The sequence below is a fragment of the Gadus chalcogrammus genome, chromosome 10, assembly GCF_026213295.1.
Source record: "Gadus chalcogrammus isolate NIFS_2021 chromosome 10, NIFS_Gcha_1.0, whole genome shotgun sequence".
In the NCBI taxonomy this organism is placed as follows: domain Eukaryota; kingdom Metazoa; phylum Chordata; class Actinopteri; order Gadiformes; family Gadidae; genus Gadus; species Gadus chalcogrammus.
In genome coordinates this window covers 8,729,169-9,015,677 of record NC_079421.1, presented here as the reverse complement: position 1 = coordinate 9,015,677, position 286,509 = coordinate 8,729,169, and the positions used below count along the sequence as shown (strand labels likewise).

At 43.1% G+C, this 286,509-nt stretch overlaps 5 protein-coding genes and 1 pseudogene across 11 annotated transcripts; 2 read left to right on the top strand and 4 right to left on the bottom strand.

Moving 5' to 3' along the window:
• Window positions 1–2,746: 2,746 nt before the first annotated feature.
• Window positions 2,747–30,699, bottom strand: sil1 (SIL1 nucleotide exchange factor). 5 transcript variants are annotated; one of them, XM_056599858.1, is made up of 13 exons: window positions 29,457–29,747; window positions 29,211–29,319; window positions 28,893–29,019; window positions 28,687–28,810; window positions 18,106–18,205; window positions 17,151–17,219; window positions 16,899–16,991; window positions 16,622–16,657; window positions 12,001–12,122; window positions 8,079–8,175; window positions 7,818–7,982; window positions 5,544–5,765; window positions 2,751–4,604 (listed from the first exon to the last, which is right to left on the bottom strand). In XM_056599858.1, coding segments are annotated over exons 1-13 (1,464 nt in total). In that variant the 5' UTR covers window positions 29,459–29,747; the 3' UTR covers window positions 2,751–4,406. The 5 variants fall into 5 exon arrangements, with proteins under 5 accessions (XP_056455835.1, XP_056455833.1, XP_056455836.1 ...); XM_056599861.1 differs by lacking the exon at window positions 29,457–29,747 and adding an exon at window positions 30,610–30,699 and having other exon boundaries at window positions 2,754–4,604; XM_056599860.1 differs by lacking the exon at window positions 17,151–17,219 and having other exon boundaries at window positions 2,747–4,604; window positions 29,457–29,752.
• Window positions 30,700–72,583: 41,884 nt separating this feature from the next.
• LOC130391049 (uncharacterized) lies at window positions 72,584–76,351 on the bottom strand. Its single transcript, XM_056601233.1, has 2 exons — window positions 75,171–76,351; window positions 72,584–72,646 (listed from the first exon to the last, which is right to left on the bottom strand). Exon 1 carries the CDS (start codon window positions 76,142–76,144, stop codon window positions 75,248–75,250), a length of 897 nt encoding a protein of 298 aa, XP_056457208.1. The 5' UTR covers window positions 76,145–76,351; the 3' UTR covers window positions 72,584–72,646; window positions 75,171–75,247.
• A 22,372-nt stretch (window positions 76,352–98,723) lies between these two features.
• Window positions 98,724–103,709, bottom strand: LOC130390970 (uncharacterized). Its single transcript, XM_056601153.1, has 6 exons — window positions 103,088–103,709; window positions 102,544–102,657; window positions 101,751–101,919; window positions 101,551–101,630; window positions 100,944–101,007; window positions 98,724–98,837 (listed from the first exon to the last, which is right to left on the bottom strand). Exons 1-6 carry the CDS (start codon window positions 103,267–103,269, stop codon window positions 98,724–98,726), a joined length of 723 nt encoding a protein of 240 aa, XP_056457128.1. The 5' UTR covers window positions 103,270–103,709.
• A 2,410-nt stretch (window positions 103,710–106,119) lies between these two features.
• Window positions 106,120–107,334, top strand: LOC130390923 (coiled-coil domain-containing protein 106-like; annotated as a pseudogene).
• Window positions 107,335–133,279: 25,945 nt separating this feature from the next.
• spdl1 (spindle apparatus coiled-coil protein 1) lies at window positions 133,280–164,055 on the bottom strand. Of its 2 annotated transcripts, XM_056600276.1 has the most exons (14): window positions 163,903–164,055; window positions 160,744–160,957; window positions 160,390–160,566; window positions 157,150–157,344; window positions 156,919–157,068; window positions 144,952–145,050; window positions 141,286–141,396; window positions 139,443–139,583; window positions 139,125–139,228; window positions 138,345–138,465; window positions 138,196–138,262; window positions 137,927–138,109; window positions 137,154–137,232; window positions 133,280–134,689 (listed from the first exon to the last, which is right to left on the bottom strand). In XM_056600276.1, exons 2-14 carry the CDS (start codon window positions 160,918–160,920, stop codon window positions 134,524–134,526), a joined length of 1,770 nt encoding a protein of 589 aa, XP_056456251.1. In that variant the 5' UTR covers window positions 160,921–160,957; window positions 163,903–164,055; the 3' UTR covers window positions 133,280–134,523. The 2 variants fall into 2 exon arrangements, with proteins under 2 accessions (XP_056456251.1, XP_056456252.1); XM_056600277.1 differs by lacking the exon at window positions 133,280–134,689 and having other exon boundaries at window positions 137,160–137,232; window positions 137,909–138,109; window positions 163,903–164,043.
• Window positions 164,001–265,408, top strand: uvssa (UV-stimulated scaffold protein A). 2 transcript variants are annotated; one of them, XM_056600274.1, is made up of 16 exons: window positions 164,001–164,160; window positions 167,399–167,523; window positions 167,640–167,793; window positions 168,179–168,355; window positions 168,598–168,718; window positions 173,626–174,111; window positions 174,288–174,397; window positions 175,851–175,982; window positions 200,086–200,206; window positions 210,829–211,024; window positions 218,160–218,303; window positions 219,481–219,664; window positions 219,983–220,094; window positions 257,648–257,825; window positions 257,982–263,231; window positions 263,545–265,408. In XM_056600274.1, exons 2-15 carry the CDS (start codon window positions 167,414–167,416, stop codon window positions 258,073–258,075), a joined length of 2,319 nt encoding a protein of 772 aa, XP_056456249.1. In that variant the 5' UTR covers window positions 164,001–164,160; window positions 167,399–167,413; the 3' UTR covers window positions 258,076–263,231; window positions 263,545–265,408. The 2 variants fall into 2 exon arrangements, with proteins under 2 accessions (XP_056456249.1, XP_056456250.1); XM_056600275.1 differs by lacking the exons at window positions 173,626–174,111; window positions 263,545–265,408 and having other exon boundaries at window positions 164,041–164,160; window positions 257,982–258,809.
• Window positions 265,409–286,509: the final 21,101 nt, after the last annotated feature.

Here is a 286,509-nt window from a genome sequence, read left to right as displayed (position 1 = left end):
ATGCCGGGCTGTTGTTCAGCGTATTCCTGCTCAAATCGGCGGACAATCCATAATAGGAATCGGGGGATTACTTTTCACAAGCAAGATTTAACATTACCGTACTATTGGTATAATTAGTATTTAATAATAAAACACGCCAAACCATGTGGCCTTTATCATAGCTACACGTATGACAAAAAACCGCATGAAAATCAGTGGTATTCAGTGAGGTATGATTAATTAAATGCGCTGACAGTTCATTGCTCCAGCCAAACGGATTACACTGAGTGGAGCGGATGACCACTCCAAGATGGCGGCCCCGCGTCTCGTCAGCGCCAGTAGGCGGTAGCATTCGATGCTCCGTCTACCTATAAGATGTCTATGGGTCTAACCACCTCCCGAGCAGGTTAGACCCACGGCGTATGTTTCCGCAGCAACTAAAGGCCGATTTATGCTCAGTTACGTAAGCGTAAGCGCAAGCGCAAGAGGCCCTTGCGCGCCCTTGCGCACCCCTTGCGCGACTTCTCACGTCTTGCGTGCGTCGGGCGATTTTTCTAGACTTGCGTCATTTTTTACGTAAGCTTTTACGCGAGCCGCGCAGCCTGCAAGGCTGTGATTGGTCTGCTCGTCTGGTTACTACTTCCGGTCTGGAGTATCACATTTCCTGTTTTCATACCGCCACCTACCACCCGATCTGGCACATAATTATGCGAACCCTTCCACAGGGGCAAAGTGCTATTTTGATGCGCGACATCAAACAGCTGATGCGGGATTGTGAGCCATTTTAATGATTTTGTCACCCGATATTCGTTCTATTAGGCCTACTGGCCTTATTTGTTTTAGTGTTAGCCTATTTGAATTAATTACGTAATGTTTTGTGTTCACGTTCTATGTGAAACATAAGTGTTCATGTTCTGTGTGAAACATAAGTTCAGTAGCCTCTTTGAGTGAATGAAATTTGAAAGCGTGAGTGTGTAGTGAATGAAAAATGTGTGCGTGTATGGTGGGACTATTTTCTGTATTTGATAAATAAACCCCTTTTCTCTAATAATTTTGCCTACCATATAATTTCTGTGGACATTATGCGCTATAGCTTAAAGCCTTTGGCTATAGGCCTACACTTAAATAATTCATTCATCTGTCAAGGCAATAGCTCGTTGTATAAACATTTTATATGGATATGAATTAATGAGTTTGACGTAAACCAAATTAGGTAACTTGTGTAACATGATAACTAATGAATCAAAAGTCATGCTTCCAAGTGACCAATGTATATATATTTATTGGTCAGTGCCAAGGCCGGATTAACCATTAGGGCAACTGGGCACTTGCCCAGGGCCCGTGACATCAAAGGGGCCCTTGACAATTTTTTTTTTTTTTTTTTTTTTTTTTAAAGTGCAAACATACATCTACAGACACCACATAACACGACAAAACCCAGATACGTGCGACAGACATGTAACATATACCAAAACATAAAGAATTATACGGGGACAAGGACAGATTACGAGAGGGTTTGGGGAGGTGTTTGTGAGAGGGAGAGAGTGAGTGGGTGTGTGTGTGTGTGTGTGTGTGTTGTAAGGTCCATTTGTTTAAATAAAATAATAAGGATATATAGTAGTGAAGTAATCAACATCAAATGTTGAATTGTGATACAATAAACATGATCTTGACTTTGAAATTACATGAAAGTGTAGCCAATGGTTTATTTTTACTAAAAACACACTAATTGCCTGCTTCATGGCTGGTGATAATTTCACATTTTTGCATTTTTAAAATGTTCTATGGTTTTAAGTTAAGGCCTACCTAGCTGTTTGCTGTCAAGACAATTGAAACATTCAATAAGTACTCATCAAGCCACCAAGTTCTGATGATAGTGACTTTACGATTTTTTGGCAGCAGCGGGGGGGGGGGGGGGCCTCGAGCCTTGTTGCCCAGGGCACAGAAAATTGTTAATCCGGCCCTGGTCAGTGCGCATACCCAATCGTAGCACATTGTACTGGTGGGGAAACACGCCAGCATCTGACAAAAAATAATCTGCCAGCTGCTCCCTGACAAGGGCCGGTTTTGGTGAGAGTCGGGAAGATATCGGATGACTCGCGAAAGGAGATCATCAAACTTTGGCACATAAACAAACCAACGACTCCCACAGACAAAGACGTCATTCTCGAGGTCGTCTTCAACGAAAAACTTTACTCCACATATTACTCCACCTACTGTTCTGGCGGTAAATTGCTTGGCAACACGCGCAAAACGCGCAACCTAAAAGGGAGCATGAATTGCTTTGAGTAAATTTTGCGCAACAACGTAACACCAACGCTGAAGCATGCAGCCGCCTATAACTCTCGGTTGCGCTGAACCTGCTACCTGAAACGGAAAATCCAGAGTTTCCACTAACTCAGAGCGAACAAACTCGGGGTTGCCTGCGGTCCCGCACAAGCAGACTGAGTAACAGCTTCTTTCCACAAGCCATCAGACTCATCAACACACTGAAGAAAACCACATGAACTTCACCATGCCACTGGCACTTTATTGTTGCACTTTACTTTACTGTTGCACCTTGTGACCACTGATTGTACTTCTGCTGCTGTGTGTGTGTGTGTGTGTGTGTGTGTGTGTGTGTGTGTGTGTGTGTGTGTGTGTGTGTGTGTGTGTGTGTGTGTGTGTGTGTGTGTGTGTGTGTGTGTGTGTGTGTGTGTGTGTGTGTGTGTGTGCGCGTGTGTGTGTGTGTGTGTGTGTGTGTGTGTGTGTGTGTGTGTGTGAGTGAGAGATTATTGTCAATGTCTTATTTAGATGTTTTTTAACTACACATTGGAGACTGGCCAAACGCAATTTCAAACTTCTGTACTAACCCTGTTACATTGATTTTTGACAATAAAGTACACTTGAACTTGAACTATGCGGGATTGTTTTTACTAGCAGCGCGTTTTGACTTCCTGTTTTTGTCTAACGAAATAATCGAGTCACGCATTCGTGTGCTCAACGTGAGAAACTGCAATTTCCACAATGTTTTAGTTAGTGTATAATCCTGTGAAGATAAGAATGGTGTTTGATTAGCTTAGAATGAGCCCTTTATATGTGGAAATTAAGCTGCTCCTGTCGCTATGTTGCATCGTCTCGTTTCTACAGTAAGGACAAACACAGGCTCTAGAGAGAACTTTTTTTTTAATCAATCTACTATTAATTAAAGGCTCTATCAACTCAAAACCTAAGATCTTAAGGAGCTTTAGGAAGGAGGGGGATGTGTTATCCCCATGGCTACGACATAGTTGCAATACTTTTTTTGTACTGTTTTTTTGTAATGTATGAGCGTTCCGCAGTCCGTGTGCATTATTCAATACAGCCATCTTTGGGAAACGTTCATTTGTTATGTTGTTTCCTGGTACAAAATACAAGCAGGCCAACAGCCTTTAGGATAAAGTTGCGAAATCTATATTCACCAACCGCAGTGCACGTAAACATTGCCTTGTATGTGCCAACTGCTATCATGATTAATGATCAAGAAATCTAAATAGCGTTCATTATAGTTCTATGACTGTAGACAACGATGGATGGAATAAGGACTGTGGTGAGAAACGTTAAAAGCTTTTAAGTAGAACTACCATGGAAAATATATATGATTCTGATTGGTTAGACTGATCAATAGTAAAAGAAAAAGTACACCTTGATGCGATCAAAATTACGTTTTCACAAAGTGTGAAATGTGGCCACATGTGTACAGCTTCAATCTGTGAATACCTACTAATTACAATCCCGAAGCTGTACACATGCAGCCATTACCCTTTGTGAAAATGCGACAGCAATTTTATTAATGGAATTCACAGTATCCGTGATTACGCATTGTTATTGTAGGCATTCTTATTATAAATTATATTTGAATATGTAATTTTTAGCTACCATCTTGAACACAAGTTAGTTTCAAGTTCTTTGTGTGTCTAATTTCAAAATGTTTGATTTTCCACATACTTTCCCGAAGTTAAATAACTTACCGACCTGCATGTTGCTCTTTAATAGTTCTTATTAGGGCCCAGTTCTAGAACTGGTATGGGTTGGGATTGGGAAATGTATCTGAAGAATACTAATTACGATACAAAATAAGATTTGTAATAAATATAGTAAAGGACAACAAATCAGAAAAGGACAACACACAAGTTATTGTTACAGCCTTTAAATTGTCTGGTACAAAGTTGTTGGGATGGATTTCAACAACAGCTTGTTGTGGAGAGACTGTTGAACACGCATTCCATATCCAATAAACGTGTTTGTGATAGCCGTTGGCATTTACAACAAACACATTGTGCTGGATGATGTGGAGGGCCTCTTGACCTCCACAAAGTCTGTACCCTACTTTGGCACTGGCTAGAGCCTTCCTCCATCCATCCAGGTCTTCAAGGTACGGTTGATATATTTTGTATACCTATGCACCATCACTTCATTTTTAGTTCAAGGGTGTGCAACAGGTCCAGAATCTCCCTAAAGTACCCTTCGTCATCCCCCAGCGCCTGCTCCTGGTGAACCAGGTCCCGGTACTGAGCCTTCAGAGAGCCCAGAGAGACAGGAAGGGAGCCATGGCGACGGTACTGGTCCAGACACACTGGGACCATGGCCAGCATGGTCTGGAGACCCTAGAGGACGGACACACTGTTTGCTTATCCAGGGAATCGATTAGGACACTTCAGAGTACTGAAAAGCCAGTTGTGTTTAAAGAGTTGCCACAAAATGCACATTCAATATATAATTACTTCAATATATAAATACATCGGTATAAAATACCAGGGGTTCTCAAACTTTTACTGTGGAGTTGCAGAGACTCTGCCAGCCAGGTATTTTGCACTAATGTAACACTGTGATGAGTTATGCACCATGGGATCCCCTGATTGTATCTGGGTACTCCTCTGGTGCATCACAACCTGTGTCGTCCCGTTAATGGTCGTAAGTTTGCAGACAGCACTCAGCATACATGGCTAAAACGCTGCCATGCAATTTTCAGGGGTGGAATGTAGCATTATTGTGTCAGCTGTTCTGAGAGTGCATTTACATTTACATTTTGGGCAATTAGCCGATGCTTTTAACCAAAGCGACTTACAATATGTCCGTTAGTAATAAGAAGTGAAACAATGTATCTCTGTCGGTACAGTAAAGATGTTCATAAAACCAAATGCAAGTACTAAAAATTGCTAGGTTAACCCATTTCTGCATACAGCAATGATAGGCAGCTAATGGAACCGAGTGGCCCTCCGTCAGCGTTAGTGAGTTTGAGTTGACCGTGCCGTCTCTGTACGAGACCATTCGGATCTTAGACCACTCCCGGATCATTTCTGATTTTTCCATCAAGGCATCTCATCCCTGATTGGTTCAGGAAATCAATTTAGCCTGTAAATCACATTTATGGGGAAAACAAAAACATCTCAAACGTGGCGAAACAGAAAAGGAGGAGCAGAGAGGGAGGAGGGGAGAGGGAAGAGCAGAGAGGGAGCAGCAGAGAGGGAGGGGAGGTTTCTTCGGTTGCATAGTTTCTAGATACTGTGCTCTTCTGCCGTCTTTAAAGGTGCTCTTCCAACTACCTTCTCTCTCCAGTCATGTTCAGCAGAGTCCAGCAGCTCTGGAACGAGGCTGCACCAGCGGCCCTCCTGCAGTCCGGCACGCAGGGACCCCTTGGAACACTGGTCCAGGGACCCCTTGGAACACTGGTCCGGGGACCCCTTGGAATGCGGGTCCAGGGACCCCTTGGAACGCGGGCCCAGGCGGTCCGGTGACTCGTCTGTGGACACCTTGGAGTGCAGCTCCTTTTGAATAAATGTTCATATGGTTTACGTGTGTAAGGAAAAATACAGACCCATTATCATTATTTACATTTTTCGGCTGCATTGGGTTTAAGTACTTGTGGCTTACACTTTTTTGCAAGACCCGTCCCTACATTGGGTTTATGGTGACAGAAATCATAACATAAAACCACTATTTAAGAGGTGCTGTAGGTAAGATGGTCGTAAAGAGAGAGAGACTGATAAGTAGGTGGAAGAGAGGACCTAAGGGCTGATTATGGTCCCACGTTCTCGCAACACAAGGACCACGCAGACGCTTCGACGAGGTCTGAACCTGTTTTGGGTCTGCGTCGGGTTTTTGTGAGCAGACCAATCACAGCCCCTGCTGCTGCGTCGCCTCGACGGAGGGTTACAATTTTTGGGAGGTGCATGTCAGGCCCTTGCGGTGGACGCAAGGAGGGTCCGCAAGGACGTAACGGGTCTGTAACACCCGTGCGTTGCGTGAACGTGGGACCATCAGCCCTTAAACGTAACTACAGCCCCTTTGATGTATTGAAATGAGTGCTGTCAGTTTAACGCGTTATTACCGGCGTTAACGCAAAACAATTTTTTCAGCGTAATTTTTTTTAGCTCACGAATAACGTTCTTTTGGCTTGGCAAACGTAATTTTTTTCACCTGCTGTCTAGCAACAACTAGTTACATTAGAAAAACTACAACACCATACCGGATCTAGCTACACCAGAAACGAAATAACAAGCACGCCGCACAAACTTGTTGGGGCAAGCAAGGATACGGAGCGGGTGTAAAACAGCTTAAAAGTGTGCACGAGAGTTCAATGTTGTCATTACGTCTTTCTGACCAATCGCAGTTCAAGGCCCACCTGGGCTGTACCACTTCGGGAAGGGCCGCTCAGTTACTCCCCTCTAGACAAAATCGACTTGGTTATGACGTTGACAGTTTGCAATTTTTGCGTCTGTTGATTGAGTGAGAGGTTGCGGGTACACAGCTCAGGCTGCCTGACGGCGCTGCAAGGAATTTTATAAACGCAATATTGTTATCACGCAGTAATCAGCCCGACAGCCCCGAATTGTTAACGGCCCACCGGGAATTCTCCCGACCCTCCCGATTACCACTCTGCCACCGTGTGTGTGTGTGTGTGTGTGTGTGTGTGTGTGTGTGTGTGTGTGTGTGTGTGTGTGTGTGTGTGTGTGTGTGTGTGTGTGTGTGTGTGTGTGTGTGTGTGTGTGTGTGTGTGTGCGTTATTCGATAGCCTGGTAATGTGTATAGGCCTACGTACGGTAGGAATATTCATACTGGTTTAAATAATAAATGTTATAGTATTTCCCATCTTTGCTGAGAAAGAGTTTTGTTCGAAAGTTCAGTGATTGAAACAAATGAAACCCTGGGCTATTGAAGTTTTACGGTAGGCCTACCATGCACCTACCCGATGTCAAGTGGACCGGGTTGAATACACTGCGGGTCTCTCTTCTTATATCAATCTTGCCAAATGTATTTTATTACTGTCCTTCTCAACACTCTCTGATCTCACTGAAAGGCTAGTAGCACGAAATGAAGGGATATTTAGAATATATATATTTTTTAGATTAATCGCGAGTTAACTATGACATTAATGCGATTGATCACGATTAAATATTTTAATCGCTTGACAGCACTTATTGAAATAGTCAAATTAATAAAATGACCATGATAAGCAGGCCAACAACAATGTTTTATTAAACTTTTTTTACCCTTCTTGCATAAATAAAGATTTTTTTTATTTTAACACATTGTTCTCGTAATTAATATGATTAGCTTGATGGTCATGATCAATTCATTTTGATGATAAAACAAATACAAATTAGCTCATTCATTATCTGGTCACGTAGCTCCAACATGTTTGTGCATGTGATGATCCTAGAGCAGGCTTCTGCTCTAGTACCTCCTCAGTGATCAGGTCATAGAGTAGGATTCTGTACCTCCTCAGTGAGTAGGGTTCAGTACCTCATCAGTGATCAAGTCATAGAGTAGGGTTCAGTACCTCATCAGTGATCAGGTCATAGAGTAGGGTTCTGTACCTCCTCAGTGATCAGGTCATACAGCAGGGTGACGATGCGGACCCTGACAGATCCTCCCTGGTCTTCTCTGAACACCTCTGACAGCACCTGCAGCCCCCCATGGGAGAGGAAGTGGCTCTGGGCAAAGGGGAAGTGACGTAACAGGGATGCGAGCGCAAACAAAGCCTGAGAGTGGGAAGAGGACAGGGAGAAGGTCAATGGGTGGCAGCGTAGTGGACTGTACAGTGTGTATAAACGGTGGTTATACTAATACGTTACTACCTTCTTTTTGACACTGAGGGGCCGCTGTGTACCAAGTAATGTCAACAGCTTCTGGAGGCCTCCTCTCTCCATTGCCTCCACCTGAACTGTAGGGTTACTTTGTGTGTGTGGGGGGGAGGGGGGGGCGAAGCAAGATGGAAAAGTAGTATTCAATGTTAAATTTCATTAAATCCTAATATTTTGAAGCCTTACCATCTAAGATCTATGGAAGCAATTTCAGTCAAAATAAAATTAACATGGAATCATCCAATTTACAATTAATTAAATATTAAAATAAAAAGGAAAATAAATTAGAATTTTCTAAAAATGCCCCCGCAATAAAGTGGACACCATTATGTGTGGCACGAATTATTTTTAGCTGTCCTCTCTATAGTAGCTGTCCTCTATATAGTAGCTCACTGTGCCCTCTCTATAGTAGCTGTCCTCTCTATATTAGCCGTCATCTCTATAGTAGCTCACTGTGTCCTCTCTATAGTAGCTGTCCTCTCTATAGTAGCAGTCCTCTCTATAGTAGCTGTCCCCTCTATAGTAGCTGTCCCCTCTATAGTAACACACTGGGTCCTCTCTATATTAGCTATATTAGCTCACTGTGTCATCTCTATAGTAGCTGTCCTCTCTATAGTAGCTGTCCTGTTTATAGTAGCAGTCCTCTATATTAGCTGTCCTCTCTATAGTAGCTCACTGTGTCCTCTCTATAGTAGCTGTCCTCTCTATAGTAGCTCACTGTGTCCTCTCTATAGTAGCTGTCCTCTCTATAGTAGCTGTCCTCTCTATAGTAGCTCACTGTATCCTCTCTAAAGTAGCTGTCCTCTCTATAGAAGCTCACTGTGTCCTCTCTACTTTAGCTGTCCTCTCTATAGTAGCTTACTGTGTCCTCTCTACTTTAGCTGTCCTCTCTATAGTAGCTCACCTTGTTCTGTCTATAGTAGCTGTCCTCTCTATAGTAGCTCACTGTGTCCTCTCTACTTTAGCTGTCCTCTCTATAGTAGCTCACCGTGTTCTGTCTATAGTAGCTGTCCTCTCTATAGTAGCTCACTGTGTCCTCTCTATAGTAGCTGTCCTCTCTATAATGGTGCACTGTGTCCTCTCCCTCTATAGAACTGCAAAAGTTATCTATGAGAATTCCATCTCTGAAACAACTTGAATACGTGAGTCCAGCAAAAGAGATAGGGTGATAGAGATTTGCTCCCGGGTGGTACCGCTACAGTTGGAGGGGTTGAAATGCCGTTCAAAATCGTTTGTTTTCTGAACAAATTTTTGCTCTGGTGTGGGTCTTTCTGTTATTAAGTCTAGATAACAACAACTCTAGATAATAAATCGGAAACAATGACCTCCTCACTAGCGGTTAAGTTCCTCGCTGCAGCTGTCATCGTGAAGTAAACCAAGTAGCTAGTTTGTTGATTGGATTCCCTCACAGCGGGCAGAACTTTTCATAAAACGATAATAAAGCCCACCCCTTGAGAGGCAAGAAGATTGGTCAATTTTACTGCCAGTAGAAATAATGGTGTGTTTGAGAGGCCTCGTACACCACCTTCACGAGTTGCTCTTGGGACGTTATTTTCTGGCTTGTAGTAGCACTTATAGCTATACCGTTTGTCTTTGTGGGCATTGTTACACAACAAGTCGTCATTGGCCAGTCATTGTTATTGTGTCTCGTTGAATTACTATTACTCGACCTCGACCAATCACAGAGTTGCAAAGCATTTTCCTTCCCAACAACTGCAGTCAGCAGCCTTCTAAGAGGCTGACAAAGGGCTTATTAAATTGAACCTTACTAATTGAATCGGCCGTTTTGAAGGTTTATTTCCTCAGAAACATTTTTGTTTAGATGTTGATTGTAAAATAATTAATGATTAAAATAAATTAGAATATCTAGAATATCTTAGGCCCTTTGTAGAGGGCAATGACAGTTCCCCTCTGATAAATATATAAAGAGGCACCAGCAGATTATTGACTCCAAGTGTGGACTCTGTAAATAATGTCCAAAGCAAACCTGAAGTTGGTCATTAATGTGGATATCACAGTAGAAAAATAAATAAGCACATAATATAATAAGCAATTTATACTGAATGGAAGTTACTTAATCTATATAATTTATAGGGTTAGATCTTTAGATTATCAATCATTTATATTGTTATCTAATTATAAAATAATATTGTAATCTAAGAAATTACACCGTAGACACAATTTAATTAATGTCTATAGTATAACCCCATGAGCACATTCAAAAGGTTTGGTTTCTTCAATAAGAGATGTTATGTACATATGTATATATACAGTGGGGAGAACAAGTATTTGATACACTGCCAATTTTGCAGGTTTTCCCACTTACAAAGCATGTAGAAATCTGTAATTTGTATCATAGGTACTCTTCAACTGTGAGTGACGGAATCTAAAACAAAAATCCAGAAAATCACATTGTATGATTTTTAAGTAATTAATTTGTATTTTATTGCATGAGATAAGTATTTGATACATCAGAAAAGCAGAACTTAATATTTGGTACAGAAACCTTTGTTTGCAATTACAGTGATCATACGTTTCCTGTAGTTCTTGACCAGGTTTGCACACACTGCAGCAGGGATTTTGGCCCACTCCTCCATACAGACCTTCTCCAGGTCCTTCAGGTTTCAGGGCTGTCGCTGGCCAATACAGACTTTCAGCTCCCTCTAAAGATTTTCTATTGGGTTCAGGTCTGGAGACTGGCTAGGACCTTGAGATGCTTCTTACGGAGCGACTCCTTAGTTGCCCTGGCTGTGTGTTTCGGGTCGTTGTCATGCTGGAACACCCAGCCACGACCCGTCTTCAATGCTCTTACTGAGGGAAGGAGGTTGTTGGCCAAGATCTTGCAATACATGGCCCCATCCATCCTCCCCTTAATATGGTGCAGTCGTCCTGTCCCCTTTGCAGAAAAGCATCCCCAAAGAATGATGCTCCCACCTCCATGCTTCACGGTTGGGATGGTGTTCTTGGGGTTGTACTCATCCTTCTTCTTCCTCCAAACACGGCGAGTGGAGTTTAGACCAAAAAGCTATATTTTTGTCTCAGACCACATGACCTTCTCCCATTCCCCCTCTTGATCATCCAGATGGTCATTGGCAAACTTCAGACGAGCCTGGACATGCGCTGGCTTGAGCAGGGGGACCTTGCGTGCGCTGCAGGATTTTAATCCATGACGGTGTTACTAATGGTTTTCTTTGAGACTGTGGTCCCAGCTCTCTTCAGGTCATTGACCTGGTCCTGCCGTGTAGTTCTGGGCTGATCCCTCACCTTCCTCATGATCATTGATGCCTCATGAGGTTAGATCTTGCATGGAGCCCCAGACCGAGGGAGATTGACCGTCATCTTGAACTTCTTCCATTTCTAATAATTGCGCCAACAGTTGTTGCCTTCTGACCAAGCTTCTTGCCTATTGTCCTGTAGCCCATCCCAGCCTTGTGCAGGTCTACAATTCTATGCCTGATGTCCTTACACAGCTCTCTGGTCTTTGCCAGTGTGGAGAGGTTGGAGTATGTTTGATTGAGTGTGTGGACAGGTGTCTTTTATACATGTAACAAGTTCAAAAAGGTGCAGTTAATACAGGTGGAGGCCTGTATTAACTGGCCTGAGTGGAGAACAGGAGGGCTCCTTAAAGAATAACTAACAGGTCTGTGAGAGCTGGAATTCTTACTGGTTGGTAGGTGATCAAATACTTATGTCATGCAATAAAATGAAAATTAATTACTTAAAAATCATACAATGTGATTTTCTGGATTTTTGTTTTAGATTCCGTCTCTCACAGTTGAATTGCACCTATGATAAAAAATTACAGACCTCTAAATGCTTTGTAAGTGGGAAAACCTGCAAAATCGGCAGTGTATGAAATACTTGTTCTCCCCACTGTATATCTATATACATACACATACTGTATACAACACGGTACCTGGCCAATGCAGATCCCAGGACGAACGCGGAGCGGTCCTGCAGCCTGAAGTCAGAGCTGTTGAGACCTCCTAGAAGGAGCTGTAGTCCCCCCATGGAGCACAGCGTCTGGGCATTATCCACCTACACACAAACACACACACACATGCACACACACATTTTTTTAGTAGATCATTGTCCAAAATAATAAAAAGAAATGTTCTGCAACTGTAGCAACTAACATCAGGGTTTAAGAGGATGGCAACCATAATATATAATATAATAATATATGAAGCTGAAATACTGCTTACCATTTGGAGATGGTGTTTTTATGTTGCAGTGTACAATGGGGCGCGATGCAGTTAAGCTAAGTCAATCTATAAGAATGTAACACTTTAATTAAACAATTAGTTTAGGTTTTAAATTTGTTTCCACCTGAATTAAAATTGTATATGTGCTACCGCGTTGTCACCCAACCAAGGGAGGGCTACAACAGAGGCGGTATAAAATAGGTCCCACATAAAGGGGCGACCATCATGTGCTGCGTGGGCGGGACCTAAGGTCTACGCACTCCACGACGGAAAGACCCCCAGTCTGCAGAACCGACACCCAGATATTGTTCCTGTGATATAATTCACAAAGCCAGCATGTCACACCGCGGTCACTTGCCCTTCCTCATGTGTCACTGGTGACTCCCCTGATTCCTGATTGTTTCCACCTGTGTCTCCCCTCCTCATGTGTATATAGGCTTCGTCTTCCCTTGTCGTTGTCGCCAGAGTATTTCGTTCGTCACGGTCCATGTACCTCCAGCTCCTGACCCAGCCTTGTCTTTGCCACGACCTGAACCAAGAATCAGAGTTGAGTTCTAGTTTCTCGTTTTTTTCCACGTAAGCATGATTATCGTTTCTTGTGTTTTGTTAAGTTTTTGATCACTTGTTTTGACGAGAGGATAGGGAGTCCGAAATAAAGTTTGTTTGGGCCGTTCGCCCTTCTGCATCTGAGTCCTCTTTCAAGAGCCCGCCTGACAGAATACTCTGGCCAGATATGGACTCAGCAGAGGCAGAACGTGTGTCCAGCGCCCTACGCGCCCAGGAAGCCTGTCTTACACGCCAGGAGGAGTTCCAGACGGCGATGGCTTCACAGATGGGGCAGGTTTCGACACAGCTGCAGGACATAATTGGCCAGCTCACTTGTCAGACCGCTCCGGCACCGCTTCCGACCCCGGAAGTAACGCCGACTTTCCCCATTCCGCTTATCGGAGCGGGCAGTAAGTTGGCTCCCCCAGGGCGATACGCCGGAGAGAAAAGCGATAAAAAAAGATTTTTTATTGACTGTTCTATTCTTTTTTTAATTAAATCCTCTTGCGTTTCCCACAGACCGGTCCAAAGTAGCGTTTATGATTTCTCACCTGAACCGGGAAAGCTAAGACTTGGGCTGCCACTGAATGGGGGAGGGGCTCGCCCGTTTGCCTTTCCCTCGCGGACTTTCAAGCAGCACTCTCTAGCCAGAAAATTTGGGCTTAAAATTGAACTTCTGGAACGGCCCATCAGGGCCAGCTCCCTTAATGGGATGGAACTTTTCTTATTACACACATCAGTGAACCAGTACACCTACACTTCAATGACCATAAAGAACTGTTACGCTTTTACCTGTTCAGATCCTCCTCCCATTCTCTGGTGCTGGGGCAGTCATGGCTGCTGAATCACAATCCCCACATCGACTGGAGAACGGGAGAGATCAGAGGATGGGGGGACAGTTGTACACAGACATGCCTTGTTCCCCTCTCTCAAGATGAGTTTGTCACAGAAGTTAATTTGTTCTCTACCAACCCGACCTTAGAGGCAGAGTTCCCGGACCTGAACACGGTACCTCCCTGTTATCATCACCTTGGTCAAGTCTTCAGCAAGACCAAGGCTCTGTCTCTTCCTCCTCATCGTCCATCCGACTGCGCCATAGACCTGATCCCCGGTTCAACCATCCCCAAGGGCCGCCTATACTCTGTTTCCGGCCCTGAGAAGGAGGCGATGAGGGAGTACTTCTCAGCTTCACTAAAAGCGGGCCTGATTCGTCCTTCTTCGTCCCCTGCTGGCGCTGGCTTTTTCTTCGTTGGAAAGAAAGACGGCTCACTAAGACCCTGCATCGACTACAGTCCACTCAATGACATTACCATAAAGAACAGGTACCCCCTCCCTCTCATGACCTCTGTCTTCGATCAGCTCCAACAGGCCAAGATTTTCACTAAATTAGACCTTCGAAACGCCTACCATCTGGTCCGCATCAGGGAGGGGGACGAGTGGAAAACGGCGTTCAACACCCCCAGTGGCCACTACGAATATCGGGTTATGCCCTTCGGACTCACTAATGCCCCCGCAGTTTTTCAGGCCATGATTAATGATGTTCTCCGAGATTTCCTTGATCGCTTTGTCTATGTATACCTGGATGATATTCTTATTTACTCTCCTGACCTCGACACCCACCGTAATCATGTCAACCAGGTTCTCGAAAGACTGCTGGCTAATCACTTGTATGTCAAAGCAGAAAAGAGTTTGTTTCATGCCGACACTGTCTCTTTCCTGGGCTTCATCGTAGCCTCCGGAAGTGTACAGATGGACCCGGCTAAAGTTAGCGCTGTGTCCGAGTGGCCCAGCCCCGACAGCCGCAAAAAGGTTCAGCAGTTCCTCTGGTTTGCTAACTTTTACAGGCGGTTTGTCAGAGGCTTCAGCGCAATAGCAGCTCCTCTCAATGCTCTCACGTCTCCACAGGGGCAGTTCCGGTGGTGCCCCGAAGCCGAGAAGGCGTTCAGTACACTCAAGCGTCGGTTCACCTCCGCCCCCATCCTAACCTTTCCAGATCCCAAGCGCCAGTTTGTGGTGGAGGTGGATGCATCCGATGAGGGGATCGGGGCCGTGCTGTCGCAACGCTCCGACCAGGATGGTAAGGTGCATCCCTGCGCCTTCCTGTCGAGGCGGCTGTCCAAGGCAGAGCGCAACTACGAAGTCGGCAACCGGGAATTGCTGGCTGTTAAACTCACCCTGGAGGAATGGAGGCACTGGTTAGAGGGGGCCGACCTTCCATTCGTTGTCTGGACAGACCACAAGAACCTCGAGTATATTAGAAAAGCTAAGCGCCTCAACTCTCGTCAGGCCAGGTGGGCGCTGTTTTTTTAATCGCTTTTCCTTTTCTCTTTCATACAGGCCGGGGTCCCGGAACGTCAAACCGGATGTCTTGTCTCAACTATTTGACCCCGACCCTGAGGTCAAAGAACCAGAAACCATCCTCCCACTAACCCGTGTGGTTGGAGCGGTTACTTGGCCTATTGAGACTGAGGTAAAGCGAGCGAATGGTGGTGCTCCGGCACCTAGTGGGTGCCCCGCTAACCGTCTGTTTATCCCCATCGAGCTGCGCCCACAGGTGATCCACTGGGCTCACACCTCGCGGCTTTCATGTCACCCGGGAGTCAAGAGAACGGTGTTCGCCATCTCCCGGCGGTTCTGGTGGCATCCATGGAGGTGGGGCTCAGGGAGTACATAGAGGCATGTGCGGTCTGCGCCAGAAACAAGACTTCTTCCGGGGCTCGCATGGGGCTCTTACAACGGCTTTCCATCCCCTCCAGACCGTGGTCCAACAACTCACTGTACTTCGTCACGGGTCTCCCGGCTTCTCAAGGCAACACCACCGTGAGAACGGTGGTGGATAGGTTCTCCAAGATGGTCAGATTTATTGCTTTGCCCAAACTGCTGTCTGCCAAAGAGACGGCAGAAGTCATGATGGACCAGGTCTTCAAGATCCATGGCTTCCCCAAAGACAAAGTCTCTGACCGGGGGCCCCAATTCGTGTCTCGGTTCTGGAGGGAGTTTTGCCGGCTCATCGGTGCCACGGCCAGCCTGATCTCGGGCTACCACCCGGAAGCCAACGGCCAGACCGAGCGCCTTAACCAACAATTGGAAACCGGTCTCCGCTGTCTGGTTTTCCAGAACCCCTCAACATGGAGCAAGCACCTGGTCTCGGTAGAGTATGCGCACAACTCGTTACCCACTTCTGCCACAGGGTTGTCACCATTTCACTGTGTTTACGGTTATCAACCGCCAGTATTTCCAGACAACGAGCTGAAAGTGTCGGTTCCCTCTGCCCATGCCATGATCCGACGCTGTCGACGCATCTGGATAGCCACCCGCCAGGTCCTGATTCGACAGGGGGACCGGGTTAAGAGAGCGGCCGACCGCAGGAGACGGCCGGCTCCAGACTATCAGCCAGGACAGAGAGTGTGATTGTCAGCCAAGGACTTGCATCTCAAGGTCCCATCGAAGAAGCTTGCGCCACGCTTCGTGGGTCCATTCCCCATCACTAGGAAGGTCGGGCCCGCTGCTGTACGCCTTCGCCTGCCTCGGTCCCTTCGTGTCCACCCGACGTTTCACGTAAGTCAGGTGAAACCGGTCAGGGAGAGTCCGATGGTTCCGGTGTCGGCCCTAGAGGGGGGGGTACTGTCACACCGCGGTCACTTGCCCTTCCTCCTGTGTCACCGGTCTGGTGACTCCCCTGATTCCTGATTGTTTCCACCTCTGTCTCCCCTCCTCATGTGTATATAGGCTTTGTCTTCCCTTGTCGTTGTCGCCAGAGTATTTTGTTCGTCACGGTCCATGTACCTCCAGCTTCTGAACCAGCCTTGTCTTTGCCACGACCTGAACCAAGAATCAGAGTTGAGTTCTAGTTCCTCGTTTTTTTCCACGTAAGCGTGATTATCGTTTCTTGTGTTTTGTTAAGTTTTTGATCACTTGTTTTGATGAGGACAGGGGGTCCGAAATCAATCAAATTTTTTTTGGACCGTTCACCCTTCTGCATCTGAGTCCTCTTTCAAGAGCCCGCCTGACACAGCATAGCTCTGTGTCTGCATTGGGAGTAGAGGTGGTGTTTTGGGCCCACCTGATGCACCAGATACTCCAGCTCCAGCAGGATCTGAAGTCTCTGCTCGGTGCTGCTGGTCCGGTTCAATTGGTCCAGCAGCCGTTTAATAACCTGAAAATCAGTGAAACTTTATCAAATTATAGTATAGTTTAAATTATCCTTTTATTTGACGTGCATTTCTATTTAGATAACCGTACGTCCCAAGTTATAAATTTTTACGATGCGATGCCTGTGAGTTAAAGCCCTACACATAATTCATCTTTAACAGACCTGAAAGTCAGTTTCAACAAGCAGGTTCAGTGTTGCCAGGTCTTTCCTCAAATCCTCAATTGAGCGAAACTAAGGACACAAACACAAATTTAATCGGGCAATAATATTATAACAGCCACTATTATTTTAGATTTTATGTATGTATGTATTTATATTATGTATATGTATATGTGTATGTATGTATGTATGTATGTATGTATATATATTTGTATGTATATATACATATTTGTATGTATATCTGGAGTTCGTGACAAAATAATTTCCCCCTGGGATTATTAAAGTATCTATCTATTAACATTAGTAAATTCAGTAAGAATTGTTATATAACATTTGCATAGGGATAAGGGTTAGCTCTTAATGAAGGGATGAGAGATTGTCTGTTATGTATACCCAGAGTAACCAGAGTGACGAACCAGAACTGAACTCCAATACGAGAACTGACCCTGAATCATTTGGACGAGTGAGCGTGTCTATCAGACGGATGGATAGATCAGGCAACCAGTCTGCCCAGTGGACTATAGCCACTGGGATGCATTTCTATCCAGCATACACTGTGAACCCGCATTTGGTTTTGAGTGGTCATTACTTATTCTTTCATGTTTGTTAAAAAACATACTCATTACTAAATCAAATGAGTTGTTTGCACTATTCTGAAATATACAGTGCAATAATCATGTTGAGCAGAGATTTGGATTTAAAATGTCTGTAGGGGAGAAGAGGGGCCCATTCACAGACTAATAGCTTATACTAATAACTTGTATTTTGTCTTGTGATTTATGTTGGAACTTTGTACCGCTTTCCACCATGACCAGGTCTCTCTTGTAAAATAAATTTTTATCTCAATGAGACTAACCTCGTTAAATAAAGGATATAATAATAATAATAATAATAATAATAATAATAATAATAATAATGTCATGTTTAGAGGATTAAAGATTTGATCAGATGTCAGTACCTTGTTCTGATCTTGTTGGTATGCAGCTCCACTCCTTGGGGAAGAGTCCTTCATCTTCTTCAGTTTCAGTTTCAGCTCTTCAGCACTCCAGTAGGACTGGCTGCCATTAACAAAGAAACATCATCCAAAGAGACCTTAGAGTACAGAGAGTCCATGGCTCTTCAGCACTCAGGTAGGACTGGCTGTCATTAACAAAGAAACATCATCCAAGGTGAGCTTAGAGTATAGAGTTCATGGCTATAAACAATCAACCAACAGCTCAACAAATTGGCAGTGGCGTTACTGCTTCAGGACTTTAACTCCAGGGACATTTGGGGAATCTTTTTTTTTTGTAAACCTTTTATTAAAAATTTGATTTCAGCCTAAAAAGGTTGAATATGTAATTTCTGCGGCTAGGGGTCTCTCAATCAAAACCATAATAAAAGGCGTAGTTTGATGCCATCTTAATCAGCAGGGGAGCTTTGGCCTTCAACACCAATGCTGTTGAAAATCGATTTGATGTCTCAAAAATCATGTTCACAGATTGGTTAATGTATTAAAGTTGTATTCAAAAGACATTTAGTCGTGTTATTTCATTCTAATGAAATTACCACAAATAACATAACTTTACCTTACCATTAGAGGAGTCGACTACTAACCATACAATGTGTTATTCTTCAATCATACTAAAAATACATTTCAGCATGTTGACAATGCTTTATAACGTTACATTACAGTATTCACGCTCTGAAATACAGCAATGTGACGCGGAGACCCCGGTATAAAAGTACGACACTGAACGTGTTACACGCGTTACTGTGCGTTCACACCAAACGTGACGGGGCGACAAGATCCAATACAAAGTGAACGTAGAGACGCGTATCTGGCGAATTTTTCGCGAGAGAAAACCGGCGACAAGTTTTGATTTGTCGCACCACACTTTCGCCGTGCACAGACGAGCGCGTTCACGAGGACTTGTGCCGTGACAAATTCGCTCGATTGAAATATTTCAACTTTGATGCGAATTTCGCGTGATGACAGCCTTCAACAGCGTGGCCACTGAGTGACATGTGTAACGTAACAGCCAATCAGCGTTCAACCGTGAAAATCAGTGCAGTGCAGTCCGGGGTGAACTGCAGCATGGAGGAGAAAGTGATTGTTGCCTTTTGCGATTCCCGGAGCTCTATATATAATAGTATATAATATAATTGTATAAGATCACAGCCAAAAGCTCTGTGCGCCTCCGGATGGCCGTAGCGCGGGGAGCTCTCATAGGGATTGGGCTTCTCGGGGTTTGTTTACTGGCGTTGCTATGGTTTCCGGTCTTGTGTGTTCCAACGGTTTAATAGGTAGGCCCATCAACAAAAGGTAAAGACAAGGCAATGGTTATCGTGTTGTGGCGCGACAAATTCGACAAAACTTGCACAGCGACAGATTATGATTTGTGGCGCGACAAATCTTCGGCGACAACGCGAACGGGCGACAAATGTGGTGTGAACGCACAGTTAGAGGCGTTGAAAATCGGCATTTTTGCATAGGAAACCATTGGTTTAGGCGCGTAGACGCGTTAGACGCGTTAAAGCGGCGCGTGGTCCGGCCATACTGAACGTGTTACGCACGTTAGATTACGCGAGTAACGCGCCTACGTGTCACAAAAATTGTTCAACGCGCCTACGCAGCCACCATCGCTGCGCTGTATTGAGTGGAGGTAGGAAACCCAAACGCCGCCGTGTTTGGGTGCATGATAGAGTTTAGATCGGGTTAGATTAAATAATCCCGGATATAAATAACAATAATCTGGTTAAATAACTTCAAATGGTGGGTCTGGTGTGTTTCCAGCATTCGTAGTGTTGATCAGCAGAGAAATAGTTCGCCAAAGACGTTGAGGGTGCTTAGCAACCAAAGACGCTGCCCATGCAAGTGAATGGAGCATTCCCTCTTCGTCAGAACTATCAAACCAAACATCCTTCACATTTACCGAGCGAACATTATGAAAGTAAAATGCACATTTCTCGTTAAAAAAGTTTACATAAACACTTTTAATGGCGTAAATATGTTACTATTTCCACCCAGAATAAAGAATAAGATGTCCGCCATGTGCTTCTGTGCAAGCATCTCTGCCAGTGACGTCGGGTCAAGCTCCACGCTGATTGGCTATTCGATCTAAGCTCTATCATGCACCCAAACACGGCGGTGTTTGGGTTTCCTACCTCGGACTGCTAAATCCAGAATAGGCGCATTAGGCACGTTGAACCATTTTTGCGACATACAATGATCAAGTGTCAGGTTAGGCGCGTTAATCACGTAATCTAACGCACGTAACGCATTGATGAAGTGTCATTTCATCCTCTGGGATGGTGGTCTTGGGCTCGTTCACTGGAGAGAGGTGACGGTTCAGCGCTGGTTTATTCAGAGAAACAACGGGCTCACACCCTGGAGGAGGTTCATGAAGCACTTGCCGAATCCAAGAACAAATTCAGTCTCTATTGGTGTGGTACCTAAGCCATGCCTACAGGGTCGGATTTATCACAGACCCATACAACTTTATATGGTGTTGTCTACTCTGTGTGTAGAGGAAGAACTAGTCAGAACTGGTGCAAGCAAAATAGAAGGAAAACTGCTATGTTTGAGGGACTTCTGTACTTCAGCACCGCCCACTGATGTGACATTATCTGGGCAGTAAATTTTGAGCGCAACCGAGCTGTTTCATGAGAGTTACTCAGTGGGTGCGAATACTCCCCCTGGCTCAGACTTAGATTTTTCTAGCTTAGCAAACGTAAAACATGTCTACTAACGACATACAACAGTCTAAACAGTCTCAGTTTCCCCCTCCCCTCAGGTTAAGAGTCTGGGTGTCATCCTCGACAGCACACTATCATTCCAAGCACACATCAATAACATCACCAGATCTGCCTATTACCATCTACGCAACATCAACCGCCTCCACCCATCCCTCACACCCCATAGCACAGCCATCCTTGTTCATACCCTGGTCACTTCCCGCATCGATTACTGTAACTCCCCCCTTTTTTGGTATCCCCCTCAAGTCCATCCGTAAGCTTCAACTGGTCCAGACAACCTGGTCTCACAGGAATCCGTGAAATGACTACGGACGAATAACTCGAAATCCGTGGACACATCACGAAAACACGCCGATTTCCGTGATGTGGCCACGGAATTCGCTCCAATGCAAGTTAATGACGCTGGCTCACACACGGATACCCGTTTCAATGAGCGAGTCAACCACGGGGGCTTAACTCAAAACCCGGGGTAGTCTCACTGAAACACTTAAATTGTCCTTGTTGTGTCCACGGAAGTTGCTCCAATGCAAGTAAATGACAATGATGTTCCGTGGCTCAGACACGGATCCCCGTTTCAACGAGCGAGTCAACCACGGGGGCTTAACTCAAAATCCGTGGTGGTCTGACGGATTCACTTCAATTGTCCGTGATGTGGCCACGGAATTTCCTCCAATGCAAGTAAATGACACTGTTATTCCGTGGCTCAAACACGGATATCGGCGTGTTTCCGTGATGTGGCCACGGATTTCGAGTTAAGCGTCCGACCGTAGTCATTTCACGGATTCCTGTGAGACCATGTTGCAACCAGAACTCTGCCGCTCGCATCATCACATCACTCCTGTCCTTCAGCAGCTTCACTGACTCCCGGTCAAAACCCGCATCCACTTCAAGATTCTGCTCCTCACCTTCAAGGCCCTCCCCAACCTCGCCCCTCCATACATTTGTGAATTCCTGCACACCAACACACCCAGCCGCACTCTCCGGTCCTCCTCTTCCATTCAACTCACTGTACCACCCGCCCGCCTGGTCACCATGGGGTCTAGGGCATTCAGCCGATCTGCCCCCCATCTCTGGAACACCCTCCCACCTGACATCCGTAACTCTGACACTCTCTCCACTTTGTCCCTTCTAAAAACAAATCTTTTTAAACTGACATTTTCGATCTAATTCATTGTCTCCCACCCATTTCACCCCACTTGTGTAAATTGTTTCAATGTATCTTGTTCTTGTGTTTTTTATTATTGTTGATGTTTTTTTGTTTTTCTTAAACTGCCCTGTAAGGTGACCTTGAGGGCTATGAAAGGCGCCCTCAAATAAAATGTATTATTATTATAAAGCAAGGGAAAGGTCGAAAGGCATAATATCACCCCTTTAAAATAGCCATTGCTGGCAGCACTTTACTTCAATTATTATTTTCTGTCCAAAACAGGAAATCAGCAGAATCAGATCTGCATATCGCCGAGGTGTAGGTTATGTACGCAGCCACATTTAACAGACCTTTATATGTAAAATTAAAAAAAGCCTGTTAAGCCTGTAAAAAAGACTGTTCCCTTTAAAAGCCTGTTACGATTGACTTCCGGTAAGATGTTGGAGTGAAAAGTCACGTAATTTTGAGCTCTCTCAACTCGGCGAAGATAAACCCTCAAAAATCATAATTTAAACAAATACATTCAATAATATATAGGAGGGAACCAATAAAGAGGCCAGATATATCAAGAAAATCAAGTCAGAAGAAATTAAAAAAGGAGAAAAATGGATCCAAATTCTGACAAAGGAAAGCGGGAAGAGAAGAATGGCGCAGGTGCAGAACCAGCTAGCCTAAATCAACTAATTGACTTGCTAGCACCCATAGGCAAACAACTGGATGAGGTGAAAAAGGAGGTCAAAGAAGTCAAACAAGGGATAATAGATGTGAGGAGAGAAGTAAAGGAAGAATTCGATAGATTCCGGAAAGAAACTGACAGCAAACTCGAAGGAATTAATGCCGACATGAAAACGCAGCATGACCACATGGAGGAAGCCCAAACACGAGTAGCTGAACTGGAAGAATGGCAAGTAGAAGCTAAGAGCGAGATGCTAGCTATGATGGCCCAGACCCTAAAGATGCAGGAGAAAATGACGGACCTCGAGGGGAGGTCGAGGAGGAATAACGTTCGCATTTTTGGCATACCGGAGGACACGGAGGAGAACTCAGCAAGCAAGTATCTGGAGCGCTTCCTAACCACCGAACTCGAATTACCTAGTGACACTCCACTCCAGATACAGAGAGCACACAGGGCCCTGGCACAGAAACCACCGCCGAACGCACCCCCAAGATCAATGGTAGTTAACTTCCTACAATTCGAGACCAAGGAAATGGTGCTCAGTCATGCATGGAAGAGGAAAATTCACGTGGGAGGGAAGAGGATTTTTTTCGACCATGATTATGCAACTGAAGTGGTCCAGAAAAGAAAAGCATACGGACCCATTAAAAAAATACTAAAGGAAGAACAGATCCGCTTCCAGACACCGCTAACGAGGATGCGCATACACTGGGGAAGCGGAGTCAAGACCTACGATAGTGCAGAGGACGTGGCGAGAGACATGAAGGAGAGAGGTTACGAGGTGGATCTCCCGAGAGAAGGCACCGCGACCGCAGGGAGGGAGAAGACAAGAGATCGGGCAGAATGGCAACAGGTGACTCGAAGCAGGACGGGGAGGATGGCAGCGGCTGCTGCCAAGGAGAAGCTGAGGGGGTTTCAAAGGGGAAAATGAGCCTGGCTCGCTGACCCGAATGGATGTGTTAAGGCCCAGTTTGAAGGCATGTTAACGGACCTCTACTAAATACAACGTAACTGACGCTGATTGAGAGAGACTAAAATAAGAGTTGGACTTGACTAGACGGAGGGGAGCCCTACGGAATGGGTTTGATTTCGGTTCTAGGGAGGGGCCCTTTCTGAGAGGAAGGATACCCCCTCAACCTACCAACGGGACTTGGGGGAGACGACATCCCCTTCTTTGGAAGAAGTTTGTGTTTTGTTTTATTGCATTTTATAATTTCATGTTCTGTTTTATTGCACGTTATGCAATGTTAAATGTTCCTTGTATACTCAACCTACTGCTGTTTATGGTGCTTAATAGGGATTTTGATCTAGGATTAGATGGGTACGACTGTTAGAATGGTGTCACTTAATGTTAATGGTTTAAATACCCCCAAGAAAAGGGACAGGGTTATAACTAAATTAAAGAGGGACAAAGCCCAAATTATTTACCTACAGGAGACTCACCTCAACAAAGTAGAACATGACAAGCTTAAGAGATACGGTTATAGACATGTGTACAGTAGTTCGTTTAGGGGAGGTCCCAGAAGAGGTGTGACGATTATGATATCAAATCAGTTACAATTCGAATACGATAAAGAGATAAGAGATGGGGAGGGAAGGTATATTATTGTGAAAGGGAAGCTCGATAATGTGAAGGTTACTCTGGTGAATGTGTATGCACCCCCAGACTGTGACAAACACTTTTTTAGACTGCTATTTGATGTTATCGCAGCGGAAACTGAGGGTATTTTAATTTGTGGAGGGGATATGAATGTTGTTTTAAATTATAACATGGACACAACGAGCCTTAAAAAATCGAAAATACAAATATCAAGATACGTAAATACATTATTGGAGGAGATGGGATTAGTCGATATATGGAGGAATCTACACCCACTAGAGAAGGACTTCACACATTACTCGGCGGTGCATAAAGTACACTCTAGAATAGATTATTTGTTTGTGGATACAGGTAATGCCCACAGGGTTAATGACTGCCATATAGGAGGTGCAGATGTGTCCGACCATAACTCGTTGTACCTTGACATAGGCATTAGTAACCGGAAAAGAATAACCAATTGGAGATTGAATGTGAGTATGCTGAATAATGAAGAAAGGAAGAACAAAATCAAATTAGAAATACAAAACTATATTACGGAAAACGACAATGAGCTGGTGGAGCCAACGATGGTTTGGGACGCCTTGAAGGCAGTTATGAGAGGCAAATTAATTTCGGAAGCGAGTTACGCAAAAAAAATGAAATTAAAAACGTATTCGGAAAATATAGAGAAACTGAGAGAAATGGAAAAAGTTCACCACAATTCGGCTGACTTGGATACACAAAAGAAAATTAAGCTTGTAAAATTAGAGATAGAAAAGCATCTAACAGAGGAGATAGAACGGAAGATGCTCTTCTATAAGCAAAGTTACTATGAGATAGGCCCGAGAGCCACTAAACTATTGGCGAGACGGACCCGCAAGCAACTCGCAACCAGTCAAATACATAAAATTAGGGACCCCCTTACGAACAGGTCCAGAGGAAATAGAAAAAACATTCCAGAGATACTATGAGGAATTATATACACAGCCAGAGTCTGCACCAAGAGAGGAGATCAAGTCCTTTTTAAATACACTAGACCTACCAAAGATTGGACAGACTCAGAACGATTCCCTAACGAGGGAAATTTCCATAGAGGAGGTGGTGGAGGCCATAAACAGATTAAAAAACGCGAAAGCGGCTGGGAGTGACGGCTACGCGGGAGAATGGTATAAGGCATTCAAAGACGAACTGTCTCCGCTGTTAGTTAAATCCTTTAATTGGACATTACAAAAAGGCAAAATACCACCATCATGGGCAGAAGCAGTAATAACAGTCATACCTAAGCCGGGGAAAGATAGGGAAATATGCGGAAATAATAGACCAATATCGCTACTAAATTTGGATTACAAGTTATATACATCTATCATTGCTCGACGACTGCACGCCTTTACACAGGATTTGATCGACGAGGATCAAACAGGATTTGTGAACGGGCGACAGACGCACGATAACATTAGGAGGACACTGCATATTATAGATCAGGCAAACAAACAGAAAAGAGCCACGATACTGGTTAGCGTAGATGCCGAAAAGGCGTTTGACAGGGTAAATTGGACTTTCCTTTTCACAGTGCTAGAGAAGTTCGGATTCAATGAGAAATCAATACAGATTATCCGGACGCTATATGAACGACCTACAGCTCGAATTAAAATAAATGGAAGCCTATCTAACAAGTTCGATCTACAGAGATCAACCAGACAAGGATGCTGTTTGTCACCAACCCTGTTCGCCTACTTTATTGAACCATTAGCCCAAGCCATACGCGAAAATAGAAGAATCCAAGGAGTGACAGTGTGCGGAGTAGAGCATAAAGTCGGCCTCTTTGCAGATGACGTCATTGCATTCCTTGAACGGCCTGGTGAGTCATTGCCAGAATTTCTAGATCTCTTGAACACATATGGACAACTATCAGGATACAAGATAAATATCACTAAAACCCAAATACTCACCATCAATTATACACCACCAAAGGAGATTAAAGAAAAATTCAATTTAAACTGGAATCTAAAGAAAATAAACTACTTAGGAGTAGAAGTGACTAGAAACATACCAGGACTATACAAGGCGAATTATGATAGAATTAACCGAGAATTATTAAAAGATATACATAGATGGACCACCCTAACATTGGATTTTAGCTCAAGGATTGAATTAATAAGAATGAATGTACTACCCAGACTTTTATATTTGTTCCAAGCATTACCGATAGAGATACCTCTAACGCAATTCGTAACATGGGACAGGATGATATCTAGATTTATATGGGGGGGGAAGAGACCAAGAGTGAGATTCAGAACCCTCCAGCTAAAGAGGGAGAAGGGGGGCCTGAGTCTGCCCAACCTGAGAGAATACTTCCACGCGGCCCAGCTAAAATATGTACATTGTTGGTGTAAACTAGATTATGAAGCAAAATGGAAAGAAATGGAAAAATCATTTGGAATGTGTCCGATACAGAGTATTATAGGAGATAGAGAAACATTTAAGAAGGTTAGCAATCAAATGGATTCGATCACAAAATTTACCTTGGAATTATGGTTCAAATTACTTAGACATAATAAGGCGGAGAAGGATGCAAATGTATTAAAATGGGTGGCTTTTGATAGCAGTTTTAAATCAGATGGGCAGCGTGGGGGACTCAGTCAGTGGGCGGACAAGGGCATTACGGCATGGTGCACACTGGTGAAAAAGGGGAAGATAATGAGTTTTCAAGACTTGAAAACAACATATGGCCTGGATTGGCGGGATTTTTACAAATATCTACAGATACGGGATTATTATGGGAAACGGATTGGACAGGAGCTCTCACTAGAAATGAACCAGGTGGTACAAGTATTGGTTGATACGTATAAAGGGAACCGGGTCAGGACTATAACTACATTATATAAGGCATTAATGGATGACAAAAGCACAACAGGATATATTAAAGAAAAATGGGAAAGAGAATTTGACATGGAAATACCTGACGATGAATGGGATAATATGTGGGAAAAACATAAGACAACAACCTGTTCACGAGCCTGGAGAGAGTTTTCCTGGAAAAATCGTATACGTTTTTTCATCACTCCTAAAATATCTAATAACTACTCTGAGAAAACAAAGTCATGTTGGAGGAATTGTGGGTCATCTGATGCTAACCATGCACATATTTTCTGGAATTGTCACAAAATAACAGGGTTCTGGGGAATGGTACATGGGTTAACACAAGAGATCCTGGGATACGAATTTCCTATGAACCATGAGCTGATGTATCTGTATATTTACTCAGAGGATATTGTACATGATGGAGACTCATATCTATTCAAGATACTTATGGTTGCTGGGAAAAAGGTAATTACAAGGAAATGGGGGGGTGAGGATCTACCCACTCAGACCCATTGGGTGGACACAGTGGGGGAAATATATATGATGGAAAGACTGACACACAGGCTACGGCTGACAGGACCACAGATGGACAGTAAATGGAGGAAGTGGACCCTATGGCAGTTGACACAGAATTGACATGACAGCAGGTTTTTCTTTTCTTTTCCTTGTTTTTTGTTTTCTATTATTTATTTTATTGTTTAATTTTCAATTATGGTCGTCGATGTTGTTGATGACTTGTATTTGTGTTTGTCTTATTGATGAATAAAAAGAAAATTGGTAAAAAAAAAAAAAGTCAAAAAAAAAAAAAAAAGGTAGATCAAATACCTTTAACTACAGAAAGGATTTCAGGGACTCTGAACCGAAGGAGTCTGAGTGGTGGGATACATGGGGCCACAGGGATAAAAGGCGCGTTCAAGGTCCTGGTTATAACGAGACTCCTCGTTAGCGATGACGCTCATGCTTACGCGTGTTCCCAACAGTGCACTGGGTTGGGAATTTAAAAGTTCTGCACAGCAGGTTTTTTTAATCCGATAAAAGACTGTCAGAACTAAACAGAACTTAGTAGGATCAGTTTCCAGTTTGAATGCCTTTATTTGCTTGTAGCCTATCACCTACTATCCTTTTGCTTTTATTTATGAGAAGCACATTGTATTGCCACTGTATAGAAGGCTACACTGGCCCTTATCTAGAGCTGGTTTACCAGTACACAACGATTAAAACTGATAAAGTCTATGCCAGCAGACGGTTACAACGTCAATCAATAGTAAAGTATGTGATATGATGTTTGATTCTTTTATATTGAGTAAAACGTTCATGTTCCGCCATGTTCATGCGCGTCACTAGTAAACCATACGTCACCAACTGGGCAACTCTGTTATCAAAATCTGGCCCCCTTGTCGAAAGGAAGTCGAATTATAAGAGCGTCATGAAGTGTCGTACACGAGAACTTTCCGAAGTCCAGAAAATGTTTTCGCCCCCCATAATTCCCAATGATATGAACGCGCCAAAAGCGGACCTCCTCCTCAATGCATCATACCTTGCTTCATGGGGCCGGTCCCTCCTCTGCTCCTCCCCTCTCATCTGCTCCGCCCCCAGGCGGACCTCTCTGTGTCCGGTCTGGAGGTTCAGCCTCACATGGGAGCCTCTTGGCACTGCCTGACCTGCACCATGGTCCGGGAGAGTGGAGTTACTACTGGAGCAGTCCCAACATTCCGAGGGCTAAGAGATCCCAGACCACTGTACCGGGTTTTATGGTCTGCCAGTGGTCAGTGGGCTGAAACACTTCCAGATCCTCTTCATCACTGAACTCATCCCCTACTGTGGCCTCTTCATCACCTCCCTCCTCCACCACGATGAGGGCTGAAGAAGACTTCACAAGAACTCAAATGTCAGTTATGCAATACCTTTTTTCCAATATATAGACGTATTTTGAATGGATGTTATCATGATGGCATATAACCTATATTTCAACAAAGCATTATTGTTATTTGTAATTGTACGTAGTCAACCAACTTTAAAACTGGCCATGGGAGAAAATAGACCAATCAAGGGATTGTTTACCTTTTCTACATGGCCCTGGACGATCTGATAGGATCGCAGCAGAATGAGAAAAGCCACAGTCAACAGATGGGAGGACCTTCCAGGGGAAACACTGGACACCACCCACATCCTTGTTAAATAAAAGCATTTGATTATAAGCCTCTGATTATTACAAAAATATAATTACAACTAATGCTACGAGTATAGTGGAAGGTTAATTATTACAGACAACGTAAACAAACATTGTGGGACCCAAGCGAGACCTACATGATCTCCACTTGGTTGGAACACCCAGGAAGCCGAATACCAGGCCAATACTGATCAATGTATGAAAGTGATCTGAAATGTATCAATATTAATTTAGGTATAGGTCCGGTGTGTAGACCCTCTGGCCTGTAGCCAGCAGGGACCTCCAGAATGACGTCATTGTTTACGATAGCATCAAGTGACCAAGCGTCAAATGATGACGGTCCTGATATATCTAACCAAGGACCTTTAACATGAACGCGAATGTTGTTGATAAAATAAGGAAAAAACTTGGAGCTGAATGGGACTGTAAACATACGCCAACATTATTATGAAACGTACAAAGGTGGATTGGATATACATACATATATATACACACATATATGTATGTATATATAAACACAAATATATATATATATATATACACACACAAACATATATATATATATATATATATATATATATATACACAGACATATATTATTATTGTGTCTCTAACTGATATTTCTCAGAGTGACACAACGTACTACAACGTACTGGAAACATTGGACCCGAAGCGTGCGTTTGAAATGTGTTTGTATTATTAGTATTATTATTGGTAATGCCTCATTTGCATCATTCTTAAATGTTTTGTATTGTTTTACGTATATATAGATACATATTATCTATGTACTCTGCTGTCTTTGTGGACCTTCCTGTGTCTTGAATAAAGTTATAATAATATACATAAATCTATACCTATATATATATACACACACACATAAATATATACATTCATGTGTGTGTGTGTGTGTGTGTGTGTGTGTGTGTGTGTGTGTGTGTGTGTGTGTGTGTGTGTGTGCGTACATACTACATACATACATGCATACATATAAAGCCAATTAACGTTTCTCAACAGACTAAACCTAACCTCTGATGGACTGGTCGAAGCACTGCTGGATTAAAAATGCAGACATTCGTTGCACTATTTGAATCTCGGAAACTCCATTATAATTAATAGAATCCTAAATACAACGACTATTTTGGTGCGCAGAGGGTTATCGCTTATAGTTTAACAACACGGATCTGATCACCAGTTCGTTTAACTAGATTCCACTAACTTAGACACACTGCAGCTTTAATTGTGTAAAATATACCTGTATATATCTATTTATAGCTGTATATAGCTGCATACCTTTTTACAACCGACTGACGCTTGGCTGTCACAGAATGTCTCCTTGTATTTCCGTACAACGCGTCATCAACAAACAGCCAATGGGAACATAGATAAATGTCTGACGCTTCAGCATCGTCCCGCCTGTGTGGTTCATCCCAGAGTGATAGAGATAATGGTGTGTTCCTGAATCCTCGAACGCCAGACTTCCGAGTCGAAAGTCGAAGATCTCCCAATGGGGGATTATCACATTATCGGGACTCTCTGAAGGCTAGATTCCACCGGAGGCGTACGCGCCGCGGGACGGCTGCGCCGCGGTCACCGCTGCTGATCGCTTCCACTCTAATCAATGAGACCATTTCCACCGGGCGCGCAGCGGAACGTTTCAGCAGCGTCCCAGGAGCGGAATGCCGCGCCGCGGCGCTATCTTTCCGTCCAATTCTATTTTTGCCGCGAGCCGCTGCTAACACCGGGATCCCACCGGACGCGTACGCGCCGCGGAACGGCTGCGTCCAGTGATGGACTGGCCCAAAAATTTGGCCCGGGACTTTGGGATGGAGAGGCCTTTTATGAGACCGCGGGAATAGCACGCGTAGAATTTTGCCACGGTGTAAAATAATAAAAACTAGTCCTTATCCGTGGATATGTGCATTGCAACGGCATGTCAATGTTGGGATGTGCATGTGTTTAGAATATTGTGAAGATCACTGGGAAATATTTTATAAGCAATCTTGTCCATGTACAAAATATTAGAAATTGCATGTGCCTAGAAAGGTAAATCAAGGCTGAAAATGATCAAAATAGTGCAAGATACAATTATTTTAGTGGAAAAAAATTGTCATACACATACACAGGGTTTGGGAGATGGGGCGGGCCGGGGTTTGTTGTGCGTTGCTGTGGTTACCGGTGTTGAAGTGTTCCAATGGTTTATTAGCGGTGGTATCTAATAAATCGCTCTCTAATCAATACTTCATTCACTGCCTCTTCCGTGGGCATTACAATATTATGAATGGTTCTCCGACGTCTCTGGTACTTCCATAATTAGTTTAAGTCATTTTTATATTGCCAAACATGCTCGCTAGTGCACCTGTCATAGCTATGCTGCTGTGTCCTGTTCCCGCCTAACCATTGGTCTCGCTGACAGGGGCGTCGCCGTCAACCTTGACTTTTCCACGGAAAAGGTCGGTTAATTTAGCACATTTGGCTGCGTCTTGCTCTAACATTTTTTTCCTTTTCAACCTCAACTTCTGAGCGCCACCCTTTTGCCTCTCCACCACCTTTTTTCCTTTTTGACAGTTTCATATTTCTGTGTAACTTCAGTGAGATCAACGAGAAGTAAGTGACCCGGCCGTGTGTCAGGCTGAGCCAATCACAAATGATAGACCGCGGAGCAGTCCAAGTTGGGAGGGGCCGTTCGGCCGCTCGCTTTGGCCGCTCGCTTTGCCCCCAAACACTTGCCCCTTTCACACCGCCGCAAAATCGGGGCCGGTTCCGGGCCAGTTCGGAGCTAGGGCCAGGGCTTTGGTTTCACACCGCCAAAGAACCGGCTCCGGCCCCTAAAAACCGGTTCAACTCTGGCCCCACTTTAGAGCTGGGCTAGAACTAGAACCGCTTTTACGCCGGGGGCAGGGGGCGGAGTTATCCGTACCTTCATAAACAGGAAGACCAACGAAGACCGGCATAAACAATGGACGTGAATCCGTGTATGGTTCTTTTTTGTTTTTACTGATTTTGTTTTAAATCGGAATATTCAAAGAACGAACCATACACGGATTGAATCGAAGACGAAATTGTTGTTGTTGTGTTTGAAACTGGCGCGAGGGTTCTTCTGCGCGCCTAACCTGACGCTTGATCATTGTGGTGGTTCAACGCGTCAACGCGCCAACGCAGCTAGATGAGTCCATGTCCATGCAAGTGAACGGAGCGTTCCCTCTTCGTCATAACTATCAAACCAAACATCCTTCACATTCACCGAGCGAACATTATGAAAGTAAAATGCACATTTCTCGCTAAAAATGTTTCCATAAACGCATTTAATGGCGTAACTATGTTACTATTTCCACCCAGAATAAAGAAAGATGTCGGCCGTATGCTTCTGTCCAAGCTCACTAGCGGAGACGTTTGTAGTGACGTCATGACGTTGCTCACGCCGGCTCCATGGCTGGCTCTGGCCGGTGTGAAACCAACCGGTTCTTAACTGGGGTAAGGCTGGAACCAGTTTGGAACTGGCCCTAGCACCAGCCCGGAACTATGGAAAGCCAAGAAGGCCACATATGGAAAGCCAAGAAGGCCACAATCCGGACCTAGATTGGCGCGGTAAAAGTGCAAAACCGTACGGAAACCGTACGGATGCCGTACGGTTTCCGTACGGATGCCGTACGGATTCCGTACGGTTTCCGTACGGTTTTGCAAGAATTCCGTACGGAATCCGTACGGTTTTGAATGACTAATAGCCGCGGCTATTAGTCATTCACTCCGGCTATTAGTTATTCACTCCGGCTATTAGTTATTCACTCCGGCTATTAGGTATGCAGAACGAGCCCCTCCCCTTCTTTGCTTGACCACTAAGTTTGAAGGCTGTCTAACCAATCAGTGAAGAGAAAGACCAGACTAAAGTAACGCATTGTCGAAACTAGAGCGGCAGTCAGTGCCTCCATGTTTCGCCGTAACATAAGGCTGTGTTGTCTTTACTAGTTTCACTACAATGTAATGACCACCACTAGCTAGTGGAAAATATATTTGTGTCTAGTACAGTGATATATTTGTATATGTTAGGCTATATATTGAGATGGCAGTGTGCGAAATACCCATCATTATTCGGGGATGCCCTCATCCCCAGATTGTTCGCGATATGCAGTAGCCAGCTCGGCCATAACATTACAATATTTCATGGATGCAAGCAAGCCAAGACAATCGATCTATATCTATAGCCTACATGACAACACGCAGACACACACACACACACACACACACACACACACACACACACACACACACACACACACACACACACACACACACACACACACACACACACACACACACACACATTAAGCACACATTAAGCACACATTAAGCACACTGGTAAAGCAATAGGAGCCTGCATTGGCTAAAGTTGTTGGGATGCACCTTATTTTATAACAGGGAGGGGCAAAGTTGTGCATTACAATGCAAACACGACAATAATTGGCACCGTTCTTGCGCACTCAGAAGAACATGCAGTAGGACCGATCTTGTGACATTATTTAACCATCCATCTACAGCCCCCCATCTTCATCTGCCTGGAAGCTGCCTTCTCCGGGTAAAATTCGTCCTGAATGGGCTTCCTTCCAATCGGGCTCTGCTCCTCACATTAAGCATAGCCCATCTTTACCCAAGACGCAGATGTTTTATTCACTGTTATATCCCTCAATAACGTTTATTTGATGTGTTGTTAATCATGTATGACTAATGCTGCCCTACTGTGTGAAAGGTGTGAAACGTTGGGATAGCTTATGGTCATGATGCTTACGTTGAGAAATATGTAGTAGGCCTACTGCTTAGAAATGAATTTTTATGAAGCTTGTTTATATGCTATTTCCCATGATGATAAATTAACATTTCATTGCTGTGAGTTGTGAAGATTATACAAATAAATAGTAAATGTGCTGAATCAGAATACTCATTTCCCATGATGATATATTAACATTGCATTGCTGCAAGATTTGTGAAGATTATACAAATACATTTTAAATCCGCTGAATCAGAATATTCTATTAAAACTTTAGTGATGGATTGTAAATGCCCTTACCGAAGTACTGTACAATAAGTGCAATTTGGAGGTACACTTGTATTTCACTTGAGTATTTAATTAAACCGACTTATCTCCAGATGTTTGCAATAAACTGGAGGATGACGGGAGAAAATCCTGAAAAATAAATGATTGAAGAGCCCCCCATGATCCGCTCGGAAAGTCATAGTCACGCTGATTACAGGTGTTTTTAAAATGCGTATACGGCTCTCACATGACAGCCACGCAACGGACACATCATCTTGCATCATTTGATTTATTGCTGTATAGTTAAACCAGCAAACCATCGCAAGGAAATGTAACAAAGCTGTAGCTGAAAGATTCATCCACAAACATCAGAATAGAAAAACACTGGCAGGGACCATTTCAGCGCATAATGACTACTGCTGCCTATGCGTGTGGCAGTAATGCAATTCTGCTGAATTATTTGGAGGACTTATAGCCTACTTGTAGTGAAGTATTTTTAACAGTGCGGAATCTACAGCTGGTCACTTTCACTGGCTAAGCAAAATTAATCACGAACAGTTGAACCTCTGAATTGATCCTGAAAGCCTATATGTCCTAGAATAATTCATTTGTATTCCGTTTTAGGCCATCTCACTAAAGGTCACTTAGATTTAGCCTATTCAAGCTCACCAAGTCCAGTATTCAGAATTCAAAGCATTTATTCACAAATACGTTCTATTTTTTTGACAAGCGGAGCCGACAGTCCGGTGCAAACTATGCAAATTAGCCATGTGCACCAAACAGAAGATAGACGCAATGTATAGAACTGATTGTTGTGCATTATTGTGGATATGTAGGCTGGTTAGTTGTGGTTGTTTGTGGTCTTAGTGAAACAGCCTTGCCTTGGAGTTGGAGAAGTTGGAGTGATTGTGTGAATGTGCGAGAGAGAGCGCACCTGCCGTGGTGATGTTGGGCTTGTTGTGGGCTTTTATGTGATCGATGATGTATCTGTCTGATCGTATTAGCTGTAGATGGATGGTTAAATAATGTCACAAGATCGGTCCTACTGCATGTTCTTCTGAGTGCGCAAGAACGGTGCCAATTATTGTCGTGTTTGCATTGTAATGCACAACTTTGCCCCTCCCTGTTATAAAATAAGGTGCATCCCAACAACTTTAGCCAATGCAGGCTCCTATTGCTTTACCAGTGTGCTTAATGTGTGTGTGTGTGTGTGTGTGTGTGTGTGTGTGTGTGTGTGTGTGTGTGTGTGTGTGTGTGTGTGTGTGTGTGTGTGTGTGTGTGTGTGTGTGTCTGCGTGTTGTCATGTAGGCTATAGATATAGATCGATTGTCTTGGCTTGCTTGCATCCATGAAATATTGTTATGTTATGGCCGAGCTGGCTACTGCATATCGCGAACAATCTGGGGATGAGGGCATCCCCGAATAATGATGGGTATTTCGCACACTGCCATCTCAATATATAGCCTAACATATACAAATATATCACTGTACTAGACACAAATATATTTTCCACTAGCTAGTGGTGGTCATTACATTGTAGTGAAACTAGTAAAGACAACACAGCCTTATGTTACGGCGAAACATGGAGGCACTGACTGCCGCTCTAGTTTCGACAATGCGTTACTTTAGTCTGGTCTTTCTCTTCACTGATTGGTTAGACAGCCTTCAAACTTAGTGGTCAAGCAAAGAAGGGGAGGGGCTCGTTCTGCATACCTAATAGCCGGAGTGAATAACTAATAGCCGGAGTGAATGACTAATAGCCGCGGCTATTAGTCATTCAAAACCGTACGGAATCCGTACGGAATCCGTACGGAAACCGTACGGAAACCGTACGGATTCCGTACGGAATTCTTGCAAAACCGTAAACCGTACGGTTTTGCACTTTTACCGCGCCAATCTAGGTCCGGATTGTGGCCTTCTTGGCTTTCCATACGTAACGGCAGCGTAGCGCTGCCTTGCGAGCCAGCCAGCCAGTATTCACGCGAGATCACGAGATCACGCGATAATCCTAAACCACTCCCAAAACTATTGCAATTAAATGCCACGCTTTGTCCTTTCTGACATTTTCCTTATAAAAAGGATGATTTGGTACATAAATGACTTCATGTTGCTGAACTTCGACAATGAGTCTCTCGTCGTCAATGTTGCCGACCCTCTGAGACCCACCGGTCATGACGTAATAATGTTGATGTGAAGTTACATGAGCTGAGTATTGTTTTATTTTGAAAATTGACCGGATGCTCTATGGCTTTTACTTTTCACTTCCTGCCCGGCTCGACCTGCTCTGTCGAAATTGAAGCGGTTTAGCAGCGGCTCGCGGCAAAAATAGAATTGGACGGAAAGATAGCGCCGCGGCGCGGCACGCCGCTCCTGGGACGCTGCTGAAACGTTCCGCGGCGCGCCCGGTGGAAATGGTCTCATTGATTATAGTGGAAGCGATCAGCAGCGTGACCGCGGCGCAGCCGTCCCGCGGCGCGTACGCCTCCGGTGGAATCTAGCCTAAAGGCCTCCACACACCGGCGCCGCAGCGCAGCGTCGCGTATTTTACGCGCGTCAAAAGCACGCCCCTAGCACCAACAGGAGGCGGCGCGACCATAGGGCGCGACGGCCGCGCTGCAGTATAAAATCAGGAAGTCACCTGTCAATCAACCGCAGCAAAGACACGAAACGCAATGGGTGAGTAGCCTATTGTAGCCTAGTTTATTTATTTTCCATCTTTTTGGCTGAATAATTGGAAAAATGTAGGCTAATCTGCGCAGTGAAAGTATGTTTTCAAGCATCAGATCAACTTAGTTTGTAGGGCACTTTATCGTTTTATTTACTGTCATTTCTTATTTATTTTATATTTTGCAATTATTCATCTACTGCATCAACAATCTCGATATCTGCAGGACCTTCTATTAAGCCTTTTTAGTATATAGTGCAGTCACCTTTTAAGGCCAATTGTTATTGTGTGTATTTATTGTATTGAGCTCCTGGATGGCTTTATTGATCCCCATTGGGACCAATACAGTATCTATCTATCTATCCATCTATCTATCCTTAACATAGCCACACATTTACATGTATGCAGCCAGTAGTTAGCCATTTTAATTGAGCAAGCTCTTTTACATTTTATTGAGTTTTTTTTATTTCAACAGAACAAATAACTGTTGCCAGACAGAGGGGGCTGCCCTTCTTCTCCTGCAAGGAGCAAGGAGAAGACGAAGGGTTTGGGTGCACCCCATCAATGAACGGAGACAAGAACAGGGGGTATGCCACAATCTGATCCAGGAGCTCCGTGCAGATCCTGAGAGGCACGCCAATATTTCAATTCGCTACTAAGTGTGCAATGGCAGAACCATATGGTGCAGCCTATATGATGACCTATAATCTAGTTATTATCCCTCTCTGGTATACTCTTTTGCATATATATACTTTTTTTTTATTCCTCGGGATACATACAGTGATGTTATTGCTGTGCTGGATTCAGTAGCCAGTGTATTTTATTTGAGTGCTCGAGACACTTAATGTTATTTTTCCCTAAATCCAGAGAGACAGTTAATACATGATCTGATACCAGAGAGACAGTTAATACATGACAATGAATTTTTGAGCTTGCCTGTGTTTCCTTTTACTTATCTATTTTATTGTATGAGAATGTTTCTATGTGAAGCACTTTGAGTCTGCTTCATGTATTAAAAGTGCTATATGAATGAAGTTGCCTTGCCTTAAATAAAAATATATATATTACCAGTAATCTGGTTTCTACCTACATGGTGTGATTATATGTGACTTGATTTCGTCTATTGGTTAATGGTTTGGGTACTTAGTCCACCATTGTTGATTTCTCACCTGAAGATCCAATCTCCAGAGCTATGGCTCGCCAGGCAATGTCCTTTTTGGAGTTGTCTTTGTAATGACGGGAACTCGAAGAGTAGTTGGGCGGCGCGGCGCGGAACGCTGCCGCGCGGCTAGTCGGCGCCGGTGTGTGCTAGTACACCCGGAATAATGGGGGCAGACTTTTTGACGCGACGCTGCGGCGCCGGTGTGTGGAGGCCTTAAAATCAACGCCACTTCGCCCTGGGCGGGACTTTACGTCCTACGTCACTCGCTATGGGTGTGCATGTGTGCGCGTAGTCGTCACTCGCGATGGGTGTGCAACTGTGCATGTGAGAAAGGTTTTGGCTTTTAGTGTCTATGGGTTGGTAATAACGGTTCTGATGATTTTTCTGATGGAAAAGTGGTCTTTTATTTCCATAATCTTTGTTCAGTGAACGCATAAACCCGTATGTTAGTTAGCAGTTAAACAAAATGCGATTCCCAAGTGATGCAAGGTTTTTTCTTTCATTTTGGACTGCACACACATCGCGAGTGACGGATACTCGCACAATGTACACACATCACTGTCTTTACAATTTCTAGGCAACCGAAGTTTAAAGATTGTCAAGTGGTTAACCCTTGAATCAAATGTACTAAGACCTGATGGGTAAGTGGTCAGAGAACAACTCATTAACACGGTTCGATTCCTTAATGAAGCTAGCTTTTTTCTTTCATATTGGACTGGATGTTTGCATGCCATTTTGCGTAACTTGTAGTTTATGATGAAGAAATGTTACTGGGGTTAAGGTTAGGGTAACGGTAAGGGTAAGACAAAGTGTTTTTGCAACACAATATTTCTTACAATAACACAAAGTCCAAAGTTTTGATGACTCCAGTAGGAAACTTAAGATACCTAGAGAAATGCGTGAGTGCTCACAAAACATCAACAAGTCAGCAGTGTTGTACAGGGTGATCATTTCTGATATACATTACAAAAGCTGAAACTATTAGCCAGGAGTGGGAAAGATGCAGACGCATGAGGTGGGAAGCAATAAGACACCAACACACAGTTGCCTGTTGCAAAATGGTTCAGAGTTTAATAGAAATAGTTAGGGTTAGCTGGTATGGCGTTATCTGGTATGGCTATAGTCTAATGTTAGCTTAGTTCGTGTTGTTTCGTCATGTTAATCACTAGTAATAGTAAGTCATTTGTAGAAATATAGCCTATCATCACAGACTGTAGGAATGTCACCCACCCTCCATCGCGTACGACACTGACGTTCGTAATCCTGTAGTGCAAGGGAGTTCGTGCAGAGATCCCTGAGACAAACGGCTACGCGCACACATGCACACCCATAGCGAGTGACGTAGGACGTAAAGTCCCGCCCAGGGCGAAGTGGCGTTGATTTAGAGAGTCCCCTTGATTATCATGCTGATACGTAGTACTTCCGCATTCGGTGATCTTTGTGCACTGTGACATCCGGTGAAGCACTCATCACTCTGGCGAACCGATGATGGAGGACCGGCAGTTCACTTTCACGACATCCCTGGTAAATGTACCCAAAGTCACGTTTTCTGACGTTCACAGACTTACCGAACACATAACAGCCCGCTCCAAACTGGACAAGGGATAGTTTATTTATATCGACTACAAAGGTGAGTGTCTGCTAGCTAGCTTATGCTAGGTAGGTTCACTCACTGGTACCCGCTCCAGAGAACACATCACACCTGTCCTCCGTGAACTCCATTGGCTTCCAATTAAACACCAAGCCAAGCCAACAGGTTGGATCCCTATTGTTTTTGTAAGTTTTTTTTTTATTATTATTTTTCCCCCCTAGAAGTGGGCCCACAGCCCAAACCGTAAATGGTGCCGACACGCCAATTGCATGACTTGATCCAGGTCCCTGAGTTCTACGCAGACGACAAAATACAGACACGCCGGCCACTAGGTGGCGCTATACCAAGGAAAGACGCGTTTGGGGCTATAACTCCCACACCGAACCTCCCACAGTCAAAAACTTGTACCCACATATTCACTGGAGCCTGCTGCATCTTTTGGCATAGGCCACGCCCATTTGCGTCTATAATTTTTTTTTTCGCAAAATCGCGAAAACCGCAAAACTGTTTTTTCGCTACTCCTCCCACATTTCTCGACCAATCAACACCACACTTTGCACACGGCATCTTCAGACGCACCCGCAAATAAACCCTCCAACACTTTTTTGATCCGACCTTCGACGACGAAACGGTAGCGTTTTGAATATTGGTTTATTAGCTAAATTAGACGTGGAAAATCAAAAATCCAAAATAATTCAAAATTAGACATCGGATATTATTATTATTCCAGCACTAAAAGTGTGCCCACAGCCCAAACCGTAAATGGTGCCGACACGCCAATTGCATGACTAGATCCAGGTCCCTGAGTTCTAGGCAGACGACAAAATCCAGACATGCCGGCCACTAGGTGGCGCTATACCAAGGAATATGCGTTTGGGGCTATAACTCCCACACCGAACCTCCCACAGTCAAAAACGTGTACCCACATATTCACTGGAGTCTGCTGCATCTTTTGGCCTAGGCCACGCCCATTTGCGTCTATGAATATTTTTCGATAATCGCGAAAACCGCAAAACTGTATTTTTGCTACTCCTCCCACATTTCTTGACCAATTGACACAAAACTTTGCACACGACATCTTCAGACGCACACGAACAGAAATCATGCAAAACTTTTTGATCCGACCTTCGACGACGAAACGGTAGCTTTTTGAATATTTGTTTATTAGCTACGTTTTACGTCGAAACGCAAAAATGCAAAAAATACCAAAATTAGACATCGGATCAAGTCCAAGTTTAAGACACATGTCGGTGCTACCCTTAATGGCGTTGAATAAAAATATCGGAAAATTACGCCCTAAGGGGGCGCAATAAACAAGGAAATTGTATATCTTCTAATTGGCCCGAGGAATGTTCTTCAAACTATAAGGGAACCATCAAGGGGCAAACCCGAGTCTATATAAGAAATATGGCCAAGAATTATTAATGTAGGCGGGAGTTATTTGGCAAAGGAAAATTGTCTTTGGAAAATTTCGCCACAAGGGGGCGCAAAAAAACGACGAAATAATATATCTCCTAACTGGCCAATGGAATGTTCTGAAAACGCGTTTTGGGCTATAACTCCCACAACGAACCTCCCACAGTCAAAACCTTTATATCCACAGATTCACTGGGGTCAGCTGCATCTTTTGGCATACGCCGTTCCTCAATTTCGAACACATGCTTCGCGTTGTGCCGGCGAAATGCACATTTCTTGGACCCCTGCATAACTGCTTGCAGTTCTAGTTTATTATTATTTATTATTAGGTTGGCTTATGCTAACGTCAGTTTGGCGTCAGCTCAGTCTGGAGGGATGATGAAATGATAAGAGATGAAAAATAAGGTAGACTTTTACTTCTTTGGTACATATATGAATGTGTATCTTCAGCAGAAAGTGAAATGAATGTGAAATGAACTGAATGAATAAAGGAACTGAAAGAATAAAAGGATTTAATTCATTCCCTTTTTCTGAGTACATCATTTACTACATTACATGTTAACATTATTTTGAATACTTTCAGGATGGACTGACTGGACTTTACAATTGATTGTAGATGAAAGACTTCTCATTCAATTACATACATGTCATTCGATATATACAATGTTTTCAGTATACAGAATTACAGCTCCGGAAAAAATGAAGGGACCACTCAGCTGGTTGACTGTCCCAGACAAGGTGAGAGGAAAGTGCGTTCCCAGATGTGGTATTCCTTGACTCTGCGTATTGCTCTTTACACGAGGATTCGAAGTCGGGCGATTGCTTGTGTTTTCAGAGCATCCTCTTCGGTGAACTGCGCAGTGTTTAGGGATACGATTATTGTGAGTGCTTCAGTCCATCTTAAACATTTGTCTACATATCTTAATGGTCACATTTGGGTCTCAGTTTTAATTTGAAATGTTCATTCCTTTCATGCCTACATGTCATCTTGAAGGGTGGTATAATCAGCGTTGCCCCACGATCAGCTAGTGGCTTCTCGATGGTGAAACCCTTGTCTGCAATGCAGCCATCTCCTGGCTCCAGTAAATCCAGCAGTCCACTTCGTTCAGTCAGCTCTCGTCGGAGAAGGGGCAATCCCAATCAAGGCCTTAAAGGTTGTTGTGTTCTTGTAAGATGAGAAAACCTCCGACTGGAGGGTGAGGGATGATGGATTCTGGCATCGCACCTCGGTGCAGTCGATGATTACCCGAACATCTGGACTGTACTACGCAAATTTGCTTGGCATGGTGTTCTTGACTTGCTGTTTACTCATCCAGATGGGGAGGGAGCCAAGGAGCAGGTAACGGTAGTTGGCCCCTGTTATAACAACATGGGAGACAGTGGACACACTGACCTGAAACATGTCAGCCAGCACCTTCTCTTGCAGGCCTGCAGCAACCCGGCAGCAGAAGAGAAGTTGCAGTCTACCAGTTGCAGTCTACGCGTTGGACTGGGAGAAATGGGTTCAAATGTTTGTTTCTTTTTATGAGCTTTCGACCAATAAACCAACATGGAGGCAGATGGTTGAATAGCCTCCCAGAAGTCACAAAAAACATATCTTGATGTGAATCTGGTGTAAAAAAGGAATTCCTTGGATGACAAAATCTGTGAAAAGGCACTTGATCCACTTTCAGCGGTGACAGCTCTCGTCAGCTCCTCTCAGCATCATCCAGTGCACCTGTTTGAGATGAGAAAAAAAATTAAAACATCTGACCAAGATTTTGGCTGGGACTTACATATTGGAAGTAGTTTGGACCTCTAAAGAAATTGCTTTTTATATCTCAATATTGCTTTTAAAATGTGCTTTTTATAGCTCAATATTCCCCTTTACATTTAATTAAGTAAGATATAAAATGCAACGTTTGTACTTGTGATGAAGCTTTTCACATTGTGGTTTGGTTAAGTGCTGGGACATCAATAAAATTAAACATTTTGTGCCCGAGTTCTAAAAAGTTGACCTACCTCCTCGGTATAACCTACTAAGAGCCCATTCTGTGATTAAACCATAGGTAGCACATCCTATCAGGTAGGTGGTTTAAGAAGAGTATGCGGTACTAGTAGGCCAACATTTCAGAACACTAACAAACACGGACAAACCTGGTTTAGGAGCAGAACCAAAATCATGTTCCGAAGCTGTGATCTCCTCCATCGGCTCTCATTCACACGGCAGCGGTTGCTCCAGAGGAAGGGCTGGGTGAACGTCATGGCCTAAGCGAGTTGATGCTCTTTTATAAACAGACTCCCTTCTAGGCAGTCCCCAGTTGTTCCACTGGAAACGGGAGGGTACATACCCAAGTTTCAGTCGCTTGATGTGACCCCGGTTGGTTGCTAGCTGTAGCGTTAGTGTAGTCTGATTCACTAAAGTGCCGGCTACTAACAAACGTGCTACCTTGTTTTATTTTAAAGTTTGGCCCTTCATCCCGGCGAACCGCTTGAATCCACTTCTTCCTTAGACTCAATTCAGTTGGGAATCCATGAAAACTTAAGTAGGGTTTGTGTTGTTTGTTAGATGTACAAAGTGGAACAGAGCAGTGACATCTAGCCTTTGTTTCAGCCATTGTTGAACTGCGCCGGAAGTGTTCATGCACAACGAAGACAAATCCCGCCAATGGCACCCCGAAGCGTGATAATCCCCTATTTGAGGCATTTCTCGAAGGCACGCCCCCTTTTTGTCTCCTTCGTTCGAAAATCTGAGAGTATGCCGAGAGGAGTGATGACGCTTTCAACAATATGGCTGCGCCTGTGAAGGGATTTTTTTTTTTGTATTTGTACCACGTAGGTCATTCTAATGTAGATTTAAAATGCTCTTACACACTTGATTACATTGCTACTTTATTCCGGTCACCAATTTATACATTGCATGGTCTTGTTGTGTGTGCAATACAATGTACAGTTGTGTTGTTTGTTTTCGGGCTGGTTTTCTAAAGAGGCTAATGTAGCTAACAATAAACAACGACTAGCCAAATTCATGCCACAATCAAAAGACGAACAGGATGAATGCCCGGAGACCAGAAGTGACGTCAAACGTGCAACTCGGAAGGCTGGCGTGCGAGGATTCAGGAACACATCATCACATCTCTATATAGCAGGGGTCTTCAACGTTTTCCAGGCCAAGGACCCCCAAACTGATGGAGAGATGGAGCGGGGATCCCCAATTTATGTATTGTATAAAACTGTGTTTTATATTAAACTGGTCCTATAGTGCCATGCATAAATGTACCTTGTTATTTTGCATTCAATACTAAGATATTCAAATAATACACAGGTTCATAAACATGTGCACGGTACAGTGAGTAGGGTGGCCATACCACTGCCATTCTTAAACATAACATAATAAACTGATGCCTGCCAAGATCAACAATGTCTGTCAATTGCATGTAATCATGCATAAAAGCTATTCAAGTAGACATTTTTAAAACATAAATATGGAAACGAAAATAAGTGATGTTTGTTAGTGTCTTTCTTATCACTCCGCAATAGTCCGGTAACTTATCAACCCCAGCGTGTCCAGTTGCTAGCAACGTCAACGTCTTTGGTGGAATATTTCACTGCTGATTGCTTATTTTCCCGATAATGGCCGGCATTCTGTACATTATCCCTTAACAGCCCTCTCTCGCTCCCAACAGTCTTGGCTGTGCACTCTCATCCAAATACGTATTGTTTGCGGCGGAGGAGGGGGTAGATATAAAGACCGGACGAGTCGCTGTGCTGTCCTTCTTCTTAATTGAAGGAGCAGACAGAGAAAAGCTCTCTCCTGCTGGGCTTTCATTAAAATTTAATTAAAATCTTTTTTTAAATGCCATTCGGATCGCATGATAGGAATAGATCTATTCCGAATAGAAATCGGATCAAAAGTGTCCATGTAACCGCGGCTAGTGTGTTGGATTCATGTTAATGTGTATTTAAAGACATTTCAATTTGTGTAAAAAATTGCTGGGGGAATATAAAATAATTGTCTAATCAACCACAACTTTCGCAAGCCCCCTGCAGTACCTCCGCGGACCCCCTGCTGAAGACCTCTGCGGTAGAGCCCATGGGACCTATGAGAAAATATGAATCGTTTCAATGGAGAGAAACACTGTAAACCCGAATTTTGCTTGTTTGTTATCTTAACAATTGTTTTCTTGTCAATATGACATGGGTGTGTGTAGAAAGTTTATTTAACTTAAAAAAATTAATCGACAACGTCTCAACTACATGGAAGTTAACCAAATTGAAAATCAATGTTATGTTGCTAGATAGTCGAAGCTGAGTTAAAATACAAGGCTAAGTGTGCTTCATCACGTGGTACGTTTTGCGTCACGTGGTACGTTTTGCGTGCCTGCATGACTTTGAATCCACCTTGAAGCGGCCATATTTCTGCGCACAGTTGAAAGGAGAAACGAAGAGGACTCGTTTATTTGAAAAAAGGTGAACGTAAATTCTTAAGAAACATTTAAGTGTTTGGTCGTCTGTGATACTCGTTTATTGTAAACTTAACTGAAAAAATGTTGAGTGAATATCATTGAGTTATTCTTAACGTCTTACTACTTAAACATTATTATATAGTCGAACACAGTACAAATCATCGAAAGTGGCAGGCCTACTTTTACGACGAGTATTAGGGCCACACGTGAAGAAAAAAAATATTTTTGCTGTGACGAGATTAAAATCGACACGTCGACTTTAAAGTCAACACGTTGACATTAAACTCGAAATGTCGAGGATAAAGTTGAAATGTCATGTCGACTTTAATCTCGACGTGGCGACTTTAAACTCGAAATGTCGAGATTAAAGTTGAAACATCATTTCGAATTTAATCTCGATGTGTCCATTTTCCGTTCCTCTGTCAGCACGCAGACGCTCCGGGCATCCTCCCAAGCGTGCAGCGGATGACACGAAGTAGTCGGCAATAACCCTTAGGGTCATTGTTTGTGGTGTAGGCCTCCATCCAAACAATATAGCGACTAAAACCGTCAATGCAACCACTGATGGCAATGCAGCACTACTACAGCGGATGACTACTTCGTGTCATCCGCTGCACGCTTGGGAGGATGCCCGGAGCGTCTGCGTGCTGACAGAGGAACGGAAAATGGACACGTCGAGATTAAAGTCGATATGATGTTCAACTTTATTCTCGACATTTCGAGTTTAAAGTCGACACGTCGAGATTAAAGTCGACATGACATTTCAACTTTATTCTCGACATTTCGATTTTAATGTCGACATGTTGACTTTAAAGTCGACGTGTCGATTTTAATCTCGTCACGGCAAAAATATTTTTTTTCTTCACGTGTGGCCCTAATACTCACTGGCGGCAAAAAAAGAATTAAAATAAATTCAACAAGTAGCTTTTTACAGGAGGCACCTATACAATGGCTGCCATACATAACGTAGCGGCCTACACAGAGCACCGTCGATGCCTCGTATGTCTCGTCGCCTGGTTATTCACACACCAGACACAACTTCTCGGACGGCAGAGTTGTCCGCCCATTAAATTTTTAACCGTTAACCTTCGTTCAAACGTTTAACTAATCTTCAACGCAATCTTCAAGCGGGTTGGTTTCTGACATACGTCAGACCGGTGTTGATGGTAAAACAATAAGTGTTTTTAATTTTTTACTATCATTACCAAGAACACACGTTTGACCCGCTTGAAGATTGCCTTAAAATAAGGGGATTTTTAGGCGTGAATGGACCTCTGCCCCGGGTGGTTACCACGCGGCAAGATGGCAGCGGCATTGCCGCATACGTGCCACTGAACAGCGCAGCTCAGGTGATATCTAGTCAGTATATATAGCTATGGTCGCTAAACGTTTATTTCTTGTTGCACTTGCGCCAAAATAATTAATCGAGTGGAAATACGATGGTTATTTATAGCAGGCGTTTCTATAAAAATGTACAAATATTCATACTGTTTTGTGTAGAAAGGAAAATATGAAAGGGTTATTTAACTACCAATTTTTATTTTGCTTTGTGGAAAATATAAAATGCTTATTGAAGTTGCATATCTGTTTTAATTCTCTTTTCTTTCTTTTTCCAGGTCTACATGCTTGAAATGGTAGAATGCAAACATAAATGAGTTGGCTTTGTAAGTATTGTACCTACTTCTCAGAAAATCGTGAAAAAAAAATAATTGAACATTATAGAGCTGTCCATGGACATTTTGGAAGAAACTGTCCATTGCCCTGTATCTACAGTGACTGTCATCTAGTTTTCCGATCACAGCAATCCCTGAAAAACCACTTAACAGAACATTTAACCTTTAAAATTAACTGTCAGTTATGCGATTTCAATGAATCAGTGAATATAAAACAGTATTTCTCTCATCTTGGGAAACATCATAAGAGTAAAGAGACTGTTACTTGCCCCTTTAATCATTGTTCTTTCAAATCAAGTGTTTACCCTACCTTTACTTCACACAAAAGTAAATTTCATAACAATGTCACACTGCAAGACTTGAAATCTGAGCTTGTTCTTCAAACAAATGTAAATGAGGAGCACCTGGTTGATCAAGTGCAGTCAGATATCAGTGATGCTGAATTTTCTGGGGTTGAGAATATAACCGAGCATGAAGTAAACACTGATACAGTTCAGGCTAGACTTGCATCTTTACTTCTGTGATTGCAAACAGTTTTACATGTCTCAAAGACAGCAGTTCAGCAAATAGTTACAGAATTTAGGGATATTGGTGTTTTAGTTGGTGAGATAAACAAAAATACTCTTGATAAAGTATTGAGGCAGCATGGTTGTTCCATTGATGAAAGCACTTTAAACATAGTTAAAGATACTTTGTGCCAGACTAATCATTTTAGCTGTCTTTCAGAAGGTGGGTCTTTGGGAACTGACAAAAGAAGGTTATCATTTTTCAAAGAGAACTTGTTTTAGATTTGATCAAACTAACATTTGTTTATGTGTCAATCTTGGGTGTTCTTCAAGTATTGTTGAATAGGGGTGATGTACTTGACAGAGTTTTAGAAGAAAGACAGAAATTTCAATCTGGCCATTATGCATCTTTTTCTGATGCATCATACTGCAAGGAAAATCCACTTATTTCTGGTGAAGATCTAAGTATTTCTCTGGGCTTGTATATTGATGATTTTGAAGTCTGTAATCCTTTAGGGACCTCAAGGAAAAAACATAAATTGTGTGCCATCTATTGGGTAATTGCACATTTACCTGTAAGAGACCGATCATCCTTATGTACTATATTTCTGGCTGCCCTATGCAAAAGTCAAGATGTTAAAACATTTGGTTGCTGTCCAATTCTTCAACCATTGCTGAGAGACCTAAAATTGCTTAGGAACTAGTGTGAGAGGCACAGTAATATACATTTCATCAGATAATTTTTGCAGATTTTGCCTTGCAGGTCGAAAAGATATTCAAACTTGTTCTGTAAGAAGTGGTGCATTTGTATTGAGAACAAGAGAGTCACATAACCTAGACCTCTCTGAGTTTAAGGACAATGTGACTTTGAAAAGTGTGAATGGGGTAAAAAGGGACTGTGTTCTAAATGAACTACAGTACTTTCATTGCATCACAGGGTTTCCACCTGACTTTTTGCACGATCTTTTGGAAGGCATTGTACCTTTTGAGCTGTGTTTGTGTTTGAAAAAATAAATATTTCACTGTAGATCATTTAAATACTGCCATACAGCACTTCCCTTATAAGTTTTCAGGCAAAACCAATTGTCCTCAATTCCAGTAAATTTTCATTTGGTCGGAACAATAGGAGGGAATGGCCATGAGAATTGGACTCTGTTAAGGTTGTTGCCATTAATTATTGGTGAGGTTGTTCCTGAAAATGATAACGCTTGGTCTGTGATTCTCGAACTAAAAGACTTTGTTGAAATCTTGGTATCGTCCAGTTTCACAGAAGAAAGCCTCTCTTACTTGGAAGGAAAGATCTTTGAACATAGGAAACTTTTAATAGAAGTGTTTCCTGATGTGAAACTCAAACCCAACCATCATTTCCTTGAACATTATCCCGGTCTAATTTGTTACTTTGGACCCGTGGTGGACTTCTGGACATTTCGCTTTGAAGCTAAACATAGCTTCTTCAAGAAAGCAGCCCGGGATCTAAATAACTTTAAGAACATTGTTTTGTCCTTGGCCAACAAACACCAACTTATGTTGGCATAATTTTTTGACATGCCATGCCTGTACAAGCCAGCAGTGGAAGTAGAAAGAGCAATATACAGTTCCCTAGAAAATCTGTCAACCTTAGTCAAACAAGCTATTCAGCACAAATTCAGTCATCTGACCACTGTATCACTTGCCACAACAGCCTTTATACATGGGACAAAATATGCAAAGGGCATATTTGTATCATTTGGAAGCACGAGTGGAGCCCCTGACTTCTGTCAAATCCTGTACATTGTGGTAGTGGACAACAAGGCATTCTTTATTCTTCAACCTTTCTCCACCTGGTACCTGGACCACTTCAGATGTTTTTTAAGTTTGCAGCACTGATGATCTCCAACTTGCTGTGGTCGAATCTGCAGAGCTGAACCACTACGCCCCCCTGTCAGCCTACGCCATGCAAGGAAGACACCTGGTTTCTCCCAAGGCATCCCTACTGCACTGACGTAATAATTTTGCAGATTGTCTTGTGGATAATTATAATTGTGCATTAACCCTGAACTAACCCTGAAGCCTGTTTTGATTATAAGACTACCTTATGTTTTATACTTTTCTATAGCTCACCTTTCACCGCCAAAATAAACAAAGGTAACATTTTGGTCATCATAATCACATCAGGCATGCCTGATAATGGTCTGATTGCCAAAACGTTGCCTTTCATTTAATAAATATGCGAAAAACGAGATGTGTGCGGTACTTTCCTCTTAAAGGTAATCCAGGGTTTCCCGCAGAAAATGTGTTAGTTTAGGTGGGGGGGTGCAACTCTTTTATAAAGGTGGTATTATGGTATAGATCATGCTTATTTTCATGCAAGCTGTCAGACTGTTGCCCTGAAGCCTGATCTTTACACAGAGAGTGAATATAGTTTAGATTGTTTTATGCTAAACTATAATATTCACCATTAAAAAATTTATAATTAAGCAGCCGTGTGTTGATAAGGCGGCCGAAACCCTGCCTATGCTCTGTAAACTTGAATGTAATCAAAGGGGCCACCATAGCTACCAAAATAGTATTACATAGGGTTTAAATAAGACATTCAATTTATAATCTGGCAGGACAAAAATCCAACACCTTACAGTGCACTCTTCTACTGCGAAGGTGCAATTGAAAATTTGATTTCAATTTGAAGTAACTCATATGATATGCATAAGGCGTACCTATAATATTTGATCATGACACAACCATTTTTGTAAAAAAAAAAAAATTAGCTGGGATTCACCATGTTGCTGCGCGTCATCCTTAGCCAAGATGACATCCGGAGGATAACCATTGATAACATGCCAGAGACTGTTATTGGCCTTCACTTGATGCTAAAAAACATGCTTGGACTGGAAGGTGACTTGGTGGTGCAGTTCCAAGTTAGCAGAGTGAGCTCTGAGCTTTGCAACTTGAGTTGCATGTCAGAGCTGCCTAAGGACAAAGTGACTTTGAAAGTCTACAGCAAGAATCTAGAATCCTATCAAACAGACTCAACCTTGGTCACGGCAAGCCTAACCACATCCTTAAGCGTCTTAGAGTACCATATTAAGCACTATATAAATTTAATTTAGCTGACGAGTCGTCCTCGTCAGCTGCCACAGCCATTTAACATTCCTACTTTTTCATTTGATGTGGAACTTAAGTTGAGGCACGGAAATGAAGCCTTCCATAAAGAAGGAACCCTTCTTGACGTCTCCAAAGACACAAAATCTGACATTTTGGATAAAATAGCAGAAGCCATCTATGTCCACAACCCATACCCAACACACAAGCTCTCGTCGAAAAACATCCATGTCTGAGGGAACCAGGGTCGGTCAATGGTTGGTACTGTTGGGAATTTAGTTTGAAGTTTAAAATGGGTAATTTCAGACAGAAGCTACGATTGGCTGGATGCCCAGAGCTCAAGATAAACTTGCGCTCTCCAGGTACACCTGGGAAAGGGTCAGAAAATCTGAAGTAAATTACCTGAGGGAAAAACACAACGTTCCCTCGAAGAGGAAAGAACGGAGATGGTCACCGAAATGAAGAAGAGGAAAATTGATTGGCAGCAAATAAAATAAATGATGACCAACACCATTTCTTTACGGAGAAAACAAATTGTGGAGGATGAGCCACCTGTGGCCGACGTAAGAGCAAGATGGCCAGCACTGTTCTCTGAACGTCAGGTAAAAGTATTTTTTCCATTTCAGATGAGGTTAGGAGGATCAGATTTTAAACTGATTTGCTAGATAATTTATTTAAGAATAGTTTATATGAGTCATGAATAATTTGGTATACTGACTAAAGCATACATTGATTAAAAAAAAATTATATAATTGAATTAACAGCCAATCGCTTGTGTTCCTTTGCTTGTTTTCTGCCTACCAGATTGAAGCAGAGTTTGCTCGCCTTACGTCTGTTGACCTGAAAGGCTCCCTCTTCGCTGGCCTTGACAAGTATCTGCTGAGGTTTCTTGAGGTGTACAGAGCCAGGAGTGGGCTGGTGGAGCTGAACAGCCTTTTGAGTACTCTGGATAATGACGTACGTGTGTTGATATAAGTCTGTTTTACACAATCCATACCTGCCCATGTCTTACAGATCATAGAGCAATAGTTCCAAAACCCCTTGTAGACTCCCATTTTGAGCTAGAATACCTTTTGAATACTTCTATCTAAAGTTATTTAGTCCAATATCCATTTTTTCCGAACATATTGATTATTTTTTAACTCAAACAAGTATGCAGACATTAGTAGAATATAAAATCACTTTTTTTCTGATTTCTGGCCGAATATATCCCATTTGTTGGTTGTCTTATTTTTTTACAGAGTTCCAATCAAAGGCAAAGGGCAGTTGTTTTGATGGGGCTCCCCTACTATCTAAAAGATGTGGCCAAACTTTACAAGAAAGTACAGGTATGTTTTTAAATTTTTTCTAAATGCTTTCTGTTGTAAAAATAATAATAAATTAATATGTACACTTAAACTATATTCATGTGAACATGCATTGCGGTAAGAACAATGCTTAAAGACTGACTATAAAACATTTTTATGATCAAACAAAGTAAGCTAAACGGACCACCCCAGATAAACCAGCACCACACATTCTAGTGGGGCAGAAGAACATTGAAAAGGATTATTTATGTGTGACTCTACTTTGTTTTATCCTAAATGTTGCTTAGTCTGCCGTTAATCTGTTTCAAAATGTCCCGCGTGATTTAATTAGTAATACTTCACTCAGCTCATATTTCAATGAAAGAAAAGTAAAGTAAAACCAAAAAATAAAATTGAACCTATCCTGTTTCATGCTTACTGCTGTTGCTGCTATGACACCTGAATTTCCCCATGGGTATAAATAAAGGTTAATATTTTTTGATATATTTGTCCACTTTGTGGCTGTTTTTAGCTTATACTATCAAAACGCTATAAACTTGGAACAATGAGGGCACTGGTTATGGTAAAAACGAAATCGCTATTTGGAACCACTTAAAAGGCTAAAAGTAGCCCGACATTTCTTTGGTAGTATAATAAGGGTCTTAAGATATAAAACGAGACATTGAGAACTTTGTAAGTGTACAGATTGTCTATTAAAAAGGACGTTTTATAAACACAATACCATAAGTAGATCACCCGTCAAAGCCATTTTGTTTTTAAGACTCGATAAGTACATTGACGAACACAGAGCTTGCGTGTTGCTGACGGATGTCATAATCTCTGTGCTCGTCAATCTACCTATCAAGTCTTAAAAACAAAATGGCGTTGACGGGTGATCTACTGATGGTATTGTGTTTATAAAATGTCCTTTATAATAAACAATCTGTACACTTACAAAGTTCTCAATGCCTTGTTTTTAAGACCCTTATTATACTACCCAAGAAGTGTCGGGCTACTTTTAGCCTTTTAAGTGGTTTAAAATAGCGATTTAGTTTTTTACCATAACCAGTACCCCCATCCTTCCAAGTTTATAGCGTTTTGATAGAATCGGCTAAAAACAGCCAACTGAAGAATGAGTCTATGTGCGATTTTTGTGCTCCAAAACGAATGTTTCAACTCGTTATCATACAAAACATATCCCAAATCCTTTTTACACCGGAATTACCCTTTAAGCCTGAAATACAAAGAACATAATGGGCTGATATAAACCTTCAAGCTGTGAGTGGCATGCCATACATCTTACTGAGTCTTACTAAGTCCATGTTGAGTCATCGCACCATTCATGATCCGAAAGATCCTGGATCAAGGTGAGGACCCTTGGGTTCACGTGAAGACGGGATGTGTTGGTCTTCTCCACTTTAGTGCCCTTCTCTGGGTTGATGGAGAAAAAACACCTTGGAGAGAGAAAAAGAACAACAGAAGACTGTATAAATAGAAATGCTTCATCTACTGTAAAACACTCATTTATCTTCAAGCCATCATGTTCAAACGGCACCTATAAAATTAAAATGTCTCCTATCCGGAAAAAGCAGCTACTTTAGATTAGTTTCAGATCAATAGCGACAATGTTGGTAAAAGCCAAGCACAAAAGACACACCTTTGCAGAAACTCCAGCGCTGATGCCAGCTCTGACGGGTAATGAATGTTGAAACAATAGAAGCTCCCAAACATCAAGCACAGGGCAGAAATGAATGAGGGGATGTGGTCGTTGACAATATTTCTATCCACGCTCAGCATGGTGCGCCTTGAAGAAAAGCAGGATTGTCCTAAAGAGGGAAAAAATCATAACATTAAAAGGCATGTCTTCCTGAAACATTTAACAAAACTTTTTAAGCACTTTTTTTTAACAGTTTAAGGTCTGTTAAATTGCTTAACATAGATACAGTGTGTTGAATATAGGTGGAGAGTGAAATGTAGCCTTTTAAGGCAAATTTGACTAAATTACTGAGAAAAGATACTTACCACACACAACAACGGTAGGGGTCAAGTGGACTTTTTCCATCTGTATTTCCTCGGCCAGACACGTGTCCTCCATGTAACAGAACATCGTGTCTTCTTTCTCATTGAAGTATGACAACAGAGCAGCACCATCTCTTTGACATCTTCAGAGAGACCACACAGCTCTCCTCTCATCGCTTTTAAATTTGTTAAAGCCTGTAGGAACCTTTTGTTCTTGTGGACAGAAACAGTGTTCAGGTAGTTCAGGAGTCGTTTCCCTTTCATATCCAGATTCCTCAAGAACGTTTCTTGAAGCCCAATTCCGGTGAGTTCCCTGAAGTGGACTGCCATGCCAAGTTCCTCAAAGAAAAATGGCCACTGTTCCAGGAGATGCTTGATGTTTTTCCCTTGGTTAACTTCTTTACACTGGGAGTAGAAAATGTTCTTCATTAGGCTTTTGAGCCTAATGAAGTCTCTTAATTTTTTCTCTCTTTTCCTTCTGGCTCTCTGGGTTCTCTCCAAGAGGAAGGAATTTTGGATCCCAGGTTATGCACCCATAAGTGTCCTGGATCGCTGCTCTCTTTTCTGGGGGGACTTCATCTGTGTCAGAATCATCAGTGCGATACCTTCGCTTTCTTATTTTTGGGGTGGTTGATCGCATATTCTCGATTCGGTTTTGCAATTGCTTAACAAGAGAGTGATACCCTTGCCCAATCACATCTCCTTCTATGACGTCTTGCAAAGATTTGGGATATTTTGATACCATCTTTTTTGCAACTTCAATAGAGCTCCTTCTACTTATGCAGGAACTTTTTTGTGTCATCTCATGAACCACAAGGCGGACCATCTCCCTTCTCATTCGTGGACTTGATCGCTTTTCTCTCTCCAAAATCTGCGTCAGTTCCTCTGGGAACTTATCCCACGGAATCACAAAGGTATCCGCCCAGTCGACATGAGGGCTTTGGCTGCTGTTTGAAGAGGTTGGGGTTGAACTTCCTGGTGAAAGAGACTGCAAGGATGGAGATGGTCCTGGTGAAGCATCAGATGAGCTGCTGGTTGTAATACTTGACTTCCATCTCCGTTTCAAGACAGCAACGACTTTTCATGCTTGAATTGGCCTCAGCGCAGACAGCAAGTCAGCTTCCTCAATAAACTGGAAATCATCATAGGTCTCTACCCCAAGGGATTGCAAGTGCTCTACTAAAACATCCTTTGTCATCTCTGGAAGGTCAGGCAAGACCTCAGTGATCGCGGAGTGTAGAAACGATTGCTCCAAGTCAGTCATATCTATAATGAAAGAAGAATGACAACTGAAGAGAAATAAGCCAGTTATTCAACACATAGTTAAGCTGAAACTCTACTTGATTGCAAAGTGTTATGAGAGTGATGATTTAGACATTTATGCATCTTAAAAGGAAAGCTAAGACCACTTTCAATAAGCTTTTCAAATGGTGTTTTTGAATTTTTACCAAGCATACTATTTTTAGAATAGTTTCTTAATCTCACTGGCCAGGATCATATTTATCTCGACAGCACACTGTGTTTTAGGGGAATGACTTGTAACCCGTTCACAATGTATGATGGTAATGGGTAGAAATCTACCAAGTCATTAATGTTAAGACATTACATCCTTGTACTCCGTTTTTGTCACTGAGTACATATGGTTTTCAGAAAGATAGCCAGCTTCATGTACATCAATGACAAAATACACAGCTGCTTCCTTTTTAATCAGAATGATGACAAGTTCTCCAAACTCCATGGACTCATCATTTTTTGACACAAGTAAATTCCCTTTTTTATATGATGTGCCTTTATACTGTATGTTGGTGGAAACAGTAGTATTGTTTTCTTCAAAGCCAAACTCTCTGACTGCATGATTAATTGCGTCACTGTAGAGGTTGGGGTAAAAGATACAGCTGTCTTTGACTTGCAGGAGCTGAGTGCATCCTGGCCCAACTGCAAGATATGCCTGAAACAGCTGATGTCGTTCAGCTATAGTCAGACAGATGTTTTTGAAGTTTTTCAAATGCCTGGCACATCTTTTGAAGTAGCTGTGTTTACTTTCAAAACGCATCGTCCATACTCTGATTAAAGGGCCAAATTTCAAGATTAGTGCCGGATAGTGCCGCATGAAGTGGTGTTTTGGTTTGAGTGTAGTCTCAGGAAATAAACACTTTCTTGATTCCAAATATTCTTGGATAAGAATGTCAAGATAGGCTACCTGGGACAACAAAATCTTTTGCGCACAAATCATATCGACAATATCTTTAAGCTGAAGAGTTAACTGCCATACATCGTCTTCTGGATTTTGCACTTTGTCACCAATCAATACAGGGAGCAACCTTAACAAATTTCAGTTCTGAATAGCTTGACCCGAAAGCTTGGATACCTCAGAGTTGACAGCACACGGCTTTGTGAGAGCATCAGATCCTTTGTACTGGAACTGTTTGATGCGTCGGTTCAAAAGTGGATATGTAAGCCATTTATTTTTCTTTATGAAGTACTTCAAGTACAATGCAACTTCATAGGATAAGACACCCTCAAATATGTCATATCCTAAGCAAGGAGGGAGACCGGGATTGCAAACATGAAAAGATTTCAGATCATTGAAAATAGAGTTTTGCTTTATCCCTTTCATGTTTTGACTGTCTCCAGCTTGTAGGTCAGCAACAGCAGAATCTTAGCTTTCAGGGCTACGCTGCGGAGCACATACATTTGGATTGTCAGTCTGAAACTCACTGCGTGTAATTTCACAGTACCTGCAAAAGTACTCAGAACGACTAAAGTTTTCAGTAAACCCACCAATGCCGTGTGATCCCAAATTATCACCAGCAATACAATACAGAGCCCCTTTGACGGTTTCACCCTGTACAGTAATTCCATTTTCCTCCAAATCCATTAGAATCTCTGAGAAAACTTTTGCATTTCCAAATTGTTTTGGGTCAGACTCACAACACAGTAAGACGAGGGACATGTGATCAGTATTGGGCCGCACATGAGCAGGCAAGTTTGCCACAGAAAGGTTGACTGCAAATACTTTGTGTTTTTTCCTGGCAGAGCCTAGGGGATTGACAATTTCAAAGGCATCCTGGTACAGAATTATCTTCAGGCATCCTGGATTGTCAATGGAGAACTGGTTGGATTTAAAGTTCTGTCCCAAAAGTCACCAAAAGTCTGAGAGTCTGTTTCACAGGACGGCTGGGACACTGAATTCCTCCAAAATTCAGATTCCAACAAACAATTTACTGTTTGTTTCACAGGTATGTAATAGGCACACTTTTCTGTCATATTTTCATAATTTCCTAAAGTTAGTTTTTTTGGCTCTATGTATTTGAACATCTTCTTGAATGTTTGAGCTCTTGCGTATGTTGTTCTAAGTGGTCCCTGATGACACAGAGAGAACAGATCTGAATCCTTCACAAAATCACATATGTTAGCAATAGCATCATCTGGAAGACGCATGTCATTTTTCAAAAGTGAATTAAGTTTACTTAAAGTGTACTCCTGTCCTAATGTATGCATTGTATACATTTTGCATTTCTTCAACAATCTGGATTGTTGAGTTTGGAAGGAGGAGCTGTCCTTGCAACTTTAGGTAGAATAAACATACATTCCTTAGGTAAGTGTCATTGAAATTCTGTGGATATTCACTGCTTTCATTTGTTTCCTCATTTGTGTTCTGAGGGGCATCCTCACATGCACTGACAGCAGAAGCCTGGGATATAGTTTCTCTGTACATATCTCTTACACTATCCACAGAAAATGCTCTATGTTTCCTGGAAATATGAGCAGTAAATGATGACTTTACAGTGAACCTGTTTTCACAACCAGTTACTGGACATGCCACATGTCGCCCCTCCAGTAAATGCTCTTTTAGGTGGGATATAAGTTCATTCACTGTGTGAAATTGGCGCTCACACAGAGAAATTGCACATTTTAAATTTGCCACAGCGGCCATAGCAGTAACAGAGGGAACAGGCACATTGTGAGCCCGATAGAAGTGAGCTTTAAAAGCTGTGTTACGTATTTTAAGCACATAAGCTGCTCCCACATAGCCATTAGGAAGCAGGATGAAACACACAAGCTGCATTACCCTCACATAGACACTAGGAAGCAGGATCTAACACCTAAACTGCAATAACTACTCAGATGGCAGCACCTTTAGACAGGGGCGGAGCCATTACGTCACATAGGACACGCCCACTTCACGGGCAGTAGCGCGTGATTCGAAGTGGAGAGGACAGAGACTATAGGTAACCGCGGAGAGAACCGGGCTTAAGCCCGGGGCTTGAAGCTCAAGATATTGTCCCTCACACGCGTTAGATACAATTCCCTCCCTTAAGCTTCATAGTTACATTACCGAAACATGCCTACTTTAATAAATAAAGTGAGTTAAAAGCGACCAAGGATTGGACCACTTTCTTTAAGAAATAACGCAATATTTGGAGACCCCGACGTTTGGAAGAAAGTCCAGAGAATCCCGGCGGGCACGACGCTAAAACAACTTCAACAGGCCACACACGTATGAGGTAAGTAGAACCCATTGTCCTAAAGATTAAATCTGCAATAGGATTAGTTATAAGAACATTTAGGTGCAAGTTTGTTTTAGCCACTGTCCGGTCGTGCTGCTCCGGAGGCCTAGACCTCGACTTAAAACGTGTAGATGAACGGTTGCAGAGAACTCTGAAGGCCCGCCCTCCCCCCTTCTTTCATGCCCCACTATTGAGTTGTTTTGAGTACTCGTCGTTAACGATCGTTCTTGGTACTGGTTGCGAGGTGAAGTCCTCCACTATCGTGCCGCTTTTCCACTGCATGGTACCAGCTCGACACGACTCGACTCGACTCAGCTCGCCTTTTTTGCGTTTCCACCGCGATCTAGTACCTCAAGTGGCTGCTTTTTCTAGTACCGCCTCGCTCTAGGTTCCAAGCGGCTGAGCCGATGCTAAAAGGTGACGTCGGCAGACGGCCGGCCACTGATTGGCCAGAGAGTGTGACGAAGTCACGAGAGCGACATGGCAACCATGCTGGTAACGATAGAACAGCCATAGTAGCGCCGCAGCCAACATATTCCACTTCTTCAACATGCCAGCTAATAATACGAACACGAATACCATCGCATCGATGTTCTCCATTGTTGTTATGTGGGTTCTGTCCATGTGTGGGTTACGTAGGTGTTGTTTGCGTCGCGTACAAAAATACGTCACGGCCCTTTCGCGCAGACGACCCCGCCCACGTCCCGGAGGTACTATTTGCGGTGGAAAAGCACCCGCGCTGCTACCGTGTCGAGTCGTGTCGAGTCGTGTCGTGTCGAGTCGAGCTACATGTGCGGTGGAAAAGCGGCATCGGTCTCTGTATAGATCGGGCCAAAATAGTATATTAACAAGAGTTCCAGTCCTTACTATCTTTCACTTCTCCCATTCTTCTGACCTTTCCTGAGGCTGGCACGGTCTGTGTTCCTAAGCAGTAGCTCCATAGTGGACGTTCGGAGTGAATACTATCTTATCTGCCGATCCGCTAATACCACCCTAGACTTCATGCTTACATTTTACATTCAAGTCTGTTGGTATTTTCTTATTAAAGACGATGAATTATCAAGGTATGAATCCCCCCTGAACCCCTACGCTCGTAAAGACCCACCACCCCCCCCTCCAGGCCCCCTACACCCGAGAACCCCCCCCCACCCCACCTCTCCCCCCTCCCTCCGCACCCCCCTCGTAATCTACCCCTCTAACGCCTCTCTAACTACCTTGAACCCCTTTCATCTCCCTCTTCAGATCCCGTCCAACACCCCCCTCCCCTCCCTCCGCACCCCCTTCGTGAATCTACCTTCAAACACTCTCTTCCCCTCACTTCCTTATTCATATTGCTGAAAGAAGAAGGCCACACGCCTTTCTATTGTTAGTTAAATTGAAGTTCTTTTGTTATTGTTCTTTCTTCCCCTTGCTCCCTTCCACCCTAAACACTTGGCCATGTGTTGGGACCAGAATGTAAAGAATATTTGTTTGTATATTTGAGGGTCTGTGTGTCTGGGTGCTGAAATACGGGGAGGAAATACGTATTTGTGTAGGTTGTAATCACTGTTTTTTGATTCACCAACATTAATAGTTTAAACGATCTGTAAATGTTTACATTTGTACATTTGTTCTTTCTCTTCAGGCCTTGGCAACCAGAGCAGTGACGGATGCCCAGCATTCATCATTTTAATTGTTTACATTACTACAAATATTCTCTTTTCTCTTCAGGAAGTGGCAACACAAGCACTCCAATTGCCCAACACTTATCATTTTACTTCTGTGCATTGATCTTAATACTCTCTCTCTCTCTCTTCAGGAAATGGCAGTATAAGCAGGAACGAATGCCTAACACTCAGACATTATGTTTTTCCAGGTTGCTGGGCCCTTCTGTGTATTTTCATGCGTTTTGTGTAGCAAGACAGGAGTGCAAAAGACACTGGTTGTGTCATGCACATTGATATTAGAGAACCAGGATGGTTCAAATAGACACGGGGTTCAACTGCTAAAATAATATGTCTAATTAATAAATGGTGCACATGGTTTTAACCGGTGCACAAGGAGGGAGTTAGCTCAACTGCTGTAGTTCAATTACAATACATTTTTTGCGAATATTAAATCTACATGGGTAAAATTCTGCACTAATCAACTACTACATACGAATAAACTGAATAACACTGCGTGAGATGTTCAAAAGTCAACTATTGCTTCCATTGGAGCGATTGCAATAGATATAATATCGTACCACCAATATGCATGCATTATCTTGTATTCAATAATTAGGGAAGCCGGATTCCAGAACCGAAAGGGTCCTACGAAAAGTGACCAACCCAGGGGTCTTACATCGAAGCAGGTCCCTGTACAAGAGTTACACGGTGATCTTGGGATATAGGGATAATTATCTATACTCCACAACATGAACGATTAGCCTTTAAAGTTGTCCATAGCATGCATACCGCTCGTCCACAGAAGTCCGGGGAATATCCGGGCCTGGGGAATCTTATTAGAAGAGTTCTGGGATAACCTGCCTCGTAGGAGAGCGGAAGAGTCCCCCCCAATAGAGGACCCTGAGGACAAGCGGAATGAAATGCATAGTTCAACAGACCTGACGAGGTCCGAGTACCAAAATAAAAAAAGAATAATTTATATATATCCTTACAAATTATGATAATAACAGACATTTCCATAAAAGTCATCACGTAATCTATGGTTAATAATTGGCAATATTTACAATTAAATCAAATAAGTAGGATAAAATGTTATCCATAATTCATCCTAATTGTGATTGTCAATATACGTGTTACGTTTTTCATTACACGACGGGCTATGTAGACAGTGGATACCCGATTATTAAAATATATCACAACCAGTTTAATGGTCAACCAAAACGCACAGCCATAACATCGTTAAGCCATAACATGACAACGTTCCGGTGACAACAGAAGTGTGTTGCCTAATATTGGAAATGCAGATTTTTTATATTTTTATATTTTGTTAATGTTACGAATTTTGGTTTTGTATGTTTGTGTCTTCCCATGTGGTCTTGTCACCCTGTTATTCTGCAGGGTCGTTTAAAATGTAATCCTTTGAGGTTAGTGGTCAATCTGTTCTCACTCTGTTCCTTTGTTATCTTGTGTTGGTTTGGGCCTGTTATCCTTGATATGAAATGCAAGTGATAAGGAACGGCCAACCCCTTATTTAAGACATCTTAAGGAACTTAAATGACCATATGATTAACAAAGGCTTTTTTGTTGGGAGACAGCTGCCTGGCCACTCAGCGGACTTCTCTTCGGACCTTTTAGAGAATGAAGGGCCCCGCAGGGAGAAATCCCATCTGAGGCCTCAGGTTATTGAAAATAAAAATAAGTAAAAGTGTAAAATAAAAACCAATGGAGGATAAATATACCATGTGTGAATGTCCTCTTGTATGTGTCAGAGCCACCAAGATAATGGAGGTTACTCAACTGTTACATACACGAGGGGATATTGAACATACCACATATAAAACTATACGATAATTAGGAAATAGTTTATTATAATTGACTTACAATAACATTTGTTTCAACCGATAACTTCTGAATTTTTCTTTTAGGTTCAGTTTTTGTTTTGTTTATAGAATATCACCATATATTTAATACCCAGATTTGCATAATTGTTGTAAGTTTGGATTACTCTTTATTCTACCTAGTTTAGACGGTTTTGATTGACCTAGCTCAAAATTCACCAGGTGTCAGACGTAGGATTGTGGCACTCCTTGGGAGCCTCTGAGCCGCACGTCGACTGACTAATCGTTCCTGCGGGTTCTGGAGTGGTGATGGTGGAGCTCATAGGGAGGCTCCGGGAGAGTTGGCAATGACGGGCTCACACGGGGAGAAATCAAGTAAATCAGGATTACAAGGTTGAATTAATGTATCGATTTGATCTTGACCAACAAAAAACTAGATAATTATAATAATAAATACTGTTCATGGAATGGTATAGTTAGGTCTGGGACCTGCGTAGCTAAAAAAACTGTTTTGGAAATAGTAATGGACGTGTCCGGGACATGTATGTATGTAGCTATAAATAAGTAAAGATAAAACTGGGTTTTACTTTACTTCAATTTGCTAAGACATATGCACGTTTGATGTGGTATGCAAAAGGTAGCGCAATAGGATGTTGTGCAGAGAATAAGGCGTATGCACGTTTGATGTGGTATGCGATGTACATAGGAGTGAATCAAAGTGTGGACAACATCAAATGCGAGCAATAGGTAGAATAAATTAAGATTAGGTCATCCAATATACATAGTTAGTGTAGGACAATCGGGTAGTATAATGAAGGTAAATGTTATTATGAGATACGGTTAACACAGAAGTGATATTAAACATGCAAATTTTAACATTGTAATTTCCCTTTAACATCTTTTTGGTTATGGATAAGATTGGATTAGCGATACATCTGCTGGGAAGGGAACCTATATGCTAGGTTCTCAATTTAGATTCAGAAGTAGTGGGTTCACCTTTCAAATGCCATTGCTAAAGCTAACGCTTCGATACAACGTCAGCGTCTCATAGTATGATATTTCTTTACTCTGATACGTTACGGCACATAGGTATACTGACTCATGAATCGTTTACGGTTTACTGCATTTGAGAACAGCTTGGTCTCAAGACGGCTGCATAGACCCACCAATATCGACCTTTGGTTTTGTATGTACTGGTCTTCATTTCTCTTCATAATAGATTGGTTTACATACAGATGATTAAGGAAAGGAACTACAACTTGGTTGCACTACAGCAATGTTAGGTTTGGTTGTCATTCGATGCGCATGGCTGAAGCATGCGCAAGGAGGGATATAGTGTGAAATTAAATCAAGGTAGATACTGTACATCATGCTTTCACTTACATTTCAAGGGTCCCATAAGGGACTTCCATTACAACAATTAAAAATAGAATTAAAGGAAATATGTTTTTGAACAACTAACTGCTGTACATGAGTCTGTATTTCTACAATAGAAACACAAAGTTCCAGAGCCAGATGCAGAAACACCCGGAGCCTACAAACTACGTCCGCCGAGCAAGGAGTAACAGTCTTTTGAGGAAATCAAATAACGGCAGGATTTGAATCGGTTCTGTTTTGGTTGTCCACCATTAGAAAGAATATTGTTTGGGTAAATTACATATATCATAATCAGTAACAGTTCGTACAGTTTTTTACGAATAAGGTCAAAAGAATATATAGATATGGATAATTGGCCGAGCAAGGAGGGGTGTATGGGATGATAGGCACAACATGTTGTACTTTTATCCCCAATAACACAGCTCCGGATGGGTTGATGGCCAGGGCGCTGGCACGATTACAATCCCTCAGGTTCGAATAGTCAGAGAACTCCGGCATTAATGACCCTTTCACAGGATGGATGGAGAATATGTTTGGGAGGTGGAAAGGCATGATCCAGTCAGTGCCCGTCGCGGGAATAATGGCAGTAACCGTGTTAATTGTAGCCGGCTGCCGTTGTATTCCCTGCGCACGAGGGCGACTGCATCGGCTGATCACCACAGCAGTGGGTGCTACAGAAGCGCCAAGTGCCATTCAGGCTTACATGGGGATCAGATATGATCCGGTGAAAGTGGACGAGACCTGAGGGGCCCGACCCTATCCAGCTGACCCTATTCTACATTCTATGTAGAATAGTCAACACCTATACTATTCTAGTAGTAGCGCCTGTATATAAGATAATCAATATCCCGGATTTACTTGAATAACACATTTTTAAACAACCATACATAGGTTATGTTTGTTATTGTGTAGTGTTACTTGGTTGCGAGTGCAACCCGTTATTTCTGTATCACTGCATTGACAATGGGACTGTTGATTTTCTTTGAGACAGTGGTTTACAGGTTTCCTGTTGCTGACACGACGACGATTGAACACCTGAAGGAGGCTCACATGATGTGAAAGTAACCTCTCTATGTGAGCCGAACCCTTTTGACAAGGAGGGACAAACCTTGGGTTCATGAATTACAGGTCCCGATGGCGACAGAGGAAACAAGAGCAGCGACTACAAAAATGTCCAAAACCACCCACATGCACCAGTGCACCAATACATGAAGATCCCCTGAGCCATCCAAATCCATGCGACCCACAGATAACTCACATTTTTTAAGTTTTATAATGTCAAATGATTTTGTATTTTTTTACTTTTTACTTTCAATGCATGCTGCAAATATATGTCGCCTAATCTTTGTACCTTTCACTTTTATGCTAACGAAAATTGTATAACTTTGTCACATATAACTATAGAAGTATTAGTTTGGATTTTTATAAAATGCTTTTATCCATATGCTTATTGTTGTATTTATTGCATATTCTCGAAGAAAGTTGTGACGTTATGGCTTCGGCTTCTTCACTTAATTAAAGGTGAAGAGGGAGCAGCCTTCAATAACGTCATGCTCCCCTTGTGGCTATGTGAGGGTAACGCAGCTTATATGTTTGGTCCTACTTCCTAGTGGACAAGTGAGGGAAGCTTAGATTCTTAAAATACGTAACAATCCCTCCTTGGTCATCTCAGATGACCATACAATAATATTTTAAATCATAAACACCATTTACCACATCGAAAACATAGTCAAAGTAGGATCAATCATCAACACCATCAACCGTGTGGGAACGACTCGAATAGAGAAAAACCACTACGCGCTCCCATAATACTCACATTTGGGGTATTATGAAAACGGTATTCACATTGTGGGTCTCATTGGAAATAGGTCATTATTTAACAATACAACAATGAACATATATCTTGTTATCATACAATCACATGATCAAACAGCACACAAACAAAAGTATCCATAGAAATCCTAAGCTAATACCCTTCAGTTATGTGCTACAAGGTCATACAATTTTCAACATGTGCAAAAGTAAAGTAAAAATTGGTAGTCATAATACAATTTTAAAAATTCAAGATTATTGATAGCCTAGCATGGATTCGGGTGGTTCAGGTGATCTTCGTGCATTGGTTCGCTGTTGCATGTGGGTGGTTTTGGGCGTTGTTATTATCGTAGCCATTGTTTCTTCTGTCGCCGTCGGGCCTGTAATTCATGAACCCAAGACTCGTCCCTCCTTGTCAAGGGTTCAGCTCAGAGAGGTTACTTTTACATCATGGGCGCCTCCAAACAGGTTCTCCGTCGTCGTCGTGTCAGCAACAGGTGGCCTGTAAACAACCATCTCAAAGATCAACAGTACCATTATCAATGCAGCGATTCAGAAATAACGGGTTAACCAAGCAACACTACACAATAACAAACACAACTCGTCTTGGTGGTCGTTTTAAAATTGGTTATTTAAGTAAATCCGGGATATTGATTATCATATTACAGCTGGATAGGGTCGGGCCCCTCAGGTGATGTATCGTTTACTTTCATCGGATCATATCTGATCCCCATGTAAGCCCGAATGGCACTTGGCACTTCTGTAGCGCCCACTGCTGTGGTGATCAGCAGATGCAGTAGCCCTCTTGCGCAGGGAATACAACGGCAGCCGGTGACAATTAACACGGTCTCTGCATTTATTCCCGCGACGGGCACTTACTGGATCGTGCCTTTCCACCTCCCAAACATATTCTCCATCCATCCTGTGAAAGGGTCATTAATGCCGGAGTTCTCTGCCAATTCTAACCTGAGGGATTGTAATCATACCAGCGCCCTGGCCACCAACCCATCCGGAGCGATTCAAATCCTGCTGTTATTTGATCTCCTCATGTGACTGTTAGTCCTTGCTCGGCGGTGGTAGGTTTGTAGGCTCCAGGTGTGTCTGCATCTGTTTCTGGAACTTTTGTTTCTATTACAGAAATACAAACTCATGTACAGCAGTTAGTTGTTCAAAAACATATTTCCATGAATTCTAATTTTAATTGTTTTACAGTATCTACTTTGATTTAATTTCACACTACATCCCTCCTTGAGCATTGCTTCAGCCATGCGCATTGAATGACAACCAAAGCTAACAACACCGTAAAGATGTAAAAGGGAAATAACAATGTTAAAATGTGCATGATCAATATCACTTCTGTGTTAACCGTATCTCATAATAACAGTAACCTTCATCATACTACCTGATTGTCCTACACTAACTATGTATATTGGATGACCTAATCTTCATTTATTCCACCTATTGCTCGCATTTGATGTTGTCCACACTTTGATTCACTCCTATGTACATCGCATACCACATCAAACGTGAATACGCCTTATTCTCTGCACAACATCCTATTGCGCCACTTTCTGCATACCACATCAAACGTGAATATGTCTTAGCAAAGTGAAGTAAAGTAAAACCCAGTTTTATCTTTACTTATTTTATAGCTATACATGTCCCGGACACGTTCATTACTATTTCCAAAACAGTTTTTTTAGCTACGCAGGTCCCAGACCTAACTATACCATTACATGAACAGTATTTATTATTATAATTATCTAGTTTTTTGTTGGTCAACATCAAATCGATACATTAATTCAACCTTCTGACTTACTGACCCACCCGATTTCTCCCCGTGTGAGCCCGCGAATGACAACTCTCCCGGGGCCTCCCCATGAGCCCCACCGCCACCACTCCCCGTGTGAGCCCGCGATTGTTAACTCTCCCGGAGCCTCCCATTGAGCTCCACCGTTACCACCTCAGAACACTGCAGGAACGATTAGTCGATTAACGCGTGGCTCGGAGGCTCCCAAGGAGTGCAACAATCCTACGTCTTGACACCTGGTGCAGTCGACGTGTGGCTTGGGGGCTCCCAGGAAGTGCCACAATCCTACGTCTGACACCTGGTGAATCTCGAGCTAGGTCAATCAAAACCGTCTAAACTAGGTAGAATAAAGAGTCATCCAACTTACAACAATTATGCACAGCTGGATATTAAATATATGGTGATATTCTATAAACAAAACAAAAACTGAACCTAAAAGAAAAATTCAGGAGTTATCGGTTGAAACAAATGTTATTGTAATTGAACTTGTTGGGAAAAATAACCTGATGAGCACATCACATGGCAGACACATTACAATATAGTCAACTCTTGCTCTAACCCAACGAACACAAACATGATAATATATAGTCAGGTCAAGGCCAGAGCCGAAGGCCCCATTTCCCAGGCAAATGGTAGACACTCAGACAATGCACCAGTCATCCTCAAGAACGGGAGAGCCACATTAATTTATCACACAGGAGACACTTTGAAGCTCTCCCCCGTTAGAAGGAACCAAGAGAAACACCTGCCCATACCAGGGGCCTGAGAGCCACATTAAATTATCACACACGAGACACTTCGGGGGGGGCACTCCCCCGTTTTAATTTATCACACCGGAGACACGAGGAGCTCTCCCCCGTTACGAAGCTCTCCCAGGGCCTGGGAGCCAAGGCCAAGCAAAAACACACAGAACCACACACACCTCAAACGCACACACCTCATCGAGAGGAGGATACAGCATAAAACTGTATCACACAGGGACTCTGGACCTTCTTCTGAAGCAGACCTTCCACGGAGGCGAAGCTCTGGACGAACCATCAGTGCTGATTAGGGACTTAGACATATTCGATTTCTCACGCTTTATGACTCTGTATAACCGTTGCCACTTTACTTAATAAATCCAAGGTCCTCGTGCCGACAGACTTTATTACCTCTCCGTCTCATTTTATCTGGTCCAGTAACTAGACAGACCGTTTTTCCCCTCAAACTACAGCAGTTGAGCTAACTCCCGCCTTGTGCACCGGTTAAAACCATGTGCATCATTTATTAATTAAACATATTATTTTAGCAGTTGAACCCCGTGTCTATTTGAACCATCCTGGTTCTCTAATATCAATGTGCATGACACAATCCGTGTCTATTGCATTCCTGTTTTGATACACAAAACGCATGTAAACAGACAGAAGGGCCCAGCAAACTTGAAAAACATAATGTCTGAGTGTTAGGCATTCGTTACTGCATATACTGCTATTTCCTGAAGAGAGAGAGAGAGAGAATATTAAGATCAATGCACAGAAGTAAAATGATGAATGCCGGGCATCCATCACTGCTTGGGTTGCAAAGGCTAAATTTACATCCTGGTTCCAACACATGGCTAGGTGTGAGGGTGGGAGGGGGCAAGGGGAAGAAAGAACAATAAGACAAGAACTTCAATTTAATTAACAATAGAGAGGCGAGTGGCCTTCTTTAAGCAATATGAATAAGGAAGGGTAGGGGAAGAGAATGTTTGCAGGGACAAAGGGTGGGAGGGGGGATCTGACGACCGGACCTGTGGACAAGGGGATGGGGGGGGGGGGAGGTCTGACTACCGGACCTGTGAAGACTGGGACAAAGGGTGGGGGGGGGTACACGTGTGTAGGGGGCCTGGAGGGGGGGCGGTGGGGACTTCACTTGTGTAGGGGGTCAGGGGGTCTTTTACCTTAATAATTCATCGTCTTTAATAACAAAATACCAACAGACTTGAATGTAAAATGAAGCATGGTGGCAGGGTGGCATTTAGCGGATCGGCAGATAAGATAGTATACACTCCGAACGTCCGCTATGATGCTACTGCTTAGGAACACAGACCGTGCCGGCCTCAGCAGAGAAGTGAAAGATAACTCTCGTTAACATATATTTTGGCCCGATCTATACAGAGACCGATAGTGGAGGGCTTCACCTCTCAACCAGTACCAAGAATGATCGTTAACGACGAGTACTAAAAACAACTCAAGTGTGAAGAAAGGGGGAGGTTGGGCCTTCAGTGTTCCTTGCAACCGTTGATCTACACGTGTTGTTATGCTAGGCCTCTGGATCAGCACGATCGGACGGTGGCTAAAACAAACTTACACCTAAATGTTCTTAAAACCAATCCTATTTCAGATTAAATCTTTAAAACAATGAGTTATACTTACCTCAGACGTGTGTGGCCTATTGAAGTTGTTTTAGCGTCGCGCCCGCCGGGATTCTCTGGACTTTCTTCCAAACGTCGGAGGTCACCAAATATTGCATATTCTCGAAGAAAGTTGTCCAATCCCGGGTTGCTTTACTTTAACTCACTTTATTTGTTATAAAGTCGGCAGGTTTCGGTATGGTAAATGGAGACTACGGAAGGAATTGTATCTAACACGTGTGAGAGGAAAATACCGTGATCTACTTCAAGCCCCCCGGGCTTAGGCCCGGGTGGCTATCTGCCGTCTACCTATTGAACTCTGGCCTGTTCACTCGACGTCCTCCGTACAGGACGTCAAGTGGGTGTGGCCTATGCAGTGGGCGTGGCCTAGTGGGCGTGGCCGGGGTGACGTTATGGCTTCGGCTTCTTCACTTAATTAAAGGTAAAGAGGGAGCAGCCTTCAATAACGTCATGCTCCCCTTGTGGCTATGTGAGGGTAAAGCAGCTTATATGTTTGGTCCTACTTCCTAGTGGACAAGTGAGGGAAGCTTAGATTCTTAAAATACGTAACATATTGTTGACAATGACCTGTATTTCCTATGAGACCCACCAAAGTGAATGCCGTCTCAGTATTAGGGGGACGCGTTGTGGTTTATCTCCACTATGGAGTTTTTCCACTTTGGTCGATGGTGTTGATGATTTTCCTACTTTGACTATGTTCTCGGTGTGGTAAATGGTGCTTATGACTTACAAATCTTATTTTATGGCCATCTGAGATGGCCAAGGAGGGATTGTTACGTATTTTAAGTACATAAGCTGCTCCCACATAGCCATTAGGAAGCAGGATCGAACACACAAGCTGCATTACCCTCACATAGCCACTAGGAAGCAGGATCGAACACTTAAGCTGCAATAACTACTCAGATGGCAGCACCTTTAGACAGGGGCGGAGCCATTACGTTACATAGGACACGCCCACTTCACGGGCAGTAGCGCGTGATTCGAAGTGGAGAGGACAGAGACTATAGGTAACCGCGGAGAGAACCGGGCTTTAGCCCGGGGCGTGAAGCTCACGATATTGTCCCTCACACGCGTTAGATACAATTCCCTCCCTTAATCCTCATAGTTACCATACCGAAACATGCCTACTTTAACAAATAAAGTGAGTTAAAAGCGACCAAGGATGGACCACTTTCTTCAAGAAATAAAGCAAGAGCTGCGTAGGTCGAAAATGTCCACTTGCAGTCAGCGCCAACACATTTGAAAAAACAACGCAGTTCATTTCTGTGAACTCTACAATGCAACACAAACCCTCTCAATGTCTGCAGTGTTCGACTACATAACGGGCAGACAATAATTTTTAGCTTATTAACATTACCGCCTGTTTTCCTTGGCTCGGATGATTGTGGAAAAAAAACACACCTCTACTGAACAACATAAAAAACAAGTGAGCTGAATGAGTTCAGCAACAGATAGCATGAACACACCGTGGACTAGTTAACCCCTCCGTCCGTCTGAGTCATTACTCTGAGTTTTGTATATCCTTGACTAAATACAGAAAGTAGTATATTTCTGTTAACCAATTCTCATGATTTCAAGAATTAAGAAAATGAAGTGCGCTGTGATTTGTTGAGGAAGATTTCAAAAGGTTTAAATTCAAACACAGCCGTTTTTTTTGCGGGAACGTTAAATGGTTACATTTAAATATTATTTTTCTTTTGGCTACTTTTCCTTATTGATCATTTTATCTATAGCCTATTTTACAAAGGGTCATTCATATGTTCCAACAGCTCTATGTTCCCACTCCTACAGCCCTATCCCACATTACTACGTTTAATCTAACTTTATAATAGAGAATAATATGTAGGCTCGGTTTGTAGTGCGTTTACATGCAGAGTCATTATCGGATAAAGAATCGAATAAGACCTCAACCAGACTATTAAAATGCATGTAAACACTATTGCAGCATTCTTCGAAGAAAATAGTCCAATCCCGGGTTGCTTTTAACTCACTTTATTTGTTAAAGTAGGCATGTTTCGGTATGGTAAACTATGAAGCTTAAGGGAGGGAATTGTATCTAACGCGTGGAGAGGAAAATACCGTGATTTTTTTTTCAAGCCCCCGGGCTTAGGCCCGGTGGCTCTCTGCCGTCTACCTATTGATCTCTGGCCTCTTCACTTCGAATCATCCGCTAGAGGACGTCAAGTGGGCGTGGCCTATGCAGTGGGCGTGGCCGGGGTGACGTAATGGCTTCGGCTTCTTCACCTATCTAAAGGTGCTGCCTTCTGTGGATGGAGCAGCCTTCAATAAGGTCTTGCTCCCCTTGTGGCTATGTATAGTATTTTCGGCTTATATGTTTGTAACGGGTTCACGGAGTCAGGACACAGTTCTTGGTGGAAATGGAGCGAACTCCTCTTTATTTCCACTTTGGTTACACAATCTTAAAGACACACGAACAAAAGGACAACGGTTCACTGTTCAAATCCGTCCGTCTCCTGGTTTTACGATGCTCTCTCTGGCTCGCAGAGAGCGTCTTCCTCCTCCCCATCTCAAGCCCTCACTGAAAGACAAGCAGGAACATAAATACACACTTCCTGATTGGGTCAGATTGCAGACACCTGTCCGCAATCAGACCCCATCACCCCAGCAGACCCGGTGCTCCATGCTCCCCCTGCAGGCCAGACGCCGCCCCACCTCCACATACCCCCACCGCCCGACACAGGCTGGGGACCCATCCGGCCGAAACGGGACGGGAGAGGAAGTCTGCCACGACCCATCTGCGCCCCCGGCCTGTGGGCCACCCGGAAATTGAACGGCTGCAGCGCGAGGTACCACCGGGTGATCCTCGCGTTGGCATCCTTCATCCGGTGGAGCCACTGGAGGGGGGCGTGGTCGGAGTAGAGGGTAAACTGGCGACCCAGCAGGTAGTAGCGAAGGACACCGACCGCCCACCGGATGGCGAGACACTCCTTCTCTACCGTGCTGTACCGACCCTCGCGGTCCGACAGCTTGCGGCTCAGGTACAGCACCGGACGGTCGGTCCCCTCAACCTGCTGGGTCAGGACCGCGCCCAACCCCCTATCCGACGCGTCTGCCTGGACGGAGAAAGGGAGAGCAAAATTAGGAGCACACAGGACTGCTTCCCCACAGAGGGCTGTTTTAATAGCCTCAAACGACACCTGGCATGGCTCCAACCACTGGACTGTATCTGGGGCCCTCTTCCGGGTGAGGTCGGTCAAGGGGCTGGCCAGGTCGGAGAAGTTCGGCACGAACTGCCGATAGTAACCCGCCAGCACCAGGAACCGCCTCACCTCCTTCTTGGTCCTGGGTCGAGGGGCGGCGGCGACCGCCGCGGTCTTACCGACCTGCGGCCGGACCTTCCCCCGCCCCAGGTGGAACCCCAGATACTGAATCTCCCTCCGCCCGATCACACACTTCGGGTTGGCCGTGAGCCCCGCCCGTCTCAGCGACTGAAGGACGGCCGCCACCTGCTGCACATGCTGCCCCCACTCGTCACCATAGATGACGATGTCATCTATGTAGGCGGCAGCATATGCAGCATGAGGCCGTAACACACGGTCCATCAGTCGCTGAAACATGGCCGGGGCCCCGAACAACCCGAACGGAAGCACCTTGAACTGGTAAAGACCGAGCGGAGTGGAGAACGCAGTTTTTTCTCGGGCTGCTGGAGACAACGGAATCTGCCAGTAGCCCTTCGTGCAGTCCAGGGTCGTATAATATTTGGCCATGCCAAGCCGGTCCACTAGCTCGTCGATCCGAGGCATTGGGTAAGCATCGAACTTTGACACCGCATTCACCCTACGGTAGTCGACACAGAACCGGACAGACCCGTACGGCTTCCCCACCAGCACGACGGGACTGCACCAGTCACTGTGGGACTCCTCGACGACGCCGAACTCTAACATTGCTGCCAATTCGCGCCGTACCACGTCTTGCTTGTGGACGGGCAGCCTGTAGGGACGTGTCCGCACCGTTAACCCGGGTTGCGTCTCGATGTTGTGAGTTATTAACGGGGTGCGACCAGGCAGGGGCGAAAAGACGTCGGCGAACTGGAGCTGCAGACTGCCCACGTCCGCCGCCTGACTCCCCGACAGATCCTGTAAGATCGCGTAATCTAGTCCCTCTGTCGTACAGGCGTTTCTGATTCTCCTGGGCCTGGTGCAAATGCTCATGTGACATTACCCCGAGTGAGTGGAGCTTTGCACGCAAGTCCATGACGTACTGGATTTCGTTTTTACTGTCGCTGGACCCCTCCTCCCAGGTTTCTTTAATGAGGTCCAGGACGCCCCTGGGCCTGCGCCCATAGATCAACTCGAATGGGGAAAACCCCGTGGAAGCCTGAGGAACTTCCCGCACCGCAAACAACAGAGGGTCTAGCCATTGATGCCAATTTCGAGCATCCTCCAGTACAAACTTCCGGATCATGGACTTTAACGTCCGGTTAAACCTCTCGCACAAGCCGTCAGTGGCTGGGTGATAGACGCTCGTGCGGATGGCCTTCACCTTCAACAACCCGTAAAGTTCCTTCATCGTGCGTGAAATGAAATTGGTGCCCTGGTCAGTGAGAATCTCTTTCGGGATTCCCACCCGCGATATGACATGAAACAACGCCTGCGCAACACTCTTCGCAGAGATGTTGCGCAATGGAATTGCTTCCGGGTATCGGGTTGCGTAGTCGATCAGGACCAACACAAATCGATACCCTTGTGAGGAACGTTCTAATGGCCCGATAATGTCCATGCCCACGCGGTCGAATGGGGCCTCCACCAGAGGAAGGGGCCCCAAGGGAGCCCTGGGAATGGCGGGGGGATTCACCAGCTGGCACTCGGGGCAGGAGGCGCACCACCTACGCACTTCCGCCCGAATCCCCGGCCAATAGAATCGAGCCATTATCCGGTTTAGTGTTTTCTCGTACCCCAAATGACCCGCCATTGGGTTGTAATGCGCCGCCTGGAAAATCATTTCCCGGCGGCTCCTGGGTACCAGCAACTGGGTAAAAATCTCCTCACTCTCGGTGTCACGACCCACCCGATAAAGCCTATCCCTAACGACCACAAAGTGTGGGTAAGTCAGCACTGCGTCTGGCTGTACCCTCGAACCATCAATAGCAATCACTTGGTCGAAGGCTGAGCGTAAAGTAGCGTCACGAGACTGCTCGAGGGGGAAATCGTCCACCGGTGGGAAGCTCGGCGCTCGGACCTCAGGTTGAGAACCTCCCGCCTCCTCCCCCGATCCCTGATCAGCGTCGGACGCCCTTGCATCGGCGCAGAACACAGCGCATGACCTACATGTCCCTATCTGTCGCGGCCGCACCCCCGTAGTCTCGCTAACCGCCCCTGGAAACCCAGCCCAATCTAACCCTAGAATCAGAGGGTGCGTGAGGCTCGGACTAACCGCCGCCTTGACTCTATGCGTTTTCCCCCCATAACGAATTTCGAAAGGGACCAAGGGATACGTGTGAACATCCCCGTGTATACATCTCACCGAAACACTCGATGCCTCTATCAATGCCTCGGATCGCACCAGGCGCTGATGGATCATGGTCTGCATACACCCCGAATCCAACAGCGCCTGGTACGTACCCCGCTGTATCCTCACCGGGATACGGTACGCCTCGCCGGGACCGTGGGGAAGAACCGGGGCACCGGTGACGCGGACGACCTGGTCCACCTCCATCAACGGACAGTCCCGCCGAAGGTGGCCCGGCCATCCACACCGCCAGCACGCCTCCCCTGCCGTCTGAGTGCCCGTCTGCGGGATGGGGTGGGAAGGTGCACTATGTGCCTGCTCGTGACTGGGACCCCCCCCCCCCATCTCGCCCTCGGTCCCGGGGTGGGCCTGTCCCGCTGCAGGGCTGCGGCACCGGTCCACGGGCTCGGGACCGGTCGTCGGTCTGACAGAGGGGGAGCCAGGTGGCCCTCCGCGATGTTGACGGCCGCCGAGAGGCTCCCGGGCTGGTGGTACCGGACCCAGGTAGATGTTCTGGTTGGAAGCCCCTCGACGAACCTCTCCAGGGCCACCTGCTCCACTATGTCCTCCGGTGTGTGTTGTTCCGGGTCCAGCCACCTCCTCGCCTGGTCCCGCAGCTGCTGGGCGTAGGTGAAGGGCCGGTCGCCGTCGTTGAAGGCCAGGGCCCGGAACCGGCGGCGATGTTCCTCCGGGTTTAGGCCCAACCGGTCCCGGATAGCCCTGGTGACGGTGTCAAAGTCCTTCTGGGCCGCCGCTGGTAGGCTGTGGGCCGCGAGCTGGGCCTCTCCCGTCAGCAGAGGCAGGAGACGGTGGGCCCACTCCTGCGGTGGCCACTCGGAGACCTCGGCCACTCCCCGGAAGGTCTCCAGGAAGGCCTCTGGGTCGTCGGCCTCCCCCATCTTGGGGACGTATATATGTTGCCGCAGTCGGGTTTCCCCGCCGCGTTCTCCGGAGCCGAGTAGCTCCCGCATGGCCTCCCGGTCGGTGGCCAAGGAGCGGGCCAGCTCCACCAGGACCTCGTGCTGGGCCTGCTGCAGTTGGGTCTGTCGCTCCGCTCTTTGGGCCAGGTGTCCGAGGACACTGGCCAATGATGATGGATCCATACTTGACTCCTCCCCACGTTGGGCGCCAGTGTAACGGGTTCACGGAGTCAGGACACAGTTCTTGGTGGAAATGGAGCGAACTCCTCTTTATTTCCACTTTGGTTACACAATCTTAAAGACACACGAACAAAAGGACAACGGTTCACTGTTCAAATCCGTCCGTCTCCTGGTTTTACGATGCTCTCTCTGGCTCACAGAGAGCGTCTTCCTCCTCCCTATCTCAAGCCCTCACTGAAAGACAAGCAGGCACATAAATACACACTTCCTGATTGGGTCAGATTGCAGACACCTGTCCGCAATCAGACCCCATCACCCCAGCAGACCCGGTGCTCCATGCTCCCCCTGCAGGCCAGACGCCGCCCCACCTCCACAATGTTTGGTCCTGCTTCCTAGGGTCTATGTGTGGGTTGGTCAGGTTCTTAAAATACGTAACAACACCTTTACCCGATCTACTTCGGACGTAAATCGGTAAAACGAGGCAGGGTTATTTGAAACAAATAAATAAGTGTGCGATTTTTCATTCACGGCATTTAGCAGACACTTTTATCCAAAGCGACTTACATCGGTTTGTATCGTGGACCTACGGACTTCAGTGGGGGTTTCATTCCGTCTATACACGGCACCTTCTCAACGAGCACATGAGATCGGTCGCCCAATGACAGACTCTCTCTACAGTCAGCTCGCGCAAGAAGGTGGAACGTAAGGGAGTTACCAATATATATTTATTTATTTTTTAGGTCTCGAAAAGAGGACATGTCCGGGAAAAAGAGGACGTCTGGTCACCCTAGTTTATTAGAGCTGCCAGAGCAGCTTGACGGTCCGACGCATGGAAATAATACAACATGTTTGTTTATTTCCCTGTACTGGCGCTGAATGTGACGTAAACGCGTACGCGACGTGAGCAGACCAGGGCCCCGTTTCCCGATATCGATGGATCTTCGCTCATAAGATCATTCTCCCGATGGATCTTTCGAACCATCGATAATTTCTTTGTCACGTTTCCCGAAACTCCTCTTGACATGAACGCACGTGCACTGCACTAACAACGTCGTAGGATTGTAACTGTCTACTGACACGGTGCTGAAATGGGCTCCATAGGAGGGGGAGACACAGGAATGTCGCAGGAAAATTGTGTTAAAAAGGGTTAAAATATCTCCCCATCAAGAACAGCAGAGTAGCCTACAAAAAAAATAGACCGCAATTATATGAATGCTAAAGACTAGGGGTGTGACGAGATCTTGTGCCACGAGATCTGGCGAGATTAAACTCGACGATATTACCCGTCGTGTTAAAAATCTGTCTCGCGAGATTTGTGAGCTATCCAAACTTCTATTTCTGCCCTGTGGGGGCAGTAATGCGCCTTTGCTACGTCTAGACTGCCAGAACCTAAAGAAGGAGAAGGAAAATTAGAAGAGGAGGAGAAGGAGGGGAAGCAGGGGAAGCAACCATAAGGTGTGTTCGAAATCGTTCCCTATCACGGATATAGTGCATTATATAGGGTGCTTGGTATTTTGTAGTGCCGTTCGTGGTTAATTTCATGCACTATATAGTGCACTTAAAATACCCACAATTTTAGTGTACATACGATGTTCCCTACATGTTACTCCCGTATACCACAATGCAATGCGGTCTTGTTTTTCCGGAGGAGAAGAAGAAGCTGAATAAGCGCGAAAATGAATACATTTAATGATGGGGTCTCCGGCTTGCGTTTAGAAATGTCAAGAATTTATTTGGGATTTAACAAAGAATATTTAACATTCAAAATTAATTTACTTTTTTTTTTAAGAAAATGTAACATTCAACAACAATACAACCTCACAAATACCCGGCGCACTTACTGACGCAAATGACTTTTAGAAATGTTCAGCGTAGTGTCCGAATTCTTGATTATTTGTTTGTTCCCTAAATAGTGCACTATATCATGAACACTATATAGGGAATAGTGAGTGAGTGTATAGGGAACGATTTCGAACACAGCTAAAGACAGCCAGAATGCGTCGGAAAATACCCCCGTCACTTTTAAATAATTTGTTTGGCAGCATTTTTGGTACTTTGATTTGGTTTTGCACATAATATTGTTTGCACTTGAAAAAAAGAGAATTATTTAATTTAATTTATTTTACTTTAACTTTTATAAATTTTTGTTTTAGTTTCAATTTCATGCATGTAAATAGTTATAATAAAGCATTTCAAAATGCATGTGCAACTCGGTTAAATAAAAGTCTGTTGGTCCAGTCATATATTTTGTCATCGTAGTTTTCTTAAAATCTCGTCTCGTCTCGTTCTCGTGAACCCAATATCGTGTCTCGTCTCGTCTCGTGAGCTGAGTGTATCGTCACACCCCTACTAAAGACATTAAAACACAATTGATTAGGCTTAAGCCAACATATATCAGTCCTAATCCTGAATGCACTGTGCGTTTCACGGCATTTTGATGGCCACGTCTACATCTGTCGGAAGGGATATGCCGCTGTCAACTGCCAGGTGGTGTGCGACCATCAGGGCATCATCCTGGATGTCGTAGCGAGATGGCCTGGAAGCACTCACGACTCCTTCTTGTTCCGCGAGTCCTCCATCGGACGGCTGTCTGCAGCCTCCAGGGGAGAGTGGCGGCTCCTCGGAGACAGTGGCTATCCGCTCAGGCCTCAGCTGTTCACCCCAGTGGCTAACCCGGGAGACGTCCACGAGGAACAGTACAACGAAGCCCACCGTCTGGCCCGGTGCATTGTCGAGCGCACGATCGGCAGGTGGAAGTTGCGCTTCCGATGCCTCCACAAGTCCGGCGGAGGGCTCCAGTTTGCGCCAGCCAAGTCGTGCGCTGTGATCTGCGTGACAGCAATGTTGCACAACATTGCAGCCAAGGCTGGGGTGGCGTTGGGTGAACCGGACGAGGACGAGGACGAGGACGAGGAAGATCCGTTTCGGGACGGCCTCCCGGATTACGCTGCTGGTTTGAAATCACGCCGAAGAGTGATCGCGGCTTTTTTTTAACCCCCCCCCCCCTCCCCATGTCACTAAACATCCCCGTCAACGTGACCAATCCCCACGATATCCCAGCGTTTTGCCTGCTCCTTTTGCCTTTTGTTTTTCTTTCATTTCTTTCAATCATTATTTTATTTTATTTTAAATTGTTGGGGTTATTTTAGGCTATGTTTTATGAGTAGCCTATGTCACAGTCTGCAGAAATCCCCCCACTTTCTCTCACACATTTTGAGTGCCCTGCCTGCGCAAAATTTTTCTTGATTGTCCCGTTTTATTTTGGCCATTTGAACATCTTTATTAATAAATTAATTAATAATCTTTATTAATCACCAAACTAAGAACATAAAGGCGCAATGCGTTTTAATAAAACGCATCCAATACACGGAATGTCCGATGGTGACGCCACTGATAGTAGGCTAACGATGCTCTTAGCGTCCTACGAGTACCTACGAGTACCCCTGGAGTACTCGTTAGTTACGAGCATTTTCACGACGTTCGTTACCAACGATGCTTTCGGGAAACGCAGTGAAAACTCTACGATGCCCTTTTGACGCACTTCACAATCCACTTAGGCTAACGACGCTTTCGGGAAACGAGGCCCTGAGCAGAGTTTTGCGTCTTGGCAGTGTAGACGGAAACGCTAGAGCGGAGCGTATTCAAGTTTTGTACTCTGGAGGGTGGTTTCAGATTTTCGCATTTTTAAGCCGCAAAAAACGACGTCACCGTCTAAACGAAAGGCACTTCCGATAAAATATTTTGTCGTTTATACCCGCAAGCGTCCTTGTGTAAACGGGGCCTCAGTGCGCTTCCTATGTCTAGTGTACACCCCTACTGTCCACAAGCTGGGGGCTCCAGCCCTACAGGAAAGGCTCACACAGCATCATCAAATGCTCCATTGAAACGCATTGGCAACAAGTCGTTGCTAGAAATTAATCTAAATTAGTTGACAAGGTATAGAAATGTGTCCATTAGACCTTCAACCAGGGTGCATCTTGGGATTACTCTGAAAATTGTGGGTCTCTTGTGGGGAAAAGCCGGACCTAACCTGAAACCTCAGACCCCCAGGTCTATAGCTTAGTTGTCCTCGACTCAGTCACCTATTGCATCACTTCCTTTAAGGCTTTGACCTCCAAATGGATCATTGTATATTTGAATGCCCTCTCATATATATGAAACCATCACCACTGGGATCTGGCAACAATTCTCCATATCCATATAGGGATGGGGGGGGGTGCTTGTGGACAGTAGGGGTGTACACTTGTTTCAAATAACCCTGCCTCGTTATATCAATGAGCTTGCTGTGTCACTATAAAATCGGTCCATGCGCGTCTCATTTAAAAAGTAACTTATTAATTACAAGTCTAAACTGCGGAAAATAGAAACCAGATATTCCAAGGAAACCTAGGAATATCTGTCTATTTCCTAACCAGCGGGTAAAAGCTAACGTTTCCGACAAAAACAACACAATTTGCGGCAGTACCGTTGCCGCCCAAGTGGTTTGGGGTTGATTTACACCGGGGACGTATGCGCTGCGGAACGGCTGTGCCGCGGTCACCGCTGCTGATCGCTGCCACTCTATCAATGGAACCATTTCCACCGGGTGCGCTGCGGAACGTCTCCGCAGCGTCCGAGGAGCGGCACACCGCGCCGCAGCGGTATCATTCCGAAGTGCTTCTATTGTTGACGCAAGCCGTTGCTCAACCGTGTCAATTTCAACAAAGCAGATCGAGCGGGGCAGGAAGTGGAAAAGTAAAAGCCATAGAGCATCCGGTCAATTTTCAAAATAAAACACAGCTCATGTAGCCTATCACCACTGCACATCAAAAAGACGTCATGACCGGTGGCACCAGGTCGGCAGTCAATCAATCAAGGGTCTCAGAGGGTCGGCAACATGGACGACGAGAGACTGATTGTCGACGTGGAGCAACATAAAAATAATTTATGAAATAAAATCATCCTTTTTATAAGGGCTAAGCCTGGCATTTAATTTCAGTAGTTTTGGGAGTGGATAGTGAGTACATTAGGTTTAGGATTATCGCGTGATCTCGTGATCTTGCGTGAATACGGCTGGCTCGCAAGGCAGCGCTACGCTGCCGTTCCACGCCTGGTGGAAATTGACGCAGGGCAGAGTTCGCAGCCGTCATTCAATATTCATACATCATATTGACGTATGGCCATGGATCGTGTGTGGCACTATATGCCTATACTCGCATCTAGAATTTAATAGATCATTCTCTTTGCTTCGAGGAAGTCTGGTGGTCTCCGTATATAATAAATAAATACATTTATTGATTTACAAAGTTCACTTTAACTAACAAAAAAACACTAACTTAATCAAGGAAAATTCGATAGTGAAATAAAATAAAATAGAACTTCAATTAATAGAATTATAAGGTGGTTCACAATTCGTTATTCAGACTTAAGGAACCTTTTACTAACCCGACAATTGCCAGATTCCACCTAGCTCCACTCATCCTCAAATGTTTGTGCTGGTAGGGAAATCCTACCACACCAGATAGCCAGGCTTGAGGCCTGCCATTTGAGGGAATTGTTTTGAGTCTTTTCAAGTTGCTCCTTTAGCTCGCCATCTTCTCTGCTCCGGCAATAGGGCCTGACCTGTTTAGGCAAACAGGTAAGAAAATCACAAGTCTGGTCAACTTGGGAGCAGCAGGTTAATCAAGTTTTCTATTATGGAGGTCTCACCAGTGTTTAGTTTTGAAACATTCCTCCTCAGCAGCAGCACATCAGATCCTCAGGGGCTTGAAGTATCAGGAAAGGTATGGTTTTGGGTCGAGGGTTGTTACGTATTTTAAGAACCTAAGCTACCCACACATAGACCCTATGAAGCAGGACCAAACATATAAGCCGTAAATACTATACATAGCCACAAGGGGAGCAAGACCTTATTGAAGGCTGCTCCACCACAGAAGGCATCACCTTTAGTTAGGTGAAGAAGCCGAAGCCATTACGTCACCCCGGCCACGCCCACTACATAGGACACGCCCACTTGACGTGCTCTAGCGGGAGATTCGAAGGAGCCCCAGAGATTTCTACCCACACCCGCGGAGAGTCATGGGCCTTTGCCCGTGGCTCGAAGCAGCTAAAGTTATATCTCTCACACGTGTTCAACACGCTTCCTCTCCTTTTGCTCCATAGTCACCATGCCGAAACATGCATACTTTACCAAATAAAGTAACTGTTAAGAGCTATCCCGGATTTGAACCCTTTCCTTGAAGAACTCTCTGCAATTTGGTGATCCTGACGTTCTTGGAAAAGTTCCAGGACTGAGACTCGAAGCACGCGGCCATCGGGACGTAATACAGGCTATTTGCAGGCGCCACTGAAAGGTAAAAAGAACCTGTTGTCAATGACTAAACTCTGTAATAGTTAGAATAGTAACATTTAGGTAAATGGCTTTGTTAAGTATTTTAAGAAGCTGCATTACCCTCACATAGCCACAAGGGGAGCAAGACCTTATTGAAGGCTGCTCCCTCCACAGAAGGCAGCACCTTTAGATAGGTGAAGATGCCGAAGCCATTACGTCACCCCGGCCACGCCCACTGCATAGGCCACGCCCACTTGACGTCCTCTATCGGAGGACGTGAAGTGAAGAGGCCAGAGATCAATAGGTAGACGGCAGAGAGCCACCGGGCTAAGCCCGGGGGCTTGAAGTAGATCACGGTATTTTCCTCTCCACGTGTTAGATACAATTCCCGCCCTTAAGCTTCATAGTTACCATACCGAAACATGCCTACTTTATAACAAATAAAGTGAGTTAAAAGCAACCCGGGATTGGACTATTTTCTTCGAAGAATGCTGCAGCTTGTACTGCCTCCGTCTGGTTGCGGAGATCCGTGGTCTCGGCCCTTAGATTGAAATTCATAACAGCTCGGATACGCTAACAGATTAAATTAAATAATTATATTCAAGGAACAAAGGGCTAGGAGTGTGTTTTTATGGGTTTGTAGATAGACTGTATCCACTCCCGTCTAGATCTAATGTTTGTGCCGCGTGGGAGGCGTATCACCTGCGGTTTAATTGTTAAATGGTGAAGTACTGATGTTAAGCCGGTCCACCATTAGGTAAATGGTGAAGTACCGAAGTTCAGCCGGTACCACCATAAGGTATTATTTATCACCGACCACAAACAATCCAAACCCTTACGGTGGGATAAGGTCAGGTATTAACGTTAATCTAGCTTAGTTGCATATTAAAACCGGAGGCTAGGCCTTTGTTTGACCTGGAGTTCGAATGGGATTGGTTCCTCCGGCCCGGTTCATGTGAAAATCCAATGTGCAATTTTGTATAGTATACAACGCAGCCGCAGAGGCAAACTTGCGCAGTTTTAACCCAACGGCTTTGCACGCTTCGCTATCCCGCCGTAGAAACAAACTTGAACGAATCTCATTATTCTTATAGAGATCCAATACGATGCGTTTGACCAGTGATATCTAGATCAAATTGCAGCAAGTTTGAATCTTCCGGGGATATTGGGTGTACCACGTGGGGTAGGATTTAAAGAGACGACGCGTCTTGGTGACGTGGGTTTCCTTTGTTACGAACCTCCGCCATCTTTGTAGTCAAAGCCTTTTGTAAAAACAAAATGCAATCTTGCTCTGTGTAGGAGGACTTGCATAGACCAAGAGCAGCGGGGGGCCCAGCTACAGTGTTACATTCTCTCCCTCTCCCTCTCTCTCCCCCCTCTCTCTCTCCATCCCTCCCCCCCTCCCCCCCCCCTCTCTCTCTCTCTATTCTGCAAGTCGGTAGGGGCCAGCTTGTCTGTTGTTAAGACTGCGTGGTCTCTGACCTGGGACAATAGCGGACCTCTCTCTCTCTCTCTCTCTCTCTCTCTCTCTCTCTCTCTCTCTCTCTCTCTCTCTCTCTCTCTCTCTCTCTCTCTCTCTCTCTCTCTCTATAAATAAATTCCCTTAAAGATCCATCTGTTTCAAATGATAATAATGTTTTGGCAGCTACTTATTCAGCCAAGTATAATTGTCACATTTCACTAGTCAATAGCTGGAGGTATTATATTGTATATTTCATTCCAATATTTGAGGTATTTAGTTTGACTTTGATTTAAATATCAATATTTAGATCTGACTACAGTTTCCGCACGCGCATTGAGTGCCCTCATCCTCTACGTCTCATTAAATCCATAGCAATAAGTTGGAAACCATCGTTAATGACACTAGTTTCTGAGCACATAATATTTTGGCTATAATTTTGTAACTAATAGAATTCAACATCTTTGGGAGAATAATATTTATGTATACATGTGGTAATATCTGTAAATCCACTTTGTTTGTACAGACATATTACTTTTGTGCAACATACAAGAAGGTTGTTCCACAGTTTCAATATGGAATATTGAAAAGTAATTAACGTTGTACAATCTTGTAACTCTCCCTGTTCCTCTCTCTTTCTCTCTCTGTCTGTCTGTCTGCCTGCCTGTCTAAAGGTAGGCCCTCCCTCATCCCCCTCATGAAGACACCTTCCCATCTGCGTTACAAAGCCCCCCCCCCCCCACAGAACAGCTTTGTCTTTAATGCCCCACTCTGGCGTCATTTTGAGTACTCGTCGTTAACGATTGTTCATGGTTATGGGTGCGAGGTAAGGTCCTCCACTATCGGTCTCTGTGAAGATCGAACCACAATAGAACATTAACGAGAGTTCCAATCATTATTATCTTTCACTTCTCCCATTCTTCTGAACTTTCCTGAGGCCGGCACGGTCTGTATTCCGAAGCAGTAGCTCCATTGCGGACGTTCAGAGTAAATACCATCCTATCTGCTGATCCGCTAATACCATCCAAGACTGCATGCTTACATTTTACATCCAAGTCTGTTGATATTTTGTTATGAAAGACGCAAATTATTAATCTACGAGTCCCTCGTAACCCTTTACACTCGTAAAGTCCCCACCACCCCCCTCCAGGCCCAGTCTAACACCCCGTCCCCTCACTGGCCTTCCATCTCTCTCTCTCTCCAACCCCGTCTCTCTCCGCTTCTCCTCCTCCACTGTCTTAATGAACCCCCTACCACCGATCTTCCTCCCGCCAAACCCTCCTCGTAAAGACCCCCCCAGCCCTCCCACGACATCTCTCTCTCTCTCTCTCTCTCTCTGTGGCTGTTTAAAACTAACGATAACTTCTGTTTGTAGTTCCCCTTTTCATCTGAGGATCTCATAGGACTATCTGTGTCCCAACATAAGTCCCAACTAGACGACCCCCAGCTTTCCAAGTAGCCGATCTACTGTTTTCCCCCTATTGCGTAATTCTTCAGGGAAAGTATTTGAATCCAAAGGAATAGCTTTAAAGAGACTTTATTTGTATAAAGTATTTTCGGTATGGTAAACTGATACTCTGAAGCAAAGAGAGATTGAAGATGTATTCTAAACACGTGCTGAGCGACTCCTAGCTGATCAATAGACCTAACCCTGTCCAATCGCTACCGGGAGTTTCTGAAGACAATGTGGATCTGTAGGCTGTTATGGTCTGACCAGCGCGGTCCGGAAGTAGTGGGGGGGAGCCGATGTGAGATAACCCTCGGCTTTCTCGCCTGGTCTGTGGTGCTGCCTTCTGTGGCTAAAGTATGTATTACAGCCTTCAGTAAGGTATTGCTCCCCTTGTGGCTATGTATGGTATTTACGGCTTATATGTTTGGTCCTGCTTCATTGGGTCCATGTGTGGGTAGCTTAGATTCTTAAAATACGTAACAATCCCTCCTTGGTCATCTTATATGACCATACAATAATATTTTAAATCATAAACACCATTTACCACACCGAAAACATAATCAAAGTAGGAAAAAACATCAACACCATCAACCGTGTGGGAGAAACTCTATCGAATAGAGAAAAACCACTACGCGTTTCCAATAATACTGAAACGGTATTCACATGGTGGGTCTCATTGGAAATACAGGTCATTATTTAACAATACAACAATGAACACAAATCTTGTTATCATACAATCACATGGCCAAACAGCACACAAACAAAACTATCCATAGAAATCCTGAGCTAATACTTTCGGTCATGTGCTACAAGGTCATACAATTTTCAACATGTGCAAAAGTAAAGTAAAAATTGGTGGTCATAATACAATTTTAAAATTTCAAAATGATTGATTAGCATGGATTTGGGGGATTCAGGTGATCTTCGTGTATTGGTGCGCCGGTTCATGTGGGTGGTTTTGGGCGTTGTTATTATCGTAATCATTGTTTTTTTCTGTCACCGTCGGGCCTGTAATTCATGAACCCAAGACTCGTCCCTCCTTGTCAAGGGCTCAACTCAGAGAGGTTACTCCTACATCATGGGAATCTCCAAACAGGTTCTCCGTCGTCGTCGTGTCAGCAACAGGTGGCCTGTAAACAACCGTCTCAAAGATCAACAGTACCATTATCAATGCAGCGATTCAGAAATAACGGGTTGCATTCGCAACACTATACAATAACAAACAGCCTGGTATGGTTGTTAGAAATGTGTTATTCAAGTAAATCCGGGATATTGATTATCTTATATACAGGCGCTTCTACTAGAATAGTATAGGTGTTGACTATTCTACATATTACAGCTGGATATGGTCGGGCCCCTCAGGTGATGTATCATTCACTTTCATCGGATCATATCTGATCCCCATGTAAGCCTGAATGGCACTTGGCGCTTCTGTAGCGCCCACTGCTGTGGGGATCAGCAGATGCAGTAGCCCTCGTGCACAGGGAATACAACGGCAGCCGGTGACAATTAACACGGTCTCTGCATTTATTCCCGCGACGGGCACTTACTGGATCATGCTTTTCCACCTCCCAAACATATTCTCCATCCATCCTGTGAAAGGGTCATTAATGCCGGAGTTCTCTGCCAATTCTAACCTGAGGGATTGTAATTATGCCAGCAACCCATCCAGAGCTGTGTTATTGGGGATAAAGTACAACACGTTGTGCCTATCATCGCATTTACCCCTCCTTGCTCTGTCAATAACATTTCCATATCTATATATATATATATATTCCTTTTAACTTTATCTGTTAAACTGAACGAAGTGTTGCTGATTATGATACATGTAATTTATCTAAACAATATATATATACATAATTTTTATATGGTGGACAAGCAAAACAGAACCAATTCAACTCCTGCCGTTATTTGATCTCCTCATGTGACTGTTACTCCTTGCTCGGCGGAGGCAGTTTATCGGCTCCGGGTGTGTCTGCATCTGGTTCTGGAACTTTTGTTTCTATTGTAGAAATACAAACTCATGTACAGCAGTTAGTTGATCAAAAACATTTCCTATAATTCTATTTTTAATTGTTCTAATGGAAGTCCATTATGGGACCCTAGAAATGTAAGTGTAAGCATGAATCTAACCGTAAGCATTACGTGCAAAGTTAGCTGTGTCAGAGTGATACACGGTACTCACCTTGCTTCTGGAAACATAGGACCTGAAAATTGTATGCGTTTCAAACATGTTTGTATTATAATTGATCTATTTAGTGCTTGTGCGGATTTAAAATTTTTGTTTTGAGTGTCCCATTCCTTATTCTGAGCTGATTTCAACCTTCAACCTTGATTTAATATTCACACTACATCCCTCCTTGCGCATTGCTTCAGCCATGCGCATTAGAATTAACCAATCCTAACAACGGTGTAGTGCAACCAAGTTGAAGTTCCTTTCCTTAATCATCTGTACATAAACCAATCCATTATGAAGAAATATGAAGACCAGTACATACAAAACCAAAGGTCGATAGTTGTGGGTCTATGCAGCCGTCTTGAGACCACGCTGTTGTTAAATGCAGTAAACCGTAAATGTTTAATGAGTCAGATGCGCCGTAACTTATCAGAGTAAAAATAAATATCAGACTATGAGACGCTGACGTTGTATCAAAGCGTTACAGCAGTAGCAGTGGCATTTGAAAGGTTAACCTACTACTTCTGAATCTAAATTGAGCCTATATTGTCCCTGGCGAGCAGATGTATTGCTAACCCATTTCTTATCTTATAAACCCAAAATGATGAAAAAAGGGAAATTACAATGTTAAAATTTGTATGTTCAACATCACTTCTTTGTAACCGTATCTGGTTCCAACAGTTACCTTCATTATACTACCCGATTGTCCTACACTAACTATGTATATTGGATGACCTAATCTTCATTTATTCTACGTATTGTTCGCATTTGATGTTGTCCACACTTGATTCACTCCTATGTACAATTATCTAGTTTTTTGTTGGTCAACATCAAATCGATACATTAATTCAACCTTTTAATCCTGACCCACTTGAATTCTCCCCGAAGGAGCCTGTTATTGTGAATTCTCCCGGAGCCTCCCATTGACCTCCACCGTCACCACTCCAGAACCCGCAGGAACGATTAGTCGATTAACGCGTGGCTCGGAGGCTCCCAAGGAGCGCCACAATCCAACGTCTGACACCAAGTCTATGGGGGAATCTTGAGCCAGGGCAATTAAAAGTGTCTAAACTAGGTAGAATAAGAGTCATCCGAATTATGCACATCTGGGCATTAAATATATGGTGATATTCTAAAACAAAACAAAACTGAACCTAAAAGAAAAATTCAGAAGTTATTGGGTGAAGCAAATGTTATTACAAGTTAATTATAATGAACCATTTTCTAATTATCTTAGTTTTATATGTGATATGTTTTCAATATCCCCTCGTGTATGTAACAGTTGAGTAACCTCCATTATTTTGGTGGCTCTGACGCACACAAGAGGACATTCACACATGGTATATGAATCCACCATTTGTTTTCATTCTATATTTTACTTATTTTTATTTTCATTTTATTTTTATCTCTATATACACATTCGTACGAAAAGCACGAACGAAGATGCATCATAACATGCATCAACAGACCTAAAAAAAAGCATATTATTCAACAATTTGAAACCTCAGATGGGATTTCTTCCTGCGGAGCCCTTCATTTTCTAAAGGGTCCGCAGAGAGGTCTGCTGAGTGGCCAGGAGTTCTTACACATTCAGAAGTGTTGCTGAGGACAGCTGCCTCACAACAAACCAAAAGCCTTTGTTAACCATATGGTCATCTAAGTCATCATTCCTTAAGATGTCATAAATATGGGGTTGGCCGTTCCTTATAATAATAATAATAATAATACATTTAATTTAGAGGCGCCTTTCAAAACACCCAAGGTCACCTTACAGAGCATATAGTCATCATACATATTTTAAAAAAAAAAACAAGACATTGTGGAAAAAATAAATAAATAAATAAATAAATAAACATAAGCAATAAGAAATAAATAAAACAAAAAAAAACTTATCACTTGCGTCTCTGCGCTTCTCTGGGGATCAAGGATAACGGGCCTAAACCAACACAGGACAACAAAGGAACAGAGTGAGAACTGATTTCCACTAACCTCAAAAAAAGGATTTTGAACGACCCTGCAGAATAACAGGGTGACAAGACCACATGGGAAAATACAAACATACAAAACCTAAATTTGAACATTATCAAAATATCTTAATATTAAAATCTGCATTTCAATATTAGGCATCATACTTCTGTTGTTACCGGAACGTTTTTTATAGTTTGTAATGAAATATATATTTTAATCTTTCTTATTTTGGTATTTTTGGACCTCGTCAGGTTTGTTGAACTATGCATTTCTACCGCTTGTCCTCAGGATCCTCTATTGGGGGGGACTCTTCTGCTCTCCTATGAGGCAGGTTATCCCAAAACTCTTCTAATAAGAATTCCCAGGCCTGGTTAATCCCCGGACTTCTGTGGACGAGCGGTATGCATGCTATGGACAACTTTAAAGGCTAACCGTTCATGATGCAGAGTTTAGATAATTATTCCTATCTTAAGATCACCGTGTAACTGTCGTATAGGGATCTGGTTTGATGCTAGACCCCTGGGTTGGTGTCCTTTTGTAGGACTTCTTTCGGTTCTGGAATCCGGCATTCCTAATTGTTGAATACAAGATATTGCATGCATATTGGTGGTATGATATATCTATTGCAATCGCTCCAATGGAAGCAATAGTTGACCTTTGAACACCTCACGCAGTGTTATTCAGTCTATTCGTATGTAGTAGCTGATTATAGTAGAATTTAACCTATGTACCTTTAATATTCGCAAAAAACGTATTGTAATTGTGTTTACAGCAGTTGAGCTAACTCCCTCCGTGGGCACCGTATAAAACCATGTGCACCCTTTATTAATTAGACATATTATTCTAGCAGTTGAACCCCATGTCTATTTGAACCAGCCTGGTTCTCTACCTGTCTTGCTACACAAAACGCATGTTTAATAGACAGAAGGGCTTAGCAACCTGAAAAAATAATTACTGTCAGTGTTTGGCATTCGTTCTTATACTGCCATTTCCTGGAGAGAGAGAGAATTAAGATCAATGCAGAGAAGTAAAAAGATGAGTGTTTGGCAACTATAATGCTTGTGTTGCCACCTCCTAAAGAGAAAAGAGAATTAAGATTTTAATGCACAGAAGTGAAATGATGAGCGTGGGCAACTGATTGTTGTGTTGCCACTCCCTGATTAGAAAAGAGAATATTTGTAGTAATGTTAACTATTAAAATGATGGATGTCGGGCATCCATTACTGCTCGGGTTGCAAAGGCCTGACGAGAAAAGAGAACAAATTTAGTACAAATACAAGACATTTATAGATCGTTTAAACAATTAATGTTGGTGAATTAAAAAACATTGATTACAACCTACACAAATATTTGCGTGCTTTGCCGATATCAACTAGGGACTGGCTTCTTGTATTTCAGCACCCAGACACACAGACCCTCAAATATACAAACACATATACCAAATTCACATCTGGTTCCAACATATTACCAGGTGTTAGGGGTGGGAGGGGGCAAGGGGGAGAAAGAACAATGAGATAAGACTTCAATTTAACTGACAATAGGAAGGGGTTTAGTCTCCTCCTTTAAGCAATGTAAATAAGGTAGTGTGTGGTAGAGAGCGTTTGAAGGTACAGCGTAGGTGTGTTCCTCTTTATGTTGCAGGGCTGTGTGATCCTATTGTTGCAAGGCAAATTTGGTCTCGTCTGGTGGGGCAGACAATTAAGGGGATTCTTGAGCTGGATGAGGGGAAAACAGTAGATCGGTTACTTGGAAAGCTGGTGGTCGTCTAGTTGGGACTTATAATAGTTATATTTTTGTGGTACATTTGGAGATGTTGAGATGTAATTGGGAAATATCTCGTGTTAACGAGTAGGGGGCACTACCAAGAACTACAAATATGGCTGCGGTGCAAACTACATGCGTATCAGCCGACTACAGAAACTTCTTTGAGTTCTATCTGTCCGGCTGAAAATTGTGGTACCTTATAACATAAGGCTACCACTTAACCGCAATTTTTGTTCTTAATACACTCTGTTTCTGCGCTTTGTGTACATTTATATGTACACAGATAGCCCTATGAGATCCTTGGATGATGAGGGGAACTACAAATAGAAGTCATTGTTGTTAAAAATAGCGACAGAGAGAGAGAGAGATAGAGAGAGGTGATGTGGGAAGGGTGGGGGTTCATTCTATTCTCTGGGGAAGGGGGGGGGGGGGGTCTTTATGAGGGGGGGTGGGAGACAGGGACTAAAGGATGGGGAAGTAATTTAAGGGGTGAGGGAGGGCCTACCTTTAGACAGGCAAGCAGACAGAGAGAAAGAGCGAGGAATTGGGAGTTACAAGATTGTACAACGTTAATTACTTTTCAATATTCCATATTGAAACTGTGGAAAAACCTTCCTGGTTGCCCAAAAGCAATACGTCTGTACAAACAAAGTGGATTTACGGATTTATCACATGTATACATAAATATTGTTCTCCCATAGATGTTGAATTCTATTAGCTACAAAATTATAGCCAAAATATTATGCGTCAGAAACTATTGCTTCACTGATGGTTTTCAACTTATTGCTATTCATTTATTGATTCGTAGAGGATGAGGATGAGGGCACTTAATGAGCGTGCGGAAACTGTAGTGGCGCTAGATATTGATATTTAAATCAAAATCAAACTAAATACCTCAAATATTGGAATGAAATACACAATCCAATACTTCCAGCTATTGACTAGTGAAATGTGACAATTATAATTGCACCATTGGCTGAATAAGTAGCTGCCGAAACACTGTTATCATTTGAAACAGATGGATCTTTAAGGGAATATATTTATGGAGAGAGAACATATTTCTATAGACAGACAGACAGACAGACAGACAGACAGACAGACAGACAGACAGAGCACACCGGGGGTCCCTTTGTGCAGGCTACTATTGCCTTATCAAAACACCCAGGTCAAAAATGACACCTGTTGCCTTCAATAAGTGTGTGCTTGGAGAGAGAGAGAGAGAGAACATATCTCTAGAGAGAGAGAGAGAGAGATAGAGAGAGCGAGAGCGAGAGCGAGGGAGAGAGATCTGCTTTTGTCCCAGGTCAGAGATCATGCAGTCTTAACAAAAGACTTACCATTGCAGACCCTACCTATTTGCAGAAGAGAGAGAGAGAGAGAGAGAGAGAGAGAGAGAGAGAGAGAGAGAGAGAGAGAGAGAGAGAGAGAGAGAGAGTGTGTGAGTGAGTGAGTGAGTGAGTGAGTGAGTGAGTGAGTGAGTGAGTGAGTGAGTGAGTGAGTGAGTGAGTGAGTGAGAGAGAGATCTGCTTTTGCCTAGGTCAGAGGTTATGCAATCTTAACAAAAGACTGACCATTCATCCCCTACTGACTTGCAGGAGAGAGAGAGAGATGAGTGAGTGAGTGAGTGAGTGAGTGAGTGAGTGAGTGAGTGAGTGAGTGAGTGAGTGAGTGAGTGAGAGAGGGGGATATAGAGAGAGAGAGGGGGATATAGAGAGAGAGAGAGAGAGAGATAGGATGTAACACTTAAGTTGAGCCCCCCTGTTGCTCTAGAGCAATGGCGTTTGTTTCAAAAGAGGGCTCTGACTATAAAGACTGAAGGCATGAACAAAGGAAACGCACGTTTCCAAGACGCGCCGTCCCTTTAAATCGTACACCACGTGGTACATCCAAAATGCTGTAGAAACAAACTAGTTTTGACCTAGGTAGCACTGGCCAAACGCACTGGATTGGATCTCTATAAGAAGTATGAGATTCCTGCAAGTTTGTCCCCACAGCGGGTTAGCGAAGCACTCAAAACAAATGGGTTAAAAACTGCGCAAGTGTGCCTCTACGGCTGCGTTATATACTATACAAACTTTTCAATGGACCGGGCCTGGAGGAATCAAACCCATTCAAACTCCACAGCAAACAAAGCTACGCCACCGGTTTTATGCAAGTAAGCTAGATTAACGTTACTATTTGACCTTTTTTACCCCACCGTAATGGTTCAAACGTTTTCTGGTCAGTTGTAAATATCTTTTGTACTGGCTTAACACCCGTACATTCTTCACACAACACAAAAACCACAGGTATTATTTCTCCCACGTGGTACAAACATTAGATCTAGACGGAATCGGATACTGTCTATCTACGAAACCATATAAAATACACTCCTAGCCCTTTGCCTCGTGAGTTCGTTATTTAATTTCAATCTGTTAGCGTATCCTAGGCCGTTTATCTAACCGGCTGTATGAATTTCAATCCGGGCCAAGACCGCGGAGCCTCGAGACCAGACGGAGGCACAACAAGCTCTTCACCTAAACGTTTCTGTAACTAATTCTATTGCAGATTCAATCTTTAAGACAATGGGCTCTGCTTACCTAATTCTTGAATGGCCTGCGAAGAGCTTGTTATGCGTCTCGGTGGCCGCGTGGCTCGAGTCTCGGTCCGGAGCTTCCCAAGAACGTCAATGGGTCACCAAATTATTGCGTAATTCTTCATGGAAAGTATTCGAATCCAAAGGAATAGCTTTAAAGAGAATTTATTTGTATAAAGTATTTTCGGTATGGTAAACTGATACTCTGAAGCAAAGAGAGATTGAAGATGTATTCTAAACACGTGCTGAGCGACTCCCAGCTGACCAAAGCTATTAACCCTATCCGTATGGGCTGCCGAGAGTTTCTGAGGACAATGTGGGTCAGTAGGCTGTTATGGTCTGATCAGCGCGGACCGGAAGTAGTGGGGGGAGCCGATGTGAGATAACCTTCTGTATTTTTCTCGCCTGGTCTGTGATGCTGCCTTCTGTGGCTAAAGTATTTATTGCAGCCTTCAGTAAGGTCTTGCTCCCCTTGTGGCTAAAGTATTTATGGCTTATATGTTTGGTCCTGCTTCATTAGGTCTATGTGTGGGTAGCTTAGATTCTTAAAATACGTAACACCCCCATCCAGCTCAAGAATCCCCTTAATTGTCTGCCCCCACCAGACGAGACCAAATTTGCCTTGCAACAATAGGGTAATTGTTATTGTATAGATGCATAGATTTCTCCTCAGATTAGGCCAATAAACCAATGATAAAATAAAAATAAAAACGCTTGATCAAAGGCCCGGCCCGAGGATAGTGGAGGGAAATATCGGCCCGACCCGGCCCGCGTCGGGCTCGGGCTCGGGCAGAGAATCTAAACACTGACTGGAACTACTTAGCAGGTGTCTGTAGGCCTATATCAGGAGTTAATGCACGCCCTGCAGCCAATCAGAATACGAGTATTCCCCCAGACCGTGGTATGAACAATATTATTCACGAGTTATAATCAACCCCTACACATCAATATTAATGATAACCCATTAAATACGGTACGATTTCTAGATGTCATGGCAACGTCCGCTCGCGACACTGGACTTGCGAGGCATCGACGCGGACTTTCATTCACATAGCCAAAAACAAGACAATAGATGGCTAGATAAAATAAACATCAAGACATACAATTCTAAAAAGAACAGATGAAGCATCTACCCTTTTTTCCATCGTGGTTTGCCTACACAGCAGCGCACCTGCATTTAATGTATCCGTGAACTGTCACAATTTCTCAGAATCAAAGTTGAAAGTAGAAACGGGTGGCCAAAAGCTGTCATATTATCACAGACAATTTTAAGTAGAAACGGGTGGCCAAAAGCTGTCATATTCTTAGTTATCACAGACAATTTTTAACAATAAATGTTCCGTACGGAGCTCCTTAAGGGACATTAGGGAGAACACTCCCGGACAGAACCTTAGATGGAAGTCGTGCTTAGTGACACGACAAATACTTTCAATTGATATGTATGAGTTTGAAAATTTTGCTTTTTGACACAAACATTTAGAAAATACATGTCCCTGATCACGTTTCAATAGATTAAATAACGTGACAGTGTCACGTATTTTCGTGAGCCCGGGTTGCCTGCACGCCGGCCATTATCAGGTGATAATGGCCGGCGTTCTATACATTATCCCTTACATAACCAGCAATGACAATGGTTTTATACCCATGATTTAAACGGCATGCGAGCTGCTGGTTTCAGCGTCCATAGCAACCATCATATCAACCATGTTATTATAATGATGTGGAGACGAATGAAATATTCTTCGTCATAACTATCAAACCAAACATCCTTCACATTCGCCGAGCGACGATTATGAAAGTAAAATGCACAGTTCTCGCTAAAAATGTTTACATAAACACTTTTAATGGCGTAACTATGCTAAAATATCATATTTTCCACCTAGAATAAAAAGTATGTCCGCCATTTTCACAGAAAAATATCCTAAAAACTATCCAATAGGAAAGATGCTCACAGCGTCTATTAGAGACGTAGTCGGGTTAATACAGGAGTGAATGGGCTGCTGAGGCATCCCCCATTCCGTCTGCAGAAGACGCCGAAGGGTACCTTTCCCGTCACCGACCGACGGCAAAGGGTACCTTTCCTGTCAGTCACCGACGCTAAAGTGCCTTTGGCAACAGTCGGTATTTGACGTTCTCGGAGTGAGACTGTGTTGACAGGAGAGGTAGGCATATCAAAAGCTCTTCCTCTCACTGCTAGTCTATCTGTCTTTCAATTTGTAGTCCTTCAAACTGATGTATTTGGAGGACTGAAGACCTCCACTAACTCACACACACAGACACACAGACACACACAAACACACACACACACACACACACACACACACACACACACACACACACACACACACACACACACACACACACGTAATAATGTAAATGTGAAAAAGCATTAACATGCAAGCATTAATATATCCTATAAAGGGGGCTAACGTTCTGGAGCTAAGGAACAAGCTAGTACAGAACAATAGGCAGAGCAAGAAGTTTAGCCAAGAGCTTGTTGTCTGCGTTTTTCCACAGTTGGAATAAAGACATCAGTTGAAGTACATTAAAACTGTGGTGATACCTTGGCACTTAAGGATATCACAACACGCACACACACAGACAGGCAGGCAGGCAGATAGACAGACGTACTATCCCTCTTTGTTATTACCTGTCTTTCTTTCTGTTGTACATGGAAAAACACTGAGATGAAGCCACTCCCCTGTGAGTGAGTGGTGATCTCATGATAAGCCAACAATAGGCCATAACTACGTTATTAATTTCAATGGCCAAAGAAACTAGTTTGTGTTCATATGGTGATGCTGTGTGCTGATGCAATCAAACATTATGTTGTGTTTATCAGATAATTCAGGGATTGATGCATCTCAGTGCCTTCACGTACAACCTGGTGGACACCGTTTACTTAATGGATTGTTAAACCGCAGGTGTACTTTTATTTGGTGACAGAGCTACTACACGTCGCCACACTTTACCTAAGGTAATATGTTCAGTGTATGTGTGTGCATTTTACGGTATGTTGCGTGATGGGTAATTACTACAGTGCATGAAATAACTGTGATGAGAAGTTAACACTTTATTTGAAGGTATCTACATAAGAGTGACATGACACTGTCATGAACTTTGTCATGACAACTTAACATACACAGAAAATCCACCTCTTTTTGACATGATGACATAATCATTATTACAATTAGATGTGCAAGGTTACAGACAAACTCTAGCACTTGGTTAGATAATTGTGTGACAGGATATGTCACAGAACTGGCTGTCATGACACAACTATTACAGTATAATGAATACATTTTTTAGACCTCAAGTAAAGTGGTACCATTTTGATGTGTAATTTAGATGTCGTAAAGGATAAGTGCGTTTTAAGTGTTATTGCACACTCATTACCTTTCGGCAACACATATTGTGCTGTTATAAGATAAGATAAGATAGTCCTTTATTAATCCCCCTTGGGAGAAATTCACAGGTGACCAGCAGTACAGTGGGAAAAGAGAAGTGCGAAAAGCAGTATATATACAATAAATTGGTAACACTTTATAATAACTATCCGTTATAACTAGTTAATAGATCATAAGTAAACTGTTAGTTAATGAGTTATAAATGTTAAGTATCAGTTAATGGTTTATATATGTTATTGGGACGTTATTCTAAAGATGCAACTATTCCTCATTTATTAACTGTTAGTAAATGAGGAATAGTTGCAACTTTAGAATAACGTCCCAATAACATACATAAGCTATTAACTAATACTTAACTAATATATGAACTCACACTTTACAGATCAGTTGTTAATAGTTTGTTAACCATCTACTAATACCAGTGAAACTTTGTAGAACAGCAAATAGGTGGAACAAGTTTAAGGTACTGAAATTTGATGTGATATTTAAAATATCTAATTTTTGTACCTCAACCTTGTTCCACCAATAGGCTTTTCTGTGTACTGTATTTGACCAAAGAAACACCACAGATGAAATGTTGAACATTGTGTTTAATGAATAGAAACACGCATACTGAGCCATCACATGGCAGAACAGCAGTATACAACAGTATACAAACACATGAGGTTTCTGCACTTTTTGTGCTAAACACTGGATAAACAGAATTTCAGAGGGACATTTAATGTCCATACATCACAGCAATGTCATGGATTATCCGTCCTAACGGCCCTTTGCGATGCTTTCGGGCAAGCCACTCATGCCATTCAATAACTCTGAGATGGTCTACCAGTAACTCCTCTGTACGATTCCCCCTGAGTCTCCACATTTTCCTTAACCGTTCTCCAGGCCCTCTCTATGTGCTGAGTATGTGCACCTGTTTGGGCATCGACATATGACACACTGTGATTGACAGTGAAATGGGTATAACCTAACTGAGTTAAAGCATTGCGATAAGCCCGCCACTCATCACTTATTATTGTAGATCCCACTTTAACATGGTGAGCTAAAAGTGGCACCAGATCTCTCCTTCTCTCAACTAAGCGAAGAACAGGCTTTGCATGTCTTCTCCCTCTCCTGTTCACACCTAGCATCCCAAACACCCACTTCTTCCTCTTCCAGCCACCAGCCATTCGTCCCCGTCCGTACTGATGAAAACATAAAATATTAGGAATTCTTCTTCTTTAAACAAAATGAAGTCATTCAATGGTAATTTGCATTACTATCTTGATAAGATATTATCCTGCTTGCCTTTCTTTTGTGTCTGAAGTGGCTCTCATCTATGGTGTGTCACGAACGCCTTGGCTCAAAGGCGTCGAACATAGGGAAACAGACACCGTCGGGTAACGCTCAATACAATAATGATATTTATTGACAGGCAGTTTCCATAAATACACACGGGCGCAGAGAATACATTGCGACCGCTGCATCCAGCCGTCAAACCGCGTCTAGAGAGTGAGAATTGGGCCACAGGACGCTGCCTTTATCCCCGGCAGCCAGCACACGGCTGCGTGCAATTCCCTCGTTACACCGGGAACACTCAAGCTCCTCCTACAGGCCAAAGAGAGCAGTACAACACATAAACAGCATACAAGCCTATTCCTATACCCTACAGGCAGAGGGAGGAATAGGCCTAGCGCTCAATGAACAGAGCGGGGCGTCACATCACTCCCCCCCAAAAGACAGGAGCCCACCTCATTGGCTTCTGGGAAAAACATTACAAAATACCAACCACCACAAGTTATTTTATCAAGTGTATATCCTTGCCCACATAAACCCATAAAAAAACATATTTGTAATAACACAGGCCTAGAGGAAGACACACCCCTGTTGCAAAAATGCACATCAAACCAGCAGCCAAACAATCCACAAACAGTCATACTCACAACCTTATTACCGCATCCACTCTCCCGCATATCCGGCGCCTGGATACACGGGACACCTGAAGCTGAACACGACATGACATGAGACAGACAGACAGACAGACAGACAGACAGACAGACAGACAGACAGACAGACAGACAGACAGACAGACATTCACCCTCACTCCATTACATTTCCCGGCCACGGTCATACGGTGTCTTCATTCTCTTAAGAGCACGACCCCGATTTTCGCTCGCCATCTTCCATGCAAGGAACAGCTTGCGACGAAAACCTTGGACATGGTCGGCCAAGCTCTCTGGTGGTTCTGTACCGCCCAACTCACTGCCCAAGACATACAGAGTTGTCCGCACCCTGTGACCAAAGACGAGGTCACTAGGACCAACTCCCGTACTTTCCTGCACGACTGCCCGTGCCGCCAGCAAGAGCCATGGTAAACACTCTGCCCAATCTCGCTTCGACTCAATGCCAGACCCTGACTCCGGCAGGGGCCCAACACAGTCAATGATCAGGTGTTCAAAAGGAGTACCAACAGATTGGGTATGCACCACCACTTGACCGGACGCAGTACCTGCAAGAGGCAACCAGTCTTGGATAGAACAGTCATGCTCCACACCCTGATCATCCACAATCATCGCATAGCACCCCTCCAAGGTGGCGCCCTCTTTCTGAGCCTCAGTGACCCCATCCACAGACAATGGCGCTGGTAACACTGGAATGACCATCTTCGCCAACGTCACAGGAACACCAGATGAATCCTCTACCTGCGCACGAGCCACAGCAGGAGTCACCGCGCAGGCAGTGAACACCTCCGGGAACTCTTCAGAACACTCGTCAGACTCAACTGACAGTTCCACTCCTGTAGGCCTACTGACCATTGGCGTTGACGGAGATTGAATAGGAAAAACAGAACCATGTCCCAAGTTATTGCCCAAAATCAAATCAATGCCATCCACAGGCAGCGAAGGACGAACAGCGATCGTCACTTCTCCTTTTACGAAAACTTGGTCCTCACCAGTCCACTCCAGATCACTAGCTACACTTTCAAAGAGGGAAAAAAAAACATCTGGGTCCCTCTCATTGAACTTCGGGAGAAACTTAACCATACTCGCAAGACTCGATGGCTGCTTGGAATTCCCATATTTTCCCTCCGCCATCAGGTCCAGGCGAAGACGTTCCACCCGTAATCTATCATGCTCCAACAAACGTTCCTTCCCCCTTTTCACCGCGTCAAATCTCTTGTGCTCGAGTTGCATTTGCAAAATAACTTTTTGCTCCTCAAAAGTTAGCACACTAGCCATAGCTGATTCAGATTTCTGACCGGGCGATTGCTCCATAACTGGATCAACAATCGTAGAACAAAAGAAGGGCAACATGTCTTGTACCTTTAAACTCTCACAAATCAAATCTACCAAACGGTCCTTCCTGGCAGTTCTCGGCAACGTAATCTCAATGGAATACCGTTCTGCAACCTCTAGTAACTGCTTAACCGTTAGTGTTAACAACAAGCTCTCCGATGGAGCTTCCCAAAACGCATCCAATGCGCTCATAACCAACCTACCAAACGAAAAAGAAATACGATCCAAACAATGTTCAACGCGGCTAGCACAGTAGGGAAAACCAATTACAGAGCGTCCCCCTAAACATTTACCCCCCACCTAAACTCACCTATTTTCTGACGGAGTCCAAGAACCGTGGATTAGTGAACAAACGAAATGCACACCCACCAATACCGTCAGATGCCAGCCATCCCGACCAAAGCCGATGCAGCCTTACTCTGCAGCGGTGACCGCCGGTCCAGACTCCGTCTCTGGAACCTATGACCCAGCGCGGAGGCGCTCTAAATGGGGACAGCGTTTGCTCGTGAAATCAGCCACCCCACTATGAAAGCCGCGATTTCACCCCGCAAAACAAAACTTACGAAATCGTGCCTAAATTAACGTTACCGCTTGACAGCGCAGATCTCCCCTAACAACCAGGCGGGTACACAGCAGGCTCAAACCACGCCCACTACTACAGTTTCATTCACAAAAACTCGCCAGTTAGCACCAGACCTACTCACCCCACGCCACAACAGGCTGTGGAACTCCAAGTAGCCTAGTCTAAGTTACCGCACGTCGCTATCACAGCCAACATGGGCCTTAAACACTGCTTAAAGTAGACAGTTACCGGATCTTCTGATCCCGGACGAGCCCCCAAATGTCACGAACGCCTTGGCTCAAAGGCGTCGAACATAGGGAAACAGACACCGTCGGGTAACGCTCAATACAATAATGATATTTATTGATAGGCAGTTTCCATAAATACACACGGGCGCAGAGAATACATTGCGACCGCTGCATCCAGCCTTCAAACCGCGTCTAGAGAGAGAGAATTGGGCCACAGGACGCTGCCTTTATCCCCGGCAGCCAGCACATGGCTGCGTGCAATTCCCTCGTTACACCGGGAACACTCAAGCTCCTCCTACAGGCCAAAGAGAGCAGTACAACACATAAACAGCATACAAGCCTATTCCTATACCCTACAGGCAGAGGGAGGAATAGGCCTAGCGCTCAATGAACAGAGCGGGGCGTCACATCTGACAAACTGCTGCCGCCCCCCAATGTACTGGCCTCTTGCTTGCTGATATCTGTCCATCGCAGTAGTGCACACATCTCGCAGCTTTTGAGCCATCTTGGACAGGGTTGCTGAGCTTCCAGAAATGTCATCATTGATCATGTCCACTTGCCGTAGACGCAGGCCTTGTGCAAATCTGATAGAACAAGGCAAATAATTATTATACCACAGTTCTTTTGATCTTTTTGGTTTGATACACAAAGTTTGCATCTACTGCACCCCAGGATATGAAAATGGTCCACTACTGTGTAGACAAAAACAGCAATAATGATGGAAAATATGTTTTGTGGTATTTTCTACAGAGCTCTGTCAATATATTTGGAACTAATAATTCTGTAGGATATTTGTAAAATCATATTTCTAATATTAATTGCCAGAGCCTATAGATTGAGAGAGCCAATTGCCATTGAGCTTCAAGAGGCAGGGTCAGACAGCCATGTTGCTCCACCAGGCCTAATGCTGACCAACACAGCATCCCCTAAGTAACAGCAATTAAACATATTTCGATAATTGTTAAACTGTTAAGAATTCAAGCTGTGAATTACACTTTTTAGCAAAATAAATCACGAAAGTGAAATAACTTCAAGCACCTGTTATCATCATGAGCCTAGAGATGCTCCATAACATAATAATCACAAGCTTTAGTACATAGTCTCCAGTTATTGTTTATGACAGCATAGTTATACAGTATTTCTATTGAAATAAACACTTTTCATCATAGACAGACAGGCTAAAATCATATACCTATGCCATAGCGTACCTGTACACAAAGCGCATCCAGTTGAAGAGGGAGACCTTTGAATTGCTGAATATAGATTTGTGTCTAATTGACCTCTTCAGTTTCCTCCCTCTGTGGTTATGGTGTTTGCAAACCCTGAAGATACAAATAAAGATAAGTATGACACAGGCCAGAGTAGTGGCTAGAGCAGTGATTCTCAAACATTTGCATGTCAAGGACCCCCAAAGTAATGTGTATTTGGCCATGGACCCCATCTGGAAATATTTTGTGCCAGGAACCCCCATAAAATGTGTGTAAATATGTTGAAAAAAAGTTTAACCCAATTTTTCAGTATTTCTGTCTGAAAATAGCAGATCTATGAGCTCACAACGTTTTGACGTGTTGTGATCTTGTAGATTAGTATTAAGTAGTGTAGTGTATAGTAATGTATTTCTAGAAATTAATGTTAACATGAATTAAGAAGATATATTGTGCACTCTTATCAGCTCACAATTAAATAGATTTCATTTTCACTAAAATTCTGAACCGAAATACCCATGCATGGGTAAAAAATAAATAAACTTACCATGCATAGTTGTCCACACAAACTGATTCCTTGAATTTCATCTTGTGTTTGCATTTTTGGCATCTCATCCATCTTCTTAGAAGCCTTTTCTTCTGCATCCATTTGATTATTTGTCTATGTCTTCTTTTAGATTTAGTTCTGCCTTCAATAAGCTCTCTTAGCTCAGTGGCTAAACCAGGCATTATTTGGCTACGATGTGACTAGCTCCCGCCAGATTACGTTTGAATTGTATTATAGGTCGGGGTGACGACAAGGGTGAAACAAGCCAATCATAAATGCATTCACAGGCTGAAGGAGGAGCCATCCGGCCTCCTCCATCATATTGACTGGTTGTCAACTTGTCAATCACCTCGCATCACCGCTGTACTTTGATGAGTGACAACCGGTGACTGACAAACTAGACAGACACGCTCACTCAGCAAGCCTGCATTGGCATTGATAAGGAATGAATACACGGTCTGGTAAAATGTCCGATACCAGTGTTCCCAGCGGCGATGCGCAAAATACCGAGATAAACCCAGGTAGGCCTACTGTCGGGAGAAAGAGAAAGAAGTCAACAGCGGGTACTTCCAATAAAAAGAAAACTACACCTGTGGACCATGCTGTTCACATGGACACCAACGGTGACGGTAAGCAAGACTGGGACTCTCTAAATCGACGCCACTTCGACCTGGGCGGGACTTTACGTCCTACGTCACTCGCTATGAGTGTGTGCATGTGTGCGCGTAGCCGTCACTCGCGATGGGTGTGCATGTGAGAAAGGTTTTGGCTTTTAGTGTCTATGGGTTGGTAATAACGGTTCTGATGATTTTTCTGATGGAAAAGTCTTTTATTTCCATAATCTTTGTTCAGTGAACGCATAAACCCGTTTGTTAGTTAGCAGTTAAACAAAATGCGATCTCTTTGTTTACAGTTACCAACGACCAACTGATGATTGGGGGTTCGATTCCCTAGTGATGCAAGGTTTTTTCTTTCATTTTGGACTGCACACACATGGCGAGTGACGGATACTCGCACAATGTACACACATCACTGTCTTTACAATTTCTCGGCAACCGAAGTTTAAAGATTGTCAAGTGGTTAAATCTTGAATCGCAACTCATTAACGCGGGGATAAGGGGTTCGATTCCTTAATGAAGCTAGCTTTTTTCTTTCACATTGGACTGGATGTTTGTATGCCATTTTGCATAACTTGTAGTTTATGATGAAGAAATGTTACTGGGGTTAAGGTTAGGGTAACCTTAAGGGTAAGACACAAAGTGTTTTTGCAACACAATATTTCTTACAATAACAAAGTCCTAAGTTTTGATGACTCCAGTAGGAAACTTAAGATACCTAGAGAAATGCATGAGTGCTCACAAAACATCAACAAGTCAGCAGTGCGGTACAGGGTGATCATTTCTGATATACAGTACAAAAGCTGAAACTATTAGCCAGGAGTGGGAAAGATGCAGACGCAGACATGGGAAGCAATAAGACACACCAACACACAGTTGCCTGTTGCAAAGTGGTTCAGAGTTTAATATAAATAGTTAGGGTTAGCTGGTATGGCGTTATCTGGTATGGCTATAGTCGAATGTTAGCTTAGTTCGTGTTGTTTCGTCATGTTAATCGCTAGTAATAGTAGTCATTTGTAGAAATAGTGCAAGGGAGTTCGTGCACAGAGCCCTGAGACAAACGGCTACGCGCACATATGCACACCCATAGCGATTGACGTAGGACGTAAAGTCCCGCCCAGGTCGAAGTGGCGTCGATTTAGAGAGTCCCAAGCAAGACTGCGTGTTATCTTTTCATTAAAGATGTTTGATCAGGATAACACGGACTGATAGATTTGTACTACATAAATCAACCAGATTGGTAGGGATGGGAATCGAGAACCGGTTCTTGTTCAGAACCGGTTCCCAGTGAACCAATTCCTTGGAATCGTTAGCATGCCTGCTGACCATTAAATGCCTTCAGCAAGACCTATATGGTATAAAGCTCGGCCAAAAGCCGAGCTTCGAGGGTTTGTTTACCAGCGTTGCTACGGTTACCGTATCACACCAAAAACCGGTGTGATTGTATGCATCAAAACTTTAATTTATACAAGGCTTACTGTATGTTCACACCGCACATAGAAACGTGTCGCACGGCGACACGAGCCAATCAGTGTTCACTCCCTGTGGGTAACGTGGGTGAAGTAACGTAAAACAGCCAATCACCGACCAACCGGCTGGGCCAACCGTTCCCTGCACTCCGAGTGAACTGCAGCTTGGAGGAGAAAGTGATTGTTGCCGTTTGCGACTCCCGAAGCTCTAAATATAATATTATATGTTATAATATATATAATGCTCATGGCTCAGCTGCTCATTATTTTACCTTCACCTTGCTTTTATGATTAGAGCTTTTTTAATTCTCTACCCTATCATTCCAGATACTGCGGGAACTGTAGCTCCAACAGCATTTTTACATATCAGGAAGATGCAGCTTAAGCTCTGTGAGGCCAAGAAGAAGCTGCACACAGTCACAGAAAAAATCAGTGACCTGACTAAGGAGAGAGACTCCCTCCGCCAACAAGTTGGTCAAAGTAAGTAGGCCTAACACTTTCTTGGGAAAACATGTTTGCACACCTGACAATGATACTGGGGTGCTTTGTAAAATATATATACAATTGAGTGGAAGAAAGGCCAACATTTCACGGTGACAAGACCATCAGAGCATGAGCGTGTTATTACCCAAACAATACACATGTACAGTTAATACCTGGAAGATAATATCTGTAGCATTGATTGACAGCAGACACATCTGTCAAACGGATGAGATCACGATTTGATGAATCAGTGAAACTGAAAGTCTTAATAAATGTAAATGTTGATAAGAATGAGTGAGTTGACTTGTATCATCATAGTTAGTAATGCATTTGGTATTGTATTTTGTATTATGTTGTAGATACAGATGATGTTGGGACAATTGACACATCTTCCTCGGCAAACTCGTCTCCTGGTGCATCTTCTTTCTCTTCATCCTCCAGTCCATCCAACTCCTCCTCATCCTCTTCATCCAGCTCCTCATCCTCAACTGATTCTTCAGATTCAGACAATAAATTGAAGAAAAGACGCAAGAAGAAAAAGAAGCACCACCACCAGAGTCACAAGAAAAGGGACAAGAGGAAGAAAAAAGAGAAGAAAAAAAAGCAACATGGCAAGCAGAGAGGTAAGTGTAAAGAGAGGAAGGCAATAAGGCAGTTCCCCTCATGTGTGTCAGGCATGTAGACATCACAACGTCTGTGTCTGTTTGTCTCTCTCTCTCTGTCCGTCTGTCTCTCTCTCAATTCAATTCAATTCAAAGCGCTTTATTAGCATGACCGTTAAGCAATACAGACAATAATAAAAACAAACAAACATAAAAAAAAACAAGAAATAAGGCTGCTCCCCTCATGTGTGTCAGGCATGTAGACATCTCTCTCTCTCTCTCTCTCTCTCTCTCTCTCTCTCTCTCTCTCTCTCTCTCTCTCTCTCTCTCTCTCTCTCTCGTTTATTTTCCAAAATGAACTTCCTGGTGGGTATATTATCTTGGACCCTCCAATAATTGCTCTGTGCCCATGTAATCTTCATTACCTTTTGCAACCACTTTGCATCTATGTGTGTGTTTCCCTGTGTCGATTCACTACTTCACTACTCCTATGTTTGTTATACTTAACTACATTTCTATCTGTTTCAGCACGTCATCCTGAGGAGGTCATCAAGAGATACAGGAAAGTCCTTAAAGCGTACAAGAAAGGAAGAAAGCTGAGTGTGGCATATCGAAAGGCCGGTGTCGACCGAAACACTGTCGTCGCCAATGCCCCGATCTGTGAGCTGGCTGTTGTGGCCCCGAAGAAATAAAAGGAGTTGCTGGTTACTTATACACCACAGCAACGACTGCAGGACTTTGCAAAAAAATGTCTGGAAGTGTTGATTAATGATCCAAACCTTTTGAGGGATGTTGAGCATCAAAAGAAAAAGGGAAAACTGATTCCACTGTCTAAGAAAGTTTAGGTGTTTGTGTCAGTGTTGGATGGTGCCCTAGAGCAGTTCGGTTGTAGCTCAGGTCTGGTTCACTAAGTATAGAGGCTCCAAGTTGTGCTCCAAGTTGATATCAATAATGCCAATGGCTTGATTTTGATTTATTTTGTTTTCTGCCATGTTTTCTGCCATATGATGGCTCAGTATGTGTGTTTCTATACATTAAACACAATGTTCAACATTTCATCTGTGGTGTTTCTTTGGTCAAATACAGTACACAGAAAAGCCTATGGGTGGAACAAGGTTGAGGTACAAAAATTAGATATTTTAAATATCACATCAAATTTCTGTACCTTGAACTTGTTCCACCCATTTGCTGTTCTACAAAGTTTCACTGGTATTAGTAGATGGTTAACAAACTATTAACAACTGATCTGTAAAGTGTGAGTTAATATATTAGTTAAGTATTAGTTAATAGCTTATGTATGTTATTGGGACGTTATTCTAAAGTTGCAACTATTCCTCATTTACTAACAGTTAATAAATGAGGAATAGTTGCAACTTTAGAATAACGTCCCAATAACATATATAAACTATTAACTGATACTTAAGTCATTTATAACTCATTAACTAACAGTTTGTTAATGATCTATTAACTAGTTATAACGGATAGTTATTATAAAGTGTTACCCAAACATACTATATACATGTAACTGTCCGTTTGTAGGTGACCTGTGTGTTAAGTTAATAAATAAATAAATAAATAAGTGATGAAATATGAGGTATAATATAAATATAAGTATAAATATAAATGTGCAGGGTCCCTGAAGTAATCGAGAAATTAATTAAATAAATAACAAATAACAAGGTTAACAATAGGTGCAGTCCTGAGGTGTGGGGTTAGACCTTAATCAGGTCGGGAAAAAGGAGCTGTTGGGGCTTTGGGGACGTTGGAAGCGGGGGGTTATGGTGTTATAAAGTCTGATAGCTGATGGGATGAAAGAGCCCCCCAAGCGCTTTGAGGCACGTGGCTGAGAGTCTGTGGCTGAATGTGCTCCTGAGTTGCCTCAGCTCGGCGTAGAGAGGGTGAGAGGGATTGTCCATGATCGCCTGCAGCTTCCCCCTCATCCTCCTCTCTTCCTCCTCTCTTCATCCCCACCACAGAGCTCGCCTTCCTCACGAGCTTATTCAGCTTGCTGGCACCTCCGCTCCCGATGCCTCCGCCCCAGCAGACTACAGCAAAGAAGGTGGCACTGGCTACCACAGACTGGTAGAACATCCGTAGTAGCCTAGTGCACACATTGAAAGACCTGAGCCTCCTCAGGAAGAACAGCCTACTCTGTCCCTTCCTGTAGAGGGCCTCAGTGTTGTCTGACCAATCTAATTTATTGTTCAGGTGCACCCCAAGGAACTAGTAGGTGTCCACCATCTCCACCTCCTCCCCATTTATGGAAACAGGTATCGGGGTGCTCTTTCTGCGCCGGAAGTCCACCACCAGCTCCTTGGTTTTCCCGGTGTTGAGCTGAAGGTGGTTCCCGTCACACCATCCCACAAAGTTCTCAACTAGTTCCCTATACTCTTCCTCCCTATTGTCTGTGATGCATCCAACAATGGAGGAGTCGTCAGAGAACTTCTGCAGGTGGCATGCTCGGGAGTTGGAGCAGAAATCCGAGGTGTAGAGGGAGAACAAAAACGGTGAAAGTACAGTTCCCTGGGGTGTGCCGGTGTTGCTGGTCACCACGTCTGACAAGCAGTGTCGCAGCCTGACATACTGCGGCCTGTCCGTGAGGTAGTTTGAAATCCATGCCACCATGTCAGGATCCACCTTCATCACTTGGAGCTTCTCCGCCAGCCGGACTGGCTGGACGGTGTCGAAAGCACTGGAGAAGTCGAAGAACATGATCCTAACCATGCTCTGCGGCCTCTCCAAGTGTGTGTAAGCTCTGTGAAGCAGGCAGATGATGGCGTCCTCCACGCCGATGTCGGTCTGGTACGCAAACTGCAGTGGGTCCAGGCAGTCACGCACCAAGGGCCTGAGGTGCTCCAGGACCATCCTCTCGAAGATTTTCATGACGTGTGACGTTAGAGCCACAGGTTTGAAGTCTTTTGGAGCGCTGGGTCGTCCCTTCTTCGGGACAGGGACTACGCAGGATGTCTTCCAGAGTGTTGGCACCTTTTTCAACCTCAGGGAGAGGCCGAAAAGATGCGGGAACACTCCTGCCAGCTGCTCTGCACAAATCTTGAGCACCCTGGGCTGATGTCGTCCGGTCCTCTGGCCTTGTATGTCCTGATCCTGGTGAGCTGCCGTCTCACGTAGCTGGTGTTGATGATGGGGGTTGTTGTTGCTGGGGTCACTGGGATAGTTGGGGATGTGATGAGGGGATGACTGATCTCTGGGCTTGACATTGGTCCAGCCACCTTAGAAGTGTGGAAAGGGAGAAAGAGAGAGGGTGAGGGTATTGTGGCAACCCGGCCCAGGCCAATTAAGGATATTGGGAGCACCTGAGGAACAAGTGGAGAAGCAGGGCTTAAATAGCCTGCTTCTCCACTCATTCGGGGCTCTCCCAGCCTTGGAGCTCCTGCAAGGAGAGACCGGTCCTCGTGGGTGACGGGTTTCCACCCACGAAGAAGGGGGACCGCTGATTCCTCCCGAGGTTTAAGTTTTTGTGTTTGGAGAGACTTTTATGTTCTTAAATAAACATGCCTTTTTTGGCTTTCACCAAGGAAATGGTGTCCTGTTTGGGAGGAGTTGGTGCGCTCAACGTGTCGGGTTGCCACATATGGTGGAGGATGCGGGCAACTCGACCGAGCTACGGGCCATTTTGGGTGGGAGCGCCCACCTCAAGCCACCCCCAAACCGGAGCCGACGCAGCCGGGGCCGACGCAGCCGGAGTCGACGCAACAGAGACGACGCCGCCAGAGACGACGCCGCCAGAGACGACGCAGCCCGAGACGAGGCTGCGGGAGACGAGGCCGCGGGAGACGAGGCCGCGGGAGACGAGGCCGCGGGAGACGAGGTCGCGGGAGACGAGACTGCGGGAGACTAGGCCGCGAGACGAGCCACGCCGGCAGCAGAAGCAGCCATGCTGCGCGCCGGACCGCTGCCACCTCCGAAAGGCCACCCGAGGCTTCAGCAAAGGGTGGAGGAGTGTGGCAACCCGGCCCAGGCCAATTAAGGATATTGGGAGCACCTGAGGAACAAGTGGAGAAGCAGGGCTTAAATAGCCTGCTTCTCCACTCATTCGGGGCTCTCCCAGCCTTGGAGCTCCTGCAAGGAGAGACCGGTCCTCGTGGGTGACGGGTTTCCACCCACGAAGAAGGGGGACCGCTGATTCCTCCCGAGGTTTAAGTTTTTGTGTTTGGAGAGACTTTTATGTTCTTAAATAAACATGCCTTTTTTGGCTTTCACCAAGGAAATGGTGTCCTGTTTGGGAGGAGTTGGTGCGCTCAACGTGTCGGGTTGCCACAGTATATATACTATACTATACTTATCATAGGTGGACAGCTAACTAACATGTTCATAAAATCATTTTTCATGCTGTAGGTAAACTTTGATAACTTTGACGGAATCCTGTCATTTGTCCACGTGAACAAAAATCACTGGAACATGCTGGTATGTCTATTCATTAATTTTCGTTTTGCGGCGAGCATCGATCGCCGCAAGCAGCGATGGATACTCATCAACTTCTCAATACAGTATTTTTCCGAACCTGTACTTGGCTTATTATTTCATCCACTCAACTCATTTGGCTACTGGGAAGTTGGCGAAGGGAAACTTTGATTCTAAGTTGACTTTGATCTATCACATTTTTTCTTGCTTTGCATGCACTCTCCCTGCTATTTCTGGGAATTGCATCTCTAGTTAAAGAATACCCTCTCTTTTTTCTCAGTACATTCATGCAAAGTCTGGTACTGTGTACCAAATGGATCCCTCACCAGCATCCTCTGAGCTTGAGGACTCTACCCATGCGGCTCAGAGACTACAGTAAATATTCAAGCGAGGATTCTAAACATTTTAAGTCAATCATGTTTACTTTTATTCTACAATGGCAGCTGTTTGTCAGACAGTGGTGTTTATGAAGATATGTCCATATACCTTATAATTGAATACAAACTTTGCTAAATTGTATCTGTGAATGGACAATGTTTTGGTAGCACTTAAAGAAAAGTATCACATTTCTTCAGGGAATACTTGAAGATGAGAAAACATCCAGGGAAAACTGACTGGGTGGATGTGAAGTGGAAAGGAGGAGTGATGCCCCACCCAGTGCAAAGGGATGGTTGCAGCTGTGGTGTCATTGTCGTTGAACTAAGTTGATCTATGCAGTATAGAGGAAACATGATGTTTCTTTCATGTTTGTGATGGTGGAAATAAGGTTATATTTGGGTGTTTCCACAGATGACTTTAAGGATAAGTTCACTATTGTGTACTTTGAGCCCCCTTTCTTGGTTGTCTAGGATGAAATAGAATGGTTGACACTGAAATGTTGACGTTTGGTCCTGTCTCTGGGTATTTGGCTAATTTAGAATCGCCTCTGCCTGCTTCAGAATGGCTGCCTATGGGCATTTACAAACCATGAATGCCCATAGGCAACCATTTAGAAGCTGGCAGCAGCGATTCTAAAATCTCCCCACCAAGCATTGGTTGACAAATGGTTTAGTTATCTATTAAAAGAGAAAGACAATCACTTTAGTGTTGTTAATTCAGATGGCCAGAGCAGTGATGGAAGCCGTCCCTGAGTTCCCCAAAATGAACTTCTCAATATCAGAGTCTCCACCAATCACCTCTTGCGGGTTAAAAAAAAGGCACATACCATTTGCCGATAAAATCCCCAAAATTGGGCCCTAAATGTGTCATGCAAATACATTTTGTTTCAGTCTTTGATGAGGAGACTTGTTCGATGTGTGGAGCTGACAAGCCCCCTGGACAAGCACCTCCCGTTACAGACTGGGTGAGTTGTTGTGAGCAGCACTTACATTTTGTAACGTAACGTGACATACAGTGTTGGTAGTAACTAGTAACAAAGTTTATTAACAAAGATAATTAAATTTTGATAGCAATATGTAAAAAGGCCAAGAAAGTTGAAGGGGTTCAATGTTCACAGAAAACTTTCTTTGAGTCAAATTTAACCTTTGCTATAATCTGCTGGTTTGGTGACCTGAGTCTAAACAACAAAAACAGGGTTCGTTCTACTCGGTCTACTCTCAGAACAACGAGAGGCAATGTTGATATTATGACCAAAAGGGAAATGCCGCCGTGAAATGCCGCAAGACAGCTGGGAGATGTAGCCTAGGCCTACACCTTACGACTCGTACGGCCAGTTCCTAACAACTGGATCGCGGCATAACTGTCCTTCTCTTCCTTTCTTCAAAGCTCATCTCAAGACCTTTCTGTTTAATGATCACTTCTCTCCCACTCCAAACACATAGCTCTATCCTCTAGAGCAGGCATCTCCAAACGGCGGACCGCGGTCTGGGTCCGGACCAAGTGACGGTCCTATCCGGACCAATGACCAATCTAAAATAATAATAAAAAAAAAAAGATTATGATTTCACTATACAAAGCATGATTATGTTAGTAAAATCATTTCTCACTGAAATACAAATTGAAAGGCAGAATAGTCTGTAGTACAGCATAAAAACAGCAAAACGCAATGATCTTCACAGAGCGAAGATCATGCACTAACCGAACTCCCCCCCTCCCTCCGTCTGTCACGGCATGTGCGTAATAGCGTCGCTCAAAAAATAGCCAATCAAATTTTTTGTTTACCGGAAGAGTGATTTGGAATGACAAAATGGCTTGCTCGAAAATAAGGAAATTTGTCCCCTAAAAAAAGTTCAAAGTTCAAAGTACTTTATTTGTCATTGCCATAAAGACAACGAGACAGTAGAGGCAACCAGACTTACACAGCTAAACAATAACAAACAACAACAACAACAACAATTAATAAATAGATTCACAAATATCATACACAAAATAACAATACAAACAACAAAAGCAACATATCTCCACATCTCCATATCAAGGTGCATCAAGTCCTAGAGTGCAGTCCATGGGGGGCAGGGAGGGCTGGGCCGGGGGCGGGGGTAGAAAAAAAAACAGACATTTTAAAGATGAATGGACTGACCAATACATGTTCATTCTCCCGGAAGGCAGTACAAAACCTTTGTTGTGTCTTTTATGTGTTGAAACAGTGGCGCTGATAAAAAGCGGGAATATTAAGCGGCATTACTAATCCAAACACACATGCTTCAAGGAAAAGTATCCCCAGAAGTCAGAAGTAAGAGCGTGGAAAATATCCGAGCTGAGAGCTCAGTATGAGAGGTCTACACGTGTCTTCACACACTAATTTACAGGCCAGCAACATGCAAATTAATGCTCACTTAAGATTGGATGGATTTTGGGGCAACATAAAAAAACTTTCAGTGACGACTGTTGCTTGAACGCCGCTGCTGAGACGTTACTTGAAGGTAAACAAAGGGATGAATTGTGTGAAAAAATAAAGCAAATCCCAATGTGAGCTGCAATGACAACCAGAAAATCCGAAATGTTATCAGATGACACACTGTCACAGCTTCATGCGGCTGTTCAGAGTGCCCCATCCTTAGCCATTGATGAGTCTTCAGATGTAACGGATAATTCCCAGCTTTTGGTTAATGTGCGATTATTTCATCAAGACAAGAAAGAGATCTGTGAGGACCTGTTGGGTCTCACCACTTGAGACACTGTTTTGCTTACTTGAAATGAAGGCGTAATGCTCTTTTTTTGTGTTTATTTGAAATGTAGGCCTGGTGTACCTGTTTTGCTTACTTGAAATGTAGGCCTAATGCACTTTGGGTTTATTTGAAGTGTAGGCCTAGTGTTCCTGTTCTGCTTACTTCAGCTGTAGGCCTGATGCACTTTTTATGTTTACTTGAATTGTAGGCCTAATGTACCCGTTTTTTTTACTTGAAATGTTAATGTGTTACTTTGTCTTACTAGTTTTTCATGGTTAAAAGTAAGCTATTTGGAAATTGAAAATAAATATATCTGAAATTATGAGGTAATATGCTGTGTTGATTGTATTTGACAAAAGAAGGCTATAAGGACGTGGTAGGTTCGGACCTTTCTTGGAAGGAATTTTTAGTAACTGGACCTTGTGCAATTTTAATTGAAGACCCCTGCTCTAGAGGCTCCCTTTGTTTGGTTTAGTTTTTCTCTTTTTTAGGGGTCCAAGCCAACAGGTTGGAACCCTATTGTTTTTGTAAGGATTATTATACAGGTTGGATCCCTATTGTTTTTGAACCCTAGGATTTTTTTTTATTATTTGTACCTCCCTAAAAGTGGTACCACAGCCCAAACCGTAAATGGTGCAGACACGCCAATTGCATGACTAGATCCAGATCTCTTCGGACTACGCAGACGACAAAATCCAGACACACCGGTCACTAGGTGGCGCTATACCAAGGAATACGCGTTTTGGGCTATAACTCCCACACCGAACCTCCCACAGTCAAAAACTTGTACCCACATATTCACTGGAATCTGCTGCATCTTTTGGCATAGGCCACGCCCAATAAATTTTTTTCGCAAAATCGCAAAAATCACGAAACTGCATTTTCGCTACTCCTCCCACATTTCTTGACCAATCAACACCAAACCTTGCACACGACATCTTCAGACGCACACAAAAAGAAAGCATGGAACACTTTTCTGATCCGACCTTCGACGACGAAACGGTAGCGTTTTGAATATTTGTTGCTTAGCTAAATTAGACGTGGAAAATCAAAAATCCAACAAAATCAAAAATTAGACATCGGATCGAGTCCAAATTTTACAAACATGTTGGTGCTAACCTTAATGTCGTTCGATAAAAAAATCGGAAAATCTCGCCATTAGGGGGCGCAATAAACGAGGAAATTGTATATCTTCTAATTGGCCCAAGGAATGTTCTTCAAACTATAAGAAAACCATCAAGGGGCAACCCCGAGTCTATATAAAAAATATGGCCAAGAATTATTAATGTGGGCGGGAGTTATTTGGAAAAGGATAATTCTCTTAGGAAAATTACGCCACAAGGCGGCGCCAAAAAAATACGACATTGTATGTCTCCTATTTGGCCAATGGAATGTTCTGAAAACGCGTTAGGCTATAATTCCCACACCGAACCTCCCACAGTCAAAAACGTTATACGCACAGATTCACTGGAGTCAGCTGCATCTTTTGGCATAGGCCAGGCCCATTTGCGTCAGTATTTTCTTTATGCAAAATCGCGAAAACAGCTAAACTGACTTCGCTACTCCTCCCACATTTCTGGCCCAATTGACACCAAACTTTGCACACGACATCTTCAGACGCACACGACAAGAAATCAGCAAAACTATTTTGATCCGACTATCGTTGACGAAACGGTAGCGTTTTGAATATATGTTTCGCGTTGCAAATCAGTAAAAACTATTTTGATCCAACCGTCGACGACTAAACGGTAGCGGAAAATGCGTTTGGGGCCGAAACTCCCACAACAAACCTCTCACAGTCAAAACCTTTATATCCACAGGTTGTTCACGGTAGCGTTTTGAATACTTGCTTCGCGTTGTGCCGGCGAAATGCACATTTCTTGTCGCGTTGTGCCGGCGAAATGCACATCGCTTGGACCCCTGCATAACTGCTTGCAGTTCTAGTTTGTATTGTTGTTTGTTTGTGGTTGTATTTTCATTTCCACTAATGTGAAGTGACCTTGGGTTTGAGAAAGGAGCTATATAAATGTAAATTATTATTATCACTATTAGTATTATTTACCTGTTTTGAACCAAATTGCCCCGTAAGGACATTTCAGCTCAATTAAATTCACCTGGAGGGTCAGGTAACGCAAAAGGAGGAAGCGACATAAGGCATTACTCCACACATGGTAGTAAAGTAACGTAATGAAGTAACTTCCCCAATGCTGGTGACATACCACTTAAACCTAATTGTCCTACCAAGTGACAAAGTCATGTACATGAATAAATCATAAATTGTTTTTTCAATTCAACAGATCCAGTGCGATAAATGTGACCGGTGGTTCCATAACCTTTGCTTGAACATAGACCAAAATAAGTTAAAGGAAGTCAAGAAAAGGCAATGGCTGTGTGTTTTAGGCCGATGACAAGGTTGAGGAAAATTGTGCCTTGTCCAAGTGCCAGGTTTTGTTTAGAAATGTGATTAAAAAAAAAACTTAAAAGGTGTGTTTACATCAGAAAATGTAGAAGGCATGAATGGGGAGGGGAGACACACACACACACACACACACACACACACACACACACACACACACACACACACACACACACACACACACACACACACACACACACACTTCATCTATTCTCTCTGGTTACAGCCATATACACTTTCATATTGTATCCCTTCCACTTACTTTAACCCTAGGCTATACCGTAATGACTGAAGATCAATGCCTGATTACCAAAAGATTCTGTTGAGTGTATAAAACACACCAGCTGCGTTGATTGAGAATCGCTTTACACCTATACTGTGCATAGTCTCATTCATTGCCATGGATTGCAAGAAGGAAATATAACAGAAAGGTCTGAAGCTAAAATATAATTTGGAAGTTTACATAATGAAGTGGGAAAACAAATTAAGGTGTGTTTGATTAGTATATCATGAATGGAATTCTTAAAATATTTAAATAAAATTGGAGGTGCAAGATATTAATTTTTAGTGAGGTGTGTGTTTTTATTACCACATAGTAGGACAGGTCTACATTGGTCTGGGGCCTCATGGTCCCATAACTCGGAAGCTATTGAGCAAAAAGCCATTTTCCATAGGAAATTAATGTGATTTTTTAAAAATTCAAATAAAATTGGAGGTGCAAAATATTAATTTTTAGTGAGGTGTGTGTTGTTAGTACCACATAGTAGGACAGGTCTACATTGGTCTGGGGCCTCATGGTCTCATAACTCAGAAGCTATTGAGCAAAAAGCAATTTCCCATAGGAAATGAATGGGATTCTTAAAATATTCAAATAAAATAGGAGGTGCAAAATATTCATTTTTAGTGAGGTGTGTGTTGTTATTACCACATAGTAGGACAGGTCTACATTGGTCTGGGGCCTCTGGGTCCCATAACTCGGAAGCTATTGAGCAAAAAGCAATTTCCCATAGGAAATTAATGGGATTCTTAAAATATTTAAATAAAATTGGAGGTGCAGAACATTAATTTTTAATGAGGTGTGTGTTGTTAGTACCACATAGTCGGACAGGTCTACATTGGTCTGGGGCCTCTGGGTCCCATAACTCGGAAGCTATTGAGCAAAAAGCTGTTTTCCATAGGAAATTAATGGGATTTTTTAAAAATTCAAATAAAATTGGAGGTGCAAGATATTAATTTTTAGTGAGGTGTGTGTTGTTAGTACCACATAGTAGGACAGGTCTACATTGGTCTGGGGCCTCTGGGTCCCATATCTCGGAAGCTATTGAGCAAAAAGCCGTTTTTCGTAGGGAATGAATGGGATTTTTAAAAAATTCAAATAAAAATGGAGGTGCAAAATATTAATTTTTAGTGAGGTGTGTGTTGTTATTACCACATAGTAGGACAGGTCTACATTGGTCTGGGGCCTCATGGTCCTATAACTCGGAAGCTATTGAGCAAAAAGCCATTTTCCATAGGAAATGAATATGATTTTTTAAAAATTCAAATAAAATTGGAGGTGCAAAATATTAATTTTTAGTGAGGTGTGTGTTGTTAGTACCACATAGTAGGACAGGTCTACATTGGTCTGGGGCCTCTGGGTCCCATATCTCGGAAGCTATTGAGCAAAAAGCCGTTTTCCGTAGGGAATGAATGGGATTTTTAAAAAATTCAAATGAAATAGGTGGTGCAAAATATTAATTTTTAGTGAGGTGTGTTGTTATTACCACATAGTAGGACAGGTCTACATTGGTCTGGGTGTCTGGGTCCCATAACTCGGAAGCTATTGAGCAAAAAGCAATTTCCCATAGGAAATTAATGGGATTTTCTAAAAATTCAAATAAAACTGGAGGTGCAGAACATTAATTTTTAATGAGGTGTGTGTTGTTAGTACCACATAGTCGGACAGGTCTACATTGGTCTGGGGCCTCTGGGTCCCATAACTCGGAAGCTATTGAGCAAAAAGCCGTTTTCCATAGGAAATTAATGGGATTTTCTAAAAATTCAAATAAAATTGGAGGTGCAAAATATAAATTTTTAGTGAGGTGTGTGTTGTTAGTACCACATTGGAGGACAGGTCTACATTGGTCTGGGGCCTCTGGGTCCCATAACTCGGAAGCTATTGAGCAAAAAGCAATTTCCCATAGGAAATGAATGGGATTCTTAAAATATTTCAATAAAATTGGAGGTGCAGAACATTAATTTTTAATGAGGTGTGTGTTGTTAGTACCACATAGTCGGACAGGTCTACATTGGTCTGGGGCCTCTGGGTCCCATAACTCGGAAGCTATTGAGCAAAAAGCCGTTTTCCATAGGAAATTAATGTGATTTTTTAAAAATTCAAATAAAATTGGAGGTGCAAGATATTAATTTTTTAGTGAGGTGTGTGTTGTTATTACCACATAGTAGGACAGGTCTACATTGGTCTGGGGCCCTCATGGTCCCATAACTCGGAAGCTATTGAGCAAAAAGCCATTTTCCATAAGTAATTAATGTGATTTTTTAAAAATTCAAATAAAATTGGAGGTACAAAATATTAATTTTTAGTGAGGTGTGTGTTGGTAGTACCACATAGTCGGACAGGTCTACATTGGTCTGGGGCCTCTGGGTCCCATAACTCGGAAGCTATTGAGCAAAAAGCTGTTTTCCATAGGAAATTAATGGGATTTTCTAAAAATTCAAATTAAATTGGAGGTGCAAAATATTAATTTTTAGTGAGGTGTGTGTTGTTAGTACCACATTGTAGGACAGGTCTACATTGGTCTGGGGCCTCTCGGTCCCATAACTCGGAAAGCTATTGAGCAAAAAGCCGTTTTCCATAGGAAATTAATGGGATTTACTAAAAATTCAAATAAAATTGGAGGTGCAAAATATTAATTTTTAGTGAGGTGTGTGTTGTTAGTACCACATTGTAGGACAGGTCTACATTGGTCTGGGGCCTCTGGGTCCCATAACTCGGAAGCTAATGAGCAAAAAGCAATTTCCCATAGGAAATGAATGGGATTCTTAAAATATTTCAATAAAATTGGAGGTGCAAAATATTAATTTTTAGTGAGGTGTGTGTTGTTAGTACCACATAGTCGGACAGGTCTACATTGGTCTGGGGCCTCTGGGTCCCATAACTCGGAAGCTATTGAGCAAAAAGCCGTTTTCCATAGGAAATTAATGGGATTTTCTAAAAATTCAAATAAAACTGGAGGTGCAAAATATTAATTTTTAGTGAGGTGTGTGTTGTTAGTACCACATAGTCGGACAGGTCTACATTGGTCTGGGGCCTCTGGGTCCCATAACTCGGAAGCTATTGAGCAAAAAGCAATTTCCCATAGGAAATTAATGGGATTCTTAAAATATTTCAATAAAATTGGAGGTGCAGAACATTAATTTTTAATGAGGTGTGTGTTGTTAGTACCACATAGTCGGACAGGTCTACATTGGTCTGGGGCCTCTGGGTCCCATAACTCGGAAGCTATTGAGCAAAAAGCCGTTTTCCATAGGAAATTAATGTGATTTTTTAAAAATTCAAATAAAATTGGAGGTGCAAAATATTAATTTTTAGTGAGGTGTGTGTTGTTAGTACCACATTGTAGGACAGGTCTACATTGGTCTGGGGCCTCTGGGTCCCATAACTCGGAAGCTAATGAGCAAAAAGCAATTTCCCATAGGAAATGAATGGGATTCTTAAAATATTTCAATAAAATTGGAGGTGCAAAATATTAATTTTTAGTGAGGTGTGTGTTGTTAGTACCACATAGTCGGACAGGTCTACATTGGTCTGGGGCCTCTGGGTCCCATAACTCGGAAGCTATTGAGCAAAAAGCCGTTTTCCATAGGAAATTAATGGGATTTTCTAAAAATTCAAATAAAACTGGAGGTGCAAAATATTAATTTTTAGTGAGGTGTGTGTTGTTAGTACCACATAGTCGGACAGGTCTACATTGGTCTGGGGCCTCTGGGTCCCATAACTCGGAAGCTATTGAGCAAAAAGCAATTTCCCATAGGAAATTAATGGGATTCTTAAAATATTTCAATAAAATTGGAGGTGCAGAACATTAATTTTTAATGAGGTGTGTGTTGTTAGTACCACATAGTCGGACAGGTCTACATTGGTCTGGGGCCTCTGGGTCCCATAACTCGGAAGCTATTGAGCAAAAAGCCGTTTTCCATAGGAAATTAATGTGATTTTTTAAAAATTCAAATAAAATTGGAGGTGCAAGATATTAATTTTTTAGTGAGGTGTGTGTTGTTATTACCACATAGTAGGACAGGTCTACATTGGTCTGGGGCCCTCATGGTCCCATAACTCGGAAGCTATTGAGCAAAAAGCCATTTTCCATAAGAAATTAATGTGATTTTTTAAAAATTCAAATAAAATTGGAGGTGCAAAATATTAATTTTTAGTGAGGTGTGTGTTAGTACCACATAGTAGGACAGGTCTACATTGGTCAGGGGTCTCTGGGTCCCATATCTCGGAAGCTATTCAGCAAAAAGCCGTTTTCCATAGGAAATTAATGGGATTTTAAAAAAAATTCAAACAAGATTGGAGGTGCAAAATATTAATTTTTAGTGAGGTGTGTGTTGTTAGTACCACATTGTAGGACAGGTCTACATTGGTCTGGGGCCTCTGGGTCCCATAACTCGGAAGCTGTTGAGCAAAAAGCAATTTCCCATAGGAAATGAATGGGATTCTTAAAATATTTCAATAAAATTGGAGGTGCAAAATATTAATTTTTAGTGAGGTGTGTGTTGTTAGTACCACATTGTAGGACAGGTCTACATTGGTCTGGGGCCTCTGGTTCCCATAACTCGGAAGCTATTGAGCAAAAAGCCGTTTTCCATAGGAAATTAATGGGATTTTCTAAAAATTCAAATAAAATTGGAGGTGCAAAATATTAATTTTTAGTGAGGTGTGTGTTGTTAGTACCACATTGTAGGACAGGTCTACATTGGTCTGGGACCTCTGGGTCCCATTACTCGGAAGCTATTGAGCAAAAAGCCGTTTTCCATAGGAAATTAATGGGATTTTCTAAAAATTCAAATAAAATTGGAGGTGCAAAATATAAATTTTTAGTGAGGTGTGTGTTAGTACCACATAGTAGGACAGGTCTACATTGGTCAGGGGTCTCTGGGTCCCATATCTCGGAAGCTATTCAGCAAAAAGCCGTTTTCCATAGGAAATTAATGGGATTTTAAAAAAAATTCAAACAAGATTGGAGGTGCAAAATATTAATTTTTAGTGAGGTGTGTGTTGTTAGTACCACATTGTAGGACAGGTCTACATTGGTCTGGGGCCTCTGGGTCCCATAACTCGGAAGCTGTTGAGCAAAAAGCAATTTCCCATAGGAAATGAATGGGATTCTTAAAATATTTCAATAAAATTGGAGGTGCAAAATATTAATTTTTAGTGAGGTGTGTGTTGTTAGTACCACATTGTAGGACAGGTCTACATTGGTCTGGGGCCTCTGGTTCCCATAACTCGGAAGCTATTGAGCAAAAAGCCGTTTTCCATAGGAAATTAATGGGATTTTCTAAAAATTCAAATAAAATTGGAGGTGCAAAATATTAATTTTTAGTGAGGTGTGTGTTGTTAGTACCACATTGTAGGACAGGTCTACATTGGTCTGGGACCTCTGGGTCCCATTACTCGGAAGCTATTGAGCAAAAAGCCGTTTTCCATAGGAAATTAATGGGATTTTCTAAAAATTCAAATAAAATTGGAGGTGCAAAATATAAATTTTTTGTGAGGTGTGTGTTGTTAGTACCACATTGGAGGACAGGTCTACATTGGTCTGGGGCCTCTGGGTCCCATAACTCGGAAGCTATTGAGCAAAAAGCAATTTCCCATAGGAAATGAATGGGATTCTTAAAATATTTCAATAAAATTGGAGGTGCAGAACATTAATTTTTAATGAGGTGTGTGTTGTTAGTACCACATAGTCGGACAGGTCTACATTGGTCTGGGGCCTCTGGGTCCCATAACTCGGAAGCTATTGAGCAAAAAGCCGTTTTCCATAGGAAATTAAAGTGATTTTCAAAAAATTCAAATAAAATTGGAGGTGCAAAATATTACTTTTTAGTGAGGTGTGTGTTGTTAGTAACACATAGTCGGACAGGTCTACATTGGTCTGGGGCCTCTGGGTCCCATATCTCGGAAGCTATTCAGCAAAAAGCCGTTTTCCATAGGAAATTAAAGGGATTTTTAAAAAAATTCAAACAAGATTGGAGGTGCAAAATATTAATTTTTAGTGGTGTTATTACCACATAGGACAGGTCCACGTTGGTCTGGGGCCTTTGGGTCCCATAACTCGGAAGCTATTTAGCAAAAAGCCGTTTTCCATAGGAAATGAATGGAATTTTCTAAAAATTCAAATAAAATTGGAGGTGCAAAATATTAATTTTTAGTGGGGTGTGTGTTGTTATTACCACATAGGACAGGTCCACATTGGTCTGGGGCCTTTGGGTCCCATAACTCGGAAGCTATTTAGCAAAAAGCCGTTTTCCATAGGAAATGAATGGGATTTTCTAAAAATTCAAATAAGATTGGAGGTGCAAAATATTAACTTTTAGTGAGGTGTGTGTTGTTAGTACCACATAGTCGGACAGGTCTACATTGGTCTGGGGCCTCTGGTTCCCATAACTCGGAAGCTATTGAGCAAAAAGCCGTTTTCCATAGGAAATGAATGGGATTCTTAAAATATTTCAATAAAATTGGAGGTGAAAAATATTAATTTTTAGTGAGGTGTGTGTTGTTAGTACCACATAGTCGGACAGGTCTACATTGGTCTGGGGCCTCTGGGTCCCATAACTCGGAAGCTATTGAGCAAAAAGCCGTTTTCCATAGGAAATTAATGGGATTTTCTAAAAATTCAAATAAAATTGGAGGTGCAAAATATACATTTTTAGTGAGGTGTGTGTTGTTAGTACTACATTGTAGGACAGGTCTACATTGGTCTGGGGCCTCTGGGTCCCATAACTCGGAAGCTATTGAGCAAAAAGCAATTTCCCATAGGAAATTAATGGGATTCTTAAAGGTCCCATGACATGAAAATCTCAATTTATGAGGTTTTCTAACATAAATATGAGTTCCCCTAGCCTGCCTATGGTCCCCCAGTGGCTAAAACTTGCGTTTGGTGTAAAACGAGCACTAGCTGTTCTGCTCGCCTTTGAAAAACCGGAGGCTCAAGCGCGCTGATTTGGAAATCTGTGCTCATGACGTCATGAGGAATCTCAGCTCCTCCCCTTACTCTGCCTGGCCCGCCCAGAGACGTTGGCCCGCCAATGAGACTCGACCGTGCGAGCGCCACATGTGTGTGTGTGAATACACACACTGTAACGCAAGTGTTTCTTGTCGGTTCTTTGACGTGTCTTGTATTTCCACAACGAGACTGTCGTGGGGGTTATCTGAGCCAGGGTTGAGAAGGAATTGGGGGAAAGGAACTTTGGTTTGACTCGCTGAAGTACATGAACTGCGACATGCCGCCGGTTGCCGCGAGGCACCATCGCCCGGCAGCGGGCAGCCGGCAACAGGCAGCGCGCGGTTCAGTCGACTTCAGGTTGATGTGAAAGTGGAAGAACCAGAGACGTCGCAGAACCCGACAAAGTCGTTTGTGATTCATAATATCGTCTGGAGGCGCACACAATATGTTATATGATATAGATATCTATGTATTATATGATATTATTTAGATATAGAGCTCCAGGACTGTAATGCAAGTGTTGTACACTTCCTTGTTATTTGGATAACCGTTCTGCTGTTGGTGTGATGGCGCATCACGTCGGACTCTCGTCTCTGGTATTTCTACAACGAGACTCGTATTGGGGGTTATCTCAGCCAAGGTTGAGAATGAATTGGGGGGAAGGAACTTTGGCTTTGACTCCCTCAAGACCATGAACCACGACAAGGAGGAGAAAGGGATCTTTGCCGGGCAGCGCTTATGCACCTCCGCCTCCGGCGGTGGTCCCTCAGCTGCCGGCTGCCCGCTGCCGGGCGATGGTGCCTCGCGGCAACCGGCGGCATGTTGCAGTTCATGTACTTCAGCGAGTCAAACCAAAGTTCCTTTCCCCCAATTCCTTCTCAACCATGGCTCAGATAACCCCCACGACAGTCTCGTTGTGGAAATACAAGACAAGTCAAAGAACCAACAAGAAACACTTGCGTTACAGTGTGTGTATTCACATTGATGTGGACGTTGAAGAACCAGGAACGTCGGAGAACCCAACGCGGTCGTTTGAGATTCATAATATCGGCTCACACAGCTTTTGGCCGTGATAATATATATTATATGATATAGATATCTGTGTAGGCTATATGATAATATTTAGATATAGAGCTCCAGGACTCCCGTGTGTTCTAGAATATTTACAGAACACGGCTAAAGGGTGTGCGCCTCGCCATTGCGGTACATCCACTGTAAACAGAGCGCATGGTGGCTGCAAGCTGCTCAGGGCCACACCCCCACCCTCCTCCTTGACACGCCCACCGAAACAGCGCATTTGGGGGAAGCTCAATGTGCGACTGGCTCGGAGTGGCTGTAACGCTGCACCACGGCTGAATTTAGGGAACGTCTTTGAATACTGTGTTAGTTGCCCACTAATACCTATATTAAAGAATACATAAAATAGCATGTCATGGGACCTTTAAAATATTTCAATAAAATTGGAGGTGCAGAACATTAATTTTTAATGAGGTGTGTGTTGTTAGTACCACATAGTCGGACAGGTCTACATTGGTCTGGGGCCTCTGGGTCCCATAACTCGGAAGCTATTGAGCAAAAAGCCGTTTTCCATAGGAAATTAATGGGATTTTTTAAAAATTCAAATAAAATTGGAGGTGCAAAATATTAATTTTTAGTGAGGTGTGTGTTGTTAGTACCACATAGTCGGACAGGTCTACATTGGTTTGGGGCCTCTGGGTCCCATAACTCGGAAGCTATTGAGCAAAAAGCCGTTTTCCATAGGAAATTAAAGTGATTTTCTACAAATTCAAATAAAATTGGAGGTGCAAAATATTAATTTTTAGTGAGGTGTGTGTTGTTAGTAACACATAGTCGGACAGGTCTACATTGGTCTGGGGCCTCTGGGTCCCATATCTCGGAAGCTATTGAGCAAAAAGCCGTTTTCCATAGGAAATTAATGGGATTTTTAAAAAGATTCAAACAAGATTGGAGGTGCAAAATATTAAATTTTAGTGGGGTGTGTGTTGTTATTACCACCTAGGACAGGTCCACGTTGGTCTGGGGCCTTTGGGTCCCATAACTCGGAAGCTATTTAGCAAAAAGCCGTTTTCCATAGGAAATGAATGGGATTTTCTAAAAATTCAAATAAAATTGGAGGTGCAAAATATTAATTTTTAGTGAGGTGTGTGTTGTTAGTACCACATAGTCGGACAGGTCTACATTGGTCTGGGGCCTCTGGGTCCCATAACTCGGAAGCTATTGAGCAAAAAACCGTTTTCCATAGGAAATTAATGGGATTTACTAAAAATTCAAATAAAATTGGAGGTGCAAAATATTAACTTTTAGTGGGGTGTGTGTTGTTATTACCACATAGGACAGGTCCACATTGGTCTGGGGCCTTTGGGTCCCATAACTCGGAAGCTATTTAGCAAAAAGCCGTTTTCCATAGGAAATGAATGGGATTTTCTAAAAATTCAAATAAAATTGGAGGTGCAAAATATTAATTTTTAGTGAGGTGTGTGTTGTTAGTACCACATAGTCGGACAGGTCTACATTGGTCTGGGGCCTCTGGGTCCCATAACTCGGAAGCTATTGAGCAAAAAGCCGTTTTCCATAGGAAATTAATGGGATTTTCTAAAAATTCAAATAAAATTGGAGGTGCAAAATATTAATTTTTAGTGAGGCTTTGTGTTGTTAGTACCACATTGTAGGACAGGTCTACATTGGTCTGGGGCCTCAGGGTCCCATAACTCGGAAGCTATTGAGCAAAAAGCAATTTCCCATAGGAAATTAATGGGATTTTCAAAAAATTCAAATAAAATTGGAGGTGCAAAATATTAATTTTTAGTGAGGTGTGTGTTGTTAGTACCACATTGTAGGACAGGTCTACATTGGTCTGGGGCCTTTGGGTCCCATAACTCGGAAGCTATTTAGCGAAAAGCCGTTTTCCATAGGAAATTAATGGGATTTTTTAAAAATTCAAATTAAATTGGAGGTGCAAAATATTAATTTTTAGTGAGGTGTGTGTTGTTAGTAAGACATAGTCGGACAGGTCTACATTGGTCTGGGGCCTCTGGGTCCCATATCTCGGAAGCTATTGAGCAAAAATCCGTTTTCCATAGGAAATAAATGGGAATTCTAAAAAATTCAAATACAATAGGTGGTGCAAAATATTTATTGTTAGTGAGGTGTGTGTTGTTATTACCACATAGTAGGACAGGTTTACATTGGTCTGGGGTGTCTGGGTCTCATCACTCGGAAGCTATTGAGCAAAAAGCCGTTTTCCGTAGGAAATGAATGGGAATTCTAAAAAAATCAAATAAAATTGGAGGTGCAAAATATTAATTTTTAGTGAGGTGTGTGTTGTTATTACCACATAGTAGGACAGGTCCACATTGGTCTGGGGTGTCTGGGTCCCATAACTCGGAAGCTATTGAGCAAAAAGCCGTTTTCCATAGGAAATTAATGGGAGTTTTAAAAAATTGAAATAAAATAGGTGGTGCAAAATATTAATTTTTAGTGAGGTGTGTGTTGTTAGTAAGACATAGTCGGACAGGTCTACATTGGTCTGGGGCCTCTGGGTCCCATATCTCGGAAGCTATTGAGCAAAAAGCCGTTTTCCATAGGAAATTAATGGGATTTTTAAAAAAATTCAAACAAAATTGGAGGTGCAAAATATTAATTTTTAGTGGGGTGTGTGTTGTTATTACCACATAGGAGAGGTCCACATTGGTCTGGGGCCTCATGGTCCCATAACTCGGAAGCTATTGAGCAAAAATCCGTTTTCCATAGGAAATGAATGGGAATTCTAAAAAATTCAAATACAATAGGTGGTGCAAAATATTTATTGTTAGTGAGGTGTGTGTTGTTATTACCACATAGTAGGACAGGTTTACATTGGTCTGGGGTGTCTGGGTCTCATCACTCGGAAGCTATTGAGCAAAAAGCCGTTTTCCGTAGGAAATGAATGGGAATTCTAAAAAAATCAAATAAAATTGGAGGTGCAAAATATTAATTTTTAGTGAGGTGTGTGTTGTTATTACCACATAGTAGGACAGGTCCACATTGGTCTGGGGTGTCTGGGTCCCATAACTCGGAAGCTATTGAGCAAAAAGCCGTTTTCCATAGGAAATGAATGGGAGTTTTAAAAAATTGAAATAAAATAGGTGGTGCAAAATATTAATTTTTAGTGAGGTGTGTGTTGTTATTACCACATAGCAGGACAGGTCTACATTGGTCTGGGGCCTTTGGGTCCCATAACTCGGAAGCTATTTAGCAAAAAGCCGTTTTCCATAGGAAATGAATGGGAGTTTTTAAAAATTCAAACAAAATTGGAGGTGCAAAATATTAACTTTTAGTGGGGTGTGTGTTGTTATTACCACATAGGACAGGTCCACATTGGTCTGGGGCCTTATGGTCCCATAACTCGGAAGCTATTGAGCAAAAAGCCGTTTTCCATAGGAAATTAATGGGATTTTTTTAAAATTCAAATAAAATAGGTGGTGCAAAACATTAATTTTTAGTGAGGTGTGTGTTGTTAGTACCACATAGTCGGACAGGTCTACATTGGTCTGGGGCCTCTGGGTCCCATAACTCGGAAGCTATTGAGCAAAAAGCAATTTTCCATAGGAAATGAATAGCCGAATATCTGTTGAATATCTGTCGAATAACCAACATCAAGCCAACTTCACCTAGGTACTCATTTGAAGGGCGCAACATAAGGCAACAACGTAGGGTGAGGGTGCAGTGGCACAAAACCGCGAAACCAGGTATCACACAATAATATTTATTTACAAAATAAAACAAGCAACCCAGGGGTCAAGGAGGACTAACAGTGGCACCAAAGGAAACAAAAGGAAATAATAACCCACCCCCCCCCCCTTAACAGGTGCCCAAAAATACAGTGGTTGGTGCACACTCTAATCTATGGTTGTAACAACAGTGGTTGTAACAACAAACGTGATGCAAGATGTAGACCCCAGGGTATCCTCCTGTCCTCACTTTCTCCCCAAAAACGGCCGCCCTGAACTGAACACAAAGGGGACTATATATTAGGTGAGGGGAAGCTTGATTGCTGATCAGGAACAGGTGGGGCGAATGATGAACTCAGGGGTAGATCTGCGAAAAGTGACAGGAGGGAGACAAAAACACCACAAAACAGAACCAAACAAGATATGCCTGCAAACATACAGCATACATAACCCCCAGACGTAACTCTCTCTCTACAGGAAGCTTGTCTTTCTCAAGGTCAATGTTCTTTACTTCTCTTTCCTTTTCCTTTGCAGGTAAAGATGCAAGGGCAGAACGGCTGTTGCTGGTCCATTTGGTAAGTTTAAATCCTCCAGTTGCACATATTTTCTTCAAGTTCTGTACCAGACTAATGGCTTGGTTTTCATCTGGAACTGATTTAACAGAGTCATCCACATAGAAATTGTGACGAATAGTGTTCAGTGCTGAGCTATCAGCTTTCCCTTCATTATCCTCAGCTGTCTGCTTGAGGGCAAAATTTCCACAGCTGGGAGATGAAACTGCACCGAATAGGATGCACAGTCATTCGAAATTTCCTCAGTGCTTGAGTAGTGTCGCCACCTGGCCACCACAAGAACCTCAGAAAGTCCAAGTCCGTTTCAGGAATCAAAGAGGTACCTCTGTAGGCCGAAGTACAGTCGAAGACCACCCCGGATTGTTTTTTTACGTTTGTGGTACACTCCGTATTGGGGAATGTACCAGAGTCTCCCATCAGTCCGGTGGAGCTGTTCTTCGGTACCATCTCTGCAAGTCCTTTCAATAAGACATCGTTCACGAAGCACACGTAATCCTTCTTAAATTACTCATCCATCTCAAGTCTTTTCTTAAGGCCATATGCTCTTTGTTAAGCCATTTGCCTATTATTTGGCATACAAAGATCATCCTAACGGAAAGGAAGTTGGATTTCATAATGACGTCTCTTTTTCTTAAAGATTCTTTCATGATTTACAGAAATCTTTTATCCTCAAATGAATGTTTGTCTTTCTCCTCATAGCTCAATTCGGGGAAGTCTTGATTGTACTGTTGAATCAGAAGATCGCTCAAGCGAGCCACTGATATTCTGTTTGTCGTTATTTGTGGTCTTCCATGTTTGTTTACATGTGAGCTAATTCCCAGTGGGCCATTAACTATCCATCCAAGGTGTGTCAGGACAGCATACGGGCCATTGTCCTGGTTGTTGATGACCTTGAGTGGTTCCATGGCTTTCGGGATGTTCATCCCAATCAACAGACTCACATCAGCTTCAATGGAGTTCAGTTTGACCTCATTTAGGTAAGGCCATTGTTTTAGATGTTCTTCTCTCGGGATGTCCTTATCACTTACAGGAATTGTGCATTGTGTGAAGACCTCTGGGAGTTCGATGAAGTCTTTGCCATCGAGGCTGCTTACTTCCAGTCCACATCATTTGAAGGTTTTTACTGGCTTTTCATAACTCATGGTTTGAGGCTGAATTTCTGTTTTCCTCCCTCTGACACAGTTTTTCTGTACAGAAGGTGGCGGAACACCCGGGATCCAGGAATGCATATGTTTTTATGGAATGACTAACTCTGGTCGCCTTCACTATCACGGGTACAATTGCTAATTTGTGGTCTGTATTGCCGGCCTCTGTTTGGTCAGTTGGTGGCAGGGTAACTGTGACAGAGTTGGCTTGAACGGATGTGCCACCACTAGTATTGTCCGTGGCTACTACAGGGGTTTTAGTGTCTATGGCGCCATCTGCTTGCCCGTTTTCAATGTGTAAGAGTGTTGGGTGTTTCTTATCACATGAGTGGCATGTCAGGCGTTTCTTACATGTTTTGCTGAGATGTCCTTTTGTCAAATAGGCAAAAAAATCCATGTTTCTTTAGAAATTCAATTTTCTCTTTGTGTGGGAGTTTTGACATTGCTTCACATCTTTCAATTGCATGCTCTCTTTTACAGTAAACACAGGGTTTGGAAAAATCATAACTTTCATTGAAAGGAGTGACATTTCTAAATTGATCTATCTTTTCTTTTACATTGGCTTTTGCAACAGCATTAGTGGTGACTGGAGAAACTGCAGTGAGAAAGCTCTGCTTGCTGGCAGATTTTATATAGGGCAGGTTCACTGTAGGTGCTCTCACCTTTGCTTCTCTGCGAACGTCTTGAATGTCGCCAAAGACCGGATCCTGCAATATTCTGGACTGTTTCTCAATGAATCTGACAAGATCATTGAATTTAGGCCTCTGTTGTGTTTGTTCCGTAATGTCACATACCACTGTTCTCCATCTCTCTCTGAGTTTGTATGGGAGCTTGGAGACTATTTTTTTCATATTGGATTGCAAGTCAAGTTCCGACATGTATTGAAGGTTTTGGGCAGCATTACAGCAACTTCTTAAATATAACGCATAACTGTAAAGTGCCTTTCCGTCATCTGGTCTGATTACAGTCCACTCTAAGGCCTTCTCCATATAGGCAGTCGTGATTTTAAAGTCATTGCCAAAGTGTCGCTTGAGCAGGCGGTTGGCTTCAGCATACCCTTCCGCAGCGTCCATGTGAAAACAGCTTCTGACAAGTTATTTTGGTTGTCCGACTGTGTATTGTTCCAGAAAGTAAAGTCGGTCTTCATCACTGTCAGTCTTATCTTCTATGTTGTATTTGATTGCTTGCATGAACAACTGAGATTCCAGGGGGTTACCATTGAACACGGGAACTTCCTTCTTTGGAAGTGCTGATTGAGCTACAACAGATACAAGCAGATTTGTCAAGTCTGAGTTATCTAGGGTTTCAAATGGTTCTCTTCCCGGAGTAGATTGTGCTCTTCTTGGTTGAGTCAAAGTAGTTCTAGTGCCTCCGCTTGATAAGTTTGGCCTAGTTGTTGCAGCTGTGGTTGTTTGCGGTACAGCCATTGATTTCTTGGCTAGGCCGTCACGCATAGCCCTCTGTAATGGTGTTTTAGGTACTGCTCCCAGATCCACGAAATCCGGCTGAGATATCACTGTAACTCTGCTGCTTTCCACTGATTCGGAAATGTGTTCCTCCGTTGTGTGATTTCTCCATAATTCTCCAGATAAGCGTTCATACCATCCTGAGGTCTGAAAGCTGTTCCTGCTGTTGATTCAATTGGATCAATTTCTTCTATGGCCTGTAGTTTGGCATTTGTGACAGCAAGATCCTCTCTTAGTTGAAATGCTTCCATTCTAGCTCGCAATTTAAGCTTTTCCATTTCCATTTTCTGTTTCTCTCTCAATGACTTAGCTCTGGCCAGTAAACCAGCTTTATCCACAGCAATTTTAATTCGCGCAGAATGAGCTGATGATGCTTTTGAATGTTCGTATGCCGCGTTTCCACTGCAGGGTGCGGTACGGTTCGGTTCATAAAGGTGCGGTACGGATTGCGTTTCCACCGCCAAAAGTGGGCGTGACCCGGACTGAGCCGTACTCGTTTTGCCCTCGTCTTCAGTACTCCTCCGTTGGGGTACTGAGTCGCCTGAAAGGGTGCCGGAAAATTCGAGCTACACACCCCCTCCGTTGATTGGTCGACAGAATCGTCACTTCCGGGCGATGTGGGGATAAAAACAAACAAACAGTAGCCTCGAGGTATTATTCTTTACAATGAACATGTCGCGTAAAATGCTTGCTTGGGCGAACAAGGAGGTGGAGACGTTCCTCTGCATTCTTGGGGAGGAAGACGCTGTTTACGATGTTTACGTAGCTGCCGCGGCGATCGACATCCGGCCTACCATAAAGGGTACTGTCGGCGGTGGAAACGCGACCTCGGAACTGAGCTGGGCTATACCGCCCCCTCCCAACCGGACTGAGGCGAACCGAACCGTACCGCACCCTGCAGTGGAAACGCGGCAGTAGATACCATTGACACACTATCATGCACATCATCAGGTGATTGTGGGTCTTGCTGACGTCTTAATCATATCTCGGTTTGACAAATAAAGTCACTTTGCTATCTTCGGTTCATACCAGTCAACATTTTCATTTTCTTTCACGTCATCAGATAAAAGCATTTGAACTGATTCATGAGATGTTTTAAATGTCTTCAATATTTTGTGAAACTCTTCCAATTGTGCTTTCACAGCAACAGCATCTCCTCTACCAAATCTTATGTCATTATTAATCTCATTAATTTTTCGAGTGCAGTGCCCAAGTTTGCCACGACGAGTTGCGCTGAGCTCTTTAATTCCATGTTTGCTTTGATGTTGCTCACCCGTGTCTGGGCCTATGGCCTCCTCTTCCTCAGCCATGATCTCGGTTATTTTATTTCGTTTTAAAAATAATTATTCCTTCCCATGTCTCATCAACATAAAAATAAACAGCGTCTTAAAATCTTTAATTCCTTTAATTCTTGCCGTCTGTTTATTCGTTCCTATAGATATGTTGCATCAACACACAAATAAACAGCGTCTGTTTAGTGTTGCGCGCATAATTTATTCATTTGCAAAGTCGTAATTATTTTGTAGATTTATTGCAGGTTATGCTTAGTTACTGAAGTCTTTAGTTTGTTATAAGCAATATTGTTAAAAGAGTGTCCACGTTGAATTAACACGTCGGGATCTCAGTGATCGCTTATATGCTTCTTTCCTGCGATCGCGCAATTCGAATTGTCCCATCCAACATTTCCGTCTCTCCTGATGTCTGATCGTATCATGGGTCTCTGAAGACAATGGAAATCGCCGGGTTACTCACGAAGAAAGCAAGTTTATGCTGAATGTGTTCCAGCGTATTTACAAGCACAGCTCAAAGATGCAATCCACCAGTTGCCTTTGTCCGACGTTTCGGATGGACAATTGTTCAACTTGATGTAGTGGCAGCTTTCCAGCGGCCACTTCTGGGAGCGGATACAACCAGACAACGCGCGTCGTAAATTATAGATCTATTTATTTGTTCCTTCTTAGTCAATAATACAAACATGGATGTCCCTATCGCATTCACGCGGTTGAAAAATTGTTTACCACTTCCGCCCCACCTGGTCATAGGTAACCCATCAATAGCTGTGTTCGAAATCGTCCCTATACACTCGTTCCCTATTCCCTATATAGTGTATATGATTTAGTGCACCATATAGGGAATAGGGAACGAGAATTCAGACACTACGCTGAACATTTCTAAACGTCATTTGCGTCAGTAAATGCGCCGGGTATTTGTGTGACGCAGACAGATGCGCCCACATCATGTAAACATACCAGGCACTCACGAGGAAAGCTGGAGGTTGTATTGATGTTGAATGTTAAATATTCTATGTTAAATCCCAAATAAATTGTAGACATTTCTAAACGAAAGCCGGAGACTCCATCATTAAATGTATTAGTTTTCGCGGTTATTCAGCTTCTTCTTCTCCTCCGGAAAAACACAGCCGCATTGCATTGTGGTATACAGGAGTAACATAGGGAACATCGTATGTACCCTATTTTAAGTCCACTATATAGTGCCCTATATAGTGGACCACTGAGATTTCGAACACCCTACAAAATGGCGTGCACCCTATTTAGTGCACTACATCCATGATAGGGAACGATTTCGAACACAGCTAGAATATCAAGTCAGAACATCCGACGTCACACTCCATTGGCCAGACAGATTGCGGCAATCAATCAGTTTTCACACATAGAATTACGTTATTTTTAAACCATAATTCACCATACTATTAAACCATATTTCATAAACTTAAATACTATAATTATTTCAACAGTGTTATCAATCTTAATCACTTAATTTGCAACATAAATATCAAAATGGCTCCAACAACATGTCTGTAAACGGTTTATATAAGATTATCCAACGTTAATCTCAGCATCAGCTGAAAAGTAAAGAGTAATAAACTCCAATACTATAAGGTCCCTTTGGTAGGAATGTAACAGAGAAATAGTATTAAAGCTTGTGTGATAGAAACATATCCTATCAAGGTAATCAGTCACATAAGGTTAGGCTTAATCTGAGCCAGGTTTAAAATACAATTTTAATAGAGAAGAAAAAACACACATATTGCACAAGGAACCCAATTTAAAAAATTTAAAAAATAAAATAAAAAAGAAAGGAGAGTAGTTTCTATAACATAATAAGAAAAAGACAGATGGAAAAGTTTGGAACACACAAGTGTGAAAGGGTTTCAGTTCTACTGCTGGGAACACTGGTCTTCCGGGCAGTTCTTTGAGCGAACATGGATTATTTCTACTGAGTTCTTCTTTCTTCCGTCTTCGTCCCTATCAACCTCTCTGGAAAACAAATCTCCCTCATCTTTTTGGATTTTCTTCTCCTCTTTCTCTGCCATCATTGGGGAACTAAAAAAAGTAATACAAAAATGACACATTAATCCAAAAATATATGGAAGGTGTAAAAGGTCCCACAAAACTATTGCTTGAAATGGATATGGGTGGTCTGGGACTTTGATTATAAACATGATGAAGATTAAAGAGATTATTTAAAAATACCTCTAAAAGGTATTAGTCATATTTGGACACAGTATATACAGTTCTTACTTTATAATATAGCTTACCAGGTAGGTTGCCAAGATATGGACCAACATAAGAAAATAAATCAGGACCTGGTATTGGGTTTGGCCGAGCAATGTTTAGGTTAAAATCACTATAACTACCCGTATTGTATAATCCATTCGTGTCGTTTACAAGAAGACTCATAAATGAGTCTCCTGGCAGCCAAAAGCAGCCACGTTACACTTGTTGTAGGCCCTGCCATGTGCAGCCATATCCCGCTGCTGGTTGGTCCAGGGTCAGGTTGTTTTCAGTCGAGACAAATACTAGAAAATAATGTGGCTTCTCTTTGTCACAGTCAATCAAATTCAAACCAAATGTGGTAACCATATCTAGAACCCAACCCAGAAGGGACAGCCAGAATCAATCTGCCCTTAGGGGGCACCACAGTCATAAAATTAATAGTGCACATTTAATAGAGCCAAATTAACCATAGCTCACAAATGCTATACCCAGTTTTAACCAAACCTACTTTTTGTACTCCGAAACCCATTTTTAATAATTTATTTAGATAGAATTTCTCCTGTTATTGCCCACGGCCAATGGCTCATTGGTTTGGTTTGTTGTTGATTTACGCTCTATATCTATATCTGGCCCTATACCTTCAACGTCTGAGATTATGCCCTGGATCATTCTGGTTGAAGTAAAAGCGTTTGTTTTTTTTAAAGAAAATAATGCATTTTAATTATAATTCATGTTCATGTTACCCTGGCTCTCTTTGCGACCAAATATCCAATTAACAAATGTGTATTCTAAGATAGATAATGGATGTATTCCATGACAGAGGTGTGTTCAGCTATGGCTAAGCTGTGTGCTGCTGTGCAGCGTTGTACAGAGTTGTACGGCTGTGTGCGCGCTGCTGTGTGTGGCGGTGCTGTGTCCAGCTGTTTGCGATGGTTTGCTGCCCAGCTGTGTGCGGCTTTGTGCTTGACATCGGTTATTGCAGCTTGCAGCTCTAGTATTATGTTCTTTTTTTCTTGCATATTCTCATTTTAAGAGTTGGGTTGTTAATCATTTTACCTAACATCTTTTCATATCTTATTGTTCATTCAGGTTCAGGGTAGGGATGGGCGATATACCGGTAGTAAAATTTATACCGGCATATTTTTGAAAGAAATATCTAGTTGAGACAATTTCGCCATACTGGTATATTATATATTATTTTGATGTTGCCTTGCGAGCGCTATTTTATAAGGCCGACCGCTGCTCTGTGAGCCTACAGGCATGTTCAGCTGCTCAATCCCGCCCCTTACATGTGCGTAGTGTTCTCCCACCCACGTTACTCATCACAATAAACTTTGAACAAAAACATGGCAGACATGGTGGTAGAGAGTACGGAACCCTTAAAGGGTCATGGGGTAAAACATTTTTTTTAACGTTTCTCGTGAGCACGAGAAAGTATCTGGTGCTCACGAGAAAGTATCTGGTGCGCACGAGAAAGTATCTCGTGAACACGAGCTATCTTGTGCGCCCGAGAAAGCACATCACTGGCAGTGTGTGTGTGTGTGACGTCAGCGATTGAGTGGACGAGCGATGAGAGCGAGCGGTAGAGTGCATGTCAGTTTAGTGAAGTAATGAATGAGTCTGGTTGTGTGCAAGAATAATGCAAGGGCGTTATTTTGCATAGGGACGGAGGGACATGTCCCGGCCCATTTTGGGAAAGAAAGGATTGGATTGTCCCTACCAATATGCTTGTATTGGCTTATTTTCCTGATAATGACCAACGTTCTATATATTATCCCTAGGCTTAATTAAAGCACAGCTGTGCTTCGTTGAGCAAAAAAAACAACTAAACCTAAATAAATGGTTGATGGTGAATACTTGTGGCGTGGAGTTAAAACTACACTTTACCCGTTTTGTTCAAATTACCGTTATAATACCGTATATCGCCATTCAAACAAAAAATATCGAGATATACGTTTTGGTCCATAATGCCCAGCCCTAGTTCAGTGGTGCCCGGACAATATTGTAACTCAAATGCAGCATTCAGATGTTACGTTTTGATATTTCGTTTGAATCCCGGGAAATAGTTTAAATATGTGATGTTCAGCGTCTGCTCTTGCTGGAATACTGCTAGTTCAACTAATTAGTGCATCATTAAACTTTTATATAATTTGATTAAAAAGTTAAGAATATCAATAAATCAAGTTAATCTTTTGAGTATTTGGTCCCAATCCACTCAAACCCAAGATCCCTTTGCTGCAGAGAGGTTAATGTGATCTGCATTGATGTTTCTTGCCTACATGTTATTTACCTTGGAGTGTTGGGAATCTCAACTGGAGGCATGTCACAGATCCTTGCACACTTGGCTGGGGGGGCCTCTGACTTTCGATCTGGGAGAAAAAGTCCAAGGTTACAGAGGTCTTCCTTTATTACTCAAATATCTTTTTTTCCACATGAGCTATTCAAAGAGGAACGCAGAGTAAATTCAATGGAAGCATAAATATGCATCAAAGTTTCAAAACACATACAAATGTCAGGACATATTAACAGATTAGGTGCATCTAGATTAATGATTCATCAGTATTTTGATGATTCCTTAACTCTTAAAATTAAAATTAATTAAACCTGTAGTTGTACTACGATCAAATACACACTTCTAACAACATTTCAAGATACCATTAACAACCTTCTATAATATACCCACAGTCATCTACAGAGAGCATTTAATTGGACATCGAGTCCCCCCCTAAGGAAATGTACAAAATAATATGTACCGTAATGTTTACAATGGGAGCTAAATGAGACTAAAATGAGATATCTTGTGTTAGATACTTTGTGCAAACTAGTTACCTTGTGTTAGTTACCTTGTGCAAACTAGTGACCTTGTGTTAGAATACTTGTGTCAGATACCTTGTGTAAACTAGTTACCTTGTGTTAGATACCTCGCTTTAGTTACCTTGCGTAAACTATTTACCTTGTGTTAGTTACCTTGTGTAAACTAGTTACCTTTTGTTAGATACCTTATTTGAACTAGTAACCTTGTGTTAGATACCTTGCGTTATTTACCTTGTGTAAACTAGTTACCTTCTGTAGGCTGCATGTCTATCTGCCGGAGAATGGCCACGTGTTGGTTCTCCCCACTGAGGGTGGGAGGAGGCTCTAGTTTAGCCGTCTTGTCATAGTTTGAATGCTCGTTTGGCTCATTCTTGATAACTCCAACAGGAAGCTTTTCCCGCTTTCGCCTCTGGGTATTATTTTTATTACATTCTAGAACAGAAAAGTATGTTGAAATGAGTTTGCTTTGTTTTGGTGAGAGGATGGCAGTGGGTAGAATCAGATATCCATATACCCACCATTAGGCTCATATTTGTATCGCAGCTCCTCCACACATAACTGCAGTTTAATTTTGTCACTCCGAGCCTAGAAGGTCAAATTAACATGAAGAGGTTAGCGATTGTCTGTCTTGGTTAGCCAGTCTGTATCTAAACAGAAACCATCCTACCTGCTTCAGCAGCTGTTCTGATGAATATAATTTTCTCTCCAATTCAAGAGCTCTTTGACTCTCTGACAAAGACTTCATCCGTTGGAGGGAAAGCTCATCTCCCAGCCGTTCTGCGTCTCTGCTGTTACGGTGATCGGGAATTCAGATCATTAATCAAAACCCAATATCTAGGCATTGATTATTATATTATTAGACAGAGGGACATATCCATCTATAGAGGGGCTTTGTCTCCACCTTTAAGGAACATTCCTGGGTCAAAGCAGGATGCTTCTTGGCAGGAAATTTATAGATAAGAGAACAAGGCCTAATAGAGCTTTGGGTGGATGTTACTAATCCTTCTTTCCTACATCATTATTTCGTTCGAACCAAAGCGATGGTAAAGAGTTGGATAATGATTCCTTTCTGCCACTGAGCAATAATGTTGGAATCATTGGAGTCTCAGCTTTCCTGTGATATGTAGTTTGTGTAGATCAAAATGTTAAAAGATAGCTATTGATTTTTCATGTGCAGTTATGAAATTCATAACTATTGTTGCATGCTTCTCATTTTATTTGGGGTAGCAAACAATGGTTATGAAACACAAAAAGTTGAGAATCTAATCGTTCTAGTGCTGTGTCACATGACTCTTTTCCCATTTGTTTAAATGCCTTGCCTTTTGACGGCTTTTAAATCGGGGGGGGGGGGGGCTTAGCACGTTCCTGGGGTATTTTGGAATGAAGACGTTAAACAAAACGATTTCCACTAATTTGGTTGTCAGGGTTATTAAGATATATTACTCACACAGAATTGTTGAGCTTCAATTTGAGAAGGTCGGTATAGTAGGTCTCATCTTGGATATCCACGTCTGACCGGGAAGGCACAGATGGCTGAGACTTTAACAGCATCTACACACACACACACACACACACACACACACACACACACACACACACACACACACACACACACACACACACACACACACACACACACACACACACACACACACACACACACACACACACACACACACACACACACACACAGGTCACTGAATGTTTGTAACACTAGGCAGCTTTTATCGAGCAGGTAACCAGTCAATGTCATAGAATACATTACCTCGGATTTCTCCAGTCTCTGGAGTTTAATGACCAGATTATGGATCTCCTCATTCTTCTCAGTGAGCATGGACTGGAGTCTCTCTAGCTGGGCTGGGTCAGCTCTTGTGCCCTGCAGCTGCATCAGGGTGGCTATCTGGACCTGCACACACACACACTAGGGCTGGGCGATATATCGATATTTAAAATATATCGATATTTTTTCAAACGCGATATGAAACGAGACCATATCGTCAATATCGATATAATTTAATTTGCGTTGAAATTACAGCACATTTGTTCCAAATAACACCAGTTTCGAACCGCGCCTGCCGCCTGCTATTTCGTAACTCTGCTTATGTCTCTCCCGCTCTGCCTCCGGCTCACACACACAGTCTCTGCCTGCCCCCCCCCCCCCTCCACTGACTCACGTCACTTTTTGAAACATGAGCCGTGTTCGAAATCGTTCACTATTCATTGGGTATTTTAAGTGCACTATATTGTGCATGAAATTAACCACTGAGAATTCGAACACCACTACAAAATGGCGAGCACCCTATATAGTGCACTATATCTGTGATAGGGAACGATTTCGAACACAGCTATGGAGTCCGCCTGCGCATGCAGCTCCGATGAGCTTGTTTGCAAGCGAAGACCAACGGCTCCATAGTATGGAAATGGTTTTGATATAAGTTGTCTGACGAATTACAAAATCACGTAATTTGTGGAGTGTGCTTAAAAACGGTCGCAACCAAAGGGTTGCAATTCTGTCCATAATATTCCGGAGGTGCACACAGCTTTTGGCCGTAATATTATATATTATAATGTTCTCAAATACGAGGCGGAGGCAGTGTCTAGTCCACGGTTTATTCAACCATCAAACTGTATTCAATTCTGAACGGTAGGAATATTAATTGTAAATCGAAACGTTAGGTAGGTATAGTAATAACGGTAACTCCACAGTAACTTCAAGGTTTCTCACTCCGCGAGACCCAAACATAAAACATTAAATGTCCCATGACATGAAAATCTCACTTTATGAGGTTTTCTAACATAAATATGAGTTCCCCTAGCCTGCCTATGGTCCCCCAGTGGCTAAAACTTGCGTTTGGTGTAAAACGAGCACTAGCTGTTCTGCTCGCCTTTGAAAAAACGGAGGCTCAAGCGCGCTGATGGTCTGTCACAAAGCATCTAAGCTCCTCCCCATACTCTGCCTGGCCCGCCCAGAGACGTTGGCCCGCCAATGAGACACGACCGTGCGAGCGCCACATGTGTGTGTGTGTGAACACACACACTGTAACGCAAGTGTTTCTTGTCGGTTCTTTGACGTCTCTTGTATTTCCACAACGAGAATGTAGTGGGGGTTATCTGAGCCATGGTTGAGAAGGAATTGGTGGAAAGGAACTTTGGCTTTGACTCGCTGAAGTACATGAACTGCGACATGCCTCCTGTGTGTTCTATCTAGAATATTTACAGAACACGGCTTAAGGCTATGTGCGCCTCGCCATTGCGATACATCCACTGTAAACAGAGCGCATGGTACCGTGGCTGCACGGCAGAATTTCGGGAACGTCTTTGAATACTGTGTTAGTTGCACACTAATACCTATATTAAAGAATACATAAAATAGCATGTCATGTCCGCCCCCCCCACGCAGTCGTTACGGTTCATAATATTTCGGAGGCGCACAAAGCTTTTGGCCGTGATGTTATATATTATAATGTTCTCTAATACGAGGCGGAGGCAGTGTCTAGTCCACGGTTTATTCAACCATCAAACTGTATTCAATTCCGAACGGTAGAAATAGTAATATCAAATCTGCGCACGGAGCGCGCTGGCCTTATACATAATATTTCTCACTATACCTTCATGCGGTGTAGCTGTTGTTTGCTGAAGCCGTGCTGTTTCTGCAGAGACTGATGCTGGATCTTCATACTGATCAGTCGCTTCTCCATCTCAGCACGTTTGTCCTCCAACTTTAGCGGAATAAAGGCAAGCATTCATATTTACATTCATGCACAGGGGCATCTCAAAAAATTAGAACATTGATGAAGAGATAATTAATTTCAATAATTCAACTTAAAAAGTGAATCTCATGTTATATCTAGGGCTGCAACTAACGATTATTTAAATAATCGATTAATCTGTAGATTATTTTTTCGATTAATCGATGAATCGGATAAAAAAAAAAAAACATTTTTAATTGCCGCATCTTTATTCAAAAACTGAACATTACTTCAAATTCACAGTGCAGACTGAAGTGTAAAAACACCAGGTTATTGCTCAAACGTCCCAGAACTATTAAAAGTAATATTAAATAATAAAACAATTAAAAAAACATAACTGGCAGGCCTCGACATTAACGGTTGCCCGCTTGCCCGGGGCAACCAAAAGTCATATTTGGGCAAGTTGAGATTGATTTCTGGTTGCCCGAACGGGCAAGTGGATTTTGGGTGGATGTTAATATAAAGACTATTTATTCAAATATTTTTAGAAACTGCAGAACAACCTTTTTTGCCGCAAAATAACACAAAATATAAGTATTTGCAATTGATCAGCGCGCCGTCTTCTCTTCTCTCGGAAAGCGAGTTAAAAGACACGCATCGCTTCAGTGCGAATATAGCCCCGCCTTCTGTCACTCGCAGTGCGTTCTCTGGCCGATTCGAAGGTGTTAGCTGAAGGTTAGCCAACAATGCTAGCATCGCAAGTGCAGCGCCTCCGCGAACGGTTTAGGTAGAAGGAAAATGGAGGAGTGCAGTTTGGAAGTACTTTGGATTGAGGCAAATTACCAAGGAAAGTAATATGCAAGAACACGGTTTTGGGTTTCATAACTGTGCACATGCACAGCAATAGCGATCTTTTTCACGAAATTGGACCCTCACAAACTATATATTACATGAAAGCTGAGCCTCCACTTATTCCAACAGTCCAAACCATATCATTCTGTGACTAAAACTCGCAAATAACAACTTAAGAAGAAACGTCCACTTTTCTTTTAACAACCAAAAATGAAGTATTACCTTTGTGATTTTTGTCCACAAAGTTGATTCTGGTCGAATAAAACCACCATAAACAGATAACCCAGTGTCTGGGCCAACTTGCAACTAAACATGGTATTTTCAATCAATGAATAAGAGAAGGTTTCTTAGGAAATAGGTAAATTGCCTTCAATCAGAAAACGTATTCTTCAGCGCAATCTAGTGGCCATATGTTTATTTGCGAGTGTTTGGCTTGGTGCAGTCGAATATATTTGCCCTGAAATTTAAATAGAGGTGTCAAGTGTCAAAATTGTAAGATATCTACCTTTATTTGTGTCTCAGAGTAAGACATCGCTCCCAAATGATAACGACCAACTGATAATTATTTCAGGTGGAAATGTTATCTTCCACTTATGCTGTGTTCCATGGCTTTATTCACTTTAACCAAGTATCATCCCCATTGAATATTTCACTTGCACAACAATCTTTCTTTGGCACAAATATGAAATTATCGCCCTAGCAGTTGTGGAGATATACTCTATTTACTTTGGGTATGTTCTTTCCTGAAAAAAACCTTTCCCCTGATATCGAAAATGCTATAGAATATCGATATTTTTCTAGGTATAGTGTCAAAGTTAGAAAATCCAGTATCGTGACTGACAACACTACTTGGCGATAGCTTTAATAGGTTGCAACGGTGGACTGAAATCACTTCATGGCACGATGTGACCGCTCGATAAATAAGTAAACAAAGGGAAGTTTGTTATTTTTTAAGCACAACATGTGTGGAAGCTAACATTCAGCATTCAAAACCAGGCCGCATGCCTGGCAAAAAGAGGCCTGTTCAAGATTCTGATTATAATTTGGGCAAGTGAACATCACATTCGGGCAAGTTGAACCTGACCTCTACTTGCCCGATGGGGAAGTGCTTTTGAAACCTTAATGTCAACCCCTGACTGGGATAACACAAAAAGAACATACAATGTATGATATACTTTTATATGTATATAAGGGATGTCCATGGTTAACCGGTCAAACCTATTGATACAATTTTCGAGACTCCTTGAAATAGAACTTGTAAGATTGCTTTAATTGCTGATAAGATGATGATAGTTCAAGATAGGACATTAAACAATCATAATTCTATCTTTACTATCTATTTTATATTACTGGGAAAACAAGTTTTCACCAAAATCTCTATTATTATTTTTTTTCTGTTGCATTTGAACACATCAATCATATTACTGAGCCGACCTGAACACATCACATTTGACACTGTTTGTGACCATTGGTCTTTTTTTTTTTAAGCTAACTATAAGCTCTATATCCTGCCGATTTTAACATGGATTTAAAAACGGCATTACTATTTTTAACTGACGGGACTTTCTACACCGTCCGGTTGTGTGATTACTACCGCTGCTTTGAATGACTGTTGATGCACGCGGTGCCGACTCCGAGCCCGTCTGCACAACGTCTGCAGCAGCAGCAGCTTTCGGTTGGACTAGACGGATACTGAGTTGAAGGAGTTTTTTTTAACCCAAAGACAGTGAAGGTACAACACTTCTATGTAGGCCTACAGTCCAGTGTTAAGATACGACCAAAATGCCCGCTGTGGGCGTGCATGAACCATGAACCAACCTGTCGGCGGTTGGCTGTAAACAGTGCTGTGCCTACGAGTAACTTATTAATCGCGCGACACAACGAATCGACGACCAAATTCGTTGCCAACGCATTTAGTAATCGATTTTATCGATTTGTTGTTGCCGCCCTAGTTATATCGATTCATTCCCCCAAAAGTGAAATATTTCAAGCCTTTATTTGTTTTCATTTTGATCATTATGGCTTATTGCTCATGGAAATCAAGTTGCTTGAGGTCCAGTGTGAAGTTTCCACAGTCAGTGATGATTTGGGGAGCCATGTCATCTTCTGGTGTTGGTCTACTGTGTTTTATCAAGTCCAAAGTAAACTCAGGCTTCTACCAGGACGTTTAACAGCAATTAATGCTTCCATCTGCTGATAAGATTTAGAGAGATGCTGATTTCATTTTCCAGCAGGACTTGGTACCTGCCAACACTGCCCAAAGTACCAATACCTGGTTTAGTGACCATAGGATTATTGTGCTTTATTGGCCTGCAGTCTCGCCTGACCTGAACCTCATAGATAATGTATGTCTGGGGTCTTGTCAAGAGGATGATGAGACTTGAGACCCAACAATGCAGACGAGCTGAGTGCTCAGCGGGGCCACAGGCGGGTCGACTCCGCTCCGCATTGAGGAGTGATTCATCCAAAAGAAAATACCCTTCAGAAGGCCCACATTACTGTATTAAAATTGTGTGAGAGAAAGGTTTGCGGTTCGTGCGAGCCACCTCGCCCAAAGAGCGTGAGTAGAATATCCCCTTTGCTTTTGGTGAGAGCGCCATTTAAGAGTAAATTTAATTGAATTTTATCAGTGACTGACCAGGTGGATGGTAAACAACGGAGCCAATTCAAAAGATATCCCCAAAAATCTTTACCATGTCAAATACAAAAACACATTATTCAGTAGTTTCTTACTTCAGCGAACAGTGAATTTCCTTTGCTGTTGGGGTCTTGGGCCTGCTGCTGTGCCTGGTCCAACTGTACCTGCAGCTCCAGGTTAACCTGACGGGATTTCTGTTAAAGAAAGAAACAGAGACTCATCAGTCATAAGAACAAGCAGCGCTGCAAGCACAATACAACCTTGATGTATGTATGTATGTATGTATGTATGTATGTATGTATGTATGTATGTATGTATGTATGTATGTATGTATGTATGTATGTATGTATGTATGTATGTATGTATGTATGTATGTATGTATGTATGTATGTATTAGGGGTGGGAAAAATAATTGATTCTTCGATGCATCGCGATTCTCGCTAGAATGATTCTGTCTCGATGCAGATAAATTAATAATCAGAATTAAAAAATATATAATTTTTTTTTTTTTTACCTGCTGCAACATTATGTTCGCCAGAGAGGGATAATTCTTGTAATTTTAAAATGATTGAATTTATCTTCAGTGTGTATTCGCCAATCTGATTTGTCTTGACACGATTGCGATTCAGCCTATGCATAGCACGCACGCAAACTCACAGCCAGACACAAGAACTTCTAATTCAAGAGCAGCTTTTCCTTTAATGACATAGAAAAGAAAGTTTAGAAAGAAAATAAAACTGAAACCTATTTTTTTGCATGCTTCCATATTGTGTTATTATAATGCATTGATTATTGCATTGATTATTGCATTGTTCATAGAAAGTCATCTTTGTGACAAAAGCTTTCTCTCTTATGAAATATTAGATAAGTTAATTCATCTGTTGATGTTTTTAATGATCATCAAAAAAGTATGAAGTGATTAGCAACTCTGAGTAGCAAACCCAGATGTATATATTTTTGAAAATCACGCATGGAAAAATTGTTGCATCGAGATGCATCGATAATCGCTTCAGAATGGAATCGTTGACCTCATAATCGGAATTGAATCGAATCGTGAGGTGCCAAGAGATTCCCACCCCTATGTATGTATGTATGTATGTATGTATGTATGTATGTATGTATGTATGTATGTATGTATGTATGTATGTATGTATGTATGTATCAGTGGCGGCTGGTGGTTTTTAAAGTGAGGGAGGAAGGACTGCGCGCTTGGTTGCCATTGGCCTGCTTGCACTGTTGGTGTATGGTGGCATAAGAATGTGAGACTCAAGTTGTTTCAGGGTGTTATGTATACAAAGCCACCAGTGGCATCACTGTAATTTGAGAAGGAAAGGATGCAAAGCATATTAGTCAAATCAGGCCTACTATTGATTTGTAAAAGTAAATCAAAAAATCTGGGCCTATCATTGGGCCTATTTTTGCCCTCACTGACTGAAGTTATTTAGCTATGTTTATTTTCAGTTACAATTGCTTGTAATGCTACCAGTAAGTCATGCGTACCTAGCAAACCATGTAGCACTCACAACACTGACGTTGCCATTACTTCTGGTGAACTTGATTTTGGGAAGTGGTCTACCTCTTTCTTTGGTCGCTAACTTAGCAATGTAACTGAATGAACGGAATGCTTTTTGTAATAAGACGTTAACAATGTCCTCCGTTTCCAATGTTTCCATTGTGCATTTAGGATCGCGCTATCGCAGATTTCACTTGCTCTGCGTCTTTCAGACTGAACACCGCGGCAATGCAGACCGGGTTTGCTATCGACAGCGTTGCCAGATTGGGCAGATTTCCCGCCCAATGATGATCTTTCCAGCCTAACATGATTAAAAGTAGCCCAATTGGGTGGGAAATCGGACCAATCTGGCAACACTGCTCAACATCCAGGGATCCTGCTTATTGGTTCATAGCGCAGACGGATAGATTTTTGCGCGAATCAGACCCCTTAAGGTCCCACCCACTCAGAGGAGGATTTTCCTCCTCTCTCCCATTGAAACCCATGTTATCCACCGGCCGCCAGTACTTTCGGGAAAATGAATGGGAGTGGACGGCGGCTTCCGGAGGACGTTCCTCCCTGAAGTAATTGTCAATAGGCGATAGGGGGTGCTAATGTCCCTTTACCCAGGGAAACGAACATTATATATTCAAAGGCAATAAAGTAGTCATATTTAAGGGCATTAATTCATTACAATAGTCTGGGCAATCTACATTTTTTATTCTCAACAATGTTAGGGAGGATCTTCCTCCCTCTCCTCAATGGAGAAGCCTCCACTGGTATGTATGTATGTATGTATGTATGTATGTATGTATGTATGTATGTATGTATGTATGTATGTATGTATGTATGTATGTATGTATGTATGTATCAGTGGAGGCTTCTCCATTGAGGAGAGGGAGGAAGATCCTCCCTAACATTGTTGAGAATAAAAAATGTAGATTGCCCAGACTATTGTAATGAATTAATGCCCTTAAATATGACTACTTTATTGCCTTTGAATATATAATGTTCGTTTCCCTGGGTAAAGGGACATTAGCACCCCCTATCGCCTATTACTTCAGGGAGGAACGGCCTCCGTTCGCCTCCGTTGACTCCCATTCATTTCCCCGAAAGTACTGGCGGCCGGTGGATAACATGGGTTTCAATGGGAGAGAGGAGGAAAATCCTCCTCTGAGTGGGTGGGACCTTAAGGGGTCTGATTCGCGCAAAAATCTATCCGTCTGCGCTATGAACCAATAAGCAGGATCCCTGAATGTTGAGCAGTGTTGCCAGATTGGTCCGATTTCCCACCCAATTGGGCTACTTTTAACCATGTTAGGCTGGAAAGATTATCATCTGGCGGGAAATCGGCCCAATCTGGCAACGCTGTCGATAGCAAACCCGGTCTGCATTGCCGCGGTGCTCAGTCTGAGAGACGCAGAGCAAGTGAAATCTGCGATAGCGAGATCCTAAATGCACAATGGAAACATTGGAAACGGAGGACATTGTTAACGTCTTATTACAAAAAGCATTCCATTCATTCAGTTACAGTGCTAAGTTAGCGACCAAAGAAAGAGGTAGACCACTTCCCAAAATCAAGGTCACCAGAAGTAATGGCAACGTCAGTGTTGTGAGTGCTACATGGTTTGCTAGGTACGCATGACTTACTGGTAGCATTACAAGCAATTGTAACTGAAATTAAACATAGCTAAATAACTTCAGTCAGTGAGGGCAAAAATAGGCCCAATGATAGGCCCAGATTTTTTTATTTACTTTTACAAATCAATAGTAGGCCTGATTTGACTAATATGCTTTGCATCCTTTCCTTCTCAAATTACAGTGATGCCACTGGTGGCTTTGTATACATTTTGTTCACATAACTCCCTCCCTGCTATTTTGTAGTTCACCAAAACACCCTGAAACAACTTGAGTCTCACATTCTTATGCTACCATACACCAACAGTGCAAGCAGGCCAATGGCAACCAAGCGCGCAGTCCTTCCTCCCTCACTTTAAAAACCACCAGCCGCCACTGGTATGTATGTATGTATGCATGTATGCATGCATGTCTGTATGTATGCATGCATGCATGTATCAGTGGAGGCTTCTCCATTGAGGAGAGGGAGGAAGATCCTCCTTAACATTGTTGAGAATAAAAAATGTAGATTGCCCAGACTACTGTAATGAATAAATGCCTTTGAATATATAATGTTCGTTTCCCTGGGTAAAGGGACATTAGCACCCCCTATCGCCTTTTGACAATTACTTCAGGGAGGAAGGTCCTCCCTCAGCCACCGTTGACTCCCGTTCATTTCCCAGAAAGTACTGGCGGCCGGTGAATAACATGGGTTTCAATGGGAGAGAGGAGGAAAGTCCTCCTCTGAGTGGGTGTGACCTTACAGGCGTCTTATTCGCGCAAAAATCTAGTCGCCCTGCGCTATGAACCAATCAGCAGGATCCCTGGCTGGTGAGCAGTGTTGCCAGATTGGGCAGATTTCCCACCCAATTGGGCTACTTTTAACAGCTTTATGCTGGGAAAATTATCATTGGGCGGGAAATTTACCCAATCTGGCAACGCTGTCGATAACAAAGAAACCCGTTCAGCCTGCATTGCCGCTCAGTCTAACCCGGGGATTCCACCGGACGCGTTACGGCAGTGTTACGGCTGCGGCGCGGAACGGCTGCGACCCTTCCCTGCTTGCATTTCCACCGGGTGCGTTACGGCAGCGCAACGTGCGTTGCGAGCCAGCCGTATTCACGCGAGATCACGAGATCACGCGATAATTCCTAAACCTAATGTACTCAACTTCCACTCCCAAAACGACTGCAATTAAATGCCACGCTTTGACCTTCCGGCCATTGCCCTTATAAAAATGATGATTTGGTACATAAATGACGTTGTGATAGGCTACATGAGCTGAGTATTGTGTTTTATTTTGAAAATATACCGGATGCTCTATGGCTTTTACTTTTTCACTTCCTGCCCTGCTCGATCTGCTCTGTTGAAATTGATGCGCCTCAGCAACGGCTTGCGGCAAAAATAGAAATGCTACGGAATGGTAGCGCTGCGGAACGGCGAGCCGCTCCTGAGACGCTGCTGGGACGTTCCGCAGCCGCGCCCGGTGGAAATGGTCTCATTGATTAGAGTGGAACCTATCTTCTGGGGTGACCGCGGCCAAGACGTGCCGCAGCCGTAATGTTGCCGTAACGCGTCCGGCGGAATCAGGCCTTGAGGCCCCGTTTACACAAGGACGCTTGTGGGTAAAAACGACAAAATATTTTATCGGAATTGCCTTTCGTTTAGACGGTGACGGCGTTTTTGGGGCATGAAAACACGTGAATCTGAAACCACCCTCCAGAGTGGAAAAGTTGAATACGCTCCGCCGTAGCGTTTCCGTCTACACTGCCAAAACGCAAAACACTGCTCAGATCTGCTCACGTCGCGTACGCGTTTACGTCACATACATGTGCCAGTACAAGGAAATAGACAAACATGTCAGATTATTTCCATGCATCGGACATTCAAGCTGCTCTGGCAGCTCTAACAAGCGTACAGGAGTATTTCCATGAAATGTACAGGATATGTACAGATAGTATTACTGAACAGAGAAGGATCTTTTGGTTTTTTGCGGCACGGATAAGAGAAGAAGGAAGATTCTACGCATGCGCTCAGACATGGCGGTGTTGTGTGATAGTGTATCACAGCACCACCTAGCCGCCTGGCATGCATACCCAATTGAATTCCACACACTTTTGCGTCACCGTATGCACGCAGATTTCCTCCAAAAAACGCTCGTCTAAACGCAGAATAAAAAGTGAAGATGCGACGCCACTTTTGCGTCCTCTGTTCAGACCGTCATCGTGTAAACGTAGCCTAAGAGACGCAAAGCAGGTGAAATCATCTGAAGGATTACGAGAATCTAACATTTGCGAATAAAGTGTACAATGGAAACATTGGAAACAAAGGACATTGTTCATGTTCAATTACACAAAGCATTCCATTCATTGAGTTACAGTGCTAAGTTAGCGACCAAAGAAAAAGGTTGACCACTTCGCAAAATCGAGATCACCAAAAGTAATGGCAACGTCAGTGTTGTGGGTGCTACATGGTTTGCTAGGTACTCATGGCTTACTGGTAGCATTACTAGCAATCGACTGTATTGCTGGCCCTGTTTGCTAATGAATAATGGCAAATCTCCAACGTGGGCTGTTCATGGTTTCCCTGATGTGAAAAATCTTGATAGGGCAACCAAACGCCACGACTAGTGTCAAGTTGGTTCTGCTATGCGACTTTCCTTGCTAGGCACCATGCCTATAGATCAGGTTGAATCTAGAATAATGTTGTCGTTCTTTTACTAGTTTGCTACTCTGACCGTTCTGTTTGATATTGTGGAAATGGTGTGGAAAGGGTGAATGATTCAGAGCATGATGCATTTTAAATGGCATCACTTTTGGTCATTATTTTCTTAAAACAATTGTACCTGAAAATAAACATAGCTAAATTACAACCAATAACTTCAGTCATTGAGGGCAAAAATAGGCCCAGATTTTTTTATTTACTTTTACAAATCAAGAGTAGGCCTGATTTGACTAATGGCCTTTGCATCCTTCCCTTCTGCCTTTGTGGTCCATTTCAAAGACATGCTGCCGACCAGCTTTCAAATTACAGTGATGCCACTGGTGGCTTTGTATCAAATTTATTCACATAGCTATCCCTCCCTACTATTTTGTAGTTCACCAAAACACCCTGAAACAACTTGAGTCTCACATTCTTATGCCACCATACACCAACAGTGCAAGCAGGCCAATGGCAACCATGTATGTATGTATGTATGTATGTATGTATGTATGTATGTATGTATGTATGTATGTATGTATGTATGTATGTATGTATGTATGTATGTATGTATGTATGTATGTATGTATGTATGTATGTATGTATGTATGTACGGTGGCATAAGTACACTTCTGAAGCGCGATATTTGATTTACCGCCCTCCTCTCATTCATTCTGAAATGTACAGTCAATAGACCGCTGAAAAATAAATCTCGCCTCCGAGGCTCCGGTTCCATCGGTCAAATGTCTATGGGAAATAACATGGTGTTTTTGAATGATCTTACCGAACAAACTCTGTAGGTGGCGAAGAAGTAAAAGCTGCTTTTGAACTACACACTTTTTTCATCCAGATTCCACTCGGGTTTTGGATCGTCGATGCTGTTCAAGTAGTTAACTACTATGAAGAAGCATTAACGCACCGGCAATCTTCAGAATGAATGGGCTGTCAATCAAATATCGCTCTTCAGAAATGGTCAATCACAGGAAAGCCCGCCCTGCCTTGGTTCCCCCCCCCCATATATATCATTCGCGAGAGGCTGTTAGGCGCGAGAGGCTGTTTTGTGCGGCCAAAGTTATTCCCCCCTCTCGCTTGCAACGAGGTAATGCTCTCGAGGAGCTGTTTCCCTCGCTCGGGGAGCATCGCTCAGAGTGCGCACACGCACAGAGATAATTTGCGCGTATGAAATAATATAATACGCCCGAATGCATTTTTTATCACATTAGTGCTTTATGGCACTAATATGTCGAAGCAGTTAAGCCAATTAAGATTGAGGGACTTCATTTATAGACCAAGTCAATCATCCTCGCGGGCACCGCAGCTCGGGTGCGGGCAGCCCGGCTCCGGTACGTCCACGGGCAGCCCTGCCCGGCCGTGGGCTCCGCTGACTGGTCGCGGGCAGCCCTGCCCGGCCACGGGCTCCACAGGCCGGCCGCGGGTAGCCCTGCCCGGGCAAGCACAACCAGGGCTTCAGCCTATTCGTGAATAGACGTAGGCGGGATACAGAACCCTTAGGTAGTCACACCCACTCAAAGGAGGACTTTCCTCCTCTCTCCCATTGAACGTATGTATGTATGTCATATATAAACCATAGCTAACCTGAGTGCTGCTGGACTAGAACGCGACCTTCGACCGTGCCATTGATGGGCTTTGAGTTGGTGTCTCTGGATCCACTCTTGCAAGAGGTACAATGTTTTGGGGTGTTTTCCCTCATACTATTTTTGCTCCTCCTTCGTCCCCAAGGGGTCCATTCTCCATTTCCTCTCATCACCGTTACACAGCTGGATTCTCCTCACAAACCGATCCCCCTGAATAACCTACGACCCATGTGACTATTGAGGGGCCATGGAGGGGCATCTTCTACAGCTTAACCCTGACGGAGGTCCTCTGATTGGCAACAACTCCTGGATTTTAAAACATTGTGCCATGCCACATACTAGAGCCCGACCGATATATCGGCAGGCCAATATAATCGGCCGATATTAGGCATTTTTCAAACTATTCGGTATCGGCATTTATAATGGCCGATAAATGAATATAAAAAAAAAGGTTTGTCCACCAGAGGGCGCTCTAACGCCCCAAACCCGCTGATTCAGGCAGAGTGAATGACGGAGATCGACAGAGTTACTCCCGTATACCACAATGCAATGCGGCAGTGTTTTTCCGGAGGAGAAGAAGAAGCTGAATAACCGCGAAAACTAATGCATTTAATGATGGAGTCTCCGGCTTTCGTTTAGAACTGTCAACAATTTATTTGGGAGTTAACATAGAAAATGTAACATTCAAAATTAATAAAAAAAACTTGATCAAGGAAATGTAGCATTCAACATCAATACAAGCTCCAGCTTTCCTCGGGAGTGCCCGGTTTGTTTACATGATGTGGGGGCATCTGTCTGCGTCACACAAATACCCGGCGCATTTACTGACGCAAATGACGCTTAGAAATGTTCAGCGTAGTGTCCGAATTCTCGTTTGTTCGTTTCCTATATAGTGCACTATATCATAAACACTATATAGGTAATAGTGAGGGAGTGAATAGGGAATGATTTCGAACACAGCTCATGTGTGCAAGTGTGTTCATGGTAAGTTGGCAACTGTCACGAGACATACATTGCTTGAATAACAATTAAAAGAACATCCCCATCAATTCTGTAAAGTCGATAAGCATGACTTAATTCATGACTACCATGTCCAGTTTTGCTGTTACGTGTTAGCTGAGAGTGAAAAGGATTTAAAGTGCGTATTGGAAGTTAGATACTGCAGTGAAGAATCATATAGGAAAAAAATTCGAATACACGATTATTTAGTTTTTATTAATAAATCTACACTACAAGTGGCATCTTGAGCCGTTTTTGTGATACAATTTTACTTCCGCATCTCAAACGCTCGTTTTCGCGTGACGTAGGAATTGGTAGACGGACAGTCTAATCATCATAGACTACATAGGCAACATAACAACAATGGATAACAGTTTCGGACCACTTCCGTACAATTTTGAGCCAGCTAGCCGTGAGGGAGAACAGCAACCACCCAAAAGGCGGAGACACCATGGTAATAGGAGGGAGATAGAGTTGTGGTGTCAGGAGAATTATGGTGAGCCAGGAGCATCGTGGAGTACCGGGACTGCATCGGGGGCTTCAAGAAGGTGGAGGACCTAGCGCTGGTGAGTGGGATAGGCGCCACCAAACTGGAGATTATTAAAGTGGAGATCTGCGTGTCGAGTAGGACCAGTTCGTCGCAGCACTCCCCGTCCTCCCTGCGGAGAGACCCGGAGCATATGTCCTCCTGCAGCGGCATGAACATCAACACCGCCGTCCCGCCGCAGCTCATGAGCATCCGCGGCATCACGGAGAAAATCGCCCGGAACATTGTCGCCTATATCGGACCCAACACGGTCCGTTCAAGAGCATCGAGGACCTGGTTCGGAAATAAACTGCTCCCTACTGGACAAGATCCGTTTCCAGGTGTTTGTGGAGCGCTCAAGAACTCCGTCCACCAATACCAACGGCGGGCTGACCTACACGGGTCGGTCCCATCCGAGCCCAACCTCGTTCAGCCTCCGGAGCGACGACCTCGACTCCCGCCGGGAGGACCCACGCAGATGGTGTCCCTGCGGCCCCGCGAGGCACCGGGCCCGCGGGACAGCCGGGCCACGGTGCGCCTGGCCACCTGGGACCTTCAGCGCTGCTCCAGTGAAAAGGCCAACAACCCTGGCGTCAAAGAGGTCGTGTGTATGCCCCTACTGGAGAACGAGTGAGTACAACTAACGTGAGGGTTTGCAGGCTCGAAAGCCTGCTCCTATTTCTCCGATCGGGGAAACTGTCAAATCGGAGATGGTCGGACAAGAGGTCGGAGTTGGAACAACCCCCACAGATACAAAACCTCATCTCGTCGATTAGAAAAACCCAAAAACCACAGGGGGGGGGGAATGCTCTGTAAGGTGACCTTGGGTGTCTTGAAAGGCGCCTCTAAATTAAATGTATTATTATTATTATTAATACAAGACCCCTCACCGCGGCAACTGCTCACAACTACGCATAGAGCTGAGGCAGCAACAGCGACCGCGTCTACCAATTCCTACGTAATATGACGCGTTTGACGTATCACATAAAAAAACAACGGTTTTTGAAGCCTTGCTCAAAATAGTCACTTTAAAACTGGATTTTTTGCCGATATACTCTTTTAAACTGATAAAATCCTGCATTTTAATTTCAAAGAGCAATTTTCAGAGAATGTTATGTATAAATATTTTTAAAAACATTAACTTCCAATACGCACTTTAACCCATTGGCGCCGGATGCTGCGTAGCGCAGCATAGCCCCTCCTGCCGGTTGCTGCGTAGCGCAACATAGGCTTTCCTGCCGGTTGCTGCGTAGCGCAGCATTTTGTACACGTGCTGTTTTCATGACGAATGCAGCATATAACTCACTCTGGTTGGTTAAAAATACACATGGGGTGGGTCTTAAGGCTTTGGTAAAGATCAGGAGACCACCAAAACGAACTTTGGTTGGCTGAAAATCACGTCAATCAATCATATAGCCACGCGACATTCTATGTTTGTTTTTAGCGACGCGTCTAGCTGGCGACCGAGAAGTAGCAATGAACATGGAGGATTTTGATAGCGATGGCAGTGATATTGTCATAGAATTCAAGGGATTTGAGTATGAGAATGAGGACGAGAATGATTTTGTGCCGGTTGATCCACTGGATCGGATTCCAACGAATCGGTACGCGCAACAGGTACGAGCTCAGACCCCCGCGACCTCAAGTGGACCCCGGTCCCGAAAACAGAAATGAAAACATTCCTCGGGCTGTGTCTTTGCTTTGGAATTTTAAAGCTACCAGCACGCCGCGATTACTGGAGGCAAACTAAGTGGCTCTACCAAACAAATGTCAAGGGACCGTTTCGACATGATCTGGAGGTAAATATTTATGTTTTCTTTTCTTGTGCTCTCTTCCGAGTTCCATTCTCTTCTCTTAGAAAACGGAATGGCCAGTAATGATAGTGGTGCTATAGCAATTACTAATGGTGATGATGGTTGATATTGAATAAATACAATGATGTTAGTTATAAATACAATAATGGAATAATGAATAAATAGTAATACAATTATGAATATAAATACTATAAATAACATAATACAAATAAACACAATGATGGAAATAAATGTCAGGCTCAAATTCTTTGTCATATATGCATTTTCAGATATCTCCATCTAGAAGATAACTTGGACCCTGCCTTGGATAAATCCGATAAGCTGTAGAAGATCCAGCGGTTCATGGACCTCCTCTTGCATCAGTTCCAGGCCCTCTATGAGGTCAATGGGTTTGTGAGTGTGGATGAGTCCATGGTAAAATACAAGGGACGCCTTGCCTTCCGGCAGTACCTCCCCATGAAGCCGGTGAAGTGGGGGATAAAGGTGTGGGTCATGGCAGAGAGCAATACAGGCTACGTAAACAATTTTCAAGTTTACACAGGGGCCATTGCAGGCAAGACCGAGACAGGCCTGGCTTACCGGATTGTGTCATACCTGGCTAAACCGTATTTTGGGTCAAACTTGTGTGTTTACATGGACAACTTTTACACCAGCGTGAAGTTGTTGCTGGATCTGCAGGTCAGGGGTGTGCCTTTACCATGCTTTGGTTAAAATGTTATTTGTTGTATTTTATATCATTGATTTATACTGTTTTTTCTTCTTAATCTTGTTTTGAGAATGTTTTTAAAATGTTGCTGTTATGGTTGTGCTCAGGGAGCATGTTTTAATAAAACCTGTAGTTCTTACCTTTAAAATGCTTTTTATTTCATGTTTCTAGGTGCTCCAGAGGCTTAGATATTAAGGTTTATGTAGACGTTGACAATTCTTACTATTTTCTCAGAAAAACCTCAGGAAATGAGGTTCTTTTTCCTAGAATAGCATAGGATTTTAGCAGGCGTTTTTAGCAGGCGTTTTAGGCATAAATGGGTTAAAGGATAACTACAAATAACCAATGTTAGGGAAATTTGTTTGTTTTGTTGCGCGTTTCTGGATTTTTAAAAATATATATATATCGGCCGATATATCGGCATATCGGATTTTTAAATCACAAAATATTTGTATCGGTCTTAAAAATCCTATATCGGTCGGGCTCTACCACATACCCAACAATATATGTATATAACTATTTAACTATATCTATCTATCTATCTATCTATCTATATATAACTATATATAGTTATAACTATCTATTTCCATCCATCCATCCATAATCTGCTTACCCCCAGTGCGTTGAACCAGGAAACAGCCTCCTTCTCCCTCTCTTCCTTCTCCTCTTTGATCTGCAGGAGCTGACGCTTCAGACTCCCGTTGGTGAGGTCCAGCTGCTGCTCTTTGTACTGGGCTTCCTGTAGCGACAAGGCCAGTTCGGCCTGGGAATACACAAAGGAAACGGTCTTAACCAACATAACTAACGACTCTAGTCTCTGACAGGACACGGTTCTTCAGAATACCTTTATGCTCTGCAGCTCCAGTCTGCTCAGATGCATCTCCGTGAGCTCAGAGGAGATGGTGTCCAGCTTCTGCTCGTTCAGGGACCGTAGCTCGTCCAGCTTGAGGTTGAGGGTTTCCGTCATGACCTCCAGTTTATGTTTCAGTTGTTTCTCTTTTAACTGAGCTTCTCCTAGATCAGCCTGCAGGTTTATGATCTGCATGGAGTCATATCAAGTAAGGATGAGGTCTCTCAAATAACACAAAAATGTATAATACCATTCATAAATTGAGGGCATTTAGCAGACGCTTTTATCCAGACTTCATCCACACACCGACGGCGTGAACCATGGTATACCTAACCCTAACCCTGACCCATGCAGGGCGGAGTCGTTAGGGGTAGGTGTCTCTCGCCGAGGGCCACCGTGACACTCCGCTAGGACGAGCCAGGGATCGAACTAGGAACCTTCCGGTAACAAGCCAACTACCTCCTGAGCTAAGCAAATACCATTACAATTAGGGATGTCCCGATCCAGCTTTTTGCACTTCCGATCCGATACCGATATTGTAGCTTTTAGCATCGGCCGATACCGATACCGGCCGATCCAAGCATGTATTAAAGATTAAAGATATTTACTTATTTTGTTGTACTACTCATGTTGAAAAGGGTTTTACTCTTAAGAACAACTAGCCAACTTAATTAGGTTAGTTTGAATAATCCACAATAGTTGGTAATGAGAAGCTGACCTGTTTATTCAGGGTTAAATAAACACAAAATAGACAAAATAATAAATACCGTATTTTCCGGACTATAAGTCGCGGTTCTTTTGTAGTTTGGCTTGCCCTGCGACTTATATTTCGAAGCGACTTATATGCCAAAATTGTGCGTACATAATCTTCGGCCGCAAGATGGCACCGTCATTCATTAGGCCTACAACTGAACGCTGCAAGCCTACTGCACCACCGAATAAATTATATTTTCGTCGTCATCGTCCTCCGGTTCAACCAAAGCTACCCCAGCCTTAGCTGCAATGTTGTGCAACATAGCTGTCACACATATCACAGCGCATGACTTGGCCGGCGAAAACTGGAGCCCTCCGCTGGACTTGTGAAGGCATCTAAAGCGCAACTTCCACCTCCCGATCGTGCGCTCAGGTTTAGGACCGCGGCGCATACGCGTCCGGTGGAATCCCGGTGTCACTGAATTCGGTATACTCTCAGAACTACGAGTGGGACCGACACACCCAGGGGTTGACACTAAGGTTTCAAAAGCACTTGCCCATCGGGCAAGTACAGGTCAGGTTCAACTTGCCCGAATTTAATCTTCACTTGCCCAAATTATAATCAGAATCGTGAACGGGCCTCTTTTTGCCAGGCACCCGGCCTGGTTTTGGGGGGGCTCAGAAAAATCATCTGAAGCTGAATGTTAGCTTCCACACATGTTGTGTTTAAAAATTAACAAACTTCTCTTTGTTTACTTATTTATCGAGCGGTCACATCGTGCCATGAAGTGATTTCCAAAAGAAAGATTGTTGTGCAAGTGAAATATTCAAATGGGGATAATACTTGGTTAAAGTGAATAAAGCCATGGAACACAGCATAAGTGGAAGATAACATTTCCACCTGAAATAATTATCAGTATCAGTTGGTCGTTATCAGTTGGGAGCGCTGTCTTACTATGAGACACAAATAAGGGTAGATATCTTACAATTTTGACACTTGACACCTCTATTTACAGTTCAGGGCAATCGAATGCACCAAGCTAAACACTCGCAAATAAATATATGGCCACTAGATTGCGCTGAAGAATGTTTTCTGATTGAAGGCAATTTACCTATTTCCTAAGAAACCTTTTCTTATTCATTGATTGAAAACACCATGTTAAGTTGCAAAATTTGGCCCAGATACTGGATCATCTGTTTATGGTGGTTTTATTCGATCAGAATCAACTTTGTGGACAAAAATCACAAAGGTAATAGGCCTACTTAATTTTTGGTTGTTAAAAGAAAAGGGGACGTTTCTTCTTAAGTTGTTATTTGCGAGTTTTAGTCACAGAATGATATGGTTTGGACTGTTGGAATAAGTGGAGGCTCAGCTTTCATGTAATATATACAGTAGTTTGTGAGGGTCCAATTTCGTGAAAAAGATCGCTATTGCTGTGTGCATGTGCACAGTTATGAAACCCAAAACCGTGTTCTTGACTTTCCTTGATAATTTGCCTCAATCCAAAGTACTTCCAAACGGCACTCCTCCATCACTACTCCATTTAACTTCTACCTAAACCGTTCGCGGAGGTGCTGCACAGCTGTGTTGGCTAACCTTTAGCGAATCACTGCCAGAGACCGCACTGCGAGTGAGTGACAGAAGGCGGGGCTACATTCGCACTGAAGCGATGCGTGTCTGTTAACTCGCTTTCCGAGAGAAGAGAAGACAGCGCGCTGATCAATTGCAAATACTTATATTTTGTGTGGTTTTGAGGAACAAAAGGTTGTTCTGCAGTTTCTAAAAACATTTGAATAAATAGCTTTTATATTAACATCCACCCAAAATCCACTTGTCCGTTCGGGCAACCAGAAAAAATCTCAACTTGCCCAAACAATTTTTTTACTTGCCCCAGGCAATCGGGCAACCGTTAGTGTCAACCCCTGACACCTATACTGCTATTGCAATTTTATTCAGTCTCTCCAGACTAAACGTTCTTGTTTAAATGTTTAAAAATAAATGCGACTTATACACCGATGCGACGTATATATGTTTTTTTCCTCGTCATGGAGCATTTTTTGACTGATGCGACTAATACTCGGGAGCGACGTATAGTCCGGAAAATACAGTAGTCAAATTACCACACACACACTGAATTGGCATCAGTGCTCTGTTCTTGAACAACAAGAGTGTAAACAATATTGTAAACAATATAACATTATATATAAAAGCAACACACACTGAGTAGAAAAAAGTCAAATTACCACACACACAGTGTGCGCTAGGTGTGCTGAACAACGCGGACCGGATTTGGGGGGAAAAGCTGAAAAAAACTGGAATGGATTACCTACATTGGTGCGCTCGAAAACACGGACCGGAGTTTTGAATCGGGAGTCCGGATCGGGATTTTCCCGTGCAGGCCGATCCGATATTGATATGCATTTTTATGCTAATATCGGCGGCCGATCCGATCCAAATATCGGATCGGGACATCCCTAATTACAATACTGAGTCTCTCCTATCTAGAGTGTCTATTATTGGTGAACAACGAGAGCACGTACCTGATTTTTCAGAACGTGGACCTCCGTGTTATGAGCCTGTGTTAAATGTTCTTCTTGATGGTGAAGGTGTTGGGTGAGCTGGTCGTTTGAAGAGTCGTATTCAGACTTGAGCGATTCGAGCATTCGAACCCTCAGCTCTACCTCCCTCTTAAGAGAAAACTTGTCTTGCTCCAGTATCTGAGAGTACAAATTACAAAGTGGTCATTTAATTACATTTTAACCGTTTTGCTTTCTGACAATAATAAGGTTAGGTTGGGATGACTTGTTAGAATATTTCTTGGTTCAAAGCCATGACATTAACTACATTTGATATCTTCAATACTGTGCACACAACAATGTTAATCTTTTGCACACCTCTATAGTGTTGGTCATCTCCACCCTCTGCTCTTCCAGTTGGGTCTGCAGCTCCACCTGCTGGTTCAGAAGGTCCAGGCCCGCGTGAGCCGCCTGCTGGACCTGTTCCTCGCTCTCCTTCAGCCGGCTCCTCAACCTCTGAATCTCCTCCTCCGCGGACTCCAGTGCTCCGGACATCTCGAGTCGTTCTCTTGGTTACACTCAAATTCGGCAGCTGAAGTCAGAAAAGATTCAACCAAAAATATAGCTGCCTGCAGCAATGTGGGTGTCAAGCATAATGGGACTCGATAAGCTAATTCTGCCGGAAGGACGTAATCGGCTGGGTGGCTACATGAAGACTGTATCGGTAATTGGTAAACTAACTCTGCCGGACGGACGTAATCGGCTGGTTGGCTACATGATGACCTTCTCGGTAATCGGCAAACTAATTCTGCCGGACGGAGGTAATTGGCTAGGTGGCTACTGGCTACATTATGACCATCTCGGTAATCGGTAACCTAATTCTGCCGGACGGACATAATTGGCTGGACATGACGACCGTATGGTAATCGGAGGACGTAATCGGCTAGGTGGCTACATGACGACCGTATCGGTAATCGGATGGACGTAATCGGCTAGGTGGCTACATGATGACCGTCTCGGTAATCGGTAATAATAGTGGCTGGTGGAATGGGTGGCTACATGACGACCGCCTTGGTAATCGGTAATAACGACGGCTGGTGGAATGAACTACAGCATTATGCAAATACACGGCAATGTTTACCAAAAGGAAAAATGACCCTACCTAGAGGCGCATTATCGACAGAACAAATGACACAAATACATAGGGGATTATCGGAACAGAGACACAATGTTAACAAGCATCCGTTCTTGAGGCGGTTCATGAAGCATCTTATCCAGTAAGAATTACAGTTTATATTGGGCGGAATGGTAAATAAAGTCATTGTTGTTTGACGTCCCCCTGAGGTCAAAGGTCACCAAATTGTTTGGCTGCCCCCAGAATGATATCATGAGCCTATGTAGCAAGTTTGGCTATGATATGCTAAAGATTTGCTGAGAACAGGCTTACTTCCTGTTTGGCGACTTTGCCTGCATTTGTTCGGCTTGGTCTGGGGATCATATAGGGCAAGTTTCATGATGATTGGAAATAATTTGTGGCCTGTGGATACGTAATGTTGATATTGACAACTTTCAACATGGCGGCCAGGCTTTGCCGACAAGTTTGATTGGCTGACACGGCCAAACGGTTTAGAATTAGAAAAAGGTGTTTGGCAAGTTTGTTCGGCTTAGTCTGAAGATCATATAGGGCAAGTTTCAGAATGATTGGACATAGGGCTGGGCGATAACTCGATTACGATTATTAATCGCAATAAAACTAACGTCGATTACGACGATAAGCATAAGAAATTAATGCTTGATATATAAAATGTAAAAATGTAAAAACAAAACAAAAAACAAAACAGTTCTGATATGGATTTACCTTACAGCCAATCACACAGCAGAAATAAACAAAATAGTCAGATCGCAGTTTTGCGGTTAATGTCTAAGTACACGCCCATTTCCAGGTGCATGTTTGAGCTTCCGTTCAAGCATCGCGGTAAGGAAAGACGAGAGGAGAGGAGCGTTTTGCGACAGAATAAAAATGAGTGGAAAGACTATATTAGTTTTATCGTGATTAATATCGATATCGAAAAAATAATCGTGATAATATTTTTTGCAATATCGCCCAGCCCTAATTAGAAATAATCTGTGGCCTGTGGATATGTAATATTGATTCTGAGAACTTTCAACATGGCGGCCTATTTCTGATGTTGCAATGGGAAATATTTTATTAGCTACACGGTGCGGTCTGACAGTATCACCAGAGACTGAAAATAAGTTTGAAATATACTCAAGTGACGAGAGAGGAGTTCAAACATGTCTGTTAATTATAGCGCCCCCTAGAGGTCAATGGTCACCAAATTCTTTGAGTGTCCCCATGTTGATGTCATGTATCTACCAAGTATGGTTATGATATGTCAAAGGGCTGCTGAGATATTGGCTTACTTCTTGTTTGGCGACTTCGCGGTTGAATTTGATTGGCTGTAGCGGCCAAACGGTTTTGAATTTGAAAGATATCTCGATGGCTTTTATCAAGCATGGCCTGAAGATCATGTGTACCAAGTTTCGAGATGATTGGACAACATTTGTGATAGGAGTAGCATTTTAAAGGTTTTTCACATAAACCAAGATGGCGGAAAATCCATCATGGCGCATAGGGTGCGTTGAACTCGGCTTGGACGGATTCCAATGATACCTTGTTTGTGAATATTGGATGAATGGGTCGAAAGTTATAAACATGAATGCATGTCCAAGTTTGACCTGTTGGTGGCGCTAGAGCTGATATGCAAGCGAGCTCAAATTTGCTTGACGGGCAAATGGGATTGTCCTGAACCATTGTGCCAAATTGCACAACTTTTCACCAAGGCGTTCTATGGGCTCCCAATTGCCATAGACTCCCATGGCGGTAAAATAATAATAAGAAACTACGAAAACAATAGGTTGTCTCGCAACTTCGTTGCTTGACACCAAAAAATAATGTTCCAAATAGTGTTTTCCAGAGGCAGCGTCATTTATCATTTCGATGCGTTCCCCTGGCTCTCTAGGCCTCTCTCTAGTATGTTCTCAATGACACATTTCCCCAACTCAGGATTTCGTTTTTCATGGTTGTTGTGCATTGGTACTTTGCCGTCGTTGGGTTACATTTAATAGTTAAACAAATTACAATTGTGATGCGTTATGCCACACAGTGCATACTAGCAATAAATGCTGCAACAAAAGCATTTGTGTACGTGGCCCTAATGTAGGCCTGTCGCTTTGTAAACCTTTACATGGGTTGCTACTTTTAATTATTGATTAATACTTGCCGTTTAGCTTTCGAGTAAGTTGTGAAGCAGGTAGGTGCAATGGTTAAATTACTTTTAAGAACAGTATCGTGGATAACATTAGTTAGTGTAGTGGTTGAATTAATCTATTTAACGTCCACACAGAGAAAGGATTTAACAGTTAATAGTCACCAGCGCGAGCTTAAGGCGACAGGGTTCGGAACTAGAATATGCAACCGTAAATCACCAATTCAATAACATCTCTACTCAAAGTTAGACGTAAGTACTGACTTACTTTTTAAAGCAGATCAACAAAATACATTTGAAACTTCGTCCTTAGCCTCAGTTTAGCGCTTCACAAAGTTTGAATCTAAGAATCTCCCACGCTGAGCATCGCGAGACCTGCGCCTGGCGAGACCAAGGTCGGGTGTGATTGGTCAGCTCTGCGCAGGCGCGGTCAAGCTTCGAACATTGTGGCTAAAACAGTAGTAGATTTTTAACAATGCCTAAAGAATAGATTGTTCTCGAAAAACAGATTACCATAACGGAACAGGTAAATAACATTTCCATTCCTTATTTTAGCGTCTCAACTATAATATAGATACATGGTTGTTTATTAAATATGTGTTTACTTTATCTGTGGCTAAACACTGAAGCCGAATCAATAAACAGCTTGCACTATTCCTGTTTTAGATTGGAAATTGTAAATCATTGTCTAATATAGATGTCAATACATATATGGGCGAAATATAGTGATAAGTACAGTTGCATTTTCGGAAACACTGTTTTTATTGAGCGCATTTCGTTAATCATTACGGTCCTCTTAGGGTGGTAGGGTTAGGATTAGGGTTAGCGTAGAATCTTCACTTCATGGCACATGGGTTAGGGTGGAGCTTCACTTCATGGCTAATGACTCATGGGTTAGGGTTAGGGTTGACCCTTCACTTCAAGGCTCATGGGTTAGGGTTAGGGTAGACTCTTCACTTCATGGCTCATGGGTTCGGGTTAGGGTTGACCCTTCACTTCAAGGCTCATGGGTTAGGGTTAGGGTAGAATCTTCACTTGTTTGAAATTGTTATTGTTGTTGGGATGATATCCCCTTGAGATGAAACATCTCGTTTTCGAGGGGGTCCTCCAGACATAGGACAGAGACAATACAAACATTTACATTCACACTAGCTCAAACTCTCCCTCATCACGCCTCTCCCGCCCACCCCACATGTAAACAAGAAATAAACAAAAAAACAAAACATTGCAGTAAAGAGGCATAACAACATTTAGCCCATACCATATAGACAGATGCATAATATACACACACCTACACCCATACTTGCATATACACGTAAATAATAATAGTAATAAAAGAAATAAATAAGTCCAGTCACACATGAGGAAAACATTTGCAGAAACAGTTTGCTTGCAAGTAGGTAAGAAGTGATGTTTTGAATGAATGCAAAGAAGTGTTGGAAGATCCAGGCAGGCTATTCCAATCTGAAGGGGCTTTACCTTTAAAGGTACGTCGACCACTCTCTTTGGAGTTGTTTGGCACAGTGAAGGAGGGATATTCAGTGTGTCTCAATCTATAGCTGGGTCTAAATGGAATTAGATATTCCTTTAGGTAAGAAGGATAGGTGATCAGAGTTTACGCATTTAAAGATAACCTGGTACCAATGATACTGTCTTCTGGCTTTTGGTGATATTAAATTCAGTGAGTCATACATACACAGTGGTGAGTAGTAAAAGGACATCTCAGCACAAATCTCTCTCTCTCTCTCTCTCTCTCTCTCTCTCTCTTTCTCTCTCTCTCTCTCTCTCTCTATCTATCTATCTATCTATCTATCTATCTATCTATCTATCTATCTATCTATCTATCTATCTATCTATCTATCTATCTATCTATCTATCTATCTATCTATCTATCTATCTATCTATCTATCTATCTATCTACATACTTCATGGCACCCTAACCCATGAGCCATGAAGTGAAGGGTCTACCCTAACCCTAACCCATGATCCATTTTGTGAAGAGTCTACCCTAAACCATGAGCCATGAAGGGACCCTCACTCTAACCCCTAACCCTAGCCATTTAGTGAACAGTACCCCAACCCTAACCCATGAGCCTTGAAGTGAAGGGTATAACCTAGACTCTTCACTTCATGGCTCATGGGTGAGGGTAGCGGTTCACTTCATGGCTCATGGGTTAGGGTTAAGGCCGATTTATGCTCAGTTACGTAAGCGTAAAGGCCGATTTATGCTCAGTTACGTAAGCGTAAGCGCAAGCGCAAGAGGCCCTTGCGCGCCCTTCCGCACCCCTTGCGCGACTTCTCACGTCTTGCGTGCGTCGGGCGATTTTTCTAGACTTGCGTCATTTTTTACGTAAGCTTTTACGCGAGCCGCGCAGCCTGCAAGGCTGTGATTGGTCTGCTGGTCTGGTTACTACTTCCTGTCTGGAGTATCACATTTCCTGTTTTCATACCGCCATTTTTAAACGCCAGAAGGCAAGGACAACCCGGCAGGCTCATATACAAAAGCATTAACGTGAATTGAAGTTAACTTTGCTGCCAACACATTATGTCGTTTTAAAATGTAGAGATATGCACATTTATACAACCCCAATGATCAAAAACTTCATCCACGTAACATGATAACTAATGAATCAAAAGTCATGCTTCCAAGTGACCAATGTATATATATTTATTGGTCAGTGCGCATACCCAATCGTAGCACATTGTAGCCTACTGGTGGGGAAACACGCCAGCATCTGACAAAAAATGATATGCCAGCTGCTCCCTGACAAGGGCCGGTTTTTGTGAGAGTCGGGAAGATATCGGATGACTCGCGAAAGGAGATCATCAAACTTTGGCACATAAACAAACCAACGACTCCCACAAACAAAGACGTCATTCTCGAGGTCGTCTTCAACGAAAAACTTTACTCCACATATTACTCCACCTACTGTTCTGGCGGTAAATTGCTTGGCAACACGCGCAACCTAAAAGGGAGCATGAATTGCTTTGAGTAAATTTTGCGCAACAACGTAACACCAACGCTGAAGCATGCAGCCGCCTTTAGGGATAAGGGGTTAGGGTACACCCTTCACTTCATGTTTCATGGGTTGGAGTTAGGGGTTAGGGTAGACCTTTCACTTCATGGATCATGGGTTAGGGATGGGGTAAGACTCTTCACTTCATTGCTCATGGGTTAGAGATTAGGGTAGACCCTTCTCTTCATGGGTTAGGGTTAGGGATTAGGGTAGACCCTTCACTTCATGGGTTAGGGTTAGGGATGGGGTAAGACTCTTCACTACATTGCTCATGTGTTAGGGTTAGGGATTAGGGTAGACCCTTCACTTTAGGGGTTAGGGTCAGGGTTAGGGTAGCGGTTCACTTCATGGGTTAGGGTTAGGGTAGACACTTCACTTCATGGCTACTGTCGAGTGAATCAGTGCTTCAGGCAAACACGACCTGCTTCCGTCCTGCTGTATAATAAAACAAACTCAACAATAGAGTGGTGGTCTAAATCTATCTCTTCTTTATTTTTGTCTTTTGACTTCCTTTGTGAGCCTTTCATAGTGAAGCACATTCTCGGGAGAGTGAATACACTGCTGTCAACAACCACGTCCAAATCTTTATTTTTTATATTTATGTTATTTTTTTTAAGAGAAATATTAACATTCCAATTTCTTGCCTTGGAGTGGCTCACTGCTGATCTATTGGTTCGGTGATCTAAACGGGAGTTCATAAATTAAACCTCTATTACCTGTATGTTGGATATGACACCATATCCACAGGGTTAAATCATCGTAATGGACCTGGCACAACGGGACAAGCTCTCGGAGCTGGTGGAGGAGCTTACCACATCTGGACAGCAGCAGCTCAACCAAGAGAAGATTAAGGAAATCAAGAAGATCTGCAGGTACATTTGTGTATCCAAAGAAAATCTGTTGAATATCATATCCTTAACCAAAAAATGACAGTCTTTTTTTTTTTCTTGTTGCTTTGTTGGTGTTCCTCTCAAATCCCATGGTCCAGACTATCTAAGGACTATGTAGATCATGTATACGACTCTGTGATGGCACAACTTGATAAAGAACATGCAGAAATCCGACTTTCAGCCTTCCAGATAGCCAGTGAACTCTTCTCCAGGTCACACCAATTCAGAATTCGTCTTGTGGATAACTTTCAGGTACCAACGTTGTTTCTAATAACCACGCCTATTTTGAAATAGTCTGAGTTTCCTGATTAGACTTTGGTTAACCTACGTATCCTTTATTCCCATTACACTTTGTACTGTTATAGTAGGGCCATGAAAATTACTGATGACTACCCTAAACTTACACAAAAAGTTAAAGATTCATGTTATTTTTTAAAACTCTGACTTCTTTAGTTATTGTGAAAATATATAAATATAGAAAATAAAGCCAATACTGAACAGATGGAATCCTTAAAATAAACAACTTATTTTTATTGTCCCACGTCCCATTATGGTGTTGCTGCCCATCTGTAAACAACAGTATGTGTCATTGATTAGAAGTTCATCATTCACCTGATGACCATTCGTCTCTTTTTAGGAGTTTTTAGAATTAACTGTGGAGACTGACTCGGATCAACCTCTCCCGCCACCAAAAGAGGTGGCCAAGAAACTTAAGATATCTGCTATCAAAACCATCCAATCCTGGCAAGCTCAATATGGAACCGCATACAAGAAGTTGGCCCTGGGATACCACTTCATGAAACAAGTCAAGAATGTGAGACAGGAATTGTGGGGAAACCTTTTAACCCTAACCCCTAACTTTAACCCTAACCATTGACCCTAACCCTAATCTTTGTTTTTTCAGTTTTCTTTGTAGTACTTAATTCATTTTTAAGGTGAAAGTCCCGTTGGTTTTTTCACAGTGTGTTCCGTCCATAAACACTAGACAATATCTATTGAGAAGTGTCAACATTCATGCTGTTATGACATATTGAAGCATTATTCTCTCTCTATTAGGTTGACTTTAATGATGTTCAGGCCAGGACTGTAGCAGAGAGGAGCCGAGAAAATGAGAGACAGAGGAGGATGGAAAGGATCTACAAAGATAGGGTGGAGGCCGCTGCTAAAGAGATGGAAGGTGAATTCTACATATTTCAGTTTTACTTATACCAATACTAGTTTTCCTTTGGGAATATGATGACCCCTTTGTAAATCTTAAAAGCATACCTCAATATCTATAAATTGGCATTGCCTGTCTTACCTAGATTCAGAAAAGTTGTTTAATCCAAAATTCATCATTCAGCATGAAGAAGGGGAGTTTGGCCTTTGATTTGAGTCACTTCCATTGATTTTCAGAGTTAAATAATATGGCTTGTATCAATGTGAGGAGAATACCTTTTGATTTATTTCAACTACACACGACTATCACAAACACTTACTTTGGCACTATTTATGGCACAGGGATTATGAGGCTATATGTGATGTATAATCACATAGACAGTATTGTGACAAGCTGCTGCTGGCTGGTAGTTAGCTACTTTATGGATGCTTTAATATAGATATTAGTAGGCCCCAAACACAGTATTTGAAGACGTTCCTGAAATTCAGCCGTGGTACAGAATTACAGCCACTACGAGCCAGTCGCACATTGAGCTTTCCCCAAATGCACCGTTTCGGTGTCTGTAGCTTTAATGCAAATAAGGAGGAGAGAGGCGGGTCAAGGAGGAGGGTGGGGGTGTGGCACTGAGCAGCTTGCAGCCACGGTACCATGGGCTCTGTTTACAGTGAGTGTATCGCAATGGCGAGGCGCACATAGCCTTTAGCCGTAGAATAAATATTCTAGAACACACAGGAGTCCTGGAGCTCTATATCTAAATAATATCATATTATACATCGGTATCTATATCATATAATATATATTCTCACGCCTAAAAGCTCTGTGAGCCTCCAGACGATATTATGAATCTCAAACGACCGCGTCGGGTTCTCCGACGTCTCTGGTTCTTCCACGTCAACATCAATCTGAAGTAGACTGGAGGAGAAAGGGATTGTTGCCCGCGATTGTTGACCGCGGTTGTCTCCCGCCGGAGCCTCGCTGCCGAGGGACCACCGCCTCGGCAGCGGTCAGCGCTTAGGCACCACCGCCTCCTGCAGCACCGAGGCGGTGGTCCCTTGGCATCGGGAAGCAGGGCTCAAGCGGGAGACATTCGCGGCCAACAATACTTCAGGGAGTCAAGCCAAAGTTCCTTTCCCCCAATTCATTCTCAACCATGGCTGAGATAACCCCAACTACGAGTCTCGTTGTGGAAATACCGTGTATCCGACGTGTGATGTGGCATAACACCAACAGCAGAACGGTTATCCAAATAACAAGGAAGTGTACAACACTTGCGATACAGTCCTGGAGCTCTATATCTAAATAATATCATATAATACATAGATATCTTTCACATCAATCTGAAGTAGACTGAAACACGAGCTGCCTGCTGCCGGCTGCCCGCTGCCGGGCGGTGGTGCTTCGCGGCGGTGGTGCCTCGCGTGAACCAGCGGCAGACAGCATGTCGCAGTTCATACTTCAGGGAGTCAAAGCCAAAGTTCCTTCCCGCCAATTCCTTCTCAACCATGGCTGAGATAACCCCAACTACAGTCTCGTTGTGGAAATACAAGAGACGTCAAAGAACCGACGTGTTATGCGCCATAACACCAACAGCAACCACTTGCGTTACAGTGTGTGTGTTCACACACACACATGTGACGCTGGCACGGTCGTGTCTCATTTGGTGGGCCAAATTCTCTGGGTGGGCAAGGCAGAGAAAGGGGAGGAGCTTAGATCCTTTATGACGACATATATCCTCCTGACTACCAGGAAAAAAAATATTGTCCGATCACTTTTTTTTTTTTTTAATTCCCCAATCTGTGTAAGGTAATTAGAATACTGACAACATTTTTTTTGAATTTTTTATTTTTATTTTTAAGATATCATGTGTCCACTGCAGTGGACATCGGAACGCCATACATGTGAAATGGAACCTTCATGGCAACTAGAAAATATCAAAAAGTCAACATGAGCATGAGTTGAACATCCAAATAACTGCTTATCATCACTTTCTTTTTATTTTTTTGCTTTGTTGTGCTTTAAAGACATCATGTGTCCACAGTGGGCATCGGAACGCCGTACGTGAAACTGAACCTTGATGGCAACCAGTTAGTCCCAAAGAAAATACCAGGGTTTTGCTTATTTGGTATGATACTTCAAAAAGCAATTCCCCTTCTTGGAAACAAAAAGGAATACCTTACACTTCCTGCACATCACGTATGTTTTGCTATTGCAGTCGGATCTGCGACACCTTGATGCATGTTTTTCATCCACCATCTCTGGAAGATGGATGGCGCCGTAGTGTCTCAGAGCTGCATTTGGCTGCGGTGGGGGAGTGTAGTCATCTTCGCTGACTTGCAATTCCTGCTTGGGCCCGAGTTATCAAGTCTTCACCAAAGAGAAGTTTGAAGTCAAGGAACTTCAGCGGTTTCTTCCCCAGAAACTAGAAGTCACTCCTATACTGAAGCCAGGAGTTGGTGATTGCCAGGTCAAAAAAGTGGAAAACTGCACGCACTGTCCATTTCCGAGTGCGAGAGGCCATCCTGTAGAAACTCAACATTCGGTCAACCAAGTCCACACCACCCATGTTGGTGTTGTACCCAGCAATTGCCAGTGTCCTTGACACCTGAACAAACCTTTTGTCTTTCTTGGACCATCTTTTGCGTGTGTCCTGAGGTTCAATGCCATAGGCAGAGGATGCCATGGCAACTGGCTTGTTGTCCAACCACTTTATGACAGCAACTTCAGGAGGGCTTCGTCGGACTACCATCTCTGATGTCCCTCTTCCTTTCTTTTTGAGGGATTTATCCTCTATGATGTTGCACTCCTTTGGCACCCTGTTTTTCATGAGGGTCCCAGTCCCTGTCAGCCCTTTTGCCATCAGGGTGTTGAGGAGGTTGATCGTTGTGAAGTACCTGTCAAAGAACAGGTGGGTTCCTCGGGGAACAGACTCTACCAAATGAAGAACAGTTTGCTCTCCAATGCCCTTCCCTTCTGTAACTCTGAAGGTAGTCTTGCCTTGTTAGACCACAAAGTCTAAGACCAGACCGGTTAGTGCGGCCAAGACAAACACCTTCAATCCAGTTGGGTGTGGTTTGCCCGGTACATACTGCTGCACTGGGCATCGACCCGTAAATGGAATCATTTGCTCGTCAATGCACAACTTTCCTGTTCTAGGCAGACTCAGACATCCTTGCCTTACTTTGGTCAAGAGGGGCCTGATTCTCCACAAGAGATCATTTGTTTTTTCATCGTCTGAAACATCAAGGTCGTTGACAATCTTAATGGAATTTCTAAGCTTGTAAAACCGATTTCTGGTCATGGATTCTGCCACAATTTGAACTCTGGTATTTGAGGCCCAATACATTTGAATGTTTGGATATCCTAGACAGGCCATGTAAATAGAATTTCCAAAGAATGTCTTCAGTTCTTCAGGAGTGGTTTTTAGTGTTGCTCCAGACACAAGGACTTCACGCTGATTTGTGCACAGGGCCATTTCCTCAAACAGTGAGTCATCGATGTACTGCTTAAAATAATCCATTGGGGTCGTTTTGGCGTGTCATGGCATCATTGTTCTGAATAATGGGAGGATCATCACGTTGAAATTCGAATCTAAGGAAAGCCAATAAAGGGAGAAAAACAAAATTAAAATGACTCAATTGTTAGAGAAAATTAATTTTTTTTTTTAATACAAAGTCAATGTGTACTTTGAATTCTTGCTCCACAGTGGACGCTGACTGGACATAGATGTGGACTGTTCTGCTTGATCTGACTCCTCTGCATCTGCTTGCCCTGCCTGAGTTTCATCCTCAGAGCTCTCTGAATCATCTTTCTCTGCTTCTGGCTCAAACACTGCATCCTGATCTTCTTCATCAGACAACTCAATATCTGAGTTTCCATCAACAATTCGAAGTAAAATTCTCTCTGCTTCTGAGAATGACTCCCTTTCTTTTCATTTGAAAAAAAACAGAACAAAATGAAAGAAATAACTACAAATGTCCACTACGGAGGACATTTTTTAAACATGTAAAAACTATGCTTAAATACATCTAAAATAATTCAGAGAATGTTTTAATGTGTTCTTAAGAGACTTATATAAAATATGCAAACAACATTTCAAGTCAAAATTTGCTAAATAAAAAGTATCATGCACTTACTTTTCCTTTTCCCATAAAATGTGCTTGGACTGATGGACGCCATTTTCAAGAAGGAGGAAGTATTTGTACCAAAGCCCCACCCCCTCACATTTGGTATCATTGAAAAGCCCTAAATGTCCTCTGTAGATAGCAAAAGGAGTTAATGCAGTAGTATGCTATGGGTGGGAGATATTCAGGTTTACAAATGTCCTCCACAGAGGACAAATGCTCGTTTTAACCAAACTAAAGTTTAGCCACCGGGGGGGACCATAGGCAGGCTAGGGGAACTCATATTTATGTTAGAAAAACTCATAAAGTGAGATTTTCATGCCATGGGACCTTTAACATAGTGCTGAAAATACTGCAGAATTATATTTGGTACAATGTTGAATTTGGAATAAAATCAACTAGTCTGAATCTGGATAGGCAAACGCCAATTTACAAGTGTCATGTTAGAGAGCCATCCTTACCATACAGAGCAGGTGGAACCCAGTGCTGATTAACTGTGTCATGAAACACCTACTTGCAAGTACACCTCTTACTGACAATTGCTAGGAAAAGGTGTTTTCAGAGAGTATTTTTAGAACTACAGACCTTTTCTGACAGCCAATGAGAATGGTATCTACAGTTTGTTGGAGACTGCATGGCTGAGCTTGCTCTATGTATCAGATGTTCAAGACAAGTCACAGATTGATGCAGTAAGAATGAGTGGAGGAGGCTGAGACTAGCTCCCTAAGAGAGTTCCTGTTTGAACGCCATTGAGACACAGCTGCCCCACATAACAGAGTCCAATCCTTCTTCTGTGATCTTCAGAGTCCCACCAGGAAATTGAGACGACTGTAACGGAGATGAAGTCGTGTCTGAAGTTGCTGCTCCCTGATGAGTTCGGCCTCTCGGACCAAACGGCTCCAGTCCCTGACAGCCGGACCCTGGGAGATACAGCCCCGGGGGGCCGGGGGCCGGCCAGCAGACAGCTTTCTGAGGAGCACCGGCCTGGGTCCAGCCTCACAGCGGAGGAAGCAATAGGGAAGGAGAAGAATGGAGGGAACAATGAAAGGAGACAAGAGGAAGATGAGAAGAAATGTCTGGATGCTAGGATGGAAGAAAAACCTTCACTAGAGACATTTGAGACGGTGGAATTGGAAGGAAGAGAGGAGCTTAGAATGAAACAAGAGGAAAAGGAGGTTGACAGAGATGAGGAGGAGACTTGGATGAATGATGTTTCTTATGAGGATGTTTTCATTAGAAACTCTGGTCTCATATCTCATTCGTACACTCTGAACATCAATGTAGAGTCTGGTGTGTATCATGTATTATAATATAATCAAAATTGTATTAGAATTATATTCTAATCACAATTCATCTTTCCAAATACATTTGTGATTGCACCCAATGCATTAATATGAATACAATTTGACAATTTGATTTAGATCTTACGATGCATTATAGTGTACTCCTCTCCTTCCCTCTCTTAGACGTCCAGGTTAAAGAGACAGACGATAACGAAGCTGTGGTTTCCACATTAATTGAACTCCATCACTTGATCACCACAAAACACCTGCCAGCCGTAAAGAGCTGGGTACAAGTAAGTACACACTCCTATTCAATTACTCACTCACTCACTCACTGCCTCGCTGTAGCTTTGTAACAGTCTATATCAACTACTGTCTGTGTAACCATGTTACTGTCTCTTACTACTGTCTGTGTTCCCATGTTACTGTCTCTCTTACTACTGTCTGTGTAACCATGTGACTGTTTCTCTTACTACTGTCTTTTTAACCATGTTACTGTCTCTCTTACTACTGTATGTGTAACCATGTTACTATGCTTGTGTCTCTCTTCCTACTTTCATTGTAACCATGTGTCTGTCTCTCTTCCTACTGTCTTTGTAACCATGTGACTGTCTCTCTTCCTACTGTCTGTGTAACCATGTTACTATGTTTCTGTCTCCTACTACTATCTGTGTAACCATGGTACTGTCTCTCTTACTACTGTCTGTGTAACCATGTTACTGTCTCTCTTAGTCCTGTCTCTATAACCCTGTGACTGTCTCTCTGCCTACTGTCTGTGTAACCATGTGACTGTCTCTCTTACTACTGTCTTTTTAACCATGTTACTGTCTCTCTTACTACTGTATGTGTAACCATGTTACTATGCTTGTGTCTCTCTTCCTACTTTCATTGTAACCATGTGTCTGTCTCTCTTCCTACTGTCTTTGTAACCATGTGACTGTCTCTCTTCCTACTGTCTGTGTAACCATGTTACTATGTTTCTGTCTCCTACTACTATCTGTGTAACCATGTTACTGTCTCTCTTAGTCCTGTCTCTATAACCCTGTGACTGTCTCTCTGCCTACTGTCTGTGTAACCATGTGACTGTCTCTCTACCTACGGTCTGTGTAACCATGTTACTATGTTTCTGTCTCTTACTACTGTCTGTGTAACCATGTTACTATCTCTCTTACTACTGTCTGTGTAACCATGTTACTGTCTCTCTTAGTCCTGTCTCTGTAACCATGTCACTGTCTCTCTTCCTAATGTCTGTGTAACCATGTGACCGTCTATTACTACTCGCTGTGTAACCATGTTACTATGTTTCTGTCTCTCTTCCTACTGTCTGTGTAACCATGTTACTATGTTTCTGTCTCTCTTACTACTGTCTGTGTAACCATGTTACAGTCTCTCTTAGTCCTGTCTCTGTAACCATCTCACTGTCTCTCTTCCTACTGTCTGTGTAACCATGTAACCGTCTCTTACTACTGTCTGTGTAACCATGTTACTATGTTTCTGTCTCTCTTCCTACCGTCTGTGTAACCATGTTTCTATGTTTCTGTCTCCCTTACTACTGTCTGTATCCATGTTACTGTCTCTCTTACTTCTGTCTGTGTAACCATGTGACTGTCTCTCTTCTTACTGTCTGTGTAACCATGTTACTATGTTTCTGTCTCTCTTACTACTGTCTTTGTAACCATGTGACTGTGTCTCTTCCTACTGTCTTTGTGACCATGTGACTGTCTCTCTAACTGTATCTCTATGCAGGTTTTCACCAGGTCGGGCCCTGAGCAGCTGCAGTTGTTGAGGTCAGCGCTCCGACTGAAGATGTCTTTAGAGTCGCTCCTGAAGAAAGAGAAGTTGCTCCACATTGATTACAAGACCAGGATACGGAAAGTGGTGAGTCCTTATTAAATAACATTAAACAGTGATCAGTTAAACATAAAGCTGATAGTTAAAGGATGTTTGCTGTGCATTTAATCTGTTATGTTAGTTCACATTATAAGAGAATATTGTAGGAAATAAAAAGGATATAGAGAGAATCTGAGTGAAAAAGTTCACTCATCTCTGTTCCTGAATATTTTGCTGGCAGTGGCGTCAAATAAACGTGGTTTCATGGTTTCAAAAGCGAATCTTGAGTTTGGATTTACCAGCTCTTACCATACTCTATAGCAGTATGAGATGGGCGGAAGCTTACTTTATTTAAACTTACAGTTTTCCACGGTTGGACATTACAACCTTTCTACATATTTGATGTCTATTTTTATGTGTGCCACATGCGATACTTCTAAAGGCCCATTCACACCCTACGGTAATTACGGATACGGACCGTTTCGTCCGGTCCCAGAGGTGTTTCGTCCGTCAATGGGTCCATCGCCTCTGAGCTTACGAATCCGGAGTGCTCCGGGAGAAACGGAGCAATACCACCGGAAACTGAGGTGGCGGTACAGAGTCAAATGTCAGACCATTCGCGAAAATAGATAGAGTAGTATAATATCTGATATGTATATATATATTGTATTTAACGTTTTATACTTATATTATACTATATACCTGACCTTTTCATTTTATTGTCCCCCTGCTTTGGCAATGAGTTGTAACTGGTCATTTAACAACATTTTGAGGAGATAATCTGCGGGTTGGTGAGGGGTGTCACATGCCACCGCACACTTTTTGCAATTTCTTTTGCCGATTTCGGATGACTCAAAGCAAAATCATCTCTGCAGATGTCATGTTTGTGATTGTCGATGCCGTTAATTTGTGAAACGACAGCCACTGCCCTCTAGAGGATTTATTGCGTAACATCCATAACAACGCTGAAACCAAACAGAGGTATGAAGGGTAGTTTCGGAGGCAACGTTTGGGGCGATGGACGAATTTCGTCCGGATCCGGACCGGAGGTATGGATCGGCCTTTTGAGCTGCACATACGCTCTGAGAAAACAGCATAAAAACATTAGAAACTCGACTGTACTGCACTCAACGTACCAACAGAGGGCGCTATGAGAACATGAGATGTTTAAGCAGACAACCAAAGGCCTCCTCTCAGTTCAGCAGCTTCCTGTTACTATCTATCATCACTAAAGCTGCTGGTCATTATGTGAATCATAGTCCTTCACTGGCACCATGTACATACATACATACACATACATTTCATATACCAAATATATCCATTCATCCTTGTTTTAAATTCATCATCTGATATAGATAAATATATGGATATCATTCACTGTGACATGATTATATTAAACCTTAGTCTCGCACCTAAAGGTCATCATTGAATATAGTAGTTTAGTATTGGGAGGAACTGTTCAAATTCATCTTAAGAAACACAATTATAATCTTAAAGTTCCTGTCATATCCAGCATATTGGAATTGATGTAGGACCAGCTGAATCATACATTACTTGCCTCAATATAGATAATCTACTGCTCGACACACCCAGTGGTAGCTTCCTGTGTCCAACACAGTTCAGTTCAAACCCGCCGCTATGACTGCCTTTTATAATCCATGAGGATAAGAAAAGTGTTCGGTTATTGATTCAAATCTAAATGACACTGCTATGCATTGGTAATTGTGATGAGCTTCATGCTGATGTGCCTATATAAATTAATAACGTCTAGCAAATAGTTTAAACTTTTACCTTTTTCATTTACATTGAAACTTATCTTCAATTATTCTGTTTATTTGCTCCTTTTACCAAAAGAGAAAATATAAATAATCATCTATTTAACAATTTTTTGGGATTTCTTTGGTGTGTGTGTAATGTGTATGTGTTTATGATATTTCTCCTCAGGGTCTGTGGGTCAGACCTGCCAGACCAAACTGTTGATCATTGACAAATTCAGAGATCCCGAGCTAATGCCAGTTTCAAGTTACCAGTTTATTTACATAATAATAATAATAATAATTCATTATATTTATATGACGCTTACAGAAGGGGGGGACCTAACTCACCACCACCAGTGTGTAGCACCCACTTGGGTGATGCACGGCAGCCAATCTGCGCCAGAACGCTCACCACACACCAGCTTGAGGTGGAGAGTGAGGGAATTAATGAGTCAGCCAATTGTACAGGAGGATTATTAGGGGGCCAGATTGAATGAGCCTGGTTGGGCCAGGACACCGGGGAAACCACTACATTGGCCTGGGATATGTTCACTGCTCAAAGCATCCACTATAATGTGATATAATACACACTGTTATACTGCACTCAGTGAAGGGCCATGCCTGGTCTTATCATCTGTAACGTCTTTAGTCTGCTGCTGTGTTCGCTAGCTAGCTTAGTTAAAATACCCAAACCCACAATGCCTTCACCATAGGATATTTATCTTTATAAAATACCATGATCATTTATACAAGAACATTTCAAATCCTTTGATGGTGGATTCAATTTCTTCAATAATTATATTAATTATTGAAAAAAATAAGTGGAATTGTAAAAGTATGAAAATCCCTCTGAGTAGTATAGGTTGGATCCAACTTTGGTAAAGCAGAGATGGTTACATTGACGGAGTACCGTGCATCTTCTGCCTGGTTATCACTGCCAGGCCCAGTCTCCCCGCATCAGCAAGCCTGCACTGTGATAACGACATAACTTAGAGCCCCTTTATCATAATTAGCTTTTCCTTTTTAGCCTTAAAGACCTTCTATTGCTGGGCCTCACCCGCTGTCTATCCCTTTTGTCTTCGAATATTTGTCTTTCTCGAAAAACTAAAAAAAATGTACAGCTCTCGAATATTTGTCTTTCTCGAAAAACTAAAACAAAATGTACAACTCTCGCTCAAACAGCTTCATGATATTGCTACTTCCAAAAAAAGAAAAAGGCAAATCTTAAGATTTCAACTACAAAAATCATCATGAACGTCAAGCAATTTATACTAAAGTTGGAAGTGATGGAAGGATGGAAGTGTCTCTTAGCCTCTCAGGGTAGTAGTCGGGTCCCTGGAATAAAGAGAGACAAGATCAAGGAGTTGGTCTCCAATTAGTTATGTGCACCTTACCCCTAAATTAGTAATTGGTGAGGGCAAATAAAGTACCTTTCAGCTAATGATCCCTCAAATTAATGTGTTGCTCTCAGGTGCCAACTAATTGAGCAATCGAACCATAAGTTCTGAAAATCCAATGACATAAAATACTGGTGGCACAAATGACTCATACCAGGGCAACAATGAATCTGTGAATTTGAGTTCACTTATGGCTAGAGAAAGTAAAGCAGCTCCCCCTCCTCGGATTGATCGGTCAGTTTAAGCAAATCCGTGCACGAGAAGAGATATATAAGGGAGCAAGGCAGAAAAAGACTTGGTCGTGAGGCCCGCACATAAAGATTGACACGTTTTCCACCTCTGATCATTCATCATCTTCACATATTCACGATTGGAAGTAGCAATATCATGAAGCTGTCTGAGCGAGCGTGGTGTGAAATGGTAGGGAAGCACTGCTTTGGTTCCTGTTTGTATAAATCCGAAGCCCTAGGTCTTGAATGGCAATGCAACGCAACAGTCGGCCTTCATCTAGGCTAGTTCTTCGAAGTCGGTTTGATGTGTCAGTACCATTAAGAGTCCAAAATAGAGGATACAAATATATGGGGCTGGACCCTCAAAGCGGAATGGAAACCTTGATGGGAAAGTGCTGCAACTATCTGGACCATTATTGCAAATGGATCTGTTTGAGCTGTATGCATGTTCAATTTAACTGACTTGATTGTACGCAATACAAGGACATAAATCACCACAACTATAAGTCACAACTTAGATTTTTCGATCACATATTGATATTTTCAAACTGAGTTAAAGTTGGATAGATATTGGGTGTTCACGCTCCCTAATGAAGCTATCTTAAGCTGGTAAGTAATTCTGCAATTGGCGGTGGGTCTAGTGGTGAAATTTGAAAGCAGTATAAGCAGTATAAAAATACCCCAAAATACCCCACTAAAGCCCCACGTCCCCCACGTCTCTGCCATATTGGAGGCTTAAAGACTAAACAGATCCCAGTAAACAGGCGAGCTGTCGATTTGCTGGACCAAAAAGCTCTGTCACTTTTAAATTTATCAACGGGTCATTTATATATTTAAATAAGCATATCCTATATATATATATATATATATATATATATATATATATAATGTTAAATATAAAAAAACAACGTTATAGTGCTTTTTATTCAGCTCCCACCAGCTCCCACATAATGCATTGTAGGAACTGTCATATGTCATATATCTGATACAAAGTGCATTGTAGCTGCTATGATTTTTTCTCTATACCCCCTGAAGGTGTGTCTGCTGACGTGCTGGTCTTGAGGCAATGACACAAAAATAAGTCCTTTTTCAACAGATATTTTGTTTTGCAAACAAATATCATCACATTTAAATCACTGTGTTACTTATTATGCACTTATTTCTAAACCTTCATTAGGCCTAGCCTTTTAATAAGGTCTATCAAGTTAATGGATTGAACAGATAATAACGAATCAAGCTATTGAGACCTTTTCTCACACTCTGTAACGGCTGGGTGAACCACAGGAAAGAGGACTCATTAGTTCACTCATTAGTTTTTAAACACACAACCATCAAACCTGCTGAGAAAAAGAAAGATTCAGGATTTTTTTTTATTTGGCCCCTTAGATCTTTCTAGATCATTTATTTTAGTTCTTAAAGGTGCCATGGCATGAAAATCTCACTTTAGGAGGTTTTCTAACATAAATATGAGTTCCCCTAGCCTGCCTATGGTCCCCAAGTGGCTAAAACTTGCGTTCGGTGTAAAACGAGAACTAGGTGTTCTGCTCGCCTTTGGAAAAAAACGGAGGCTCAAGCGTGCTGATTTGGAATGTGGTTTCCTATGTCGTCACACTGCAGTAAGCTCCTCCCCTTACTCTGCATGGCCCGCCCAGAGACTTGGCCCGCCAATGAGTCACGACCGTGCGAGCGCCGTGTGTGTGTGTGTGTGTGTGTGTGTGTGTGTGTGTGTGTGTGTGTGTGTGTGTGTGTGTGTGTGTGTGTGTGTGTGTGTGTGAATACACACACTGTAACGCAAGTGTTTCTTGTCGGTTATTTGACGTCTCTTGTATTTCCACAACGAGACTGTAGTGGGGGTTATCTCAGCCATGGTTGAGAAGCACCTCCGCTGCGAAGCACCACCGCCCGGCAGTGGGCAGCCGGCAGCGGGCAGCGCGCGGTTCAGTCTACTTCAGATTGATGTGAAAGTGGAAGAACCAGAGACGTTGCAGAACCCGACGAAGTCATTTGTGATTCATAATATCGTCTGGAGGCGCACACAGCTTTTGGCCGTGATAATATGTATTATATGATATAGATATCTATGTATTATATGATATTATTTAGATATAGCGCTCCAGGACTCTACAATTCCTTGTTATTTGGATAACCGTTCTGCTTTTGGTGTTATGGCGCATAGCACGTCGGACTCTTGTCTCTGGTATTTCTACAACGAGACTCGTAGTGGGGTTATCTCAGCCATAGTTGAGAATGAATTGGGGGAAAGGAACTTTGGCTTTGACTTCCTCAAGAACATGAACCACGACATGGAGGAGAAAGGGATTGTTGGCGGCGAACCCGCTTCCGCGAACCCGCCGCCTCGGCGCTGCAGGAGGCGGAGGTGCCTAAGCGCTGCCCGGCAACAATCCCTTTCTCCTCCTTGTCGCGGTTCAATCTACTTCACATTGATGTGGACGTGGAAGAACCAGGGTCGTCGGAGCACCCAACGCAGTCGTTTGAGATTCAGAATATCGGCTCACACAGCTTTTGGCCGTGATAATATCTATTATATGATATAGATATCTATGTATAATATGATATTATTTAGATATAGAGCTCCAGGACTCCCGTGTGTTCTAGAATATTTACAGAACACGGCTAAAGGCTGTGTGCGCCTCGCCATTGCGATACATCCACTGTAAACAGAGCGCATGGTACCGTGGCTGCAAGCTGCTCAGGGCCACACCCCCACCCTCCTCCTTGACCCGCCTCGCTCCTCCTCATTTGCATTTTATCTACAGACACCAAAACACCATATTTTGGGGAAGTTCAATGTGAGACTGGCTCGGAGTGGCTGTGACTGCACCACGGCTGTCTTTGTTAGTGGCCCACTAATACCAATATTAAAGCATCCATAAAATAGCATGTCATGGCACCTTTAAGAGTCCTTTTAACTTGTAAAGGAGAAGACAGAGAGAGGAAAATAGGTGTGTGTGTCAAGGTGAGGTGTTCGCTGGTTGGTGTCTAAATCCAATCAGCGAAGGGTTAGTGTCCCAAATGTTTTGCCCGGGGGACATTCGTTACGTTCGAAAGCTTCCTGGACATTACTGTTGTTTGTTTATTTATTTCCCCTTAACCATTCCATCATGTTTTGGCTATAAAAACTGGATGTTCTGCCTAAGTTCATAATTTTTTCAGAAAATATTTGTTCATATAGTATACATCAACCCCCAGGGAATGTTGTTCTCTTTGTAGGAAATCGCGTTCTTCTTCTGCATCCAGCAATTACCAAACATCCCCCCTTCCAAAGGCAGCCAGAGCAGCATCCATATTTTAGCCGGGCTTTGGGCCGTCAGAAGAATGCTTTCATGGGAAAGCTAATTCTAGCCCCACAAGCACAAGACGTACAGCCCTGCCCTGTGGCCAGTGATGAAAAACTATTTTGATCCTTTGTGGTATGGTGGACTTGGGCTTCGTATGACTCGGATAGTGGTAAATGTTCAACACGTGGTTTATTCTAACAGAGACACAAGGTAAACGGGCTTGCGTTCTGGAGGTGGTTCATGAAGCATCTCTCGAACACATGTAAGCAAACAGTTGTATTGGGAGTGGGCGGAATGGTAAATAAGCCACGCTTACATGTTCTAATTTACCCAAGTAAGTATCTTGCAAAGCTGCAAACTTGTCGCTTTTCGGCGACAATTTGGTCATTCCCGTGAATCGTGTAGAACTGGAGAGTTTTCTTTTGGGGGGGGGGGGGGGGGGGTCCAGAATTGCGGAAAATTATTGGATCATTCTTATAATTGACATTTCTCTAGGCCAATCGGAATCTTGAAGCACACAGCGCCAACTGAGCTCGCCATTGGATGAGACGCCTGGCTACCGCGCGAGTCTGATGGAAACGCAGACTTAAAGGAGCATTTCACAGGTGGAAGCATGAATATGTATTGAAATTGGGTCCTATATGTAGTCGAATAATAAAATTAAATTGGCCGAGAAAAGGCAGAAAGTGACTTTTTGGCGCTTGTGGATTGAAGACAACAACTCCCACCATGCACCACGATGCACAGCTTCGCTGGCCACTCCCGCTGATCTAGATCTCCGCCTATTGGACTCCTCGCTGTTCCATCTACTAGGCTGATACCGCAAGACTGCTTTAAAATCATTTCACACAACGTTTCTAGTAGGGATGGGCATAATTAATCGATGCTCGATAATTGATCGTTAAGAAATGCGTCGATCAATTTATATTGTTATCGATCAAAAGGACGTTGTGTTGCATACTGTGAGTCTTGAAGCATTTAATTGAATATAACCCTGCCGACTGGTGGAAAGTGAATGGCAGAAGGTTCCCCAGGCTGTCAAAGTTAGCGCGACAATACCTCTGCATCCCCGCAACTTCGGTCCCGTCAGAGCGGGTGTTTTCTGCTGCTGGACTGACAGTTACAAGGCTGCGTTCGCGTCTGACCCCCGAGCATGTTAACATGCTTATATTCCTAAACAAAAATATGTAGGCTGGAGTTACTGTATGCTATGGACAGTAGGGACAGTCACCACCGTATGTGAGTCGCTCTTTTCTTTCTTAATGTGTTGACTCTCGCTCCGCTTGGTGCTTCTTGGAGTCGTTACATTTTGCCAAAACTGTGATATTTTAGCAACAAGTCCAGCCTTATATATGTTCAATAAGGTATTGCTTTTAGATAGACTAGTTCATGCAATTGTTTGTAAATGGGTGGCTCATCTTTTTGTTGCGAGCCTTTTCCGCGCGCCAGCTGCAGGCATTATATGTCGGCCTTTTCCCCCCCTTTTTTTTCATAACAGTTATACAGTTTAATGCCCACTTTTAGCCTACTGCCTTTGTTTGATTATTGTTGTCCGATAAGTTCGCTACTTATTGTAATTGGAATAGGCTACAGATTTAGTCTTGTTGAATCGTTTCCAAACCTTTAAGAGCGCCTGTAGGCGCATTGTTCGGACTTTACGAGCGCCGCATAGGCCTATAACCTATAATGCCTGTATTTATTATTTTAAAACTGTTAAACAGTTGTAGGTCTTCAAGTTAACTGTTTTGTATTAATTTTGGCCCATACATTATTGTTGGAATAAAGATTTCATTGATAAAAACATTAGAAAAAAAACATAGAAAAAAGTTAATGATTAATCGATAATTGATCGATAACTCTAGCGATGCTCGATCAAGAAAATTTCTTCAAATGCCCATCCCTAGTTTCTAGTGAAGAGTATTAGTTGGTGAATTACCGTATTTTCCGCACTATAAGGTGCACTTCGTAAAGACTAAGGCGCACTCCGTAAAGACGGAGTCATTTCGAAACCACATCGAGCTGTAGAAACGCTGTAGTAAATATTCAAGGCGCTGGTTCTCCACAGAAAAAAGTGGAGCGCATCAAGCCTGCGCGCTGTATACAAACATTCAGTCACGAGGAGATTCAACCTTTTAAGTTGAGCAGAAATACTTTTTAATGTACAGTTAGTAATTACATTTATCAAGGGGCTTTATTTAAAGCTACAAAAATAATACAAATAAAATAATAAATAAAAGATTCAACGCAACTCTGACCTCCCCCAGCTGGTGGGGATCCTAACACGAAACCGCATAGGTCCGGATAGATTTGAAACCACCTCCGAGGGTGGTTTCAGAAATGTGCGGTTTCGGGCACCGGATTCGCTGGCTGAACGGACAAGACTTATGCAGTTTCACCAAAAAATCTGCAAGAAGGCGAACACACGTCACCAAGACGGGGAGACAGCGCCGGGCGACTTACGCCACTATCTGCCGATGGATCGTGGATGCCTGGGCTGATATAACAGTCTCAACTGTGGTCCAAGCTTTCACGAAGGCAGGAATAATCACTGAACTGCCAGGCAACAGCAGCGACGCTGTCTCGGATAATGACGAGAGGGAGCCGGGCATGTTGGATGCCGTACTCGCCCAACGGTTAAATTCGGACACTGAAGAAGAAGAATTCGAGGGATTCGTGGACGGGGAATGAACTGAAAAAGTGAGATTATTGTTAAGAGATATTGATATTGATCAGATATTGATGAGATATTGTTAATATGCACATTAACGTTTGAACATCGTTACCATGGGAGTGAACGGAGTTGTCAGAACGCTTAATAAAATTTGACTATCTGACTGTTTTGTTGAGATTCCCTTTAGCACAGCTCGGTCTAGTCGATGCATAACGCAACCCCAGTCAAACGTTTGACTGCAGTATCTTCTATTCTATGCGCCTTATAATCCGGTGCGCCCTATATATGTAAACAGTTCTAAAATAGGCCATTCATTAAAGGTGCGCCTTATAATCCGGTGCGCCTTATAGTGCGGAAAATACGGTAGTCCTCGTTTGTATTTATGGTGCCATCTTCTATGTCAGATCCAGTACCCTCCGCCATTGTACTTCAGTTTTATCAACAGCCTCTGTTAGCTTAGCTTCAGCTAATCTAACGGCTTTACGCTTTACGCTGTGGATGTTAGTTTCTGCTGGTGAAGTCCCACCCACTGGCACTGCTCTAATAGGTCTGTAGCGTCAGTGGGTCCGACCCCCTAGAGGGGGGTGGGACTAGTGGTTGTAGTCTTACGAGAATTATCCCCTCTTACACTTCCTATTTTCTTGTACGCAAAAATCGTCATATTGCGTCATTGTAAACAGGAAGTGTTGGAGATCGATACAGATCTCTCCAGTCTCTCCAGAAAATAAGGGAATGATGCTCGACCATTCAAAAATATGAGTAGGTTTCTAACGATACAAAGCTTAAGTGAAATGGGTGAAGTTGCCCTTTTAACGTCAATTTGAAGTAGGGGTGTAGGCCTACGGTATAAACGCCGGTATAGAAGGTAGACCAGTTTGAATTTGCGCTACGGTATGGATTTTGATGTTGCCGTGAGACCGATGTGACCGGTAGACAGTGTTGTGTGTAACGCGTAACAAAGTTAGTAACGAGTTAATACAGTAACCTAACTACTTTTTCATGTGAAAAGTAAAGTTACGCTCAACTACTGAAAATATGGTAACGAAACATAGTTCATTTTTCAATTCGGCGACACGTTACTTTTCCCAGGGACAGATTTGTCAGCGCTACTGCCTTCTCAGTATGCTAGAAGGCAGTAGCGCAAGCACGCATTGTGAAGGCTTGTGAAGGGACTATTGCTTGCGCAATAGTCCCTTCACAAGCTCTCATTCCACACTGACCGTACGAGACAGACGCTGGTAGCGTGAAGCTGTCTCTGCAATCAGACATTGCTTCCGCAGGCATTTTTAAAGCCAGTCCTTACGTCAAAATACCAGCAGTGGAACGAGATAACAAACGCTGTCACTGTTTACCTGTCTAAGGACATGGTTCCCTTTTAAAATGTCGATAGAAAGGGCTTTAAAGAGATGGTCAAATCACTCGATCCCAGGTACGCGTTACATGCCCGCACACACAGCCAAATTGAGATGCCAAAACTATACGGCAAGGTCCGCAAGCAAGTGGAGAAACTAATCCATACTATTAAACATTAGTGTTTTTCAGAGATGGAAGTAACTTGAGAAAAGATTTTAAAAAATTGCATGCATTTTGCTGCCTTTTCAGTATTTTACCCCTGCAGAGGCATTTATATCGAAATTAGAAGATAAAATTAACATACCGTGATATACTACCGTTACCGTCACACCGTGATATACATTTTAGTCCATACCGTACAGCCATAATTTGAAGGAACTATCCTGTGTTAAATTCGAGGTAAGTCAAGCTTTTTGGAGCAAGAACAGCTATTTGTTTGCTTGATTCAACTAACTTAGCTACCGCTTTTTTGATGTGATATCATTTACAATAATATTGTATTTTTAGGACCGAGTCAACGCCGAGTACTGCACAAATGTAGACCTTCCATATAGTTAGTAAATTCTAACAACATTGGGCTATTTAGATAAATAATCTGGTAAGGGTGTTGTCCTAGGCTAATACACCAACAGCAAATTTCTGTATAATAAAGGGCTACATTTTTCATCGAAGTCTGTCAGTAGAAATCTTTCCATTGTATTGTGTTCTACAACCTCCGTAATGAATATTCACACTAAATCCCGCCCAGGGTAGCTCAGGATTCGAGTAGCCGTATATCTTGAAACACCAATGAAACACCAAGGAGTTGGCAGGTCTGATCTTGGCTTAAGCGGAAATGGCAAAGTGGCCATGTTTATAGTCTTTAACTTATCTATAAAATCTATTAATCTATTAAAACCTTATATGGTGTTGTCCATTATGTAGTGAAGAAACCATTCAAAACTATGGTTAGCTTGAAACATGTCATCAGAAATAGCATAGACTAAAATAATTTACATCACCAGACAGCAGCCTGATGTTATCAGGGCTGAATTAAGGTGAATTAAAGACATAGAAAGGCCCAGGAAGAAAAGGGATGATGTTAGGGCTGGTTTTCACTGTGCAGGCGTTCAGTCCTGGGCTGGTGGTCATTGATCAGAACCAACTGGCCGGGCCTAGCAAACAAATGAAACTACACACTCAATGGGAAAGTGGACACGAAACATTTGTGATCATATAGTTTATATTTGCCAGTATCTGCGCTTGTTCATATTTATAAACTTAAATGTGGATTTATAATTGTGTGTGTGTGTGTGTGTGTGTGTGTGTGTGTGGGGGTGGGTGGTCACAGCTTTACACTCGCACGTCTCAGACACCCATAGAGACAAATACATAAAGGGCCCTATTTTAACGGTCTGAAACGCAAGTGAGAAGCGCCAAGCGCATGTAGCTTTGTGGGCGGATCTATGGCGATGCCTCTTTTTTACCGGCGCAAAAATTACTCTTGCACCCGGCGCAAATCTAAAAAGGGTTGGTCTGAAGTAGCCTAATTACCCGTATGTGTGGTTTGGGGGTAACGTGCAATTAACCAATGAGAGTGCCTGCTCCCATCCCCTTTAAGAGCCATGAGCACATTTAAATCTGACGAGTTGATATTTTGACAGCGCGTCTGCAGTCTCCGATGAGACAGATGCACATGAATTTCAAACTTCAAATGGCTCAGTTTATGGCCAAATAATATGACCTATTTCACACATGGAATAAGGTACACTGAGTCCTCAAATACATTTCGGCAAAGAAAACTTAACACACATGATATGCGGTAACTGTGGTTCTATTTAATGATATACGCAATGCATTATAAACATTGTTTCTTATCAGTATTGCATGCATTATCGTTATCGACTTGTTTTCCTAATATGCATGTGTCCCCCCGTTATTATACATTGCCATGGACTGTATATGCGTTACGTGTTTAGTTTGCTCGTGTTTAAACAGATGGATGCACGCCCGCATTCATTAATTATTTTACACATACACAGGATTCATTCTTTTTAACACTCACTCGTGGTGAAACAATGTTTTCTCACGATCAAATGCTCATCAATCCTAAAAGTTATGGGCATGTACACGATGTCTGTGTCAAGAAAATATGTGTTTGCTGTACGGTGTTTGCAGATGCATTGATTTAAAAGTACAACTTATTACCGCTGTATCAGCTGTTCTTTCCCAAATAATTTACCAAGAATGTGTGGCTAGGTAGATGAAAGAAGTAAAGTGTATGCGCAAGGTGCACAAGCAACATTATGCATGCGCCCTTAAAATAGCATCTGAAGAACGCGCCACTGACTTTAAACCAGGTATTTCCTGGTTTGTGGCGCAAGTGGTTTCTGAAACTGCAAAATAGCACCAGGGAACGTTTGCGCCAGAACATTCCTCTTTCTTTCGCCGAACTGCCCCTTTGGGCGCAAGATCATTCGCTAATTTACCGACGGGTGGCGCAGGAGGGGAAAAAAACGCTCTGCGCCAGTTGCAAACCAGCAACGACAAATGCGCCAGTGATTAAGTCAATTGCGACGGATGCAAGATAGGGCCCAAAGAGGGTTGTACACTAATGAGGAAGAAGCAGAAAGGGATGAAGGGTGAATGCTGGCTACAGCCTCTCATAACGCTGATCACCACCGGACTGGTACACTTCGGACCGCACACACACACACACACACACACACACACACACACACACACACACACACACACACACACACACACACACACACACACACACACACACACACACACACACACACACACACAAAAGCGTGACGGTCGATGACGGAATTGGACAGTAAAAGGCTCCAGAACTCCTCCTGACAGAAGTGTTATGCAGTCTGAACACTTGAACATAACATGACATCCATTGCATAGCAAATTTATTCATTTAAAACTGTTTTAGTAGTGTTGGATAATGCCTGAATTTTCCACAGAGCATTTGAGGAAGTAATTTGAGCCTCCTAATGATTAAATGGCTGAAAAGGCTCCAGACAAACACACCAACAGTGGGAGCAGCACGCCGTGTTCCCGTTAGGAAGGAGCACAAGAACTGGCTGATTGAATCTCAGCTTGTAAACTCTTCTCCCCCACGGGACAACTTGGAGTGTTTCAGGGGCTTGTCAGCGAAGGCTGGGGCTCAGGTTCCTCTGGTACCTCAGGTTCCTCCTGTTCCTCTGGTTCCTCCGGTTCCTTTGCTTCTTCAAGTTCCTCTGGTTCCTCCGGAACCTGGGCCGGTTGTTCTTCAGAATCAGTTCCTGGTGGATCTGGTCTAACCTAAGGGGTGTTTTGGGGTATTTTTCTGAATAAAAAACAAGTCGATCCACTTACCGTATTGGTCCGAATATTAGACAGCCTTTTTTCCCCTCGAAATAGGTCCGAAAAAAGTCGGGTCGTCTTATATTCGGGGTCTAGTATTCAGAGCGCAGTTTCTCACCTTCGCCTCTCCATTTAAATGTCAATACACATTCGCGGCCGCAGGTGGCGTCAGGAATTGGTTCCGGGAAGAATTAGTCCAGCGTCCTTAACAACCAGACCGTTACCGGTGTTTAAAGACAGGCATTTAGAGACAAGTGGCTCAAAAGTGGGTCAGGTCAATCAATAACAGCGGAGGAGCTATGATGCCAATTTTTAAATAATGGTCGTCAATAAGGCAGAGTCAAGTAACAACTGCCAAGCTGCCAAGAAGTTCGGGGTCACGGAGTGTAACGTAAGAAGATGGCGAGCACCAAAACAACGTCTCAAAGATGCCAACAGTCAGCGCAAATCCTACCGTGGTCCTCAAAGTGGTCGTTTCAGTGAGGTTGACCGGAGAGTTTTTGAATACGTCAGAGAAAACGCGCTTTGGGAGGAGCTGCTGGAGGCGGAGCAGCTGGGGAGCGATGACAGCGAGAGCGAACACAGCGGGGCAGAGGACGTGTGTGAGGGATAGAGAGACATCGGAGGAGAAATTTGGCGAATTTTAGTTAAGTTTAGTTAAATATGTGGCCTGTATTTTCTCTGTTATTTAAAAATATTCACAATGTTGCTTGATTATTGCTTGATATTCATTTTGAATCATACTGTACATATTTTGCCTTGAAAGTGCCGTGGCCTTTACTGGCATTCTTTTTTGTTCTTTGTTCTTTGTTCTGCAAATGTTCTTTGTTCTGCAAATGTGGTCTGCAAATCTTTTTTTCTAAATGTTTGTGTTGAAAAACGGGGGTTGTCTTATAATCAGGGTCGTCTTATATTCGGACCAATACGGTATTATTTGTAATGTTTTGTGACGATGACCTAAAACCTGAAGGCTCTCCGCTGCTATTTTATGCGGGAGAAGGCAGTGATAACCTTGTCAAGTCAAGTTTTATTTATATTGCCCATTTCATACACGGAAAGGTATCCCAATGTGCTTAAATTACCGTTTTTTTTTCCGCGTCTCCGTTGGGGTGCAACAATGCGGCGTATCTATTGTTTACACCCGAGATCAGCTGTTGTCGCTACAACCATCGGCGCTGATGCGGGAGAGACCTGAAATCCCCAGAGTACTGAGGAGGAAGTTCAGGGGATGTAAGGCTGGACGTAAACATCGAGAAAAGAAGCGGAGATATAAACCATCTCTCCCTTCCATCACCATGGGGAATGTGAGGTCATTGGCTAATAAGACGGACGAGCTGGCAGGCTTGGTGAGGACTCAGCGGGTGTATCGTGAGAGCAGTGTGCTGTGTTTCACGGAGACGTGGCTCCATGAGGACATTCCGGACGTTAATGTTACTGTGGACGGCTTTCAGACTGTTCGGGCGGACAGGAATCACAGAGAGTGGCAAGAGGAAAGGGGGCAGACTTGCTATTCTTATTAACAACAAGTGGTGTCATCCTGGTCACGTCACGGTGAAGGAGAGAGTGTGCAGCCCGGACATTGAACTGCTTGCCGTGAGTCTGCGGCCATATTATCTGCCGAGGGAGTTCTCACATGTGATATTCCTGGTTGTTTACATTCCTCCGACTGCAAACACGGTGGACGCGAGTGACGTCATCCACACCGTCGTCGCGGGACTTCAGACACGGCACCCTGACGCATTCATCGCGATATCTGGGGACTTCAATCACATCACTCTGGCTGCAACACTGCCCACTTTCAAGCAGTTTGTTGACTGTCCTACCAGGGAAAACAAGACACTTGACCTGCTGTACGCAAATGTTAAGGATGCTTACAGCTCCACTGCCCTGCCTCCTCTTGGAAAATCAGACCACAACCTCATCCACCTACAGCCCCTGTATAAGCCCCAAGTCCAGCGGCGACCTGTGACCACCAGGACTGTGAGGAGATGGTCACAGGAGACCGATGAAGCTTTGCAGGGCTGCTTTGAACTAACAGACTGGGAGTTGCTCTGTGATTCACATGGACAGGACCTTGATGATCTCACGGACTGCATAACTGGGTACATCAACTTCTGAGTGGACAGTGTTGTTCCCACAGTGACTGTACGCTGTTTCCCCAATAACAAGCCGTGGGTCACCAGAGACATCAAGGTCCTGCTGAATGAGAAGAAGAGGGCCTTCAGAGATAGGGACAGGGAGCAGATGAGGCGGGTACAGAGGAAGCTTAAGGAGAAGATCCAACAGGGTAAGGACAGCTACAGGATGAAGTTGGAGCGCAAACTCCAGCAGAACAACCTGAAGGACGTGTGGAGCGGCATGAGGAGCATCACTGGCTACAAACCATCGGGCAGCCAAACAATAGGAGGTGGTACTGAACGAGCCAACGAGTTGAACCTGTTTTTCAATAGGTTTGATGAGAGGGCTCCGGACTACCCCTCCCCCAGCTCCTCTACAACCATCCACCTCCAAACCTCCAGCCCTGCTGCCCACCCTCCATTCCTTCCTGACTACACCCTACCTGTTCTCTCCCCCCCACCATCACCTCCCCCCACACCCTTCAACACACACGGCAGACAGACCTTCACTGCAGAGCAGGTGAGGAAGGAGCTGTGCAGACTCCGCCCTGGCAAGGCAGCAGGACCCGACGGTGTCAGCCCAAGGGTCCTCAAAACATGTGCAACCCAGCTGAGTGGAGTTCTGCAGCACATCTTCAACCTGAGCCTGAGTCTGGAGAGGGTCCCTGTACTGTGGAAGACATCCTGCCTGGTACCTGTACCGAAGAAGGCGCGTCCCAGCATCCTCAACGACTACAGACCGGTGGCACTGACGTCTCACCTGATGAAGTCACTGGAGAGGCTGGTCCTGTCACTTCTTCGGCCCTTGGCCAGCTCATCATTGGACCCTCTTCAGTTTGCTTACCAGCCGAGACTAGGTGTGGAGGACGCCATCATCTTTCTGCTCCACCGTGCCTGCGCCCACCTGGACAGTCCGGGAAGCACTGTGAGAATCCTGTTCTTGGACTTCTCCAGTGCGTTCAACACCATCCGGCCTGCTCTGCTGGGCAGTAAGCTGACGGCGATGCAGGTGGACCCTCCCCTGGTTTCCTGGATTACAGACTATTTGACAGGTCGACCGCAGTATGTCAGACTGCAGGACGGTGTGTCTGATACTGTGGTCAGCAGCACTGGGGCTCCTCAGGGAACTGTTCTTTCCCCCTTTCTGTTCTCCCTGTACACCTCAGACTTTCAGTTCCTCTCTTGAGTCCTGCCACCTGCAGAAGTTTGCGGATGACTCTGCAATTGTTGGCTGTGTTAGTGAGGGGAAGGAGGAGGAGTACAGGAGCGTTGTGGACTCCTTTATCAAGTGGTGTGCAACTAACCATCTGCTTATCAACCCCACCAAGACTAAGGAGCTGGTGGTGGATTTCCGCAGGAGGAAATCTGCCCCTACACCAATCTCCATCAACGGTGTGACTGTGGATGTTGTCCAGGATTACAAATACCTTGGAGTATACCTGGATAACAAACTGGACTGGGCCAAGAACACCGAGGCTGTTTACAAGAAGGGCCAGAGTCGACTCTATTTCTTGAGGAAGCTCCGGTCCTTCAAAGTATGTAACATCATGCTGAGGATGTTCTACCAGTCGATGATAGCCAGTGCCATCTTTTTTGCAGTTGTGTGCTGGGGCAGCAGGCTGAGGGCAGCAGATGCCAGGAAGATCAGTAGGATCATCAGGAAGGCTGGCTCCATCCTGGGGGTCCAGCTGGACTCTTTGGTGGTGGTGTCTGAGAGGAGGATGCTGTGTATACTGCACAATATCCTGGACAACAATGCTCACCCTCTCCACCAGGTGCTGACCTCGAGCAGAAGCACCTTCAGCAACAGACTCATCCTCCCCCGGTGTAACACAGAACGCCAGAGGAAGTCTTTTCTTCCTGTGGCCATCAGACTGTTTAATGCAACTACCTCCGGCTGCAGAAGGGCCCGTGGAGACACTATGCCCTGAGACCAATGTCACTTTATTTATTTATTTAATTATTTTTACCCAATTTATTTATTTAATCACTTTAGTTAATTTATGCTGCCAACAATTGCTTCTATAATATTTATTTATCACTTTACCACTTTTACCACTAATACCACTTTTATCTAATCGCTCCTTTTCACTTATTTAGTTTGTACTTATTTTACTTCCATCTATTTTATCTATTTTGACTCTAACCCTGTATTACTTTTCCACCTTTGTATTGTAACTGTTGCACAATAATTTCCCCCGGGATAAATAAAGCATCTTCAATCTTGAATCTTGAATCTTAACATAGCCCAGTGATGTTGCTAGGTACGCGTCCTGCGTCGCAGACGCATTAAAATCTGAAAGGACGCACTAAACTCACTATCCATGGGTCCCGGGGGACTTGACGCCAGACGTACTTGACGCACACGCGGGAACACAAGCGAAGCAGAACAAGACAAACGAAAAGCGGGACACTAGCTGTGTTCGAAATCGTTCCCTATCATGGATGTAGTGCACTAAATAGGATGCACGCCATTTTCTAGGGTGTTCGAATTCTCAGTGGTCCACTATATAGGGCACTATATAGTGGACTTAAAATAGGGTACATACGATGTTCCCTACATGTTACTCCCGTATACCACAATGCAATGCGGTTGTATTTTTCCAGGGGAGAAGAAGAAGCCGAATAACCGCGAAAAATAATACATTTAATGATGGAGTCTCCGGCATTCGTTTAGAAATGTCAACAATTTATTTGGGATTTAACATAGAATATTTAACATTCAAAATTAATTAAACAAGGAAATGTAACATTCAACATCAATACAACCTCCAGCTTTCGTCGTGAGTGCCCGGTTTGTTTACTTGATGTGGGCGCATCTGTCTGCGTCATACAAATACCCGGCGCATTTACTGACGCAAATGACGTTTAGAAATGTTCAGCGTAGTGTCCGAATTCTCGTTCCTTATTCCCTATATAGGGAATAGGGAACGATTTCTTTTGTAGTATTTTTGACAAATGTACTTGTAAGTCGCTTCGGATAAAAGCGTCTGCGAAATGCCCTAAATGTAAATGTATTTTAAAGTACAACAACTAAACGACTTCGTTGAATTACCACCTAAATGTGTCACATTCAGAAGGAAATTCAGCTTCTCAGAAGAATTGCCGCTTATCAATTAATCGATCATCGATCGATAAGATGAAACAACTATCGATTAATGAATTACTCGATAATTTGCATCCCTATTAGGGATGCAAACAATTAATCGATTATCGATTAATTGTCGATAAGAGATTACTCGATTAAAATAAATTACTTGCAATTAATCGCATTTTTAACCCGTAATTCCCCAACCGTCCACCAGAGGGCGCTTGACGCCAGACGTACTTGACGCACACGCGGGAACACAAGCGAAGCAGAACAAGACAAACGAAAAGCGGGACACTAGCTGTGTTCGAAATCGTTCCCTATAATGGATGTAGTGCACTAAATAGGATGCACGCCATTTTCTAGGGTGTTTGAATTCTCAGTGGTCCACTATATAGGGCACTATATAGTGTACAACAACTATATAGGGCACTATATAGTGGACTTAAAATAGGGTACATACGATGTTCCCTACATGTTACTCCCGTATACCACAATGCAATGCGGTTGTATTTTTCCAGGGGAGAAGAAGAAGCCGAATAACCGCGAAAAATAAAACATTTAATGATGGAGTCTCCGGCATTCGTTTAGAAATGTCAACAATTTATTTGGGATTTAACATAGAATATTTAACATTCAAAATTAATTAAACAAGGAAATGTAACATTCAACATCAATACAACCTCCAGCTTTCGTCGTGAGTGCCCGGTTTGTTTACTTGATGTGGGCGCATCTGTCTGCGTCATACAAATACCCGGCGCATTTACTTACGCAAATGACGTTTAGAAATGTTCAGCGTAGTGTCCGAATTCTCGTTCCTTATTCCCTATATAGTGCACTATATCATGTACACTATATAGGGAATAGGGAACGATTTCTTTTGTAGTATTTTTGACAAATGTACTTGTAAGTCGCTTTGGATAAAAGCGTCTGCTAAATGCCCTAAATGTAAATGTATTTTAAAGTACAACAACTAAACGACTTCGTTGAATTACCACCTAAATGTGTCACATTCAGAAGGAAATTCAGCTTCTGCCGCTTATCAATTAATCGATCATCGATCGATAAGATGAAACAACTATCGATTAATTAATTACTCGATAATTTGCATCCCTAGTGTAAAGTGAGGCTGACTAATGAGGGAAACAATCAGCATTGCCCGCCACCCACGAGCTGACCGGAAGGTTGCTTACGCAAGTTCAGAGGTCACATAATTATGAATTTAAATTCGGACCAATGATATGTTTTAACTGGCATTAAACATCGTTTCGATTATCCAATTGGATGTTATTGCGGTTTTATACATTTAATGTGGATTTTTTTTTTTTCACAAGTCACAACCTCAGCGCAGACACACTTGTGCGCCCCCCTTGCGATCTCTGGCGCCCCCTACTGGGGGGCGCGGACCCCAGGTTGGGAACCACTGGATTAGACAAAAGCGGCCCGAGGATCGAACCCGAGGTACATTGCAGTTAAAGGCCCACTATGCAAGATCGGGCATTTCTTCGCCGTTTTCTTGGTTTGGCACGCACTTTTCTCTACACAGCGTGTAGAAAACACCCGTGGAAACAAAGGAAAGGAATCATACAGGGCTCACAACAAAACGGTCGAGAAAACACAGTTTTACAGGGCTCACAACAAAATGGTTGAGCAAACACATTTGTACAGAGACTATCAACATCAAGAATACCACGAAGACAAAGTTCACCAACGGGTACTTTCAATTTCAAAAGCAACACGGCCAAGTCGGCGTCTGATTTGCAGTCTTTTTCTTTCAGTTCACGCTATTCCTGAAAAGCTTGCCCAACGTTTACTCGTGTCTGGCCTCTCTGTCGGTCAGTCTCCCTTTTCTCTTCTTCTGTTCCTCCAACATTGGGTTTCTCTCTTTTCTAGTCGGCTGATCTATGATGAATGTAACAATCCCTTAGTTACTTGTGTTTATATGTTTATATCGAGCCGGTTCCGTGTTTGGGGGTCTGTGCTGTAAAGCAATTCGTAGAGTGGGCGGCGGGTCGCCGGCAGAAACCTATTCCCTTTCTCCGCCAAGATGCGCAAGGGGGAGTCGAAACAACGAACAATCGAACAAAAATGTATAATAGAACCATCGCAATGCCTGTTATATTAAGGTAAATCAAGCCAAAAAAGTTGCATAGTTCCCCTTTTCAGGTCCAACTTCTTTTTATTCTTCTTTTGTTCCACCGACAGTCGCCTCTTGGGTCCCTTATCAGTCGATTGATCCATGATGAATGCAACAATTGCCTCACAACTGGCTGTTTATATCTAGCCTGTGCCATGTTTGGGGGTGTGTCTGGTGTGCCGTAAAGCATTTTCGAAACTACAATCTGACTACATTTTCGAGGCGCGATTGGATACTTCCGCTGCGTCACATCCGGATTGTGTCGGTCCGAACAGAGCAAGTTGCATCTGCGCTTTTTCCTTGGAGAGGCGACATGGGGCAATGACACACCCACCAAACGACCCAGAAATGGATGCAGGACCATCAGAATAACTCTCAACCTGCATAATTAATGTAATTTTGGCAAAAAAAGTTGCATAGTGGGCCTTTAAAGGGCGTAGGTGTTGCGGTAAAATTTCAAATAGACACAAAAGAATTCCATTCTATGCTCTAAATAGGACCTAAGCCAGCTGATGACAATGCCATAGAGGCCCACACAGTGCTCAAGTCTATGCAGTAGTATGCTGTGGTCAACGGAATCAAAAGCTGCACTGAGATCCAACAGCATCAGAACTGTGGTTCTGCCAGAGTCATTGTTCAGCCTAATATCATTTACTACTTTTATGAGGGCTGTTTCAGTGCCATGATAATGCCTAAAACCTGACTGGTTGAGATCAAAGCAGCAAGTGGAAGTCAGGAAAGCAGACACTTGATTAAAGACAATTTTTTCAATAGTTTTGCAGATAAAAGGTAAGTTTGATATGGGCCTGTAGTTGGAGGACAGACCCATCCTGATGGTTCTTTTTAAGTAGTGGCCATTTTAAAGGACTTGGGAAATATGCCGGTCAGTAATGAAGTATTGATTATCAAAAGCACATCAGTTGCTATTAGGTAAGGCACGGATTTGAAGAAGTCAGACGTAGAAGAACTTTGGTTTCGTGCAGTTTTTTTCCAGAGTGTCAAAGTCAATAGGGCTGAAATTAGACATGCGTAGTGTTGGACATTACTGGGAGCAGTTAGTGGTTCATTATGAGTAATCCTATGCGATGTGAATAAAATCTGCTGTCTAATGTTCTTTACTTTGCTTGTAAAAAAAGATGCAAATTCATTGCATTTATCAACTGAGAGTAGCTCAGGTGCAAGATGAGGGGAGGGATTCGTAAACTTGATGATATTCGAGAAATAAGATTGTCTTGCTTTACAAATTACGGAGTTGTATTTGTATAATGTCTCTTTATGGATTTGATAGTCAGTGTTGAGTTTGGATTTGCGCCATTTCCTTTCTGATCTCCTACATTATTTTTCATGCAGTTTAACCGACAGGTTGTTAGTCCATGGGGCCTTCTGTTTGCCTGTGGATTTTTTCAGTTTTGATCGAGCAATGTCAACCCACTATATATATAGTGTAAGCTATATAATATATATTCAAGCAATAGATCGCGACAGGCTGTGGTATGTGCTCATTATACCACTGTCAAAAGTCAAAATAGCTGTTTTATTAAAGAATACAAAAAAGTAGTCCCTCCTGGCTGCCTTCAAAATGCACGACGGTCGCTATGCAACACTCTTTAGCGTCCCTCCGAGAGAAGGCTCGGCTAGAGCGGTTCGCCGGCAATATATCCTATGGAGCAGTTCACTCACCGTGTGCCTAAGCTTTCGTTAGTCTCCATCACCTTGCTCACTCCCGGAGTAACAACATTTACACCCTCTCCATCATTCAACATATTTTTAGGCTTCAGTGAACTGCGCTATTGCTTTAATACAACTACTTTTATGGTTTGTAACCGTTTCTACTTCCAGGCGCGGAGTGATGACTTTCACAAAATGGGGGCAAAATTGGGCGTCATAGCAGTTATGTATACACTCATTATACAACAGTTAGGAACCAATGAGATCGCTGGATATAAGCCACCCGTTGTATAAATATATATATAGTATATATACAATACAATATATACATATCATATATATACTAGAGCTGTCAGTTAAACGCGTTATTAACGGCGTTAACGCAAACCAAATTTAACGGCGTTAAAAATGTTATCGCGCGATTATCGCAATTATTTTATAAAAAATAATATAGATATATATTTTTTTTTTTTCTTTGGCTCAAAACAAAGAAGCAGTAGCCTGACTGCTATGTTCAAATGACATTTGTTCAAAGCAGTCGTTTAATTGCACTATAGGCTCTTTTTTTGTATCGTCCTGTTTTGATCAGTGTATATGCCAATGTTGTTATCAATAAAAAATCATTTGCACAAGGCAAGCCGATGCACCATGTTGATAAGAGAATTAAAATGAGAAGAATTATGGGACAAAAAAATCAAGGGATATTTAGCATAGAAAAATAATTTGTGATTAATCGCGATTAATTAGAGTTAACTATGACATTAATGCGATTAATCACGATTAAATATTTTAATCGCTTGACAGCTCTAATATATACTATATAGCCTATATACTAAAGAGTGTGCAGGAGAGTGAAAAATATACTTGTGGGTTGTTTAAAGGAGGATAATAAATGATCAAACAAATCAGGCCAACTGTTTGAACAAATTATGACTTTAAAAAAGTAAAATAATTTATTATTGTTATGTATAATTATTATTTTTGTGACACTGGATTAACGGTCGCTCCCCCAACTCAGTGTGATTGATTCCCCCCTGGGATCAATAAGATGATCAGATGTTGTCTGCCCCACACTTCTTCTGTCTTCAGACTCGGGCCACTGCAGACGTTGAGGAGGATGATGAAGAGGAGGATGAGGATGACTTTGAGGAAGTTCCAGAGAAGGAAGGGTTTGAACCCCACATTCCTGACCACCTTAGAGAAGAGTACGGTGAGTCTAACACACACACTCACACACACTCACACACACACACACACACACACACACACACACACACACACACACACACACACACACACACACACACACACACACACACACACACACACACACACACACACACACACACACAATCTTAAATATGCTAGCCTCTGCTAATGGATTGTCCATGTTTACAATAGGAATGGTTGTGTTTTATTATGTTTTATATATATTATTTTTCTGTTTTGGAAGTGCTTTTATGTTTTCCTCCTTTAAGTAATCAGTCGTAATGATTACCAGTGCCCTAATCCTTTAAATCGAAGACACGCTCTGACCAGAACCCTCACAGCCTTCCGAGATGTGTGGAGCCCAGGGGTTAGCCTGGGACCTTTTTTAAATTGTTTTATTTGAAGAAGTTAAGGCTTTTAAATAACCTTCTTGGATACGTCAACACTGTTTGGGGCCTTTTCTGTCGGGTTGCAGCAGATCAGAGTTGGATCACAGATCAAAGTTCTCGTTGATCCCCTGATTCTATTTCACTGTCGCTCTGATCTCTATCATCACTCTTTGAGGACAGGTTGTTGCAGTGTACTGCAGAATATAAGGATTTTATCTATCCTAATTTCACCTAGGGCTGGGCGATTAATCGAATTTCGATTTTAGCGTCAAACGATCACATAATTAACATCTTTTAATATAAATTTTTTTTGAACAGCTGGATATATATCTGTACATTATGTTAGATTTGAACATTTTCTTTTGGACCATTTTGTGTATTTCAAAGTTCTCAGTTACAAAGTATTTTTGAGAGAGACATGAGGAATAAATACATCATGTCTTCAAACTCAAAAAATAATCTTCTGAATAATCGTGAATTCAATGTGGACCAAAATAATCATGATTATAATTTTTTCCATAATCTAGCAGCCCTAATATGACCAATCTTGTTCAATTTAATGGTTTACAAAGCAATGGCAGCCTTTTAAAAATAGCTTGTGTTTTAATGCTTACACAGGTTAAATAAAGAAAATGATCGAGTTATCGAGTATTGATAGTGATCAGACTTATCTAAATAGGATATTTCATCAATATTAGCAGTTCTATTCAGTCAATGCTAAGTCATTGTTGAAACCAGGTTGCCATGGTGTAGCCCGGGGCCTTGTCTTGAGGATCTTTCGCTCCAGTATGAAACAGCTTCTCTTGGCTTGTCTTTCTTTCTGTGTTGAAGTCGTATTCCAGTGTGATCCACTGCCGTTAAGGTCAGTTAGAGGTCAAATGTCCACATCATTATCCATCTCTGGGTGTTCTTGCTATTTCAGCCACACATTATGTTTCGTGTTATTATGTTTCGTAAGATTATATAATATATAGATATCTGTATCATATATAGTATATAGTATAACAGGGAAAAGCTGTGTGCGCCTTTGGATGATATCATGAATCTTAACGACTGCGTCGGGTTCTCGGACGTCTCTGGTCCTTCCACATCAATCTGAAGTCCAGATTGAACAACGACATGGAGGAGAAAGGGATTCTTGCCGTTTGCGGCTCCCGGTGCTCCTCCGGCGAGGAGGTGCAGGAGGTCCTGCCGGCCCCCGGAACTGAGCTCCCGGTCCCTGCCGGAGGAGCTCCAGGAGTCCGCAAACGTCAACAATCCCTTTCTCCTCCATGTCGTGGTTCAATTGTAATGAGTTACGGAAGAGGCAGTGAAATAAGTATTGCTTAGACAGCGATTTATTAGATGCCACCGCTAATAAACCGTTGGAACACACACAAAACCGGCAACCACGGCAACGCCGGTAACCACATCAAATCCTGCAAAGCCGAATCCTCTCGAGAGCTCCCCGCTATGGCCCACCCCCGTCTCCCAATCCCTGTGACCCTACAATATTATTAGGTGAGTGCTGCATGCAGCGCTCAACTGTTGTTCTTCTTAGATTTTTTTCTTTCTTTCTTTCTTTCTTTCTTTCTTTCTTTCTTTCTTTCTTTCTTTCTTTCTTTCTTTCTTTCTTATTCTCTAGAAACTTTGGGACCTATCTCCTTCCTTCACCTAGAGACTCCATTCAAATTGTAAAATGTTCATATTAGCTTGGAATCGCGCTCTTCTTTTCATATTTTTTTTATATTTTATACTTTTTAAGATATTCTACTTTTAAAATACTATCTTTTTTTAAACATGGGAGTCAATGCGAGGTACTTCAACAGTATAAGACGTAACTAAATCAATTCTCAACTGTTTATCTTCGTTCAAACCATTTAACAAATCTACACACTTGTATCTTCTATAATATCCAAACAGAATTTCGATATCATTTAAACTTGATTCATAATCACAGTTTTAGTTTCATACCGGCTTCGTTTTCAGTTGGTCTCATTGATTTACATTTACGCTGGAGGAGGAAGTTCATCATTATTGCCAGATTGGGCGTTTTCCCCGCCGGATTGGGCTACTTTTGGAGGACGTTCAGGCAGAGTTGCCAGATTGGGCGGTTTTTCTCGCTCTATTGGGCTACTTTTAACCACGCACTGGTTTGCTATTCTCTTAAACACACACACACACACACACACACACACACACACACACACACACACACACACACACACACACACACACACACACACACACACACACACACCTGTGCAGGGCAATACATTTGACCTTTCAGATTCTAAAGTTCAATTCATTTTACATTTCTGCACTTTTAGCAATGCGCTTTTCCTTCAGCTGTCACTTTATTTGTTTCCAACCATTTACATTTTCTTAAATGGTGTGCAAGTTTACATTATTTACTCCATTTAGAATTTTGCACTTTGGTTCAAATCCCTTCACTTGATTTAAGCCATTTATCTCATCTCATCTCATCTTCATCCGCTTATCCGGGGTCGGGTCGCGGGGGGAGCAGCTCAAGGAGGGGGCCGCCGAGACTTCCCTTTCCCAGGCCACATTGACCAGCTCTGATGGGGGGATCACAGAGGCGTTCCCAGGCCAGTGTGGAGATATAATCTCTCCACCTAGTCCTGGGTCTTCCCCGAGGTCTCCTCCCCATTGGACGTGCCTGAAACACCTCCCAAGGGAGGCATCCTTACCAGATGCCCGAACCACCTCAGCTGTCTCCTTTCTAAGTAAAGGAGCAGCGGCTCTATTCCGAGTTCCTCACGGATGGCTTAGCTTCTCACCCTATCCCTAAGGGAGACGCCAGCCACCCTTCTGAGAAAACTCATCTCGGCCGCTTGTGCCCGCGATCTCGTCCTTTCGGTCATCACCCAACCCTCATGACCATAGATGAGGATAGGAACGAAGATCGACCGGTAGATCGTGAGCTTTACCTTGCGGTTCAGCTCTCTTTTCGTAACAACGGTGCGGTAAAGCGAACGCAATACCGCCCCCGCTGCTCCGATTCTCCGGCCAATCTCATGCTCCATCGTACCCTCACTCGCGAACAAGACCCCGAGGTACTTGAACTCCTTCAATTGGGCTAAGGACTCATTTCCTACCTGGAGTAAGCAATCCACCGGTTTCCTGCTAAGAGTCATGGCCTCAGATTTAGCGGTGCTGATCCTCATCCCAGCCGCTTCACACTCGGCCGACAGCCGATCCAGTGAGTGCTGAAGGTCACAGGCCGATGATCCAATGAGGACCACATCATCTGCAAAAAGCAGTGACGAGATCCTCAAAGTGTTCCTTCCAACGTCCGACGACCTCCTCAGTTGAGGTCAACAGAGTCCCATCCTCACTGTACACAGCTTGGATGGTTCCCTGTTTCCCCCTCCTGAGGTGCCGGATAGTCTTCCAGAAACACTTTGGTGCCGAGCGAAAGTCCTTCTCCATGGCCTCTTCCAACTTCTCCCACACCTGCTGCTTAGCCTCCGACACGGCAGCAGCTGCAGCCCTTCGAGCCTGTCGGTACCCTGCAACCGAGTCAGGAGTCCTCCAGGATATCATATCCCGGAAGGCCTCCTTCTTCAATCAGACGGCTTCCCTGACCACCGGTGTCCACCACGGTGTCAAAGGGTTACCGCCCCTTGAGGAGCCTAAGACCCTGAGGCCACAGCTAGCCGCCACAGCTTCAGCAATGGAGGCTTTGAACACCGCCCACTCCGGCTCAATGCCCCCCACCTCCACAGGAATGCCAGAAAAACTCAGAGGTGTGAGTTGAAGATACCTAGGACGGGGGCCTCCTCCAGACGTTCCCAATTCACCCGCACTACACGTTTGGGCTTACCAGGTCTATCCGGAAATTTCTCCCATTCCCTGATCCAACTCACCACCAGATGGTGGTCGGTTGACAGTTCCGCCCCTCTATTAACCAGAGTGTCCAAAACATGCGGCCTCAGATCAGATGACACGATCACAAAATTGATCATCGATCTTCGGCCTAGGGTAATCTGGTACCAGGTACACTTATGAGCACCCTTATGTTTGAACATGGTGTTCGTAAGGGATAATCCATGACTAGCACAGAAGTCCAATAACAAACGACCGCTCGGGTTTAGATCAGGGAGGCCGTTCCTCCCCACCACACCTCTCCAGGTGTCTCCATCGTTGCCCACATGGGCATTGAAGTCTCCCAGCAGAACTACGGAGTCCCCTACTGGAGCCCCATACAGGACTCCATTCAGGGTCTCCAAGAAGGCTGAGTACTATGAACTGCTGTTTGGTTCATACGCACAAACAACAGTCAAGAGTTTTCCCCCCTACAACCCTTAGGCGTAGGGAGGCGACCCTCTTGTCTACCGGGGTAGACTCCAACACCGCGGCGCTCAGCCGGGGATTTATGAGTACGGTACCAGGGCTGAGACTGTGCGTGGAGGTAAGCCCCACCAGATCTAACTGATAGCGCTCCACATCACTCTCCGGTTCCTTTCCCCACAGCGAGGTGACGTTCCACGTCCCCAGAGCCAGCTTCTGCCGCCCGGCACTGGTCCGTCGAGACCCCTGACCTTCGCTGCCACCCATGTGGCCGCGCACCCGACCCCAACGGGTCTTCCCACAGGTGGTGGGTCCATGGGATGAAGAGAGGGGGGATGCCACGTAGTTTGTTCGAGCTGTGCCCGACCGGGCTCCGTGGCAAACCCGGCCACCAGGCGCTCGCCATTTATGTCTTAATCTATGTGGCTTTATTAGAAAATATTTTCAAACTCACTTTATACTACAGCATTCACGCATTTTCTGCAGGAAATGCATTTTCTAGTATTATAAAGATATTTTTACATTATATCATCTTATATTATTTAGATATAGAGCTCCTTGACTCACGGCGGAGCTCCCGGATGTTTCTAGATTAGAATATTTTATAGAACGGGTGATATTATTCAATTCAATTGTATTTGTATAGCCCTTAATCGCATAGTAGGGGATCCCTTCTTCCAGGGATGGTCAGGAGTGCAATGGGTGCCACAATTGACATACAGGTAAATACATGCACATCATATTAAAATGGTGATGGATCCATAATATCGTTGCGATATTATGGATCCTAAACGACTGCGTCGGTTTTTCTGACGTCTCTGCTACTTCCACAACACGTAGAGACTAGCCATGGTTGAGCATGAATTGGCGGTCACAAGAGGAAGCCTCCCTCAAACTCAGGCGAACAAGCGACCAAATAATTTTTCGTTGCGAACGCAGCATAACAACATCGCTGGAAATTCCAGAGTGAAATGACAGCACAGTATTTTTAGCGCCAGAAGCAAATCATCTGTCAGCCAATCAGGAACTGAGGAATCAAACTCACTTACGTTTCAGTCAAACTCTGTCACACACACTACTATACTCTCTCACACACAATACTATTCTCTTTCACAAACACTACTATATTCTCTTGTATAAACAACTATACTCTCTAGGGCTGTCAAAACGAACTTCGCTATTCGAATACAATTCAAATTTTTAAAAAAAGGAGAACATTCGAGTGCGGCAACTAACGTTCAAACTTTTTTTTATTTATTTTTTAGCAAATTTTATTGACAAGTCAAGAATTACATTTAACTTTTGCCTAGCAACGACGCAAATCAAAGTCAACGTCGTGCGTCGTGACGTTGTATGCTTACAAGATGGCGGGGAGCAGCGCGCGAGCAGACACAGAGCTGGAAAGCATAACTCCTAAAAACTTAAAAAGCACCGTGTGGAAAAATGTTGGATTTCCATCGAGAAACGGGAAGATTACATCCAGAGAAACCGTCATTTGCAAATTATGCTGTAAGGCAGAGTTCTTCAACAGGGGGTCCGCGACCCCTAGGGGGTCCGCGGAGGTACTGCAGGGGGGGCGCGAATGTTTTTGTTGATTAGACATTTTTTTTATATTCCCCCCCCTAATTGTTTCCACAAATCGAAATGTCTTTAACTACACATTAACATGAATACAACACATTAGCCGCGTTTAGATGGACACTTTTGATCCGATGGAGAGAGCTTTTCTCTGCCTGCTCCTTCAATTAAGAAGAAGGATAGTTTAATATGAAACACAATTTTATACAATATATAAGTAGGGGGTCCCCGCTCCATCTCTCCGTCAGTTTGGGGGTCCTTGGCCGGGAAAACGTTGAAGACCCCTGCTGTAAGGCATTAAAGTACCACTCGACTACGAGCAACATGAGCGCACACCTCCATTCAGTGCATTACTCGCCTGAAAATCGCCTGCTTATCTTTTCATGAAGAGTTGTCTTTTTGAGACTTAAAATAGCAGTGTGTGTGTGTATTTGAATGATTGAACATCATCTTCTTCATTAAACATCATGGGCCCTATCTTGCATCCGGCGCAAGTGACTTAGTCACTGGCGCAAGTGTCGTTGCTAGTTTACAACTGGCGCAGAGCGTTCTTTTCCCACCAGCGCCACTCGCCAGTAAATTAGGGATTGATCATGCGCCGCAAGGGGCGGTTCGGCGGAAGGAGGAGGCGTGTTCTGGCGCAAACGGTATTTTGCCGTCTCTGAATACCATTGCGCTACTGACCAGGAAATACCTGGTTTAAAGTCAGTGGCGCGTTGTTCAGATGCTATTTTAAGGGCGCATGCATACATGCATACATACATGCGCATGCGATGCATACGGATTGCTTGTGCACCTCGCGCATACACTTTGCTTCTCTCATCTACCTAGCCGCACATTCTTGGTAAATTATTTTCGAAAGAACAGCTGATGCAGCGGTAATAAGTTGTACTTTTAAATCAATGCATCTGCAAACACCGTACAGCAAACACATATTTTCTTGACACAGACATCGTGTAGGCCTACATGCCCATAACTTTTAGGATTGATGAGTAGGCCTATTTGATCGTGAAAAACATTGTTTTACCGCGCGTGAGTGTTAAAAAGAATGAATGAATGCGGGCGCGCGTGTGTGCTCTGTAAGGCGCCCAGTTTCCACTTCATTTAAATTTAATTTGCATGGTATTTCTTATCCTTACCAGATGCCCGAACCACCTCAGCTGACTCCTTTCTAAGTAAAGGAGCAGCGGCTCTAATCCGAGTTCCTCACGGATGGCTGAGCTTCTCACCCTATCCCTAAGGGAGACGCCAGCCACCCTTCTGAGAAAACTCATCTCGGCCGCTTGTACCCGCGATCTCGTCCTTTCGGTCATCACCCAACCCTCATGACCATAGGTGAGGATAGGAACGAAGATCGACCGGTAGATCGAGAGCTTTGCCTTGCGGCTCAGCTCTCTTTTCGTAACAACGGTGCGGTAAAGCGAACGCAATACCGCCCCCGCTGCTCCGATTCTCCGGCCAATCTCACGCTCCATAGTTCCCTCACTCGCGAACAAGACCCCGAGGTACTTGAACTCCTTCACTTGGGCAAACTAAACACGTAACGCATAATACAATCAATGGCAATGTCTATTACCGCGGGGACACATGCATATTAGGATAGCATACAATACTGATAAGAAACAATGTTTATAATGTATTGCGTATATCATTAAATAGAACCAAAGTTACCGCATATCATATGTTATAGCCTATCATACGTTTTCTTTGCCGAAATTTATTTGAGGACTCAGTATTTCTGAAGTTGTGGAAGAAAACCCCTTATTCCATGTGTGAATTAGGCCATATTATTTGGCAATAAACTAAGCCATTTGCAGTTTTAAATTCTCGGAGACTCCAGACGCGCTGTCAAAATATCAACTCGTCCGATTCAAATGCGCTCATGGCTCTTAAAGGGGATGGGAGCTGGCACTCTCATTGGTTTGTTGCACGTTACACCCAAACCACACCTACGGGTAATTAGGCTGCTTCAGACCAACCCTTTTGACACTTGCGCCGCGGCGCAAGCGTCATTTATCCGCCTGTAAAATAGCGATAGCGCCGTAGAACCGCCCACAAAGCTACTTGCGCTTTGCGCTTCCCACTTGCGTTTCAGACCGTTAAAATAGGGCCCCATTGCTTGAATATTTCTGGCGTTATATCTTACCTATTTATATAAGTTTTGTATTAATTTGGTAAAACTTGTTGCAAATGTTGCATAACAGATTTGGTTGACGCGCCCTCTAGTGGACGCGGGACGTAGGCCTAATAATAAGATGGTATCGGTGTATATAATGATATAATTAAAAAAAAACATTAAAATATTTGAATATTATTCGAATATTCAACATAAGAAGCATTAGAAATTCAAATATGATTTGAGGGGAGGATTGACAGCCCTCTCTCACATACAATACTATACTCTCTCACATACACTACTATTCTCTCTCACATACACTACTATCCTCTCACATACCCAACTATACTCTCTCACATACACGACTATACACTCTTATACCTACATGTAAAAGGAGTATAATAGTGTGTGTGTATGAGTATAGTGGTGTATATGCGAGATTATAATGGTGCGTGTGTGTGTGCATGCATGCATGTATGTGTGTACACATGCGCATATGACTGTACGTGTGCGTGTACATGCAATGTTGTTAGCACTTGTACTTCTCTGTTGTCACTGCTTTAGCTTGTTTGTAGGTGGGATTGTGAACTTTATTTCCTCATAGATTGGACCACATCGCCGTCTCCTAGACGGAGACGTGCTGGTGTCATCGGGAGGAGACGGCAACCAGTGGCGTCACCAGGCTGTTTTATTCGGGGCTAAAGCCCCGGATCTAATTTGATTAGCCCCGAATATTTTTTGTTAAAAAAAGAAAAAATATATATATATATAATTTTTTTTTTTTTTTTTTTTTTTGCTGCATGCAGAGCCTGTGCTATATCCGCACGTCGCACATGCCCCCATTTGTTAGGACTCTTGCGTAGCTTACTGCTAGGAATTTCTGTTCTGCTGCTCAAGATTTTAAGCCATGTATTTATGAACTTGCATTGAAGAAAATATATCATTTTTTTGTGGTCTGTAAATAGGCCAATCTATGAGACTAAATAGCATGCCAATATTGATGACTGATTGTGTCAAGTGTCTAAGGATGAATGCTAACATGATTTGTTTCCAACTTTTGCCTTAAGTTACAATTTAGCTAACTAACTAGCTGCTGCCCTTTTCAATTCCAATGCTGGCTGTCATTTCATTACCAATGTTAAGTGTCATAAATAGTTAACACGGGTGCTGATTCATGATTCTCTAAAAAAGAAATAGCCAAAACATGTGATATGTTTTCAATTTGCAGAAAGTTTTGAAAAATCCAGGATGCCTGAGAGCCTTACTGCATTATATTCCATAATAGTTATTTCTTTAGGAACACTGAATGTTGTCTTTTCCTTCACAGAAAAAAAAATATTCCCACTATAAAATGATGCAGAAAAGGCACAGATAGATGAATAAAAATCCACCAGAATGCAGGAAATTAAGTGTTTGACGCTCAAACATTTCTGGGGGAGCACCCCCATACCCCCCACCTATAATTTGTCCCCCAAAATGTTGAAATGAAACCTAGCCTATATGACCCTGTACGCAGGTTGTATACAATATATCCATAGATATGTTGTTTTTACTTTTTGGATTAAAAAGAAAGCATGTCAGCAAACTCCATGTCGGCCCTTAGTATGATTATCATTTCATCATAGAGTGGTCCTTTGTGAAAATGAGTTTGACACACCTGATATAGGTAATGTAAGGTCTGTCTCACTTGTATTAATTTTACTCTGAAATAACTTGAATGGAACTTTAGATGTCTGGGGATAAGCAGCAGTCAGGTAGCTATTCAAAGCTGTAATTACCTGCCTATTTTGTTTATTTAGGAAAAAATGCATGCGCAATAAAGTATACAACAAAATTTGCCACACGCGCACTGTCCTATTCCCTCTTGGGCTAAGCCCCGGATGTTTCAGAAACCTAGAAACGCCCCTGACGGCAACATCAGGGTTTAGTTCAGCCTGCTCGTAGTGAGGGAGGGGCACCGTCTGCAGCACAGAGCGTGGGGGGGGGGGGGGGGGGGGGGGACAGTCTGACCATGGCCAGGAGGTGGGATGGGCCTTGAGTTGGTTGAAGAAAACCCGAGCGGCTGCAGAAGTACCTCACTCTCTGCTTGGCTCAGTTTGTGTTTCCACAAATCTACAAAAAAATTAATTGTAATCTTGTGAACTTGAATTCTGAATCTATCAAATCAACAAACCCATCAAAGTAACTTCAAGCTAGCCAGTGACTAAGTGAAGCCAGCATTCTTCTTTATGTTTTTTCCATACACAGGTCTTGAACCCTCAGCATCCACCTCTGCAGCACCACCCACCCAGAGAGCTCTACCTAAGAGGCCGGCCCCAGTGGTCTCCCCCTCCACCACCGCTAGACGGCTGAGGAGGAGGCTGGAGGAGGAGAGGGATCCTACCTGTGCGGCCGCCACACTGCATCTCTTGAAAGGACAAATGCGTCCCTGCACAGGCCCAAGGTGAGAGAGGGTTCTGTCATCAACCATTTGTTCCACACACACAACAGTTATTGTTCTCTTTTCAAAGACTCACTCGCCAGCCTTTGAGTCGAGCATCAGTAGATATCCTTTTGGCGGGGGCGTCATTCCTTCCTCGCCTTCAACTATGTGCCTTAATTCAAACCCTTCCTTTTACAGTCCCCTAATTACTAGGTATTTACCCGGTACATACATGGTAAATCATAGTGTATTACTGGGTAATTACCACAGGTAATAATAAGGTAAATACAGAGGTAGTTACCCAGCAAATACATGATAAATCATAGTGTATTACTGGGTAATTACCACTGGTAATAAGAAGGTAAATACAGAGGAATTATCCGGTAAATTATAGTGTATTACTGTGTAATTACCACTGGTAATAAGAAGGTAAATACAGAGGAATTACAGCTGAAGTACTAAGTAAAACCTCCACTATTACCCATCAACTCAACTAAGTAGCGTGTAGTTGTAACTGTTTTAGGTTGGTAATAACTCCGATATTGTGTACTTCCTAGGAAATTAGGCAACCAATTCTTATAAACACCTATTATCCAAGGTTTATGTTGTTAACAGCCCAAATTTAATGATGTACTATCTAGAAATTAGCATAGTGCTTTCCAATTAAATACTTTTTCTTAGTTATTATTCGTAGCTGCACCCATTTAGAAAGGGTTTATTCGATTTACCACTATGGAATTACTTACCTGGTAACAACCTCTGCAGGAACAGTTTTCCTCTAGTGTTATGGTACATCTTCTTAAATACTGGGTACAAAGCCGTTTGTTTCCATGGTATTACCAGGTTCTTACCATATAATTTATAATAGATACATTCCATTATCCATGCAGTCAACACAAACTTGTACCATGTACGTTCGGCGACGTTACCAAGTAAAACACGACAATTTACCCAGTAATTAAGCTGAAACTGTACTGTAAAAGGAAGCCTTGTTTGTTTCCATGGTATTACCAGGTTCTTACCATATAATTTGTAATACATTATTCCCTTTTCCATGCAGTCAACACAAACTTGTACTATGTACGTTTTGCGACGTTACCAAGTAAAACACGACAATTTACCCAGTAAGTAAGCTGAAACTGTACTGTAAAAGGAAGCCTAGTTTGTTTCCATGGTATTACCAGGCTCTTACCATATAAGTTGTAACTGGTTATTCCCTTTTCCATGCAATCAACACAAACTATATATGTTCTGCAACATCGTTCACCAGTAGTTAAGCACTTTAATTGTTGTTATAAAACCCCAAACCACTGTTGATGAAAGGCATATTAAAATTAAACAAAATCAAAGGCTTATCTTTCAAACAATGCATATCTCACAAACAGGCACTGAACACTGAAGAAATCGGACAAAAAAAAGAGCCGTCCACATCAACTCAATTTAAATGTTACTGATGGTGTTTTCATAAAACACATGACATTGTTATGGCAAGTGACCACAAGGAAGACTGCTTCAACCTCTTCAATTTGAATAAGTGGTGAATGCCATGCAGCAATCTGCCTATGGGAGCATCTTTGTGGTCATTCGCAAACCAATGAGTCCACTCGATGAATGAGAGATGACTCTTTAGTGTCTTCTCTGTGAGGTATCCCTGCAGTCTCCACATCTGGGATTTGAAGGCTGACCAAGACCTGACCAGGTACCTCCAAATCTCCCCTTCCATACTGTAATAAAGAATCAGAAGACAAGAAAATAAACATTAGGACTGTCAATTAATGAACATTTCTAGAACATGTAGAACTCAAAGATTATTTTGTTTATTAGTTAAAAAAGGATGTTGGTCCTCTGGCCATTGTGTTTGGTCATATTGAAAAGAGAAAAAGGCATAGCCATAAATACAGTTAATAGGACGGGAGGGGACAGGCTGTTAGCTCCGGTTAGCACTTTAGCATCGAGCTGGCGGAGCTTCTGTCATTCAAATAACTCGGACATGTTGTTTAAAACCTATAACACCCAATTTATTAAAATATCCAGATTTAATCGGGCTCTCTCCCATAAGTACAGTTAATAGGACGGGAAGAGACAGGCTCGGTTAGCCCCGGTTAGCGCGATGCTAAAGAGCAGCTCTACCGGAGCATGCCACCTCAACAGGTGCAAGTTAGCCTCCGGTTTGATATTCGCCGGATATTCGGTTTACCACCCAATCGGATTCCTCAACATAAGTGCAATACATTACGGGCTTAGTATGTTGAGGACGGTTTAGGACGGCGTATCGCGGAAATCACAAACACATGTTGTCGCCATCGATGTCTGTGCAACAACGTCATTTACGTTCTGCCTGCTACCTGTTTTAGGGACCGTTAACAAGTTACACTCACCGACTGGTGGCAGAGACGTTACCATGGAATTGTTTCTGGAAATAAATCATATAAAATAACACAAAAATCACTAAAAAATACATTTTGTCACCTGATTGTAGTAGTAGTTGCCAATGGTGGGCTGCTACTTACTGCAGGTAACTTTGCTAATATATTGCATTATTGTTAAACGGGATGCAATTAATAATTTCAAATATAGTTTAGTCGATTTTTGTCGAATATTAAACTATTAACTGCATTATGATGAACTATATTGCAATATATTTGTGTGATTAATTTCCTGAAACAATTCCATGGTAACGTCTCTGCCACCAGTCGGTGAGTGTAATTTGCTGACGGTCCCTAAAACAGGTAGCAGCCAGAACGTAAATTACATTGTTGCACAGACATTGGGTGTGTTCGAAACCACCTACTTGCTTCCTACTCTTACTAACTATGACGTCAAATTGAGTAAGCAGAACGTAGTAAGCGAGTTTTAGGTAAGCGAGTAGTATCCGAATGTCTTCTACTTCCGGAAAGATTTTGTGTAAGCATCGCTAGCTTACTAGACGTACTTAACTGCCCCAGAATGCACTGCGTCTATTCAAAAGAACAATGGAAGCAATGGCGCTAAACGGGGAGCCGCAGCAGCAGAGCCCACAGCCATACCGATGTAATTGTTTAATAATTGTTTTTAACATATCACCGCAAATCCTTAGGTTGAAGATGTACTGTGACGTTAAATGTGACGTTTATATATTTATTTATGATATTTATTAACGGCACCCGGCCGGTAGGTTATTGACACTTCATTTGATTCATGTCATCTGAGGTGGTTAAGTAAGAACGGTCTTCCGAACGTCGATTACTCAAAATGGATTACTCAATCATTATTTAAGGATTCGAGTAGTAAGCCAAGTATTAGGTAGTAAGTAGTAATTACTAAGTCATTTCGAACACACCCATCGATTGCGCTGTCACATTAAATTTGTACCGGCTGCCAAATTTGTACCGGGCGCGTCATCCATACGTAGTCCATTCCAAACCTGCCTGTCAGCAGATGATCGCGTCGTCCGTTGCCGGGCAGGTTTCAAAAAACATTCGCGCTCATGTTGCCAAAGACAAAATAACATAATACAGTTAACGGATCGCTAGATAACACTTGTTTTTACTTTATATTTGTATTGTATTTAATTGTTTAATCAAATTTAGCAAGTAAACCGAGTGTTTAAAGCAGGTCAAGGACGAAATAGCACAATACAGATAACGGATCGCTAGATAGAACGTTCGTGAATGTTCGTGAACCTTTCACGTCATTCGACGCGATCGTCCGTTGCCAGGCAACGGACGAAGCGATCATCTGTTGCCAGGCAGATTTGGAGTGGATTACGTATGGATGACGCGCCCGGTACAAATTTGGCAGCCGGTACAGATTTAGTGTGACAGCGCCAACATGTGTTCGTGATTTTCCGCGATACGGTGTCCTAAACCGTCCTCAACATACTAAGCCCGTAATGTATTGCACTTATGTTGATGAATCCGATTGGGTGGTAAACCGAATATCTGGCGAATATCAAACCGGAGGCTAACTTGCACCTGTTGAGGTGGCATGCTCCGGTAGAGCTACTCTTTAGCATCGCGCTAACCGGGGCTAACAGAGCCTGTCTCTTCCCGTCCTATTAACTGTACTTATGGGAGAGAGCCCTATTAAATCCGGATATTTTAATAAATTGGGTGTTACAGGTTTTAAACAACATGTCCGAGTTATTTGAATGACAGAAGCTCCGCTAGCTCGATGCTAAAGGGCTAACCGGAGCTAACAGCCTGTCCCCTCATGTCCTATTAACTGTATTTATGGCTATGCCTTTTTCTCTTTTCAATATGACCAAACACAATGGCCAGAGGACCAGCATCCTTTTTTAACTGATAAACAAAATAATCTTTGAGTTCTACATGTTCTAGAAATGTTCATTAATTGACAGTCCTAATGTTTATTTTCTTGTCTTCTGATTCTTTATTACAGTATGGAAGGGGAGATTTGGAGGTACCTGGTCAGGTCTTGGTCAGCCTTCAAATCCAAGATGTGGAGACTGCAGGGATACCTCACAGAGAAGACACTAAAGAGCCATCTCTCATTCATCGAGTGGACTCATTGGTTTGCGAATGACCACAAAGATGCTCCCATAGGCAGATTGCTGCATGGCATTCACCACTTATTCAAATTGAAGAGGTTGAAGCAGTCTTCAGTCTTTGAAAGATAAGCCTTTGATTTTGTTTAATTTTAATATGCCTTTCATCAACAGTGGTTTGGGGTTTTATAACAACAATTAAAGTGCTTAACTACTGGTGAACGATGTTGCAGAACATATATGGTTTGTGTTGATTGCATGGAAAAGGGAATAACCAATTACAACTTATATGGTAAGAGCCTGGTAATACCATGGAAACAAACAAGGCTTCCTTTTACAGTACAGTTTCAGCTTAATTACTGGGTAAATTGTCGTGTTTTACTTGGTAACGTCGCAGAACGTACATGGTAAAAGTTTGTGTTGAATGCATGGAAAAGGGAATAATGTATTACAAATTATATGGTAAGAACCTGGTAATACCATGGAAACAAACAAGGCTTCCTTTTACAGTACAGTTTCAGCTTACTTACTGGGTAAATTGGTGTGTTTTACTTGGTAACGTCGCAGAACGTACATGGTTCAAGTTTGTGTTGACTGCATGGAAAAGGGAATGTATTACAAATTATAGGGTAAGAACCTGGTAATACCATGGAAACAAACAAGGCTTCCTTTTACAGTACAGTTTCAGCTTAATTACTGGGTAAATTGTCGTGTTTTACTTGGTAACGTCGCAGAACGTACATGGTAAAAGTTTGTGTTGAATGCATGGAAAAGGGAATAATGTATTACAAATTATATGGTAAGAACCTGGTAATACCATGGAAACAAACAAGGCTTCCTTTTACAGTACAGTTTCAGCTTACTTACTGGGTAAATTGGTGTGTTTTACTTGGTAACGTCGCAGAACGTACATCGTTCAAGTTTGTGTTGACTGCATGGACAATGGAATGTATCTTTTATAAATTATATGGTAAGAACCTGGTAATACCATGGAAACAAACGAGGCTTCCTTTTACAGTACAGTTTCAGCTTACTTACTGGGTAAATTGTCGTGTTTTACTTGGTAACGTCGCAGAACGTACTTGGTACAAGTTTGTGTTGACTGCATGGACAATGGAATGTATTATAAATTATATGGTAAGAACCTGGTAATACCATGGAAACAAACAAGGCTTCCTTTTACAGTACAGTTTCAGCTTACTTACTGGGTAAATTGTCATGTTTTACTTGGTAACGTCGCAGAACGTACATGGTACATGTTTGTGTTGACTGCATGGATAATGGAATGTATCTATTATAAATTATATGGTAAGAACCTGGTAATACCATGGAAACAAACGGCTTCGTACCCAGTATTTAAGAAGGTGTATCATGACACTAGTGGAAAACTGTTCCTGCAGAGGTTGTTACCAGGTAAGTAATTCCATAGTGGTAAATCGAATAAACCCTTTCTAAATGGGTGTAGCTATGAATAATAACTAAGAAAAAGTATTTTATTGGAAAGCACTATGCTAATTTCTAGATAGTACATCATTAAATTTGGGCTGTTACCAACATAAACCTTGGATAATAGGTGTTTATAAGAATTGGTTGCCTAATTTCCTAGGAAGTACACAATATCTGAGTTATTACCAACCTAAAACTACACGCTACTTAGTTGAGTTGATGGGTAATAGTGGAGGTTTTACTTAGTACTTCAGCTGTAATTCCTCTGTATTAACCTTCTTATTACCAGTGGTAATTACACAGTAATACACTATAATTTACCGGATAATTCCTCTGTATTTACCTTCTTATTACCAGTGGTAATTACCCAGTAATACACTATGATTTACCATGTATTTAACTGGTAACTACCTCTGTATTTATCTTCTTATTACCAGTGGCAATTACCCAGTAATACACTATGATTTACCATGGATGTACCGGGTAAATACCTAGTAATTAGGGGACTGTAAAAGGAAGGGTTACCAATATATTTTCATCCTAACTTTGCATTACAGCACAGCCCACACCGCATTTTCTGCAGGAAATGCATGTCCTAGTTTTTGTTTGATACTTAAGAAGTTTAATTTGATTATATTGACACATATGGTCAGTATGTGTCAATTCCCACTGATCATATGTGTCAATATAATCAAAAGCTCATTTGAACATTTTTAAAGTGGAATGGAGTCTCTAGATGAAAATTTGTGAGAGAAGTAGGGCCTCAAAGTTTAAAGAGAATAATAAAGAAAGAATGAGGCCTAAGTAGAGCAATATTTGAGCACTGCTTGCAGCACTCGCATAATAAGACTTTCAGGGAGAATGAAGCAAAAACTTTAACTTTAACTTGAAAACAAATGATTTGGTTAATTTGGTTAATAAAAAGTAAAGTCAATTTGGCGACAGGGGGCGCCATACCTCAGAATCAAACTAATATGATCAGCCTCATTATTCAACCAATCACAAGTGCTTCGAAGCGTCCAGGGACTCAAACCTCAGCGTGCTGCTCATTAGCCTTGCTAGCATTAGCATGTTAGCATGCACAAGGAATGTCACACGACGAGTTGGCTCACGTACAACCGCTAGCATGACACGTCTAGGTCAGTATTTGTTGCCTCACCGGATGAATAAAGGATTCTCTTCTCTTTGATGGCTCTTTGGTTCATGTTCTCCTCCTGTGACCAGCCCAAGAGTCTCAGAGCCCCCAAGCCCTGCTGTAGGCTCTGCCCCCGCGGGGGGCGACGGGGCCCCTGATGCTCCCATCGTCCCCTTCGGTCTGGACCTGTACTACTGGGGCGAGAAGCAGCCCGCTGCAGGCAAGATGATCAAGTGAGTGGTCATGTACACTCAAGTTATATTAGGACACACACTGGTTCTCAATGGACAGAAATTATCAGACTAAATGCATTTAATCATATTTGTCCGGATATATTTTATCATTTTACATTAGTGTGTTCAAGTGTGAGCCAGTTCTAAGCAGTTGAATCTGCCTTGAATAAAAGGCTCATCTTCGTCAACTTCACAAATCAACCGTAAATGAATTCAAACCGGGTCAAAGGGGGGTGTCAGTGTGCAGGCCCCCACTGAGGGGGGGGTCAGTGTGACAACCCCCACTGAGGCCAGAGGAAGTGGCGGCGATGTGAGAATGCTGCTCCACGGTCCTGGTAAACCGAGAGGGCGGCGCTAGGGGAGCATCTGAGACCAAGGGACAAGTGATCTGGTTCATCCAAGGAAGGAGATTAGTTGTTTGAAGTGTCATGCATCTCGGGACACCAAGTCCATGTAGCGAGCCGTAGCACTCGGATCACATGCTAATTTGTTTGAAATAAAAAAAAGTAAAGAAAAGGATTGATGCAGGTCGGAGCAATGTCAACATTACAGGTCTTCGGAGTGTAAGGTAAACAATGCAGGAGGTCCTAGTAGGGTTTGTAAATAATGTAAAGGCCAAAGGTCATCGTAGGGTTTGTAAATAATGTGGAAGGCCATAGATCTTCTTAGGGTTTCTAAATAATGTAAAGGTCAAAGTTCGTGGTAGGGTTTGTAAATAATGTAAAGGCCAAAGTTCGTAGTAGTATTTGTAAATAATGTAAAGGCAAAAGGTCCTAGTGGGGTTTGTAAATAATGTAAAGGCCAAAGGTTGTCGTAGTGTTTATAAATATTGTCAAGGCTAAAGGTTGTCTTAGGGTTGGTATATAATGTAAAGCTCAAAGGTCGTTGTAAGTTTTGTAAATAGTGTAAAGGCCAAAGGTCGTAGTGGGGTTTGTAAATATTTTCAAGGCTAATGGTTGTTGCAGGGTTTGTAAATAATGTAAAGGCCAAAGGTCGTCGAAGGGTTTGTAAATAATGTAAAGGCCTAAGGTCATAGTAGGGTTTGTAAATAATGTAAAGGCCAAAGGTCAACGTAGGGTCTGTAAATATCGTAAAGGCCAAAGTCGTTAGGTTTGTAAATAATGTCAAGGCTAAAGGTTTATGCTGTGTGTCATGTGGTGTCTATCTCAACCGATAGGTCGACATCCCAGCACCGTTTCTGGGTTCCCAGCGAGGTGGATGAGGAGACGGAGAATCCAGAGTTGTTGGCTGAGAGCAGCAGCAGATACATCTCCTTCCCAGGGACCTTCACCCCCGTCTCCCACCACTGCAACGCACTGCTGGGGAACGGCAGACTGTGCCCCCGTCAGGACCGGGTCAAGGTAACACCGACTCTAGAGGATCAGACTCTTTAACTGTGCCCACCACAGGACAGGGTCAAGGTAACACAAACTCTAAAGGTCAGACTCTTTAACATCAGCCCTGGTGGAGCAGCAGTTTGACTGGGCCAAACAAGGTCAGAATAAAAATATATACAGTATATGCTGTGAATAGCTTGTTAAAGGCACATGCATTAAGAGTGTTGAAGGCTACAGTCAATCCTTCATTAACAATTCTCTGTTGACATTTGTTGTACACACAATGTTTACTGCTTGTAATCAAAAGCTGCCCATTTATTCCATTATTAAACGTTCCCTCAGTGCCCGTTCCATGGAGTGATCGTTCCTCGCGACGCTCACGGCCGGCCGAGCCGGGCGGAGGACCGGGCACGGGAAGAACGGGAGGAGCGACGGCATAGGGAGAGCCATCCTGGTGAGAACAGAGAACGGTATCACTAACAGGGAGAGCCATCCTGGTGAGAACAGAGAACGGTATCAGTAACAGGGAGAGCCATCCTGGTGAAAACAGAGAACGGTATTACAAACAGGAGGGAGAACGGTATCATTAAAGGTCCCATGGCATGCTACTTTATGGATGCTTATACAGTCAGTTCCATAAATATTGGGACATCGACACAATTCTAATCTTCTTGGCTCTTTACACCACCACAATGGATTTGAAATGAAACGAACAAGATGTGCTTTAACTGCAGACTTTCAGCTTTAATTTGGAGGTATTTACATCGAAATCAGGGGTGTAGGAATTACAACAATTTGTTTATGTGCCTCCCCCTTTTTAAGGGACCAAAAGTAATGGGACAATTGGCTGCTCAGCTGTTCCATGGCTTGGTGTGTGTTATTCCCTCATTATCCCATTTACAAGGAGCAGATAAAAGGTATAGAGTTCATTTCAAGTGTGCTATTGGCATTTGGAATCTGTTGCTGTCAACTCTTAATATGAGATCCAAAGTGCTAAAAGAGCAAGCCATCATTAGGCTGAAAATCACAACAAACCCATCAGAGAGATAGCAAAAAAATTAGTTGTGGCCAAATCAACTGTTTGGAACATTCTTAAAAAGAAAGAATGCACCGGTGAGCTCAGCAACACCAAAAGACCCGGAAGACCACGGAAAACAACTGTAGTGGATGAACCGAAGAATTCTTTCCCTGGTGAAGAAAACACCCTTCACAACAGTTGGTCAGATCAAGAACACTCTCCAGGAGGTAGGTCTCTGTGTGTCAAAGTCAACAATCAAGAGAAGACTTCACCAGAGTGAATACAGAGGGTTCACCACAAGATGTAAACCATTGGTGAGCCTCAAAAACAGGAAGACCAGATTACAGTTTGCCAAACAACATCTAAAAAAGCCTTCACAGTTCTGGAACAAAATCCTATGAACAGATGAGACAAAGATCAACTTGTACCAGAGTGATGGGAAGAGAAGAGTTTGGAGAAGGAAAGGAACTGCTCATGATCCAAAGTATACCACCTCATCAGTGAAGCATGGTGGTGGTAGTGTCATGGCGTGGGCATGTATGGCTGCCAATGGAACTGGTTCCCTTGTATTTATTGATGATGTGACTGCTGAAGTGTTTTGGGCAATATTATCTGCTCATATTCAGCCAAATGTTTCAGAACTCGTTGGACGGCACTAGGGGTGTAACGGTACACGTATTTGTACCGTACCGTCACGGTACAGGCACTTCGGAGCGGTAACAGAGGTGTACCGCGGTACGTAAATGTGGCGTACATAGCGTTAATATGGCGAATGTAAAGGCTTGTTTTGCGATGCAGAATTTAAAACTTGAAGTCGGAGTTCCACCCGGACTGTTTAGCCAGAGTAGTATCTCTGTAATCCGACTACGGAGACCCCTCAGCAGCTCTCCGTTGGGATGTCGGATACGCAATGCAATTTGCCGCCCGTTCTATCTTGACTACCAACCATGTAAGCAGTGTTGTAAATAAACTTCCAAAGCTTTTCATGTCTTATTTGGTGTTTTATTGGTCCTTAAGGTGCAAAGTAAACAATGTACAAAGTAATTAAGGTGTAAAGTCAAACCGAAGAAGTGATTCCGGAAATTAATTTGTTAGAGGACCAATAACAGTCCTTGCCGTCTCCGTTGCGTCAACCAATAGGTCCATTGCGTCGATGGATAGTTAAAGGTCCCATGACATGAAAATCTCAATTTATGAGGTTTTCTAACATAAATATGAGTTCCCCAAGCCTGCCTATGGTCCCCCAGTGGCTAAAACTTGCGTTTGGTGTAAAACGAGCACTAGCTGTTCTGCTCGCCTTTGAAAAAACGGAGGCTCAAGCGCGCTGATTTGGAAATCTGTGCTCATGACGTCATGAGGAATCTCAGCTCCTCCCCTTACTCTGCCTGGCCCGCCCAGAGACGTTGGCCCGCCAATGAGACTCGACCGTGCGAGCGCCACATGTGTGTGTGTGTGAATACACACACTGTAACGCAAGTGTTTCTTGTCGGTTCTTTGACGTGTCTTGTATTTCCACAACGAGACTGTCGTGGGGGTTATCTGAGCCATGGTTGAGAAGGAATTGGGGGAAAGGAACTTTGGTTTGACTCGCTGAAGTACATGAACTGCGACATGCCGCCGGTTGCCGCGAGGCACCATCGCCCGGCAGCGGGCAGCCGGCAGCAGGCAGCGCGCGGTTCAGTCGACTTCAGGTTGATGTGAAAGTGGAAGAACCAGAGACGTCGCAGAACCCGACAAAGTCGTTTGTGATTCATAATATCGTCTGGAGGCGCACACAATATGTTATATGATATAGATATCTATGTATTATATGATATTATTTAGATATAGAGCTCCAGGACTGTAACGCAAGTGTTGTACACTTCCTTGTTATTTGGATAACCGTTCTGCTGTTGGTGTGATGGCGCATCACGTCGGACTCTCGTCTCTGGTATTTCTACAACGAGACTCGTATTGGGGGTTATCTCAGCCAAGGTTGAGAATGAATTGGGGGGAAGGAACTTTGGCTTTGACTCCCTCAAGACCATGAACCACGACAAGGAGGAGAAAGGGATCTTTGCCGGGCAGCGCTTATGCACCTCCGCCTCCGGCGGTGGTCCCTCAGCGGGGCTCAAGCGGGAGACATTCGCCGCCAACAATCCCTTTCTCCTCCATGTCGTGGTTCATGTTCTTGAGGGAGTCAAAGCCAAAGTTCCTTCCCCCCAATTCATTCATTCGTGTTATGCGCCATCACACCAACAGCAGAACGGTTATCCAAATAACAAGGAAGTGTACAACACTTGCGTTACAGTCCTGGAGCTCTATATCTAAATAATATCATATAATACATAGATATCTATATCATATAACATATTGTGTGCGCCTCCAGACGATATTATGAATCACAAACGACTTTGTCGGGTTCTGCGACGTCTCTGGTTTTTCCACTTTCACATCAACCTGAAGTCGACTGAACCGCGCGCTGCCTGCTGCCGGGCGATGGTGCCTCGCGGCAACCGGCGGCATGTCGCAGTTCATGTACTTCAGCGAGTCAAACCAAAGTTCCTTTCCCCCAATTCCTTCTCAACCATGGCTCAGATAACCCCCACGACAGTCTTGTTGTGGAAATACAAGACAAGTCAAAGAACCAACAAGAAACACTTGCGTTACAGTGTGTGTATTCACATTGATGTGGACGTTGAAGAACCAGGAACGTCGGAGAACCCAACGCGGTCGTTTGAGATTCATAATATCGGCTCACACAGCTTTTGGCCGTGATAATATATATTATAAGATATAGATATCTGTGTAGGCTATATGATAATATTTAGATATAGAGCTCCAGGACTCCCGTGTGTTCTAGAATATTTACTGAACACGGCTAAAGAGTGTGCGCCTCGCCATTGCGATACATCCACTGTAAACAGAGCGCATGGTGGCTGCAAGCTGCTCAGGGCCACACCCCCACCCTCCTCCTTGACACGCCCACCGAAACAGCGCATTTGGGGGAAGCTCAATGTGCGACTGGCTCGGAGTGGCTGTAACTCTGCACCACGGCTGAATTTAGGGAACGTCTTTGAATACTGTGTTAGTTGCCCACTAATACCTATATTAAAGAATACATAAAATAGCATGTCATGGGACCTTTAAAAAATATTGGATGCTCTCCGGCTATGGAGAGGGCTCTCCGTGTCTACGTACAGCACTTTAACATGCACACGCTAGGGATGGGCAACGATCGTAGAATAGTCGAATAGTCGGAGTCACGTAGAATATCGAAAAATGAATGTGACTATCGTTATTTATTACACGCTCTTCTTAATGTTGTTGAACGCTCCGTTGACTTGCATGTAGAGTTGTGACGTTCACGAACGAACCAAATCTATTGAACAGCTCTTTAACATGAACGATTGGAACCGAGTCGCATTGGTGAGTCGTTCTTTTTCTTTTTCGCTGATTTCTTTTTTTTATTGCTGTCATGTTCACAGCATGCGCACACAAGCTAGTCCTCCTACTCCACTGAGACGGAGAGCATGCAGAGTGCACTCGTGGTGGAATGTTGTTATGCAAATTTCACATGTCAGTCAGAAGCGGGAACATGCGTTTGTTTGTTTCACTCGAGTGCATCCGCGGCGAAGGCAGAGTACTGCAACTATGAGCCAAAGAAAGCCCAGCAGCATCTCTTTCTTAAAATATTGTTGACTAAGATTTGCACTAATGTTACTACGGACAGTTCAGGAGTCCTCTGCAGTGTTATACTTGAAAGTAACTTGTTTTGTAAAAGTTTTTCTATTTTAATGTATTTTTTGTTAATTATATTTTTGCATGGAAGTTCATTGTTCATTGCCTGCTTAGTTTTTATTGTGCTACAATTAAAAAGGTGATACATGATGAACAAGTGAAAAGAGCTGTATTTACACTTCGACACATTGTATACAAAGATCCAAAATAGTGATCTCAGTGTCAAAGCAGAGGGATATAGCACCACCTTGTGGAATGTTTACAATGAATGCAGATCAGACATTAAAATCGAGTCCACACATGTTAAATCAAAGTTATTTTTTCGATGCGTCTAGTTCACCGTCATGCAGGCCGTGTTCAGTAAAATAAATAAATAAAGAGCGATCTGTTTTCTGCGCATGTAGGTCAATGTCGAATAATTTTGATGTTGAATGTTGATGGGGCAGTTGTTGAAATAAACAGATAGATTTCACACAAATCATAAAAGCCTCTCCCTGTGTCATTGTGTGTGCGTGTATCCGAGGTGCGTGCGTGCTTTGGCGGTTCTTGATTGACAGATCTTTGAATATTATTCAAATACTTCTCAGCGAATTTCGAATAGTATTTTTGCCACAAATGCACATCCCTAGCACACGCATTTTAAAAGGCACCATCCAGGGGTTACTATCACTATTGCTGTGGAAAAAAAAAAGAGCTGTGCAAACCCAGCTCACGACACTATTTCAACAACCCCTGTCTGGGAATTTAGAAATGCAAATGCTCTAACCAAGTTTATTGCTGTTTTCATTGCTGCTGATCTACGGCCTTTCTCCGTTGTTGACAAACAAGCAGTTTTTTTAAATCTTCCCCTAAACTATGAACCGTACCGTACCGTACTGTACCGTGACTTAAAAAGCGAGGTACGTACCGAACCGTGACTTTTGTGTACCGTTACACCCCTAGACGGCACTTCACAGTGCAGATGGAAAATGACCATCTGCACTGCCCTGCATACTGCGAAAGCAACCAAAGAGTTTTTTTAAGGCAAAGAATGGAAATGTTATGCAATGGCCAAGTCAATCACCTGACCTGAATTCGATTGAGCATGCATTTAACTTGCTAAAGACCAAACTGAAGGGAAAATGCCCCAAGAACAATCAGGAACTGAAGACAGTTGCAGTAGAGGCCTGGCAGAGCATCACCAGGGATGAAACCCAGCGTCTGGTGATGTCTATGTGTTCCAGACTTCAGGCTGTAATTGACTGCAAAGGATTTGCAACAAAGTCTTAAAAAGTGAAAGTTTGATTTATGATTGTTAATTTGTCCCATCACTTTTGGTCCCTTAAAAAGTGGGAGGCACTTATACAAACTGTTGTTATTCCTACACCGTTGACCTGATTTGGATGTTAATATTCTCAAATTAAAGCTGGAAGTCTGCAGTTAAAGCACATCTTGTTCGTTTAATATCAAATCCTTTGTGGTGGCGTATAGAGCCAAAAAGATTAGCATTGTGTCGATGTCCCAATATGTATGGATCTGACTGTATATAGGTGTTATTGGGCCCTTAATACAGTATTTGATGACGTTCAAGAAATTCAGCCTTGGTGCAGAATTACAGCCACTCCCACGAGCCAGTCCCACAATGGGCTTTCCACAAACGTGCCGTTTTTTAGAGGCGGGTCAAGGTGGAGGGTGGGGTGTGTCGTAGCTCATTGTCTCATTGGCGGGCCAAATTCTCTGGGCGGGCAAAGCAGAGAAGGGGGGGTAACCTGGCCTCTTATGACGACATGTGGAGCAAAATATGAAATTGGAGCGTCTGAGCTTTAATTTTTCAAACACCCAACGCCATTTCTGATACTTGGGGACCATAGGCAGGCTAGCGGAACTCATATTAACGTTAGAAAACCTCATGAAGGGACATTTTTATGCCAAGGGACCTTTAAAAGGGAGGGAGAGCGGTATCGTTAACAGGGAGGGAGAATGGTATCATTAACAAGGAGGGAGAACGGTATAATTAACAGGTTCAAACAGGGAGGGAGATCGGTATCATTATCAGGAGGGAGGGAGGGAAAACTATCATTAGCAGGAGGGAGAACGGTATTATTATCAGGGAGGGAGAACGGTATTATTATCAGGAGGGAGGGAGAACGGTATCATTATCAGTAGGGAGAACGGTATTATTACCAGGGAGGGAGAATGGTATTATTAATAAGGAGGGAGAACGGTATAATTAACAGGTTCAAACAGGGAGGGAAAATGCGGTCGTATCATGAGGGAGGGAGGGAGAAAGGTGTTATTATCAGGGAGGGAGAACGGTATTATTATCAGGAGGGAGGGAAAACGGTATTATTGTCAGGGAGGGAGAACGGTATCATTATCAGTAGGGAGAACGGTATTATTATCAGGGAGGGAGAACGGTATTATTAACAAGGAGGGAGAACGGTATAATTAACAGGGAGGGAGATCGGTATCTTTATCAGGAGGGAGGGAGGGAGGGAGGATGGTATCATTAACAGGAGAGAGAGCGGTATTAAAATAAGGGAGGGAGAACGGTATTATTATCAGGAGGGACGGAGAACGGTATCATTTTCAGTAGGGAGAACGGTATTATTATCAGGGAGGGAGAATGGTATCATTATCAGGAGGGAGGGAGAACGGTATCATTAACAGGTTCAAACAGGGAGGGAGAACGGTATCATTATAAGGGAGGGAGAACGGTATCATTAACAGGTTGAAAGCGGGAGTACAGTATCATTATCAGGAGGGAGAACGGTATTATCAGGGAGGGAGAACGGTGTCATTATCAGGGAGGGAGAACGGTATCATTAACAGGTTGAAACAGGGAGAACAGTATCTGATGAAGAGAAACTTCTCTCGCGGACACGTCGGACATCGAAATATTTGATTTAATCTTAAAGCATGATCATGGGAAAAGTACTGGCAGCAAAGTTACCAAGGATACATTCAACGAGACAATAGATGAACAAGATTATTATAGGGAACGTTTTCATTGTGGGTAGGGAATGGGAGTGACCTTAAGCCAAGTAAATTTGTAATACAATAGGTGGAAATTGGACATGTCTGCAGGTCTGTAAGACATGGCTGTAATCAAGTTTACACAACAAAGAAGTCAGTCGATTGGCCTGTTCTCAATACCAGACTGACTGGCTCCAGTGGGAACTCAAATCTGAATTACCTTAACCTCTCTCAGTTAAAAGAGAGGAAGGGATGTGTTTTAAGGTACAGGGAGAATGTATACAGTTCCTTCTAATGTGCATAATAATTATATAAACAAGGTTCATATAATTTGTATATGATTGTATATTTAGGGGTCCAAGCCAACAGGTTGGATCCCTATTGTTTTTGTAAGGATTTTTATTATTATTATACTTCCTTCCCTAAAAGTGGGCCCACACCCCAAACCGTAAATGGTGCGGACACGCCAATTACATGACTAGATCCAGGTCTGTGGTGTGTACGTAGACGACAAAATCCAGACACGCCGGTCACTAGGTGGCGCTTTACCAAGGGAAAACGCGTTTGGGCCTATAACTCCCACACCGAACCTCCCACAGTCAAAAACTTGTACCCACATATTCACTGGAGTCTGTTGCATCTTTTGGCATAGGCCACGCCGATTTGCGTCGATATTTTCTTTTTTTTCCGACCAATTGACACAAAACTTTCCACACGACATCTTCAGACGCACACGAAAAGAAATCAAGGAACACTTTTTTGATCCGACCATCGATGACGAAACGGTAGCGTTTTGAATATTTGTTTATTAGCTACGTTTTACGTCGAAACGCAAAAAATTAAAAAAATACCAAATTTAGGCATCGGATCAAGTCCAAATTTTAGACACATGTTGGTGCTACCCTTAATGGCGTTCAATAAAAAAATCGGAATATTTCGCCATTAAGGGGCGCAATAAACGATGAAATTGTATATCTTCTAATTGGCCAAAGGAATGTTCTTCAAACTATAAGGGAACCATCAAGGGGCAAACCCAAGTCTATATAAAAAATATGGCCAAGAATTATTAATGTGGTTTGGCAAAGGAAAATTGTCTTTGGAAAATTTCGCCAACAGGGCGGCGCCAAAAAACGACGACATTGTCTATCTCCTATTTGGCCAATGGAATGTTCTGAAAACGCGTTTTGGGCTATAACTCCCACACCGAAGCTCCCACAGTCAAAACCTTTATATCCACAGATTCACTGGAGTCAGCTGCATCTTTTGGCATACGCCGTTTCTCAATTTTTGAACACATGCTTCGCGTTGTGCCGGCGAAATGCACATTTTGGGCCCCTGCTTGCAGTTCTAGTTCTAGTTATGATTGATATTTCCACGACAGTTCCTCTCTTTTTGATCATAAGATCAACACTTATTACAGGTGATATATTATGTCACAGGATTACAAATGATGGTAAAACAAGTTAAAACACAGAATAATAGGAACAAAATTCAAAGAAATTAGTAAAAAATCAATCATTAATAAAGTAATCAATATGTACATTTTGATTATGCAGATGTAATTTATCAGACCGCCCCTAAAACACACCTTCTTCCGCTCAATTCAGTTTACAATCAATTATGCAGATTTGTCCTCGACTGTCCATACATGACCCACCACTGCACCCTTTATGAAACTCTCAATTTACCATCTCCCACCTCAAGAAGACACCAGCACTGGCTACAATTCATATTCAAATGCATTTACTTCAATCATCCACAGTACTTAAAACAACTTTTGGTACCATACACATCATCACATCAACTCAGGCATTGTTCACAAATCGACTTCAGTACACCTACATCATCTGGCAAAAAAGCATTTATATCCAAAGCTCCCTGTGACTGGAACAATTTTACCAATCCATATTCGCTCCATAACATCATTCAACCTGTTTAAAACTGCACTATCCTCCCATCTAGAGACCACCTGTTCATGTTTTCATGTTTTTAATAACCATCATTTTAACAGATTTATGACACAATGATATATGTGCTATGTCCATGTGTTTTGTTTTGCTTTGTTTTGTTTTGTTTTGTTTTGTTTGTCTTGTCTTGCTGAATTGTACGATAAAATGTCCATATTGTAGTTTATAGGACCCCCTTGAAAACGAGATGATTCATCTCAAGGGATTGTTCCTAATAAAGAATTTCCAACAACATTAGTAAAATTGTAAATTCAAAGAAATTAGTTAAAGTAATCATTAATAAAGTAATAAAATGAAAGTCAAAGAAATTAGTAAAAGCAATCATTAATAAAGAAATAAAATGAATTTCAATGAAATTTGTCAAAATAAACAATAAAGCAATAAATATGTACATTAGTAAAACTTGTAAATAGAGATCTTAAGATTAACTATGTGTCAATCATTAATAAGGCCATAAAAATGTACAATAGTAAAGATTATTTTTGGTATGTTAGGTCACTCATTTTCCATTTGGTAACTCTTCATTGGAGTAAGGGGCCTATTCTGATTTGTAGTAGGAGTAGAAAGCGGCTGCCATAGCACATGGGGATAGCGCTACGGCCATCAAGGGTAATCCTGATGATACAGAGTGGGGTCTGATTCCAAAGACCTTGGTGGTGTTGAAGTGGGTTTGAGTTGCAGCAAGTAGGCTTGCAAACTGGTTGTGTGATGATGTGGTTAGCTGGGGTTCCGCTATGGTCGGGAGTCGGTCGTTGTTACTGGTGGTTGCGTTGCATTGGTCTGCTGGGCTCATCAGGAGTATTATGCAGATCACGGTAGAGGTGGTCCATCCGAGGCGTTGGTGCCTTCCTCTTTCGGAGGTGCTGGGCGGCATCGGCTTGCATGGATCCATTCTGGTTTTCGTTTGACTGCAGTCCTCGTGGTCAGTAACACCTGGATTGGTCCTTGCCATCTGGGGAGGAGAACATTTGGGTTAAGTGACTTTAACATGATCATATCACCAGTATGAAAGCCATGGGTAGGGCTGTCAGTTGGTATTGGGAGGCTTATACTGACTTTCAAATGATGTTGTCTTATCACTTTAGCTAGAGCTATGGTGTAGTCAGTGATAGCTTCATCTGTCCATACTAGAGCTGCTCTGCTAGTTGTTGGAGGTGGGCTAACTCCTGTGGACATAACTCTGCCCATGAGTACATGGGGTGACAGTCCTGTTGTTCTGCATGGGGTACTTCTTTTTTTTTTTTGATAATTTTTTTATTTGGAAATGTATATGAACACAGAATACACTGAGCGTACATTTTAACAGACATATCCATAGTTTTTTTTTTAGTTTTTTTTTACATACAAATACAAACAACATCCCACCCACTTGAACATGTAGTACACACACCTAGAATAGCAAAAATAATAAAAAAAATATAAATAAATAAATAAATAAAAAAAGAAAAAAAAAGAAAAGCTGTACGCTACTTGTTATAGGGTCCTAGTGCAAGAAATATTGCTATGGGGTATCAGGTATAGTTTTGAGTTTCCCTATGTAATTCAAAACCGGATCCCAGGTGGAGTAGAATTTGTCCCTTGACCCCCTAAGTGAGTATTTAATTTTCTCTAATTGTATAAAGTGCATCAGGTCACACATCCACAAAGACGCTTTAGGGAGGTTTTTTGATTTCCAATGTAATAATATTCTTCTGCGTGCAAGCAGAGTCACAAAGGCCAAAATGTTTTTATAACTTTTCCTTACTATAGAATGTCTTCGGTCTGTGATACCAAATATAGCTACTGCTGCATTCGGTTGGAAATCAGTATTGAGCACCTCAGATATTGTTTTAAAGATCATAGACCAGTAAGTGACCAGAGCAGGGCATGAACAAAACATATGGGTTAAGTTGGCAGGGGTGTGATGGCATCTGTTACAACTAGCATCTGAATTAGGATATATTTTAGCTAATCTTGCTTTGGAAAAGTGAGTCCGGTGTAGAACTTTAAATTGTATTATATTTAATTTTGCACAAGAAGTGCTGTCATTCACTCTTTGTAAAGCACAGTTCCACATGTCATCTTCCATGTCTTCCCCCAATTCATCTGCCCAGTCCGCCCTTATCTTTGCGATGGTTATGGTTTTAAGAGAAGCTATACAGTCATATATTCTAGAAATGAGCCTTTTTGAATTAAACGGGGATTCTAGCATATCATCTAAGCCAGACATTGAAGAGAGAATTGGAAAGTTGGGGTCATGGCTCATAAGGAAGTGGCGTGCTTGAAAATATCGAAATAGGCTAGATCGAGGAAGGCCAAATTTTTGTGATAATTCGTTAAAGCTGGCAAATACACAATTTATGTACATATCTTTAAATTTAGAAATGCCTTGTCTTCGCCAAAAAGAGAATGTAGCGTCTATTTTAGCTGGGGGGAAGAGGTGGTTATTGCATATAGGGCTTAAGCTAAGAATTTGTTTGAAACCAAAGTACCGTCTCAATTGAAACCAGATCTTCAAAGTTTTGATGACAATTGGGTTGTTTGTGAACTGGGACATAGAAACGGGGAGACTGGAAGTGACCAGAGCCGTGAGAGATGTAGAGATGCATGATGTAGCCTCATAGTGGCACCAGTCTGTATCTGGAGTATGAAGCCAAAACATTATTTTTTGAACATTTGCAGCCCAGTAGTAGTAGAACAGATTAGGAAGAGCTAGGCCTCCCTGTAATTTAGGCCTCTGTAGAAGCTCTAAACGTACCCTAGGGTTCTTGCCATTCCAAATAAAAGAAATAAAAGCGCTATCAATACCTTTAAAGAAAGACCTAGGAAGGTAAAGTGGGATACATTGAAACAGGTAGAGGAATTTGGGGAGCACACTCATCTTGATGCAATTCACTTTACCTGCCAAGGACAAGTGGAGTGTTCTCCATTTCTTTAGATCTAATTTGACTTTATCAAGTAGAGGAGCAAAATTTTCCCGATAGAGGTTTTTCATATCTCTAGTTATGTTAATGCCCAGATATTTAAAGCCGTTTCTAGATGTTTTAAACGGTAAAACATTCTCCTGAATTTGAAGAGCCAAGTTGTTAACAGGGTAGCATTCACTTTTACTAAAGTTCAGTTTATACCCGGAGAATTGACCAAATCTTAACAGAGCATGGAGGATATGAGGTACACTAAGAATAGGGTCTGAGACAAATAATAGTAATCATCGGCATATAAGCTTAGTCTATGCTCTTCTCCTCCTCTAAAAATTCCACTTATTGATGGCAATGATTTGAGTGAGATGGATAAGGGCTCTATGGCCAAGGCAAATAACAGTGGACTAATTGGACATCCCTGACGGGTCGCTCTCGACAGGGTGAAGTACTGTGATTGCCTGCCGTTTGTAACCACAGAGGCCTTGGGTGAGCTGTAAAGAAGTTTAATCCATGAGATAAAATTTGGACCATACCCAAATTTCCTTAAACACGTGAATAAATATTCCCACTCAACCCTGTCAAAAGCTTTCTCTGCGTCCAGCGAGATGACCACCTCAGGTACCTCATTGGACGCAGGGGAGTGAATAATATTCAAAAGCCGCCCAAAATGAAACCGGTTTGGTCAGCAGAGATCACATCAGTCATTGTGGTTTCTAGGCGTAGGGCAAGAGTTTTAGCTAGGATCTTCACGTCACTGTTTAGGAGGGAGATGGGTCGATATGAACCACATTCTGTATTCTCTTTACCTGGCTTAAGCAGGAGAATAATCGATGCCTCAGTGAGTGTTTGTGGTAATGACCCACGGGATATAGAATCCATAAACATTTCAAGAAGAATTGGGGATAGTTTCTTAGAAAAAGTCTTAAAAAATTCTATTGGATAACCGTCAGGGCCAGGTGTCTTACCACTTTGCATTGCCATTATTGCGTTAATAATTTCAGACAGTTGCAATGGGAGTTCGGTCTTTGTCTTATCCGTTACCTTTATGGAAGGAGCCTCGAGATCGCAAAATAAATTATCCATATCAGTTTTATCACTGGTCGCCTCTGATGTATACAGGTTAGAATAAAATGAGGTGAATGTTTCATTAATTTCTCCCGGGTCAATAGTTAAATCACCATTTGGTTTCCTTATTTGTGAGATTTGTTGAGAAACAGATTGGGACTTAAGTTGGTGTGCTAAAAGACGGCCAGCTTTTTCTCCATGCTCATAGGCATATCCACGTGATTTTAACAACATTTTTTCTGTTTTACCGGTTGACAACAGGTTGTATTGAGTTTGAAGGTCAAGCTTTTTTTTATAGAGTTCAGGGGATGGAGACGTAGAGTACTGAGAGTCTACTGTGCTTATTGATTTAATAAGCTGGTCTTGTTCAAGTCTGCGGATCTTATTGATTCTTGCTGAGTATGATATAATCACACCTCTGATCACAGCCTTCAGTGTCTCCCAAAGCAATGAGGAGGAGATGTTATCTTTTTTATTGGATTCTATAAAGTTATCAATTTCTTTGTTTATCAAATCACAGAATGAACTGTCAGCCAGTAAGGTTTTGTCTAATTTCCAAGGAGGGCGTTCCGAGTTGTTAGGAGGAAACACAAGATCTAGTAAAACTGGGGCGTGATCAGATTCAACTATGGTTGAATAATCGGCATTTGTGACAAAGGGAAGAAGATTTCTATCAATACAAAAATAGTCTATTCTGCTGTATGAGTGGTGGACTGGGGAAAAGAAGGAGAAGGATTGACCAAGTGGAAAAAGAGAGCGCCAGGGGTCAACACCTCCTATTTGATCCATAAAAAAAGCTAAAGATTTGGACATTTTTGAAGGGACTGTAGATTTAGGATTAGAGCGGTCCAATATTGGGTTAATTGTGCAATTCAGATCACACCCTAAAATTAATTGTTGTGAGTTTATGTCTGGTATTAATGAGAAAACTTTACCCATGAATTTATCATCATCCCAGTTTGGGGCATATATATTAACCAAAACGACAGGTTTGTGGAAAAGTAGCCCAGAAACTATGACAAAGCGCCCCTGTGGGTCAGAGATAACAGTGGTAGCACTGAACTGAATTTTTTCATGTATCAATATAGCTGTCCCACGTGTTTTGGAATTGAAACTTGAGTGGAACATATGTCCCACCCAAGCTTTTCTGAGTCTAATTTGATCTTTTAACAACAAATGAGTTTCTTGAAGAAATGCAATTTCACATTTTAAATATTTAAGGTGATTGAATATTCTAGCTCTTTTTACAGGTCCATTCAAGCCTTTTACGTTCCAGCTAATAAATCTTACATCAGTCTTTCTTACATTAGTTCTTTGTTCCATGGTTAATCAGAAAAAGGATAGAATTGCAATAATAACTGTAAAGCAAATAAATGGTCGCAACAAAAAAGTGTACAGCTTCATGAATGACCTCACTAAGAAAGAGTGGGATAAAGAAATAATAAAAATAGAAATAATAAATCTAGTGGTGTACCATCCCATAACCCTGTCCCATACCCCAGACATAGACATAACTAACACTAAGCCTATACTTGTTCCTCTCCCTGAGGCAAGCTGCAGGCATAACACTATTTCCAAAAACTTCCGGTAGAACATCATCTTCTTGCTTCTAGCTAAGAAGGCTCCCAGTAATGTATATTATATTAACAAGCTTAACACAAAGGCCATGAAGGCAAAAGCAGGGCTAAGGGGACAAAAATATTATAAAATAATAGTTAGGAAAGCTATGTGTCCCCTTCTCTTTTGTTCCCCCTAAGTATATATTAGCCCATACATAACATGAACGTAAGCACATAGTAACACAGGATCCGGGCCACTTTTTTTTTTTTATAAACATCGTTATAAACATGTTATCCCAAACGTAGCGTGGGTGAAAGCACAGTACCTTAAAATCCAGGGCGTATGTCAGAGTAGTTGCAAAGGCAGTTACGCACGTACACAGTAGAGTATGCGTTATTTACCGTCCGTTTCCAGGCCAAACAGTGAAGGCAAACACTGCCGCATTTTTACTCTTTACCAATCCTCTGATCGTAGAACCTCTGAGCTTCATCAGGTGAGTCGAAGGTGAGCACGTCGTCCCCGTGTGTCACGCGTAGCCTGGCGGGGTAGATCAGGTGGAACCGGATGTTCTTTTGGTAAAGGGCCTGCTTTATCCCGTTAAATGCTGCACGCTTTTTAGCGAGAGCTGCGCTGTGATCTTGAAACATCCTTATGACAGTTCCTCCATACCGCAGCTCGTGATTCCTTGCCCAGCGCAGCGCAGCCTCCTTCTGTTGGAATCGGGAGAAACAAACCAGGAATGTGCGCGGAGGTTTTCCTTGTCCGGATCTGAAGGTCGGGGACCGGTGGGCTCTCTCCAGTTCGGGCGGCGAAGTGAAGACCTCGGGACCCATCACCTGCGTCTGCAGCTCCGACATGAATTTAACCGGGTCCTTGCCGTCCTCGCTGCCTTCTGGTATGTGCAGTATACAGAGATTGGCTCTCCGCGATCGGTTTTCTAGGTCATCGAGTCGAGTCAAGAGAGATTGGTTTTGGGTTTGGAGCGTCTTAATGGTAGACTCCACAGCGCATACACGTTCAAAGTTATCACCGGACACAGACTCCACTGAGGTGAGGCGCTGTTGAAATGTGTTCACGGTTGTTTGGAGTGAGTCCAGCGAGGCTTGTAACGGCTTTGTAGATTCTTGAATCAGGAGAGAGACATCATCCCTTAGTGTGGTTCTTTGCTTCGCAAATTCTGCGCCCAGTTGATCCTTAGAAATGACAGCGGCATCCATGGTTGCTCCAGGTTCTGAAGTTTTTGTCGCTGTCACGCCCCGTGCCCACTACCTCCGTCAGTTGTCCGTTGCCCATTGACTTTGAATGGGGACGGACGCGCAATGCATTGTGGATCCGTCCGTTCAGTTGGAGCGTTCGCCACCGTCAGAAAGTTGAAAAATGTTCAACTTTTTCGGCAGCGACGGTTCCGTCATCCAATCAGATCGCGTATGCAAATTTAAGCACTGTGACGCGACTCGGGCTCTGACGATACGGGAAAGCGGGTCATCTTGCCTCGCAACAAGCAGGAAGAAGCGGGAAGAACCCGGCGAAGCGATTTGATTGGCTGACGGATGCCTCTGCAAAGACTACTCCCCCATCCGTCAGCCACGCCTTCCCACGTCCGTTGACTGACGGTGCAGTGGGCACGAGGCGTCAGAGGGCTGTTAGCTGAGAACGGTGCTAGCTTACTTGCGGCGCTAGTAGCAGCACGTGTAGCTGGGGTTTGTGCACTGCAACCCGATTTAACAAGCTTCGAATTGCTAATTTCAAATCGGAACACTTGAATAAACCCAATACTGATTGTTTGTCAAAAACACTGGGAAGAAAGCTTGGTAAAAAAAACGATTATAGCAAAAAGTTGACTGGGAGCCTTCACTTGTGCGTCCGCTCACCACATTTACAACCGGAAGTTTGCATGGGGTACTTCTTATGGTATGTAATACCAAGGGAAGCGCATCTGGCCAGGCCAGGCCAGTGTCATCAACAGTTTTTCCTAACTTGGATTTAATGGTGCCATTCATCCTTTCTACTTGTCCTGATGATTGAGGATGGTAAGGAACATGTAGCTGCCAATTTCTTCCTAGTGTTTGACACATCTTTTTTTACAATTTGGCCAGTGAAATGAGTTCCCCTGTCACTATTTATGCTTTGGGGTAGGCCAAATCGGGGAATCACATTTCTCATTAGACATTTTTCAACAGTAGACGTATCATCTTTTCTTGTGGGGAATATTTCTACCCACTTTGAAAACATGTCTACGCATACCAACATATACTTGTAGCCTTGTTTTGGAGGCATGTGAACAAAATCTATTTGCATATTTACAAAAGGGCCTGATGGAGGAGGTAGGTGATCATGTTTTGCCAGTTTAATGTTACCTCTTGCATGTTGAGCACATATTAAGCATCGATTGCAATATTGCTCAGTTGCAGTTGTATGTCCTGGTGCAAACCATTGAGATTGAATGACATGGTTCATCCCCCCTTTCCCTACATGTGAAGGGGTGTGTGCCAGCTGGCACAGAGAGTGGAGAAGGGATCGAGGGGCCACTATCCTACCATCAGGGTGGAGCCACAAGCCTGACTCAGAGGGTGTACAACCATTCTTGGACCAGACTGCCTTTTCACAACCATCAGCACTATTTTGTAGTATAGTGACATCATTAAGTGAGGGGACTGGTAACAAGTTAGATTGCACTGTTTTGGGACCTTGTAGGACCATCATGGAGGGGTTCAATGCAGCTTGTTTAGCAGCGAAATCTGCTAATGCATTACCCTGGGAAACTGAATCAGATCCACCTGTGTGCGCTTCACATTTTACAACAGACAATTCGGATGGGAACATTATAGATTCTAGTAAATGTTTTATCATAGCACAGTGTTGGATAGGTTTACCAGAGGTGGTAATGAATCCTCTATGTTTCCTCAGCATTCCAAAATCATGGACTACGCCGACACAACTGCAGCACAAACGGCCTGACCAATGTATAGTTGTGTGATAGGATTAAATGCATCAGTGTGATTTAGAAACAAGCACGTCTTCTGTTGATATTCTATTGGTACGACGTCGTTAAACAATGTAGCGTTACAATGAAAGGTTTCAAAAGGCAACATTTGCGTCAGACCAACGGCGAGAGATGGGGACGTTTTAGACAAAATTTGAATGTTTTCGATATTGCAGATATCAACACTAGGTTTTCCTAACAATCTCCACAAGTAAGCAGTAGTTACTTCAGTATGTGTTAACAATTGGGAAGCCTGAATCAACTTATCATCGGGTATTCGCATAAACAAACCATCCGGAGTGCAAAAGATTACTGCATTTAGTTTACACAACATATCTCGTCCCATTAAATTAACAGGAGAGGAGGGAGAGATTAAAAACTTCTGTTCCAACGGGACATGTGATACAATAGTAGGAACCGGCTTTGATATTGTTTCACTCATCGCAATGCCAGCAATACCAACCGTTCTCAATGTTTGGTTACTTTCTTGTAAAATACCAGTTTTGTTAATAGCTGATACTGTAGCACCAGAATCGACAAGAAATTCAAAATGGTTTTGTCCTACCTGCACGGAGCATTTTGGATTTCCGGTGGGGGTGGAAGACAGTTGAAGAAGCGTTGCCTGGATCGTTGTTTCCTTCTCCAAGGGGTCCTAGTAATGATTATACTCACCTTAGCGTTGGAGTGGGTTCTTCATGGTGTGGGGGCGTGGACTGGTTCCACGGGCGGGGCCGACGGTTTGGCCTCGTCGCTGTGTTTCCTTCTGCAATATTTCTCCTGATGACCAATCTTTTCGCAGTAATAGCATCTGGGGGGTTGTCCGTCACGTGTGTCCTTTCAATACCAGTCGCTGTGGTAATCGTTTTCTGTTTTATTAAAATCTTTAACGTGACTTTCTTTCTAATTGAAATCGTGTTGGTCTCGGTCGTTCTCATTAGTACTTTCTCCGTACTCCTGGGTCTGTTTTTGGAACTGTCTTTTGTTCCGTTCTTTGTAGTTGTGCTGTAGAAACATTCCTGCTTGATGGTTACTTTGGTTAGTTTTCTTTTTATCTTTAAACATGCCTAAGCGTTCCATATTAGCCAATTGTGTGGTTAGTTGAGTTAGTGTTTTTTCCTGCCATTGCAAATCAGTTAGAATGAGAAGAGAGCGAGTTTGTGGGTTAAGGCAGTTTATAAATGTTTGTACAGTAAACATCATATTTGAATCCATTGTTATTCCAACATTTTTTGAAAATGTTAGACGCGATTTCTGGAGTTAAGTCTTGTTTAGCTGGTTTCGGTATTGGGTGTCGTTTTGCCGTGCGAATCCATGCATCTAAACAATTCTGTGTGTAATGAAAATCCCATTTCGGATCTGGTCCAGATGTTATTGTTTCTTTTAATTCTTGTAGTTTGCAAGAATCAAAAGAACCACCTATTGGCCAACAGCCATCTGTCCATTCGTACACATCATAAGTAAATGGAAAGACAGAGTCCTTCTTTTCTCAAGACTATATCTGTGGGGGATCTTGGTGGCACTATAGGATCGTTTTTTTTCTTACCATAGCGGGTTCTTACCAGGTCCGCTCTTTTTTTAATTTGCTTAGATACCGTTATTGTCATCTTAGCATCCCGTTTTGATGAATGGGTGCCCATTTTACTCTTCCTTATGATTGTGGGAGTCAGACGTTCTCTTGGAAAGAAAACACAAACAAATTAATACAAATAAAGGAATACACACACAGCTGATACAACAGATAGGGATATACGAAACAAAACACAATCACTTGGGTTATAGTTTTACATCATGCATTCTTTAATGCTAAAAGTAGTATGTTAATGTTATTTAATAATTTTATAACATGTGGAACTCAACGTAAATGGAGACCACAGATCTGTTTGATAAAGAAACAAAGAAATGTTACCTAACTGAATGATATTAATATATTTTGTACAAAATCTGTAAATCAGAGTAAAGTCAATGTCTCAAAGGAGCCTGATTTATTTATTTCTATGTTAGTTTCAGGGTACTCACTCGTGGTTTGTCAATCAAACCTGTTTGAAGAAAAAACTACTGTAGAGTATAATTGTTCTCTGGCTCTGGATCAGTGTCCTGAACTGCTACGTTTTTCAGGCATTCGTTCCTTGGACATTGCTATTTATCTGAAAAAAAATCTATACGATCTCTCAGATCATATTAATACAACTCAACAGTAAATCTATTACAATCGCATTCAAATACATTTAGAATTTCGGGACGGCGTAAAACGGCTTCTCCAGCGCTGTGGAGAGAAGAAGGGTCTACAAGAGGTTGTAGACAACATGAAAGCAAAGCATGGAAAGAAAGGATAGAAATACGGCGCGAAAAATACATAACATAACAATTGGGATGAGACACAACGATGTTCTTTATGTATTTTTTCTTTTCACAACCGAGGGGGGCCTATTCCCTCAGTTGTTTCAGTGCCATACTTACCTGCTGGCACTGTTTGCGTCCATAAAGGCCGGACGTTATTTCTCTATTATATTTAGTTTTACCACTCTATCACTTTTCTGAAAAAAGATAAGTTTAGTAACATGACAAGAAAAGTTGAACAGTGGTTAAATCAAATTTTCCGCCGTCGTTGGTGTCTTTAGGCTGGGAGGCTCCTCTATTTTGTGTACATTGATTCATTCATGCTCAAAACAACATGAGGCCACTCAATTCATCCTACTTGGTCTTCCCGTGGGTGCAATGTACGTAGTTCTCTGGAGGGTTATTACCCTTAATGAGAGTCGTATTTTAGCGAGTAGAGCCAATACAAAGGAATCTCCGATGGTACAGGACATCCACTCGGATAGGAAACTCAAAACGTTGCAGTCCAAGGTCGTGATAAACCTCCGCCAACACTCCTACATACGTCACATAACAAGAGAGAGTCTGCAGTGCGGAATCTTGCTAATGATCCATAAGGCACAAGCTTTCCATTCGTAGGAACAAACAGTCTACTACCGGCCAATCCCTGATGCCTACGTAGTACGGATTATCAATTCGTAGGGATACCTAATTCTTGGATATTTTAGCAAAAAATATCAGACAGAGCCCCCTCCTAAATAAGAATTTAAATGAAACCTCATGCTTTTAGATCGCTCTTCCCGAAGGCGTCATATTCACTCTTATATAAAATAAACCAATTGTTTACAATCATCATACCAGAGGCAGGGCAATTATGTCCACTTATCCCCTCTTTCTTTTTAATGTATGAATTTCTCTGGAGGGATTATTACCCTTAATAAGAGTCGTATTTAGCGAGTAGAGTCAATACAAAGGAATTACCAATAGTATTGTACGTCTGCTCATAGGAATCTCAAAACGTTGCAGTCCAAGGTCGTTATAAACCTCCGCCAACACCCCTGTATACGTCACATTCAGAAGTGAGCTGAATATTTGTTTTAGTGCTAATCGCCTCCAAAGGTCCGGGTCAGATACTATTCGCATGTGTTCATCTATTTTCCAAATTCCGGATCCCGTCAGAGGGTCAGAATGGCAAGATAGTCATTGAAAAAAGCATAACTTACCAGTCTGATGATCTCATATTGGGATCCTGCAGACAACGCCATTTGATGAAGAGAAACTTCTCTCGCGGACACGTCGGACTGCGAAATATTTGATTTAATCTTAAAGCATGATCATGGGAAAAGTACTGGCAGCAAAGTTACCAAGGATACATTCAACGAGACAATAGATGAGTGACCTTAGGCCAAGTAAATTTGTCATACAATAGGGGGAAATTGGACATGTCTGCAGGTCTGTAAGACATGGCTGTAAACAAGTTTACACAACAAAGAAGTCAGTCGATTGGCCTGTTCTCAATACCAGACTGACTGGCTCCAGTGGGAACTCAAATCCGAATAACCATAACCTCTCTCAGTTAAAAGAGAGGAAGGGATGTGTTTTAAGGTACAGGGAGAATGTATACAGTTCCTTCTAATGTGCATAATAATTATATAAACAAGGTTAATATAATTTGTATATGATTGTATATTTATAGTTATGATTGATATTTCCACGACAGTCTCATTATCAGGGGGGAGAACAGTATCATTATCAGGGAGGGAGAACGGTATCATTAACAGGGAGGGAGAACGGTATCATTAACAGGGAGGGAGAAAGGTATTAACAGGTTCAAACAGGGAGGGAGAACGGTATGATTAACAGGTTCAAACAGGGAGGGAGAATGGTATCATTATCAGGAGGGAGGGAGGTAGAACGGTATCATTAACAGGTTGAAACAGGGAGAACAGTATCATTATCAGGAGGGAGAACGGTATCATTATCAGGGAGGGAGAACGGTATCATTATCAGGGAGGGAGAACAGTATCATTAACAGGTTGAAACAGGAAGAATGGTTTCATTAACAGGAGAGAGGGAGAATAGTTACATTATCAGGAGGGAGAATGGTTCGCTAACAGAGAGGGAGAATGGTATTATTATCAGTGAGGGAGAACGGTATCATTATCAGTGAGGGAGAAAGTTATCGCTAACAGGGAGGGAGAACGGTATCAGTAACAGGGAGGGAGACCAGTATCAATAACAGGGAGGGTGAACGGTATCATTAACAGGTTCAAAGAGGGAGGGACAACGGTATCATTATCAGGAGGGAGGGACAACGGTATCATTACGGGGTTCAAACAGGGAGGCAGAACAGTATCATTATCAGGAGGGAGGGAGGGAGAACGGTATTACTATCAGGGAGGGAGAACGGTATCATTAACAGGGAGGGCGGGAGAACGGTATCATTATCAGGAGGGAGGGAGAATGGTATCATTACCAGGAGGGAGGGAGGGAGAACGGTATCATTATCAGTGAGGGAGAAAGTTATCGCTAACAGGGAGGGAGAACGGTATCAGTAACAGGGAGGGAGACCAGTATCAATAACAGGGAGGGTGAACGGTATCATTAACAGGTTCAAAGAGGGAGGGACAACGGTATCATTATCAGGAGGGAGGGACAACGGTATCATTACGGGGTTCAAACAGGGAGGCAGAACAGTATCATTATCAGGAGGGAGGGAGGGAGAACGGTATTACTATCAGGGAGGGAGAACGGTATCATTAACAGGGAGGGAGGGAGAACGGTATCATTATCAGGAGGGAGGGAGAATGGTATCATTACCAGGAGGGAGGGAGGGAGAACGGTATCATTGTCAGGAGGGAGAACGGTATCATTATCAGGGGGGGAGAACGGTATCATTAACAGGTTCAAACAGGGAGGGAGAACGGTATCATTATCAGGGGGGGAGAACGGTATCATTAACAGGTTCAAACAGGGAGGGGGAACGGTATCATTATCAGGAGGTTGGGATGACGGTATCATTAGCAGGTTCAAACAGGGAGGGAGAAAGGTATCATTATCAGGAGGGAGGGAGGGAGAACGGTATTATTATCAGGGAGGGAGTACGGTATCATTAACAGGGAGAGAGAATGGTATTATCAGGAGGGAGGGAGAACGGTATCATTAACAGGTTCAAACAGGGAGGGAGAACGGTATCATTAACAGTGAGGAAGAACGGTATCATTGACAGGTTCAAACAGGGAGAACGGTATTATTAACAGGGAGGGAGAATGGTATCATTAACAGGTTCAAACAGGGAGGGAGAACGGTATCATTATCAGGAGGGAGGGAGGGAGAAAGGTATCATTAACAGGTTGAAACAGGGAGAACCGTCTCGTTAACAGGAGAGAGGGAGAACGGTGTCATTATCAGGAGGGAGAATGGTACGCTAACAGGGAGGGAGAATGGTATCATTAACAGGGAGGGAGAACAGTATCATTAACATAGAGGGAGAACGGCATCATTAACAGAAAGGGAGAACGGTGTCAATAACAGGTTCATTATCAACAGATTCAGATCAAACATTCTGTACATCAGATATTTTTTCAACAGACTTTCCAATGTTTTGTTGCTATTTTTTGTTTGTCCTGTGTGTTGAATAAGGCAATATGAATGATATATACGATACCAGCATTAATATACTGTACATTATCATGGGAAAGGTGAGAAAAGACAGTGATCATAATCCTCATTATCCTGCCCTCTGCTAGCGGACAGTGGGCTTTGGGAGTCCAGGGTTTGTGTGTTTGTCCCAGAGAGTGTTTGCAAAGAGACAGAACGATGTGTGTGTGTGTGTGTGTGTGTGTGTGTGTGTGTGTGTGTGTGTGTGTGTGTGTGTGTGTGTGTGTGTGTGTGTGTGTGTGTGTGTGTGTGTGTGTGTGTGTGTGTGTGTGTGTGTGTTTAACAAAGTTACAATATAAAACAGGCCTGTCTCAGTAAAATAGCTGATATCCAGCAGGTTCCTGTTCTGCAGCACATATAACATGTAACAGGGACAAGGCACATCACACGTCACATTTACATACAACACATAACAGGGACATAGCACGTCAAACATCAGTAGGACAATCATATGGACAGCAGACTGAGCATAGACAGTGATCTATATAAGTCAGTGTTTGCAAGTGTATGTGGGGCAGAGTAGCTAAAAAATGTACTCAAGTAAAAGTACTGTTACTTTAAGATTATAATTACTCAAGTAGAAGTAAAAGTACTCGTAAAAATAATTACTCAAGTAGTTTCTCCGATTTATTTTTTAAATAAACAGAGCAACACAAACAGTACAAAATAGACACCAACAAAATATAAAACAGCAATGTTCAAATAAAGATAATGTAAATAACATCCTTTTAAATAAAATAAATATGGTCTTTAAAAATAAAATGTATAACCCTTGAACTAAAACAATAACAAATTAAATCTTTGCAAAATGAAATACATCAACCTTTAAATAAAATTAAAATAAATTCGGTTTATCCAAAATTATATTAATTAAAACCAATACACGTATAACTGTTAACTAACATTATTAACAAAGTACATCCATGGAATCAGCCGTTCAAAACCAGTCTGCATGAATCGTATGACAACTGGATGGCAGGGGATGCGGACAAGGAATACACCGCAGGGGAGAACATGAGAGCCCCAGCTCGCCGCATAGTAGCCTGGGTGCTTTAAGCATGGAATAAGCTGGATACGGAGTGGGTGAAAAACTGTGTGTGTGTGTGTGTGTGTGTGTGTGTGTGTGTGTGTGTGTGTGTGTGTGTGTGTGTGTGTGTGTGTGTGTGTGTGTGTGTGTGTGTGTGTGTGTGTGTGTGTGTGTGTTTGTGTGTCACTCTGTTCGAGCCTGCATAAGAGTTCAACGTTGTCATTAGCTGTAACGTCTTTCTGACCAATCGCAGTTCAAGGCCGACCTGGGCTGTGCCACTTCGGGAGGGGGCGCTCAGTTACTCCCCTCTAGACAAAACCGAATTGGTTGCGACGTTGACCCGGCGCCCCCCGAAACGTTAACGGGCCACAGGGAATTTTCCCAACTCTCCCGATTACCACTCTGCGTTGTGCGTGCGTGCGTGCGTGCCTGTGTGTGTGTGCAGGCGTTATTCAATTTCCTCTCGGCCGCTTGTACCCGCAATCTCGTCCTTTCGGCCATCACCCAACCCTCATGACCATAGGTGAGGATAGGAACGAAGATCGACCGGTAGATCGAGAGCTTTGCCTTGCGACTCGGCTCTCTTTTCGTAACAACGGTGCGGTAAAGCGAACGCAATACCGCCCACGCTGCTCCGATTCTCCGGCCAATCTCACGCTCCATAGTACCCTCACTCGCGAACAAGACCCCGAGGTACTTGAACTCCTTCACTTGGGCTAAGGAATATTCACGTGATAGAAATAGATCTCGCATGTAATAAAAGAAAAGATCTAAAAAACAAAGTAACGACCGTCACGTAGCCAAATGGAACGGCGTAAAAGTACCGTTCTTTCTTCAAATATTTACTTAAGTAAAAGTAAAAGTATGTTGCAATAAAACTACTCCTAAAATTACAATTTATCCAAAAAGTTACTCAAGTATTTGTAACGGAGTAAATGTAGCGCGTTCCTACCCACCTCTGGTGAGGAGTAACAGTTTATATGCTTTTTTGAACTGTGTGATGGATTGTAATACTCTAATGTGATGGGGAATGCCATTCCATACTTTGGTGAAAGTATGGATGAAGGACCTCTGTCCATAGACGTTATTGAAAGTGGGCACTCGGTGGAGGGCCATGGAGACAGATCTAGTGACTCGCACTTGGGGCATGTTATGTGTTGGTAAGAGGGAGATGAGTGTTTGTGAGGTGCTTTGTTGGAGTTGAAAATAAAATGTGATAGCATGACTGTAAATACAATTTTGAAAGGACAGAGCGTGTGATTGAGTGAGTGCAGTGCAGTTGTGTGTCCATTTTGGAAGATTGCTGTGGATCTTTAAAGCTTGGTTGTATAGTCGTGGGATGGATTCAGTAACTTCCTTGGTGGTGAGAGAGCATGTTGGTAAATTATTTATCTTTATTTCAGACTCATATAGGTCCATATACACGACAGTACAACAGACAAAACAACAACAGACAAATAAGAAACACAACTAAAAAACATACAGACACTCTCTCCAATGCTTCCAGAGACTGGAAGTGTATCTGATGCTGCTTAACTTCGGCATGGTTAAAGTCATTATAATTTCATTTTTGGAGTCCATTAATCTCATCATAAAACTGTACATCAGATTCCTGAGCAATGCATTTAAAGTGGGAACACCACTGTTTACAAACAGTTGACTGGCACTTGTGCACCTTGGTAGCCTCAGCAGAATTCTTAGAGCATCATTATACGCCACTCTCAATTTGTTATATTTACTTTTACTGTATCTGCACCACAAGTGGGCAGTATATAGTGGAGTACAATAAGCTTTAAAAAGGGCAATCTTAACATCATCAGTACACATAAACAGTAGAGCCCGACCGATATAGGATTTTTAAGGCCGATACCGATACGAATATCTTGTGATTTAAAAATCCGATATGCCGATATATCGGCCGATATTTATATACTGTATTAGGGCTGTCAAGCGATTAAAATATTTAATCACGATTAATCGCATTAATGGCATAGTTAACTCGCGATTAATCATAATTTTTTTTTCTATGCTAAACATCCCTTGCATTCTTTGTCCCATTAATTTTTCTCATTTTAATGCTCTTATCAACATGGAGAAGTGCATCGGCTTGCCTTGTGGAAATGTTTTTTTATTGATAACAACATTGGCATATACTGATCAAAACAGGACGGTACAAAAAAAAGCCTATAATGCAATTAAACGATGAACATACAAAGATATGCCTTGAACATAGCAGTAAAAAATAATAAAAATAATTAACGCCATTAAAATTGGTTTGCGTTAACGCCGTTATTAACGCGTTTAACTGACAGCTCTAATATATATATATTAAAAAAATCCAGAAACGCGCAACAAAACAAACAGATTTCCCTAACATTGGTTATTTGTAGTTATCCTTTAAATCCTTTTCACTCTCAGCTAACACGTAACAACAGCTAAACTGGACATGGTAGTAATTATTAAGTCATGCTTATCGACTTTAGAGAATTGATGTGGATGTTCTTTTAATTGTTATTCAAGCAATGTATGTCTCGTGACAGTTGCCAACTTACCATGAACACACTTGCACACATGAACAACACCGATGATCTTCGTCGATCTCCGTCATTCACTCTGCCTAACTCTGGCTGAATCAGCGGGTTTGGGGCGTTTTTTTCTTTTTTTCTTTTTTATTTTCATTCATCAGCCATTATATATATAATTCTTTATTTCAGACCCAGGAGGATCCATATCAACACAAACACAATAAACAAATATTAAATGCCGATGCCGAATAATTTGAAAAATGCCTAATATCGGCCGATAATATCGGCCTGCCGATATATCGGTCGGGCTCTAGTAAACAGTATGAGATGGTTGAGAATACAATCGCATGCAGGTAGGTTTTGGAAACAGTAGAGGATAGGTATGGTCTAATCTTGTTAAATACATATAGTTTCTGATTTAACTTTTTAATTAACTTGGAGGTGTGTTTGCGGTAAGTGAGGTGTGAGTCAAGTAACACACCCCGATACTTAAATGTTTTGGCGATGACAAGATTTTGATTTGATAGTGTGAAATTGAGTCAGAATAACATCTGGATTTCTGAATTCAGCATTGAACTGCGGCAGTTTTGACAATGGTATTTTAGGTTCAGAAAGATGGGCATGATTGGTTGGTGGTTTAATTTTTCTGATTGCATAGACAAGCAGATGATCGGATATATCTGCGTCAATCACACCGGAGAGTGCATATTTAGTAGGGATGCACCGAAATGAAAATTCTTGGCCGAAACCGAATATACTGAAACAGTTGGCCGAAGGCCGAAACCGAATACCGAATACCGAATGTGGCTTTTAATGTTTTTCATTCATTTTGCTTTAATTTTTCACCATTGCATAAATCAAACAATTAAATGTCCTTAATAAACTTTTTTGTCTTGCTTTTCTATAAAAAAAATCAATTACAAATTTGATACAAAATATTTATTTAATACTGAACGTTTTCTAACATTCCAGCAGACATTATAGCAAGGATTTAAGAACAATGTACCTTTAAATAAATGAGTAAAACTATTTATTTATTTATTATTTTTGAAAAATGTTCGGTGTATTATGTTCGGCCTTTCTACTCCTTCGGCCGAAACCAAACATTATGTTTTGGGCCATTTTCGGCCGAACATGTTCGGTAGCCGAATATTCGGTGCATCCCTAATATTTAGCCGGTTGATTAGTGAAAATAAGATCCAGAATTGAGATGCGTGTCTGGCCTATTCTGGTTGAAACTTTAATTAGTTGATAGACCAAGTTTTATTGCAATGGTTTTCAAAGGCTTGGATACAGCGTCATTCCAGTCGAGGTTAATGTCGCCCATTATTACAAGCTCCTTAGTTGTGACTGATTTAATTATGTCAGAAAGCTGAGATAGATAACGGCTTGCGCTGACATTAAGAGGCTTGTAGGTGAAAATTGCAGTTATCGCGTGTTGCGGCGTGAAGTTAAATGACAGTTGAAGTGTCTCCGTCTCAGTGTCGAGTTTGCTTAGTGAGTGCATATATTTCTGACTCACGTATAAAGCAACTCCGCCACCGGATTTGTCGGTGCGGTCTTTGCGGTACAGCTGATATTTTCTATCGAGAGGTAAGAATCAGGGATAGTGGAGTTTAGCCATGATTCCGAGATTGCCAGTACATCGGATTTTGATTGTGCAAGCAATAATTTCACATAGTCTAGTTTAGGGACAAGACTTTGAGTGTTAAAATGGCAGATCTTAAAACCTCTGACCCTGCCGAGTTCACTTAAAGTGGAGGGTGTTTTCCTACGATGGAATGACCTCCTACGAGGCTTGGTGGTTTGGGATTTATTATGGGGGGGGGAGATATTTCAGGGAGTCAAGTCAGAGACTTGACAGATTTAGGTGAGGGAGAAACAGAGATCGAAGCTTCAGGGTTATTTAAGGTTGTGGGATCAAAGTGTGTGGTGGATCGGATTGATAGTGGGATAGACCAGCAGAGAAAACGGATCCATTACTGTTTGCATGATGGGCATATAATCCCCATAAATATAAAAATGTAAGTAAAAAAACATTTGAGTCAGGCCCGGGATTAAGTTCAACATTCCCAATCATTAGCAGGATAACAATTAAAAGTCTTGGCATAGTTTTTTTGGTCACAGACTTTGTTTCATCGGAGTCATTAAATTTAGTGTCAGTTACCCACCGGTGAAAGATGATTGTTCGGGTGGGGAGAAAGAATGACTCCCCTTGAATGTCTGTTTGGCTGAGTTTAGGTAGTCCTAGCCAGTGTGAGATTTTCGGCGAAGAGCAGGTCCGCGAGGTGTCAGCCGCTGGTTGAGGAGTTGTTGCTCTGGTACACCGAGTTGGCGCAGCAAGACCGAGAAGCCAGCAGGAGCGCATCTCAGCAGGTACGTTGGAATCCGAAGCAGGCTCTTTAAGGGAGTAGGCTATCGACAATCCGTGAGTACCAGCTGAAGCTCCGGTGGGGCAGTGTCCCTGAGTCGCGTGACTGGGGAAGAGGCATGATTGCCTGCCCTGGAGTAGGCCTGGCTCCAGCTCAGTTGGTGGTTTCTCAGAATAATCTCCCACCCAGCCGAGGGGAAGACAGCATGGCGGATGGCACATTGAGAAGCTCAGATTGTTCAGTTTGTTTGTTGTCCGTGCGAAGAAGTGTTCGCGTGAGGCAGCATAAGACAAGTACGACAGATAGAATAGCAGTATTGCAGCAAAATGGACAATTAATAGGCCTGCAGACTCCTGTATTGTCATAGATGTACCGGAAGTTTGCTGCCGAAAGTATATTTTTACTTTTTATATATTAAGTTTTTTATTAGATTTGTCGAAATTCAGTGATTGGTTATACAATTAAGAGCAAACAACGGTGGGCCTCTTCATAACTAATTTAACCATTATTTGAATTCAATAATGTTTTTTTGTTGTTTTTTTGCCCCCTCAGGTACTTGGTGCCCTACGCACTCTGCGTACTGTTTGTTTTTTTACTGAAGATGTTTCTTCAGACATCCTGTGTGTGCGTGTGTGCGTTTGTGGCTGCCGAGTGATGGGATGGAATGCGGTCCAGATTTTAATGATTGCTAGTATCAGGTTTGTGTGTGGGTGTGTGTGTGTGTGGCACACTTTGCAGTGCTTGTTGTAATTGAAGGCACACTGTCCAGTGAGTTGTGAAATGGCATCCTTTGTTACTAATTAACTAACTAACTATTGCATTATTGATTAATCAGTCAGCAAGTCACCAGTACAGTGAATTACACAATTAAACTCTCAAATGTTGATGCCATATATTATTCTAGAAAATATTCAACATTTCGAGGAAGTGTGTACAAGCTTACTTTAGCATTAAGCTAAAATACTCTCAAATGATTTAGTAATTAAAAGATCCATGGAATTAACCGGCAAAAAGTGTAGTTGAATACACGTTCAACGACATTGTTGTAAGACTAGATCTGAGCACACAAACACGCACGCACGCACACACACACACAAATAACCATGTACATATTTATATCAAAAGCCCCAGGGATTGATGAGATCAGAAAGGCTGAGGCCAGAAAGGCTAAAGGCTCTGGGTGTTGAGGGGCTGTCATGGTTGACATGCCTATTCAACATTGCGTGGGAGTCGGGTACAGTGCCAAAGGAGTGGCAAACCGGGGTGGTGGTTCCCCTGTTCAAAAAGGGGGACCAGAGAGTGTGTGCCAATTACCGGGGTATAACACTTCTCAGCCTCCCTGGTAAAGTCTACTCCAAGGTGCTGGAAAGGAGGGTTCGGCCAATCGTCGAACCTCAGATTGAAGAGGAACAATGCGGTTTTCGCCCCGGACGTGGAACTACGGACCAGCTCTTCACTCTCGCAAGGATCCTGGAGGGGACCTGGGAGTATGCCCATCCGGTCTACATGTGTTTTGTGGATCTGGAGAAGGCGTATGACCGGAAATGAGTCCTTAGCCCAAGTGAAGGAGTTCAAGTACCTCGGGGTCTTGTTTGCGAGTGAGGGTACGATGGAGCGTGAGATTGGCCGGAGAATCGGAGCAGCGGCGGCGGTATTGCGTTCGCTTTACCGCACCGTTGTTTTACGAAAAGAGAGCTGAGCCGCAAGGCAAAGCTCTCGATCTACCGGTCGATCTTCGTTCCTATCCTCACCTATGGTCATGAGGGTTGGTTGATGACCGAAAGGACGAGATCGCGGTGTGGTAACTCGGTACGGCAGAGGGGGCTCACAGTAAGGACCAGGCAGGGAATGAGGGTCCAAAGCCTCAAACGGCGGTTTATTTCGCTCGGTAGCAAACAATCCAACAGGTTTACACAAGCGCACGAGGTACATCAGAAAAGGGGGTCGCTCGAGACGTGGTCTACGTGTCCGCCGTGCGGCTCACTCCACGGAGTCTGGTTCCTCGGTGTCGTACTTTCTTCTACTCGACTGCCCTCCTTCTGTCTGTCGGTGGCCTCCTTTTAACAGCTGGGTGCCTCCTGCCCAGGTGTTCCTCGTTCTCCCGATTGCGGCTCTCGGGAGGTCGGGATTTGTCGCCGGCTGTTGGCCACCGGCGGTATATCCCGCCCTCGACTCTCCCGGCTAGGGGGCGTGGCACCGGGGGAATGCCACATACTCCCCCCCTTTGCTCATGCCCCTCCGTGCGCAGGGCCCAGCCCCCGTACGCATCTCGGCGGGAAAGGGCGTCGGCGTTAGCGTGTTCCCGCCCCGGCCTATGCTCCACGGTGAAGGAGAAGGGCTGTAGGGACAGGAACCACCTCGTAATCCGGGCATTCGTGTCTTTGGCGGTGGCCATCCACTTTAGTGGGGCGTGGTCCGTCACCAGGACGAACTGGTGGCCTAGGAGATAATAAGTTAGTTTCGTGACGGCCCACTTGATGGCCAACGCCTCCTTCTCTACCGTACTGTAATTCCGCTCGTGGGGGAGGAGTTTCCGGCTGAGGTAGGTCACCGGATGCTCCTCCCCGTTCCGGATCTGGGATAGGACCCCACCTAGTCCCACCTCGGACGCGTCTGTGTGGAGGGTGAAAGGGAGGTTAAAATCAGGGGTGACCAATAGAGGCTCTTGACATAAGGCCCCCCGTAGGTCCTCGAAGGCCCTCCTTGCTTCCTCAGTCCACTGGACTCTATCCGGGAGGGCCTTCCGGTTGAGATCGTTCAAGGGGCAGGCTAGGGTGGCATACCCCGGGATAAAGCGTTGATAATACCCCACCAGCCCCAAGAACGATCTCACCTGCTTCTTGGTCCGCGGTTGAGGCCACTCCCGGATGGCTGCCACCTTGTCCTCCTGGGGCCGCACGTTCCCCCTCCCCACCCGGTATCCCAAATAGGCCGTCTCCTCCCGCCCCAACCTGCACTTCGCAGGGTTGGCGGTAAGCCCGGCCGCTCGTAGGCCGTTGAGCACGGCTCGCACGTGTCTGACGTGTTCGTCCCAACTGGCACTGTAGATGATTATGTCATCAATGTAGGCTGCTGCGTAGCTGCAGTGCGGCCTTAGGACCTGGTCCATCATCCGCTGGAATGTAGTGGGGGCCCCGTTGACCCCAAAGGGCAGGACGGTGTACTGGAACAGGCCCCCCGGCGTCGCAAAGGCCGTCTTCTCCCGGGACGACGGTGTCAGGGGGACCTGCCAGTACCCCTTGGTTAGGTCCAGCGTAGACAGGTACCGTGCCGGCCCAAGCCGCTCGATAAGCTCGTCTACCCTAGGCATGGGGTAGGAGTCAATGTCAGACACTTCATTTAGTCGGCGGAAGACATTGCAGAACCTATGGGTTCCGTCTGGCTTGGGCACCAGCACAATAGGGCTAGCCCAAGCGCTACGGGATTCCTCGATCACCCCAAGTTTCAGCATCCGCTCTACCTCGGCTCGGATGGCGTTGCGTCGGGACTCGGGCACCCGGTAGGGCGGGATCCGGACTGTCACCCCCGGAGTGGTCCGGATCTCGTGGGAGGCCACCGAGGTCCGTCCCGGGACGTCCGAGAACACGTCCCGGTTCTGCAGTACCAGCTCCCCTAGTTCTTGTCTCTGGGCGGGGCTAAGGTCGGTCCCCATCGGGACGTCAGGGGCCGCGGGTCGAGCCATTAAGGCCATGGGTGCCCGTGGGGGAGGGTCACCCTCACCCCGCCATTGTTTTAGCAGATTTATATGATAAATCTGGGTGGGCTTGCGTCTCCCGGGTTGCCTCACCTTGTAATTGACCGGTCCCACGGCCTCTACCACCTCGTACGGGCCCTGCCATTTCGCGAGGAATTTGCACTCACTGGTCGGTACTAGTACTAAGACCCGGTCGCCCGGTCGGAAGGTCCGCACGCACGCCCCCTTGTTGTATACGCGTGCTTGGGCCTGTTGAGCACGGGCGAGGTGGTCCCGGACTATGGGCCAGACCTTGGCCATTCGATCCCTGACGAGCTCCACATGTTCAATAGTGGTCCTATGTGGAGAGGGATTTCCCACGCCTCCTTCGCCAGGTCCAGTATTCCACGGGGCCTCCTCCCATAAAGGAGTTCGAAGGGAGAGAACCCTGTGGAAGCCTGGGGCACCTCGCGAATGGCGAAGAGGACGTGGGGAAGTAGCTGGTCCCAATTCTTCCCGTTCGCCTCGATGCTCTTTTTGAGCATTAGCTTGATGGTTTGGTTAAAACGCTCGAATAGCCCGTCCGTCTGCGGGTGATACACCGAGGTCCGGAGCTGGGTGACCTGCAGTAGTTTTAATAACTCCTTGATCACGCGGGACATAAAACACGAGCCTTGATCGGTGAGGATCTCCTTCGGGAGTCCCACCCGGGCTAAATAGTAGCATTAACTCTCGGGCCACCGCCTTGCTGGTCGCCGCACGCAGTGGGAGGGCCTCGGGATATCGGGTCGCGTAATCTAGGATGACGAGGAGATACCGATGTCCCCGGCTCGTCCTGGGTAGGGGTCCTACGATGTCCAACGCTATTCTCTCAAAGGGGGTCTCGATAATAGGCATCGGTGTGAGCGGGCTTCGCTCCACCGCCCGCGGGGCTACGCGCTGGCAGTCGGGACACTCCTGGCAGTAACGCGCTACATCTTTTCGTACACCGGGCCAGAAAAACCGCACCACCACTCGCTCTCGCGTTTTGTCCATGCCTAGATGTGCGCCGAGCAAATGTGTGTGGGCCATGAATAAAACCTTACTCACGTATGGTCGCGGTACCACCAGTTGACATATAACCTCGCGCTCGCGTTCGTCGACCCTATACAACAACCCTCGCTGTGTACAAAAGTGGGGGTGGGTCAGGTGGCTCACTGAGTCCCTCACCTGACCGTCGTGGGCGACCACATGTCCCCACGCGTGCGGAACTGGGCCCCGCTCCGTCTCCCGGTCCCGGTCGTCCCTGGTCCCCGGTGGATCGGGCCGGGCTTCCCGGTGCTGACGGACCCTCTCCTCCGGAACCCGCCTCGTCGTCCGACTCAGTCCGCCTGGCGGCCGTTCGGCGGGTCGCTCCCAGGGCTGGTCCGTGGTCTGCGGTGGTCCCCCTGGTCGTCGGTCGATGCGGCGTTCCCGGGGCGGATCCGGTCTCCGACGCGGTCCCTCGGATCGTCGGTCGGCACGCCTCTCGCCGGGCCGGTCGCCCGCTTCGGCCGGCCGGACGGTGCAGCTCCCGTCCTCCTCGGTTCTCCCTCGTTGGGCTCCAGAAGCGAGCGAAGATGGGGCAGTCCCGGCCGATCAGGAACGGTACCGGGAGGGTCGGCACTATTCCGGCCCGAGCGACGAAGACCCCCTGGGGTGTGCGTACCACCACGTGACAGGTGTCATACGTCCGGGTGTCGGCGTGCACGCAGGAAACCTGCATCGGGGTTCCCGGTCTACCCCCGGCTAGGTCGGCCCTCACCAGGGTCACGGCACTCCCCGTGTCCAACAGGGCATGGGTATCCTGGTGCATCACCTTGATGGGGACAGTGGGGGAGTCCTTGGCCCCTTGGGCCCAGCAGGTGACCAGCATGCAGGTGGGGCGGTCTCTCGGGGCGGTGCACGCGGAGGGCATGGGGACGTCCTGTCGGTCGGGACAGTCCCGGGCTAGGTGTCCCCGTCGTCCGCAGTGGTAGCAGCGCCGGGTCTCGGGTTCCCCTTGTTCTCTGGGCGGGGTGGACGGCCTGGTCCTCGACGGCGGGGTCGGAGTCTCTCTCCGGCCGGCCCGGGGAGTGGGTCTCGGGCCCGCCGCCAGCCGCTGTGCCACCTGCCAGTTCTCCAGCTGGCGAACGAGGTCGTCCACGTTCTCGGGATGGTGGTGGGCCAGCACCCTCCGGGCGTCGGGAGGCAGCTGTCGCACGGTGTTGTCCACCACGACCCGATCCGCGGGGCTGGGTCCCTCTCCGTCAACCATCCACCTCCGGGCTAGCCGACATTGGTGGGCTATCTGGGTCCGGACGGGTCCTCGGACGTCGAACGTCCACTCGCGGAAGTTGAGGGCCCTCGCAGCCAGGCTATGTCCATAGTAGGCCAAGACGGCCGCCTTGAGTGCGGGGTACCGCCCCGCGTCCCCGGGGTTGAGGTCCTGACTCGCTTGCTGGGCGGGACCGGTTAAGAACGGGGCCACTATATAGGCCCACTGGGCCTCTGGCCACCTCTCTCGGGTTGCCACCTGCTCAAATGTCTCTAGGAAGGCCTCCACATCGTCGTCGGGTCCTAGTTTCGTGAGCCGGCTCGTGTGACCGGCGGTCGGCGGGTCGCGGATGGCCTGCTTGGTCAGGCGGTGCACCGCCTCCGTCAGCAGGGCCAGTCTGGGGTCCGATTCTCTCGGGCCGGCTGGTCCTGCGGGCGTCCCCGGGGTTCTGCATCGACGTCCGCGGGTAATCACCTCGTTATGATTGTCTCAAATCTCAAGCTTTCGAAATGAGAAATCCCAAGAAATGTGTTGAAAACCACATTCTGATTACATTGGCTATGCGATGGAGGACACATTGAAGCTCATACTAATACAAAGACAACACACACACACACACACACACACACACACACACACACACACACACAAAACACAATGGCTCAGAGTGTAAGTTGAGCCATAGCTCTTTAAGCAGTAATGAATCTCTTAAACACACCAGTTGCTTTTCGTTAACACTATAATTCTTTGTCTGCGTTTGTGTGTAATAAAGGGTTGGCCTACTTGAAAGGGCCATTCCAGGGTCAAGCTCAAATGACACACACACATTCACTCACTCACACACACACATTCACTCACTGACTCGTACTCAAAACTCAAAGACACTAAAGCAGTGTTTTGACAATCGAGGTAATGTTAGCACAGCCTCACAAAGACCGCAAGGTTTGTGTTTAAAGGAGTCCTATTCTACCCTTTCTGAAGTTAGTTATTTCATTTGGGGGTTTTATTTGAATATGTGTCATGCTTTAATGTTAAAAATACACTTTATTATTATTATTATACAACTGTTCATTTCTTCAGAACCACTTTGAACCCAAGGTAGAACGTGGTCCTGTCTCTCGCTGGCCCACGCTGTTGTGATTGGTTAAACGCTTAGCGCGAGTGTCGGCAAACACGCAAGCAGTCCTCAGCGGCTGTAATTTCAGCGGGATAAACGATTAGCTCAAATTGCCTTTTGATTTAGACTATAATTATTCGGTATTTAAAAACTGCTTTACTTGATTAATTACCTGGAAAACATTTAACAAAATGTGGACGGAATCACATCTGCCAACTTATGTCAATGAAAACTGCGTAAGGTTCAATAATTGCAGGAATGAGCAGATGGCAGTGAAAGATATGAACGGTCAGATGAGGTGGGGACAACTGACCTTTTTTCATACACCACACAATATGGACACACAGACACACTTTGCCTGTTTATCTAATTGAGGGTCTATACAATTACCAACTTCTGGTCTCATTCTAGCCGTAACAAACTATAAGGTTGTGTTTAATTTTGTATTAATTCAACAACATGATAAAAGATGAAATTGCTTAAGTACATAGACTCCACAATCATAGGAGGGATTTATGTATAATACCATGGGTTTTTTTCTTCATAAAATCCAACATTGTTTTTTCTTGTATCATATGAAGTCAACACCAAAATAACAATGAGCATCCTTAATGAGCCTTTTTAAATTATCCTGATGGCTTCACACTCACCAAGAGCGACATGACCTATTGGTACCTATCATCTATCTGATCACTAGAACCAAGACAATTAAGGGATTACAACGTCTGTAATATCACAAGAACCATTTCGCCTACTGGGTTTGGATCATTGACAAAGTTGAATCAAAGTTATGTGTCTTATCGTTTGGCTGATGGGTAATTTAACCAAAAATGCCCTCCTTGGATTAAAGCCTTTTTGTGGATGTTTGTTTCAGACTGGCAGGATGTGGAGCTGATGCAGGACATTGAGGCGGCGACGGGAGAAGACCTGGGCTCCAAGAGGCTGCTCGGGAAAGGACAAGGGAAGGGGAAGGGGAAGTACCCCAACCTCAGCAATCTGAAGAAGAGTGCCAACACCTCCCGGTCCAGGCTGGAAAATAAAGTTTTCAACAAGTATGTTATTGTAATGAATAATTAGTAATAATTCATTTTGATTCATAAGTAGTGTTGATTTATTTCATTGTTTAGACTGTAATAACTGCTATGATATGAACAGAGTAGTTGTAAATGTTTTTTGTTTTTCCTCCAACCTCCTTGTCGTGTCCCCAGGAAATCGGTGCGGCGAGTGTCTGAGGTGATGACCAAGATCGACAGTAGGAAACATGAGAAGTTCTCTAATCAGTTTAACTATGCGCTGAACTGATTGGCTCATGACCATATGCTACATTTGGGCCTGGTTGTACTGGGGCTGGTCATGTATAACAACGTAGACCTACCACGAGAATGAAGCCGAGCCGAGATCCAGCGTAAAGAAGGTAAGCATCAGGATAATACGACCGAAGATGAAAAGACCTGTGCATCAGGATCAGACGTCTGAAAAGTCCTAAATATCAGGGTCAGACGTCTGATAAGACCTAAACATCAGGATCAGACGTCTGAAAACGTCTAACCTTAACCCTAACGTCAAGCTAAATTGTCCCACGAAGCACATCCTCAAGTTGACCATTTAAATATTACAACGTTTTATATGTAATGTAAATATTCTTGTTAAGTTAATGGATTTGTGTATTAATGTTTATTCTGAGTTGGCTCATTCAACCACATACTATTAAGCATTTGAAGTAATACACTGCACTGTATAATGTGTGTTGGTCTTAGATAAGCAGCGTATCTAAAATATACATTTCTTTGTTTGCTATAATTTTATTTATTTTTTGCACTTAACAACAATGCAGGTTGCAATACAATAATGTATTATATATATGGGTATTATGCATCATACAAGCAAAACATGTTAGCTGGCAGTGAATATTGCTTGTTGCTCCATGTTTGATAAATAGGCGTTTCCTTTTTTTTCAAAAGTTTCTATTGTTCAATTTGGAAATTATATGTTTTTTCCATTGAGGAACTTGTGGCTTATCTTTCTCCTCTTTTAGATAGTAGTTAACTAATAGTTGACTGATTAGTTAAAAATATCATTATTGTTCTATCAACATTTTTAAGTATGTATTCCATTATTAAATTCTAGAATATCAGCAATTGTTTAGTTGTTTATATTTCGGCTATCTTTTTTTGGCAAAGGCTATCAAGCTGAAATTGGAGTTGTTTAAAATGTTTGAGTTAATTTAAATGAAACTTGTTTATATTGGTGATTGGTATAATAAGTATACCTCGTTGTATTTATCAATGACCTCTCCCTATTCAGTGTTCCATAGTATATTTATATCCTCCACCAATGAGGATAGGTCATGGGAGCGGGGCGGACCTGGCGCTATGTTCAAACCAACTCGGAAGATAAAACTACGGTGCCCCTCTGGTGACACGGGTGAATATTGACTAATTCGTGGCCACAGAATTTGCCACACATTAATAATTCGTGCCCACGCATTAATAATTCGTGCAGCCCACGCATTAATAATTCGTGGCCACAATATAATAGTTTGTGGGCACAAGATGAATAATGCGTGGCCACAACATAATAATTCTTGACCACATAATAATAATTTGTGGTAATGAATTAGTATGTTCTGGCCACGATCAAACTAGGAGCTTGCCGGCTGTAGGCCTATACGTTGGAGAAATTGGAGAACTTGAAGAACATGGAAAACTTTGAATTAATTTGGTTTTATTTTCATTTAGGGATGGATTATAATCAAATACTTATATCCCTTGCGGTTAGGCCTGGAGTAATTAATTAGCATAAAGAGTCACCTAATGCAGCTGCTTAAAATGCATGGGTTGACGCGCAAAGTATATGCTGATCTCGGGGAAGTAATATATTTCATTATTTACCAGCTGAAAGGACCTGGGAGACTTCACAGATACAGATGGATGCACAAAAGTGCTTGTCAAATGGCATTCGTGCAAAAAAGGAAGAAAGGAAAAGAGTTAAGTTCAATGCAAAACTATCTTATTTTACGCAATTTAAAATTACAAGTCTAAACTGCGTGAAATGGAAAGGTATCCAAAGATTTCCTTCTATTTCCTAGCCAGCGGACCGTAGTTTATGACAAAAACAACACAATTGACGGCAACCCAGTTGCCGCCATTAACGTCGTTAACGTGGTTTGGAGCAGAGATGTTTGAACTCATGAAGTCGTTTGGTAAGTGAACGGTGCATACATTGTGTACATTAATGTTCCTCATCAAAGCATCCCGCTCCTATCACAGGAACAACCTGGGGTCTCATTCATAAAACTGTGCGTGGGATAGTTACTAAAAATGTGCGTACGCCCAGAAGCCAAGTTTTGCGTGTGCCAGAATATATTCAGATTTATAAAACCCTGCGTACGCACACCGTACGCAATCTTTGCTTTATAAATCACAGACTGCCTACAAGTGTGCGCAACTGAAACAGCTTCACGTTCCGCCCTGTACACGCCCCTTTTTAACCATAAATGGTCAATGCAAATGACCTCATGAATGCGATCTGCATATAAAACAGACTCAGATGAAAGTATTATGTCTTGTCGGAAACAATGGCAGAAGTAGGTGAGAAAAGCAAAAAAGCGAAATCTCACGGAGGTTGAAGTGGAGACACTTGTGGGTGAGATGGAGGCCCGAAAAGTAGTTTTGTTCGGCGGTCACGGGATTGGGATCGCCAACAACAAAAAGCAGAGTGAGTGGCAACATGTTGCTGCAGTAGTGAACTCTGTCAGTAGCACGGAGCGCACAGTCCCAGAATTAAAAAAGAAGTGGTCTGACATAAAGTTACATATTTTTATGTAGCCTACCAATAAATCGTTACGGAGTAACGGACTACGATTTTGATGAGGAGTGTGGCTTGGTTTTCCACAAATGGCATTCGTGCAAAAAAGGAAGAAAGGAAAAGAGTTAAGTTCAATGCAAAACTATCTTATTTTACGCAATTTAAAATTACAAGTCTAAACTGCGTGAAATGGAAAGGTATCCAAAGATTTCCTTCTATTTCCTAGCCAGCGGACCGTAGTTTATGACAAAAACAACACAATTGACGGCAACCCAGTTGCCGCCATTAACGTCGTTAACGTGGTTTGGAGCAGAGATGTTTGAACTCATGAAGTCGTTTGGTAAGTGAACGGTGCATACATTGTGTACATTAATGTTCCTCATCAAAGCATCCCGCTCCTATCACAGGAACAACCTGGGGTCTCATTTATAAAACTGTGCGTGGGATAGTTACTAAAAATGTGCGTACGCCCAGAAGCCAAGTTTTGCGTGTGCCAGAATATATTCAGATTTATAAAACCCTGCGTACGCACACCGTACGCAATCTTTGCTTTATAAATCACAGACTGCCTACAAGTGTGCGCAACTGAAACAGCTTCACGTTCCGCCCTGTACACGCCCCTTTTTAACCATAAATGGTCAATGCAAATGACCTCATGAATGCGATCTGCATATAAAACAGACTCAGATGAAAGTATTATGTCTTGTCGGAAACAATGGCAGAAGTAGGTGAGAAAAGCAAAAAAGCGAAATCTCACGGAGGTTGAAGTGGAGACACTTGTGGGTGAGATGGAGGCCCGAAAAGTAGTTTTGTTCGGCGGTCACGGGATTGGGATCGCCAACAACAAAAAGCAGAGTGAGTGGCAACATGTTGCTGCAGTAGTGAACTCTGTCAGTAGCACGGAGCGCACAGTCCCAGAATTAAAAAAGAAGTGGTCTGACATAAAGTTACATATTTTTATGTAGCCTACCAATAAATCGTTACGGAGTAACGGACTACGATTTTGATGAGGAGTGTGGCTTGGTTTTCCACACTTGGGATTTAATTGACATTTGATTATGTGTTTACAGTGTCACATAAAAATATTATGTTATTGACACATGTTGGACAGATGCTTTATTCCATGCAGTCGCGCCGTCAGTGGACAGTATGGAGTGACGGGATTAAATATAGAGAATTTCTTTTAATTTATATTCTAAGGAGATGTTTCTGGAGTTATAACTGAGAAATAACGCAGTTGACTTAAATTATTCTGATTACATAGATTTAACGCATGATACGGGTTGAAATTACATGAATGTAGGGCGATGATGAAACATAATCGTTCTTCTCATTCTACAAATCTTCGTTCTGACTTCAGTTCACCACCACACCATCTGTGTCGCCAATTCTCCTTTTCCTCTAAACTATGCGTACGCATGGGTCAGAGTTTGCTTAGGGCTGCGCACATTTTCCTGTCAAGTTGTTTTTTTATAGATCACAACCTTGGCGTGGAAAGTCACGTACGCCAATTTCAGCCCCGTTTTTTGCGTACGCAACGGTTATAAATGAGACCCCTGATCTCACAGGAATCTGTGAAATGACCACGGACGCCTAACTCAGAATCCGTGGAATCCTCACAGAAACACGCCATGAACGAGTCGACCGCGGGCGCTTAACTTAAAATCCGTGGTGGTGTCTATGGAGGTAGATTTGTGTCTTTATTATGCAATCAAAAATAATAGGTTTGAGAGCAAAACTTTCCACACTGCAATCAAAAAATAGATTTGAGAGCAAAACTATCGACACCGCAATCAAAACATTTTTTATTGCAAAATAAATAAATGTGATAAAAAATTATTAATGGGAATCCAAAAGTTTTGTTTGCGAATCCAAAAGTTTTGCATGCGATTTGCGAATCCAAAAGCTTTGCTTGCTGTTGAGCTGAATCTCGTGGGTGGGACCTACGCCGAAAGATGTAAGACACGTCTCTATTGGCCAGTCTGAAGTCCATGATGAGACAGAGCGGGAGTCGGGAGCTGAGAGGACAGAAAATCAATGCGCAGGTATGTCTTCCGTCATAGTAATAGCAAGAATGTTATGTTTGAACTGGTGCATGTAGATTGCTTTTGTTTAACGATCTGTGGATGTTGTATTGGGTTAAAAAAAATACACATTATTTTGTCAGCCTGTAGCTGCTAGCTTAGCTCAATTACCTAGTTATAGGTACGTTACGTGCCCAGGCTGCCTATTAGCCTGCATGACGTTGTGCATGTAGCTACTAGCAGAGAATGTCTAATATGAGGAGAATGGGCACTCGCTGGTTAGTTCCGGTTTTCTGGACTGGTTGCAGTAATAATCGCTGTCCACGCGGGGCGCTCGCAGGCGAGTACAGAATGAATGGGAGCCTATGGGGTTTTATCCTCAGAATCCAGTTTTCTCACAATGTAATTTTTTGTCAAGTAATTTGAAAGTTGCGTTCAAAAGGAGGGGCTAAGATAATAAACTCAGCTGAATATTGCATTTTTTATCTGTTCTAAAAAGGTGTTAAAAACATGCGATGACGTCACACATTGTCATACTGTCAGAGGTACTGCTTTACGGCAGTTTCTGAAGCACTTCGGCACTTCCGCATTTCTCTTTTCCCGCAACGATAACACCAGCTGTTGGAGGTAAGACTTTTTTTTGCTTAATACACTAGTTACAGAGTTTTAGTGAGCTAATGTAAAAAAAAGAAATGCGCAAATGTTTTACATATGTATGTTACTTACAGAGAGTGTTTTTTTTAATCCTCACTAGTGCCGATGATAAAGCTTTTCTTTTTTGTAACGATTATGAGCCATTTCTTTCTCCTGAAATAGAAACCTGGATTAGAATCATCATTTTAAGACTGAATCAACTTAGTTTACATCAGTAAACAATCTCCTAGAGAGCAGTGTTCTGTTGTACTCCTCCTCATGCCTCTTCCTTTCTTGATCTCTACAGTTGGACCTTGATGCTGTGACAACGGACAAGTCTTCTTCCTCTGTCTATTTTCCCTGCCTCTGTTCAGTATGTTCGGTGTTGTTAAATCATTTCTCTTTTTTTTTATTAGTTACTATTAGTTACTGTTCTTATCGTGTTCTTGTTAGTGTGATGTTTGAATAAACTTGCCTGTTGCAATGTTGGTATAATGTTTGTATAATTACTGTTATACAACTGTTACTGTTTCAATGTGACCCAGATCATATTTCTCATTTAACAAACATGTGTAGCTTATAATGTGTTGATTGTCCATCACAATATTCGGCATACCAAAGATTATTCAGAGCGATCAAGGGCCAAATTTTTCTTCAAATTTGTTTTCCCAAGTTCTAAAGCAACTTAACATCAAACATAGTCAAGCATCTGCATATCATGCACAAAGCCAAGGAGCTTTAGAACGCTTTCATCAAACTCTGAAGTCTTTATTGCGAGCTTATTGTACAGAGATGCAGAGGGACTGGGAGGAAGGTCTGCCATGGTTGCTTTTAGCAGCAAGGGAGGTGTGCAAGAAAGTACTGGATTCAGTCCAAACGATTTGGTCTTTGGTCACCGAGTACGTGGTCCTTTGGCAGTGCTTCGAGATGAGTGGTACACAGAGGAACCTCCGTCCAATTTGAGAGTGTATGTAAACAGGTTCAGATACCGGCTTTACATGGCTGGCCAATTGGCAAAACGGAACTTGGAAAAAACACAGGGAAAAATGAAGCGTTTGTATGATCGATGTTCTGAGAGACGACAGTTTAGTAAGGGTGACCAAGTGTTGGCTTTGCTACCAATTGTGGGGTCACCATTTCAAGCTAAATTCAAGGGTCCATATACTGTAGAACGTCAACTCAGTGAACTAAACTACTTAATATCCACTCCAGATCGCAGGAAAAGATAAACCAACTTTGCCACATAAATCTGCTGAAACCATATTATGGTCGTGAATGTCCCCAGAATGAATCTGAGGGTTCACACACTCCATCTGAAGTGAGCCCAGTGTTGTCTGCTGGTACAGTGATGCAATCAGGTTTTGGTGGGGGAGAGGAGGTGGCAGTGCCAGATGATTCTGTACTGCATGGTCGTCTGAAGAACTCTGAATGTCTAAAGAATATGGATGGCTTGTTGTCTCATTTGTCTGTTGAGAAGCAAACTGAGTTAGCTGTACTGATTGCAAGCTATCCAGGGTTATTTGGAGACACGCCGTCTAGGACAAATCTGATGGAGCACGATATTGACGTTGGCGACGCTAAGCCCATCCGGCAGAGATTTTACAGAGTCTCTGAAGAGAAGAGGAAAATATTGGACCGTGAAGTAAACTACATGTTGGACAATCAAATTGCAGTACCCTCCTCTTCCAGTTGGGCATCTCCATGCGTGTTAGTTGAGAAATCCGATAAATCACCTCGATGTTGCACCGATTTTCGTAAAGTGAATACAGTGACCAAGTCTGATTCCTTTCCACTGCCTCGGATGGAGGATTGTATTGACCAGGTTGGTGCAGCAAAGTTTGTAAGCAAATTTGATTTGTTAAAAGGGTACTGGCAGGTTCCATTAACTCCAAGAGCTCGGGAAATATCTGCCTTTATTACACCGTCCGGCCTGTTCTCGTATACTGTTATGGGTTTTGGTTTGCGCAACGCACCAGCTACATTTCAACGGTTAATGAATATGGTTGTTAACAGACTTGAAGGTTGTGCGGTATATTTGGACGATGTCGTGATTTACAGTAACACCTGGGAGGATCATCTAAGTCGCATCCGGGCTTTGTTTGAACGATTTGCAAATGCGAATTTGACAGTAAACTTGGCTAAATGTGAGTTTGCAAAAGCTACGGTGACATATCTTGGCAAAGTAGTGGGCCAAGGTCATGTGCGTCCAGTTCATGCAAAGGTGACTGCTGTTGAGGAGTTCCCTCTTCCCACTACGAAAAAAGAATTAATGAGGTTCCTAGGATTGGTTGGCTATTACCAATGTTTTTGCCGTAATTTCTCGACAGTGGTGGCCTCTCTGACCGACTTGTTGAAGATCAAGTCTAAATACATCTGGTCCACCTCATGTCAGCAAGCCTTCACTGTTGTTAAAACCCTGTTATGCTCTGCGCCAGTCCTCCTAGCTCCCAGACTGGACCAGCCATTTACACTACATGTTGATGCCAGCCATGTTGGAGCAGGTGCGGTACTCCTCCAGGCTGATGGAAAAGGTATCGAACATCCCGTTAGCTTCTATTCCAAGAAGTTCAACGCTTACCACCTGAACTACTCAGTTATCGAAAAAGAAGCATTGGCATTAGTTCTGGCTCTGCAACATTTCAATGTGTACCTTGATTCTGGAATGCCAATTGTTGTATTCACTGACCATAACCCTCTCACCTTCTTGAATTCTTTGCAGAACCCTAATCAGAGGCTTATGCGATGGGCTCTGTTTTTGCAGCCGTACAACCTAGACATCCGTCATATTAAGGGCACCCACAACGTCATGGCGGATGCTTTGTCCCGTGCACCTTTGTAACTCAAAAAGTGAAATTGAAAGTGTGTATCCTGTTGCAGTGTACAGGAGTTTATGCCCTTTATGAATGTACGGGGTAGAACTCCTGTCTTATGGGGGGAAGTGTGACGGCCACAGGGTTGCCTTGTGTGGTGGTGGTGCTGCTTCTGGTGTGTTCTGTGTTGCAGGTTGCTGGTTGGTGGATTATCAACTAACGAGATGCAGCTCACCTGAGCAGGCTGAGCTCAGGAGCCTGTAAAGCAGCCCTGATCAAGTGACTCCTCTCTCTCCCTGGCCAGCAGCCCGATCCTTAGTTTCTGTTATGTTTGTTTGTTCACGGTATTCTTTAATAAATTCATTAAGTTCATACAAGACCATGTGTGGCCTCCCCTTCAATGGTACAACCGTTGAGCCAGGTTGTAACACAGGGCAGAGCAATTATATTCAATGGCTTAAAACAAACCTCGTGGAACGTCACCTCGCTGTGGGGAAAGGAACCGGAGCTTGTGAGGGAGGTGGAGCGCTCACCAGATCAGTTGGATCTGGTGGGGCTTACCTCTACGCACAGTCTCAGCTCTGGTACCATACTCCTGGATAGGGGTTGGACTCTATTCTTCTCCGGAGTTGCCGAGGGCGTGAGGCGCCGGGCGGGTGTGGGGATACTCATAAATCCCCGGCTGAGCGCCGCGGTGTTGGAGTTTACCCCGGTAGACGAGAGGGTCGCCTCCCTGCGCCTAAGGGTTGTAGGGGGGAAAACTCTGACTGTTTTTTGTGCGTATGCACCAAACAGCAGTTCAGAGTACTCGGCCTTCTTGGAGACCCTGAATGGAGTCCTGTATGGGGCTCCAGTAGGGGACTCCGTAGTTCTGCTGGGAGACTTCAACGCCCACGTGGGAAACAATGGAGACACCTGGATAGGCGTGGTGGGGAGGAACGGCCTCCCTGATCTAAACCCGAGCGGTCGTTTGTTATTGAACTTTTGTCTTAATCATGGATTATCCATAACGAACACCATGTTCGAACATAAGGGTGCTCATAAGTTTACCTGGTACCAGAGTACCCTAGGCCGAAGATCGATTTCGTGATCGTGTCATCTGATCTGAGGCCGCATGTTTTGGACAATCGGGTTAAGAGAGGGGCGGAACTGTCAACCGACCGCCATCTGGTGGTGAGTTGGATCAGGGAATGGGGGGAAATTTCCAGATAGACCTGGTAAGCCCAAACGAGTAGTGCGGGTGAATTTGGAACGTCTGGAGGAGGCCCCCGTCCTAGGTATCTTCAACTCACACCTCCGGCTGAGTTTTTCTGGCATTCCTGTGGAGGTTGGGGGCATTGAGCCGGAGTGGGCGGTGTTCAAATCCTCCATTGCTGAAGCTGCGGTGGCTAGCTGTGGCCTCAGGGTCTTAGGCTCCTCAAGGGGCGGTAACCCTCGGACAACGTGGTGGACACCGGTGGTCCTTCCAAAAGGAGTCAGCTGAGGTGGTTCGGGCAACTGGTAAGGATGCCCACTGGGCGCCTCCCTTGGGAGGTGTTTCAGGCACGTCCAGTGGGGAGGAGACCTCAGGGAAGACCCAGGACTAGGTGGAGAGCTTATGTCTCAACACTGGTCTGGGAACGCCTCGGGATCCCCCCGTCAGAGCTGGTCAATGTGGCCCGGGAAAGGAAAGTCTGGGGCCCCCTGCTTGAGCTGCTCCCCCCGCGACCCGACCCCGGATAAGCGGACGAAGATGAGATGAGATGAGACTTACCTTGTTGGTAAAAGATTTGAAAGTTTGTCACTTCAGAAGAAGACATTGATTCTAACATCCCCTTTTCTTTCAAAGACACACAACCAGAAAATGAGTTTGAAGGAGAGACACCCTCAATGCCCATGATGGATGACTGGGCAAGCACACAGGCATTTGCTTGTCTCAGAGAGACAGAAATTCAAAATAGCGATAGTATTTGACCACAACTGTCTAGACTAGAGCACATGCCAGGCCACACTGTATGTTATCCTATTGTTAGTGCTTGCACCAACACAGTTACACTTCCAACAGCTCATCTGGGGGATTACGAGTCCTTTAAAACCAACTTGCAAACTGCCATTAAATATGGTGGAAGCTTTGACAGACTGTAGCTTGTAAACTCTACTCTGTTCTAGTCTACTCTGTTCTACTTAGTTTGTTCATCTAGTCTTTTCCTAGCCATGTCTAATCCTCTTGTCAGTTTAGTTCCTGCCACTCCCCCTTGCCATGACATCACCTCGTGTTTGGGTTCAATCCTGTTCTAAGTAAGCGTTTGTAACAGACATTAAGAATCCAAACATAATGTCTTAGCATTTGAAATAATGTCAATGTTAAGTCCAATTGTCATTGCGAAGTGTATATTAATGTGGTTCAAAACAATATGGCACACATTTTGACAAATGTTCTGTTCTGATTGAATTAATAAAAAAAACATTGCACTAAACTATTTGAGTTGTATGAATACATATGTGAATTTCTAAATCTCTTAATTTTGCCTTATAATGCTGTTTTTAATTACAGGCAAGTCAAATTTAGGTAAACCAAAACACTTGTGCTCGAATTGGGCTTTATTTGTGTATAATTCACATAAATGCTGGTTGAGAAAGTGAAGAAATTCGTTAGAATCAGAGGTAATTATGGCGGGTTGAAAGTATGCATTCATGTATATCAGAATGTTAGAGTCCGAAAGCTGTTCTAAGAGCATGCAAGTAGATGTCCCGACCAAAGGATGAGGACTCGGTGGTGGGGTTCACTTGGTGCTGTAGTGCAGCAAGTCATTCAGCTGACAGGGGGCATTGGATGTCTGGTACAATAACTTCATGCTCAGTGTTGTCACTTTGCTGTTCCTGAGAGGGTTGCTCCTCAGCTTGCTGGATCTGGAATGAACAATAAAAGCCATCAATACATCAGACATCAGATTACTGGAAAGTAGAATGATCATCTTCTACACCCATATATCAGATCAGAGATCACAAATAGTCTTCATGCCCTGTTTATATTAAGATGCTGTGTTTTCATTGAAGTTTTGCTTCCCCCATCTGACCCTTTTCGCAGGTTAGTCTCATATGACCTTAAACATACCTCTACCAGGTCTGGCTCTGACACAGGTGCTTGCAGCATCCCGATCATCCATAGCTTATTCGGTGTCAGATTTCCCTCTGTGCGCAAGGGGTGACAATTCCAGCTCTCCGTAAAATGCTGCAAATCTGATCGTAGTCGTGGTATGAAGACATACCCGACACCAGAGGCGGAGTGGCCGTCGGGACGATCGGGAGATTTCCCGGTCGGCCGGCCGGCCAGCGAGGTCAGGTGGACCGGCCCGCAATTGTGTAGCGGCCTGCGAAGACAGTTGTGAGCGGCCGCGAAGCGTCTGCAAGCCGGCCCTGAGCATAATTTATTCCCCGTCAAGACGCCGTGAAAATCCCCGAAATAAACAATATATGTCTCAAGAACATCCAACCAATATTTATACCACTTGCTTACTCTCTATGTCTCATTCATGTTTTTTTTTTTATATTATTCTTTTTTACTTCATTTAATTCTTCATTATTCAGGCGTTACAGAACTTTCATAGCCATAAAGAAATAATACGAACTACAGTTTACTTTAATTTGTTTGTTCTTGAATTGACGTAGAATGGAGCAAAGACTCCTGGGATTGGGAAATGCGTTTATCCAATAAACAGCTTGCAGGGCAAGTCCATTTTCGGAAATGTAGGGGGATATATGAGCGGCCCCACGTCTAATGGCATGACCCTAAAGACGTCAGACAGAGAAGGCAAGCAAGTTCGTGGTTGCTTGCTTTTGTTTACCGGCGTTGCTATGGTTACCGGTCTTGTAAGGAAGTGCGCCAATTTTCGGAGTGCCAATTCTCTTCCTCACAGAGCAGAACTGTGGCCCATTCACACATTTTTATTTTCTTAATTATAATTATATCATTCATTTTTACAGATTTTTTAATCGATGGGGGTGGGGGGGGGGGGAGGGCCGGACCGGGGAGGATTCTCCCGCTGGCTATTAGTGTCCCACTCCGCCCCTGCCCGACACAGAAGAGGTGGACAGCAATGGACAGGTCAATAAAGCCCTCTTCCTCCAAACTGTGGAGCACGTCGTAGTACTGACACGTTACACTCCAAACATCTCTCCATATGCGTTCTACTCTAACCATGTAAGGCTTTCACTACACTGAATTAAAACCTGAAAATGTCCACTATTAAAAAGCAGCAACACCCGAAAACAGTTATTACAATCAACTTAGAAGCATTTCCGATCTCTTATTTTTAGATCAATTTAGAACTGCAAAATGACTTCATGGCATAGAAGATTTTGAAACTGATGGGATTTAATATTAACATGCATACTTTTTACCCGAGGGGTTGGGTTATTTGTACTGGCATTCAATTAACTCTGGTTATAGACGCTTTTTCCAGCAATAAAGCTGCCATGGGCTGTTCCTCGCACAGTAAACATGCATCTAGCGATGTCTACATTTTCAACCCCTTGATCGGCTCGTACTCTGAAAGAGAAAGACAAGGTACAAAATAATATATTTTTCTGTGTTAGAAACAAGCATAATTTCCCCTTATTTCTTTAATATTACAACAGGTCTCTTCTATGCCACTGAATTAACTGTAAATGAGTGCAGGTAAGCCCCAAAATGTCATTGAATTGAAGCAGAGAAGTGATCAAACATTCACTACCAGTGACCCCAGCTGTTGGGAACATGGATTGGTATTTTGTTTGTTTTTAAATAACTCATTGCATATTATTTCTAAAATTCTGTGTGTGGACATTTTATCGTCATCTTTCTTCTGAACACTAATTTAATGCGCTTGCCTTGATGGCCATCCATTTTTCCGAACTCCTTCCATGAAGAATCCAAAAGCCGTCTCTGCTTTGTTATTCCCAGCTGTGTCCAGGTAAAAGATCTGTAACGAAGTGGGACACTTGTGTAGTAGTTCTGAAGATAAATAGTGAATGAGGGATTGAAAAAAGAAAGAAAAAAAACATTACCTTCCTTGAAAAGCCATCAATTGCTCCAAAAATCACAAAGTTCTACCTAACAAAAAGGTAATTGTTATACAGCACTGATATTACGATTGGGTGACATAAAATCACCAATAATTAGAAATAGTTCAGTAGGAGAAATAACACCTTATCAACTTGTGGTTTGTGTCGATGTGGACAAGAGACAAGGGAGCGGGAACAGAGTACGTCCGTCTTGCAATGCAAGACAGCTGGACCATCCTGGCAATTATTCCTGCACCATCCACACACTGCAATGACATCTTTACTCTTCTCCACGAAATCCGATGCCCCATTGCTTGTAGCTATCCTTTCACTAGCCTGTAGCCAGCATGGGGCATTCTTGCCTTTATAGACCTAACTTTCTGATCTAGCACATCATCTGATATGTCAGAATAGCATTTTCTGACAGAGAGGTTATGCTCTTGCATCGGTCTATACAGAGTTGACCTTGAAATCCCATGGAGGTCACTCAAAGAAGTCAGTGGTAACCCAGTGCTGAGTAGATTCAGGAGGGTTTGACTTTCTATGTTTAGCCGGGGTCGCCCCACACTCCCACTTCATTCATCCACAGCTACATGATCCAATAGTGGAGGGACAATACTCTGTGAGAGATAAGTGCTGATAACTTCAGACAGCTGTTGTAGACTGTCTACCACACACTCAGGAACGTCAATATAGGCTGCCCCAGCTCGAACAAACTGCAACTCCTGAGAGCAAACAAAGTGCATGTATTCAAAGTATATGGGTTGCCTGTGGACAGAAGTAAGTCTATCCCTGACTCTCTGCAGGAGCTGCCATCGCATGGGTTCCTGCAACAAGGTAAAACAAACCTAAGATAACATGAAAGTAAGATAACAAAAAGAGAGTGGTTTCACACATACAATTTTAAGCGTGCACTTTTGAGTATAAAACTTGATTTGACTGCAAGAAATTTCATCTATCATTTTTAAATTCATATTGTGCTTATAATAAGGTGCATAACATTGTAATGTGATCATACAGAGCATAGCATAAATGTTTTTAACAATTGATTCCGGTAAAGCACAAGCTGTACAATACTACAGGATAATACTGGAAAACAAGTCATATTTGATTAGTGGTGGGCATAGATTATTATTTTTAATCTAGATTAATCTAGATTAATTTTGGAATTAATCTAGATTAAAATTGCAAACGTCAAAAAATCTGTTTGTTTACCTTGACAGCGGTCAATTATACTGGACAATGGTGATTTATCAAATATAATTCACTGCCGGAAGTTGTGAAGTGCCCATGCAAGTCAACGGAGCACAAACTAAAATAATTGACAGCTGAACGTTGGGAAGGCCCATGTAAGTGAATGGAGCAGTCTACAGCATTGAGAAGAGCCGTGTAATAATCCATAATAATGTAAGGTTTAGAAGTTAAATATTTGAAAGTTGTAGAATAAATTAATATAATTTATATTGGAGTTAATTTGCTAGAAATGTACTTATAATTTTTAGTCAGTTAATCATTTACATTATGTTACACAATTATTACATATTTACATGTTAAGTTAAGTTAAGTTAAGTCCTTTATTCATCCCTTTTTAGGGGGAAATTCTTTCTCTGCTTTTGACCCATCCGGGTAGCCGGTGAACACATACACACACAGAGGTCCACACACAGAGGTCCACACACATGGGGGCACACACATGGGGGCACACACATGGGGGCACACCGGCACTACCGGAGCAGTGGGCTGCCGCGGTGCAGCGCCCGGGGTGCAGGTGGGGGTTTCAGATGCCTTGCTCAATATTTAACACAGTCAGGATATTCTGTTGAATCTGCCTCGCTGATTCCCTCACGTTTACCTCAGTCTAAATTCTAGCTTCTGATTGGTTAGTTCAGTCACGTGATGGGTCCAAACAAGGAATTGTTTGAAAATAGATTAACGGCGATATTTTTTTTATCGCGCAATAAAAGTTTTGCATTAACGCAGCCGTTAACGCCGATAACGGCCCACCACTATATTTGATCTATTTCCCACAATGACAACACCATAAACAAATATAAATTTGAAGTAATTAGCCAATATCCTACCTGGGCCTGTGATCTGCCAGGTTGGTTTTCCATTCTGGGAAACAGGGAAAGTATTATTAGCTAGGTGTTTAAGCCATTTCACCACAAGGCAGTAACACAGAAAATACCATGTCACTACACATTCCCATACTTATGCTAAGTAACCATAAAGCCATATTCCCAAAGGTTAATTTCGATTGGTGGCGCAAAAGTTGGTTCATCGAGATAAGCAGTAGGTGGCGCAGCGCCAATCAAACCTCAAAACGTTGAAAAACAATGTAGAAAACACGATGAAAATATGACATTGATGTTTGTTTCATGTATTAATTTGAGGAAGGTTAGGGTCTCCTCGTCGATCCAGATCTGATGTTTTCCTCTTTATTAACATTGAAAATCCACGTAAAAACATGTGAATGGAAACCCAGACAGCTCAGCTAGCACGACACCTAAGACGAGAAAGTGACTAAAGCTAACTAAGCTGGCTACAGGCTGATAAAATAATACAGCACATCACAAATATAACATAAACTAACGTTAGATCGTTGAACACAAATAGTCCTGTTAACTAGTAGCTACATGCACAACGTCATGCAGGCTAATAGGCAGCCCGGGCACGTAACGTACCTATAGCTAGGTAACGTACCTATAACTAGGACAGAACCTATAACTAGGTTCTGTCCTCTCAGCTCCCGACTCCCGCTCTGTCTCATCATGGACTTCAAAACTCCCTCTCTCGTTACTAACTGTGGATGATGCCAAGCTGTCAATCTGATTGAGACTGGCCAATAGAGACGTGTCTTACATCTTTCGGCGTAGTTCCCACCCACGAGATTCAGCTCAACAGCAAGCAAAGCTTTTGGATTCGCAAGCAAATCTTTTGGATTCGCAAACAAAACTTTTGGATTCGCAAACAAAACTTTTGGATTCGCAAACAAAACTTTTGGATTTGCAAACAAAACTTTTGGATTTGCAAACAAAACTTTTGGATTCCCATTAATAATTTTTTTATCACATTTATTTATCTTGCAATAAAACATTTTTTGATTGCAGTGTCGATAGTTTTGCTCTCAAATCTATTTTTTGATTGCAGTGTGGAAAGTTTTGCTATCAAACCTATTAATTTTGATTGCATAATAAAGACATAAATCTACCTCCATAGGTGTCACACCAAATTTGTACCGGGTGCCAAATTTGTACCGGGTACGTAATCAGTTGTCAACAGACAACAGAATACGTAACGCCTCGTGCCCACTGCCTCCGTCCGTTGACTGATCCCCATTGACTTTGAATGGGGAAGGACGCACAATGCATTGTGGATCCGTGCGCTGAAGGCTCTGTCACGCCAAATTTGTACCGGGCGCCAAATTTGTACCGCCTACGTAATCCATACGTAATCCATTCCAAACCTGCCTGGCAACAGTCGAATGACTGTGGGAAGGTTCAAGAACGTTCGCGAACTCGTTCATTGAGCGCGACAAGACAGATAACACTTATTTTACAAATTACATTTATTAGCGTTCCTAACTTTATATTTTTATTGTATTGTATTGTATTTATCTATTTCCCTAAAGAGTAATAGCTAAATGTTAGGGATAACGTGAATAATAATTAAAAAAAACATTTACCAGTTAGTAAATGCCTGCTCACCTATCTACCCATCTATCTATCTATTATCTATCTATCTATTACCTATAATATATTCTCTAAATTAAAATTAAAATTCTCCGTAAGATTTGCAGCATTTTACGGAGAGCTGGAATTGTCACCCCTTGCGCACAGAGGGAAATCTGACACCGAATAAGCTATGGATGATCGGGATGCTGCAAGCACCTGTGTCAGAGCCAGACCAGGTAGAGGTATGTTTAAGGTCATATGAGACTAACCTGCGAAAAGGGTCAGATGGGGGAAGCAAAACTTCAATGAAAACACAGCATCTTAATATAAACAGGGTATGAAGACTATTTGTGATCTCTGATCTGATTTATGGGTGTAGAAGATGATCATTCTACTTTCCAGTAATCTGATGTCTGATGTATTGATGGATTTTATTAACACAATCTAGCTAGACTATGATACACTTTAAACACTCAGTTTACTAGCTAAATTCGATTAAACAATTAAATGCAACACAAATATAGAGTAAAAACAAGTGTTATCTAGCGATCCGTTATCTGTATTATGTTATTTCATCTTTGGCAACATGAGCGCAAATGTTTTTTGAAACCTGCCTGGCAACGGACAACCCCTTACGTAATCTGTTGTCCGTTGCCTGGCAACGGACAACTGATTACGTACCTGGTACAAATTTGGCACCCAGTTCAAATTTGGTGTGACAGCTCCGTCAAAAAGTTGAACATTTTTCAATTTTTTCGGCAGCGACAGATCCGTCATCCAATCAGATCACATATGCAAATTTAAGCACTGTGACACAGGCTCTGACGACCCTGGAAACCTCCCCAATCCGTCAGCCACGCCTTCTGAGCAGTGGTATAGTCTACGTCAGTGGTTCTCAAACTTTTTACCACGAGTACCACCTTAGAAACAGTGGCGGCTGCTGGTCTTTTAAAGAGGGGAAGCTCATTTTTGGCCTACATCAAAATAGTTGTCAATTTATTTATACCTCAATTCGGCCCTCCGTTCCTTTTCAAGAAAATGCTAGCTGGCTAGTTCACTCCGACCTAGCCAACAGTATAAATGAACGAACTAACGAAATGATATTAATCTCGGAACAAGGAAATGCGGAAAGTATGTTAAACTGAAACAAGGAAATACAATAAATGTGTTTTATTCACAGTGTAAGAAATTAATAATGGAAGCAATTTCGCCAAGCAAATACCAAGAAATGTGTTGCAGTTTGTCATGAGACTTTACTTGCAAAATCCGCGATGGGACTGAACTCAGATAGTGAAGTGACTGTGTATATCTCAAAATAGCTGTCAATCAAAAAGTGATTCAGACTTTCGACTGATCCTCCAATCATAACGCGGAAGCCCAGCGTCCAGGCTAGCACAGGCCAGCCCACTGCTCCATCCACCCCCAGAGACGCTGAGCGTCCGGGGGCGGGACAAATCTGGGCATTTATCCAATGACCGTCGAGTTTCGAGGCAATGAAAAAAACTGTTCCATGCAGTCTCATTGAAGTGAATGGACGCTCGGCTTCTACGGTCTAATGCATTGACATTACGGGAATGTATGAGAAGTTAACAAAATCGAGTCAGTCTTGGATAAGATTCTTATCGAACTCGTCTTCGACATGAACGTATTTTAACGAATTTGTAGTCAATGAAATGTTAACACAACAATACATATTTGAATATTTAATGTTCGAAATTTTAGGGGAAGCTGAGCTTCCCTTGCAGTCTTAGAGAAATCGCCACTGCTTAGAAATGATTTGGCTCTCCAAGTACCACCGGAATTAAAATAAAGTGCGTAGGCCTATAACTACATAGAGTTTACACAGAAGGCATTAATATTAATAACACGATTTATTATTCACATAACTTGACTTGACTGAAGCAACCAACTGTCTATAACTCATGTATTGTATTTAAACACTTGCAACGGGATAATACTAACAATTGAACAACTGCCTCAATAGGGCTACCTAGCAAATGGGGATATCATCTGGCATATAACATACCAGTCAATCAAGTGAGGTTATTAACACGTATACTGCATTAAAGCATTCAGAGCACTGAATATAAATTTTAACAACTGCAGTCAACCAATCATGTGAGGTAAATTGTACTGCATCAAAACATTCAAAGAATTGAACATGAATATTTAAATACTGGAGTCAAACAATCCTGTTATAAGTAATCATGCGCAGCAAAGAGAGAAATCATGTGTACTGCGATAACACTGTAATCAAACTATCATGAGTAAGAACAAGTGTATCATAGAAAAACAACGTATTCAGTATTAAAAAATACTGCAGTAAGTGCCATAAGGTCAGAATACAAACTATGTTTAGGTTTGAAGGAGAATGTACTCAGGCACACATTGAAAATTAGGCCTATCATGCTTAGTGGGAGGGGTGTGATGTCTGGGTCGATTGAGGTTAGCCTCAGACTTGGTTCAGTATCCAACCTGCTTCCAGCACACAAGTTGAGGGGGGATGGCATCCCCCTTTGGAATTAAAATTATCAAAATCATCCCCCTTCGGAAACAGCCATCCCCCCTTCCCATCCCGTTATTTTATCAATTAATGTGGAAATATTACCGCTATTTCATTATAGCGGTTTCCTTTTCAATTCGGCGCAAGCAACGTTACTTTTCCCAGGGACAGATTTGACAGCGATACTGCATTCTCGGGCAGTATGCTATTGCGCAAGCACGCAGGCGTACTTGCGCAATAGTGCCTTCCCGAGCTCTCATTCCACACCGTACGAAACTGACACTGGTAGCGTGAAGCAGTCACTGCATCTCAGACATCGCTTCCGCAGGCAACTCTGTCCCCTTTTCTCCTACTAAACGAAAAACTAAAACGAAACAAGTAGCCTAACCATTGCAAATAATTTAAAGCTGCAAATAAAACTGCAGCAAATGGACTATGGATTACGCGTTGTGATCTTCTCTACACGGCCGGGATTACGGCTGCGTCTTGCGTCTTGCGGCGGTTAAAATAGCCGACACACTTGGTTGCTGCGGGTCTGCTTTCCCGAACTCACCGTTGTGTTTCAGGAGCATATGTTGCCGCCTAGTAGCCTACTTGTAGTAGCTACTCTGGTAGCTCGATTTCGCTTGGCATATTTTACATTTCACCTTATGATCCCCTATTTCTTTAAAGTAGGCCTATTTCAATTCTTCGCTGCGCTTTGCTTTAACCGCCATCTCTTAACTTTTTGAATTCTGGCGTGCCTGCACACGGCACGGAACGCGCCACACAGAAATGGATACATTTAATTTGCTTTGTGCCCACGGCATGCGTTAGTGGCGGCGCACAGAAAATTGATACATTTGCTTCAGAAAACTTTGTTTGTTTGTGTGTATGCAAACTCGAGTTTGCCTGTCCACCAACCGAGTTCATTTGTAACGAGTAGTACTCGAGTTATCGATTCCCCAGATATCAGAAACGGTTGCTTCAACTTCAAAAAATTGCTTCAAAAAATCGTTCATACTCCGCGTACCACTAGAGGGCGCTCGCGTACCACCAGTGGTACGCGTACCACAGATTGAGAACGGCTGGTCTACGTGATACGCAGGTATACGCCGTATACCCAGCAGGAACGCACCAGGATTTGCGTGTACCCACTTAAAAATGTGCATGGATACGTATCTATCGTCTTGTGACAGATCTTTCACTTCTGTGTTCATTTTTGGCAAATACCGGTTGGGTATACCTGCAATAAAATACTTTTAGCAGGAGAAGTTGTCTCCTACATTCACCATTCATAAAATATGCCCTGCGCGCTCGGGCTCTGCCCTGTCTCTGTTACGAAGCTGCCCCTGAATCTCTGCATGTTAGTTGGCGGGCCGAGCCATAGATATATATATTAACTAGATGCCTCGTCCAATTATCCTAAATCGGACTAACGATTATCCTAAAAATAAAAGTCATAATATTGTTATATCCTACAGAGGTGATCGCACGGGTTCTCGTTTTCGAGAGTTCGCAGATTAACGCATCCGTAGGCAGCACAAAAGTCTGGCATCTTTACTTGTCAGCAATTTCCTTTAGAATTCATAATGTAAGACAAACAAACCCGATTGGAAATCATTTGCAACTTCAGTTTAATCATTTTCAACTTAAATTATATTGAAAATAGCAATTCTGCCTCTCCCATCGATGTAAAATTACTGGGTAGCTATAGTAGCCTACCCGTGATACACAACTAAGCTGCACAATTAAGTCATTTTTCGAAGAGAAAAGCTGCAATTTAAACATGTTCAAGCATCCAGAATTATAGCCACAATTATAAAGTTTGGAAGAAACCAAACCGTTTGTAAATCCGTCAAGATTTCAGCGAGATAAGCAGTGACGGCTGGTGGAGCTTTTGGGTTGATGGGCTAACATTTATCAATACTTCACAGGGCCAGACGCCATGAGGTCACCTTTATATCTCTGTTGATAACTTTCATATAATGTGAATGATTTTTAAACAAGAATAAGGTGTAGAGAAATGTGTATCTTTATTTGAAGCACAATTATAAATAAAAAGAAAAATAAGGTGTTTAAAGTGCTTCACTGAGCTGAAATTGAACATTCCGAACTAAACCATTAAGCAAAATAAAACTTTTTTCATACTTAAAGTATTGAACAATTAAAATGTTGACCGGTCTCCCTTTGGGCAAAAATGCGGCTGTAGACGATCACACACTCTTTGGTCGAGACGTCTGTCTCGCCGTGAATCGTGAAGGACATGTATGTGGCGTTTCCGACGTCAGCAGCTGTCTTTTGCTTTAAAGGGGACCTATTATGCTTTTTCGACTTTTATGACCTATTAACGTTGTTATAATGATTGATAGTCATGTTTAACCATACTAAAGTGTCAAATAATGACGTACATGCATTTCGACGTATTCCCTGCTGACAGTCTGGGGTGGCTGTGCAGAGCGCTAAACACTCGGGACAACGAGTTCACATTTCCAGGAATTCATCTACGTAGATGCACTCCTGCCGCGCCCCCATATTCCTGGTCAAATCTGCCCGCACGCGCGCTTCCTTGAAGCGCGCGCTATGAGAATAATTGGCATGAGAATAATTTAAACACATTAAATTTGATCATTTCCGATTCCTTAGAGAAACTTATTGTTACTACCTATCGCTGAAATGCAGCTGGGAGAGGGGCCACTTTCTCTCCACACTTGTCATGTCATGTTGGGTTATTTAGACACATGCTTTTTTAATGTATCGATACGAAACGTTGTTGACCCGCTTACAAATGCACTATTACCGGCCATATTCTGACGCACGCAGTGCGTTCCGTAATGCACTGCGTAATAATAAAATGTTACATAGATGAGTCAGCATTTAATTAATTTGTGTGACAGAAACAAATCTTTCATGGATACATTTAAAGTTTCTTCATTTATTTAAATAAATAAATTATGATAGAAACTTTTAAAAACACATACTACACATACGCCATACTGCACTTGCGCTACTGTGCTGTGATTGGTCGAAGGTCACTGTACTGTACCTACTGTGCTAGCTGGTCCAAGGTCAGCGTTTGGGCTAAATTAATTTAGCCCAAATGGGAAGCATATGAAGGGGGCGTGTCAGGGCACCTGTCAATCAAACGTCAATGGCCGCTTACGCTACTGTGCTTGTGCTAAATGACTTTAGCCCAAATGGAAAGCATATGAAGGGGGCGTGTCACGATACCTGTCAATCAAAATTGAATGGAAGCTTACGCTACTCCGCTTGGGCTGAATACATTTAGCCCATTCACAGGAGAAAACCCAAGATATATCATATATCCTGGGTTTTTCTGTCAGTTTTTGGTGCTGTTGCTGCCTTAGGTTCTACCAAAGTATAAAACAATATGCTCTAAGGTTTTTAATAATATTTTCTCATTTTTACTGTAAAAGGTAGGGAGGGCTTAGCCCTGTTAGCCCATTAACACCAGCCGTCCCTTGAGATAAGTGTATTAGCGTTTGTGCAGATCACTGATTTAAGTCCGCTACAACAGATTCCACCAGAAAGCTTTACTGTGGTAAGATGGCGGCCTATGGTGACGTTCTAGACACCGCCGTAGGGCATCTAGTTAATATCTATGGGCCGAGCCCCTCCTTCTCGCGCTGTGATGAGCAACCCACACATATTGAAAGTTAAACGCGGGAACAATTTGCATAACAGTTAAAACAACTGGATAAAACGATATAAAAAACACAAAACAAACAATTAAAGGAGCATTTCACCGGTGGAGGCATGAATATGTATTGAAATTGGGTCCTATATGTAGTCGAATAATAAAAGAAAATTCTAATTTGGTGCCGTCTTGACCGAGAAAAGGCAGAAAGTGACTTTTTGGCGCTTGTGGATTGAAGACAATAACTCCCACCATGCACCACGATGCACAGCTTCGCTGGCCACTCCGGCTGATCTAGATCTCCGCCTATCGGACACCTCGCTGTTCCATCTACCAAGCTGATACCGCAAGGCTGCTTGAAAATCATTTCACACAACATTTCTAGCGAAGAGTATTAGTTGGTGAAAACGATCCGATTTCGTTTTATGCGGTTCAGGGATATCTCCGTAAAGACGGAGTCATTTCGAAACCGCATCGAGCTGTAGAAACGCTGTAGTAAATATTCAAGGCGCTGGTTCTCCACAGAAAAAAGTGGAGCGCATCAAGCCTGCGCGCTGTATACAAACATTCAGTCACGAGGAGATTCAACCTTTTAAATTGAGCAGAAATACTTTTTAATGTACAGTGTGCTTTATTTATAAGGGGCTTTATTTAAAGCTACAAAAAGAATACTAATAAAATAATAAATAAAAAATTCAACGCAACCCTGACGTCCCCCAGCTGGTGGGGGGCTAATGCCATCAAGCGTTTCAGACGTCCACACGAATCCTAACACGAAACCGCATAGGTCTGGATAGATTTGAAACCACCTCCGAGGGTGGTTTCAGAAATGTGCGGTTTCGGGCACCGGATTCGCCAGCTCCGTCTGGACGGTCGGCCGAACGGAAAAGACTAATGCGGATTCACCAAAAAATCGGCTTTGTGTGGGCGGGGCCTTAGAAGGCGAACACACGTTCACCAAGACGGGGAGACAGCGCCGGGCGACTTACGCCACTATCTGCCAATGGATCGTGGATGCCTGGGCTGATATATCAGTCTCAACTGTGGTCCAAGCTTTCACGAAGGCAGGAATAATGACTGAACTGCCAGGCAACAGCAGCGACACTGACTCGGATAACGATGAGAGGGAGCCGGGCATGTTGGATGCCGTACTCGCCCAACTGTTCAATTCGGACACTGGAGAAGAAGAATTTGAGGGATTCGTGGACGGGGAATGAACTGTAAAAGTGAGCTTTACGTGTTATGCGTAACTGAACAATGTTGAGTTATGCACTAACGTTTGAATTAGCGGTATCAGACTGTGTTTCTTTTACGTGTTTACAACTGAACAAGGATGGGAGATATTGTTAATATGCACATTAACGTTTGAACATCGTTACCATGGGAGTCAACGGAGTTGTCAGAACGCTTAATAAAGTTTGACTTTATCTGACTGTTTTTTTTACATTCCCTTTAGCACAGCTCCATCTAGTCGATGCATAACCCAACCCCAGTCAAACATTTGACTGCAGCATCTTCTATTCTATGAACCTTATAATCCGGTACGCCCTATAGCCTATATGAAAACTGGGTAACACTTTAAATTAAGATACACATATTAATCATAAACTAGCTGCTTACTAACATGGATATTAGCAGTACATTAGCCCTTTATTATCGATTATAAATGATTAATTCATACTTTACTCAACATGACCATATTCTGCCATTAACAGACCACTTACTACAAGTTTTTCTGATGTAACCCCCTAATTACTTGATAATTTATGGTAAATAAGGACCTTGTTGACCATGAATTATGATCTGAACAGACAAAAGTTTAGTAAGGGCCTTATTAAGTGTCAGCATCTCATGAATAGTTATAAACCCTTTACAACACATCATTATTATGGTCTGTTCTTGTGGAATAAAATGCATAACTACAAGTGTTAATATTGTCCATATACCTACATATTAAGCCATTGTAGGTCGGAATATGTTCCCTCTTCTAAAGTGGGGTGTTGTTCATGTTTAATTCATGGGTAATTCAATAAGTATTAACCCTCACATGTTCCCTATTCTAAAGTTTTCCCCTCTTCACACTTAGTAAACCATAATTACTGCACACGATAACAGATAAGCAGATTGATAGCCAGCAATTATTTTATTAATGAAGAACTTTCATTAACATTTTAAATAAAAAAAATCACTAGGACACAGTAACAGAACATAATATGTACGCTTGAAAAGGCGCAAAGAGAACAGAACAAATCTTCAAATTCAACATAAGGGGTGTAACTTTACAGCTTCCGGCTGGGAGAGAGGGAGAGACAAGCGCATGGGCGGGAATGAGAGAGAAAGGTAGAGGGGAGAGAGAGAGAAGAGCGAGGGTGAGAATGAGAGAGAATGGTAGAGGGAGAGAGAAGAGAGAGGGGGAGAGAAGACCCAGTGGGAAAATGTGATGTGACCCCTGGAACGACCTTATCTTGTGGTGTGTGTGTGTGTGTGTGTGTGTGTGTGTGTGTGTGTGTGTGTGTGTGTGTGTGTGTGTGTGTGTGTGTGTGTGTGTGTGTGTGTGTGTGTGTGTGTGACACGTGTGTTTGTGTGTCTGTGTGACCTAGGTTGTGAGTTGTGAGTGAGTGAACAGTTTGTTTCCTGGAGAGCACAGATGGTAAACACAAACATACATTTAAGATGGATATTTTTTTCGAATGTCATGCAAGAGCATTCCAAGTGGTCCATATTTTTGATGATTTCCACGCCAGTAAGTCCATTCAATTACGTCCAAGTGATCTTGCAACAAATTTTGAGTGCGGTTGCCTCTCAGTCTCCATATTGTGGATTTGCAAACACCCCAAAGACGCTCCACATTCTGTGTGTGTGCACCTGTGATGGGGTCAACAAAACATTCTTGGTGGTTGACAGTCTGGTGATTGAAACCCTCATCCTGAAGATGGTGGTAAGACCTCCACCCATCTGAAATTATCGAGCTTCCACGCCGAACGTGTTTCTTGATAAGGGGCATTAGATGACTGGCCGTACGGCGACTCACAATCTTCAAAATATGCCTCCTTCTGTCATCCTTGATGCCTAGCATTCCGAACACCCAGGAACTTCTGTTGCTTGCTCGTCCCCTGTTGTACTGAAATTCACATATTCAGACGATTAAAATTAAATCTATGAACATCTATGAAAAGCATAATGTTTCTGTAATCATTGTAGAAAGAGAAAAAAACAAGAGTGTTTTGGTCTATATACATTTGACAAACACTAGAATGCAGGCTAATATTTAGGTCTTTGACAATGAATAGTTTAGTTGATATTGTATCCTTACAACCAGCACAATTAATCCCTGGTGATAGAGACACACATGTAAGTTCCCCTGCATGTGTGTTTCAAAGCAATGTGATGTGGAATGGCTTAAAAAAGGGGTACTTAAATTAAGTCTGCGGGCCTGACATTGATGTACATTAACCATATTTCACTTAAACAAATTCTAAATTCAGTCTAACTTCAACTAGAATGTTATCCGGCTAGTCAACTGACAACCAGTCTAAAATAAATCACAAACAATTCACTGCACAGGCCTACACCTTTTACAGACCTGATTATAATCTTTGTGTGTAAATAATTAGCATACCTTTCTTTTATGGCCAAATTTGCTTTCATCGATCAGAACGATTTCTCTTCTTCCACCAATAGTCTGTTGGCCTCTCTGTCTCGTTCTCTTCATTGCAGATTTGCAAACCCTTCGCAGCTTGTCTGCAAGTTTAGTTAGAGTTGCAGAACTCCGAGTAATCCCTTCCTGAAGCATGTCCACTTGTCGCAGTCGAAGGCCTTGGGAAAATCTGTAACCAAATAAATATAAATTTAATTCAGTGTTGAATTTTTGTTTAATTCAGCAGCCTATATTATTTCCAATGCGGTTCATTCAGGCATAGAATGACACACAGATACATAGGCTGCAGGTCTGTATTTGTATAATCTAACACCATGCAATTCAAAGTGTATTGAAGAGGAGTGGTGATGCTTGTTTATAAAAACGTTATAAACAAGCATCAAAATATGCTCCCCATATTCTTACAGTGTGCATAGGGTGAGTAGTGGTGTAAAATAATGTGATTCTGCAGGCAATTGGTCTATCCACATACTGTTCGCCTGAAATCTTCAATAAAGACGTTATAAACCAGCATCAAAAGATGCTCCCCATATTCTTACAGTGTGCATAGGGTGAGTAGTGGTGTAAAATAACGTGATTATGCAGTGGGAGCATTATTTGATAAAGGCGATTGTTCTACAGATCAAATACGCTTGTGACGTAAGTTAGCATTTTTTGATGGGTACCATGATTTGATAGACTTCGCTATCGAGTCCTACTACGGTAGCAAAATCTGACAAGGGAGCAGAAATGGGCAGAACACCCACTAACAGCATGATGAGAACAAAACAAAGTCTACCTTTGAATTGTGTCTATGCCAGTTAGCTAGGTTAGCCTCTCACCTGTAAATTAAGTGCATCCAGGTTTGCAGTTTAACGTGAGAATTCGCAAACATTGAGCCACTTCGGATGGACCTGGCAAACGTTTTCCCTCTGTGACATGAATCTCGACATACCCTGATGATTAACGACTGAAGTTAATGGCCAAATTACATAGCATAAAAGCTCAATCCTATTCTGGAATGATTTAACAACATAACGTGTGTTGTCCATTCAACCAGAACAGCCAAGCTTTGCCGGTAATGATGTTAAATTCATTGCAGCCACATTTTATACTACTATTGTACTTACCATATCGAATCCTTTCTGCCGTATGGCTTCTTCAATTGCATTAGATGAGGGCAAGATGGGCATCTAATTGATTTTCGAAGTAGACCTGCTTTCATTAACCAAAGATTAAACGTGTGTTTTTTTTGGGGGCACTGTCTGAACTATATCCGTCGTAGAAAATCATAATGTGACACCATATTGATAAAAACATCTGACAAAGGAGTTAATTTCAAATGAGCTTTGCACACCTTAAAAAAAAGCGCGTTAATGTGCGACACACCCCTGGTAGGTATGATTGGCATATCTAACCACCAGTCCGTAATTCAGTAGCTGTACCTCCTCTTATTCCTATCCAATAACCAAGAAGGACCTACACTGACTAATCTGCAACTAACGAAAGTTCTTCCTTTCTGCTTTGGTATTGATCGAGTCAAGACAGTCTGTAGCCGTCCTGTATTGAAATGGTAAGTTGACAGGGGTAGTTCGGAATTTTGGACATCGGACCTAATTTCCAAGTGAGCCAGTGTCCTTATTATCATTGGAGACCATTTTCTGCACGTTTAATTCAGTCCTTATGGTTGCAGAGATCGCTGGTGGTGATAGGCTAGCCAGCGCAAGTCGACGGTTTCTGCTGGCCTGCCAGTTTTATCCACTCCACAAGTACACCCGAGGCAAATAATTATAACGCCAGACTATCGATGTAAATGTCTGTGTTGAATAGAATAATGTTCAAAATAAAACTATACTTGCGTCGTAATGAGCGTATTACATTGTTAGGGACTACCTTTCTCAGCAGCGGCGGATTTTTACTTTGCTCCGTGTTTGCAACCAATTCACTACAGCAGACCGTAAACCGAGAAGCGTGCTGCAGTCAGGACAC

Excerpts from the sequence above, each read along its gene's own strand:
- sil1 (XM_056599860.1), bottom strand. The coding sequence starts at position 29,752 with ATGTTTACAGTCCCATTCAGCTCCAAGTTTTTTCCTTATTTTATCAAC. Across the intron at positions 18,206-28,686 it reads GACCGGCCCCATGAAGCAAG|CCAGTCCTACTGGAGTGCTG; the intron begins GTATGATGCATT and ends TGTTAATGGCAG. Across the intron at positions 5,766-7,817 it reads ATGACCTGATCACTGAGGAG|GAGCTGCACTCCAAGGTGTC; the intron begins GTACAGAACCCT and ends TTTATTCAAAAG.
- LOC130391049 (XM_056601233.1), bottom strand. The coding sequence starts at position 76,144 with ATGGATCCATCATCATTGGCCAGTGTCCTCGGACACCTGGCCCAAAGA.
- LOC130390970 (XM_056601153.1), bottom strand. The coding sequence starts at position 103,269 with ATGCCTGGTTTAGCCACTGAGCTAAGAGAGCTTATTGAAGGCAGAACT. Across the intron at positions 102,658-103,087 it reads TGTGTGGACAACTATGCATG|GGTTTGCAAACACCATAACC; the intron begins GTAAGTTTATTT and ends TTGTATCTTCAG. Across the intron at positions 101,008-101,550 it reads GGGGATAAAGGCAGCGTCCT|AGCGCCTCCGCGCTGGGTCA; the intron begins GTGGCCCAATTC and ends GTCCCCATTTAG.
- spdl1 (XM_056600276.1), bottom strand. The coding sequence starts at position 160,920 with ATGTCCGGAGCACTGGAGTCCGCGGAGGAGGAGATTCAGAGGTTGAGG. Across the intron at positions 139,584-141,285 it reads AACAGCTACACCGCATGAAG|GTCCAGATAGCCACCCTGAT; the intron begins GTATAGTGAGAA and ends GTGTGTGTGCAG. Across the intron at positions 137,233-137,926 it reads AGACATGCAGCCTACAGAAG|ATCGAAAGTCAGAGGCCCCC; the intron begins GTAACTAGTTTA and ends TTTTTCTCCCAG.
- uvssa (XM_056600274.1), top strand. The coding sequence starts at position 167,414 with ATGGACCTGGCACAACGGGACAAGCTCTCGGAGCTGGTGGAGGAGCTT. Across the intron at positions 167,524-167,639 it reads GAAATCAAGAAGATCTGCAG|ACTATCTAAGGACTATGTAG; the intron begins GTACATTTGTGT and ends CCCATGGTCCAG. Across the intron at positions 220,095-257,647 it reads GCATAGGGAGAGCCATCCTG|ACTGGCAGGATGTGGAGCTG; the intron begins GTGAGAACAGAG and ends TGTTTGTTTCAG.